The 238,007-nt window shown below is 35.8% G+C and overlaps 6 protein-coding genes and 1 long non-coding RNA gene across 11 annotated transcripts; 4 read left to right on the top strand and 3 right to left on the bottom strand.

The window, feature by feature from the left end:
* Positions 1-10,473: 10,473 nt before the first annotated feature.
* LOC123549385 (kelch domain-containing protein 4-like) lies at positions 10,474-40,114 on the top strand. 3 transcript variants are annotated; one of them, XM_045337424.2, is made up of 13 exons: positions 10,474-10,562; positions 21,137-21,285; positions 21,873-21,964; positions 22,868-22,946; positions 23,739-23,837; positions 24,656-24,792; positions 25,872-25,964; positions 30,464-30,690; positions 31,054-31,199; positions 35,363-35,454; positions 36,487-37,066; positions 38,223-38,310; positions 39,860-40,114. In XM_045337424.2, exons 2-13 carry the CDS (start codon positions 21,172-21,174, stop codon positions 40,066-40,068), a joined length of 1,956 nt encoding a protein of 651 aa, XP_045193359.2. In that variant the 5' UTR covers positions 10,474-10,562; positions 21,137-21,171; the 3' UTR covers positions 40,069-40,114. The 3 variants fall into 3 exon arrangements, with proteins under 3 accessions (XP_045193359.2, XP_053401412.1, XP_053401413.1); XM_053545437.1 differs by lacking the exon at positions 10,474-10,562 and adding an exon at positions 17,340-18,979; XM_053545438.1 differs by lacking the exons at positions 10,474-10,562; positions 21,137-21,285; positions 21,873-21,964 and adding an exon at positions 22,096-22,120.
* On the bottom strand, positions 12,425-14,006 carry LOC128557649 (uncharacterized). Its single transcript, XR_008371293.1, has 3 exons — positions 13,981-14,006; positions 12,737-12,807; positions 12,425-12,471 (listed from the first exon to the last, which is right to left on the bottom strand). It is a non-coding gene; the product is annotated as an uncharacterized LOC128557649 (long non-coding RNA).
* Positions 40,115-45,617: 5,503 nt separating the features above from the next.
* LOC123549386 (WD repeat-containing protein 7-like) lies at positions 45,618-110,246 on the bottom strand. Of its 2 annotated transcripts, XM_053545434.1 has the most exons (28): positions 110,142-110,246; positions 105,590-105,765; positions 105,145-105,251; positions 104,183-104,261; positions 103,356-103,524; positions 102,849-102,919; positions 101,818-101,934; positions 93,010-93,155; positions 86,703-86,729; positions 76,245-76,329; positions 73,224-73,398; positions 72,464-72,546; positions 70,953-71,109; positions 69,587-69,804; positions 68,980-69,175; positions 68,329-68,646; positions 66,185-66,310; positions 64,466-64,935; positions 60,282-60,532; positions 59,222-59,459; positions 58,607-58,802; positions 57,347-57,547; positions 54,450-54,636; positions 53,685-53,810; positions 53,292-53,442; positions 51,842-51,924; positions 50,872-51,079; positions 45,618-46,606 (listed from the first exon to the last, which is right to left on the bottom strand). In XM_053545434.1, the coding sequence occupies exons 2-28, from the start codon at positions 105,749-105,751 to the stop codon at positions 46,421-46,423; spliced, it is 4,533 nt and encodes a 1,510-aa protein (XP_053401409.1). In that variant the 5' UTR covers positions 105,752-105,765; positions 110,142-110,246; the 3' UTR covers positions 45,618-46,420. The 2 variants fall into 2 exon arrangements, with proteins under 2 accessions (XP_053401409.1, XP_053401410.1); XM_053545435.1 differs by lacking the exon at positions 86,703-86,729.
* A 5,789-nt stretch (positions 110,247-116,035) lies between these two features.
* On the top strand, positions 116,036-163,549 carry LOC123549388 (protein VAC14 homolog). Its single transcript, XM_053546711.1, has 13 exons — positions 116,036-116,237; positions 121,117-121,267; positions 128,171-128,338; positions 129,352-129,414; positions 129,858-129,965; positions 130,572-130,681; positions 130,926-131,035; positions 131,664-131,811; positions 133,197-133,406; positions 147,564-147,690; positions 149,951-150,022; positions 152,025-152,299; positions 163,465-163,549. Exons 1-13 carry the CDS (start codon positions 116,137-116,139, stop codon positions 163,547-163,549), a joined length of 1,728 nt encoding a protein of 575 aa, XP_053402686.1. The 5' UTR covers positions 116,036-116,136.
* A 3,000-nt stretch (positions 163,550-166,549) lies between these two features.
* On the top strand, positions 166,550-170,094 carry LOC123549389 (peptidoglycan recognition protein 1-like). The gene is made up of 3 exons (XM_053545433.1): positions 166,550-166,710; positions 167,857-168,183; positions 168,359-170,094. The coding sequence occupies exons 1-3, from the start codon at positions 166,647-166,649 to the stop codon at positions 168,730-168,732; spliced, it is 765 nt and encodes a 254-aa protein (XP_053401408.1). The 5' UTR covers positions 166,550-166,646; the 3' UTR covers positions 168,733-170,094.
* Positions 170,095-170,096: 2 nt separating this feature from the next.
* On the bottom strand, positions 170,097-228,962 carry LOC123549391 (F-box only protein 15-like). 2 transcript variants are annotated; one of them, XM_045337436.2, is made up of 16 exons: positions 228,807-228,962; positions 205,159-205,287; positions 202,688-202,801; positions 199,641-199,745; positions 197,859-197,978; positions 197,281-197,373; positions 195,999-196,208; positions 194,725-194,860; positions 181,196-181,278; positions 180,812-180,867; positions 179,432-179,530; positions 176,125-176,240; positions 175,160-175,221; positions 174,367-174,404; positions 171,592-171,677; positions 170,097-170,413 (listed from the first exon to the last, which is right to left on the bottom strand). In XM_045337436.2, the coding sequence occupies exons 2-16, from the start codon at positions 205,281-205,283 to the stop codon at positions 170,324-170,326; spliced, it is 1,533 nt and encodes a 510-aa protein (XP_045193371.2). In that variant the 5' UTR covers positions 205,284-205,287; positions 228,807-228,962; the 3' UTR covers positions 170,097-170,323. The 2 variants fall into 2 exon arrangements, with proteins under 2 accessions (XP_045193371.2, XP_053401407.1); XM_053545432.1 differs by lacking the exon at positions 228,807-228,962 and adding an exon at positions 228,668-228,773.
* Positions 189,536-191,777, top strand: LOC123524554 (uncharacterized). Its single transcript, XM_045302835.2, has one exon. The coding sequence runs from the start codon at positions 189,820-189,822 to the stop codon at positions 191,458-191,460; it is 1,641 nt and encodes a 546-aa protein (XP_045158770.2). The 5' UTR covers positions 189,536-189,819; the 3' UTR covers positions 191,461-191,777.
* Positions 228,963-238,007: the final 9,045 nt, after the last annotated feature.

Raw genomic sequence — 238,007 nt, 5'->3', positions numbered from 1 at the left:
ACAGTAACTTCGAAAAAGTTTTTTCTTGAAGCACCTGATTTTTTTTTATATTTTAAGCTTTAATTTTGCTAATGAAACTTGAAATCTTGAAAAATTGTTTCTGTGGAACTTGGTTACCTAAATTTGTTCTGTGGGAATGCATGGATATACAAAAACCGGTATAGATGTGCTCATAATTACTTTGCGTAAAAAGCGTAAAATTCTTTAACGGTTTTCACACGGACCAGCTTTAATATTTGTATATAAAATTCCTTAAATACACAGGATATACATATATCTTGACAATAAAAATCGACACATGACTGCTTTAATTTATGAATACAGAGTAAAATATTGAAAAGAAGTTCGGAAAAAAAAACAGATTATTAGTTTATAAAGTTAAAACGTAAGAGCCCTTATCCTTTTGTCTGTTCACTTTTACTTAATACCTGTTGTTTTTTGTTTGTTTTGTTTTGGTACATTTTTAATTATTCGTTTGAAAATTAAGTTATCTATCTATTTATCGAATATTTTAGTCCAGATTATTATTATTAACTTTTACTTCCTCCAGTATTGGAGGGTATAACATATTTACATCCATATATTTGATACTTGCATACAAAATATGTACATACAAAGCAATTCGCAAGCATAAGAAATCATGTGTAATATAGATATAACAGCGAAAACCAAGTAGGATTTATTATGTGCAAAAAATAGACTTAGATCAAGAAATTAAGTTAAAGCGAAACCATTAAGTCTATTGTCAACCCAAACAATGATAGTCCTAGTAGGTAAAAATCAAAATAAAAAAAAGATAGTTCAGATCATTTTTTGTCATCTAATAGGAGAAAATCGAAATACTAGAAGCCTTTAATTTAAAGCTATCATGGACTTAATAATAAAATATGCATGGATTATATACTGCGTGTACATATCTAAAATTGTTATAAGATACTGATAATTATAAGTATTCACCAAAAACACTGTAAGCATTCAAGTTAGCACATTTTACAAATTGTTATTGCACATTTCGGAAACTTGAGTTTATTTTCTTCCATTTCAACAGCCATTTGTAACAAAAAGTCACATTGCTCCAACGGTGTCAGTTGTATAAATGTCAGGTAGGCATCAAATCCCTTACTTTGAATAATAAAACTCCATAACATTTTATGACAATCCTGGTTTTTACTGCAAAAGCACAGTTTATGAAGCACTAAATCATTCGTAGCACAGTCGCATCTGAGGTAGTTTGTGATGTATTTTCTTGACACATGGAAGAAGTTTCTCACAAAGGGGGAGTAATCTAGGGTTACTTTTGGCAACAATCCATAACTTACAGGGCTTATCTCCCTGAAACCGAGCGGTCATGATGAAGGGACTTTTGACAGAAGCACATTCCAGGATTTCTAAATTTTTAGTTCTTGAAACACAGTAAAATAATTTTCGTTTCCATGCACCTTTTGATGGGAAGATACCTTCAGCAAGATAATCATCTAATACATTACAAAAGCTGTATTTTTGAAGAATTCTGTAGATATATGGAATGAATCCGTGCGATTGACGATCATAGTTCATGAAATGAGTCAGTCGGTTGTTAAAAATATGTTTAGCAAGATAGGCATTCGACAACCTACACAGCTGTCCAAGAAACTGCATTTTCCGGAATTCAATGAAAGTCTCTATTGGTAACATATTTATGGCTGACATTGCAAAAGTGGTTGAGGTCCCAGCAGGTTTTTAAACAAAATCGACGATACCTTTCCAAACGGCTGATTTCGGGAGCTGAGACCGAGGTCCATAGTTCACAACCATAAAGGGCCTTAGGTATGACGTTGGTCGTGTATATTGTCTTTGATGTAATCGGGTTTAATCCCTCTGGACTGATCCCGCTGTTAAGAATACTCAGATAGGTTCCCCTCAGTCTGTTTCAAGCATCATCAACTATGTATTTGGTTGTCATAAATGAATCGGTTTTTATACGGAGATGGACATAACTCGTCGTTTCGCGAGTATGGTGTCTCCTAACTTGAATGTACGTTGTCCGCGAGATAATTCACTTTCATTAAAAACGACAACAGCACATATGTCGGCATTATAACTATATCTCCATCGTTTTGAATAGTTTTCACAAATGTCAAGTATCACATTAAGTCCTTTTACAGAATAAGAAATTAAAATTATATCATCATGCAGCCACTATTGGACAACTAGTTAAAATCTTGAAAGTAGATCCCTCGGAAGCACCGAGGACAAGGCAAACAGTGAAAATTGCAGACTTGGTTAAGTCTTTTCGTATATAAGCAGATTCCGCAACCACTTTCCTGCAGACCAGTTATCAAACCATTTATGTATAAGAGATACAGCATGGGCGAACTCTTACGACCTTGCCTGATGCCCTGACGTACATCAAACCAACTTGAATAAATAACTTGGTACCTTACACAACTTGTATAATTCAATTGTATCAATTGTTTAATTAACCTTTAAATTTCATTGTGTATTACAATATGGCCTAGGAATAAGCAATATCCGGCCAGTGTTATTTCAAGCTGGGTCATAAAAGATAGTTGTTAGTTACTGCAATGCAATATAATATATATTTCACTTTCTTCTGTCTTTATATCATCCTTTTTAGTTTATATATAATTTATTTTAGGTCGATTATGAAGGAAGTTCTACAACTTATATTAATCACTCTCCACACCTCATTCCTGATGGAATCCGTCGCCACGAGGGCATGAGAGAAGAGGCCAGTTCCCTTTTAATGCTGAGCGCCAAGCAAGGGAGCTACTGGTACCATTTTTCACGTCTTTGGTATGCTTTACAACAGAGTCTACAATGATGCACATGATTGGCTGAGAGTATATAGTAGGCGGGTACTGAATACATTATATTGTTAATCTTAATTACTACAATAACGCGGCCGGGGATCGAACCTACGGCCTCTTTTTCTTTCTCACAGGGATTTTATTTCGTTGATTTCTACACTTATTACATTAACAGTAGGAAGCCTCATTAAAAACTATTTCCCAGCTTAAGAATTAACAGTGACAAATTTATCATCATGGACTTGTCCAACTATGAATTTAGATTAAAGTATTTGATACCATTAAATGTTAACAGGGTTGTTTCCTAAATATTTACAAAGTGAATAGCAAACAGTAAAGATCCTGCTCTGCATAAGTTTGCCGTCAGTTTAATTCACGAAACATGTTTTGTGTAAAGCATTATTTCAGTGGTGCTGTAATATATGTAATTCCTGTTTTTAATGTTTATTTACAGACACTGTTTCTCGTGCGCAAATATTTCTTTTGTGTTCAAAGGTATATGTTCAGGATTAGGCTTCATGTATTAACAAGTGTTAGATTGTGAAGCAGTCCGCTTTGTGTAGGCTTCAAACGGAGGAACTTATTTTATAGCTTTTATAAATCTAAGCTATCATAATTTAGTTCATTTTTTATGAGCTAGAATACATGCAGCTGCAATATAATTGGAGTATTCTAACTTAAGGTATTGGACCCGTAATGGAGTACCTTCTTTTTGAAGAGTATATAAAAGCATATATATATATATATATATATTCTCTCTACTATATAATAATTTATAATGCGAACTTGTATCCTAGCGGACCTCACGTATGGGAAAGTCAACTGTTCTGAATATAGTTATATCCCTTAATGCAAATTATCTCTATATATATTCAACGTATCCACGAGATCCAGTTTACTTTCAGAGAGAGAAAATATATCTTCTCTGGTCCCAATCAGTAAAAAGACTAAAATGTCACTACTGCTTTATGAGACATGAAAACAGAGATTTGAGTATATATATGCAAAAGTTGAATCAGTACGAATGTGTAGTACAATTCGGGCTCGTATATAAAGCAGCGTCGGAACTAATCTTATATTGGGTTAGTGGGCTTGCTGTGGCATATGCGTGTTCGTTTGTACTGCTAGGCGCTTTGCCGTAATTGGTCTGGTATATTGCGGTGGTGATTTAGTTCGTATAAATCCTCTCTACTATATATATATATATATTAGATGTGTAATGTCTTTTTAATATTTTAGATAACATATTCATATTCTTAAATATTACTTTTATTTGACAATACAGTGTAACGTTTTAGTGCCACATAAATCCCATCGGTGAAAAGCTAGCTCATCACCAAAGGTGATTTATCGCTCTTATATACTGTCATCTTACTCCAATGACAACTGACAGGTTTGCAAATTTGCATATTAATGGAATTACTTCCCTTTATGCATTGAGTAATCGTTACAACAGTATAATATATACATTTTCCACTTGTTCCGCTTTTCACTTTAAAACTTCATTCAAGTAAATCGTTATGTAAACCGCCCGCCTGTAAATATATTAAATATGTCCAGTTAAATAATGACCAAAGCTGTTAATCATCGATTTTGTCCCTGTCTTACTACAACAATAACAATTAGTCCGTCCGGTATCAGTTACATTGGATTATTGGTTTTATTGGGGCTTTTTCTGCAACCACTAATTACTACAAATACTCTTTCCCCAGGCCTATAATCCTATGGAATAATCTTCCGCCTGACATCCCATGGGTAATTCAACGCCACTGTTTGCAAAACTGAACACAGTTCACCATAATCTTGCTATTCACTCCTGTTATTATCTTTTAAATTTAAAATTTTCCTTTTCCTCTTATTTTGGCCCGATTTTCCTTTATTTTCTAATAACAATTTTTGCGGTTTGACGGGCGCGAAAGTGTCTACGTCACTTTTAACGGGTTAGACAGTATCGGAAGATAGACACATTGATAAGGCAGTGCAGGAATGGAATAAACTTGAAGAAACTGTGTGTGCAAAGGCAGTGGAGAGCTTTAAGCCTTCTCTCACGCATCGTGATTAAACGACCGGTACTCACCCCGACGTCTTATACATTACCAGCAATCTTTAAGTGCCGTGTGGCGGCTGTAAGAAGTCTCCCCGTACTTGGATTCAGTGTTGTTATATTTTCTGGTCCTTTGGGATCATGGAGTCCATTCAACATATGTGTAAACGCTTAAGCCGGTGCTAGGGGGCGTGAGAGGTGTTGAACATTTCATTACCTCTCATGAAACGACTCAGACAAACCGAGTCTGCTATTATTATGTCTCCCACCACACAGTGGTGTGGGAGACATATTGATTTACTCCTGTCTGTGTGTGTGTGTGTGTGTGTGTGTGTGTGTGTGTGTGTGTGTGTGTATGTGTCTGTGTGTATGTGTGTGTGTCACAAATCTTGTCGGCACTCTAAGTCGAACATTTCTCATCCGATCTTCACCAAACTTAAACAAAATGTGTTTGACCATAAGCCCTCGACCAAGTTCGATAACTAGCCAAATCGGTTCAGGCACTTCGGAATTATGGCCCTTGAATTACCAAAAAATCGGCCTTTTTACTCTTGTCCACGCTCTAAGTCGAACAATTCTCATCCGATCTTCACCAAACTTGAACAAAATGTGTTTGACCATAAGTACTCGACCAAGTTTGATAACTAGCCAATTCGGCACAGGCACTTTGGAATTATGACCCTTGAATTACCGAAAATCGGCATTTTTACTCTTTTCCGCGCTCTAATTCAAACAATTCGATTTTCACCAAACTTGAACCAAATGCTTTTGACCATAACTCCTCGGCCAAGTTCGATAACTAGCCAAATCGTCACAGGCACTTCGGAATTATGGCCATTGAATTACCGAAAATCGGCCTTTTTACTCTTGTCTGCGCCCAAAGTCGAACAGTTCCCATCAGATCTTCACCAAACTTGAACCAAGTGTTTTTGACCATAACTCCTCGGCCAAGTTCATTAACTAGTCAAATCGCCCGAGGCACTTGAGAATTTGGCCATTGAATTAACCAAAATCGGCCCTTTTACTCTTCAAAAGGTATACTTGTAGTGAGTAAAAGGTATATAATTACTGACTTACTATTTAGATGATTAGGCAGTTGTGGGAGACATGAGCTTTTCTCAAAAGCCACTCTAGTTCTTCTTGGTTGCATTCTTTGCTTCCAAAGGATCTTTTACAGATTTTATTAGCTTTTTTTTGGTTAAGTTTTTGTATGTAAGCTTGTATCTCTTTACCCACTAATGGGAATGAATTCAAACTTCACACTTGTTAACTGTCATGATCTGACAAGCAGTACACATGTGTTATAACTATACTTTATAATTTGATTTTTTTTATGTGTTTAGTGTTTGATATGCATATTTATAGTCAAACATTTTACAAATGTCACCTAAAAGTATAATCAAAGGACTGAAAGTACTGGAGGTTCGATTGATCTAATCGATTGTCTAAGAACAACACAGATTGTACACATGCATGTATAAATATCAGGACAACTGTTATAAGATTAAAGTTATAAACTGCAGACAAAAGTGTACACAAATTTTGACCTTTAAGGATAAATGCCACATTTGCCTATATGCATATAGAGCAAAAATTTTCCTACGGGCAGAATTCTTTTAAACTTTCGGTAGTTTTGGACACAAGTACTTTTACATAGCTAGGGGACTAGGTTTTGTCATACACTTGTCACAATACCCGACTGCCGACTACTATTTTTTTATTTGTTTTATTCCTATATATTTTCATGCATGTATAATTATGTATGTTTATTCCCTTCTTATTTGCTAAGCGGGAAGTAACAATGTCAGTAATATATATTATCTACTGTAACAGGTTTACTTACCTTTCCTTACCTTGTAGGTTTATCCAGTGACATAGTTTTCGCGCATTAATATGTTACTGCATTCAGAAAAAAAAACAGAAATGTATATCATATTGATTGGAAAAAAACGTTATTTTTAAAAAAAAATTTACGTTCGACAGCTGAAAATAGCGTCGTGCCAAAGTAAATATATTCTGATCGTTGACTAAATGTATGGCATGGAACTACTTGTTTGTATACGATACTACTTTTGTTCGGTCCGCCGTAAGGAATTTCTACACTGTTAACATTGGATCGATTGTGTTCTTTCACCGACATTGAGAGCCTGAAAGGTGACACTCGCAGGATTTAAAAATTGAAAAATTGAAAATAAGAAGGAGTAAAAGCATGAAAAATCAATTGCTGTAACATTGCCTTCTTAAAATTGTCAGAATAATTTGTATATTTGATATATTGATAACGTAACATATAAGCACATATAGTGCTTGTCTCCCTTTTCATGCTATCCCAGCATCAAACATTATATGATATACAATAGTTTAAGGGAACCAACTATTTGTAAAATATTATGTTCGAATCTGGACCAATCAGATACAAGTTCTATAAATAGTACAAATCAAAGCGCACTTCTAATAAGGTATAAATAGGTAGATGGATGCCAAGGAGATCATTCTGTATCCAGCGATAAGACACATCGTGGATTCAACTAAATATTTTATCACAGTACCTTGATAAGGAAGTTATTGCAACTACACTGTCAGGGTGGATAAATTATTAAAAAGAAGACGTTTGAAGTTCATAGACTAAAGAAGAGTTGCAGAATTTCAACAAGGTTTCAAGCTTTAGGGCCAGCGTATAGAGTTTTACCTTAAGGGTAATTGAATGCTATAAACGATAGCAAATATAGGCTGAGAATCGGAAAGCTGAGACAGAGACCCAGAGTTTGGTAATCTACTGAGATAGTAGGAGAGTTCCAACTTAAAGACGAGGTTCAGCGTTATTGGCGGAGTACACTCAAGACATCGGGGTTATACCTATATAGTAGTTGAATGATAGCATATAGGCGCTGAGCATCCAGGAGTCAGGGCAAACTTATTAAGTTGAAGCTTCAATTAAGAGGACATAGGCTGAGCATCTATGCGATAGGACTCGTACGTTGTTGTTTAAAGACATTTTCTGACGGGAACTTCGACAAAAGGACCAGTCAAGTATAGTATCTCCAGCCTATAGGAGTTTGAGCTGATTTCATTAGTTCAAGGTTGATAGTTGAAACACTGAGTGACTTTTTTGCCTGATCTCTGAAATTATCTAGCTCATAATTGAAATCATTGACGAATCATTGGTACACGAATCATTTAGGCAAGGTAGCCAGAGGAAAATTTTGTATTTGGTCTCCCCAGCTATACGTTTTAACAAAGGACATTCTACATCGTTTGTCAGCTAGTCTAAGACATAGTCACCTTAGCGTTCAAGATACTAAAGGCGTAGGAACTTCCCTGGGTCATATAATTCGTATTCTGACAATAATATTCTAGATTAGGCAGTGTTCTGCAATGCTGTAGGGAGAGGAGTAGGTTTGGGGATGACAGGGTAACCTATTCCAAAAAGAGCTGTTTTATGGTAGGAAAAGCAATACTTGTGATAATCTGAACTGACATGGACATGACGGAGACAGAGGGTAGGTGTCTGGTTAATCTGATCGGGGTTTCTAAATATTCCGATAGGGAGATAGTCACAAGATGGTAGTATATTTTGTAGAACATGAAGAGTTTGGAATCTAAACGATTATTCTCAAGGGTACGCCAGTCAAGAGCGTTTTGTAGTTGTGTTACACTAGTGTAGCGGTCCGGTAAAGGTAATTTTTGACTGATCTTATTGTATACCGCGAAACCATGTCCAGCTTGTGTATGCTGATCTGTGTCTGTTGTGACCATACGTGTTAGACATATTCTAAGAGAGTTCTGACAGGTGTTTTGTAGTAATATGATTTGACCTTTTCATGTGATGTTTTGGTGTTGTTTTTTATGAAACCTAGTATTCTGTTTGATATATGGGTATTATAGCTAAGGGCACACGACTGAAGTCGACACCAAAGTAGTTTGCAAGTTTTACTTGGGCTTCTGTTTGACCATGGAGCTTGTGTGGAAATTAAGTTGGCTTCCTATTTTTGGTAATGTGAAGGACCTTGCATTTACTTGGATTGAATTACATTCGTCATAGCCTTTTCTATTTTTTACGTAATGAGATAGTATTGTAACCATGCACAGTCTGAGTAGGTAGTTACAGTGACGTATAACTGCTCGAAGCAATTACAAGACAGAGACTGAAGCACTCATGCATGCCGTCTCAATGGTTGAAGACTCTGCAGAAGAAAGCTCCTCTGTCGTCTTTCTCACAGATGCACTGTCTGTCATGGAAGCTCTGATCAACAATAAAGCTCCGCAGCTAGCCAGGAGAATGCAGAGCCTGAGTATAACCTGCAAAGTAGCACTTCAGAGGATTCCATCCCATTTTGGACTTGCAGGCAATGAAGAGGCAGACAAACTGGCTAAGCTAGGAGCTCAGTCAGAACAACCAGCAGAACATGTGAGTTACAAGGAGAAAGTCACCATCATCAAGACACTAACGAGAACAAGGATGGAGGAAGATGCTTTTCATCTCCTTGATCGGTCTGAACAAGTGATGATGGTCAGGCTCCGCTCAGGGCACAACAAGCTCAATGCTCACATATACAAGAAATACAGACTGACATCATCGCCAACTTGTCCATGTGGTGAAGAAGATCAGACTGCGGAGCATATACTTCAGAGATGTAAAAGGCATTACCAGGAGCGAGCTGCGACTTGGCCGATAGATACCTCAATCCACCAGAAACTGTATGGAGGCATTGAGGATCTGCGGTAAACCATCGAGGCTACTGGTCTGAGAGTGTAGTCGTGAACGACAAGAAGAGGAAGAAGAAGCAGAAAGTAGAAAGTGTGTGGGGGGGGGGGGGGGGGGTCAGGACAGATCGCTGCGGGACACCAGATGCGACAGGGATTGTATTTAAGAATGTATGTATGTATTGTGTGTTCGTGTGTGCGTTCATCTGTGCGTACGTACACATTAAATGCATACCGGTAGACTTTTGGTACGTTATAATGGAATGGTTTTATCGTTAGGCCTATGCGGAAATCTTCTGTCATTACCCGTATACTGGGTATACCAATTACCGGGATATACATATTACCGCGAATGTCCCATTTTGACACTTAACATGAAAAGTGCTTTATATTTTTTCTCTCATTATTCATGCTCAATGTGCTTAGATTTTTAGCAAAACTATTTTTGAAAATTGGAGTGTCTTTCTCTTTATTTCACAATGATCCCAGAAAATAAGGAATTTAGCTAATTGACTGGTCATTATAGTTAAACTTTGCAATTTTTCTCCGCAATTTTTTCAATGAAGTTGCTTTTTTCTGCCATATCTGTTTCATATTTAGTTTGGCCTATTGTAAAATAGAACTGCTTTCTTTGTCTTAGATCAATTTAACAACTTCTTTAGATTGAAAGTTGAAATTCACGGTAATAGGTATATGCCAGAAAATGCTAAAATTGCCCACCTCTGTTCTTTAAATGACAATAGTGGAACTTTTACCTGGTGTTTTGATGATTTTTTTGCTAAAAGTCTAAAGCTAAAATATAAATTAATTAAACAGAATAAAATTTATCCTTTCATACATCCGTTTTGTTATAAATAGAGTACACTGAATATAAGACTCACGGTAATTGGTATACCCAGTATACCCAAACACGTTGGTATTTATTTCTTGTTGAAAAAGTTGATTTCTCCCATGATCTTTCGAAATATGAATGTCAAACTAACAGGAAAAAATACAATATACCAGTTCGTATATTAACAAATGTGCTTAAATCATTAAATAATCATATGAGTGTTTTTCACTAGTTTTCGCGATGGAATGACAGACATCTCACCCCGATGACATTTCACCCCAAAAAATAGGATGACATTTCTCCCCAAAGAGACAAATCACCCCAAAATAGAAGATGACAGATCGCCCCCATTTTTTTTTTTTGTTTCTTTTAATCATATTATTATATTGTTTAATAGACTGAATTATTATACACTTACATAATTTATTTTATGCAATTATTATCTCGTCTATTGATATTTTGTGAAAATTATGACTGTAAAAATTTAATGTAAATATATGACATGTCACCTATATAAAAGCTGTTTATTTGAGTATATATAAAATATACTGATTTTAATCATCTTTACAGACGATTATTTAGTCTGATGACATGTAAATGGATCATTTCAGATGTTGCCTTTGTATGTCATTTAATATCATTAAAGATGGTCAAACACATTTTAGCAACAATTTATGACATGTTTCAGTCTTCTGTTATATATTCTGTTACAGATTCATTTAAGGAATTAAACATTTATACATAGAGTTGTATCTATATTGGAAATATGTATTTTATTACTTTTTATGAAATTTTGTAATTATCTTCCTTTAATAGGAGTGTTTTTTTTTAAGGGAATTATTTCTTTTGATTTCAATACTTTGTCTACTGTTGCATTTAATGAATACTTGGAAATTTCAACAAACTAATTCTTGATTCACCCCAAGCAATTGATTATCTCTATAGATATGATATCTGTAGATATCACAAAACGTATTCAAAACACAAGCAATAGTATTTCATGTAATATACCTTCTAGACAATAAATTACAACTGGGTAAGATGTTTACTGGTTTATTTAGATATTCATTAATCACATGAAAAAACAATACATTTATTTACATGACTTATTCACATAGCAAGCATTATAGCAAATATATAATACACCTATCACAACTCAATTGGGCAAGTTTCAAACTTCATCAGACACAGTGGCACAGTTAATGTTGGTCACAATACATCTCCTTATCACCTAAAACTGTCCATAATACGTTCCCACATTTCCAAGGAATTCTTAACACAATGTCATGGTTATCATACTGATCCCATAAATCAAACAACCATTCGTCACTGAGACGACATCGACGGGATGTACTTCCTTCAAGAAGTCTGGTCACTTCTAGATTCACCAACTTAGATTCTACAAGGAGGATCTCCAGAAGGCGGTAGGTCTTGACCTTCCCTCTGCCTGCCTTTGTGTTCAGTTTTCGGTGCCACCCTGAAATTACAACAATTTCCCATTACATTACAACATAAAATTAAAAACAGTCAAATTAACTGTCAGTTTTGCATTTTAAAAGCCACAGTCTTTGTCTACTTGTTACGAATAAAGTTTTTATTTATTTGTTCATATACTTTTTAAAATTTGTTATTACTATTGGTAAAATGGCCCCAGCAGGCATGCTTGACTCTGGTTGTTCAAATAGTCATCATGACCATTATTATCATCATCATCATTATGATACTGAATATATTAGATTGTATAGAAATAGGCACTTAATCAAACTATTGAGCTGCGGTTTTGTATGCAGTCTAAGATAACATTCACTTACCCTCTGTGTCATTGTTGGTACGGATGGTCTGACGGTACACAGACCACTCATCTTCAGACCACTTAGAGCTTTCAAGCCACTCGTCGCTTACATAAGTGAAGAGGTCCTGGACTTGTTCAGAACTGTCTTCCGCCTGCTCTTGTAGTTTCCTGAAGGCCCGTTTAATGTCTGCTGCAGGGAGGAATGGCAGTGCCAATAACTTGCGTATCAGACTGTGTACTGACTGTATGTTCTGGCGAGACCAAACTCTCCGACATGCTTCTGTACAGCCTGCAAAGTATCAAATTTATTTGCATTAACTCCAAAATTTTTGCATTTGATATTAGTCACTGTCATATCAATATTCTAAATTTTACAAATAATTTCAAGTGACATTTGATATCAATTATAATATACTATACAATTAAAATGGAACAATTATTTTAAGTAAACAAACTTATCAGCTATAAAATACTAAGTTAGACCAATCCCTGCCTTTATAAACAAACAGACAATAAGTTTTAATGCAACTTGAGAAATAAATTTATGTACTCACCTGTGACCAGTGGAATGCACAACCCTTAAGCTTACTACTGGGGCACACCTCCCTCAGGGCCTGCCACAGAGCTGAGAACAAATAATATATATTAGGGACCTCATTATAAGTCAAATACTGTTACCTCATAATGACAATTTTTTTTAAATAAAATAGCTAATTTAAAAAAAAAACATTGTTATTTTTGTTATTAACAGAAATTGTACAATTGTTTCATTCATTTGTAATACTCTTCAAATACTGTTCTTATATTTTACACCTCTCTCTCAAATATTGTTAGAAATGATTGATCTAACTTGTTCGTGTTATTTTTGTTATTCACATAGAAATTGTACATTTGTTTCATTCATTTGTAATACTTTGCAAATACTTTTCTTATATTTTACACACCTTTCTCAAAGTCCATGGTGAAGCACTCTAATGCTGGAGCCTCTTCCAGAATGTCAAGAACCTTCTGCAGGATCTGAAATTTATGGAATTAAAAGCATTCTACAATGTTGATTATGATATTCTGATTTAATATAAACTGATTTAGTACAGTTTTATTACTTTAAGGAAGAAAAATAAGAAAAGTGTATTTATTTAAATTAATTTATGTGAAAAGTATGTTATTAAATGTGCTTATTTTAGAAAGTAATAATTTTGATAACTTATTTATGTTATAAAATATATGAAAATATTTGTATTTCTTGTTGATGTGATTTAATTCAACTAAGAAATTGAAAATTACCCAGTCTGTCTATATCTTTCTGGAGAATAAAGACTCTGTATCAAGTGTCAGTAACTGTTGCCAATCAGTGACACATGGGAAATAAACAGGAATTTACAGGAATTTCATAAGAATTCACACTTAACATACTAACATTATCAGTCAAGTAAGTTACCGGACTATCTCCTAAAATTATTTTATTGTTTTAGCATATATTCCAACTTCTAACATCTAAAATAAGTGGAAATGATCAATATCAATCAAACATATCTTCATTAAAATCTGTATATATTAATATATCAAAGACCAAAAATAAAAAATAAAAAAGGCATTAAACTTTAAATCAAAACATCACCCTGCTATTCTTACCTTATCAAATATATGTTATCAAGGTTATAACTATTGGCTCACTATAATTTGGTTGATATGTTTCATTTAAAAAAAATTAATTTAAATTAAATATCCCAAAGGAGTATTCATAAAGAAATGACTACCGTTATAAAAAATAATTCATAACAAAGCTAATATAACATACCTGTGCCACATAGTCTATGGCGCCACGTCACATGTTGCAGCTTCACATTTTGCAGTAACCTCCCTATCACAAACAACACAATCATTGTCAGACATTGTCCACAATTGCACTTTTATTAATAATTTGATATTAAATTCAGAAAATATTCCAACTTAGGTTAAATACACAATGTTTACTATTATAAATATTCCGTATCACAATAATTCAGATTCAAAGTTTCAAGAAGACATGAAACTAAGAAAATAAGTCTACAGTATATATAATAATCAGAACCAATTAAATTCTCTCACTTTTAATTGCAATCTATTTTTGGTATAGAATTATTGTTTGATTTTAAAAAAAATATTTTATCTAAGAATATTTACAATAAAAAGCTACACTATTAGGATATTAATTACTCACTGTTTCTTTCATGTTTTCCTTTGATCAGAAATTCTTCAAAAGACTTCAAAAGCACCATGGAAATAATCTGATTATCCCCGAAAAACTGATAATCTTTAATTGATTGATCAGTAAGTGGTCAATCATGATTATGTTTTACTCAATTTAGAGTCACTAATTGGTTGCCTAGCACTTCTTTAATCAATTGAATTTGAATTCTTTTATGTCATTTTCAAGTGACATATTAATTGTTAATTGCACTTCTTTAATCAATTGAATTTCATTTCTTTTAAGTCATTTCTAAGTTGCATAATAATCTTTTAATTTCTTATTTATGGTCAGAATATATCTGTTTAAATAACAAAAGAAAGAGAATAATCATTAATAAATAAAACTGTCCATATAATCAACCTTGAAATTAGCAATTGAGTTTTATCAATAGATGTACTCCTGCATTTTTCAACATGGCAAAAAGTAACATTATATATCAAAATCTGAAAATGGGGTGAAATGTCACTTCCAAAAAAATGAAATTTTGGGATGAAGTGACATCGGGGTGAAATGTCATCCAAAACAGGGGTGAATTGTCATGGGGTGAAATGTCATCGGGGTGAAGTGTCTGTTTTCCTCGCGATGCAGGGCCAGTTACGTATAATTTTGGCCCCGGAACGTTTTCTAATAAAATCGACAGATGTACTTTAAAGTCATTAATATTCAACTGGTTATGGCATTATCCTGTTATTTGGTCCGCGGACCAGAAACTTTCCGGTCTTATTTTCTTGTATTAATGTAACTTTCTTGAAATTATATATCGGTGTTTCTCACCGTATTGGGGTCAAAAAGTAGTCCATCCTAAAAAGTAGTTCCTATAGTGTTGCAAAAAAGTCCCTTCCTCAGGTGACTATAGTCTGTATCAAAAGACTAATGCTATTTATTCTGTACAGTGTTGAAAAAAGTAGTCCCTAACCTCAGGTGACTATAGTCTGTATCAGTAGACTAATGCTATTTATTCCGTAAAGTAACCGAATATGAAAACTACTTACATGTCAGTTAGAAGTCCAAAATTACTTCCCAGCAAATGAACAACGAAATATCCAAGTTTTAAAGGAACAGTTCCAGCACAAAATTAGTAAAGTCTTTATTCCGAGATACTGTTTACGTACACACAAAAAAAAATCAATATACTCGTATCGGTTATTTGTGACATTAAATGCATACAGATTGTATTTCTTTTCGTCAAACAGACGGAATAAATCGCGAAAATGTTTATATCCGCTCTCATCCCTGCACAAATTTGTCAGATAAGCCCACTTTAGAAATATATCTGGATTTAATTCATTGACATACACGAATGCAGCTAATAATAAACGATCAAAATGTTTAACACCTATCTACCAAAACAGTCATCTAATTAGCTTTGGCCACTTTTTAGCGTCTCCAATAATGTCTTGTATTATCATCCATTGTGTGTAAATTTTTCTTCTTCCATAGCTAACGGTCAATTGAAACTTGCAATCAAAATCAAGGCATATTAACATCTCTGTGAACTATGTTAATGGGTTCATTCGAAGTACATGGTTATCTTTTGATCTGAACGTAAAATTATGGGTAAACATTGTCTGCAGAATGCCTGACCTCACTATATATACTCCTGGTATTTGGTCCGCGGACCAAATAAATTCTTCGTCGCTATATATACTCCTGGTATTTGGTCAGCATCTGAAAACTTCTGTATTAACGAATTATTTTAAGAATGTCACCCCCAAAAGACTACCAAGCCCCATTTTCTGAAAATATGCTCCCCCAAAGAAAACCCTTTTCCCGGGGATACTTTCCCTTATAAGGCATTAGAATGAATCTATTGGAAAACATTTTCGTCTCTATATATATACTCCTGGTATTTGGTCCGCGGACCAAATAAATTCTTCGTCGCTATATATACTCCTGGTATTTGGTCCGCGGACCAAATAAATTCTTCGTCGCTATATATACTCCTGGTATTTGGTCCGCATCTGAAAACTTCTATATTGACGGATTATTTTGAGAATGTCACCCCCAAAAGACTGCCAAGCCCCATTTTCTGAAAATATGATCCCCCAAAGAAAGCCCTTTTCCCGGGGATACTTCCCCTTATAATGCATTAGAATGAATCTATCGGAAAACATTTTCGTCTCTCTATATATACTCCTGGTATTTGGTCCGCGGACCAAATAAATTCTTCGTCGCTATATATACTCCTGGTATTTGGTCCGCATCTGAAAACTTCTATATTAACAAATTATTTTGAGAATGTCACCCCCAAAAGACTGCCAAGCCCCATTTTCTGAAAATATGATCCCCCAAAGAAAACCCTTTTCCCGGGGATACTTCCCCTTAAAAGGCATTAGAATGAATCTATTGGAAAACATTTTCGTCTCTATATATATACTCCTGGTATTTGGTCCGCGGACCAAATAAATTCTTCGTCGCTATATATACTCCTGGTATTTGGTCCGCACCTGAAAACTTCTATATTAACGAATTATTTATAAATGTCACCCCCAAAAGACTACCAAGCCCCTTTTTCTGAAAATATGATCCCCCAAAGAAAACCCCTTTCCCGGGGATACTTCCCCTTAAAAGGCATTAGAATGAATCTATTGGTAAACATTTTCGTCTCTATATATATACTCCTGGTATTTGGTCCGCACATGTATAATTTATTATGTGTATTCCTACGCGACCTTACATGACCTCAACAGTGAATGGCGGAAGGATACACAATGATTTTTTTAGAATGGCGGATGGATACACTATGATTTTTTTACAAAGCCGAAGCTAAACATATCATTTAAATGTTGTGGAATTTATTTGGTACGCGGACCAAATAACAGGATAATGCCCTGGTTATGATGTTTAAACAACTAAGGATTCCTGTGTACGAGTAATTATTGTGTAAAATAAATATATTCTTGTACAGTATCGATTTAACGGCCGGGTCTAAAATCTTACCTGGGGTAACGGAAGTCAGACGAAATGGATACAGTCATCCATCCATGCAGATTCACCTCAAATGTGTGGAAAAAGTAAACGGTTACAGGGCTTCCATTAGGATTCAATTTCATGGAGTCGGGACTGCCTAACATTCAGATTTTGGAGTCCCTCTTAAATTTTCTTGGAGTCCTACGTAGTATCACTTTGTACAATGACCTTCAATATCATCATCATCATCATCATTACTATCATCATCATATCTAATTGGTTCAGAACAGTGTATAAAGTAATAGAATAAAAGGACCACTGAATGATTAGAAAACATTTTATTTAACAAAAAATATCTTATTGGTTTATTATACGTATAGCAACAGTCGGCATTTTATTAAAATCAACAGACTTACTGTTGTTCAGCTACATAACGAAAATCCACTTTAAAAAATCTAAAGTACATTTTACTTGAAGTAGAATTATGTCAAATTACGTCATTCACCTGGCAATACTCAACCAGTTAACTTTCATCCCATAATCAAAGAAAATCAATAAAGGAAAATTTTGCCGACACCTCCCTTTGAAGCCACGTGCTGGTGTCATCAAAATGTGTCAAAGATATCAGTTCTTAATAGGAGAAAAATTGAATGTTTTGTTTTGTTTTTGTTTTTTTTTTCTCTAAAAAATACTGTAAAAATAGGATTTATCATTCCAGGGATCATCCTACAAGGCGATTTGAGTGATATAATTGCTTTAAAGTCGGCCACTTCGCCTAATTATCGTCTCCGGGCGAAATCCGAATCGCCGAGTTTTTCAGCAAGTTATTATCTGTTTACTTAAAGTTGTAAAACTTTATGCATATTCTAGATTAAATTATCGAGAAATCCATAGTCAGCCCCGCCTACTCGCCTGTCAAACTTCAGCCAATCATAGCATTAATATCCCACAGTGTCAATCAATAATATTGTAAGCCGCCGCCATTTTGAAAAGTTTCAATCGGCATGTAAAAAGCCGATAAACATAACGAGAGCATGATCTTATGCAACATTTGTATATTATTCTTTCATTTTATTAAAGATTACTTCAAAATTTATTTCAATTACCATGATTACGGTCAATTTCTGTAAATGAATTGCTCGGGTACTGTGGATAAAAAATAATTTCGCGGACGTCAGAACTGCCGTACAAAATATTGTAAAAAGATCGCCATTACCTGCGAGTTGTGTATTATTTTCGAAAAAATAAATAAATAAATAAATTAAATGTATAAATCTGAACAAGTTGATGCAAAAATCAGGCATTATAAAAGCACGAGAATCGAAATATGCATGAAAAATTTCACGGCGTTTTGATCAGGCACCTGTTAAATTACGAGTTTCGGACATGTAAATTTCGGATAAAAATTTAAAGGCGACTTTTTCATAGCTAAGTTTATACTTTATTTAGAAATTCATGAAAATGATAATGCAAGAATCAATTTCCTTAAATAATTACTGTTTATAAGTTACAGCTAGACCCATACTATAAAGTGGATATATATAGGCAGGAAACTGAATGCTATGCGGATTCTTCTCCTTAAATTCCTCAACTTCTTCCTAAATTCTGTGCTAAAATTTTGACCTAGGATGATCCCTGCATTCACGAAATTTCCAAAGTAAGTAGCAAATTTATTACCGATCGAAAAAAATGTTTTAATTTAAACTGGATGTGAAATGTCAATTGCTAGAAGAAAATAGTTACTTGCTGAGGTTTTTTCTGCTGAAATTATTGATATATTTTCCACAATTAGTTACTTGCCTTCCGACTTCGAAGCTTGTTTCACCAACTTTATCCGAGCCGAATGCATGTAATGTTTTATTGTTGGCAATTAATTAGCACCTTCTAAACATGTCAACTGATCTGGATAACGGTTTACATTTACAGACGGTCTCTGTCAAACACGATGCTTTCACACTAGTCTCACACTTCAAACACTGCAGGCAGTTTTTACAAGGCTGACAATCAAAGAGTTATTAAACCGCTTTGATTAGTTTTGGGGCGGAGCTTATCACGTCATTCACGCGAAGTTACGTCACGGTGTATTGATTTTGTCGTCCTTTGAAAATATCAGAATTCCTTGGTACGCCTCTGACTTTGTGTATTGCAGTACGGATCATAATTTTTGGCGTATTTTACGCCGGGACGCTGCTTAATGGAAGCCCTGGGTTATGAGACACTTTTCTTCCCACCATTATCCGGTTGGGCACATCTCCCGATCGGGGTACTTTAGCTTGTTTGGGGTATTCTACTCCAATTGTGGTAAAAACGTAACAAAAGCAATCATAAAATACTAAAATTATGACAGGAAGCATGCAAAAGCAATTTCTCTTCCATGTCTCGATGTTTTCTAAGTGTAAAAACAAGGCAAAATAAACACAAACTTGTACATTTTTCTTTCGCATAAAATGCGCATTTTGGGTAGAAAAGTCACTATTTTTGAAAATACAGGCAAGAGTGACCCCATACTATAACTTACACTTACAAATCGAGAATTATTATTTGACAGTTCAACGCAACAACTCAATCGCCACCATCTTGAAGTGAATGGAATTTTTCCGTGATGCACATAAAGCGTTATTTCCATTGTTTTTAATAATTAGTATAGGGTGTACTCAGAACCATTGAACCATCATCTTAATTTTTTTTATTCATCTTTTTGTGTAGTTTGCTATGGAAAACTTTTTTTCATTATGGTGTGCATCCAGGTGACACTTAAATTAACATAAACATAATAAATGAGCACAATGCTAGCTCAAAAATGACTGGGATATGTATTTCTTTGGAATGTTCATCTTGCCTGTACTGTATGAAACATCTCAACAATACCAGTGAAACTCCATAAACATCAAAATGAATATCTGTTGGCATAAAGTGAACATCATGTATGAAATGAGAATCAACATGGAATTAAAGACATTAGTAGTTTAGGATACTTACTCTCTTATTCTGGAACCTGAAGAAATTTTCTGCATAAATTATATAAAGGTCTCCCTCACTACTGTATACCAAGTAACTAGGTCATGTGGGGTCAAAAACTAGGTCAGTAGGCCAGATCAGAGGTAAAGCTTGTGAACACTCTTGAGGCCACAGTTGTGACTCAATCTTTCTGAAACTTAGTCATACTGACAAGTTATATAGTGACATAAGTTCTCAAAAAAAATACCTTTAAATTACCTCCCCTGATTATCTTGGGTTTTCATGAGTTATCTCCCCTGAAAACTAGAAAAAAAAAATTCTCCTTTTCCCTACGGAGAATTTAAGATTTCTTTTTGATATTTGTATCAGAATCATATAATGCAGCTTTCTACTGCAAACTTTTCTCGAAACTTAAGCTCTGATTCTCATAATCAAAGAAACTATATATTTCCCATAGGCATCAATGTTAACTTCATTACCGATTATCTCCCCAAAAAATGAAAAAATTCAAAAAATCTCTTGGTGAAACATTTTTAATTTTGAATGTCTTTAAAGTGACCAAATTTCATTTAAATATTACTATCCAGTTACAAGATATGAAATATGTCTATTACACCATGTTATCCTTAAATGGTACAGACTGTACACTTTGCATTATCTTGTACATCTAGAAAGAGTTTTGTGGGTTGGGATAGGGTAGGGGTGGGGCGGAGTGGGGCCGAATTTCGAGCCCTAAAAAATGGCCCAAAAATCACTGATATCAGAACATGACCCTTTTTTTTAAGCAGAACATGATAGTATGATGTGCAGTGTGAAATCCTTGTTTTCATGGAATTTCAACATTTCTTGTTTTCAGCATAGGCTATTAGCAGACTTTTAGAATCCATTACCATGGGGAAGAAGAATAAAAAGGAGAAAAAAGGTCAAGGGAAAGAGAAAACACAACAGAAGGCTGAGAAAAATGCTAAAAAACGAGCAAAGAAAGAACTTGCAGAGATAGGGGAGGTAACAAGTACAATTTATTTGTTTTAATAGGTAAGGCCTTACCAATCTAGTTAGATTTTCTGTACATACGTATGTATATTGAATTAGCATATATCAAGAATTAGAGGCAGGGTTGTCAATAAGTTTTTGTTGAACAGGCTGAAATAGAAAAGTAGCCGGCCAGCTAGGGTTTTTTTTGGGGGTGGCATGCTCCCCCAGAAAATTTTGAAATTCAGCTCTTCATTTCCTGCATTCTTGGGCATTTTTGGAGCATTTAAGAACACCTTTTCCAATGCAATTTTATAAACAATATATCCCTTATTTTCACATTATTGTGAGCTCACGTGTTAAATTTGGAAAAAATAAAATGAAGTTTTCTTAAGGTAAAATTCTGGAGAGTTCTAATGTCGGCAGGATCGGGAAACAATTTTCTTTTAAGGCCCAATCAAATTCTTTTTGTGAATTTGAACCGTCCATTTCGGCTGGCGGCCGGTTCTTATTGACAACCCTGTAGAGGGATTTTCATACCCAATATTTGACATTTGTTTCCTTGTCGGTTTATTGAAAACTGAACTTACAACAATAACAGTTTTGTATAATGGTTCTAGGATGATATAGAGAAGATGATAGCAGAGTTTCAAGAGCAAGACAGAAAGAAAACACAAGTGATAGAAGAGAAATGTTCACCCCCTTCACCAAGGTCAGTGGGGTTTTTAGTAAAGAAATGTTCATCTACTTCATCAAGGTCTATGGGGTTTTTAGTGAAAGGGGAGAAGTGTTCACCCCTTCCCCAAGATCAGCCTTCACCAAGGTCAGATGGTTTTTAGTGAGAGAAATGTTAACCCCCTTCACCAAGGTCAGTGGGGTTTTCAGTGATAGAAACCAAGGTCAGTGGGGTTTTTAGTGAACTTCTGCTTTAAAAAAGCTTTTCTACATAATTTTGAAAACTATGGAAGTGTTTTCTGACAACAGTTGTCAAGAGTGAACTGAATCAATCTTTTTGTTATTCCCCTCAGATACACTTTTGTCATTGTCCATCTGTCTGCCTATCTCTGTATCTGTTGGTCATCTAGAGCCATATATAGGACATGATTTGGAGTAAATAAATATATCATAGTAGAAAGTGATACAAGGAAATGCCACACTGCATGTTTCAGTCAGATTGCCTGAGTAAAATAATATTTTTCACCCTTTTTACATGAATAATTCATATGGGATTCTTTTTTTTTGTCTGTTCGGGGTCATATATCAGACATGGTTTGAAGAATTTCAGTTAACCATGGTTGAAATGTTACCGTAACTTTTGTTTGGAAGTATAGTCTATATTTATGAAAATGTCAGAATAAATCTAGAAATGTGTCTAGTTTAAGAAATGAGCCACACCATGAGAAAACCAACATAGTGCTTTGTGACCAGCATGGATATAGACCAGCCTGCTTTCAAAGCCTATTGGAATTAGAGAAATTGTTAGCGAACAGCATGAATCCTGACCAGACTGCACGGATGCGCAGGCTGGTCTGGATCCATGCTGGTCGCAAACGCACTATGTTGGTTTTCTCATGGCACGGCTCAGATGAATTTGAATAACATACTTTAATTGTAGATGTAATATGTCACTCACTCCGCACCCAGACAGAGATGAACTTATCATGTTTGGAGGAGAATTTTTCACTGGAAATAAGGTTTGTATTTTTTTATGGTGTGTAAAATAGTTCACAGTAAATTTCCATATTTGTATACAGTCAAACTTTGTTCACTACGACTCAAGTAATTTGAACACTTCTGCTTGCGTGAACTCATCATCATTTTAAGGCAAAATCCGTATAAAATGTACTTTGTTTGATGCCTCAGACTAAAGATAACTTAAAAAAAAATTAGCTGGTCCTGTCAACGTGGTCAAGTTTGATAAAACAAAGTTTGACCTTATAGGCCATTACTGCCAGCATGAACTTTTTCTATATTCAGTTTGTAAGAAAGTGCTCAGCTGGCTTACGGAAGGTCGGTGGGTCTACCCAGGTGCCCGCTCGTGATGAAATAATGAACGGTGGGGCACCTGGGGTCTTCCTCCACCATCAAAGCTGGAAAGTCGCCATATAACCTAAAATTATGTCGGTGCGACGTTAAACCCAACCAAAACAAAAACAAAAAAACTAATTATTGCATTTGTATATGGCTCATAATAAAAATCTCCGGTCTAAAGTTTGAGCTACATTGTATTGACCAGTCTATAGTTCAGCACAAAAGTTTGCTCGGTGTAAAAAATTTGAAGAAAAAATGTGAAAATTTATTTCTGATGTCATGTAATAAAACACTTATTGAATGACTTGCAAGTCAGTATGTGTATAAGATTAGTATACTGGATTAGAGAAGCACTTGAGTGTATTTAAACATTCTTTATAAATGTGATTATGTGTGTGGGGGGGGGCACAAAAATTGTTTAATCGTTTTAAATGAAGATTTTGTATTATTTTCAGATGTTTATGCACAATGACCTACTTGTGTACAATACAAGGAAGAATGAGTGGTTGAAGATATCAGCTCCAAACAGTCCTCCCCCAAGGAGTTCACATCAAGTGAGGTTATTCACTTATTTTAGCTAGATATTTAAAGCTTTATACAAATTTCAGCTTGTCTGTATGACTTTAATTTCCACTTCTTTGGAAACAATCAGTATCACTAATTGTCACATGTCACAGTATCTTAAGTATTGTGGGAAATTAATTTTTGTGGTTTCATCAAGTCATGAAATTTAATATCCAGAAGAAAAGGCTAATTTCCTGTTAGTCTTATTTTTAGGTCAACTATTTGAAGAATAGGTAGAGCTATTGTGCTCACCCGTGCATCTACGTCAGCATCCAGATTATCTCAATAACCACTTATGGGAATGGATTGAAACTTCACGCACTTATTCACTGTGAAGAACTGACTTACATTGCATAGGTTCCATAACTCTTATTTTGCGTTTTTACAAAATTATGCCTCCTTTTCCACTTACATTTTTTCATTTGACAAGGCAGTTGAAAGTCGAGCGTTGCTGTCCTCCAACAGCTCTTGTTACAATTTGAAATCCACAAATTTGTGTCTCCACAAAATATTAGTTTCTGGCATTTTCATGTAGGCATTTTTTTCTTCATCACTTTTACTATACATGCAGTTATTTAGCTAATTTTCAGTGAGTAGGTGTGTACCTTTTGCTACATTTTGCATTTGCTCTTGTTGGTGTTGGGAATGGTCCTTTCACACGACCCAGATTATAAGGACTTTCCTTTTCAGGTTGTAACTGGAAGGGTATAAGAGTGTTTATCTGTTTATTGATTTGTTTGAACACACAAAAATATTAATTTTTAATAACTACACTATTTGATTTTAACATATATTTGTCACTGTTCAGGCAGTTGCTCTGCGACAAGGTGGTGGGCAGTTGTGGATATTTGGTGGAGAGTTTGCCAGCCCTACACAGTCACAATTCTATCATTATAAAGATCTATGGCTGTTTCACCTGAAAGAGAAGAAATGGGAAAAAGTCAGGTGAGTGTCAAAAAAATCGGTTGACTCGATATTTACAATGTTATTCTACTGTAATAGCACATATTTTCGCTGGGTCAAAATTTTGCGAATTTGAAATTTTGAGAATGCTTGCGAGGTTTAATAATAGCGAAATTGTGAAAATGGTATCCTACTTTAATTTTAATTTATAATACAAGTAGTAAATATTTAAACGAGGATTAATATTCGCGAGATGTAGGGCCTCGCGAAATGTAGCGAAATTAAACCCTGGCGATAATTTCTGCTTTTACAGAATGCAAAAAAGGTCCACTGTAGTGCTATGAAGAGTAAATGCTAAAGATCAAGACATGTCTCCAACATGTGTTTTGTATATATATAAGGATTAGCAATTTTCAGAAAGTATGCCAAAATCTGAATTATAGAGCTAAATGCAGTTGTCTAGCTAAGAAAGAATTGATGTGTAGGTAAATTTGGCGTTATATAATGATACCAGTGTATAGAAGTATTGATATTTTCTTAAAATGGTAGCCATAACTATCACAGTAATTATGTCTCCCACCACACAGTGGTGTGGGAGACATATTGATTTACTCCTGTCTGTGTGTGTGTCCATCTGTGTGTGTGTCCATCTGTGTGTCACAAATCTGGTCCGCTTTCTAAGTCGAACATTTCTCATCCGATCTTCACCAAACTTGAACAAAATGTGTTTGACCATAAGTCCTCGGCCAAGTTCATTAACTAGCCAAATTGTCTGAGGCACTTTAGAATTATGGTCCTTGAATTACCGAAAATCAGCCTTTTTACTCTCGTCTGCGCTCTAAGTTGAACAGTTCTCATCCGATCTTCACCAAACTTGAACCAAATGTTTTTGACCATAACTCCTCGGCCAAGTTCATTTACTAGGCAAATCGTCCGAGGCACTTCAGAATTATGGTCCTTGAATTACCCAAACTCAGCCTTTTTACTCTTCAGAGGTATATTTGTAGTGAGTAAACAGTATATAAAGACTGACTTACTATTTAGATGATTAGGCAGTTGTGGGAGACATACGCTTTTCTCAAAAGCAGCTCTAATGTTTAGAAATATTTTCATTATTTCAGTGCCCCTGGTGGGCCATCAGCACGGAGTGGACATAGAATGGTACAATGCAAAAAGCAGCTGATTGTGTTTGGTGGATTCCATGATAATATAAGGTATGTAATAAAAAAGTCAATAAAATATTATTCAAAAGTACTTATAAATGCTCATGTAAAAGGCTGGTTATAACATTAACATGGAGTTATTTCATATTTCTTTAACTCTTGGCATACTAGCTGCAATTGTATCTGCCTTTGGGACCAGTGCAGATCCAGATCAGCCTGCACAGCCGTGCAATCTGATCATGAGCTGCACTGCTTGCTATTCAGTCAGTAAATCTTTAGTGAATACCCCTATGAACTATAAATGGTAATGTCCAAATTGAAAGATAGAGTAGTCCATTTTAGAAACTTAGCAGGGTAAGAGTTAATTTGTAGCAGAAAAAGGAATGTATATATATACTTGATTAATACTTTTATTGACATTTTCTCTTTAACAAATTGGTTGAGTTCTAGCAAATTTTGCTTGAAGTACCTTCTTGTAGTTTAGATGGGATTCAGAAATGACTACACTTCCCTACCTCATTCCTTGCAATATATCAATATATACTTTAAAGATTATAGTGTAAATCAGACTTTCCGGGCAAGTTCTTCATCTTGCACATTTCAGCCTCTTTTTGACTATTACAGTATGTGTAGATTTATTCACGGGATCGTAATTTTCGCGCATTCGCGCAGGCCAACCACCCACAAAGTCATGAGTTCTGCGAAATTTTGTACCCCAATCTTCTCAAACACGAAACATTTTAATCCAATTTGTCAATGTGAAAAGCTTGTTTTTTGTATGTGTATGTTGTTTGTATGATATGTTCTGTTCTGTTCGACAAATAAAATATGTTTAAACTACCAACACACTTGATAACAGTGGCTTTTTGCAACAATGCATTGTTTGTTTGGACAATAAAGAGATATAAGGGAACAATTACATGTAATTCTGTTAAATGCAAATCACAACTGTACAATGAAATATTGTTTATACCACACAAACACATTCAATGGATTTTCATTTTACGATAAATTACATGTATTGAAAACAATAATGTTAGTGTCGGAACAAAAATGACAATTCACAGTTTTCCATTGCTTGTCATAAACAGTGCATGTACTGGTTCAATCATCCAAAGCTTTCAGCAAGAATATCTGATGCGCTGCAACTTCCGCCCATCTCGGAATCGGACCCAGAATCTGATAATTTTACTAACCACTTGCACAACATATTGCTAGACTACTAGTACAGTAATGTTTCACAGCTGTGATTCTACTAAAATATGTCAGTGAGAAACTTTAGCTGAGATTACTGTTGGGTAAATTACGAGTGAGAACTTCTCAGTGTTCAGTCGCTTTTTAACAATAAAGGGCTATAGGGATTAACGTAACAAAAGAGCGTAGTGTATTTTTTGTAAACTTGTGCATCTTAAATATTATCCCCAAAATCGGTAAAGCTTGGCAAAACTCGGCAATTTCCGTTCAGATTCAATAGAAGTGCTCATAACCTCATGCATGAATACGATGAATTCAAGTTCGCGCTAATAAATAGTATTTTCTAGACTAGCTGCCAGGCACGAAATGTTCGTTGCGTGAAAAAATTTACACATACAGTATCAAGTAAGCTGTCCTTTTCAGCAGCTGTGGTGTATGATGTTGTTATCTATTTATGGAAGATTATTACTTTTTATAAGGTCCTTCTTCTAGTGGTTGGAAGTTTCCTTGTCTAGTGGATGGAAGTTTCCTTGTCTAGTAGATGGAGGCTCACTTTTCTAGTGGATGGAGCACCTCTCCCTTGTCTAGTGGACTGAGGCTCACTTGTGTAGTGTATGGAGGTTACCTTGTCTAGTGTATGGAGGCTCACTTGTGTAGTGTATGGAGGTTACCTTGTCTAGTGTATGGAGGCTCACTTGCATAGTGTATGGAGGTTACCTTGTCTAGTGTATGGAGGCTCACTTGCATAGTGTATGGAGGTTACCTGTCTAGTGTATGGAGGCGCACTTGTGTAGTGTATGGAGGTTACCTTGTATGGAGGCTCACTTGTGTAGTGTATGGAGGTTACATTGTATGGAGGCTCACTTGTGTAGTGTATGGAGGTTACCTTGTCTAGTGTATGGAGGTTACCTTGTCCAGTGGATGGAGGCTCACTTGTGTAGTGTATGGAGGTTACCTTGTCTAGTGTATGGAGGCTCACTTGCATAGTGTATGGAGGTTACCTTGTCTAGTGTATAGAGGCTCACTTGCATAATGTATGGAGGTTACCTGTCTAGTGTTTGGAGGCACACTTGTGTAGTGTATGTAGGTTACCTTGTATGGAGGCTCACTTGTGTAGTGTATGGAGGTTACCTTGTCTTAGTGTATAGAGGTTACCTTGTCTAGTGGATGGAGGCTCACTTGTGTAGTGTATGGAGGTTACCTTGTCTAGTGTATGGAGGCTCACTTGCATAGTGTATGGAGGTTATTACTTTTTATAAGGTCCTTCTTCTAGTGGTTGGAAGTTTCCTTGTCTAGTGGATGGAAGTTTCCTTGTCTAGTAGATGGAGGCTCACTTTTCTAGTGGATGAAGCACCTCTCCCTTGTCTAGTGGACTGAGGCTCACTTGTGTAGTGTATGGAGGTTACCTTGTCTAGTGTATGGAGGCTCACTTGTGTAGTGTATGGAGGTTACCTTGTCTAGTGTATGGAAGCTCACTTGCATAGTGTATGGAGGTTACCTTGTCTAGTGTATGGAGGCTCACTTGCATAGTGTATGGAGGTTACCTGTCTAGTGTATGGAGGTGCACTTGTGTAGTGTATGGAGGTTACCTTGTATTGAGGCTCACTTGTGTAGTGTATGAAGGTTACCTTGTCTAGTTTATGGAGGTTACCTTGTCTAGTGGATGGAGGCTCACTTGTGTAGTGTATGGAGGTTACCTTGTCTAGTGTATGGAGGCTCACTTGCATAGTGTATGGAGGTTATTACTTTTTATAAGGTCCTTCTTCTAGTGGTTGGAAGTTTCCTTGTCTAGTGGATGGAAGTTTCCTTGTCTAGTGGTTGGAAGTTTCCTTGTCTAGTGGATGGAAGTTTCCTTGTCTAGTAGATGGAGGCTCGTTTTTCTAGTGGATGGAGCACCTCTCCCTTGTCTAGTGGACTGAGGCTCACTTGTGTAGTGTATGGAGGTTACCTTGTCTAGTGTATGGAGGCTCACTTGTCTAGTGTATGGAGGTTACCTTGTCTAGTGTATGGAGGCTCACTTGCATAGTGTATAGAGGTTACCTTGTCTAGTGTTTGGAGGCTCACTTGCATAGTGTATGGAGGTTACCTGTCTAGTGTATGGAGGTGCACTTGTGTAGTGTATGGAGGTTACCTTGTATGGAGGCTCACTTGTGTAGTGTATGGAGGTTACCTTGTCTGTATGGAGGTTACCTTGTCTAGTGGATGGAGGCTCACTTGTGTAGTGTATGGAGGTTACCTTGTCTAGTGTATGGAGGCTCACTTGCATAGTGTATGGAGGTTGCCTTGTCTAGTGTATGGAGGCTCACTTACGTAGTGTATGGAGGTTACCTTGTCTAGTGGATGGAAGCTCACTTGCTTAGTGTATAGAGGTTACCTTGTCTAGTGTATGGAGGCTCACTTGTGTAGTGTATGGAGGTTACCTTGTCTAGTGGATGGAGGCTCACTTGCGTAGTGTATGGAGGTTACCTTGTCTAGTGGATGGAGGCTCACTTGCGTAGTGTATGGAGGTTACCTTGTCTAGTGGATGGAGACTCACTTGCGTAGTGTATGGCGGTTACCTTGTCTAGTGGATGGAGGCTCACTTGCGTAGTGTATGGAGGTTACCTTGTCTAGTGGATGGAGGCTCACTTGTGTAGTGTATGGAGGTTACCTTGTCTAGTGGATTGAGGCTCACTTGCGTAGTGTATGGAGGTTACCTTGTCTAGTGGATGGAGGCTCACTTGCGTAGTGTATGGAGGTTACCTTGTCTAGTGGATGGAGACTCACTTGCGTAGTGTATGGAGGTTACCTTGTCTAGTGGATGGAGGCTGATTTGTGTAGTGTATGGAGGTTACCTTGTCTAGTGGATGTAGTCTCACTTCCGTTATGAATGGAGGCTTCCTTGTCTAGTGAATGGGTCTCACTTTTGTCGTGGGTAAAGGCTCCCTTGTCTAGTGGATGGAAGCTTCTTTGCTTTGTGGATGGAGACCGTGTTGTCTTTAAGAAACATTTCTAGTTTGGCAGACACAACAGATTACTCTTCTTATCTGAATCATAGGGGCCTCCGTGGCCGAGTGGTTAAGGTCGCTGACTTCAAATCACTTGCCCCTCATCGATGTGGGTTCGAGCCTCACTTGGGGCCTTGAATTCTTCATGTGAGGAAGCCATCCGGCTGGCTTACGGAAGGTCGGTGGTTCTACCCAGGTACCCGCTCGTGATGAAATAATGCACGGAGGGGCACCTGGGGTCTTCCTCCACCATTAAAGCTGGAAAGTCGCCATATGACCTATCATGTGTCGGTGCGACGTAAAATCCAACAAAATAAAAATAAATAAAATTATCTGAATCATATTGAAGTCATTTTACTTCTGTTTCAGAGATTACAAATATTTCAATGATGTATATGCCTTCAACCTAGACACATACACTTGGACAGCTCTCGTGACAAGTGGAATTGCACCAGCTCCTAGATCGGGTTGTGTTCTTGCTCCAGCTTTAGATCAGGGTCGGATAATTGTATTTGGAGGGTACAGTAAAGAAAGGGTGAAGAAGGATGTGGATGTTGGGAAGGTTCACACAGATATGTTTGCTCTTATGCCGGAAGGTAATTGTTGATATGCACTTCTCACATTGCTTTATGAATAGTGAGAAAGTTGTCTGTAGCATGTGGAGAACAAGTCAAGTACTGGTGCAGAATCCAGGAATATTGGTTTAGTTGACTGACAATGGTTACAACTAAAATACTGTTAAAATACAGCGTTGGAACAAACTGCTACCATAACTGGACAAAGATATTCAAACTTTTGCTGTTGTGAAAGCTCTTGTCAAGGGAATTTTTAGGCAAAAGAATCACCAATTTTAATGAATGTCTTGTTGTCAACCAACAATTTTTTTTGGATAGAGCATTTGATGTCCTTTTAAAAATTTGCTTGTAAATTTCTATTCTGTAAAACTGAATTTTTTGTAGGAAAGATTAAAGATGGATCACAGCCCACAAAGTGGAAGTGGGTCAATGTGAAGCAATCTGGGTCAAGGCCATCACCTCGTTCTGGACTGTCACTGGCTTCAGTCAGCAATAATAAAGCTGTCTGCTTTGGTGGTGTGTTTGATGAGGTAAAAGAGTAAAATAATGCTGTTATAATATTTTTAGCCCACCATCATCAGATGGTGGGCTATTCAAATAACTGCGTCCGTGGTCAGTGGTCCGTCCTGTCCATTAACAATTTCTCGATATTGCATCTCCTCAGAAACTACTTGGGGGGTTTTGACCAAACTTTGTCAGAATGATATATTGGTACCCTAGTTGTGACCCCCTGAAAATCAGACTGGTTCAACAATTTTTGAGTGAGTTATGGCCCTTTGTTTATTTTGATTTCTAATGTAATTTTATATCCAGTGGTCCTCCAAGTAGTTAATTGGGTTTTTATGGCTTTACCTGTAGAAGGGTCATAAAGTCTGCAGACACTAATGAGATAATGATTCAAGTTGTTCATTATTTTCCTGTGACACCTCAGCAGTGAATGCACTACTCTAGTAGATTGCTGATTAATTTGTTTAGTACTCAAATTTCTGTTTTTAATTATTAGTTATAATATAAGTAATTATATGTGCATTCTTTATTTCCATAATAAGAAAAAAATAATAATTGCATATAACCCATTAATGGTGTCATCTCTCTTGTTTAGGGTATGGGTTTAATTATTAGTTATAATATAAGTAATTATATGTGAATTCTCTGTTTCTGTAATAAAAAAAATAGCATATAACTCATTAATGGTGTCATCTATCTTGGTTAGGGTAAAGGTCACTTATTTTGATGTAGTGACCTACTTTTTTGTTTTTAACCTACAAATTTGGACCACATGTATTGTTTTGAGTGGCTAGATGAACCTTGACATGAGTTGACCTTGATCTTGACCTGGTGACCAACTTTCACATTTCTGTAGCTACAGCCTTCAAATTTGGACCACATGCATAGGTTTGTGTACCGAAGTAAACTTTGACCTTGATCAGTGACCTACTTTCACATTCTTGAAGGTACAGGCTTCAAATTTGGACCACGTGCATAGTTTTGTTTCCGAAATAAAATTTTAACTTGATTTTGACCTAGTGACCTAATTTCACATTTCTCAAGCTACAACCTTCAAATTTGGACCACATGTATAGTTTTGTGTACCGAAATGAACTTTAACCTTAAGATTGACTTAGTGACCTACTTTAACATTTCTCAAGCGACAGGTTTCAAATTTGGACTACATGCATAGTTTTGTATTCTGAATTGAAATTTGACCTACTTTCCATTTCTCAAGCTACAGCCTTCAAATTTGAAGCACATGCATAGTTTTGTGTACCAAAATGAACTTTGACCTTGAAATTGATCTAGTGACCTACTTCCACATTTCTCAAGCTACAGCTTTCAAATTTGGACCACATGCATGAACCACATGCACAGTTTTGTGTACCGAAATGAACTTTGACCTTGATTTTGACTTAGTGACATATTTGTGCTTTGCTCATAGTACATTCATATATTGACCAATCTCTTTGATATTTGGTATGTAAGTACCTTGTATGGAGCCAAAATTACTTATTGGTATTAGCAGGGCTCCGGAAATTTTGATAACTCAATCAGTCCGAAACGAAAATCCTGACATCAGCGCTACCCCACCCACCGCATTCCCAATATTACATATTTTATAAAACGTGATAGAGTAAAGAAATGAGCATGTCATGCATTAAAACTGAGTTCCCGGTCACCGCGAGTTACAATACAATGAAGACAGTTATTCAGTGTTATGTGTGATCGTTACTTTGTTTAAATTTCGATGTTTTTTCCGAGAATACTAGCAAGGATAAAATTGCCGAGGCACTGACACCGTGTACGTAACTAGTCTAAAAGCCAACGCACGTGACTTCGGTACCGTATACCCGGAAGATGTTTGTGATGTTTCCTCATTCTTTGATGGAATTCTATAAAATACAATGCGTCAAAGAGAATTACACGACACATATTCTCTGCAAAACAGCCTCAGTATTTTAAGAATACTCTGCCGCAGACCGAATGTGTACATTATGTGAACACTGAGATCGAATTTCCCACATGTACAGAACCAAAAGGTCACGCGAGTTGGCCACGGATATTTCATTTCACTTACGTTGTACTTAATAAGCAACTACATTTTATAAAATTATATGTTCTCTTCTGATGTAAACAAAGTTTCATTTTGAAACGTTTTTTAAAAGACCGATTTGATAAACAGCGCCACTCCGGTTTTCTTTATCATTCGTGTATGCCAGTCCATTTTTTTCTTTTCTTTTTTGTACAATCGGGTTGCAAAGACGATTTTCTGCACTTGTTTCAACTGGAGCCCCAACAAATGAATCATGTAATTTTTTCAAATCAAGTAATTATAAAAATTATTTTTATCGGTTTTCCGTGTGATGTCTCTTTAAATCAAAGACCTATAAATGTACAATTATAGCTCTTCGATTAAATTCAGTGACTGTTTGTTTTTTACCCGTGATCAAACATAGTCTTTTGAAATAAACTATCCGTCGGATTCTAAATAAAAGAAGTGGATCCCCGTCGAAATGATCCAGTCAGAAACATTTGGAAACCAGTCAGAAATGTTTAATAGATTGCAGTCTGCTGTCTGCAAACATTAAAGGATGTGCCGCGCGGGCGCTGATTGTGTCACGTGCTAATTACGGACCGATTATCAAAGTGACAATCAGACCGTTTGACATGTTTATTGATTATTTGAGGGTGCGACCAACAATTTCCTGCTTGGCAGGTGATCGTGTATTGAGATATCAGACCGAAATTTATACTTTTCTCCATTTTTACGGGACCGAATTTTTGTTTGTTTTTTCACTTCACGAATCGGTCTGAAATGTCAAAAATCGATCCAAAACCAACAAACCGGCAAATTTCTGAAGCCCTGGGTATTAGAGGTCACTGGGTCCAAGGACTGTAATGACCTGGATTCTGACATAGTTACCTACTTTTAGGATTTTGAGCTAGTCTTGAAATTTGGAACATTAAAAAATGACTCAATGGTGGACGCCAAGATCACTCTGCGATCTCTTGTTAACTTACCATTGACAAAGGCTCAGTGCTAGCTACTGTGATCATCTGAATATTATCTTATAATTTAAACACTGTGAGACCAGTACTTTATTATGTAAGGTTAACGACAGTTGTCGTTATTAGAATATATTAGTCGATTTTGGTCGTTTTGTTGCTCATAAAAAAAGATATGGTGCAAATTTGCACTGTTTTACAATATACAGTCAAATACCGTTACCTCGATATTCAAGGGACTGCAAAAATGCATCGACATATCCGAAGTTTGACGTAATGGTATCGTCTATCTGGGACTACATCATGTATATGTGTAGGATGTCTATATTGTCATTACACCAAATACTTCTTTTAAAGGGTTTGAAAGGGAAAATTAATAATATTAAACGTAAATATGTCATTTGGAATGTGTTTCTATAACGAAAATTTGTCAGTTAAATACGCATATTGTTACTCAATTATATATGGCACATTGTTACTCCGTCAAACAGAAAAAATATTCCGTCCAAATTAAACGTTATATTTCGAAAACAGCTTGCCCACTTGCATGCTATTTAAGACTAATTATTGGAATGCAAACTTGCTAGCATTTAAATGAGTTAAAGAATAGATAACAAACTAAACAAACACACAGACTATCTGATTATAATTAATACATCACCGAACAACAATAGGTTGATTTTCACATCTTACAATTAACATGGATATTTTCTGACAAGTTGTGAAATCGACGAAACCAGGTGTAAAAACAGTACAGGTAAGTTGACAGGACTGAAAAATCTCATCGAGCTAAACGAAATATCAATCTAATCAAATCAAGGGAACGATAAATAAAACCATTAAATATAAAGAGAAAAGTCGGGACCGACTAAAACACATCGTGCTCTCCGGAGTATCGAGCTAACCGATATCGAGGTAACGATATTCAACTGTACTTCAAAATGATTAGTACTGGTATGGAAACTGATTTTCATGAATTTCTGAGTTGTGTCTATCCTCAACTTTTAATTGCATGGAACAAGTTAAATCCTCTTTTATTTTATTATCAAATTTTGAAGTCCACAGAAATAGTTTTTTTAGTAAAAACTATGAAATTGTATATCAATAACAAAATCAAATGTTCCTGCTATTAAAGATGTTTAATTTTCGTAAAGAAATATTTATTATCTAGATCTCTTTGTATAATTGATAGGAGGATGATGATGATCAGTTAAGAGGGAAATTTTATAACACGTTATATTTTCTGGAACTCGACAAAGGCAAATGGTTTGAAGGAGAAGTCAGGTAAACATGTTATCCTTCCTATTGGAATTATAGTGCTGTCTGGAATCTTATATTCAGATGAACACTCCTGGTTCGAACTATGGTGTAGTCTGTTGAAACTAATATTAAAATTAACACATCCGGTTCAGACTGTATGTATAGTGCTGTCAGTGGAAACTGAAATTCAGATAAACATCACTGGTTCAAAGTACAATGTGGTCTGTTGAAACTAAAATTCAAGTAGACACTACTGGTTTGAACTGTAGTTTGGCCTGTTGAAACTAAAATTCGAATGATCACCACAGGTTTGAACAGAATCCCACATTTACAGATTTTTTTTTTTTTTTGTTCAAACAATATCATTTAATTGGCATTTAGTCATTGTTTATAACTGCATGTCCATGCTTGCAATACAAGTGTAAAATATAGGACTTGCATGCACCAGCTACATGTCTGTAGACATAATACATATTGTCAGTAATTTTATTTCAATCACATACTCTTATAAATTTATTCCAAATAGAACTTCTGACTTAATAAACAACATTGCGATGATTGCAACTATGGTAAGGTGTTGACATAAACCATAAAAAAAAAACAATCGGGCTATTTCTGGCATGTAATGGCATCATTCATTGTAAGCGTGTTTGTGCATTTTTAATTGAAGGACATTAAAACATGTTGTTGCCAATGATGACCTCCAAGGCGGTATAGATTTTGAAGAAGTATTTTAAATGGCTTGCCTCTCACCACAGTGGATTCGAAACCGAAGTAGGTACATGTATGTAGAATTCTTTCATGTAAGGAAGCTGTCCGGCTAGCATGTGCCTGTGGAAGGTCTGTGGTTCTACCAGATATATGTCCATGCTTTGGATATTGCATGTAGGAGCACTGGGGTTTTCCTCCATTATTACAGCAGAAAAGTAACCTGGTCCTGCCATGTTACAAAATTTTATCTGTTGGATCAACAAATTAGTAAGCTGTCAAAATCTATTGAATCTTTGATCTTTTGAATAAAAACACAGCTGTTAACACTCTTTTTATCATTTAAAGGGGCAGGAAAACAACAGAAAAGAAGAAGAGAAGAAGAAAAAAGGATGAAAATTCTACAGATGTTGGTGATGATGCAGATAATGATGATGATGAAGATTATGAGGAGGAGGAGGAGGATGGTGAGAATATGGATGAAAATGGTGAAGAAATGGACATTGCAGACACAGATTTGAAAAAGATGACTATTGATGGAGAAACAAAGGCTGATGCTAAAAATAACATGGACATAGATGCTGCAACAGGAATCACCCAGAGTGCTTCCTCTGTTTCCATGGAAACTGAACCTGAAAGTACATCTGTTACTATGGAAACAGAAGAATCAATTTTCAAGTTGACAGTTGGTCCACAAAGTAGTGCATCTGAAAATACTGAAATGGTTGATACAAATGAGCCTGTTAATGTGTTTACACCATCACCACGTATGAATACGCTTTTAGCAGTGAAAAATGGAGTGTTGTTTTTGTATGGTGGTATTTATGAAGTAGGAGATAAACAGTATACGTTATCAGACATGTATTCACTAGATATCAACAAAATGGAGGAGTGGAACATTATTATTGAAAGTAACTTAAAAAATCAGGTATGTAGTAATGAATCAGAATTGTAGTTTCAGAACTGTAATGCATAATCTCTTTACGTCTGAGAATCATAAAAAAAATATAGAAGTAATTTTCATCTTTATAGTAATATGATCAATTTTTATAACGTTAATATCATTCAACCCTTACCCTGCTATATTTGAGACGTGTCATGAGAAAACCAACATAGTGGGTTTGTGACCAGCATGGATCCAGACCAGCCTGCGCATCCGCGCAGTCTGGTCAGGATCCATGCTATTCGCTTTTAAAGCCTACTGCAATTAGAGAAACCGTTAGAGAACAGCATGGATCCTGACCAGACTGTGCGGATGTGCAGGCTGGTCTGGATCCATGCTGGTCGCAAACCCACTATGTTGGTTTTCTCATGGCGCGGCTCATTTATGTCTCCCACCACACAGTGGTGTGGAGACCTACTGATTTACTCCTGTCTGTGTGTGTGTGTCTGTCACAAAGCTTGTCCGCACTCTTAAGTCGAACATTTCTCATCCGATCTTCACCAAACTTGAACAAAATGTGTTTACCAGTAAATGCTCGGCCAAGTTTGAAAACTAGCCAAATCGGCCCAGGCACTTTGGAATTATGGCCCTTGAATTACCAAAAAACGCTCAGATTTCTTGTGCATTTTTGACCTCAAAAGGAACCATAGTATAGGGGTCCTTTTGATGTCAAAAAAGCGCATGCACATGTGCTTCAAGTAAACAGGATATAAAGACTGACTTACTATTTAGATGGTTAGGCAGTTGTGGGAGACATGCGCTTTTCTCAAAAGCATCTCTTGTTCTATAATGAACTTGCCAATCTTTCAATATGGACAGTACCATTAACTGTTAAAAGTGGTGATTACCAAAGATACGCTAACTGAGTGGCGAACAGGTGCAGATCATGATCAGACTGGCATCTTCCTCTGTTTATATAAGGAATTTCCTCTGATTAAGTGAGGAACCACCTCTCATTATATGTGGAATCACGCTCATAATGTGGGGAAGTTACTAGTTTCTTTTAGATAAAGTTGGTACATCAGTGGAATTCAGGTTTAGGGACCACCATCACATTCCTTCAATCTGTACAGAATAAACAAACCAGAACCAATTCATTATTGCATTGTCCATTAACTATTACATAAAAAAAATTTGACAGGTGTTGGAGGAGTCGGATTCATCGTCAGATGAGGAGGACATGGAGGGCGGGGCTAAAGGAGGAAAACGCAAACCTAGTGATTCTGATGGTAAAAAATGCACTATTCCACAAATATATTCAAAAATTAATGTAAGGTTTTGAGACAAAAAGGAACTTATGCAATACTCCCTTAATGTGTTGAATGAAAAAAGAATGACAACTTTAAAATTTCAGATGCTAGTTACAAATATTTAACATTGATTTAAATGGTCTTCTGACAATTTTTCAATAAAATTTATATTTTATACAAATAAGCATCATATAAGAATTGTTTCGACTTTGTTTGGTATTTGTTCCGCATCAAAAAGGCAAGATTTACAATTCTAATATGCTTTTCTCTGTTAAAACACTTATGCTAGAATGATGTCACGTTAACATGCGGTGACATCAATGTTTTTGTTGCGACCAAGAAAGAGCGCTGCTATATTTTATCTACTGTTTCAGATTAAGGGTATATTAGAATCGAAATAATTTAAACCAAAACCGTATTTTAACACTATTTATACACTCTGGCGGTAATACGTTGTACAAATAATTTCACTTGGGCTGTGCCCTCGTGGAATTACTACGGCCGATGTATAACTGCCTATCATGCATAAATAAGTGTTAAAACCCTCGTTCGCTATAAATTGTTTCTTAGTCCAAACGCTTTTCCTTGGATTAAGCTATAAATAGAACAATAAAGCATACCAATTTTGCAGTCCAAAAACAGAGTATTCCAACAGGAAAAATGCTCAGTTTGCTAAGATTGTCATTTTGTATTATGAAAAATTTCCATTGGCCTCCACCCACTTTGTATCAGCCCATTGTATTTTATATATCCAGATGGTAACTACATAACCACAATTTGTTCCTGAAACATTCAAGCAATGATTTGTATTTCAGTATGATCATAAGTTATTTTCTCAAAACCTTAATTTTATGACAAATTTCCAGACATAATTTGTTCATTTTTCTATTCTTTAAACATAACCCATTTTCAGTAATTTAGGAGACATGTATTCTCTGTACAGTTATGAGAATCTTGAATAATTGTTAGATTAAAGGGGCCTGCCAACAGATCTGTATTTGAAATGTACAAAATTGAATGATATGAATGTGTTATCAGTTGTAAATAGAAATCGAAGCAGTTGTTGAGTTTTTATAAAAGTTGCTTGAATATGTGTGAAAATTATAAAAATGTTCTTTGCAACATTTGTCACATGGTGAAATGGTGCTGCTGTGTAATTTTAAAATAGCTGGTTTTTTATGATTATTAAATATTGACTCATTATATGTATTACATAATTTTTTTATATTTTATAGACATTACCTATAGAAATACAGCTTTGTATAGAGAAATATTCACATGTTCTTGCTGCGAAAATATTGTATGACTTTAGGAACACAGTATTTTTCCGCTACAGATGCATATTTCTCAGTGTATAGAAAATAATCTTTTTATTGCATACCAATCTACACATATTATTATTATTTTTTACCCTGAATAAAATTGACAATACTGACAGAAAATAACATCTTTTAGATGACAGAAAATAACATCTTTTAGGTGTTTATAGTATACTTCGTATATTTATCGGACATTAAAACTATTTCAGAATCGGATGACGACGATGATGAAATTGATATAGATTTTAGTGATGCTCCAGAGAGACCTGCATCTGAAGCAATTAAAGAATACTTTGAACGAACAAAGGACTATTGGCTCTCCAAAGCTAAAGAGTACTGTGATTCAGAAGACATGACATTGTCAGAGAAAAAAATGGAAAAACTGGCCAAAGAGATGTGCCAGGAATCTTTTAGCTGATGAAATTGGCTGCATATGATTGCATGAAATAAATTTTATAATCCTATGTTGATATTTTATTTGTTTACTGCATAAGCATAAAAGTTACATTTATACCATAAAATTTAATTGTGTCTCCGTATATATTGGGAGATACATAGATTTTGTGCTGTCTGTCCTTCGTCACAAAAGTTTTTCAGGGCTGTTTCTCTTAAACCACTGGTTGGATTTCTACTGTGGACATGAGCATTGTAGAAATGTTCAGTGCCAATGCTAGTTTTGCATGTTGTCAGCATTTTCCGATTTAATGAAATTTTTCAGTGGAGTTATAGCCCTTTGAAAGTCTTTTTTTTGTAAAGTCTTTAAAACTGTTTCTCGTATACTACTGATGGGATTTGAATGAAACTATAAAGTCAAACTGCATGCCACAGGAGTTGCTTCCCTTCAACTTCAAAAATCTCTTAATTTAAATGCACAACAACCGAAAATTGACTTTATATAACATTCACCAAAAACACACTATATGCAGTAAGATGCGCATAATGCCACTGTCTGTCTGTCATACAACCTGGAACAAAACTCTCCAGCAAGCAATACAGGGACATCATAGCTCTTATTTAAGGTAGTGGACCCATGATGACAATCTGCAATTTCTGTTTGTTTTCTCTGTTTAAAAATTTGTCATTCTCCAGTTATGAAAAATAATTTTCTCTTATCCCTGAAATCGCACACAGATGACACATACTGACACTGAGATAGCCGATTGTCAATTTGTCATTACGGGTCCATTATTTTGAGCCTATGATAGAAAATAATTTACAATCAGAATTACTCCGGAAGTTTTAAAAAAATTAAATGGTTCATGAAGAAAACTCTTCATCTTACAGTTAACACTACATAGTTCTTTAGAATGAATATACCAAGACTGGCAAGAGACATTGATGAACAAGAGGATCATGATGACCCTGAATCACTCACCTGTGTATATTGAACCACATGTTTCAAATGGCAAATTGATGCTAAAATATTAGAAAGTAGATCAGTAGGTCACATTTATGGTCACTGAAAGACAGCTTAAAGATTGGTATGCAAAACTGTACATGTCATCCAAATTTCAAGGCTGGATCTTAAACTAGAGTGGTCACAAGCAAAAGTTTACGCACGGACACACTGAAGACGTAGACCTACTAACCTAGTTTTTGACCGCAGTTGACCCAGTTTCGAACTTGCCTAGATATCATCAAGATGAATATTCAGACCAACTTTCAAACAGATCACATGAAAAATATCGCCTCTAGAGAGGTCACAAGGTTTTTCTATTATTTGACCTACTGACCTAGTTTTTGATGGCATGTGACCAAGTTTCGAACTTTAACTAGATATCATCAAAGTGAATATTCTGACCAATTTTCATGAAGATCCCTTGAAAAGTATGGGCTGTAGAGAGGTCACAAGGTTTTTCTATTTTTAGACCAACTGACCTAGTTTTTGAACGCACATGACCCAGTTTCGAACTTGACCTAGATATCATCAAAATGAATATTCTGAACAATTTTCATGAAGATAATTGAAACTTCAACTTCAGAAATCTCTAAACTTAAATGCACAACAACTGAAAATCGACTTTATAAAACATTCACCAAAAACACACTATATGCAGTAAGATGCGCATAATGCCACTCTCTGTCATACAACCTGGAACAAAACTCTCCAGCAAGCAATACAGGGACATCATAGCTTTTATTTAAGGTAGTGGACCCATGATGACAATCTGCAATTTCTGTTTGTTTTCTCTGTTTAAAAATTTGTCATTCTCCAGTTATGAAAAATAATTTTCTCTTATCCCCGAAATCGCACACAGATGACACATACCGACACTGAGATAGCTGATTGTCAATTTGTAATTACGGGTCCATTATTTTGAGTCTATGATAGAAAATAATTTACAATCAGAATTACTCCGGAAGTTTTAAAAAAATTAAATGGTTCATGAAGAAAACTCTTCATCTTACAGTTAACACTACATAGTTCTTTAGAATGAATATACCAAGACTGGCAAGAGACATTGATGAACAAGAGGATCATGATGACCCGGAATCACTCACTTGAGTATATTGAACCACATGTTTCAAATGGCAAATTGATGCTAAAATATTAGAAAGTAGATCAGTAGGTCACATTTATGGTCACTGAAAGACAGCTTGAAGATTGGTATGCAAAACTTTACATGTCATCCAAATTTCAAGGCTGGATCTTAAACTAGAGTGGTCACAAGCAAAAGTTTACGCACGGACACACTGACGACGTAGACCTACTAACCTAGTTTTTGACCGCAGTTGACCCAGTTTCGAACTTGCCTAGATATCATCAAGATGAATATTCAGACCAACTTTCAAACAGATCCCATGAAAAATATCACTTCTAGAGAGGTCACAAGGTTTTTGAGTCGGCTAAAGGCTGAAAGCCTTTTGATGAGTCCTTGCTATCCAACGATTCTCTAAATGGACCGAATAACATGTGAAGGGATGTAGTTCCATTAGATTTCTCAAATTTCAAACAGTTCACTGCATGAATGAAGTTAAGTTGTGTCAATTCCCTTTGCTATGACCAATATACGATGTAATCTGTCATATTTATGACTTGTAATTGTGCAATTCTCGAATGTAACTCATTAAGCATAAATGTGCATTTTAAGAATTGCGCAGGCTTACAAAGCTTGGGTTACATCCAGCGAAAGACAAAAAATAGTTCCAGCAGGGCTCCAGATAAGATGCGTATTAGCGTAAATTACGTATAGAAATAATGCAAATACCCATGTCTAATAATTTCTAAGCGTATAAAAACGTATATAAAATTACAGAAACGCACACAATGCTTTTTTAAAAACAAAATCTGAATCGTCGGGATGCGTTAGGTAACATAGCCAATCAGCCTTAATTCTCCCACATTGAACGTAAACACGCATCGTATGATTTCTATAAACTTTGCGTGGGTTGAATTTTGCAGTCAGTAAACGGATAAATTATCGGAAGAAGAAGCTGTTACTGGTTTGTTTAGTTACTACTGATATTAAAAATGATTTTAATTCTTATTTTTCGAGAAAATAAACAAATCGGCGAAACATTAAATTGTATTTTCTTGTAGTTTTTGAAATCGAAAGTAGATCGTCTATGTTTGGCGAAACGAAACAACTTTTTTACGAAAAGATTTAAATAAGAGGTAATTTTACCGTAAACTTCAATGTCAGATACTGCCAATTGCTGCTAAATGTCTTCGTATCATCACAATTTGTAAAATATATTGTTCAAACTGGAGAAAAGTGTAATCGTATCTGGATATAATATTTTGGGTAAATATCGAGCTGTGTTATGAAATTTTAAGAAAAAAACTAAAAACAAACTGAAACTGGTAGACTATACTGTCAGTACATCAATCATTAGCCGACTCAGGCCATTCAGGCCTTTGGTTCTATTATTTGACCTACTGACCTAGTTTTTGATGGCATGTGACCAAGTTTCGAACTTTAACTAGATATCATCAAAGTGAATATTCTGACCAATTTTCATGAAGATCCCTTGAAAAGTATGGGCTGTAGAGAGGTCACAAGGTTTTTCTATTTTTAGACCAACTGACCTAGTTTTTGACCGCACATGACCCAGTTTTGAACTTGACTTAGATATCATCAAGTTGAACATTATGACCAACTTTCATGAAGATCCATTGAAAAGTATGGCCTCTAAGGAGGTCACAAGGTTTTTCTATTATTTGACCTACTGACCTAGTTTTTGAACGCACATGACCCAGTTTCGAACTTGACCTAGATATCATCAAAATGAATATTCTGAACAATTTTCATGAAGATCATTGAAACTTCAACTTCAGAAATCTCTAAATTTAAATGCACAACAACTGAAAATTGACTTTATAAAACATTCACCAAAAACACACTATATGCAGTAAGATGCGCATAATGCCACTGTCTGTCTGTCATACAACCTGGAACAAAACTCTCCAGCAAGCAATACAGGGACATCATAGCTCTTATTTAAGGTAGTGGACCCATGATGACAATCCGCCATTTCTGTTTGTTTTCTCTGTTTAAAAATTTGTCATTCTCCAGTTGTTATGAAAAATAATTTTCTCTTCTCCCCGAAATCGCACACAGATTACACGTACTGACACTGAGATGGCCGATTGTCAATTTGTCATTACGGGTCCATTATTTGGAGTCTATAACAGAAAATAATTTGCAATCAAAACTACTCTGGAAGTTTTAAAACAAGAGCTGTCGGAGGACAGCAACGCTCGACTATTTAACAGCCTTGTCGCTTGAATGAATAAGAAAGTCGAAAAAGGGGCATAATTTAGTAAAAAAGTAAAATAGGGTTATGGAACCTGCATAGTGCTTATCAGCTCATGACAGTGAACTAGTGTGTGAAGTTTCAATCCTTTCCCATTAGTGGATACTGAGATACCAGCTTACATACAAAAACTTAACCAAAAATTTCTATGTTGAAAAAGGGGCATAATTTTGTAAAAAAGCAAAATAAAGTTATGGGACCTGCTTTGGGCATGTCAGATCATGACAGTGAACAAGTGTGTGAAGTTTCAATCCATTCCCATTAGTGAGTACTGAGATACCAGCTTACGTACAAAACCTTAACCAAAAAATTCTAAGTCGAAAAAGGGGCATAATTTTGTAAAAAAGCAAAATAGAGTTATGGAACCTGTGCAATGTAAGTCAGTTTATCACAGTAAATAAGTGTGTGAAGTTTCAATCTATTCCCACAAGTTGTTACTGAGATACCAGCTTACATACAAAACCTTAACCAAAAATTTCTAAGTCAAAAAAGGGGCATAATTTTGTAAAAAAGCAAAACAGAGTTATGGAACCTGTGCAATGTAAGTCAGTTTATCACAGTGAATAAGTGTGTGAAGTTTCAATCCATTCCCACAAGTGGTTGCTGAGATACCAGCTTACATACAAAAACTTAACCAAATCGGGACGCGGACGCGGACGCCGACGCAGACGCCGACGCATGGGCGAGTCCAATAGCTCTACTATTCTATGAATAGTCGAGCTAAAAATTGAATGGTTCATGAATAAAGCTCTTCATCTTACAGTTAACACTACAAAGTTCTTTAGAATGAATATGCCCCATGTGGTTCTGGGAGGATCTGTGTATGAAAAGAATTGGAACCACTGCCTTACCCTTGCATGATTGTAAGAGGCGACTAATAGGGTCTTAACACTTGGTTTTGCACTAACTCTGTGATTCCAGCAGGTATGCAAATTTTGATTCCATACCTCATGTTTTTATTTCGATGTAAATGAGATGTGGAACCAAAATTTGTAGTCCTGTTTGGCGCCATATAACCTATCCTGTGTTGGTGCGCCGTAAAACCCAAATAAATAAAATAGAATGAATATACCAAGACTGGCAAGAGACATTGATGAAAAACACTGTTACAGAAAATGTGAATCATTTTTAATCAAAATCCTGCAACCCAGGATAACTGAAACTGAAAATGACATTTTAAATGATCGCATTTACAAGAAAACATTTGAATAATATATAACATTTATTTCAATAACAAATAAAATAATTTTCCATGACATAAACTGAATAAATAACACCTATAACAGAGTAAAAACATGATCAATCAATTATAAGTAACATGTAGTTGCACTATATTGCTTTCATGCACATCACAACAATGATGCAATTACTATACACAGTGTAAATAAAACAAATGAGCCGCGCCATGAGAAAACCAAGAAAACCAACGTAGCGGGTTAGCCAACAGCATGGATCCAGTCTGGTCAGGATCCATGCTGTTCGCTAACAGTTTCTCTAATTCCAATAGGCTATGAAAGCAAAAAGCATGGATCCTGACCAGACTGCGCGGATGCGCAGGCTGGTCTGGATCCATGCTGGTCGCAAACCCACTATGTTGGTTTTCTCGTGGTGTGGCTCAAATAAATTACATATACAACAATATATATCACATTTACATATCCAATGCAACTAAGGAAGTGTTTTGACAATATCCATATATTTATACATGTACAAAGAAACTCGTTATCTTTGATCATTTTACAAAGCAGCCATTTTGTTGCCTTGGCAATACAAACTTTACTGATAAATCACTATACATGTCCAAATACAAATACTTTCTGTCAGAAAGTAACAGACCACAAGTGTCTTTTGTTTAAATTACTAGAAAATGCTCAACTCCTATATTAATGGGGGGAGTGGGTGGGGGGTATTGTATTTTGTACCATTGTCTGTAGGGTTTACACATATTATTTATGTCCGGTGCTGTTGACCTGTTGACACAGTATTTAGTTCTCTAACATCGACTGCAGAGTTTACACATAGTATTTATGCTCTGTACCATCGACTGTTAAAAGAACAAGAACCCTTATATCTGTCCATACCAGTCTGACTAGTTTCAGTAAGTTGGTGTGAGGTGTAACAGCAATCGGCTGTGTCGCTATCTGGCGTACACACTTTGTATGCTGGGAACCAATCCCAAATAAAGATGTGGATGCAGTCTGAAAGATAATTACAAATAAAATGATTATCTTCTAAAAAAAATCGCTCCTTGCAAATATCCATCAAAATTCTGAATTATTTAAAGATGGCAAATCACATCTGAACAACATGTTATTACATTTTTTCAGTTTTCATACATTCTGTTAGAGATTAATTTAAGGAACATAAAGACTCATCACATAGACTTAGATCCCTGCTAGAAATATGTATTTTATGACTTTTCATGAAATTTTGTAATTACCTCCCTTTATCACGTTTGACGTTGGGGGGAGTGTAATAAAGCCATTAATAAAAATGCTAGTGTAATAAAGCTTTGACGTTGACGTCATTTATAGTGTAGGAGACGTTGGTCAAATTGACTTGTTTATATAGTAAAAGAAAGTTGAATGTTTGATGTTTACACAGGAAAAGCTAACGTGATAAAAGGAATATTACATATGCGACTTTCCACATTGAATTTATTAAACTTGTTGAATAAAACTGATAAAATGCTCGGCAGAGCCTGGCATTTTATTATTTTATTCAACGAGTTTAATAAATTCAATACGAAAAGACACTCGTGTAATATCCTCTATTCAATATAAAAATATTTACAAAGTGGGCTATTTCTTTAGATTTCAAAATAATTTCTAGTTTTACACTTTCATTCAATGAATATTGGGATATTTCAACTACCTAAAACAAAAAGCAAGTTTTATAATGGCTTGTAGCTTAGGAATTCACCTTTATTCAATCCAGGCAAAGGGACCGGTAATAATAATTTCATAAACTTGAAATTCTAATGAATTCTAGCAAACTATTTACTTGTCAATGGAAATTTTTGACAAATTTAATACAATTTTGCTTATATTCATATTCTTCCCTAGGTAAAATATGTTTATTAAATTTAAACTTATTCTAAAACTAGAAAATGCTTTTGTAAAAAAGCGCATGTCTCCCCCAATGCAAAGTCTTATAGGCAAGAAGTCAATAGGGGTTAGGAGCAAAAGTCAAAGAGACACTGATGGTTGGCTGCAATAGGGATCATCTACTTGGCATGTCCAATCATCCCGCTAAATTTCAACACTCCTGGCCTAGTGGTTCTCAAGTCACTGTTCAGGCTTCTGTGACCTTGACCTTTGATCAAGTGACCTCAAAATAAATAGGGGTCATCTACTCTGCAAGTCCAATCATCCTATTAAGTTTCAACATTGTAGGTCAAGTGGTTCTCAAGTTATTTCCAAAAAATGATTTTACATGAACAGGCCACTGTGGCCTTGACATTTAATAGACTGACCCCAAAATCAATAGGGGTCATCTACTCTGCATGTTCAATCATCCTATGAAGTTTCAACATTCTGGGTCAAGTGGTTCTCAAGTTATTGATCGGAACTGGTTATCAATGTTCAGGCCCCTGTGACCTTGACCTTTAATGGAGTGACCCCAAGAACAATAGGGGTCATCTACTCTACATGTTCAATCATCCTATGAAGTTTCAACATTCTGGGTCGAGAGGTTCTCAAGCTATTGATCGGAACTGGTTGTCAATGTTCAGGCCCCTGTGACCTTGACCTTTAACAGAGTGACCCCAAAATCATTAGGGGTCATTTACTCTGCATGAACAATCATCATATGAGGTTTCAACATTCTGGGTCAAGAGGTTCTCAAGTTATTGATCGGAAATGGTTTTCCATGTTCAGGCCCCTGTGGCCTTGACCTTTAACAGAGTGACCCTAAAATCATTAGGGGTCATCTACTCTGTATGACCAATCATTCTATGAAATTTCATCATTCTGGGTCAAGTGGTTCTCAAGTTACTGACCGGAAATGGTTTTCAATGTTCAGGCCCCTGTGACCTTGACCTTTCACAGAGTGACCCCAAAATCGTTAGGAGTCATCTACTCTGCATGACCAATCATCCTATTAAGTTTCAACATTCTGGGTCAAGTGGTTCTCAAGTTACTGACCGGAAATGGTTTTCAATGTTCAGGCCCCTGTGACCTTGACCTTTAATGGAGTGACCCCAAAATCGATAGGGGTCATCTACTCTGCATGACCAATCATCCTATTAAGTTTCAACATTCTCGGTCAATTGGTTCTCAAGTTACTGACCAGGAATGGTTTTCAATGTTCAGGCCCCTGTGACCTTGACCTTTGACAGAGTTACCCCAAAATCGATAGGGGTCATCTACTCTGCATGACCAATCATCCTATGAAGTTTCAACATTCTGGGTCAAGTGGTTCTCTAGTTATTGATCGGAAATGGTTTTCCATGTTCAGGCCCCTGTGACCTTGACCTTTGACAGAGTGACCCCAAAATCAATAGGGGTCATCTACTCTTCATGACCAATCATCCTATGAAATTTCAACATTCTGGGTCAAGTGGTTCTCTAGTTATTGATCGGAAATGGTTTTCCATGTTCAGGCCCTGTGACCTTGACCTTTGACAGAGTGACCCCAAAATCAATAGGGGTCATCTACTCTTCATGACCAATCATCCTATGAAGTTTCAACATTCTGGGTCAAGTGGTTCTCAAGTTACTGACCGGAAATGGTTTTCAATGTTCGGGCCCCTGTGACCTTGACCTTTATTGGATGACCCCAAAATCGATAGGGGTCATCTACTTTGCATGTACAATCATCCTATGAAGTTTCAACATTCTGGGTCAAGTGGTTCTCTAGTTATTGATCAGAAATGGTTTTCAATGTTCGGGCCCCTGTGACCTTGACCTTTGAGGGAGTGACCCCAAAAACAATAGGGGTCGTCTACTCCAGCAGCCCTACAACCCTATGAAGTTTGAAGGTTCTAGGTCAAACGGTTCTCCAGTTATTGCTCAGAAATGAAGTGTGACGGACGGAAGGACGGACGGACGGACAGGCAAAAACAATATGTCTCCTGGGGGAGACATACTAACGCTTTCTTGGTCGGGCAACCAGGATAGGAAAACAAAATTTTAAAAATACTTACAGTGAAAATCAAACATGTAAACACAAGTAAGTGTAAATGATCAGTTGTTAAAGTTTTGAACAAATCCATTAATTTGTTGACCAAAATCCGACCAACTGCCTATAAAATGCTCTTGTTTTACAGTGTTAGAAATCATAAAGCCTCATTAGTGAAATATGTGATACAAACATGATAGTGTTTAAAGAAACTGACATTTGAAACCCAACTGGATCACTGACAAACAAGAGCTGTCTCCGTAGGATGACACATGCCCCCGATGGCACTTTGAATGAATAGTTATGGCCGATGTTAGAGTTAAGGACCTTTGACCTACGGAGCTGGGTCTTGCGCTCGACACATCATCTTACTGTGTCACACATTCATGCACAGTTATTTTAAAATCCATGCATGAATGACAAAGATATGGACCGGACATGCCCATCAATGCACTATCATGAAAAATGATCTTTAACGTCTAAGTGTGACCTTGACCTTTGAGCTACGGACATGGGTCTTGCGTGTGACACGTGATCTTACTTTGGTACACATTCATGCCAAGTTATTTGAAAATCCATCCATCGATGACAAAGATATGGACCGGACACACCCATCAATGCACTATCCTTTAACATCTAAGTGTGACCTTGACCTTTGAGCTACGAACCTGGGTCTTGCGCACAACATGTCGTCTTACTCTGGTACACATTTATGCCAAGTTATTTGAAAATCCATCCATCGATGACAAAGATATGGACCGGACACGCCCATCAATGCACTATCCTTTAACGTCTAAGTGTGACCTTGATCTTTGAGCTACGGACCTGGGTCTTGCGCACTGCACGTCGTCTTACTGTGGTACACATTCATGCCAAGTTATTTGAAAATCCATCCATCGATGACAAAGATATGGACCGGACACGCCCATCAATGCACTATCCTTTAACGTCTAAGTGTGACCTTGACCTTTGAGCTACGGACCTGGGTCTTGCGCACTGCACGTCGTCTTACTGTGGTACACATTCATGCCAAGTTATTTGAAAATCCATCCATCGATGACAAAGATATGGACCGGACACGAAAATTGCGGACAGACCGACAGACTGACAGACCGACAGACTGACAGACCAACAGACAGACAGACGGTTCAAAAACTATATGCCTCCCTTCGGGGGCATAAAAATAGGCTTAAGCATTATGGAAGCTAAACCTGAACATTTAAGAGCTTAAACCTGAATATTGTGGAGCTTAAGTCTGAATATTGTGGTGGTTATGTCTGAATATTGTGGAACATGACTTTTCTAGATAGTCACAAACTCTCCTACTACTAGAAACACTCGCCTGCCAAAACTTCAATTTTTGGTCCACATGTGAAAAAGTTGCAAGGAACTTTCCATCAGGTGAAATTGAAGTTGCTATCACAGGTCCGGCATGGGCTTGTATCACCTGACATTTGGAATTCTGTTTCAATTCATAGAATGCTAATGTGCCATTTTTAGCTCCAACCCATATGCGCTTTGTCTGGCTGCAACATGTTACCATACTGAACCTATAAATAGAACAAATGAGCCGTTCCATGGGAAAACCAACATAGTGGCTTTGCGACCAGCATGGATCCAGACCAGCCTGCGCATCCGCGCAGTCTGGTCAGGATCCATGCTGTTCGCTTTCAAAGCCTATAGTAATTAGAGAAACTGTTAGCGAACAGCATGGATCCTGACCAGACTGCGCGGATCCTTGCTGGTCGCATACCCACTATGTTGGTTTTCTCATGGCGCGGCTCAAATATGTAAGACTGTGATACATGTACAAGCATGTGTTGTGTTTATATCCTAGGACCGGTGTGGTTCCAAGCTGCTTTTTCACTAAACTGAAAATTTCATCTTTTACATTTTAAAACCTATTTTGTACACAAATCCTGCAACTTACATACAGAGAAACACTTCTTTCTTGGGCACTGATGTTTCCACTACCTGTGCTCACTCTAGCAAGTCTACCAGTAACCGAGTCTTGTGGCCGCAATCCATTTTCTTATATCTTCTACGTTTGCATCTCTAGAAACCCTGGCCAACTCTAGCCATTTCCTCATCCCATTGTAACCTTGAAAAATCAGTGTTTTTCTGTCCTTGGTATTCTGAACTCTTTTATGTTGGTTTAAATACCAGACAAAAATTTAACTTAAACACCCCTCAATCATTCTGTAAGGGCATATATTTTGGCTTCAGCAAGCTTTCCAACTAGCCTGCTGAGGGCTGCATACTACCTACATCGTTATTAACATGACAACATGTATGATTATCCTATAGAATACCTGCAGATAGCGGGGAATAGTTCCTGTAATCCTTTTGCCTTCAGCTGACTTGCATCCAGGCAGTGAATAATAATCTCCATTGCCTGAAAATTATCAGAAATAACAGTATCAGTTTAATAATGTTGGCAATGTATGTCTTATTCATAGACATTTTCTAAAAAATGTCACTTTTTTCTTTTACCGCTGAATATTTCTTCTACATATTATCTTCAAAATTTGGAATATATAAATTGTTGTACTGACAACAACAAAAGGTTACAACTCCCTAATAAGGATTTAAAACTCCTTCCTTTATCCACAACATATGCAATTTGAAATAAATCCCCTCGACAATCAAACAGGTTCTATCAGTGGTATTGTAATATTCTGTAGATGTGGCAATATTCCACGCTTTCATTTTTACAATTTATTATTCTTGAACAGAGCCTTAAAATCACTTCTTGACATTAAGAAGCAGTACACTTGTAAACATTAAGAAGCAGTATGTCTATTAGTACATTAACAATTAACAAGAGCTTGTCTGCAAGTGCTGGACAATATGTAAGAAAAAGAGTTATAGTTCAGGTTTTCTAAGTACAAAAAGGGCCATAATTCTGACAAAATGCAGGTTAGAGTTATGGTTCTTGACCTACATTGTCCCCTAATGATGATAAACAAGTGTGCAAAGTTTCAAAGCTGTAGCTCTTATAGTTTTTGAGAAAAGGTGACCTAAACAAAACTTTTAACCAAGAAACTCAAATTTTCTAAGTACAAAAAGGGCCATAATTCTGACAAAATGCATATCAGAGTTATGGGTCTTGGCCTATATAGTCCCCTAATGATGATAAACAAGTGTGTAAAGTTTCAAAGCTGTAGCTCTTACAGTTTTTGAGAAAAGGTGACCTAAACAAAACTTTTAACCAAGAAACTCAAATTTTCTAAGTACAAAAAGGGCCATAATTCTGACAAAATGCATATCAGAGTTATGGGTCTTGGCCTATATAGTCCCCTAATGATGATAAACAAGTGTGTAAAGTTTCAAAGCTGTAGGTCTTACAGTTTTTGAGAAAAGGTAGACCTAAACAAAATTTGTAACCACGAAACTCAAAATTTTCTAAGTACAAAAAAAGGCCATAATTCTAACAAATTGGCCTACATAGTCCCCTAATGATGGTTAACAAGTGTGCAAAGTTTCAAAGCTTTAGCTGTTACAGAGTTTGAGAAAAGGTGGATCTAAACAAAAAAAATTTAACCAACATCGACACCGACGCCGACAATCAAGTGACGACAATACCTCGCAGTTTCTTTTCAAAAATCAGACAAGCTCAAAATGCAAATCCTTAATAAAAAATGTCTGTTGTGCATCAAACTGCGAAATAAAAGTGACACAAAAATTACTTAATCTGCAGTAGCTGAAAAATGTCTATAAAAAACCTCTTTGTTATGCAATATGTTAGTCTGGAATACATACCTCAACAATTTGGTCAGCAACATCAGCAGGCATCTTGTCAACAAGAAGTTCTACAACTCTGAGTATCTCTGGTTTGGATTTCACTAATACAGAGTTATGTGGATTGGAATGGTGTTGAGACTGGGTGTTTTGTGTCATAGCATGGTTATGTCTGCAAATTAACAAAAAAACATGAAACATGGTATGTACAACTGACTTAAGAAATTACTTATTCCAAAAATTGTATTTCTTAATAATTAATGCGTGGAAACAATTGTGAACAGCACTAAATTCATAAACTAGAGTGTTCTGGTTCAAGTCTTTTATAGAATCCCAGTTTGACTGACCAAATTCAACAAACAACACTCTGCTGTTCCTGGTCTAACATTTGACCTGTAAGAGCAATATACATACCTGGTTACTTCTCTTGCCATGGTAATAACGAAGGTGGCAGGTCGAGCTGTTGCTATGAGAGACAAGGCATGTCTTGCAGTCCTACAGGCGTCTGCTGCTGGACTTAAAGGTAGCCCAAATGTCACACTGAAATAAGTCAACAGATTACAACATGGATGACATATTACACTTTCGGGGAAATTGCTTCATTTTCTTAGCCAAACAACTCATGATTTTAGATAAAACAGCTTTATCTTTCACAGATTAATAAATTACAATTTGTACGAATGTGACATTATTACATGAATTGAGCTTTTTCACAAATTCTACTGCATTTTCTTTTGAATAATCATGTGAACATATTAGCTATTTTAAAATTGGTATGAGTTATGTAAGAAATAACTTCACACTATTGGTAATATGTTTCCTAAAAGAGTGGGAAACACAAGATGTAATCAGTATTGGTTTAACTGATAATAAGGATTTGATATCCATGAATATCGGAAACACTTTCACAGTAATGTCATGGCTGATTTAATGAACACCAAAATATATTTAATATTCACGAACACTTCTGTAGCGCAAAATGTCTGATTTTACAGTAGTTTCAAGCTTTGTTCAAATCAAATGGCTCATAAGGATTGACTTAATAAGATGGCTAAATCTATATGAAAGAGGATCCACCAAGGAACCAGTCTTTCAGAACCTAAACACTTACCTAGGAACCAGTCATTCAGAACCTAAACAGTTACCTAGGAACCAGTCTTTCAGAACCTATACACTTACCTAGGAACCAATCTTTCAGAACCAATACATAACTCCAGCAGACCCAGTAATATGGCAGACACATCTAAATACGGTTCCCACACTGGAAATCCTCGACCAATCAAATCAATTGCTGCCCGTCTGATTGGTGTGTGAGCGGGAAGCTTCTTCGATGGTGGGTGTTGCAGAAGGAATGTTAAAGCTTTGCCTACGAAAGAGAGAAGATGATTCCTGTAATCTGGTTTCTATATTATCATTAGTACAGGTGTAACAAAACATCAAGATTCTGACCAAGTAATACAGTGGCAATCCCTGATAGGTCCCTCAACTATCTATTATTATTAATCCCCCGCCGTGGCGGAGGGATTATAGGAATGGTCTGCGTCCGTCCTTCCGTCCGTAACAAAATCGTGTCCGGTCCATATCTCCTAAATCCCTTGAAGGATTTTCATTAAACTTGGGTCAAATGATCACCTCATCAAGACGATGTGCAGAACCCATGAGTCAGCCTTGTCAGTTCAAGGTCAAGGTCACAACTCAAGGTCAAAGGTTTGAGCCTGCCATTTTGTGTCTGCTCTATATCTCCTAAACCCCTTGAAGGAATTTTATAAAACTTGGGTCAAATGATCACCTCATCAAGACGATGTGCAGAACCCATGAGTCAGCCATGCCGGCTCAAGGTCAAGGTCACAACTCAAGGTCAAAGGTTTGAGCCTTCCATTTTGTGTCCGCTCTATATCTCTTAAATCCCTTGAAGGAATTTTATAAAACTTGGGTCAAATGATCACCTCATCAAGACGATGTGCAGAACCCATGAGTCAGTCATGCCGGCTCAAGGTCAAGGTCACAACTTAGGGTCAAAGGTTTGAGCCTTCCATTTTGTGTCCGCTCTATATCTCCTAAACCCCTTGAAGGATTTTCATCAAACTTGAGTCAAACGATCACCTCATCAAGGCGATGTGCAGAACTTATGAGTCAGCCACGTCGGCTCAAGGTCAAGGTCACAACTGAAGGTCAAAGGTTTGAGCCTTCCATTTCCTGTCCGCTGTATATCTTCTAAACCCCTTGAAGGAATTTTATAAAACTTGGGTCAAATGATTACCTCATCAGAACGATGTGCAGAAATTATGAGTCAACCATGCCAGCTCAAGGTCAAGGTCACAACTAAGGGTCAAAGGTTTGAGCCTTCCATTTGGTGTCCACTCTGTATCTCCTTAACCCCTTGAAGGATTTTCATCAAACTTGGGTCAAATGATCACCTCATCAAGAACTCATGAGTCAGCCATGTCAACTCAAGGTCAAGGTCACAACTGAAGGTCAAAGGTTTTAGCTCTGTATCTCCTAAACCCCTTAAAGGATTTCCATGAAACTTTGGTCAAATGATCACCTCATCAAGATGTGCAGAATTCATGAGTCAGCCATGTCAGTTCAAGGTCAAGGTCACAGCTAAAATCAAAGGTTTACCCTTTCACTATCCATAGCAGTGGCGGGGGATTTAGCTGTCTTTCAGACTGCCTTGTTTCAAAAGGTGTTTATAGTCAAATGGTAAAATTGTAAGCCCTTGTCAACATGTTTTATGTAAAGGATAATGTTTTAAAATAAAGAACAATAAGCCCTAGTCAAGATATTTTTTATAAATTTTGCAAAAGTTGTACCTAAAATATATGAGAGTACAGAAATTGCCAAAATACTTCCAAAAAGATCAATAACTGTACTCAAACAGTAACTGCTGAAATTATTCACAGAAGTCGCACTCAACAGTATCATTCTTGCACTTTTTAAGCATCTGTGCAGCAACAAGAGACAAATAAGTACATTTTCATACAGGAAAAAAGCTACTAGTAGGATATCAATTATAAAACTAGAGCTGCTTTTGAGAAAAGCGCATGTCTCCCACATCTGCCTAATCATGTGAATAGTAGTATATGAGTCAACCATGCACCAACACCTCAACTGCCTAATCATCTGACATGATTAGGTCTTGGGGCATAAATGACTCATATACTACTATTCACATAATTAGTAGTTTATCAGTCATTTATGCCCCAAGACCTGAGCGATTTTCGGTAATTCACCGGCCATAATTCCGTAGTGCTATGGCCGATCTGGCTAGATATCTAACTTGGCCGAGGACTTATTGGCAAACACATTTTGTTAAAGTTTGGTGAAGATCAGATGAGAAATGTTTGACTTGGAGTGCAGACAAGATTTGTGACAGACGGACGGACACATACACAGACAGACAGGAGTAAATCAGTATGTCTCCCACCACGAGACATAATTATGGTTCCTTATAGCCAGTTCCTAAGTTTGCTGATTGTTTAAAGTAACATCAATGCAATTTAGATTATATGGCAACTTCCCCACTTGTAAATGGTGTTGAAAGACCCCAGGTTTCTCTTCAAATATTTGAGGCGTGATTGAACATCTGGGCAGAACCACCAACCTTCAGCATGACAGCTGTACAAGAGTCTTCTCAGATGAAACAAATGTTTATCCCTGGCACAGTTTCTAAACCCAAAGAGGTGAGGAGCAAGTGGTTTGAAGTCAGCAAGCCTTAACCATTCAGCCTTGGATGCCCGCGCCAAATTCCTTTAATTCTTTCTAAAATAATTATAATATTGAGCCGTGCCATGAGAAAACCAACATAGTGGCTTTGCGACCAGCATGGATCCAGACCAGCCTGAGCATCCGCGCAGTCTGGTCAGGATCCATGCTGTTTGCTTTCAAAGCCTATTGGAATTAGAGAAACTGTTAGCAAACAGCGTGGATCCTGACCAGACTGCGCTGCTGCGCAGGCTGGTCTGGATCCATGCTGGTCGCAAAGCCACTATGTTGGTTTTCCCATGGCACAGCTCAATTATTACTACTATGTAGGAAATATAAAACGTTACAGAATTTTAAGTGCAAAGTTTTACTTGTATGATGTGCCAGGGAATAATTTGACAGTGTGAATCCCTCTAATCCTTTCTTCATTTTCTTGCCATCATCCAGTCCCCGCCTTGTGGGCAGGACTTCATGTCCAAACTCCGCCCCTAGAACTGCTAACATCACAATAGCTGTGGCTTGTTTTCGGCGACTTTCAAATGATCTTGAAGGTTTGTGTAGTGGTGAATCTCCTTGATAATTTCAGAAAACAGTTTAAAAACATTCTACTCATATCCAATTACATAAAATTATATAGAAAACATCTGGTGTGTATACTTAAAAATGTTGTCTCTTAGTAAGTGTGAAAAAGAGTAAAATTATCTACTGTTCAACAGCTTTAACAACATTGGAAATCCTTCCAAAAAGGTACGAATATGAATATGAGCTTAAGAGTGAAGCTTACACTTAACCAATCACAAAGTCATATTCCGACATTCAAGCTCTAATGGTAAAGACCCCCTGTGACATTATTTCAGACAAGTTTATCTTTTGGGCAGAACGATCAGCTGTCCCAAAGCTATGTACCCATTAAGTTAGACAACGTACCCATCTGCTAAGCTACAACATAATGACATCATAAATGATGAAGCTTAATACCAAGCTATTATAGCTAATCCCTCGATAATGCAGATAACTTCTAAAATACAGCAGCTAAATCTCTAGATACTATAGAATACCCCCTAGATAATGTAGGTTTGGTCAATACTTCAAATTAGATTTCAATCAAGATACGTACTGTTCCTCACCATAGACAAAGTTTATTATTTTTATTCTGTTGGTTTAACACAGGCACAATAAGCCATATGGCAACTTTGCAGCTTTTGATGGTGAAAGAACCGGGAATTATTTCAGGCATGAACAGGAATTAATGTAGAACCACCAACCTATAAGCCAGATGGACGGCTTCCTCACACCAAAGAATTCTACACCTTAACTGATGTTTCAAACCGACAGCAGGGATGGGAAAGTAGTTGAAAGTCAGTGACCTTAACCATTTGATTACAGATACCCCTCCTAGACAATGCAGTTTTCACTTATTGTGAAATTATTAATATTGGCGGGTGACTAATTTTCGTGGCTGAGTCAATCCACAAAATTTAATCCCAATGAACAAGTAAAATTCCCATTCATTTTATGTTCAAAAGTTCAAATCCACGAATTCATATCCCCATAAAATTGCCGTTTTGACCAAAACACGAAATTTCATGCCCATGAAATTAAATGATTTTACAGTATTTTATATTTCTTACCCACTAAATAATGTTCAGTGTCATCCTCATCCTCATCTTCACCATGTGCAGGATGACTGTCTGTACTTAAAATACTCAGTTGTGGGTCTACGTAGGTCGGAAGGAAGGGAGACCAATCATCCACAACTGACTTTCTACCATCAGGACCAATTCTACGTAGCTCTGCTAACAGAAGAGCTTGTGCTGCTTCCCTTATCTGAAAATAGAATGTGTGGAGTTCATTTGAAACAAAACACAATTTGGTACTCAAATTGGCAAATCAAAGCATGATAATGGCCATTATTGTTCAACTGTTCATTTTACTGCAGTAGTACAATTCATCAGAAATTGTTCTTAACAGAAAATGCCATCAGCCATATTTTTTGACAAATCAGGTAGTCTTTGTCTGTCTGTTTTGAAAGGTTGCAAGTTGAACTATTTCTTTATAGTCAGTCATCCTTTTTGTTAAAGTCAAGGAGCCCTAATCTATTTTTAGACAGTCAAAAAAATCATATCAAATTCTGACCATCGGTTTCGAACAGAAGATTTTCCAGTTATGCCAAATCAGGACTTCAGTTGTGTCACTAATAAAGACTTTATGAGTAATTGAAACATATGAATTAAACTGAAACAAACCTCTAAACACCGATCCTGCCACCTACGCGCCAACATCTCTAACTGCGGCGAAAAATACTGGCCTGAATCGACAAGTTCTGGCAACAGCACACAGTGATGTGCTGCAAGGAGACTCCATCCTTGTTTAAACTGTGCCTGTTGCTGTATGAGAGCATCTCCAGTCTCTTCGTCACTTCCCGCAGAGCTACCATCTCCCTCACTGACTAGCATACCATGAACACCTTGGAATGACCGCGTACTAAATATAAAACAATTATATCAAGATAAAAAGTAAATCAAATATGCTTTAAAGGTAACAAAATTAAGTTAATCTATAAGGAATAAGAGACAGTTTTGGTAAAAAAAAAAAAAGGCAAAGAAGGCATTGTAATCCACCTGACCTACTTTTTTAACCTTAATCTAGAACTTATAAAGACAAATGTTTTTGACTGGTTTCAGATCAATCAAGTAGAAAATGTGGCCTGTACAGAGTTAATGTTTTTTCTATGATTTGACCCAGTGACCTATTTTGTAAACCAAGGAGACCTAGACTGTAACTGACCTAGATTTGGCTTCAAATATATCAAACAGAAAATGTTGCCTCTAGTGTTAACAAGTTTTCCCTATGGTTTTCATATGATTTAGCCCGGTGAACTAGTTTTTGACTTGATTTATATTTGACCTTGATTTGATAAAGGTTATAACAATATTTCATTTCAACCAAGTAAAAAAAATGTTTACCAGCAGTGAGCTTATTTTTTTACCCAAGATTACCCAGTTTGGAATTTCAAAAACCAAACATTCATGAACAGCAAGTAGAAAATGTGGCCTCTAGACTGTTTACAAGTTACCTCTATGATATGACCTAATGACCTAGTTTTTGATCCAATATGTCCAAGTGCTAAACTTGTTTGAGATTTCATTAAATCAAACATTCTGACCAAGTTACATGTAAATGGGGCCAATCATGAAATAAAAGAAACACGTTTAAAACTGTATACTAAATCTTCATGCAGACACTGAAAATTTGAACTCTTAAGTGCAAAGATATAGCTTCAACACTCTCATTTCTTTTACTTACCTTCTCTGCCTTTGTACAGGTTTAGGCGACCTGAATGTCGCATGATTCATGCTCATCAAAGTATTTGCCACGGAGATCACACTCAGCAGATGTTGTGTAGTTACTGCACTAGAAATTTGCCATCGAGCCTTCTTGGTGAACATATAAATCTCTTTCTCAATCTCCGCCTTCAGATCAACCTTTGACACTTGTGAACCTTCTGCTCCTTGACTAGACAGATTAATAAGATCTGATTCACTTCCTGGGTCCATCTGAAACAAAAAAGCCCAAGGGTTTAAACATCTTAGTTTTAAAACAATTTAGTTTATTGTCGAGCCTGCTTCCGGTGAGCTCGATATAGTCATCACTTTTGGCGGGTTGGTGTATGTGCGTGTGTCCGTCTAATTTTGTCCGGACCATAACTTTGACATGCATGGACCAATCGTTTATATTTGGCATGAATGTTAACCTCAATGAGAAGGAGTGTCAAGCGCAAACCCCATGTTCCTATCTCAAAGGTCAAGGTCACAGTTGGAGATCAATGGTAAAGTTTAAGTTTGTCCGGAGCATTTCTTCTTAATGCATGGTGGGATTTTGATGTAACTTGGAATGAATGTTCACCATTATGAGACGGAGTGTCACGCAAAAGAACCAACTCCCTAGGTCTAAGGTCAAGGTCACACTTAGAGGCCAAAGGTGCTGGTGGGCTCGACATTCTGCCCGTGGGCATGCAGAATGTATTTCTAGTATCATTTTCTTTTAATTAGATTGCAAAGAAACTTCCATGTTTCATTGTTCTTGAGTAAGCTGTTCAGTAAAGCTAGATCAAATTTCTTATGATATTTTGTTTCATATGGGTATAATAGCATTTTCTCTACAATACGTCCAAATTGGTTTTACCTCCCAAATGATTCCTGCATTTTCAGTAGCAGTTTAAAGGCGGTCATAAAGTGACTCTCTATTTTCCTGTGGAGGGTCAGTAGATTTTCATGTTAGGTTAGGCTAAAAGTAATCAAACATTGGGTTTGTTAGTGACTGTCTGCAGAAATATATAGGGCAAGTATGATAAATATAGGATCTTGGCAAATACTCCCCCTTAGTCCACATTTATCATACTGACCCCATCTATTTCTATGGAGTGTCACTTACAAACCCAATAATCGATTATGTAAATCTTTACAAAATGTTTCTGGATTCCGTATCAGTACTTACACATTATCAAAAATATCAAAGGAAAATAAAATTGGGCTTGTGAACGAAAAATGCTGGAGTAAATTAAGGGTTATGTGCTGCTGTTTGATAGGAAAGTAAAACGAAAAAGAGTCAGCAAAAATTGAAAGAAAAATTGTTAGATTTATGCAAAGGTTCAAATTTATCAAACAAGCAGTGTTTAGGCGTTGCCCAGACAGGTTAAAGTAAAGAGTCGTGTGCAAAATTTATGAATGGAATTCCAGTGATATCTTGTTAGCTGAAACACGAGTGTGCCAGTCCAAAAATAATTAGGTGTTGAAATCGGAGACAATATAATCTACAGAGCAGTGATAAAAGGTCGTTAAAGCATAATTGCTGATGAAAATTTCCATTGGAAATAAACAGGCTAAATGCTGTAACAATTATGTGATAAATGCCAGAACCTAAAGGTTGGTGGAAAGGGTCGTCTCAAAAGTAAAGAAAAAAAAACAACGGAAAATAAACATATATTTAAAAGATAAAGAAAGTTTGAAATGTTAAAAAAGTGTTGATTTTTTTAATGAATTGTAACTGTGACTAAACAAATATGGAAAAGCAAAAAGACGGCCAGGAGGCTATTAGTGCGATGTCGTCAAATTCGAATTTACGATATCTGAAAAGCGTGAGGACAAGGTTTCGTAATACGTTGAAGGAAGAGGTTGAGAAAGCTACATCATTGTTAACCTCGGAATCTGAGGAATACGAGTTGGATGAAAAAATAAGCAGTGCTTCGTCATGTATGGAAAAGATTAGCTTATACCGAGAAAAGGTAGAAAATCAGAGCGAAAAACTAGTCACATCAATGGTGGAAAGTGAAGAAATTGAGGAAATTGTGGATGATGACTGTAGTTTGTGTTTCCGTGCAATGGACATTTATCTAGAACTAAAGAATTTCTTGAGCAAACTTTATAAGATAATGGACAAATTAGAAGAAAAACCACATGAAGAGTCGGACACTCATCTGTTAATTCAACTACAGCAAAATATGCAACAATTAATGTCTTCACAAATGAAGCAACAAGAACTGACAAACAGAAAAGAAGCTGAAAAACTGTCATCAGTTAAGCTACCGAAAATAGATATGATATCTTTCGCCGGTGATAAAACTAAGTGGACTGAATTTTGGGACTGTTTCCAGAGCGCGGTACACAACAATAAAATGATATCAAACATTGAAAAATTTACCTATCTGAAGAGCAAATTATTCGGCAAAGCAGGAAGGGCGATTGCTGGATTAGCCCTGTCGAGCGAAAACTATAACGTAGCAATGGATATTTTGAAGAAAAGATTTGGCAATTCACAAGAAATAATTGATCTTCACTACAAGCGACTGATAAACATTCCGTCGGCTACAAACAAAGTTAGCAGTTTGAGATATTTGATAGACAATGTCGATAAACATTTTAGAAGTCTGGAAAGTCTCGATCAAAACGTCAACCAAGACATTATTGTGTCGATCATAAAGTCGAAAATACCTGAAGATGTGTTACTGCAACTTGAAATCATGAAAGATGTCGACGAAAAGTGGACAGTTAGAACTATAAGCAAACGGTTAAATGACTATATTGTAGCGCGTGAAAGGGCAGTAAAGGACACGAACAGTACCGACATTAGACAACGACGCTCAGCTACGATGTCATATGAAAGGAAAGAGCGAAGCTTTGGACCGGGAATGAGAAATGGTACGTCTGAATCTACACCAAAACATACGACAGAGGCGTTTGTAGCGGGAGAAAATAGAGCAATTACGCAAACATTTACGAAAGCTTGTAAATACTGCAACGGCGAGCACTGGAGCGATGAATGTAAAAGGTATAAAACAATTGATGAAATGAAAAAAACGGTTGAAAAGATGCTGTTATAAATGTTTGAAAGATAATCATAGAGCAAAGGACTGTAAAAGCACAAGAGTTTGTACGTACTGCAAGAAAGTGAACGTACATCACAGAAGTTTATGTGACAAAAGATTTCAAATTAATCAAAATCATGAAAGCGCAAATTTGTCCAATGAAGTGGAAAATGTTGAAAATACGGAAAGCGAAAATAAAACATTAGAAAACGAAGAAACAGGACTTCTATCTTACAATGAAAATGTATTAATGCAAACAGCATTTACAGAAATAAAAAATGCAAGAAATGGGCAAAGTGAACATGTAAGACTTATGCTTGACTGTGGAAGTCACCGAACATATGTTTCACAAAGTTTAGCAGATCGTTTGAACCTGGAGGTAAATGGAGAGCAAAGCATTCATCTTATAACATTTGGTAGCAGAAATAAAAAGGTTATACAAACAAAATCAACGAAGATCGATATTAAACTTCAAAACGGAGAGTACATGGCACTGACTGCAAATATTGTACCCAACATCACTGGAACTATCAGTAGAAAGGCGGTTAGATTGAAATCACAGTCTAAGTTTGACAGTCTTACAAAGGATCTTATATTAGCGGACAATATCCCCACCCAAAATGAAACTGAAACACTTGATTTGCTTATTGGTAATGACTATTACCTGGACATTGTGCAGACTGAAAAAATCGAAGTTCAGCAAGGACTGTACCTATTAGCGACAAAATTTGGCTGGATGCTTTCAGGGAGAACAGAAGTTACTGATGAATACGATTCTAGTGACATGAACATGTTGATTCTAAACTATGGAAATAACGTAACGAAAACAAATGTATTCACAAACGCGGACAGTGTAGTTCCAACAAAACCAGATATCGAAGACTTTTGGAATGTTGAATCTATTGGAATAACTACTGAAAGGGAAAACACAGATGATCAAATTGTTATGCAACATTTCAAGGATACACTTAAGCGCGAGGACGGGCGATATCAGGTTACATGGCCATGGAAACGAGATATTGATGAATTGCCGGAAAATCGTGGATTGGCATTAGGGAGACTGAAATCATTAGTTACTTTGGATCCAATTTGCTAAATAAAAGTATCAATAAAGAGATATACATACCTCAGACCTTGTCTGCTGTCTCAGAGTTGCTCTTTGACCTTTTGTATCCATGGCAACAATAGGATCACCCTTTGAACACACACCTTTATGCCAACCAGGCAACATAAGTGACATATGCCCTTCTCGAGATATCAGTCCAAATGAAATTGGTGATTTAGGTTTTAACAAACCTAGTTTATTTAAGCACAATTTATCCAAGTCTGGGTCCAAGCCCCAAGCATGTAACATAGACATAAATAATTGTGCAATTTCCATAGTTAAATTGCTGTTTCGGAGATTAAGAGGCTCAGGTCTCTTCTTCCTTCCGCCAGGACCTGGGGACCCCAATGGGGAACCAGACTGTGACTGTTTTCTGGATGGGCTGGGACTTGGAATATTTGGATTTATAGGCTGGAATCCATGAGCATCAACACCTGCTTGTATCTTCTGACTAACTGTATCTGCAGTGTCCTTCACCTTGGCCAGAATACCTGTCGTAAATAATACAATGAGCTTTTATTCCACTAGGGATCTTACTACACTGTCATGAACAATGATAATATTTTAAAGCTGGTGTCAACAGAACACAAGAGGGCCATGATGGCCCGAATTTAGTTGCTTGCCAAGTGCCCCCATTTGAACAGACTTGGGAGACAACCATACTTATAATGATGCTACAGACCAAGTTTGATGAAGATCCATCAAACGGTTCATGAGAAGTTGTTTAAAGGTATTTCTATTTTTAGCTCTAGCAGCCCTTAAAAGGGGCCAAGTGCCCCCATTTGAACAAATCTGGGAGAAGACCTTATAATGATGCTACAGACAAAGTTTGATGAAGATCTATCTTGCGATTCGTGAAAAGAAAAGGGGCCAAGTGCCCCCATTTGAACAAACTTGAGTGAGGACCTCGCCATGATGCCACAGACTAAATTTGGTGCTATTCTGACCAGTAGTTTCAGAGGAGAAGATATTTAAGTGAAAATGTGGACAACAGACAACGGACCATCCACCTATACTAATAACTAACCCTGAACCTGTGGTTCAGGTGAGCTAAAAATGTACAAATTCTAAATAATTCAGAACACCATTTTAAATACGTTATTAGACATAGAACATATCTGAAATACCCTAAATTCGTATTGAAAATTTTGTTGAGTCTGAAACACTAAATGTAAAGGTTTTTTCTGTTTATGGCACCATAAGTGTAAGCAGTCAATGAGATTCCCCACCTGGTATGAATGGAACAACTTAGTCCAGCCGAGACCAGGATAGGTGTCATATCTACCTCCAAAGCATCTAATTAAGGCTGATACTACTTGAAACAGTTTCAACTGAACCACCCAGCACTAAATACTAGATGGGAGATCAACCCAAACCGGAAATCATCAATTAAAATAGTTAAACTACACAACTGTTGCTTATTTATACATTATGAAATATTTTAGATAAATATTTTCATGCAGCCATCATAGTCAAATAAGACTGAAATGACATTGTTTATGTTTTTAACCTTTAGCCTGTTGGCTGCAAGTGATTCTGCCTTTGCGACCAGTGAAGACCATGATCAGCCTGCACATCCGTGCAGTCTAATCATGGTCTGCATTGTTTGCTATTCAGTCAGTAAATTTTCAGCAAATACCCCTTCGAATAATAAATGGTATTGCCCAAACTGAATGATTGACCAGACCATTTAATAACAGGGTAAAGGTTAAAAGAAAGGTACAAGAAAATGTAATAAACCTGCAATAGTTGGTGGTGAATCCGAGCCACCATTTGATGCCTTACGTCTGTCTAGTAATGTTGACAAACCTTTTGCTTCTAACTCTCCTGGTGACATTGTTGCAAACTCATTTGTTAACAGTTGAACTGAAAAATAAGCGGGGAAAATATTCATTCCATGGACTTAAGTATATCAACTATAGCTGCAGTAGACAATTTTAGGATAAATTAAGCAAAATAGTAAAACTAAGAATGTTTGAGCACTTTATAGGTAAGCAATGCTCTAGACATATTCAATGAAATTAAACGGGCTTCAGCTGATTGTGAAATCAAAACATTTGCCCTGATGATATAGAGTGGGCAGACCAATGCTCGGCGTAAAAACTACATATTTTAAATTTAAAAACTGATTTTACATTAACTTACCGTACTTTTTTTATCGTCAGTTTGTAGAACAATCTTTGAGTATTCAACCATATTGTTTACATATTTCTAGTCACACCGTGACGTAATAGGCGGGAGCTAAAAATAGTACCAGTAAAACCTATGCGGTTCATGCGGAAGTATACCAACGCTCGGCGTACGGCATATTAATCTGCAGGTTGTAATTTTGAACTATTTATGTATTAAAGTAAAGTATAAGACATATTTAACACAAGACATAGGTTGTATTGATTAACTGATTTTCTAAAGTACATAAACAGTTACGTAAATTACCCCTCTCTCTATTCTGCATCTATGAATTGAATAAACACATTTTATACAACAATTATCCTAAGGAATTCATTTGAAGATAATTTATCACAATTCTGTGAGTCTAACTTCAAGAAATCAATAAATTATGATATCTGATGATTTATTTCCATTATTTTTGGAAATCTTTTCAAAAGTGTCATTAGTCCACATAGTATATCAATTACTTCGACAGCATAAGCTACAGAAAAGTGCAGTACAATGGGTCCGTATAAAATGCCATGATAAGGGTTTATAGTTTATTTAAGTATAAAGAAATAGAATAATTAAAAATAAAAATGCTTTTATTCTCCATAATTCGGCCTGCAAGCTACTTTTTTAATACCAATTTTACCAGAAAATCTGTTTTAATGAGAGTAGAACACAAAACTTTTAGCCTTGCATCGTCTGCTCTACTGTGACCACGTGACCATACCGGAAATGAACCGCACTGGGATAAAATTACGCGTGATGTAAACAAACGAAAGGGGACTCATAAGAGCTGATATTTTATATATATATTAAGAAATTCCCAGAGAAACGTGATATACGCCGAGCGTTGGTATGCGCCGAGCATTGGTCTGCCCACTCTATATCTACAGCTCCGGACATAATAATTATTTTCAACAATTGAATCACCGACTGGGATATGCACAAAATAATTATACTCCTTACACTGTAAAATGGTATCAGACACTAAATCACTGGAAGTCTTAGGGGGAAAAAAAACATGTATGATAAAGCATCTATTTGACTTCAAATTAATTGCATTTGGATTCTACATACTGTGAAATCAATAAATTTTGTTGCCATGAAATTTGGAAGTTTTGTCCGAAAAAGGCAGTTTAGTGGGGACATGAAATTGTGGACTTCAAACTGAAAAGATAAATATGAATTTCCTTCTGACTTAACTTTTAACCCTTACCATGCTGGACACAATTGAATCTGCCTTTGTGACCAGTGTAGATCATAATCACCCTGCACATCCATGCAGTCTGATCATGATCTGCACTGTTCGCCATTTAATCAGTATATTTTTGGTAAGCACCCCTTTTAACAGCTAATAGTACTGTCAAAATTGGAAGACCGACAAGTTCATTATAGAAATTTAGCAGGGAAAGGGTTAAAGCCTGATGCAACAACAAAATCCATGAAAATATATGTGTATTAAAAGTTTTTTTGTTTTGTTTTTGTTGGGTTTAACGTCACACTGACAATTATTGCTCAATCAATATGGCAACTTTCCAGCTTTGATGGTGGAGGAAGACCCCAGGTGACCTTCCATGCATTATTTTATTACCAGCGGGTACCTTGGAAGAACCACTGACCTTTCGTAAGCCAGCTAGATGGCTTCCTCACATAAAGAATTCAATGCCTCCAGTGAGACTCGAAAAGTGTTTTTGTAATAGATCTGATGTGAAGCTGCAACTTACCAATCAGAGCCTCTGTATCAAAGAAGACAACATGTCCATCAGGATCCACTGTGTTTGTACGTATACCTTCTATATACATAGGATAATCCTGCGGTTGTGACAGGTCAATCTTCGCCCCCGCAGCCTGCTGGTTCTGGCTCAGAGCCTGTAACTTCTGCTGGGCTAAATTCTTAAATGTTGCTAGGTTACGCCTCTTGAAGGCCTGGGCAAGGGTCAAGTTAGGATTGGTCAGTTGATCAAAGACTGGCATGGCATTCTCGTCACAATTATTGAGGATCTCCTCAGCTGTAAGTCCATGTACAACTCTGTCAAGGTGACCTGCAATGAATTTATAAATGGCATACATATAGCATACACATAGCAGCAATCAGAGTTATGTAAATATACATGAACTGTTAAACTGATTGAGGTGTAATAAATGAAGAATTTTTTTGTAATATACTGTGGGTGGGGGCAGATGAATGACACTAAATTTTATTGATTTCTGTGAAATGGTGAATAATATCAACCTTAACAAGGGATGGAACCTGCAACCTCTGTGTCCTGAGTTTGCCTTTTAATTGGCTTGACCTGAAGCTTAATTAAGTAAATCCTATATCTTGAACCAAAATGTCTACTAAGATATATGATTAAAATGTCAAAAATTGCTACCTGTTTCCATCTGCCAGACATACACCGTTCCATCTGAGCAGCTAACCACCATGAAATCATCCAGGGGGCGCCACCGAATACTATGAACAGGAAACAGGTGACGAGAAGCTAGAAGTATACACTTGCGTTCCTTTAAACTAAGAAGTGTAACAGAATGATCTGATGCCACAGAGCAGATGGACGTCAAAATTCTCACCTGAAAAAATATTGAAAGTCAACAGCCTGATTAATGTCAGCAAGAACAACAAAAGTAATAAAACTGCCATATCAAACTTGAAATTAAAAGAGTAGAAGATAATAACATTTCAATACATATTTTAAAGTCAATTAATTTCAAAAGCATGAATTTTCGTGTTTTGTCCAAAATAACTATTTCAAGGGAATATAGATTTGTGGATTTAAAAATCTGAAGATAAAATTACTGTAAATTTTGTTTATTCATTGGGATTTAATTTTTTGGATCGACACAACCATGAAATTCAGGTAAATCAGTCCCTCACGAATATGGAAACACATTTCATGTATAAAGTTAGTAGACGATTGATGATAACTCAAAAGTAAAAGAATCATATTAAAATAAATGCATATTAGATTCCAGAATACTTACATTACAATTATTTGGCGGGACCATCAACTGTGATATTTCTCCACCATGAACAGTGAATGTATGTAATTTGACGCCCTCGTATATATCCCAGAGACAGACTGAGAAGTCTGCTCCTCCAGAGAGAAGGTGTTTGGGCTCATACCGGGTACTCTCGTTGAACGGATACAACAGGCAATTTACTCTACCATCATGACCTTCCAGTGTCAACAACTGAATTTCTGAAAGTTTAAATGGAAACACTGACATTACAAAAAGATTATTACAGATGACTACAGAAGAAACTGAGACCTTACGTACAAAGTTGAACGACGGTCAAACTTCAAGTCTGGATAATTGCATGATTGCTTTGTGTAGTAAATGTTTCTCCTGCTAACTTGTGAGTACTATGAAAACATCATTGAATTTGTAGTTAAATTTTTCCATAAAATTTAACTTTAACAAACAAAATTCCTACTTATATAACCTTTAGAAATCATATCTACCATTTCAAGTCCCCTTAAATTGAAATTTTAGTTCAAACCACAAAATTCTATGCCCATATATTTAACCTTTAGCCTGCTGGCGGCAAGTGATTCTGCCTTTGTGACCAGTGCAGACTAAGATAAGCCTGCACTTTCGTTCAGGCTGATCACAGTCTGCACTGTTCGCTATTCAATCAGTAAATTTTCAGTGAACACCCCTTTGAATAATAAGTGGTACTACCCAAATTGAATGATGGACCAGTCCATTTTAGAAACTAGCAGGGTAAAGGTTTAAAATAATCATAGTGTATGTAATCAAATAAATTCATCTGTTGTACCTGAAGTGTAGTTACCTGTCTGCAAAATGTTTCTTACGAAAGTTTCATGCAAGATCACAATAAGAGTTGAAGCACAATAACACCTACAACTTGGAAACTGCCAAAAAATGATGTCACAAGTTGACATCTTTAAGTGATAGAAATGGCATTGTAAACATAAACATCATGCAGAGGGTAACTTTAACGGCCTAAATGCTCACCTGCTTACAAGCCACAAAATATGATTGATCAATCAAAATGCCAATTATAAATACTGCAAAATCATAAATTTTTTAGTGGAAGTAATTTTGTGGAATTCATGCTTAAATAAATCCACAAAATTAAAACCAAACAAACAAGCACTGTACTCAAATTCATTAAAACCAAAAAAACAAGCACTGTACTCAAATTCATTTTATATTCAAAATTAGAAATCACCCATGAAATAGCCGTTTTTGCCTAAAACATGAAATTTTGTTCCCATGAATTACAAACCGAGGTTTTCACTCTCTAGTTAAAACAAATATGCAATGAAAAAAACTGATGAAACTCTAACCTCAATAAACCTATTAACTGAAAAAGACTCACTTTCGTGGCTTATAAATCTATTATCCAGTAACTGTAGCATAATACACATGGTTGCTGGTAGGATGATGATTGTCCCGTTAGACCTGCCACATACCAGCTTGCCTTGTGATGGAATGTAAACTGTCGATGTTATCATAGCACCATCCTCCACCTCTTTCTGTAAACAGATAAATTAACTGAAATATACTATTTACACACAGAAATCTATATAACCATAGATCTGGTACTTCATTTATTTAAACCTGAAGTCCTAGGCTAGTAGTAGTATTTAGCCTGTGTAAAAGCACTAACACTACTGTTGTTGTAAATTATTGTTGTTATTGTTCATGGGGTTTTACACCATTTTTCAATAGGTTTAGTATGGCAGTCACACTACCCAAAAGCTCATGAACTGAATCAATCTGTTCTCTGCAAGAAACTATCTATATCTTCCACAGTATGATTCCCTGTGTTAGGGATCCTCTCACTTGATCATAGCATAACTTCCATTGTCCAGGATCAAACTCTCGGTTCACTGTAGTGTAACTGCCCTTGTCTTGGATATTAAAACCAAACAAACAAGTACTGCACTCAAATTCTCTCATTTCACCACAGTGTAACTTCCCTTGTCTGGGACCAATCTCTCAGTTCACCACAGTGTAACTTCCCTTGTCTGGGATCAATCTCTCAGTTCAACACAGTGTAACTTCCCTTGTCTGGGACCAATCTCTCAGTTCACCACAGTGTAACTTCCCTTGTCTGGGATCAATCTCTCAGTTCACCACAGTGTAACTTCCCTTGTCTGGGACCAATCTCTCAGTTCACCACAGTGTAACTTCCCTTGTCTGGGACCAATCTCTCAGTTCACCACAGTGTAACTTCCCTTGTCTGGGATCAATCTCTCAGTTCAACACAGTGTAACTTCCCTTGTCTGGGATCTCTCAGTTCACCAAAGCCAACTTCTCTTGTCTGGTATCAATCTCTGAATTCACCGCAACAAAGCTTCCTTTGTCTGGGATCAATCTCTCATAGTGTAACCTCCCTTGTCTGGAATCATTCTCTCAGTTCACCACAGTGTTACCTCCCTTGTCAGTGTAACCTCCCTTGTCTGAAATCAATCTCTCAGTTCACCACAGTGTAACCTCCCTTGTCTGAAATCAATCTCTCAGTTCACCACAGTGTAACCTCCCTTGTCTGAAATCAATCTCTCAGTTCACCACAGTGTAACCACCCTTGTCTGGGATCAATCTCTATAATCACCATAGTGTAACTTCCTTCATCTTGGACGAAACTCTCAATTCATCATTCGCATAAATTCCACAGTCTGGAATCAATCTTTCAGTTCACCATAGTATAAGTTCCTTATCTGGGATCAATCTCTTATTTCACGTTAACGTTACTTCCCTTGTCTTGGCTCAAAATCAGCCAACAGCTTGGCAGTTTCTACGACTGATTAAACTTCTACATGTAAATATTTTGAGCATCTTGTAAGACAAGTGCACATTCTGAAAATAATTATGTTGTGTACTTACAAATCCATCCAAGATTCCACTGGGAGACTGGTTTAGTTTGTCCCAGATGTCTTGTAGTGTAGCTGAACACTTTGGTAACAATACTGAAATAATAGAAAAGTTAAGGCAATGTATTTTCATTTGACCATTATAAGTCAATCCCGGTGCTGAAGCCATCAATATTTGAGTTTGTGCTTCACTGTTCTATATATCATTATAAATGGAACAGTTCTATTAATTCACTTCAAAATGCAGCTTTTTTTGTGTTTAAATCAAATTCATTTTAGCCAGAAAAAATGATCACTGGATGCTGACAACTTTTTTTTTAATTTAAACTAGACTCTGAAGATACCATTCTGCTTATATAGCCCCCTCTCATATCTGTTGTACTGGTGTTATGCAAGAAGGTACACATTCATGTCCTCAGAGGTGCTCAAAGCCGTAAGTTTCTTGACGAACATACCCTAAATAACAGTTTGTCCTTAACGGCCTTTTTGCTAGTTGATTAATGTTCCTCTAACAAAATGTACATTGAAAGAAATCAGTATTTGAGCCGCGCCATGAGAAAACCAACATATTGCATTTGCGACCAGCATGGATCCAGACCAGCCTGCACATCCACGCAGTCTGGTCAAGATCCATGCTGTTCGCTTTCAAAGCCTATTGTAATTACAGAAAGTGTTAGCGAACAGCATGGATGCAGATGCGCAGGCTGGTCTGGATCCATGCTGGTCGCAAATGCATTATGTTGGTTTTCTCATGGCACGGCTCATTTCTATACCTGGTAACCTATCAAAACTCTCCTGTCTAACCAAAGTCATCTGGCGCTCCGACACCACCGGGAGTTTCCAGATCACAACCTGACCTTCCGAGTCACCTCGCACCAACAGTTTGGTTGCCTGATTATCTCCCCTTAATGTGGAATGTAGAATAACTGCTGGAGAGCAAGCTAGAGTCTGTAAAACAGTAAATTACATGTTTAAAACACACAAGTAAAGGACTATGGAAACTGCCTGACAATACTGTGTTGCAAATGTGTCACCCTCAAAGAAGAAGAAAGTTAGAGAATGGCCAAAATAACAGCCCAGTAGGTATTTCACAATGTATATAGCCAAAGTTTAAACTACATGTATCTTTGAACAGCTTAATCTACAAAAGAAAAGAGTTTTCTGCATACAGAGCAATTTCTTAACACAGTAACCTCTTCCGAGTGACTAATTCTGTACAACAAACAGATTTTCCCAGTGGTTATGCTTACAAGTCTTGCAACTGTTTTTTTTAAAGAGTAAGTTTTACTCCAGAAGAGATAATTATGTATAGCAGAGTATGATTTTCCAAGTCTGCTGGGTTTTCATTAAGGGCAAGGGGCAGGGTTTAGGGGGTTCCCCCTGCTATATAAGTCTGAAGCCCTGGCTAGTCTTCCTGGAGCAAATGAAGCTCTTAATGGGAGAGCCTCAGTTCACCCTCTTAGGCTACTTTGAAACTTTTACCTTCTACATTAATTAATAATCAATGAAACCTGTAAGTCTGCATAGCACAAACTGTCAAAAAAAACCCCACATTTTCACTTCAGGCAGCTGAAGCTGTAACAAGAGCCATGTTAGACTGTGATGATGATGGCCAATCCCCCCGCGGGGCATATTATAATTGAAGGCTAAAGTTCCTGGCAAGTTAGTGTCTGAAAGTATTAATTTTGGGGAAAGCTTTGAAGAATCATTTTGTTGTGGTCCGCATCAGGGGTTTTAAAGATGTGGAAGAAAGAATAAGTCAGTGGTGAGGTGGTGTACTGCTAAATTTTATTAATTTTAATGAACAGTAAAGCTATGACGTTTTTCTATATGGCTACTGTAAAAAGAAGGAATGGAAAGCTAACAGGGAACACTAGTGCCAGAATGTCACAATATATGCCCGTCACAGCAAATTTGTTTACTCTAGCAGCTGTATTTGCAAATGGAATTTTAATTTTGTGATTGTTTAGTAATTATTTTAAGTCTTTTGTTTTTCTAAGTTCACAAAAAAACTCCTTAACAGGCAGAGATATCTTAAAATACACCTAAAATTGGAAAGTAACATCCATGTTGTACCACAGAAAAGTGGTCTTGTTTTTTGCCTACGGTCAATTATAAAAATGTTACAATATAAGTTATTTATAGTAACAACTAAGGGAAGTTAATCTTAAAAAAAAAAAAAAAAAATTGTAAGTCCGCACAAAAATCTTTACCAGGTAGAGATTGGTCAAAATACACCTCAAAATTGGATGTAGCATGCATGTTGTACTACAGAAAAGTGGTCTCGATTTTTCCCTACGACTAGTAATGAAAAAGTTACAATAAAAGCTATTTAAAGTACATGTAACAACAAAGGGAGGTAATTCTAAAGAAAGGAACTGCGCATGACACTTCGTCTCATGATGGTGTATAATTGTGCCAAGTTACATCAAAATCCCTCCATGCATGAAGAAGAAATGCTTCGGACAAAGTCATTCTTGTATCTGACCTTTGGCCTCCAAGTGTGACCTTGACCTTAGACCTAGGGACCTGGATCTTGCGCATGACACTCTGTCTCGTGGTGGTGAACATTTGTGCCAAGTTATATCAAAATCCCTCTATGCATGAAGAAGAAATGCTCCGGACAAAGTTTTCATTCTTGTATCCTTTGACCTCTAAGTGTGACCTTGACCTTAGACCTAGGGACCTGGTTCTTGCGCATGACACTCCACCTCGTGGTGGTGAACATTTATGCCAACATATATCAAAATCCCTCCATGCATGAAAAAGATACGCTCCGGACAAATTTTTTTAAGAAAATATGATAAAGGGGAATAACTCAAAAAATAGGCAAGGTAGAGTTATTGTTCTTGCACACTGCACTTCCTCCCAATGTGTTCTATCAGTGTATGAAGTTTGAAGAAAATCCCTCCAGTACTTTTGGAGTTATGCTCCGGACAAAATGTTTTAAGAAAATAAGATAAAGGGGAATAACTCAAAAAATAGGCAAGGTAGAGTTATTGTTCTTGCACATTGCACTTCCTCCCAATGCGTTCTATCAGTGTATGAAGTTTGAAGAAAATCCCTCCAGTACTTTTGGATTTATGCTCCGGACAAATTTTTTTAAGAAAATAAGATAAAGGGGAATAACTCAAAAAATAGGCAAGGTAGAGTTATTGTTCTTGCATACTGCACTTCCTCCCAATGTGTTCTATCAGTGTATGAAGTTTGAAGAAAATCCCTCCAGTACTTTTGGAGTTATGCTCCGGACAGAGATCGTTGCGGACGGATGGACGGACGGACGGACGCACGGACGGAGAGCATTTCTAATATCCCCTTCGCCTTTGGCGGGGGGATAAACAAAATTTCATTGAACAAAACATGTCTGTGACAAGCCACTTTTATAAAACATTGGTTTTTCCCCAATAGGAACTGAACAAATTACTCCTGGATTTAAAATTCAAGACAAGAGGAAGACACCACAAAATATATTTGAAAAGAAAGGTCTTGAACCTGTAACAGGACTTCTGGAGGAAAAGCTATATTGCATGACCATCTATCTATAATTTTACTTCCATTTTTGATAGCTACAATACCAGGTCCTACATCTTTACCTATAAAGACAACTCCACTACTCTAATAATATACAGTCAAACTTTGTTCGCTTGAACGTTATGGGACTGGCAAAATTTGTTCAAACGACATACATAATACAGAGATTTTTCCGAGACCTCACCATGAGTTTGAGTGCAGGGCGGTGTTTAATTTATCAGAGTTCAACTGAGCGAAGTTTGACTGTATTATACAATGCGTACCTTTTCAGAATAGAAATCGAGAACATAGTATGCATGAGGTGATGACGGTGCTTTATGATGATATGCATCACTCTCGGAATTCGCACTGAAATTAAACAATACAATATGTCCTATCATCCCCTAGTACAAAGCATTTCTTGTTTTCTAATCAATAGATTTTTGAACATTCTGTAGTTAAAACTCTCACATTTATTTGAACATTTCAATATTTCTTGCAAGATTATAAGGACTCTTACCCTGCAACACAGAGGATTTACAGGCCTGTATAATTCCGCAATGCTTGAAGCAACTCCAAAAAAAGGAGGTTCATTTTGGTCCTAAGACACTCACCTGTACAATCTTTGAAAGTGTCACCCAGGCAATATTTGTGGAAAATTATTTTAAAATCAGGCCATCATTTTCTGACAAAAGGATGTTTAAACTTTGAACTGTATATGTATTTAAACAAGAGGGTCATTGACCCTAAAGCGCGCACCTGTATACAAGGCTTCAAGTGTGTTTGTATAAGTATAGAGTAAGGTTTCTTCTATGTTAGCCTATATTATATACATGTCACACACACTTTTGAACCTAGGGCAATAATTTGAACAATTATGGTAGACATTACAAACCTGATATCACACGCCAAATATCAAGGCTCTAGCTATTATTGACTCAGAGAAGAAAAGTGACCACGCTCCCTGGCAGCCATGTTTTTTTGACAAATCGGTATAATCTGAACAATCTTGGCAGAGGGTCACACAAGAACCATTTGTGTAAAATTATTTTAAAATCGTGCTTGCAGTTTCAAACAAGAAGATTTTTAAAGTTTCCACTATATACATATAGGGAAAAGTGACCACGCCCTCTGGCGGCCATGTTTTTAACGAATCAGTATAATTTGAATAATCTTGGTAGAGGGTCACACAAGTACCATTTGTGTAAAATTATTCTAAAATCGGGTTAGCAGTTTCAAACAAGAAGATTTTTAAAGTTTCCACTATATAAATATAGGGAAAAGTGACCACGCCCACTGGCAGCCATGTTTTTTGATGAATCAGTATAATTTGAACAATCTTGGTAGAGGGTGACATAAGGACCATCTGTGTAAAATTATTACAAAATCGGACCATCGGTTTAGATGAAGATGTCGCTTGAAGTTTTTTCTATTTTTAGCTCTGGCAGCCCCTATATGCAACCAAGCGGAACCCTTTGAACAACTTTGGTAGAGGACCACCCAAGGAACATCATGGCCAAGTTTCATCAAAATCCATTCATTGGTTTTGGAGAAGATGTAGTTTAAACACAAATGTTGACGACGGACGGACAACTTGACGGACACGGGCACATGATTGGTACCTCAGGTGGTAGGAGGTGTGGCCTAGGACAATAGAAATCCTTTGTATTCATTCCGTAACCACTTAATTCTTTTGTTCCTTACGTGGTCATTCTATTTTTTTTCAAACAATACAAACAATGGAATGACCACCTAATACATGAATCGTATGGGTGTCCCCACGGACGGACGCACGCACGCACAACAGACGCCGGACACAGCGCGATCACAATCCCTCACCATGAGCACTTTGTGCTCAGGTGAGCTAAAAAGTGACCACATCCACTGGCAGTCAGAAAGAATATCGAATAATTTGTACAATTTTGATAGATAGTAACACAAGGGGCATTTGTATGAATTTATTTCAAAATTGGCCAATACAAGCAGTGTGTATTGGAGAGGATGCTAACTGAATTTTTTTCATACCTCTGGTGCCCATGGTTCAAGACAAAATGAAATATTTAAACAATATAGGAAGTGAATCACCCACAGAAAATTTCTCCTAAAAGCAGTGTTTTTTCCCACCAATTTGGGAATGGGGCCGGGGCCTTTACAATTGGGAAAAATGCATCGGAAAATGCCTAATTTAGGAATTTTTAAAACTAATATCTTCTGTTAAAATGTCACATTTAAGAGAGAAAATGGCCATACTTTATCATTATGCATTAAGTTAGCAAACTGTCTGTGTTTCAAATGCTTATAGTTTTAGTCTCGTTTGAAAAAGTTGGAACAAAAAGAAAATATAATTAACTTTGGGAATTTTAGCCTTGAAATTGGGAAAAAAACATACTATTTTCCATTGGGATTGGGGCCCTATTTCGGCCCCAAATTGGCTAGAAAAAAACATTGGGCACAGACATCCAGATTGTATGGCAACCAAAAAAAGAGAAAATTTTTAGTTATTTGAAATTAATGATATATTTCTAAAGGTGAAATCTTAATTATTGACAGACTGTATGTTATGGAAACACATGAGAATTAATTGTTAGTTACTAATTCTTACATTCAAAATTGAAAAACGTTTGTAACTTGAGGTAAACTGCCCTTATTACAAATCTTTATATTTAACGATTGTTAAATACATATTCCTTCCTAGTGTATGGTCAAGAACAAAGGAATTTTTTTATTGCTGTGGCTGACTGGGTTCGATTCCCGACTTGGGCATATTTTGTGTTCTTGATTTGGCATTTTTAAAGATAGTTTAGCAAAAACAAGAGCTGTCTCCATAGGATGACACATGCCCCCGATGGCACTTTAAATGAATTCTTCTTACGGCCGATGTTAGAGTTTAGGACCTTTGACCTACGGAGCTGGGTCTTGTGCGCAACACGTCGTCTTATTGTGTCTCACATTCATGCGTAGTTATTTTAAAATCCATGCATGAATGACAAATATATGGACCGGACATGCCCATCAATGCACTATCATGAAAAATGACCTTTAACGTCTAAGTGTGACCTTAACCTTTGAGCTACAGACCTGGGTCTTGCGCGCGATACGTCATCTTACTGTGGTACACATTCATGCCAAGTTATTTGAAAATCCATCCATCGATGACAAAGATATGGACCGGACACGCCCATCAATGCACTATCCTTTAATGTCTAAGTGTGACCTTGACCTTTGAGCTACGGACCTGGGTCTTGCGTACGACATGTCGTCTTACTGTGGTACACATTCATGCCAAGTTATTTGAAAATCCATCCATCAATGACAAAGATATGGACCGGACACGCCCATCAATGCACTATCCTTTAATGTCTAAGTGTGACCTTGACCTTTGAACTACGGACCTGGGTCTTGCGCAAGACATGTCATCTTACTGTGGTACATATTCATGCCAAGTTATTTGAAAATCCATCCATCGATGACAAAGATATGGACTGGACACGCCCATCAATGCACTATCCTTTAATGTCTAAGTGTGACCTTGACCTTTGAGCTACGGACCTGGGTCTTGCGCGCGACACATCGTCTTACTGTGGTACACATTCATGCCAAGTTATTTGAAAATCCGTCCATAGATGACAAAGATATGGACCGGACACGAAAAATGCGGACAGACCAACAGACCGACGGTTCAAAAACTATATGCCTCCCTTCGGGGGCATAAAAACTCATGTTCAAATGTCCATAATATAACCAATTTTCAATTATAAAGAAAGATCATTTTCAACCAAAATCTGAAGGTGCCATTAAATCATTTTAAAATCGCACCAGCAGTTTCAGACACGAAAGTTTTGAAACATCAACTATACACATATAGGAAAAAGTGACAATGCCCAATGTTTCAGTAACTTCAAACTATTATGATTTCAGAGGAGATGTTGTATGAAGAAAAGTGTGAACGACGGTTAACGAATGTATAACGGATGATGAGTGGTCGCAATAGCTCAACTCAAGCACATTGTGCTCAGGAGGGCAAGAAAGTCTCACATAATCTACACTTCATGGCAATCGTGCATATTAGGTTTCATTGGAATCCCTTTAAAAGTAAGAAAGAAGTCAACCGACTGCATGAACTGAAGATGAATCCTACACAACCCTCTCAAAACTCTGTTTGTATGGTAAAAAAGTAAAATATGCTATATCTTTCTATAAAATGGCCCTATATCGCTCACCTGAGTAGAGTTGCTTGCTTGAACAAATTTCTTAGCTAAAGCTTTAAGATCTAGGCCTTCTGGTTTATTTTTAGCAAATTTATGAAGATTTCCCTATGCACAATCAAGTAACCCTTGGGTTGGGACAATTTGACCCTGGGGGGGGGGGTCAAGATTTGAACAAATTTTGTAGAGGTCCACTAGGCAATGCTACAAGTCAAATATCTAAGCTCTAGGCCTTCTGGTTTATTTTCAGAAAATTTTGAGATTTTTCTATGTACAATCAAGTAACCCCATGGGGAGGAGCCAATTTGACCCTGGGGGTCATGATTTGAAAAAATTTTGTAGAAGTCTACTAGGCAATGCTACATGTCAAATATCTAAGATCTAGGCCTTCTGGTTTATTTTTAGAAAATTTTTGAAGATTTTCCTATGTAAAATCAAGTGACCCCTAGGGCGGGGTCAATTTTGACCAAATTTTAATCCCAGGGTCATGATTTGAACAATTTTTGTAGAGGTCCACTAGGCAATGCTACATGTCAAATATCTAAGCTCTAGGGCTTCTGGTTTTTGAGAAGAAGATGTTTTAAGATTTTCCTATGTAAAATCAAGTGACCCCGGCGGCGGGGCCAATTTTGACCAGAGGGTCATGATTTAAACAAATTTTGTAGAGGTCCACTAGGCAATGCTACATGTGAAATATCTAAGCTCTAGGCCTTCTGGTTTATTTTTAGAAAAATTTTGAAGATTTTCCTATGTAAAATCAAGTTACCCCTGGGGCGGGGTCAATTTTGACCCCTGGGGTCATGATTTGAACAAATTTAGTAGAGGTCCACTAGGCAATGCTACATGTCAAATATCTAAGCTCTAGGGCTTCTGCTTTTTGAGAAGAAGATTTTTTATGATTTTCCTATGTAAAATCAAGTGACCCCTGGGGTTTGATCAATATTGACCCCGGGGTCATGATTTGAATAAACTTGGTAGAGGTCCACCAGGCAATGCTTCACACCAAATATCTAAGCTCTAGGGCTTCTGGTTTTTGAGAAGAAGATTTTTAAAGTTTTTCCTTTCAGTTGCCATGGCAACCAGAGTTCTCCATGGAATTCAATTCTTTGAACAATTTTAAAAGGGGACCACTCAAGGATCATTCCTGTGAAGTTTGGTGTAATTCTGCCCATTGGTTTTCAAGAAGAAGATTTTTTTACAAATTGTTGATGCACGACGCACGACGGACATCAAGCGGTCACAAAAGCTTATTTCTTTAATACATTAGACGTAAAAATGCAAATGATAATATACTGTGTTAAATAATGATGAAAATAATGACAGACCTACCATAGTAAACAAGAACACATAGAGTTAGATCAACTATTTATTTTTGTTATAGATGTGTAAGTCTTAACTAAACAATAAACGAATGAAGCAACATAGAACACATAAAGCCAAAACCAGCAGCACCCAGGTATATGAACTGCAACAGTACACTTATTTGTGGGTTGGAATATTAAACGGAAATGCCATTTATTTTTTCCTTTGTTTTCTCTATCAGAAATATATTTTACATGTATAAGAATGTTATTCCAAGCAAAACTTATGCAAGGACCATTACAAGCACATACTGTGAAATCATCAATATTCGTGGGGGACTAATTTTCGTGGATTTCGTAGTTGAGTCAATCCACGAAATTTAATCTCAACGAACATGTAAAATTCCATTCATTTTATGTTTAAAAGTTGAAATCCACAAATTTTTATCCCCACGAAATTGCCGTTTTGACTAAAACCACGAAATTTTATGCCCACGAAATTAAATCATTTCACAGTACTATAAAATAAATTTACAAGTTGATTCTAAGTGAAACATGAAAAAAATAAATGGTTCCTATTAACACTGGCATTAGAGTCCAACCTCCCACCACCATTTATTATTTTTAATAGCAATCATTTCACTCAGTCCATTTAATTTGACTGGTTCACATTTTTATAAGAATAAGGTTAACAATTGATGATAATTGTATGAAATTCATTCTAGTCATAAATTTTAGCTTTCTGATCTTTGAACTCCAAGTGTGACCTTTACCTTGGCCTAAGTGACCCATAATTAATGTCATCTACAAATGATACGTATATGAAAATCTTCAAGGTTGTTTAGAACATGAAATTTAGCTTTTTGACCTTTGATCTACAAATATGGCCTTGACCTTGGATCTACTGACAAACAATTGATAGTTTTATGAAAAGCATCCAAGCATCCAAGCACTTTGCAGGACATGAAGACACAAAGTTTAGCTATTTGACCCTTGACCTACAAGTTCTTGACCTTGGACCAAGTGACCTGGGTTGTGCCCTCTGCACATTGTCTTGGTAAGGTCAAAACTTGATGCAAGTTTTGTAGAAATCTTCCAAGCAGAAAAGAAGATATGGCGTAGACACAAATTACAGACGGATGGACAGACAGACAAACATATACATGCATGACTCCAATACCGCTCCCATATACTTTCTACCTGGAGGTATAATATTATGTTTTTACTCCATTTTTTATAAAACTCAACAAAGATATTCACATTTTTCTCAGCAGTAGCTTTAACCCTTACCCTTAATTTCTAAATTTCTATAATGAACTTTTCCATCGTTCAATTTGGACAGTACCACTAAACTGTTAAAAGGGATGTTTACCAAAAAAATACTGACTGAATGTCGAACAGTGCAGATCATGATCAGACTGCATGGATGTGCAGGCTGATCATGAACTACACTGCTCGCAAAGGCAGAATCAATCGTGTCCAGCATGATAACGGTTAAGGTCAAAATGAGAATTGGAGTTAAATGCATAACTAGATAAATGAATCTAAAGCTAAAGCACAACTAAACTAGAGTAGACTGCAACTTAAATATCACAAAACATTTCCATTTGCAAAATAAAAAGCAACTTAAATTTTTTACAATTAAACATCTTGGTCAATCTATTAATCATTTAACAGTGTCATGACTTCTATCAATATTCAGTTTTTCTTACAAATGATAAAATTTCTATACATCAAAATAAAGTTCATCACAGGTGGTACTATGCCCCAACGATAACTTGATATTTACAAACATGACTATAAATAGATTAAAATGGAACATAGGGTATTCAACATTTTTCTAACATGTTACAACCTAAATATTTCTAGATTTTGAACCAATTGCAAATTAGCTCAGCGGTAAAGCATACAGTCCATGTTAAACTGATGTTTTGCCGTGTGGGTTCGAAACTCAGCATAGACAATAAATTTTTATTTCTCATAAACATTTAGATTCCTTCATAAACTAATGTGTCAACACAACAGAGAAGTATTTTAAGCCGATATGGCAGATCAGAAAAGTTTAGCATTATATTAAAGATGATATTGACTAAATGCATGCATTTAAGCCATGCAAATAATAAACATACTGTTGTGTTATATAAAAGCATACATACAAATACAAACCATCAAAGAAAGAAACAAAAATACGGAAACAAAAATGAAAACGAAAAGAAAAAAAAACACAAAAAGACCAAAATTGAAAAAAAAAAACTCACGAAGATTCGAACCCACAAAATGATTTTCTTACATTCATTTGTTATCTGCGTTTTACCCGACTGAGCTATGTTTCCATATAATCATAGTATATTTAAGATGAAAGAAATACTAATATTTACTTAGAAGGTAATGTGTAAGCATTATATGGGTTGGTATTTCATTGGTTATCATGAAATAGAATCGTCCTCGCGTTTCGGCGGGAACCTTGTTATCGTTGGGGATTAGTAATTATATGAATTACAAAACGAGCTCCACATGCACATGTGGATTGAGTATCATAAAAAAATGTTGTGGTGACTTTTCTTGAGTGTATGTTCTTTATATACTATTATGCGGAGGAAATTCAATTACTTGAAATGCTCTTTATTTCTGCTTAATTTCATCTAAAACTATCAGATATTACATCAATGCTATGCCTTTTTTAAGGTATTTAAAGGACCAATTTCGATATTAAATCCATTGAACTCTTACTCTTTTAACTAAGAACCTTATAAGTTGTATTTAAATATCTGTGGTAATTTACTGAATACTTGTTTCTAAGCATCTTTTTAACTAACTACTGTTTTTATTTAGCTGTAACTATGTAACCTATATAATTTATATATGTGAGTAATAATTTAGGACTATTTCTGTTGTATATTGTATATATGATTTTGTAACATACTTCATTTACAGTAACACATAATATAAGTATAGAATGTTGGTCTTCTGCCAATGATTGTGTCTATTTGAGAAAGTAAAAGTTATTATTTTTATCATTATTACAAAAGGTGAACATTGGACTCGCATAAAAAAAAAATGGTCCAAAAGTTTTGGAACTTCTGAAAATTATTGATAGATGTAAAATCAGTTGCTTTTATAGCAGTAATTAATAAGCTAATTAAATATGCAAATAAGTTGCTTTTATAAAGACAGGTTGAACCTGCCTGAGCAGCCACCTCTATTAAGCAGCCACTTGCCTTAAGCGGCCAGTCAACTGACTTCCCAAATTGACTTTCTATTCTAATTTCAACCTCTCTTAGGCAGCCACCTGCCTTTAGCAGCCAGATTATTATGCTCCCTTGGCTAGCTGCTTAACACAGGTTTGACTGTATATATTTTTGCCAATTTATGTATAAAAATATAAAAAATTGTAACTTTCATCTTTAACACTCCTTAAAAGGAACTCTTGATCATAAGATCCTTTTGTTTTTGAAGAATTATTAGTGTCCAATGTGTTGCTAAGAGTGCAAACTACAAACTAAGTTTGATAGAATGTTTCTGTACAAAAAAATTGTGAAAAAGTCTAGTCCAGCAGTAATTTGGAAACAATTTATTTAATTGTAACTAAGACTTTCATGCTTTATGTAACATTAGATATACACGAAGGTAATAAATGAAAGTTATTTTTCCATGCTATCATTAACTTTCAAAATGTGCAAATCAAATAATAGGGGGCCATTTTCTTTTGCAAGTCCTATGTACCCCCTTTCTACATTACACGAAACAGAGAGTAAGTATTATTTCTTATGTTAATGCCAAACAAGTTTAATGCAAGTCCCCATATTACGCAGATATTATGCAGAGCATAGAAATATTATGCTGAACACAGTTAGTATAATCCTATACATGATGCAAGACTCATTACTCACTTGTAGCAACTAAAAGGGAGAGAGAGAGAAAAAAAAAAGAATTACATGTAAAAAGACTGTCACAATGAATGATATTGTAGATATATATATGACTGAAAATTAAAACACACAAATGTTTCTTGGAGTAAAACAATGAGAAAATTTTCATATTATATCTATATAAATTTTCCATAGACTTTAAGACACTGTGAAATCTTTTTATATTTGTGGGGGGACTTTTTTTCCCCAAATGTTTCATGGCTGTGTAAATCTACAAAGTAAAACACCAACAAAATTTAAAATTATACATAAAATCAAGTCCCCAAGAAATATCTATTTTGGCCCACCCAAAAAGTTAGTCCAACAAAATGAAATGATTTCACAGCAATCAACATTGATAACATAACTAGGATAATTTAAACAATAGAGAAGTTGAGATTTCATACTTGTACCTGCACCAATATGTGCTAACTTCCTTCTGTATTTCATAAAGTCCGAGGCGATCTAGACTTAACCATGCACATCAAATTTTATAAAGCACTTGTTCAACCTATTTCTGAAGTTCAAAACCATTAGCTTTTCAAAAGATAATGGGACTGGCTATTTGACAATTTCTAATAAACACTTTGGACTTTCTAAATGTAGGTATACATGTTCACATACGGAAATCTCAAACTCTCTTATGAATATATTTTTCTGTAATAAAAGAACTGGAAATACATATGTGTATCTAGAAAAAATGCTATGCTAACACTCTGGCGACACTTAAGCTCCCATTACCAAAACAACAAACAGATAAACGACACAGTAAGGTAAGTAAAGTACTGTCCTAATTATGAATTGGAAACTGGTTACACATGTGTAACTTACTAAAGGTGCTATGGTACAGATCAGCCAAATCAAATGTATGTTCATGACAGAGGTGTCCTCGCCTACTGTCACTGTATGTCATAATTCGCGGGCTTAGTGCAAAACGGTTGTAACTTGTCTGAAATAAAGAAGAAGTTACAACCGTTTTGCGCTAAGCCCGCAAATTATGCATGACTATGTTAACTTTTGAACTAGAAAAGGCCAACTTCATTTTGAGATACATGCCACACCAATGTTGTCCAAAGGCAAATCGTAAGTGGGGAGGGGCACAAAAATGATTTTTAATTCATAGATAATGTAATTTTGACACACAGATGAAATGAAATATCATATTCATAAAGAAGGAATGGGCAAAATTATTTTTACATAAAAAAAGGAAAGGAATCATGCTCTTTAAATTATCTTCTCCAGGAGGTCAAGAACTTTTACAGCTAATCTGTACCAAGTACACCTAGAATGCCACACACTAAATTGAAAATTCAAGCACAAAATATTACCTCTCTAGTACTCTTCCTTTCAGCAAGCTTTCAAAACATTAAATATGTAACCATATTTGAGCCGTGCCATGGGAAAACCAGTATAGTGGGTTTGCGACCAGCATGGATCCAGACCAGCCTGCGCATCTGCGCAATCTGGTCAGGATCCATGCTGTTCGCTAACAGTTTCTTTAATTACAGTAGGCTTTAAAAGCAAACAGCATGGATCCTGACCAGACTCTGCAGGCTGGTCTGGATCCATGCTGGTCGCAAACCCACTATGTTGGTTTTCTCATGGCGCGGCTCTTTTTTTTTTATCAAAAAAAATCACTTTATATAATCATTAAATTGCCATAAGTATACATTATATAACCTGAAACCTGGATGTGCTTTAATACAACCTCAATTTTTCATTAATAAGAACTGTTTGTAAAACACAAATGCCCCAATGATTGCCTGAAAAAGGTTACCGGGTTTGTAATTCAATTTTCAGTCTCAAGGTCACACTGATAGCTTATCTACTGATTCCATAACACATTTGGCGTCATTTACTGACCTCAAACAACCATAATATGAAGTCTGACAACTGTACCCAAATACTTTCCAGTTAATGGTAGGAATTTTCACTGTCAAGGTCACTGTCAGCTTGACCTTTGACTTACTGACCAATAATGGTCATCTACTTGCCACAGGCAATAATCCTATCAGTTTGACAGCTGTAGTCAAGTGTTCTTCAGTTGTAATGGTCTGCCAACTGACTGACCCAATGACATACTGACCGACATGAGTGAAACACTTTCAACTTTGAGTCAGTTGGTTAATCCTACAAATTGGTAACAAAAATATGGACAAACAAAAACATTTAATAATTTTTGCAAGTGATTTCTGCCTAGGTATGTGTAATCTTACATATGGTGCTCCTTACACAGTATATGGTGCATGCACAAGCTTTATGTAACCAGTATTCCAGTCATGTATGCTTCTGTGTCTAACAACCATTACCATGTTACGTAAATTATAATATAAGTTATGCATATAGCATAGAGAATATGTTAGAAGTCTTTGTTATAGTATGTTTTCTGATGTGACCACGTTCAGACCTGGAGCAATTACAAGGACATTGCAATCAATTAAGTTACAATTACTTATTGACAAAATTATAACCAATATTATTACAATTACTCTATTTTTAAAATGTAATTAGGTAAATTACAATTACTTAAATTAATGCAGTAACTAACAGTCAGACCAGAAAGGGCATTAGTCATATTTGCTGCCATAGCAACCACAAAATATTAACACTGAATCTAAATCAAAGGACCTGCATATTCTACAAATAATCTACCATCTATAAAAAAAAAAGGAAACTTTTCTTGTACTATTAATAGTTAATATAGGAGCCATCTTTTAAGCAGATAAAATAAAATGATGTGCAAGTTCTACATAATTTTAATTACTGCTTCTTATCTATGTTCCATCTTTCATGAAAATATCTCTTACTTTTAAACTTATGGAAGAATCTGCCGTGTGGTTGACGGCCAGGCAGACAAATGAAAAAACAGACAGGCAAACAGAGAAAAAAAAGCTACATTTTCTAAATGTTGTCTTTTACTTATATATAGTTTTATGAAAAAATCTACTTTAGTTATCACAGGGTCCATTTTTCTGTCATATTTTGACAATTTGTTGTCATAGTAACTACATTAATTTTGTTGCCATAGCAATGAAATAAAAGGAAGTGTATATTCTCCTTTATTGTCACCTATGCAGAAACCAGCTTTTTAAATATACTGTAGGATCCGACTTTGTTGTTATATGTTTGGGCTATCTGCTGCCATAGCAACCACCTTTGTAACCACAGCAACAATATAAAAGGATAGGCATATTCTCCACATTGCCATGTACCCATGAACCAAGTTACATGAAAAATATCTTATACTGTTTAAAGTGATCTCAAGACTCTCACTTTGTGTGACAGATTGATTTGGGGTTGGGTGGGTCTGTGGGTGGGGTGAGTTTGAGTTCAGACATGGAAAAAACTGCTTGGAAATAATGTGAGCACCTTGATATAAGGTGTGAGGCTGTAAAATTTTGTGTAATTATAATTACAGCTTCTTTTGCAAGTGTAATCAATCAAATTAATTATGACAACAGGTAACAGAAAATGGCAGAATGCTCTTGATTAACTTGAAAATTGTAATCAGTTACATTCAATTACAATTACTTATTACAATTACCTCAGGTCTGACCATGTGCATTATTGACTTTTAGTATGAAATTGTTAATTTTGTAAGTTCAGAATAAAAGAAGTACTGTAAAATCATTTATATGCCTTAGGGACTAATTTTTGTGGCTTTTTTTTGAGTTTATTCATGAAATTAAACTTCAACAAACAAGTAAAATTCCTATTCCTTTAATGTTCAAAAGTTGACATCCATGAATTCATATGTCCAAGAAATAGCCATTCTGGCAAAAAACATGAAATATGGTGTCCAGGAAATTAAATGATTTCAGAGTATTTGCATAACAAATTAACTCTATTACTAATAATTAGTTATCTCGAACTGAATTATATACCTTGAAATAAACTATAATTATATACTGAAATAAACTGAATATCTTGAAATAAAATGTATCTTGAAATAATTTCAGTATCATGTAATAATTGGTATAATTATCTTGTGTATGGTATATCTTGAAATAAATTACTTTCTGCACATGAATTATTTTGAATGATGGCAATGCATGGTTGCAATGCTAACAGAAAGTCAATGTTTTATTTTTGTCAAAAATTGTCATTTAATCGTTATAGTATGAGGGGTGTTACAAAAATTCCCAGAAAAATTGTCTAAATTTGGTCCTATTTTACTCCTGTGTACAATATGTACTTCTCTGTTAGACATAATGTAATGTTTGTACATTATATACTTTCCTCTTCAGACAAATGGAAAGAGCATACAATATGCATTTTCCTTTTTTGAAATAATGGAAAGCATGTACATATGGAAGGGAATGTCCGCCAGGACATGCATGCTGTTAAATGACATTGCTATGTTATTTACTTACATATGCGTTCTGCAACATTGCAACTGCATTTTAGTTTCTTATATCTGCCTTACAAGAAATTCATCTTTAATGCTTCTTAATGCTAAGAAAACAGTCCTTTCATGAATATCGGTTATTCTTGCACGTAATTGACAAGTGCGTTCAACCTTTTTGTTTGCTTACTTATTTTTCATAACTTGACTGTTACTGCTTTTTGGATTTAACATTAGTGATGTTTGCAACCACATGGTTCTTGTTTATATTACAGGTTCCCGGCAAAAATAATATACTAAAGCACATGGCTTTAATAAATATTTAAACTTGCAGTGTAACAAAAATTTAAGCATGGTAGTGCATTACAACATTACAGGGAACCAACAAAAAGCAAAAAATTTGGAGCAAATTAGTATACACGGGAGACCACTCTCGACAGCAAATTTACGTGAAAGCTTTGACCAGTACGTTTTTTTGGAGGCAAATTCGTTGGGTACTTTTTTTACTAAAACACCGTTCATGGTTCACTGATTTTACGGAAACTGCCGGAAATTCTGGTTCCCAGCTTTCTACGAATTTCATATTACAAATGTTAAAGTTGCATTTGATTAACTTCGTGCTGCTTAGTGCTTACTTAGCACTGTTTTCGCCTTGCATAAATTTCAATCATTGCAATACTAAGAATCCGTGAATTTAAAGTAGGGACCTACATAGAAAAGGTCTACGACAGGGACCTATATATCAAAAACAAAAAACAATGGGCAACAACTAAATGTTAACATGCATGTGTTAGTTTTATATAATGACGATTTAATCAATTTCAGAAAGTAAAACGTACAAAACACTTAGAACTTGTTCACATAAACATTTTAATATGCCACAGAATGGATGCATTTGCCATTTACACGCAAGAATATGCGTTTTACATACATACAGTGACGAAAGATGCAAGGGGTGTGCCACTAACGGATGGAATGTAACACAAAGACGCATGGATGTTGCATTTAGTTTAAAACGAATAACACAAGGCAACATGCATTTATCATTTAGCAGCATGCATGACCTGGCGGAGATTCCCTAAAATGCAGCTGCAATGTTGCAGAACGCATATGTAAGTAAATAACATAGCAATGACATTTAGCAGCATGCATGTCCTGGCGGACATTCCCTTCCATATGTACAATATGCATGTTCCTTTTTTGAAATAATGGAAAGCATGTACAATGTGCATTTTCCTTTTTTGAAATAATGGAAAGCATGTACAATGTGCTTTTTCCTTTTTTGAAATAATGGAAAGCATGTAAAATGTGCATTTTCCTTTTTTGAAATAATGGAAAGCATGTACAATACGCATTTTCCTTTTTTGAAATAATGGAAAGCATGTACAATGTGTATTTCCCTTTTTTAAAGGGTATCTATTGAACTTTCTTTTTCAGACATAAGGTAGGTACCAATACAAACTTTTCCTTTAAGACATACTTGAAAGAGCGAACAGTATGTACTTTAAATTCTAGACATACTGTTAAGTATGTGCAATATATACTTTCCTTTTCAGACGTAATGGAAAGAGTGTACAACATGCACTTATGGAAAGATAGTACTTGGATTTAAACATGCATTTCTGCATGTACTTTAAGGTAATTATTTGTTTTTAAATCAGTGGAAAAAAACTTATACGATAAATATGAACTATAGTAAAGTTTTAAAGTTTTGACTTTCCCATTACATCATAAACTACTGAAAATTAAATTCATTGATTTATTTAACTGATTCTGCATGCATACCACTTGTAAAACACATTGTACCAATACAATACTGAAAGCTTCATAACATATATTACTGTAAACACTGTTTTCTTCGATGTTAAAAGGTTGCATTTTTGTCTTTTTATAGTTATACTTTACAAATAGGAATGACAAATTGTGTACATGTTGTGGATACAATATTTGAAAGTTTTCAGTCAGAATTCTGTATAGTGTAAGGCTATATAGCTAGATCATCGGGTGATATGCCAAAAAATTCCTACACTCTTAGAAAATATTTCCAAGCCAATGCAGGGAACTTGTTTTTTCCTCCGGGATTATACTTTAACTTTTAATGTGTGATATATTTAATATGCCTATGCAGAAAACATTGTAATTCATTGTTTACAGTAAAACTGTTATAGTTTCATATATAGAAAAGAATCATTTGCTCTGTGAAAGCTTTTTAGATTTGTATTACTTAGTGGTCAAAATCACATATTCTCTGCACCAATACATAAGATGTTGTCTAAAGGGTTATTTGCCTCAGTACTTGATATAATGTACATGTTTCCATTTAAATAGCTTATCGTACGGAATGCTACATATTGGTCAAATTCCCTGCCAGAGGTAATGTCCAATAAAAGGTTTCTAGGGACTGTCAGGGATCAACCTGACAATAAAGGTCAAGGTCGCTTGCTGGGTTATAGCCTGTCATTACAGATCAAGGTTACTTGCAGGTATATAGCGTGACATTTGGGATCAAGGTCATTTTCAGGGATATAGCCTGACATTTGGGATCAAGGTCACTGGTCAAGGGCATGTAGCTGTGTACAGACTATTTACTCTTTACCAAACATGTAATGTGAATTGCTTTACACAGCTTCAATCTGTATTTTATGACAAAATCAAAACAAGAAAACGTATTTTGTTCTTAGTAGAACTGATCAATGGTGCATTTAGTCCCAACCACAGTCACATTACAAATATATCTTTGCTTTGTATTTTTCCTTCTTACATTTAAACATTTAAATGCCTTTTTTGCAGGCAAACAAATATTTGATGGTGATTTAATTTTGCACATCAGACCTTGACTAATTATAGTGTATAATGGAATGGCCACCAAAATTAAGCGTTATACAGCAGATCTTTATAGAATGCCTTTAAAAGAAAAATGCATTAGTGTTTTAAAATTCAACAGCTGGCTGAATCTGCAAAAACTTGCTGATTTTAGTTGCAGATTGCTGGAGTACTAAATATACATCATCAACCATAGCTGAGAGACAAATTCAGAAGTACATTTTACAATAAAACATGTGCAATTTTAATTTCAGACAACTTCTTTCTGCACTTCAAGTTCAACAGATCAAGCTGTCTCACATACTGATTTTCAAACTTTTGCTCAACTGACTATGTTTATTTGAAAATATTTATTTCAATCTAACTTAAATCCATATACTTTACATGCTTCTAAAATATAAAAGACAGCAAATGTTTCTTTCTTTCCTGTGAATGTGATATTATATATTTCTACGATAAAAACTCACTTTGTAGGAAGTTTATATAGATAGGATTTTCCTTCATTGCTCCAGACAACCACTCTATCCACGCTGAGAAAATCTCCACCAGCCCACCTCTCGCCACACCGATTGGACTCCGAACACAGTAATGTAAAATCTCCAGCATCGTATATCTGCAAAGTCCAACATTGTTTTCATTACTTTAGTCCATCTTCAGCATTTCTTTTCAGATTAATTGAAGTAGAAGCATGACTTACCAGACATCTTGTTAAAATGTGACTGAAAACAATGACAAAATCTTTTAAAAAATAACATATAAGAACATGGAGTTTATTTGCCATTTAGTAAATATTTTCTATATTGCTACAGCACATAAAACTCAAACTAAATCACTAGGAATCTTTGTTACCGTATTTTCCCGAATTAAGGCCCCCCATCGTTTTTAAGTTTTGTAAAAAATTTCATTTTTTATATTTTTTACCTCAAATAAACGCCCCCTCTTTGGAAAATATAACGTGGGGGCGTTTATTCGGGAAAATAGGGTATCTACAGCCAGCTACTTTTCTGCACTTTGAGTGACTGTGTATTGATATAATTCCCATTGTGACCATTGGTTAAATATTACTAACACTACACAATTTTTTCTTCAAAGAGTTGTAAGACAGAAGCAAAATGAGTGAAAATTCAAACCAGCTTTCAAAGAATTTGTCGAGCCCTGAAATACCTCCATACACCCGGTAAAACCAAGATTTTCCAAACCTGACAAAGTTCTTTATAAATTAAGCTCTCCTTAACAACAGTCTCTAAACAATATTTAGCAAAATTTAAGTGGTTTTTTTTCCTCCAGTTTTCCTAATGCAGCTCTATATAGGTTGTACATTACTCAACATTTTAATGTTAAAACACGAACCTTTATTACAGTAAACCTCACTTATAAGGAACTCGGATATAAGGAACACTCGGTTATAAGGAACAGTTTTCAATTCCCCGATCTAATTCCTTCTTTATTCAATGTAAAAATCCTCGGTTATAGGGAACTCGGTTATAAGGAACACTCGGTTATAAGGAACAGACATTACGAATAAAAATTATTGAAAACCGGAAATAAACAGGAGAATCGCTGATGACGTCAGAGTAACGTCGGCACTTTCAAGCGCTTTCATGCACATAAATAAACGCAAATTAATTCATTTCTTTGATCTTAAGTTTGTTCATTTATTCGATAAAAAGAAAACATATAATTTCATCAAATTACCAAATACTAGACGATAGTAAACTTATATTTACTCCAAATTATGTTCGAGAGCTACATGTATTAGGTATTTCATGTTAACAATAGTGAACGAAAATCAGTCACGGTTATACTATCCTAAATAAATGTGCTAATTACACGTGATTAACAATGGCAAACAGTCCAGTTTACAAAATTTCAAATTGTAAAAATTATAGCAGGTGCTAAAATGGACAATAGCAAAAGCATAGGTATAATTTATACTTTAATCCGTATGTATGGTGCCGTTGTCTATTCGTAATACACTGTATGTCATAAACACCCCACTTTTAAATTTTAATGGGTAGTCTAATTTAACATTTTGGTAAGAAAAAAAATTAACATTTGTTTTATATTAGTATTGATGTCAATTTACCTAACATGTAGCCAAGCAAGATAAAGGGAGTAACTGCAACATATCTAATAGTCATCATGTAGCGCTCTCTAAAAAGAAGATAGAAATAACCGATAAAAATATACACAAATTACAGTCATTCTTACCGACGAACATTTTGGCTTGGTTTAGGTTTAACGTCGCGTTTCAACACTACTTCAGTCATATACATGCAGGAAGTTCACCTTACCATTTCTCCAGAAAAGAACTGGTGCTAGAAACTCAACTATTCAAAGTCGGCCCGGAGTGTGAACACATAGCCATTATCAAACGTCAGTCAAATAGTGTTCGCTATACAAATTGTGTTCGTTATACAAACCTCGGTTACAGGGAACTAGTTCGCTATACGGATATAAGGAACCTCGGTTATAAGGAACAATTTATAGAGGTCCCAAGCTGTTCTTTATAACCGAAGTTTACTGTATCAGGCAATTGCTCTTATAAACTTAACATTAAATGCTTTTGAGAAAAGCGCATGTCTCCTACAACTGCCTAATCATCTGAATAGTAAGCCTGTCTTTGTATACTGTTTGTGGCCTACTGGTATTTGCATGTTGGAGTAACCGGTCTACAATGCTGTATCGGTAGTGGTAACTGGTCTACAATGCTGCACCGGTCTACAATGCTGTATCGGCGGTAGCAGAGTGGAGTAACCGGTCTACAATGCTGCGCCGGTAGTTCTTGGTAATTATGTCAAGGGCCATAAGTCTGAAGTGTCTTGGCCAATTTGGCTAGTTATCGAATTCGGTTGAGGTCTTATGGTCAAACACATTATGTCCAAGTTTGGTGAAGATCCGATGAGAAATGTTCGACTTAAGAGTGCGGACAAGCTTTGTGACAGATAGACACACAGACGGACAGACAGGAGTAAATCAATATGTCTCCCACACCACTGTGTGATGGGAGACATAATAAAGTTTGTCTATTACCTGAATAACTTCTTTCCAACATGCATATAAGTCTACAACAGATCAGCCAAAGCGTAGAGCATGTATATTAGTATGTTCACCTATAACATTAATTTCCAAATTTGTGAAGTCACAGCGATTTCAAGACTAATTCTTGATTTCAAATGCAATCATTCAGAAGATACAATATCTTAGATCTATATGTATGTCTATGATAGTCATGCAAAATTTCTACTAAATCCAAGCAGTGCAAACCAAGGAAGCACAACAGACTGTGTCTTCTAAGAAAATAGAAGTGATTAACAGTTAATTGAAGTGTAAAAATTACAAACATCTGACCTGCAACATTGCTATGAATAAAAGCTTTTATACAGTTCTTTTCAAATTTTATTAAGAAAACTTTATGTTAAGGTAGTTCTGCATGTTTGGATCGAAATCTTTTCTACAATGTAGAATTTTATTAAACTCTGATTTTTCAAAACTTCAGAAAATACCTAGAAAATTCAGCAATATCAAAAATAGATAGGGGTCGTGGCTTGATATTTATATAACTGATTGAAAAATTTGGACCTATGCATATTTCATAATGGAGTCTACGGGAAAATCATAACTTTCATAACAGTGTCGCGAATAGAATTTATTCTACAATGTAGATTTTGATGAAACTTCCACGGTTGTTAATAAATAGGGACTATAATTTGGAAAAAAATGTATACGTCCGTGTGCTTATTTTTGAGATATTTGACCATGATTAAAGTGAACCAGACATTTCACTCTAATTTTAACACATTATTTTGAATTTTAACGACTGTATGTTTAATATATATTTGACTTTAAAATATAGCAACAGTTAAAAAATTTACTCAAAGTTTCAATTAATTCATAAAATGATTTTCATTTCCGTACGCCCAATCCAGGCTTTATTCTACGTTTTCCGGATAAATAACGTTACGCCATCACTTCCGGTTTTTCAAACGTGCAGAACTACCTTAAATTTGTTTATTTTATATGGGATGCTGATCGAGTTTTTTTTTTTGTTGTTGTTGGGTTTAAAGTCCCACTAACACAATTATAGGTAATATGGCAACTTTCCAGTTGGATGGCTTCCTCACATGAAGAATTCTAAACCCCAAGTTAGGTCAGAAACCATATAGGTGAGGGGCACGTGAATTGAAGTCAGCGGCCTTATATAACCACTTGTCAATGGGAGCCCCCAATTTTCAACTGTACTGGAATTTCAATTATGATATACAGTCAGTAAACCTTGCTAGCACCTGCTTTTATAACCCAAAAGACAGATATGAAGTTTCAATTCAATATCTGCATTAGTTTTGGAGATAGTAACTTGCATGCAAAACTTTAACCAGGATTTTCTTAGTCCAAAAGGGGGCATAATTTGGCCAAAATACATGTCAGAGTTATGGGACTTGACCCAGTGAGGATGGTAATCAACCTAGAAAAAATAAGTTTCAAGCTATATGCCTTTAAATGATAGCTAAACATACTTGCATGAAAATCTTTAACCAAGCTGTGATGCTGACACTGACACTGCCAAGGTGAGTAGAATAGCTCAGACTATTCTTCGAATAGTCAAGCTAAAAATATTTGTTGAAAAAGTAAGTGACAGTTATTTTACTCTTGATGACCACCAACAAGAGGTCAAAGCTTACACACATGCTCTTAAGTACAATAATGAAACTGATCAGTCACAATTTATTTATTTTTTATTTTGTTGGGTTTAATGTCGCACCAATACAATTATAGGACATATGGCGATTTTTCAGCTTTGATGGTGGAGGAAGACTCAGGTGCCCCTCCGTGCATTATTTCATCACAAGCAGGCACCTGGGTAGAACCACCGACCTTCAGTAAGCCAGCTGGACAGCTTCCTCACATGAAGAATTCAATGGTCCGAGTGAGGCTCGAACCCACACTGGTGAGGGGCAAGTGATTTGAAGTTAGCGACAATAACCACTCGGCCACAGAGACACCCCCACCACAGAGACACCCCGACCAGTCAAAATGTTGCATTATGAGCTTATATCCTAAACTCAGTTTAAAATTTTGGAGTCTGGAATGGCTATACTCAATGTCAAAATTCGAAGAGAATTACAGCGACCGTGAGAACATGAAATCTGACATGTTCGGATTTTACACTGGCAGTTGTTTTTAATAAAGATGTACGTCCCCCTACCTAGACAAATTCTTAAAACCTGGCACACAAAAAAAAAAAAAACATTGTGAAAAAGTAACTATTCAAGAATTCTACAAACCTACACTGAATGTGAAAAAATTAACATATTCTATCATAAATTCTACACTCTAACTAATTCAGTTGAAACTAAACAATAAAGTGACATCTCAAACAGTTTTACAGCACAATAGTCTGCTAAAAGTTGCAAGTTCTCATTCACTGAAACTGAAAGAAAGAACTTAAATTGTTTAACATATGATTATTTCTATTCAATACGGTATCTATAGCAACAACAGTTTATCTTACCCGTTTTTCGTTACCCTCCCAAAACACAGTGGGAGGTCGAAATACATACACCTTCAAAATCGATGCATGAATATGTTATAAACATCAATGACAAGATGCACATACAGTAAAACCTGCTATAGCGGTCACCTCTATTAAGCAGCCAACCTGTCTTAAGCAGCCAGTGTCTCATATCCCAAAATGGTCATTCATTCTATAGATTACCTGCATTAAGCAGCCACCTGCTGTAAGCAGCCTCTTCTTCCCACTCCCTTGGCTGGCTGCTTAAGACAGGTTTTACTGTATTATACTTTTTCTCTAATTACACAAACCACTAGTGATCTGGACTTTCTGGTTGAAGCTTTGCAAAGTTCAAACGTTTGGTCAAATTATCTTTGCAATTTCCTGACATTTCGTCAACACTTTCATTTCAAAAGATGCATACATGCTTGATTTGTACATAACTATGCAGAAAGTAATAAAAGTCTTTTTGTTGTGTAATGTCTCATTTTACATCAACACATACTTCTACACAGAGCAGAATGTTTTTTCTACACAAAAAACAGAAATTTTTCCAGCACTGGAAGAAAAACAAAACTCATCTTATGCTATGTTAATCTCTCTATCCTCTCTAAAGGATTGAGCAACCACAGTCTTACTACTCGGTGCAATCCTTTTAAACAATCTCATAGTAAAACATCTTTTCTTTACATAATAATCAAAAGGGAATAAACACATTGCAATCATCATGCTATATATGAAGACTTATTTGTGTAAACTGGTTAAATGAGCCGCACCATGAGAAAACCAACATAGTGCATTTGCATCCGCGCAGTCTGGTCAGGATCCATGCTGTTCGCTAATGTTTTTTCTAATTGCAATAGGCTTTGAATGCTAACAGCATGGATCCTGACCAGACTGCATGGATGCGCAGGCTGGTCTGGATCCATGGTGGTCGCAAATGCACTATGTTGGTTTTCTCATGGTGCGGCTCAAACGGTGAAGTTAATGCATGCTGTATAGGTGGAGCCTTACCAACAATTTAACTACTAGCAGCCTAAACTACAAGCTTTTAAAAGAATGGTAAAAACATGCTTAAAGGTTTAAGGTAAAGTTTTTAAAAATTGGAAATATTTCAAACAAGTATAAATACTGCTAAAAAGAAATTTCCAAAAATATAATTTACAGGGAAAATAACTTAAAACACGAACAATTTCATAATTGCAGATATAACTTTAAAGAGAAAAATAAAATTCCATTAAAGGAAAAAATATTAACATATTATAAAAAGATGTGTAATACATATTATACATATGTTTAAGGAAAACAGCTGTGAAATAAATTAAATGGGCACTCATCACTTCAGAGAAATAAACATGAGGTTGTGCACTGTTCATTTGTTTTGTGTAGTAACAAAACCCACAGAGTAAATATTCAGATACCATTACAGTCAATTCTGTCCAACTGATTTATTCAAATAATCTCCTCAAGTTTTAGAAATAAACAACCTGAAAGTTACAACATTTCGGAATAAAAAATGCATAAAAGCCTTGATGCTTGTTCATCAATGTTTTGTGTCTCTAACTTACAACTTAGAATTTTGACAGGCACAATTTTTTACTTCCACTTATTTTTTGTTTATATTAATGAAATTTGAATGTAAATTTCTCCTAGTTACAGCAAGGCAATCGATAACACTGATGGATGCTCCCCGAAATTACTGAAGCATAAGGGACTTTTCAGTCATGGAGGTTATGTTAAGGAGAAATGTGGTCAGTAAGAGTTGTGGTTCTTTAACACTGCACTCCCTCTCACTGATCTCTATGAATATGTAAAGTATCAAGTCAATACCTTACACTGTATTTGAATTATGTCAGGGACAAGATTTTCAAAAAAGGGAGATAATTCAACAAGAGCTGTCCGTAAGACAGCCAAGCTCGACTATTCGAAATATTGACCCAGAAGCAGGAAAATATTACCCAAAAAAGTTAAATATCAAAAGAGTTTTAAGTTCAAAAGTGGGAATAATTTGACCAAAATGCATATCAGTTATGGGACTTGCTGCTATCAACTAGTTTTATAACCCCGAAGGCACATGAGAAGTTTCAATTCAATATCTGCATTAGTTTTGGAGATAGAAACTTGCATGTAAAACTTTAACCAGAATTTTCAAAGTCCAAAAGGGGGCATAATTTGCCCAAAATACATGCCAGAGTTATGGGACTTGATCCAGTGAGGTTAGTAATTGATCTAGAAAAAGAAAAAAATAAGTTTCAAATCTATATGCATTTTAGTAATAGCTGTATGTACTTGCACGCAAAACTTTAACCAGAATTTGCTAAGTCCAAAAGGGGGCATAATTTGGCCAAAATGAAGGTCAGAGTTATGGGACTTGATCCTATCAACTAGTTTTATAACCCCGAAGACACATGTGAAGTTTCAAATCAATATCTGTATTAGTTTTGGAGATAATAACTTGCATGTAAAACTTTAACCAAAATTTTCTAAGTCTAAAAGAGGGCATAATTTGCTCAAAAAACATGTCAGAGTTATGGGACTTGACCCAGTGAGGTTGGTAATTGATGTAGAAAAAGAAAAAATAAGTTTCAAATCTATATGCCTTTTAGAAATAGTTGTATGTACTTGCACGCAAAACTTTAACCAGAATTTTCTAAGTCCAAAAGGGGGCATAAATTGGCCAAAATGAAAGTCAGAGTTATGGGACTTGCTGCTATCAACTAGTTTTATAACCCCGAAGACACATGTGAAGTTTCAAATCAATATCTGCATTAGTTTTGGAGATAGTAACTTGCATGTAAAACTTTAACCAAAATTTTCTAAGTCTAAAAGAGGGCATAATTTGCTCAAAAAACATGTCAGAGTTATGGGACTTGACCCAGTGAGGTTGGTAATTGATGTAGAAAAAGAAAAAATAAGTTTCAAATCTATATGCCTTTTAGAAATAGTTGTATGTACTTGCACGCAAAACTTTAACCAGAATTTTCTAAGTCCAAAAGGGGGCATAATTTGGCCAAAATGAAAGTCAGAGTTATGGGACTTGCTGCTATCAACTAGTTTTATAACCCCGAAGACACATGTGAAGTTTCAAATCAATATCTGCATTAGTTTTGGAGATAGTAACTTGCATGTAAAACTTTAACTAAAATTTTCTAAGTCCAAAAGGGGGCATAATTTGCTCAAAATACATGTCAGAGTTATGGGACTTGACCCAGAGAGGTTGGTAATTGACCTAGAAAAAGAAGAAATAAGTTTCAAAGCTATATGCCTTTCATTGATGACTGTATGTACTTGCATGCAAAAACTTAACCAAGGTGTGACGCCGACGCCGACGCCAGGGTGAGTAGAATAGCTAGACTATTCTTCGAATAGTCGAGCTAAAAATAGGACTACCTAGAGTTATGGTTCCTTGTCACTGCACACTTCCTCTCAATGACCTCTATCATTGTACATGTATAAAGTTACAACTTGGTACCTTCAATACTTTTTTTAATTATCCTCCACACAGTGTGATGGACGGACGGACAAATAGACAAGGTGGCAACTATATCCCCTCCTCAAGGAGCATAATATGCTATACAAAACTTACACAGTAAAGACATATGAAATTGAATTTTTGTCTCTGTCTGGGTCTAAAGACTATATTTCTGAAACAGACCACTGGGAAGGCACATGTGCTTTTGCTGCTTACAAAATGGAGAAATTAATATAAAAAGGGAAAAGTTCAAACAGGAGGAAGTAGCCTTGAAAAAGCTGGACTACATACCTGCCAGTATTTGGAGCACACAATGAGAACTGTACGCTGGTTGTACGGACAGCATGTCAATGTCTGTGCATTCAAACATCGTATCTGTTTTGATTCATCTTCATGTATTGGCCTTGACTAAAATTGCATTTTAAAATAACAATGAGGGAACTAACATCAATTAAAGGTTTGTTTATCAGACAAGAAAAAGTAAGGTGGCAAATCAGGTGGCAACTCTATATCAAAAAATCTTGAGAAAATTAACAGTTTATTGCATATAACACTATAATGGAATTGTATAAAAATAAGGCAGATACCATGATTTCATAATGAGGTGATTATCAATGAAATATATTAAAGAAAGTAACTTTTATCCACAAATTCTTTTCAAATAAGCAAATAAAAATGTCTTGTATATAGCTCTAAGACATAACACTTTTGTTCCTCCATCATTCCTGTCAAAACCGTTTTAAAAAGGTTATCCACAGAATATCTGAGATCTTAAGAGGCTGAGCTTGTGTTTATCTTTATTTAATTATATCATATATTATATTATATTATACCAGAACATGTTCAAAGGCGCTTTACATAGTGCAAAGGCAGCCACTCAGGGTGCCAAAATTCATCCTCTACTAGTACAAGCACAGTGCGATCTGACCAGAGGGCCAGACAGAACAGACAGAGAAATCCTTTTAGACACAGGCCTGTCCAGCTAATTTAGCCTAGCTCTTTGTGAATAGACTGTCATTTTTTTTTTAACCAGCATCAGTGTATAGTGCCAATATATACAAAGTGGTCTTTCCTGGGGAAAACCAGTAATGGCTACTTAGTTAGGTGAGAGACACTCAAGAACATCTCAGAAATTTCAAATGACTGGACCAGGATTCGAACCCGTGACCTCTGGTTTGACAGTCAAGCATGTTAACTTCAACCCGAAATCCTTAAGTTACTTAATTGCTTATGCACTTCTGCAGAAATTGTTCATGAAGACAACTTTTCATTTTCTTTTTTGTAGATTGTTACACGATTCAATCGAAAATGTCCTAACTTACCCTATTCTCTGATCCGCTTAGGGCCCAAACCTTCACTGCTCCAGAATTTGAAATGGCAACAATCACATCATCTAAAACATAATCAAAGAACAGTGTCAGCATTTTTAAAATACTCTAGATATACTTTTCAAGCTGCAAATCTCAAGCGTAACTACATTTAGAACATTTGAAAAAAATTTCTGACACAAGTATAAAGGTATCATTAACTGTCAACTGTAACTAATGCTGTTTTATATCAATTAGATGCCAGTGGGGAAATTATACTGAGCCCTTATTTGCTTAGGATAGGTAGGTGAAAGGATAATGCTAGAAATGTAAAATGAATAATAATGGTTTTCAGTCCTACAGATTGCCTAATTGAAGCTAAATCTTGTGCAAGATATAATGTATTGCTCAGAGTACTATGCCTTTTTACAGCCATTTAGCATTTACGTAAATCCCACTGCAAGCAGACCTGACAAAAGATAGCAAGCTATTGATTTACGCTTGGTACTTCTACTATCTAACCTTCTCTTTTTGCAGGTCGTAGAACACAGCAAGCACTGATCCAATCTGGAGACACTCTAGAACTCAGCGTTAACACAATCTCAAACGTTAAAGGATCCACTATCACAATTTCTGGGTAGTAACCATTACACACAAGTCGCACATCCTTTGTGTTTCGGAAATGGTAAGCCTGTAAAATATTGATGGACTTGATTAATACTAGCTTCTGAAATAATTTGCTATCTTAAAATAAAACTTACAAATAAAAAACACACTGAAAAATATGCAATTTCTTGTAGGTTTTTAAGGTAGAAGCAATAATAAATGGCCAAACTTGGCTTAAGTCACTCCTCCAAGGTACAAGACATAAGCTATGATTACACATAAGATTTTCAGAATTGTTGAAGTTTTCCTCCTACTAATTAAGCTAAAAACCAATTCTGTTCTGAAGAGAATATTTTTCTAAGATGTCCTTGTGAAGCCCTATGCAGATCTCTATTTCAAGTGAAGGCCCCAAAAGATCAAAATCAAGCAAACTTAGTGGAAGAGCACTAACTTACTCTGAAATCATTAATATCCCCATGAAATTACCGTTTTGGCCAAAACCATGAAACCTTGAAATTTCATGATTTTACAGTATACCACATGTAAAATACCTATTTTTTTAACACTGTCCATATCCAACGATATGAACCCCTGTTTACCGGGGTACACAATGGTGTTAAAAATCATAAATTCTCTCATTCATATAATTCTGATGCAGTCTCAGATGCATAGATCTACATTGTAAGTTTTAAAATTTCTGTAGAAAAATGTAAACTAGAAATAAGAATCAGTAATTACACTACCTGCATACTGCTATGAGCATAAGCCATTTTTATAGTTTCTATGCATCTGCCATCAGCAATATCCCATAAACACATCTCTCTGAAAAAGCCAAGGTAACAATTTGCAAGTTTAGATGTACATGCCATACAGTTTGATAGTCATGTTAATATGTTTTAACTCCAATTTAATCTGGATATATTTCTAGAAAATTAGTTTTAATCTCAATTACAAGAACAAATCAAAATGTTCTTGTTGGCTTATTTAATATTTCATACCACAACCTTCCACATGCCATTTAGGTAATGAAGCACACCAGTGCCTTGACTGAAATAAGTTCCCCATACATTTTAAAACTCGTTAAAGTGAATCAATTTGTTTTCCTTTTCAATTATTCTAAACTTTGATATTAAAGTGAATTAGGCTAAGTTAGTCTAAAACTAATTCCAGTCTGAAGTCTCTGCAGCAAACATAAAATAACAATGCTATTACTATTACATGTACAGGTATCAGTTTGTTTAATCCTTATCATGCTAAACATGATTGATTCTGCCTTTGAGACCAGTGCAGATCATGATCTGCACTGTTCGCCATTCAGTCAGTATATTTTGGGTAAACACCCCTTTTAACAGTTAATGCCACTGTCCAAATTGAAAGATGGACAAGTCCATTATAGAAATTTAGCAGGGTAAGGGTTAAGTTCTTTCAATCTGTTCTGCTGATAAGCCAGCATAAAGTAAAATGTTCCTAATACAGGAAAAAAAAGCAAACGGTAACTTTGCAGAGAAAGATGGTCTTGTATTTAAAAGTTCTACAAAGAGTCTAAAGAGAACCATTCTTTTTCAAAATATATTACAAAGTTGTAAAGAAAATAGCGCATATCATAATGAGAAAACTTTTTAATGATTTTTTATTTTTTTAAACAGATAGATGTCTTACAATTTAATACTAAAGTTGAACAAGATTTGATTTTAAAATTAGGTACCCATTTTCTGAAGCACTGACAACCCTGGTGTTTCCCTGCTGTGCTGAAGCTGGTGCCAAACATGATATGGCAGCTGTATGGCCAAACAACATGTGACGTGGGTAAACCTGTATCAGTATAAATAGACAGTATTTGAGGCTATCAGGTGAAATGAGATATTAAAAAAAAAATCATAAACTTTCAAGTTACAAGTTATTTGAAAGAATATCTATGCATGAGTTACAAACCAAACAGTTACAGTACAATAGTAGAACGGATACCTCCTTGTTCTCTCGATGTTCCTTTTCAACCATGTTAAAGAATTTACCTGGCTAGTCATAAAACTGATTTAATTGAACAAAATTAATGGTATCTACTGTTCCCTTAGTCAATCATTCTATATGCACATAAGAGTACTAAACAGACTTAAACTAAAACTATAATGTGACTTATACATTTCAATTACCTCCCAATTAGGTGAAAAATCCCATACACAGAGCTGAGCATCATTGCAGGCTGTCACAATATTCTTCATGTCTGGTGTCATGTATATAGCGGATATACAATGCGTGGGAGCATTTTTGCCCCAAAGCACCACAGGTACTACTATATTGTTACCAACCACCATGATTCTTGGTAAGTCTACAAAATAAAGTTAACAGTTTTTTTCACCTAAACATTCTTGCACTGTTGCGAGCAAACGTAATTTTGAAACTGCAGAGAATAAAATATTTATAGCAAAAATTTGAGGATACACAAGACTTTAGTGTCCAATATAATTCCCTTTTTTGAACTACAAATATTTTACTTTAAATGGCAAGTGGGCTTATCCTATGAAAGTATTTGAGCTGTGCCATGAGAAAACCAACATAGTGGGTTTGCGACCAGCATGGATCCAGACCAGCCTGCGCATCCGCGCAGTCTGGTCAGGATCCATGCTGTTCGTTTTCAAAGCCTATTGCAATTAGAGAACCTGTTAGCGAACAGCATGGATCCTGACCAGACTGCGCGGATGTGCAGGCTGGTCTGGATCCATGCTGGTCGCAAACCCACTATATTGATTTTCTCATGGCATGGCTCATTTCTATAAAACCTAGATATCACCATGTCTTTACTGTCATGTAAATACTGCTACATATCGTTTCACATCTCCTTCTCTATGATAAGCACTTTTTTCCAACGATTGTAAATGATGTAACACCAGAGTTTCAACTAAATTCACAACATGATGAGAAAATATTTAAGCAGTTTGGATGCGAATATTAAATCACTCGTGCTACGCACTCATGATATTAATTATTATGCATCCGAACTCCTGCCCATATTTTATTAACTGATAAAATATAGGGACATATTTATTATTTCTTAATTGAACAACATTGTATAGCGGATAGATACGAAATAGCTATGAGACAGTCTATTCCTGATTAAATTCTGCACAGTTACAGAGAATGTGATTTTAATAAATCACCTTCCAAAATGAAACTTGAAGGAGAAATCTACTCTAAAGCTACATTGTACTTTAACTTAGTTTAAGAAAGTAGAATTGAACATTATCTTCTTTACTGGAGATTTATTGGTAGATGTCTATAAAGGTGTTTTATGACCTATTCTAACACGATCCGATTCATTTTCCTATTAAACCAAGAAGGCAGAAAACAGTGAATTATTATACAACAAATCACTGTTCTGACGTCACAATTATTACGGCATAGTGGCGCGCTGGAAAAGAAACTTATTGAAAACAGGGAAATATTTAATGAATGTCGTCAAGGATGTACTTAAAAATACTTGGTAACGTGTTAGAATCGAAATAATGTATCTCATTTAGTGATTTGCTCTTGAAAAAATTATTGTTTGTCGTTCAGATGCGTATTATTATATCACTCGGGCTGCGCCCTCGTGTTATAATTCCTTCGCATCTGAACTCCAAACAATGATTTATTCAACGACAAATCACTGGATGAGACATATTATTTCTTAAATATATTTTCAGCAAAAGTTTAAAAATTAATGTATGGCGGTATATCATAATTATGTGAATTTCCATGCATCAAATAACACTTCAAATTGGTAACAAGAGTGCCAGACTGTCACAAAATACACCTGTCATCAAACTTGGCCTAATTCAAGGGGCAAAATCCAAGAGTGCCTGGGGCAATTTGGCTGGTTATCGAACTTGACCGAGATATTATGCCCACAAACATTGTCAGCAAATTTGGTGAAGATCAGATGAAAACTGACTCAGAGCGCGGACAAGGCTAAATTAGCAGTTTTTCGAGTAATACAAGGGCCATCATCCAAGAATGCCCAAGGCAATTTGGCTAGTTATCAAACTTGGTTGAGATATTATGCCCATAAACATTGTCAGCAAGTTTGATGAAGATCCGATGAAAACTGTTTGACTTAGAGAGCGGACAAGGCTAAATTTGCAGTTTTTCAAGTAATTCACGGACCATAATCCAAGAGTGCCTGAGGCGATTTGGCTGGTTATCGAACTTGGCCGAGATATTATGCCCACAAACATTGCCAACAAGTTTGGTGAAGATCCCATTAAAACTGTTTGACTTAGAGAGCAGACAAGGCTAAATTCGCTGTTTTTCGAGTAATTCAAGGGCCATAATCCAAGAGTGTCTGGGGCGATTTGGCTGGTTACCAATCTTGGCCGAGATATTATGCCCACAAACATTGTCAGCAAGTCTGGTGAAGATCCGATGAAAACTGTTCGACTTAGAGAGCAGTCATGCTTTGGATGCACACGTGTTCACGCAATACGCCCCGCTCTTTCAGTCAGGCGTATGAAAAGGTTATACAGGCTTTCAAAAAGTAGGGCTATTTTTGCCAAAAAATAAGGGCTTCTAGGCGACCTCTATCCTAAATATATACTGTTGTTTGTTTATTTAAAGGTGTATGCTTGGAGGTTATAAATAATTTAAGCTCGTTGGAGTGAAACGAATTAGAGCATAACTATGTTTCATTAAGCTGTAGCCTAGGAACTCACGGAAACTGAAAGTTCTAAATGAATCTTAAAGAATATTTACTTCAATAAGTTAATTGGTTCATTATATGCATGACTTTGTGCCAAAAAAAATTAAGCTCACAAAAATTACAAAAAAATAGGGATAATTTAAAAAATAAGGGCTTTTTTAGGAATTTGGCCCTTTCTGAGTGTTTTTTTTTTAGAAATTTTAGGGAGGCCTAAGAAAAAATAGGATTTTTTAGGAATTTTAGGGCCATTTGAAAGCCTGGAACTTATACTATAAAAAACAACCATCTATGAAATTTGTCAAACCTGATTGTCAAAGAATTTGGCAACTATTTTTAACTTTGAGGATGAGAGTATGATAAAAGAGGGAAATGTTATATTGCAGGGTTACAATATCAACAGGATTTGTCAGCATTTGTTGAGAGGGCTAAGATGCTTTCCTACAAAGGTAAAGGCCTCAGGTTGGATTCCTGGCTATTCCCATTGTGGTGTGTCCTCAGTCGACCCAGCTGTAAATGGGTACCGATATTGCTGGGGGTAAGATATTATTATCTTGATCTCACTGCTGCGCATAAGATGTAAAGGTTAACAATAGCACATTTTACATAGGGGTGATAAGGTATTTTTTATTACAAGTGGCTAGGGGTCTGGTAACTGGACTTCTAGACCCAGAGGGTCCGGTAATCAATATTCATTAACTATTATATACTGTATTACCAGTGTATAATGGTATTTGCTGGGGGAAAAGGTATCATTAATTGTCATAAAGTTGCCATTTTTAATTGATCTATCATTCGATCATCTGTTTTGACGCTCATGAGTTTTGACGCCCATTTTTATTTTGCTGTCAAATAGTTAAGTGACGTATTATGATGCCAAATTACACTAGTTTGCAAAGCAGGCAATATTTGACTTTGCTCAAATAAAACATAAATACATTTACTGTAAGATTATATTTTTTTCTTACTCTGGTGTATTTTTATGTCTTTTTAATAATGCAAAAATCTCCAATCCTTTAAACTGGAGATTGAAAATTTTCAAAATGGCCCAGCTTACAACAGTGAGATGCATGCTTAAATTAGACGACCTGTGATTTTAAAATTAAGTTGCGACGGTCTAAATTACAATTGATTTCAATGTTTTTAGTATTATTTTGAAGCTAAAACACAGAATTAATTAAATATGTACATGATTATACTATAAAACAGGCAGATTTCCTATAGAATTGGCTGAACTTTGGGCAATCGTAACACTGATATGTTTTAACTACGAATTAAAATCAGCACAATTGGGGTTTTTTTGGACTGTCAAAAAAAAAAAAATGTCAGAGTCAGCAGCAAAAAAATAGTGTCGTCGGGTTAGCGGAAACAAGTGACTTTTAGGCCTTATACAAATACTGACATGTTTTAGCCCATAAAATCCAAAAAACAGGAATAAAGTAAAGGGAGACATGCTATAGTTTACAACAATACTATTTATTTGTATAATTGATCTATATTTCTAATGAAATACATGTAAAACTGCTTAAGGGCATCAAAACTAATGAAATTAACTAAATATTAAAAGTTAAAAGGAGTAGCTTTATTTTGAGATGAATATGTTTGGGGGCTGCCCCCCCCCCACACCCCCACTTTACCCCATACCCCCACTTTACCCCACACCCCCAACTTGCTGCGCAGGCACATTGTAAACTTCCGGGGAACGCTAAACTGCATTCTACCCGACACAGCCTTAAATTTTTATTTGTCATGTATTATACTCGATAATGAAACAAAAGGGATCGCAGAAAACACTTGTTTATGCATGACAATTATACACTGTTGGTGGTGGAACTGAACTGTATCTTTTGAACATATGCACAATTTGCAAATAGCTTAACTATCCGAGTAGTATGATACTTTGACACTTCACGCCCGACTGTATATTGAAAAGGAAGCAATGTAACGCAGCATTTCCTTAGCAAATAGAATATCAATAACGTAATACTGACAATACCAAGAAAATACTGTTTTCGCGGTTTACATATAATTACCTTATTGATAGGAAGTCTCCTCCTAATTTATTTACATTTCATCGTGAGAAATAATCAATCGTGAGATTTCAATAACCTCCCGGTATTCGGTCTACGGTAAATAAGGTTACAACACACTAAATAGTTGTCTATCTATCTTCCATATAGTCAAACCCCTGCTGGGGACCTAGACTTTGCGCGTCAAGTAGCAAGAATGTTAAACGAGTAAAAAATAGTGGTAAAAAGCAAGAAGGAGAATGGTTAAAAACAGGTTAAAAACAGAGCAGGTGTATTTAAGGTGAGATGTGCTCAATCTGGCTTACAGCCTGACTGAACACTGACCCAGACGAGTTGACAACATCTGAAGGAAAGGCATTCCAATGACAGATAGATAGATAGATAGATAGATTTATTGCGCGTCAAGTAGCAAGCATGTTAAACGAGTAAAAAATAGTGGTAAAAAGCCAGAAGGAGAATGGTTAAAAACAGGTTAAAAACAGGGCAGGTGTATTTAAGGTGAGATGTGCTCAATCTGGCTTACAGCCTGACTGAACACTGACCCAGACGAGTTGACAACATCTGAAGGAAAGGCATTCCAATGACAGATAGATAGATAGATAGATAGATAGATTTATTCGTGTAAATATATACATCACATTGACACAATTATCACATACATTGAATTTATACAGCACATAATATATTAACACAGCTTGGATATCACAGACATTATTGGTGACTTGTGCACAAGTATGACATATATAAAAACACAGGATAACCTGTAAAAGCCTTGCGGCTTATTTCCAACAGGGTTCTTGAAAATATTGTCATAATGGACATGAGTATTTAAATAATTTAAATAATAGTAATAGATACAGGTTATGCAGAGTAAGTGCACAATTATGTTGTCAGTACATAGACATACATATATTACACAAACAATATTATCACATTAAAAATCATATCACATAAAATCTACATTTGACTATATTTACAATTAAAAATAGATATAACTGGAATCTTCAGCCAACTTCATATCAAAAATCAAGTGCTTTTTAACTTCCTTTTTAAAAGCATATTTACTCTTAGTATTATGTATAAATTGAGGTAATTGGTTCCAGTCTAAAATACTATTATAATAAAAAGTTGAAGTTGTAAAACCATTTACAGCTGGCACATAAAAATTGGTACTACTACCTCTACTATTATGAGGGAAGAATGAAAATTTATGATGGTTGGATGATGGTGATACTTGAACGAACGCCTGGGAATGGGTGGTTCTGGTTCTGGAAGATCTAGTGTTGGGTGTGAGGTAGTCTGGTAATGGGATGGCGACCTGGTTATGCAAGATGTTATAAAACATAACCAGGCGCTGGTCAATGCGACGTAGTGCAAGGCGTCACCAATTCAGGGAAGTCAGCATGTTGTCTACACTGGATGTACGGCCGTAATCACGCTTGGCCCAGTATGCAGCCCTGCGCTGCACAGACTCAAGCTGATCAATCAGAGTATCAGAGTGGGGGGACCACACAGTGGAACTGTACTCCAGCCGGGACCGTACAAGTGTTTTGTATGCTTGTAACCCAATGTTTGATTAGCATTTTTGGTGATGTTATCAATGTGATCATTCCATGTAAGGTTGTGTGATATAGTTATGCCAAGGTATTGTAGATGGTACTGTTTGTAAGATGGTTTTGTGTAAAAGGTACTGTGTTGGTATAGGTGTTTTACGCTTAGTGATCTGTAATACTTGGCATTTAGACGGATTGAATTTCATTTCCCATTTTGTTTCCCAGAGTTCCAGTTGCTGTAAGTCTAGTTGCAGTAGGCTTGAATGGGAAGAGACAGTCAGAGAAAAATAGATAGCTTAGTGATCTGTAATACTTGGCATTTAGACGGATTGAATTTCATTTCCCATTTTGTTTCCCAGAGTTCCAGTTGCTGTAAGTCTAGTTGTAGTAGGCTTGAATGGGAAGAGACAGTCAGAGAAAAATAGATAGCCGTGTCATCGGCAAAGAGTCGAACTTAGAGGTGGTAGATCGTTGATATAGATAAGAAATAAGAGATGCCCGAGTACCGAACCCTGGGGAACACCTGAGGAGACTGGTATAGTGCCTGATGTGGACCCGTTAACTACCACTGACTGTGACCTGTTAACAAGGAAAGCTTTAATCTATTTAAGAGTTTGACCCCTTACACAATAGAAATGCAGCTTGTAGAGTAGTTTTTCATGGTTGACCATATCGAACGCCTTTGAAAAGTCAAGGCTTATGAGGTCAACTTGACTTTTCAGGTTCAAGAATTGAAGGATATCTTCTGCTAACATTAATAACTGAGTTTAACAAGACCTCTTTTCTCGGAAACCATGCTGCAATTCATAGAACATAATATTCTTTGCGAACCGTTTTGTTGTGCTAGAGGATACAATGTGTTCCAGGGTTTTACACAAGATACAGGTAAGAGATATTGGGCGATAGTTGGCTGGGTCTGACCTAGAGCCTTTCTTAAAGATGGGAGCGACATTCGCCATTTTCCATATATCTGGCAGAGAACTGGACTGCAGGGATTTTTGGAAGAGTTTTGTAAGGAGAGGGGAGATCACTTGGCTAATATTCTTAAGTATGACCGGTCTTATTTGGTCGGGCCCTGCAGCTTTATGGGGATTAATAAAGGTTGTTATGCTTATTCTATATAAAACTGACATATTTCCAGTGGCTGCAGCACACATCAGGACCCATTTTAATGTCTGTAATGTATATTTCAGATCACGATATTGTTGTCACAGACTTGGACAGTAAACCAATGTATTCAAATACTAAACCACGTAAAATCTACATGTTCAGTAAGGCAAAGTGCCATCTAAAATAAAAAAAAGTGGAAACAAACTGTTAAAAGGAAACACTCATTACCATGGTTGAATCATAATCTTAAAAAGTCAATTAGGAAGAAAACCAGGTATTACAAACAAGCAAAGAAGACGGGAAATTGGAACAAATATAGGAACTTTGAAAAAGAGTGTAAGCAAACATTTAGGAAAGCTAAAAGGGGATTATGTAAACAATACCATCCAAAAGGGCTTTGATAATAAAATCTCTAAACCATTCTGGAACTATGTTAAATCTAAGAAAGAGGAAAATCTTGACGTATCTCCACTGAAAAAGAATGGTAATCTTATAACGGATTCAAAAAGTAAAGCAAATATCCTTGTAGAACAGTTTCAGTCAGTTTTCTGCAAAATAACCGGAACAGTAGATGAAAGTAAACTTAAGTATGAAAAAAGGCATACCATCCATTCCAATATTAAAAATAACTGAGAAAGGAGTTCTGTAATTACTTCTAGACTTGGAAATATCTAAAGCTATGGGGCCAGATCAAATATCGAATATTGTTTTGAAAACTTGTGCTCAAGAACTTGTACCTGTAATAACCAAACTTTTCAGTATTCTGTGGATTATGGATCACTACATACAGACTGGAGAAATGCCAACATTAGTCCAGTGTTAAAAAAAAGGACAGACACCTTGCAGAAAATGACCGTGAGCCTAACAACTGTTTTATGTAAAACATTAGAACATATTAAATGTGGTCATTTACTAAAGCATTTTGAAAATTATTCTATACTCACAGATAGAAATCACGGTTTTAGATCAGGGTATTCAACAGAAACACAGTTATTAGTAACTATGAATGACTTATATGGCAAGTGGATATAGCAATATTAGATTTTTCCAAGGCTTTCGACACCGTCCCACACGATAAATTACTACAAAAACTAGAAAACTACGGCATCCATGGAAACTTACTTCACTAGCTATCATCCTTTCTGAAAGATAGAGTTATGAATTTTGTTGCAGAAGGTGAACACTGGGTTAGTGTGGATGTTAAATCCAGAGTACCTCAAGGAACAGTCCTAAGTCCCCTTATTTTTTTATGTCACATAAACGATCTTCCAGATTCCATAAAATCTACAGTACGTTCATTTGCTGATGATTGTTTATCATACAAATCCATCCGTTCACAGGACGACCATCTTCTATTACAGAAAGACCTATATGAACTTGAAAAATGGGCAAATTTATGGGGCAGGAAGTTTAATGCCAAGAAGTGTTATATTTTAAGCGTCCGTCAGAAGTCATATTTCTTCTATGAACTAAATAAAACCATCTTACAGCATGTGGATTCAAATCCCTACCTCGGATTGACTTTATTAAAGAATCTAACATGGGGAAACACATATTACCAATATATGTAAAATAAAACAAATTCAACTTTGGGATTTTTTAAAGAGGAATCTTAGGAACTGTGCCCAAGACTGTAGGAAACTTACATATATTTCACTTGTTCGTTCTTGACTTGAATACGGATCGGTTATCTGGGATCCCTATTACGTTAAGGATATCAACTCCCTGGAGAAAATTCAAAACCATGTGGCAAAGTTCATTTTGAAAGATTACCACTCCAGAGAAGATGGGTGTGTGACTGATATGTTACAAAGACTCTGGACAGCCTGCAGAATAGAAGACAACAGGCAAGACTAATATTTATCTTCAAAATCATTAGATGTATGGTGCCGGCAATTGACAAAAATAGTTACTTAACACAAAGAAGTAAAAAATTTTATAGCTCTTTGCTTAACACCAGTATTAAACAGAAGACGAATTAGTCCTAAAATCATAAGTGACAGTATTAGTTCATACAGTGTAGAAAAAGTTTGTTATAACCATTCAAATTGCTACAAAGTGAACATTGCAAATTCAGAACAATACAAACATTCTTTTCTTATTAAGGCAGTGCAGGATTGGAATAGACTGGAAGACAGTATCGTATTCATAGAGACAGTGGAGAGCTTTAAGTCGGCTCTCACACATCGTTACTGAATGACATCACTCACCCCGGCACCTTATACCAGAAGTGGTCCTGGGTCGTGACCATACAGATACAGATTTTCTTTAAGAATACTTTTAATGCTGCCATATGGAAATGACCAAGAAGCCGTTGCAGAGTTATGGTCATCGGAATAACATTTACTGGTGTATGACCATATTTGTTAGTCTGTTACACTGATCTGTCTTATCGAATACAGAGTCAGTTACAAGCCGATTGAAAACGTACAGATTTCTGTACGAATACCATAATCCACCGCGCGAATGCTAATCTAAAAATAGCCAGGCTTTCCCAAAGAGAAATGTGTAGCTCAGGTCATGTAGGTTAAACCTTGGTATTTAATGCATATAGTACATGTACATTGTCTTATTAATCCTGAAAGGATTGTTCAGTCACCTAACATAACAAGTTAAACCCACAACTATGAAGGTTTAGACAATACACAACTGATAAGCGCTTCCAGTCAGCTATATTGTCCATGTTGTAGAATAGGTATAGAAATCTAGATCTACTGGTAACTTACTATAAATCATTCTCTTTCTACGCAGGTATCTAGTATTGATAATGGAATTGTAATAAGGTATAACTAATTGAAATCTTCTGCAAAACTTCATAAATTAATGACTTTCCATATCCAGTGGGTCAAATTACTAATGTATCTCTATCATTTGTTTTTTTCCAACACATTCAACGTTTTGGCTTTAAGGATACTGAATGATGTGTTACTTTCTTTATTTTTATTTATTTATTTTTTTGTTTACAGAAATATCTAATGTTTTTGTAAATTCCATCTAGCAGCCGACACAAAAAAAAAAGATCTAAAATAAAAGGGAGCTCTGCGTGACGTTTACATCGATATATACACTCAGCCAATCAGCGATTGTTATCTTTCACTAATTTTATACCTGGCGCGTCATAGTTCTTGGGTTGTAACAGTCGTTAATATGTAGTATCTAACGCATGGAAGAGTCTACATATTTGTATGCGGAGTTTCACACGGGATGGCACGAGTTTTAGCTGAAACACCGGCTCGTCACATGACTTGAAAATGGTGGATGATATGCGGAAACGATAATTTATTCCGAATATTTTTCTTTTTTATGTTTATAGACATTATTTGTTTGTGTCAATAATGGTGGATAAAGAATTTTCACCACTTACAACTGTATGTGTGCGTTCTTTGAATGACAAGCTGTATGAGAAACGAAAAGTTGGCGCATTAGAAGTTGAAAAGTATGCTACTGTCAGCTTTGATTTTTTTTTAAATTAAAATAAAGGCCCTAAAATAAATGTCAGCGTGGCAAGCCTAGTTTTGATTTGTATAATAATGCTGTCAAGACTAGAGAGTGGTTAGCTGAAATATATATACTATAACAGATTCACAGTCGTGGCGAAAGGGTTTCAACATTTGTCCGACATTCAGTCAGATGACCTAAGTCCAAGATAACCCGTCTGACCTACAGATGATTCAAAAGTCAAGTCAAGTAAATTTTATTTACAAAGTCGGTGGTACAATAACAATGTAAAAAAATTGAATTTTTCATATGGGTAATATCCCCACTCGCGTCAAACACTCTAAAGACCAAAATAGTTGAAGCAATTTCCGACGAAATTTTCATCGCTGCCAACGCTTTACATGCTACAGGTTTAAATGCAGATTATTTCCTGAAATGGCCATAAATTCAAATAAAACTTACATGTATCAAAAGGGGATTCAATTCCTCATTGATTTATGTAAAAATTATCAAATAATATCCAAAATTACGAATTTTCTGTTGATTTAAACCTATGTATGTACTGTACACGAATAACGTTTAACCGTGTATACGTGCAAATATGCGCAAGCGATAAAACCAATAACTTTACATGACTGTGTATGTGATTCATCCGCCATTATTTTGGTCCTTCAAAGTTTTGATGTTTAGATTGCCATTCAAAAATATAAAACAATCTGAACGTCAAATTATTTTGACTACTGACCCTCCATGTTGTACCTAGCCTTTTTTGTCAGTCAGCTCTGACTGTTTGACAGGATATTGCCATGACTGGATGCACCCCTTATAAAAACCAATCTAAGGTGTCAGGAATATGCACCTACAGTTTCTAGGGATCTGTGGTATTAACCATATACTATTATACAAGTATAATAGCAATGGGTTTCCAATGATTACTCCACATACAGCAGTGTCTCCCAAATGGTAAACAAACTGGGGTGGCGTTCGCTTGAAGACAGAAAATCAGATGCCAGGCTACTCTAGTTTTATAAAATTGCAAATGAACTGGTTGCAGTGCGAATGCCCCCTTACGTTATACTCCCTACCCAATTCACTAGACACATGCATCCCATGTCTTAAGCAGATTCTTACACCCTGCAATTATTACAATTTTATAAATTCTTTTTCTTCCCAGCTACTATAGTTCAGTTGAACTCTCTTCCAACCAAGGTTGTGCAGGTCTCTACCCAGGAACAATTCAGACAGGGAGTGACCAAACGTTCTCATATCAGCTAATGTGAAAAATTTTAAAGAGCGATAAAAATAGAAACTGCTACATTTAATGGTGCTGTGTATTATGTCTTGTTGAGTAAGACAGTGTTGTCTGCAAAATGGTGGTTGGTGAAAAAAACATGTTCGTTTGCACACACAAAAATGGGATATTGTGACCAAGCTTGGTAAATAATGTCATATAGCTTTCTTGGAATCTGAAGTACGTTATGGGTTCTGGACACTGGGGTCAAGGCCAAGGTTGCTGTTACTAGAAATATTATTTCTGATTAATAACCTAGGAAGGAATAGGATATATGTCCAAACTTGGAATTTAGGAAGCTTGCATGGAGGCCATGGTTTTAGATGTATTTTGGGTTGTAGATTTGTCCGCATACTAGTTATAAGACCCAGGGAAGTGCCTAGGCCTTTAGTATCTTGAACAATGAAATGGGTCCAATCGCTAAGGTGACTATGTCTTAGGCTAGCTGACAAACGAAACAGAATGTCCTTTGTTAAAACGTATAACCAAATATCTCATGTATAGAATTTTCCTCTGGCTACATGTACCTTGCCTAAATGATTCTTGTACCAATGATTTGTGAATGATTTCTATTATGAGCTAAATAATTTCAGGGATCAGGCAAATCACTAAATGTTTCAAACTAACAATCTTCAGTTAATAATGATGAGCTCAAACTCCTATGGGCTGGAGACTCTGTACTTGATTAGTCTTTTTGTTGAAGTTCCCATCAGACAATGTCTTTGAATCAACAACATACGAGTCCCATCGTATAGATGCTCGGCCTCTATCCTCTTAATTGAAGTTGCAACTCTATATAATTGCCCTGACTCCTGGATGCTCAGCATCTATATGCTATCACATGTAGCATACAAGATACAAGATACAAGAAACTTTATTTAACGTCGGATACTATATATAACAAAACCATTAGCTTAAAGCTATTTCCCGACAAACATATGTAAAAAATAATATAACTATTAAAAAAGGCTGTAAAAGAAAAGTGCATGGTTAAAGCATAGCATAAAAAAAAAAGATAAGCATATTATATTGGTACATGCAAGTAAAAATACAAGTCTATGGGCATAAATAAGGAATTAGTAGTTGACAGTCGGGTATGTGACAAGTGTGAGACAGAAAACCTAATTCCCCAAGTAAAGTACTTATCCCAACCTACCGAAAGAAAGATGTAGAGAGGGAAAAGGGGCCTGAGAGGGTCATACACAGTGCCACACCCGCCTCTGTCATCTACAATGTTATCACAATAAAAACAGATTGGCATCATCCATGAAAGAGAGAGAAAAAAGATATATATAAAAAAATATATATATTAAGAATATACTAAATTATGACTTATATTACTATTTAAATGTAAGTACTTAGTTAAAATGAAAAACTATTGTTAAGATAATGAGTAAATGGATAGATGAAGTAGTGATAAAAAGTTTAAGATATGCTTCACCTGGTTTTGCCAGCTGTATGGCCAGTCCACACGCACTGAGACTCCACCAGGCGACAGCACAAAAAAGAATAAAAACCAAAAAACATGGAAGCAGTTAAACAAATTAAACTGATAAATGCAAAAAAAAAAAGTCTTTAGCTGAGGACGAAACTAAGAAGCACACAAATAAATAAAGCAACACAACAAGCCAAACAGCAAAGAAAAGTATAAAAGCAACTATAAGCACATGGCACATTTACATTTGGGACCAGTCCAGGTGCGGATCAGCCTGACAAATTCCTTGTATTCCTGTGCAGTCCTTATATCATTTGGCAGACTGTTCCACACCCGAACGGCCTCAAACCTAAAAGAGTTCTTGCCATACCTGACTGTTTTTACTGTTGGTATTTCTAATGTGTTTTCATATCTGAAATTATAAGAAGAAGATTTTACATTTACTAAGGATCTAATATATTCTGGTGAGATGTTGTTTATCATTTTATAAGTTTCAATAGCAATTGTTCTTAATCTGCTTAGGTGCATTTAACTACCATATAGGTATATCCCCGTTGCCTTGGCTGAACTTCGCCAATAACGCTGAACCGTCTATAAGCTGGAACTCTCCTACTCTCAGTAGGTTACCAAACTCTGGCTCTCTGTCTCAGCTTTCCGATGCTCAGCCTATATTTGCTATAGTCTATAGCATTCAACTACCATAAAGGTAAAACTCCTATGCGCTGGCCATATAGCTCGAAACCTTGTTGAAATTCTGCAACTCTTCTTTAGTATATGAACTTCAAACATCTTCTTTTTTAATAATTTATCCACCCTGACAGGGTAGTTGCAATAACCTCCTTCTCAAGGTACTGGGATAAATTATTAGTTGAATCCTTGATGTTTCTTCTTCGATCGCTGGATACTGAATGCCCTCTCTGTCATCCATCTACCTATTTATACCTCATCAGGAGTGCTATTTATAGAACTTGTTTCTAATTGGCCCTAATTTATGCATAGTATTTTACAACAAGTACTTGCTCTATCAAATATCTGGTTCCCTTTAACTATTGTATATGACATAATGTGTGATGCTGGGATCCAGCTATCAATAAAATGAACCCAAATCAGCCACAAATGACCCAAATCCTATTATTAACAGCAATTCAACAATAATTATAGCAATGATAGCATAGAAAGGGAGTCAAGCACTATCTGTGCTGAATGTGTTACGTTATCAATATATCAAACATACAAATTATTCTGACAAGATCATCTTTACTGAAAATAAAAAAGGGGTTTTCTTATGATAACTTTGGGTAAGCAGACCAAACCTGGTAAATAGGTAGCTTTCATTGAGACCATTTTTAGCTCGACTATTGAACTATTGACTATTGAAGAATAGGGGAGCTATCCTACTCGCCCAGGCATCGGCGTGAACGTTAGCGTGAACGTCACACAACAGTTACTGTTAAAGCTTGCGTACCACCCCAGATATTTTCAAAGTCCATTGAGATATTGCTTTGATATTTTGCATACTTGTTTACCATCATGACCCCAGTCTGTAAAAAGGAGGAGGCAACTCTATCAAGCATTTTGACTGAATTATGACCCCTTTTCGACTTAGAATAAATGTTAAAGTTTGCGTACCACCCCAAATATTTTCAAAGTCCATTGAGATATTGCTTTCATATTTTGCATACTTGTTTACCATCATGACCCCAGTCTGTAAAAAGGAGGAGGCAACTCTATCAAGCATTTTGACTGAATTATGGCCCCTTTTCGACTTAGAATATGCTTATTGTAATGTTAAAGTTTTACTCATAGCGTATTTTATACTATCAAGCACTGAGAATAGTCGAGCGCGCTGTCCACTGACAGCTCTTGTTTTTGGTTTTATTTTAGGTAGCTTAGGTCAGGGTCATTGTTACTAAATATAAAAAAAATGGTTTTGGATCAATAATTGAGAATGAGTAGCTTTCAAAAAGACTAAAATTCAGTTGCATTTAAGTGCTTTTTGTAGGCAGAGAAGCTTCTTCAAGGGTGAAAAATAAATCTGTTCAGTGGGGGTCCGGAGATACCGATTCACGGAATGTATTTGTTTTCTCAGTTGCCGCCCTGTGAACATGTAACATAGAACGTTATTTTAACTGCTGTTTTGATTGTTTATAGAATGGTGAAGGAATTTGTGACACTTCAGCAAGACCAACAAGTGAAAGCCGTACTGAAGATTTTGGGAGACAATTTTGCACTATCGAGCAATCCAAATTCGCGTAAAGGTGGACTTATTGGCCTTGCGGCTGCTGCTATTGCACTTGGAAAGGTATTTCTAACTTTACCTTCTTAATCCTTTTGTTCAGTATTTTTAACCTATATATGTATTCAGGATATATTGTTACTTATTCAGTATAAATATACTTAAACTTTGTCCATTATTGCCATCCACATTGGAGTCAATGAGTCATTAAACACTCCAGTGATAGCTCCAGCTTCCTTTGATGTGCCCTATTTCACTATCTAGTATCAAAATAGTTGAGCCCATTGTCTCCTTTGACAGATTTTATTAGGATTTTGTCCACAAATTGGATGATTTTAGCTATGAAATGAAAATTTTGTAACCCGGTATGTTTATTCATTCTTGTTAGAGTAAGGAGTGTTGAATATTTTATGTTACCAGGTACTAAGACCAATGCTGTTGTTTATGATATTGCAAGAAATGCTATGTTGATACATTATTTTGGCCAACAGCCATTAGAAATTTTACAAGTGTATCTCACAAATCATTACATATTTTTATTGATACCCTGAAAACCTTTATTTTGTTGGGATGAAATCTTGTGGTTTTGACAAGAATGACTATTTCAGGGAATATGAATTTGTGGATTTGAACTTTTGAATATATTAGCCGTGCCATGGGAAAACCAACATAGTGGCTTTGTGACCAGCATGGATCCAGACCAGACTGCGCAGATCCATGCTGTTCGCTAACAGTTTCTCTAATAGCAATAGGCTTTGAAAGCGAACAGCATGGATGCTTGTCGCAAAGCCACTATGTTGGTTTTCTCAAGGCGCGCTCATATTATATAAAATGAATCTAGATATTACCTGATTGTTGGGATTTAATTTTGTGGATTGAGTCCCTGACAAACATTAATAATTTCACAGTATATTTTTTTATCTTAATTATGACAATGTGTTGATTACTTATTATATTATCCAAGATCTTTCTACCAGTACAGTATTTATTTGCTTGATATACATTGTATATTCAGAGTCTGAAATGTTTGAACTTCAGTTCTAGGTTTGAATATACAGAGGCTATAATATCAATATGCATGAATCTATTTTTAGCCCACCATCATCAGATGGTGGGCTATTCAAATCACTCTGCGTCCGTGGTCCGACGTCCGTCCTTCCGTCCTTCCGTTAACAATTTCTCGTTATCGCATCTTCTCAGAAACTACCAGGGGGATTTTGACCAAACTTTGTCAGAATGATGTATTGGTACCCTAGTTGTGTCCCCCTGAAAATCAGACTGGTTCAACAATTCTTTAGTGAGTTATGGCCCTTTGTTTATTTCTATAATTTACATAGATTTATATAGGGAAAAACTTTGAAAATCTTCTTGTCCAAACCACAAAGCCTAGGGCTTTGGCATTTGTAATGTAGTAGTGCGATCAATTCGTAACAGAAAATGCCAAAATACTTCAGAAAATGGGAAAAGCACCAAAATTGGCACAGCTATTTATTAAAGCATTAAAAACATTTTTTTCATGGGACCCATTTGATATCTGTCAAGATGGCCGATATGGCGGCCATTTTCCAAAATGGCCGCCAAAACTCAATATTTACCTTAGAAGATTCTAATGAAAGGTCATTATATTTACATTCACCCCAAAATGCACTAAATATAAATGTATATAATAAAATAAATCCTAAATTTGCATCAAATGCAAAAATAACAATTCAAATGATGTTAGTTTCTTTCTGTTTCCATGGTAACGGCAAAAATCTAACCTTTAAAACTTAGTTTAATATTATCATTGTGTAGTTTTCATATTTTAAAGAATATTTTGTTTTAATATATGTAATTTATATTATTTCACTTGAATTCCCTCCACAGCAGCATATTGAAACATTGTTGTTATTCCCTTACCAGTATTTAGCCAGATTGGGCTTATGGGTTGCCCCTGTATGCATGTCAATACGTCAGCCATGTAGAGTGGGATACTGCAATAACTTTGAAACTACAGCAGAATTTTTCATGATATGTGGTACATGGATAGATGGCAATGCAGAGAATGCCAATGTCATTTAAATTTGTTCCTATGGCAACAAATGTTGTTGCTATGGCAACAAATAGTGCACGAATATGACACAAAGTGTCATCCTGCATTTCTTCAAAACAAGGAGAGATTGTTTCTTGAGAAATTTTACATAGACAGAGGGACAAATTGAGAACATGCTTGTTATCTTATTTTCTCCTCTTGTACATAATTTTGTCCGTCTGCATGTTGGTCCATCATTTGCAAATGGCGGATTCTTCAATAACTTAAAAATTGCAAATTCTAAAGACTTCTTTATGAAACCTTGTTTATAGATGGTAAGTAATATGGAGAATGTGAAGGTCAATTAACTTAGTTGCTATATAAAATTGTAGTTTCTTTGACACCAAGTACGACAACTACCCCTTTCAGTTTGGGACTTGCGAAATGCAAGAATAGATTATAGCGACGGGCTAGTAGGATCAAATGAAACAATGTTTCCTTATTATGCACCCGCAGTCACAATGTCTGCGTAAGAGTAAGGCTGAAAATATAAAAGTTGCTTTCATGGACAACACTTAGTAACTATTCTGTGAAATATATTACTCTGAACAGTTAGCTGAAATCTGAAATAAGGTACATGTCAGATACTCTTGTCAGTACACACAAGCACAAGATTGTCGACAACTTTAGTTAACTTGCATAAGGTAGTGCAGAGCATTTCAGCACTTTTGACAAATTACGTCTTCCTCGGCAGACTTTATCCAGGTTGCAAATGCACTTGAGGAGCTATTGGTACGAGACTCGGGTACTTGAGACAAAAACTATTGGAAAGGTTCCAATATATCAAAGATCTTTCTGGTCAGCCTTATTTATCTTGACTTGGAATTTTAGGAAAGTGGTAGAACACCCGACACCCATATGTGCCCGACCTAATGGGCAACCTTTTTTAGTATGTTCAAGAGGTGTAGCAGACGATGCAGGAATGCACATTATAGCCCTAATCTATATGTGAACAGATGGTTGATCAAGCTACTTGACATGTTTTGCTGTAAAGAAGAGTATCGAAAGCCTCCATTTATACCCCAGAAATATAATACGAACAGTTTGTTTGTAGGAAGATGTAGAAAATACATTTAAAAGCTTGATTCACCGGTAAGCGCGAGCTGTACTGGTTAGTTTTCTTTGACAAGACAGTGTTATTCTTACATTGGACTGCTTAACTGGAAGTACAAATGGTAAATAGATAATATTTGTCGTCTTAAAACTAGTAATTTAAATTGGTATTAAAATTGTGTTTCGAATGTACCTGTGCTCATTAGAAAAATCCTCAAGTACTCACATTTAATTTAATTTTAATTTCAGTAAAATGTCCAGAAATAGATATAAGAGCACATTTTTCTTGTAGAAATTATAGATTCTGCTCTTAATTTATACCCCCGTTACACTCAGCCACGTTCCCACTACGTCGTAAAAACTAGCAGGACGCAGTAAGAACTTGTACAATGTAGAAGAAATACAGTAGATTCCGATAAGAACATGATAATTAATAATTATGGTCTTCATGAGTGTAGAGAACGCGGTCGAATTTTGGACATGTTCAAAACAAATGTAGTGAGAACGCGGTCTAATCAGGAAGCAGGAAGGACGTAGTAATGATGTAACTAAAACCTTGTAGGACATAGTACAAGCGTGGTGCGGACGGGAAAGGCTGCATGGCGTGCTCACTGCGCTGTCATTGGGTTATCATTGCGTTCTTGCTACGTCAATGAAGTTCTAACTACAACTTATCTACGCTTGTGTGCTATGACCATGCTACGTGCATGCCACATTGTAGTATACCGCATAAGGTTATCAATACGTTCTTTCGGTTCTTAACACATCTCTGTCACGTTTGCAGCAGGTTCTCACCATGAATGGTTCAGATTCTGAAAATTAAGTATGAATACTGGATCCAATTCCCAATCACTTCGTTTTCAATCAGTAATGGGTATCGAACATCATCATGGAATTGCCATAAAATCATGGACTCAGCAGCACTGGCAGCTTTTTAGTGGACGTTTGGACCTCCGTATATCCTTCACACTGCTTTTGCTTATTCCAACGCAGTCTCTCTATAAGACTTTTTTCTTCATTGGGGCGTTGGGGTGGGGTGGGGGGGTCGTCGTTTATTGTAATTTATGGTTGTTGAGTGTAGATGCGGACACAATTATGTCAATATAACTTGCAGAAGGAATGAAAAAAAAAGAGGCGCATGGCGTAGTATTTACAAGTAGCCGACGAATACACTGAAAAGGTGATAAGCATATGGTTAAAGCATGGTAAGCGAGAGGTGCAATCTGACTGATCGTACTAAAAATGTAGTAAGAACACACTGGACGTGAAGAAGCGCGTGGTAAGAAAATTAGTGTGAACGTGTTAGACACCGTAAGAACCTGGCAAGGATGTTAAAAGCACGCAGTATGAACTTTAGAAGTGCACATTTTTCGAGTTTGATCCCCGTCCCCACCGCGTCAAAATTTTCAGGAAGCAGTATGATCTTCATGGTCTTTGCCTGAGAGTGATCAGGGCATTAGTGACTGTACATTATATGCTTATGACATTAAACTATAAAACCATTGTTATGGCACAATGTGCTACAATTTGACAAAAACAGAATATTACAGGGACATGCAAATGTAAATTTGATTACGCTGATCAACCGGCAATGACTTTTTCCCAAAGAAATCATGATGATCTGATAGGCCAGGGATGTTCACATGGTCTATCACACTAACATAATTAATGAATTTAACATAATTAATGAATTATATAGTTTTATTAACTGTCATTACTTCTCTTAGTGTAAATAAATTGAAATGAATACAGCAACACTTACAAATTCTGAGTCACGAAAACTAATGACAAAGTGAAACACATGTCATTTATTCACTAATACACATTACAGACTAAAACTTCGTTTGCTCAAACTCTGATAATTCGAACACCATTCTTCAATTAATCTATCGTCAGGTCCCAAACAAATTCCTTTATAATATATTTTTCGATCACTCATACTACCGATAATTCGAATAAATTTAGTCGGTCCTGATGGGTTCCAGTTACCGAAGTTCGAATGTATTTATAATTAATTAATTTACAATTGTTGTAAATTTCTGCACATGACTGTTGCCATTTTAAACATTCTTGATATGCCAGTTACCATTATATACTTAATTTTGATTCATATAAATGTATTATGACTTTTCTTCTGCTTAATAGCACATTTTATCCAAGGGAGACAACTTTTTTCATTTTTGTTGGAAGAGCGGTATTTTTGTTAATATAATATGTTTGGATTAATTCAGGCAGGTGGTTTTAGCTTATTATACTGATGACTGTAAGTGTCAATAGAAATTTTATATATAATATTATGTATTTTTGAAAATATATACATATATGGCGGCCATCTTGGATTTTTCGGCCATATTGGATTTTTCGGTGTGGGTCTCATGCTCATTTTTAGTATTTTGCCCTAAAGTAGTTATGTACCAAGTTTCATGCTTTTCCCATTTTTTGAAGTATTTTTACACCATTTTACTGTACTATAGCATCATCTAGTGGTTCTCTACCAAGTTTGTTCAAATCATCCCCTAAGGTCAATTATGGCTCCGCCCTGGGGGTCACATGGTTCATATAGACTTATATAGGGAAAAGCTTTTAAAATCTTCTTGTCAATAACCTACAACATTCAAGTTTGGACCACCTGTATGGTTTTGAGTGGCAAGATGAACCTTGACATGAGTTGACCTTGATTTTGACCTAGTGACCTACTTTCACATTTCTGTAGCTACAGCCTTCAAATTTGGACCACATGCATAGTTTTGTGCACTGAAAAAAACTTTGACCTTGATATTGACCTAGTGACCTACTTTCACATTTTTGAAGGTACAGGCTTCAAATTTGGACCACATGCATAGTTCTGTGTTCCGAAATAAAATTTGACCTTGATTTTGACCTAGTGACCTACTTTCACATTTCTCGAGCGACAGCCTTCAAATTTGGACCACATGCATAGTTTTGTGTTCCGAAATGAAATTTGACCTTCATTTTGACCTAGTGACCTATTTTCACAGTTCTCAAGCTACAGCCTTCAAATTTGGACCACATGCATAATTTTGTGTACCAAAACAAATTTTGACCTTTACATTGACCTAGTGACCTACTTTCACATTATTGAAGGTACAGGCCTCAAATTTGGACCACATGCATAGTTCTGTGTTCCAAACTAAAATTTGACATAGTTACCTACTTTCACATTTCTCGAGCTACAGCCATCAAATTTGGACCTCTTGCATAGTTTTGTGTACCGAAATGAACTTTGACCTTAAGATTAACCTAGTGACCTACTTTCACATTTCTGTAGGTACAGGCTTCAAATTTAGACGTACACGCATAGGATTGTGTACCGAAGCAAACTTTGACCTTGACATTGACCTAGTGACCCACTTTCACATTTTTGAATATACAGGCTTTAAATTTGGACCACATGTATAGATTTGTATTCTGAAGTGTAATTTGACCTTGATTTTGACCTAGTGACCTACTTTCACATTTCTAAAGCTACAGCCTTCAAATTTGGACCACTTGCATAGTCTTGTGTACCAAAATAAACTTTGACCTTAAGATTGACCTCGTGACCTACTTTCAGATTTATCAAATTGCAGCCTTCAAACTTGATGCACATGCATAGTTTTGTGTACAAAGAACTTTGTCCTTGAAATTGATATAGTGACCTACTTTCACATTTCTCAAGCTACAGGTTTCGAATTTTGACCACATGCACAGTGTTTTGTACGGAAATGAAATTTGACCTTGAACTAGTCAATAAGTCTTAAAAATTTGGAATTGTCAAAAATGGCACATTGGTGGGTGCCAAGATCACTCTGTGATCTCTTGTTAAATGTAGATATTTCTTGTAGGACTCCAGCAAATATGTAAATGAGCTTGTGAAGCCTGTACTTGCTTGTTTCCGTGATTCGGACAGTCAGGTACGATATTACTCATGTGAAGCTCTCTACAACATCGTCAAAGTGACCAGAGGATCAGTACTGCCTTTCTTCAATGAAATATTTGATGCTTTAAGCAAGGTATGTATAAAATGGATTTATAATTGAGCCACACCATGAGAAAACCAACATAGTGGCTTTTTTGACCAGCATGGATCCAGACCAGCCTGCGCATCCATGTAGACTGGTCAGGATCCATGCGTTCACTTTCAAAGCCTATTGGAATTGGAGAAACTGTTAGTGAACAGCATGGATCCTGACCAGACTGCGCGGATGCGCAGTCTGGTCAGGATGCATGCTGGTCGCAAACCCACTATGTTGGTTTTCTCATGGTGTGACTCAATTATAGATGGAAACAGTTTGAAGATTCTGCTGTATTTGAACTGTCCCCTTTTATTTGCTTCCTTCAGGCAGTCTTTCATATTAAAAGGGAGTATTTAAATCATTGAAATAAAACAATATGGAATTTATTTAATTTTGCAGTATATGCTACAGTGCCTCAGTGGCAAGCTGATCAGCTCTACTGTCTTGAAATCACTTACCCCTTATTTCGCTGTCAGAAGGTTTTTTTTTGCTTCCTGCTAGATGGTTGCCATTATTAAAATGTTGTCAGGAAAGGCATCTGGAGTCTTCTCCGCCTTTAAAACTGGAATGTAGCCAGGACTCAAAGCTGTCATAGTATGACCTTAATCATACTGGTTAACTTAAGCTCAGTGAGAGCAGATATGATATGACCTCGGTCCTTTTGGTTAATTAATAACTCAATGAGAGCAGTTATAATATGACCTTGATATGATTTCCATCATGTTGGTTAACAAATAACTCAGTGAGAATAGTTAAAATCACTATGTTTATATCGGTTAACTAATAGCTCAGTGAGAACAGATATGATATGACCTCTATCATATTGGTTAACTAATAGCTCAGTGAGAACAGATATGATATGACCTCTATCATATCAGTTAACTACTAGCTCTGACAGTGAAAACGGTCGTGGTTTATTTATGTGGATTTATCCCTTATGACTGATGTAAAAAGAGAGTTGTCATTAAATAGATTATGGTTGTTGATGATGCATTTACTTTTATTTCTAGTTAGCATCAGATCCAGATCAAAATGTCAAGAGCGGGACTGAGCTTTTAGACAGACTCATAAAGGTAAGATTATAGATCCTTGAAAACTGGGACTGTAGACAGGAAGGAAACACTTTTGCTCCTTATTTTGCACTAGATGTTTTCAATAATAGCTGTTCATCAGGTTACAGATACTTTGTCATGGGAGACATAAATTATTGCTTTTTCTGTCTGTCAGTCTGTTTTTCTGCAGTTGTCTTGTCTGCACTTCTTCTCAAACATCCATGGCTGAATTTTAATGAAACTTCATAGAAGTGATTGGTATGAAGCCTAGTTGCATTTCATGCAGTGTAATCTCCCCTTAAATGTCTTTTTTGAATGAAATTTGTCCAGAATACTTCTCCAGCACTGTTGGTGGGATTTTGTTGAAACTTCATAGGAATTATCATTACTTGGATACTGTACAAGACATTGCTGATTAATTTAACTTACAGGCTGATTTTGATTTGTTGATTATTTACTTACAGGATATTGTTACAGAGAGTTCCTCATTTGATCTTGTATCTTTTGTTCCTTTACTGAGGGAGAGAATCTACAACAAGAATCCATATGCTCGCCAGTTTCTTGTCTCATGGGTAAGCCGGTTATTACTAAAAATGTAACAACAGGTCAAACTTCTGATGTAATACCCAAGAACTTCGAATAATGTAAACTACAAACCAAAACTTTCAATGATAATTCCCTCAACTATACATATTTTAGGAAGCTTTAAGCATATTTTTGCCCATATCAAAAGCAGTTTTCCATAAAATTCCATCTTAAGTTGTATTGCAGGTCATTTTCTTTTAAATGTTGCTGTTATAAATTGGCTCAACATAAAAAAACTAGACCAAAGTTGATACCTGTAGTCCATTGGCTTTTTCCAGCTACCTGGTAATGCTCAAAATGGAAAATGTACACATATAAGATCACAGTAATAAAATGGTTAAAATGAATTTATTATATTAAAGTTGATTTGTTCAGTGTAAAGTGTACAGGAAAAATATAACTTATTATTCATGAAATGATTTAATAGTTATGTAAGTAGGGGTGGCAATATTAAGAGCTTTTGCGCATATTTGAATACCGCTTACACCAGTCTGAATCACATTGATTTACTTTATTATTTATAACATAACTAATGCAAGTGCTTTCTCAAGGCATGCTGCTTTAGAACCTGAATTGGGTGATTTATTTTGTAGATTATTGCACTAGATGCTGTGCCAGATATCAACATGTTAGTGTTACTGCCAGAGTTCCTCGATGGCCTCTTTGAAATTCTAGGAGATTCAAATCAAGAGATTAGGAAAATGTGAGTGCCATACTTCATTTACTGCAGCTTACAATCATTTATCCTACCACCCTTAACCACATAGTTCCCTGACTATCTTTCATTCTTGCAAGCCATTGCCAATTTGTTTCAATGGTTTATTCTCTGACCATCTTAAAGCACTGTTAAGCTTTGTAAGGAGGACACAGGATTACCATTTCAGAATGATAAGTGCCATGTGCTAATGTTTATACTGTGGTTTTCACAAATTTGTTTTTATTTGCAGGTGCCAGGGCAGTCTACGTGAGTTTTTGAGCAGCATTAAAAAGTCTCAAGGCTATGTCAATTATGCACAGATGGCTAACATACTGGTTATACACAGTGAAAATCTTAATGGTGTGTATCAGTAGCTTGTAACCTTTAATGTTATATGTGAAGTACAGTGTTATTGAAATGTTTCAAACAAAATTGATAGTATTTCTGGAGCTTACAACCATTTGCTGTGGAGTTCATCAGTAAGCAGACCTTTTACATGATAACATTGCTTGATGATTTGTTTTTGTGAGTGATGTTAAAAGAGTGTCCTAAATATTTGGCTGGTTGTAATGGCCCCAGTCCTTGTTCAGTGTCCGTTTGTGGGCTCTGGTGTATATTGCCTCGTTAAACCCCTCTTTAAAACTAGTAGACTTTTTGGTATGTAGATATTCATTTTACTTTGAAATCATTTAATATGTGAGCAAATAAAATTTCATGGTCTTATCCAAAATGGCTGTTTTGTGGTGATAAATATTCATAAATTTAAAGTTTTTAGATATAAAATATTTAAAGTTTTTAGATATAAAATAAATGGGAGTTTTTCAATGGGAGTTTTATTTGTTTGTTGTGATTTAATTGCATCTATTGTCACATCCGCAATAACTATTCCCTCCACATATATAATATTAACATAAGTATATGAAAATGGTATACAACTTCACTCCATCTTAAATGGGAAACTTGAGAAATAATATCAATACATTTTCAGATGATCTGATCAGTTACACAGCAATTACCTGGTTGAAGGAGTTTGTAGTGCTTGCAGGTCGATCAATGTTGCCATTTGTGTCAGGAATTTTACGTGCAATACTTCCTCGTCTTGTAACAAATGATATTGACACTAAAAGCAGGAAAAAGTAAGGATGATTTCTTTTTTTTTGTTGTGACAAGTAGATGCTTATTGAAACAGCAAATTTTTCCATTGTCAATCCTTCATCAACATCTTCAGTACTCCGGTAATCGCCTCACTCTAGAAGAGTATACTCGCGACTTTGGCCAAAGTTAATGTATATATAGCCATACCTGTGACCTCAGTTGTAATAGAACTTTACATGACACCCTTTAAGTTTTCCTCCAGTACTAGTGTCATTTTAAGACATATGCAGTAATGTCCCTAGAAAGTATAATGATATGAAGTTATTTCTTTCTTTGCTCTGCCAATGAAACTCTGTGGACATCTTTGCAGGGAATAGTTCAAGTTTTGCTTACACGTGTTACTGTTAAGTGGAAAAATTTTATTATCTTGCATTAGTTATGTCAATGGCCTGTGGTATTTGCCTTTACCATGCTTTCCATGAATTCATTATATTTTTATTTTTTAAGAGATATTGAAAAAAGATCTGTGGAACTGGGTACAAATCTTTGTTATTTTTATGCCCCCGAAGGGAGGCATATAGTTTTTGAACCGTCTGTCCGTCTGTCAGTCTGTCGGTCTGTCGGTCTGTCAGTCTGTCAGTCTGTCCGCAATTTTCGTGTCCGGTCCATATCTTTGTCATCGATGGATGGATTTTCAAATAACTTGGCATGAATGTGTACCACAATAAGACAACGTGTCACGCGCAAGACCCAGGTCCGTAGCTCAGAGGTCAAGGTCACACTTAGACATTAAAGGATAGTGCATTGATGGGCGTGTCCGGTCCATATCTTTGTCATCGATGGATGGATTTTCAAATAACTTGGCATGAATGTGTACCACAGTAAGACGACGTGTCGCGCGCAAGACCCAGGTCCGTAGCTCAAAGGTCAAGGTCACACTTAGACATTAAAGGATAGTGCATTGATGGGCGTGTCCGGTCCATATCTTTGTCAACCATGGATGGGTTTTCAAATAACTTGGCATGAATGTGTACCACAGTAAGACGACATGTCGCGCGCAAGACCCAGGTCCGTAGCTCAAAGGTCAAGGTCACACTTAGACGTTAAAGGTCATTTTTCATGATAGTGCATTGATGGGCGTGTCCGGTCCATATCTTTGTCATTCATGCATGGATTTTAAAATAACTACGCATGAATGTGTGGCACAGTAAGACGACGTGTCGCGCGCAAGACCCAGCTCTGTAGGTCAAAGGTCCTAAACACTAACATCAGCCATAACTACTCATTCAAAGTGCCATCGGGGGCATATGTCATCCTATGGAGACAGCTCTTGTTTTTTGTTGTACAAATTTTTGTGGCACCAATGACATTACTTTTTGATCAGCCCTTGTATTTTGCTTTTTTCTTAACTGGAAAATTTTTTCAGTGTGAAGGAGGCTGCAGAGAGTCTGAATACGCTTTTGATGGAATTAATTGAAGACCTTGATGACACACCAACACCAGCAGTTGGTACTCCTTCACAGGAGAGTCAGTCAGGGGAGATCACTTCTAACAGTACTACAGAAATCACAGTCTCTCAGACAGGAGAAGTAACTTCTACAAATGGGGAAGAAGCAGAAACTGATATTGCAGATATGTAAGTGAAATATGCTACTATGGTAACCATTTATTCCTAGTAGTCACTGTTGCCAAATAAATAATATAAATGAAATTAAGTTTTTACAGGTATTTAAGCTTGCATATATACATGCACTGAGCTATAGTACCCATAGTAACAGTAAAACGTAAAGATAACAATACCTATGCATATCTTTTTACTAGCCATGTGATGAATTTGAATGAATACGTTCAAAACAATGTCGGCTAATTTTTCAATATTAATACAGTATTAAAAAACTCATTTTCAAACTGGATAGGGAAAACCTTTTTTTCGTATTAATCACTTCCTTGGTTAATTTTCACTTTAAAAGATAGTCTGTAGCATTTTTAGCACACTTGAATCAAGGGTTTTAGGTGACCTATTTGTAAAGGTGGATGGTCATCTCTCATATTTGTTCAAATCTTTCTGCTTAATCTCTAAATAAAGGTAACTAGTTTTGAAAGTAGAATAAACATTTTAGACAACTTCTTCTCATGTATCACCTGATGGATCTTCATCAACCTTGGTCTGTTCTTGTAAAACCATTTCTCATGTTGTTTCAAGTGGATCAGCCGAGCCTGTTTTAGGGGCTGCCAAAGCTATAAATAGATATTTAGGTACTAAACAGCTTCTTATGAACCACTTGATGGATTCTCACCAAACCTATTCTGTAACATCCTTGTGTGTTGTCTCAAGTTTGTTCAAATTGTTCTACAAAGTCCTTTTAAGGGCCGCCAGAGCTAACAATAGAAATAACTTAAAGCAATTTCTTCTCATGAACCACTTGATGGATCTTCACCAGACTTGGTCTGTAGCATTCTTAGAAGGAATTTGCAATGTTATATGAGCCGTGCCATGAGAAAACCAACATAGTGGCTTTGCGACCAGCATGGATCCAGACCAGCCTGCGGATCCGCGCAGTCTGGTCAGGATTCATGCTGTTCGCTTTTAAAGTCTACTGCAATTAGAGAAACTAACAGCGAACAGCATGGATCCTGACCAGACTGCGCGGATGCGCAGGCTGGTCTGGATCCATGCTGGTCGCAAACCCACTATGTTGGTTTTTCCATGGCCAACTCATATTATCTCTGATTGTATAGGCCGTCAGACCCATTTGAGCAACATTTTATGGCATTTTCACAGTACATTTATACTGTTGCAGATTTATTTATGGTAGTTGATAAACCAGATGTAATGGCATAACGTCATTAATCCAGAAAACATAGAATTAAGCCTAGATTAAGCGTGTGGTAATGAAAATCATTTAATGACTCTTTAGTTATTGGCAACTACCTACCTAAAAAAATAAGCACACAAACCTACACTTTTCATTTCACTGTGTTATAGGCAATATGTTTATTTTTGACTGTGAGAAGTTTCATTAAAATCTACATACAGAAAAATTCTGTTTGCGAAAATATTATCAAAATTGTGATACATGTATTCCCATAGACTCCCATTTTGGAAACTTGTGTTTGGTCAAAATACTTCAAATCAGTCTGGCAAAAAATTGAGCACAGGCGCTATGTTTTTATTTGCCCAGTTTTCTAAGTATATTTTGATGTTTTACAAAAAATGACGTTTTAATGATGTAGATAAAAATTTTGTTCGATCGTGAGAATCTTTATGGAAGAAAAAGGCTCATACACAGAGTCAGATTCATTCATTGTCATGTTTTTTTTTATCGTAATAAATTGTCTTTTATCTCCAGTGAAAGTTTAAAAGTGTGTAATTTTCTATGAAAAGGAAGTTAATCAAATCTTCAGGAACATTTGTTAGTGAATTCTTGCTTCATAACATACATGTACTTCCAAAGTGGTGGTGCTGCAGTTCATATTAAACACTAGCAAGGATTTTTTATGCCCAAGACGGCATATATTTTTGAACCGTCTGTCGGTCTGTCGCAATTTTCGTGTCCGGCCATTCTTTGTCATCATGTGGATTTTCATACTTGGCGTGAATGTGTACCAGAAGACGACATTGTCGCGCGCAGACCAGGTCCGTAGCTCAAAGTCAAGGTCAACTTAGCGTTAAGGTATTATTTTCATGATAGTGATTGATGGGTGTCCGGTCCAATCTTTGTCATCCATTGGAATTGTGTTGGTCAAAATACTTCAATCAGTTGCCAAAAAGTGAGACCGCCCATATGTTTTTTATTTCCCTGTTTTCTAATATTTTTTGTTTTTTTTGAAAAAACATGGTTTAATGATTGTAGAAAAAATTTTTGATTCGAACTGAGAACTACTTTAGGGAGAAAAAGGTTAAATTTACACGAGTAGTTTTCTTTCATAAGTAAATGGTTTTTTTTTTAAATAAATTTTGTTTTTATTTTCGTAAAATTTGTTTTAAAAGTTGCGGAATTTTCTATAAAAAAGGAAAGGTAATCAAAACTTCGGAACATTGTTAGTGAATTTTTGCTTCAAAACAACATGATCCAAAATGGTGGTGCTGCATTCATATTAAACATAGCAGGTTTTTTTTTTTTATGCCCCAAAGGGAGGCTATATTTTTTGAACGTTTTTGGTCTGTCCGCAATTTTCGTGTCGGCCCATTCTTTTGTATCAGGGATGGATTTTCAAATAATTTGGGCGTGAATGTGTCCCCAGTAAGCGACATGGCGCGAAAAGCCCCAGGCCCCGTAGCTCAAAAAGGTAAGGGCACTTTTGGGACTTTTAAAGGCATTTTCATGATAGTGCATTGATGGGCGTTTTCCGGCCATTCTTTGTCATCCATGGATGGATTTTCAAGTAACTACGCATAAATGTGTGGCACAGTAAGACGTGTCGTGTGCAAGACACAGGTCCGTAGCTCAAAGGTCAAGGTCACACTTAGACGTTAAAGGTCATATTTCATGATAGTGCATTGATGGGCGTGTCCGGTCCATATCTTTGTCATTCATGCATGGATTTTAAAATTCTTGGGCATGAATGTGTGCCACAGTAAGACGACGTGTCGCTCGCAAGACCCAGGTCCGTAGCTCAAAAGTCAAGGTCACACTTAGACGTTAAAGGTCATATTTCATGATAGTGCAATGATGGGCATGTCCGGTCCATATTTTTGTCATTCATGCATGGATTTTAAAATAACTACGCATGGATTTGTGGCACAGTAAGACGACATGTCGCACGCAAGACCCAGGTCCGTAGGTCAAAGGTCCTAAACTCTAACATCGGCCATAACTATTCATTCAAAGTGCCATCGGGGGCATGTGTCATCCTATGGAGACAGCTCTTGTTTTTTGATTTTTTTTATAAATTACTAAGGTGATTTTCAACAAAAAGTGCATCTTTAATCGCAACACTGAGAAAGCTGAGAAACTAATTATATTTCTTTTGTCCTACTTGAAATTCTTCTCATATATCATATCTAGTAAAAGTCACATCAAGACAAACCAGGAAGTTATTCGATAAACACTTTCAGTTAGTTTTGTATTTATAGAAATCATGAGAAATGAAAAAGGGGTTAAGTGGATCAACAACTAATTGAAATCTTGATAAATCTGTGTTATCAGTTAAAATAAAATGTAGGTTATAAAAGTTTTCCTGGGCTTCTGAGCAATTCTCTATGAGATTAATATGTTAGAATTTGATACAGTGGCATGGCTTTCTTATCTAATACTTATTTTCAAGCAAATATCTACAACATTATTTAATTTCATTAATTTATGTACATTTTGAAGTGTTTGTCAAAGATTTACTTACTTTAAAACAGTTTGCTTACATGTATATAGACATGTGTGTCTTTAAAAAATAGAATTATATGTATTTATTTCCTTTTAATTGTTAACAAATGATGCCTTCTGAAACAGGAAGCAGAACAATCAGTGTTGTGTCATCTTTAGTTAAACACATTCTGATTTCTTCTAATAATTGAACTTAAGAAGTTTATTTCAGCAAGTTTGGAAAAAGTGTTACATAATACTGATTTTTTTTTCTGTTTCTAAAATGAATAGGAAAATGAAGAAAAGGTATTATATTTTTCTTGGAATGTTTTTACATGCGTTTAGTTTTAGTAAGCTTTAATACACTGTAGTTATATCAATGAGCCGTGCCATGGGAAAACCAACATAGTGGGTTTGCGACCAGCATGGATCCAGACCAGCCTGCGCATCCGCGCAGTCTGGTCAGGATCCATGCTGTTCGCTAACGGTTTCTCTAATTGCAGTAGACTTTAAAAGCGAACAGCATGGATCCTGACCAGACTGCGCGGATGCGCAGGCTGGTCTGGATCCATGCTGGTCGCAAAGCCACTATGTTGGTTTTCTCATGGCACGGCTCATATATTGTAAGAGATTTTTGACTTTTGTACATCCTATTTAATACTTGTTGTCTTTTGACTTCCATCCATCATTTTACTGGAAAATATTATGCCCCTGTGTAACATTTGGCTTACTTTTTTAATTAGTTAAAAAAGGCAACAGGGTATCATTTTATAGGATCGGTAGATGACCTCCTTTGTTTTTAGGGCAGCAGGTCAAAGGTAACAGTGGCCTTGAAACTGAGAATGGGTTTACATCAATAACTTGAGAACATAAGGCCATGCAGTTCGCACACTCTGTAGAAAGATTGCCCATTGTCAGTAGATTACACAATGTAATTTGGGGGTTATAGGTCAAAGGTCAAGGTTAGTTGAGACTAAAAATGGCTTTTAATTAATAAATGGAGAAAGCTTGGGCCTATGACTACTAAACTCCGTAGGGTGATTGTAGCTAGTTAGTAGATGACCTTGATGGTTTTTGTGTCAGTAGGTCAAAGTTGAAGACCGACCTTGAGAAGGCAAGGGTTTTAAATCAATTCTAGAGAACACTTGACTTGGGACTGTAAACCATGGATGGTAAAAAATGGTAGAAATTTTCCTATAATTTAAGGGGTCATTGGATAAGGTCAAGGTCCATTGACCTTGAGGTTAAGATAGTTTCAGACCCTTTTGTCAAGTGTGCTTTGACCAACAGCCATCAAACTTTTTAAGTCATAATATTTAATGGTCAGCAAATGACCACTTTTGTTTTTGCAGGGGTTATTTAGGTCTGTGGCAAAGGTCACAAGAAATTTTTAAGACTGAAAATTACAAGAAAGGGTTTTCTCTTTGCATGTTCATAGTTTTTTGACCAAAAATGGGGTAAGTTTTTTTAAAAGTAGGTATTGTATGAAAGGGATTAGTTATGTTTGAAAATCTTCAGTGACTTTAAAAAATATTAAAACTCTTATAAAACCCAGTTTCTAGATGTTTGATCCCAATCTTTTTCCTATCATTACATGAAATTATGAGCCATGCCTGGGAAAACCAACTGGGGTGTGCGACCAGAGGGATCCAGCCCCGCTGCGCCCCGCCCCAGTCTGGTCAATCCATGCTGTTCGAAAACGTTTCCCCTTTTCCAATAGGCTTTAAAAAGCGAACGCATGGAGTTTGCCCAGATGCGCGGATGGAGGCGGGTCGGATCATGGGGGTGACACCCCATGTTGGTTTTTCAGGACGGTCATAAATGTTTTTTGTCTTACTAGTTTTTGGGGAAATTTAGTACTTTTTCCCTTTTGGGACCGCTATGTTTTTAAAAAAGTTGTTTATATTATCTAGCAATTCAAAAAATATTTTGTATTTTAGATATTTTTTACCCCTTATTGCACCCTAAATAGGGTCAGTTACAGTTGTGTGTTACATAGATTTTGTATTCTTATTCTTTTTAGAAAAAGTGTCAAGGTGAGTCCGTAATTGTCTCACCATGCCCCCCATTGTGCTCTTTGTACCGTTTACAATTTTTGGTGTAAACGCTGTAGGTACATTTTGGGTTTTCCAATCTTAATGAGTTTTTTCAGATTTTTGGCTGTTTTAAAAAGTCGACTAGTTTAATACAGTTTCATTGGTCTAATTAGGTGCGGGGTTTCGATGTTTAAAAAAAAAACTTTGTTTAGTCATAGAGGCCACATTTTTATCGTTTTCTGAATTTTCATCGTAATTTTTTGTTTTTTTGAATTTTGGTAGGGTTAAAATGTTCATCTAGGGTAAAAAAACCTGACAACACAAGAGGTCACTTTTACTCATGTTTTGTTATGAAACTTAATAGGTTTTTATAAAATGTAGGAAAGCTTGAAATGGGTATAGGGGTTAAATTTTATTCAAAAGGGTCTATCGTAGAAAAAAAAAACTGTCCATTTGAGGGGCACTTTTTCCCCCTTTTCTTAGTCAGAATCTTTCAAAAAAAAAATGAGCTAATGTATTTCATCGCCTGCGTGGGGCATCACCGTTTTAAAGTTTTTGATAAAGTAAAATCTGTTACTTCAAAGTTTTGATTTGGAAACTTAAAGAGTTATTTTACAAAGTCTACCCCAGGGGAAACAACCCCCTTAATTTGATTAAAATTTTGACAGATTTTTTGCCCCTTTTAATTAGTTTTTTTGGGTTAAATTTTTTGTAAAGTAAAATATCTCTGTTACTATCAAAGGTTTTGACTTGAAATTTAAAATGGTTTTTTATATCAAAGTTTCAACGGGGAAAAACAACCCCAAAAAACTCTGGTTTGAATTTTGGACAGAGTTACCCCCCCCTTTTTAACTTAAAAATTTTTTTGGTTTAATTTTTAAAAAGTTTTATGGCAAAGCTTAATTCAGAGTAAAACATGAGAAAAGTAAGTGATCTGTCTAGGGGACAGCTCTTATTTTAATTTTTTTTAATGAAATCTAGGTCAAGTTTGAAGCCTGGTCACCCAAAGGTAAAAAATTTTTACAGGTAAAAGTACATGTATAAAAAAGCCGGGGCCGAATTTGATACCTGTTTTCATGAAATTTTGTCTGTTTTTGTCTTTATATATCTATATAATTTTTGCAACGGGTTAATTTGGGTTTTTTTCAAGGCGAAAAGGTCGCTATGTAAACCCCAAAAAAAAACTGGGGCCAGATTTTTTCTTTTTTTTACATAAAAATAAGAAGTTGAAGTAAAATGATACGGGGTCCCTTGGAGAAAGAACTAGATCAGGGGGAATTTAGAGTCTTATGGCCCTTTGGGTTGGTTTTATGTACTGTAGTTTTTAATTTGAAATTTAATTTTTTAAACAAACAAAAACCCTGTCTGTTATATCTTTAACATATACTGTAAAATCATTTAATTTCTTGGGCATGAAATTTCTTGGTTTTGATAGAATGGCAATTTCGGGGGAATAAAATTCGTGGATTTCAATTTTTGAACATAAAATGAATGGGAATTTTATTGTTCTTTGGGTTTAATTTCGTGGAATGACAAACCCACAAAACCCCCCAAAATTAGTCCCCCACAAATATTAATGATTTACGTATTAATATAGGGCCCCCCTTTTTTTGTTGGCAGTAGCATCTTTTGATTTACCCCAACTAAAATATATGATATATGTCGGGGGTTTTTGAGGTAGGGGTGAAACATTGCTCAAAAATTTGTGCCGGTTTGGGGGTGTATAAAACAGTTTATGTGTTGTTAAGGTTTTTTTGCTGTTGTTAGCAGCAGCTTTATTTTATAGAATGATCAAAGTTGCTTTAAGAAGTGGTTTATTTTTTTCAGAGAGAAAAGAGTTTATAAATTAACAGCATGGATATCCCAGGGGGGGTAAGACTTTTGCGCGGTTTGGTGTGAAACTTAAAAATGCATTTCAGTTTTGTAAAAATCTTTTATTTTTTGTGTGATTAAACTTTCTAGATTTCTGGTTGCACATACGGGGAACTTAAATCCTAGAATAGGTAAAATTTCCCCACGTATTGTTTAAAACTTTACCCTGCAGGGGAAAAAGTTTTTGCCTTTGCGCCCAGGCGCCCAAGTTCAGCCGCCATTCGTGCATTTGACCATGGTCTCATGTTCGTATTCAGTCAGTAAATTTTCAGAAAAATACACCTTTAAAAGAAAAAATGGACTACCAGTTTAAATGAGGACCAGACCATTTTGAAATTTGCGGGTAGATTTTTAAAGGTGAGTCCATGAAGTTTTATCCCCAGGGTTTTTCTTTTTTTGGTAAAAAACTATGGATTTTTTTGTCCATGAAATAAAATGTTTTCAGTTTTCATATACTAAAAAAGAGGGGGAAAACCAATATTCAATAAATCTCCCCAAGTTCTTTTTAAAAATAAAAATTATCTTGCAGATTTTTTGTTGCGTAATAACGACTTGCTATAATTTTGTTGCACGCTAGTTCCAAAAAGATTTTTTTTTTAGTTTTTTATAAATTTTAACCATTTTCACCCCCCATCATGGTTACAAATACATAGGTCTATTTAGATTTTTTAGAACAATCATTTTTTTAAAAAAAATTTAATGAAAACAAGAGTGTCACTATTGTAGACAAATGCCCCGAAGCCTGCCCAAAATGTACAGTTTCTGTGTAAAAAAAAAAACATCTTTTTGGCCCTTGACCTTGATTTAAGACCCCCGGCATTGACACCCCTTTCCCAATTTGGTTAACATTTGTGTCAAATTTTTTTCAAACCCCTTTAAATGGCGATTTTTGGGCCCGCAAAAAAACCCTTGACTCTAATGTGACTTGCCCTTTGGGAGTGGGGGTTTTGGGTCTTGGCTGAAATCTTTCTAAATTTTGGGAACATTTATCCAAGTAATTTAAAAACCCCTTGATGAATGGGGGTTTATGGACCGGACCAAAAAAAAAAAACCCTTTTCCTTTGATTTTAAAAAGTGTGAGTTGACCTTGGACTGGGCTCGGGGTTTGGTTGACTGTCGTTCTTTATGGTAAACATTTATGCCAAGTTATTTCAAAATCCCTTCTGGGGCAGAGTTTGGACGACATGAAAAAGACCTTTTAAATTTTGCCCTCTAAGTGTGCTTTGACCTTGGAGTAGGGGTTGGGCCTTGTGCAGACACGTGTCACATTAAGGGAACTTTTTTCCAAAGTTATTTCAAAAATCCCTATAGGAGTTTCAGCCGGAAAGAATTTTACAGGACGCAAAATGCACGGACAGGGGTTTTTTTTAATATGCCACCTTGGGGGAAAACAGAAAAGAAAAGGAACCATGCTCTTCTTTTGGAAAATGCTCCTTTTTTTTCCCAGTTTGGTGAACAACATACAGGATTACGAAACAGGGAAATTGTTTTTTTGCATTTAAATATCGGTGACTTGGCCCCAGGTGTCAGTATAATGTGACGGGTGGGGTATTTGCCCTGGTCTACGGCATGATATTCCCGTGAGACAAAGTAGACACTGTGTTTTATGACTGAACAATTGTTGAAAAAAATGTTAAATTTTGAAACACACACACATATTGTATATTAGTGTGTACAAAACGTTTTTTTGCCCCCCAAAAGGGGGGTATTAAAAAACACACTGCCTGCGTGCGTCGTTTTTAAAAAATTTTTTGGGCTGTAATTTGCCATCAATTAAGGGATTTTTAAAAACTTGGCTAATGTTCCCATAATAAGACGATAGGGTGACAAGACCCCGCCCCCAGCTCCCAAAGGGCAAGGTCCCTTTTGAAATCAAAGTTAACAGGGGCTGTTTTGGTGGCTGTCCATAATTGCCATCCATGAAGGGAGTTAAAAAAATGGGAAAAAGTTTTTCCATATGAGACGATGTGCGTGCGCAAGACCTTAACCCTACCTGAAAGATCAAGGTCACACTTAAAAAATCAAAGGTTTAAAGGGTCTGTTTTATGTCCCGGGTTCATAACTTGCCCTTTTCAAGGGCTTTGAAAATTACTTGGCTGTTAACCTATTGAGAATGTGTAAGGTTTTGACCCCGGGTCTTAGGTAAGGTCAAGGTCCAAAAATGATTTTACCCGAATATTTGGAAATTTTTTACGACAACTTTATTTTGGGCTGTTTGAGGGGCATTTGTCCCTAATAGTGCAGTTTTTTATGTATAATGATTATATTTCAGTATCTTTGTCACGTTTTTTTTGTTTAAAAATCATTTAAAAATGGTAATCTAAAATAAGATATTTTTTTGTAACCTTTTTGTGTGTTAGTAAAAAAAGAAATTTTTGATATTTTAGCATTTTTAAAAAAAATAAGGTTTTTTTTTTGCTTTCAGCATTGATTTTATTAAAATTGTTGAAATGAAATTGGTAAAATGTCCAAATTGCTTGCTTAATATGTTTTCAAATTGTTTTAAAAAATTCTGTATGAAAAACGGTTATGTAATATGTGTTTTATAAAGAATTTTCAAGAATCGACTGGATCGTAGGGGTTTTCAGAAAATTTTTTACTGCATCCTTTTATCAGCCTTTACGATTTTTATGCCCCGAAGATGGGCTATTAAAATCACATGTTGGTCATCCTCCCAGCACCAAATTTTACCTTAGGGGTGGAGGGTGCTAGGACAAAAGAAATTTGTATTTATTTTCCTAACCCCTTTAAATTTTTTGTTCTTAATGGTCATTTTATTGTTTTCAAACATGAAAGACACTAATACATGAATCGAATGGCGTCCTGCGTGCGTTGTGTTATTCTTTTCCGGGTTTAACTTGCCCTCCATGAAGGGATTTAGAAATAACTTGGCATAAGTGTTGCCTAAAGGACGGCTCCAAAGGGCAAGGTCACATTGAGGTCAAAGTTTGACACGGTTGTTTTGTTTGGTCCAAAAATGCCCTCCCTGAAGGGATTTTTTAAATAACTTTGGGATAAATTTTTGCCATAAGAAAAGACCTGTCATGCGCAAGCCAGTCCCTGCTCTAAGGTCAAAGGGCACACTTTGGCAAAGTTAGATGGTTGTTTCTTGTCCGGACATAACTTGCCCTTTATGAAGAGATTTTTAAATTAATGGCAAAAAAGTTCCTTATTTGATAACATGCATGCGCGAGACCCCGACCCTAGCTCCAAGGTCAAGGTCTTTTAACAAAAAAGTTAACCAAAAAGGAAGGGGTGTCACGCTTTTTAGCCGTCTCTTGGGGCAAAATATAGTGCGTACTTTTTTGATGGGTTTTTGCACTGTATAGGTGGTTATCAGGATGAAAAATAGAAAAAATTTTGAAATGCCAGACCTCTTTTTATGAATACCTTAATGAAGCTCTGAATCTTTTCCCCCTGTTTTTTAAAAGGAGCATTTTTTTTGGTGGGAAAGCTGCAGTTTTGATATTTTTTATGCCCCAAAAAAGGGGGTTTTTAAAATGCACTGTCTGTATATGCGTCTGTGTAAATTCCTGTTGAGCTGTAACTCTGGTTTTGTCGCCCTAAACTCTGCCCTTTATGAAAGGGTTTTTTAAAAATTTCTTGCCCTAAATGCTCCCGTATTTAGATGAAATGTCATGCACAGACCCAGACCCCCAGCTCCCGGTCAAGGTACATTAGAAGTCAAAACAAAGGTTTCCTTGTCCGGTCATAAACGGTGATTTACCCAAGGGATTCAAAAATAATTTGAACCCAATTTTTACCCTTTTGAGGTGTGCACATTATGACCTGGGTTCCCGGGTCAAGGCACCACTGATGTGTGTTTTTTTGCCAGACAACTGTAGTTCTTGGGAGCTTTGGGGGGGATTTGTCCCAGTACCCAAAAGTGACAGCTCTTTTTGCTCTTGATTTTTTTAAAAAAATGTGAGTTTTGTACACTTGGGCGGGCGTGGCGTCGGGGTTGCTGGGTTTAATTTTAGTTTTAGGTCAGCTTTTTTCCTAAACTATCAAGCTATTGCTTTGAAATTGGAATACTTGTACCATATAAGCTACCCCGTATGCAAGAAACATAACTCCTCTTGCTTTTTTGCAAGAATTATTCCCCTTTTGGACTTGAAAAACAGTTTTTTTTGGGTTTAAATTTTATGTTTGGTCAGCTTTTATCCTAAATATCAAAGTATTCCTTTTTAAAATTGAACACTTGTTACCATCATAAGTGACCCTGTCCCGGGAAAAAAAAAAAAACTCCATCCCCGGCAAAATTAGGCCCCTTTTTTGGGCTTGGAAAAAAAAAAAATAGATTTCTTTGGGTTTAAATTTTTGTTTAGGTAAAATTTTTCTTTAAAATATCAAAGCTAGCTTTAAAAACTTGCAATCTTGTTCCCATCATAAGCTGACCCTGTACAGCAAGCAAATAATCCACCTTTTTTGCAATAAAATTTCCCTTTTGGACTTTGAAAAAACTTTTTTTTGGGTTGAATATTATGTTTAAGTCAATTTTCTCATAAAATTCAAAGCTTTGTTTTAAAACGCAAAAGTTTTTACCATCATAAGGGACACTGGCATCAAGAAAAATAACTCTTCCTACTTTTTTCAGAGTGATGGGGCCTTTTTGACTTAGAAAAAAAATGGGTAGGAAATATTTCTTTTACAAAAAAATCAGATGAGCGTCAGCACCCCCCAAGGGGGTGCTCTTTTTTCTTTTTTGCTAAATTTTAAATTTGTTAAAATTCTGTTGGTATTTCCAAGAATAAAACAATCGATAAAGATTTGGGTTTTGTATTTTGTAGATTTGGCGGTCCTTCCCCTTTATGCTCGTGTGCCCCGTTTGCCCCCTGGGAAAATCCCTGAGAGCCAAAACAGATCCCAGATAAGTATGCTATGAAATCTTTTATTTGCATACTTTGTAGGTAATTTTTGATAAGTTTTATTTTTGATTCATAGTGAGTTATGTTTGATGTGGAATAACAAAAGTGATTTTGGACAAGTTTAAGTGTTTTCAAAATATTTTTAATTTTTTGAGTGGCATTATTCAGGAAGAAGCAAAAAAAATTCCACGCAAATAGGAAACCGTCTCGTATAGTTTTTTTCCAAAGTTAAAATCTTGCTTGTATATTTTTTTTGTTTTGTTATTAAATTTCCCTTTTTTTTTTTCAGTTGTATTTGTCGTTGCCTTTTTTTTAGTGTATAAAATTGTATTTGCATTGTTTTTTGTACCCCCTGAACAACAAAGTTGTGAGGGGGTAGTGGTTTCAGGTGTCTTTCCCCTCCGTCTGTCTGTCAATGAACAGTCTTGTGGCACCCGCTTTTCCCCATCCCCGAACAATTTTAATTTTTTTTTTATATCAAACTAAATTAGATAGTTATTTTCTTGAAAGTCTTCTAGGAGAAAAAATTGACAGGCTATGCCCTTTTTTTAAATTGAACTTTTTTTTAAAAAATTTTTAAAAAATTTTAAAGGGAAAGTCTAATTTAGGTCAAAACACTGGGGGAAAAAAAATCGAGCGCCGGCTGTCTTACGGGCTTTTGTTTCACTAAAGGAAGTACAAAATTAATTTAATAAAGATTATTTACGAAATTTAAGCCCTTACTAAGTTTTTCCGTTTCCAGTCCCGCAAAATAAGTGTCCCGAAAGGATGGTTAATAGTAAGTTTGAAGGGGATTTCCACTGTGAAAACATTAATATTTGGGAAGCATAGAAGTTTTTGCCAGAATTTTTTACAACCAACGAACTTTGATTTATTACAATAAAACCTATATAAAATAAAATTAACAGCTTTAAATTCATAAAAATTTCCCCTAAAATTTCGGGGTATCCAGAATATCTATGTTTATTTTTTAATTGGGTAAAAAACGTATTTTTATCCCCCCGAAGGGAGGCATATAGTTTTTGAACTGTCTGTCAGTCTGTCAGTCTGTCGGTTGTCATTTTGTCCGCAATTTCATGTCCGGCCCATCTTTGTCATCGTGGATGGTTTTTCAAATAACTTGGCATGAATGGTACCACGAAAGACGCATGCAGTGCGCAGACCCAGGTCCGTAGTAAAAGGGTCAAGGTCACATTGACGTTAAAGGTGTGCATGAGGGGTGCCCGGCCATATCTTTGTCACAGGAGGGTTTCAAATAACTTGGCTGAAGGTACCACAGTAAGACGACGTGATTCCCAAAGCCCGGTCCGTAGCTAAAAGGTCAAGGTCACCTTGACGTTAAAGGAAGTGCTTTGGGGGCGTCCCCGGCCCTACTTTGTCGTCGTGGAGGGGATTTTCAAATAACTTGGCATAAAAGTGTACCACAATAAGCGATGTGTCACACGCAAGACCGGTGTAGTCAAAGGTCAAGGTCACATTTTGCGTTAAAGATCATTTTCATAAAAGTGATTGGGGCTGCCCGGTCCAATCTTTGCATTCTGCTGGTTTTTAAAATAACTAGCATAAAGTGTGAACAGAAAACAATTTTGTCGCGCGCAAGACCCAGCTCCGAGGTCAAAGGCCCAAAACTCTAACATCGGCCATAACTATTCATTCAAAGTGCCATCGGGGGCATGTGTCATCCTACGGAGACAGCTCTTGTTTGCTTCTATTTCAGGTCGGTGCAATTAGATGTCCTGTCAGTTATCAATGTTCTGTGTGAATTAGTTAAACACAAGGAATTCCAAACAAGAATTGCCTCATTGAAATGGTTTAGACATTTATTAGTAAAAGTTCCAAAAAAAGTTAGTTGAAAATAAATTGTTTTTAAATTTGAAAATAAAATTGCAGGCAGATAGTTTTTAAATTTTGTGGGCTGGAAGAGGGTTTTTTGTTTTTTTTTTAGGGGGGAACCAGTTTGAATTTATACTATTATTTTTGCAGAATTGTCAACATTCTTTACAAATAATATCTTCTTTTAACTGAAGAAGTTTGTTAGATAATATTGTGTAATTGTTGAAAATATCAAACATTAAAATATCTACATGGTGTCCTTCGTTTATAATATTTTGATTTCTGTGTAAAAACACATTGAAAGGAGGTCATGTGATATTATTTAAGACAAGGGTTGTGCCTATTTTATAAAATGATTAATAAATTAAAATTATTTTGGCAGTCTTTTAAATTTAAAATTACAATTAATATTTGGGTTTTGGGGGGACAAATTTTAATTAAATTACTCAGGCAAGTATTTAATTTTTTTTTCATTAAATCCTCCCTTAAAAGCCCATTTGTATCTTCAGCAAAAAAAATGTTTCAGTGCAGCCAAGTTCATGGTGTTTCCTACAAGTTGGCCTGTGTATATGAAGTGACACTACCTTATTCACTCAGAAATTACAGTTATATAAAATTATTTTATATTGATAAACAGTACTGGACTAAATTTATTTCCCTGCATTTTTCACGTTTGAAAAAGGTCAGACCCAATTACTACGATCATTATTTTCATAAATACAAATTTTCTAAAAAAAAAAACATGCAAAAAAAGCTTTTGTGTGGCATAAACCTTTTAAAGTTATTACACACCAAAAATTTTTAGACAATTTAAAAGGGGAAAAGGGCAATGTTGTTCTCATGTTAATTTGTCTACGGGTTTTCTAAATCTTTTTAAAAGAAATAAAAGAATTTTCAAAATTGGGCATAAAAATAAGAAAGTTATGGAAATTTAATTTTTTGCCAAAATGGGGGCCATTTTTTTCCATAGCAACAATTTAAAATTGGCGGTATTTTGTTTTTCTAGTACATACTAAACTAAATTTACTTTTTCTGTACAATAATTTTTTTTTTTTTTAAAAATTTTAAATAAAAGAACATGTTTTACATTTTACACTCAAGAAACATATAAAATTAATCTATTTGAAAGGTAATTTGCTAAATAAATAATTTAGAAGTGTGTAAATGATGTCAAAATCACACTAAAATGGCTGCCCCCTGATCGTCAATTTTTAAATTTAAAATTTGCCATATCTTTTTAAATAAAGGTCCGTTTTTAAAAAAATTCTTTAAGCTTTATAAAAAGGCTTGAGTATGGCTTTCTATAAAATTATTTTGATTGTGGGAAATTTGCCCCCCAATGAAAAATAAACTGCTGGGCATTTGCCCCCCAGTTAAAAAGGGAGATAAGGGACATTGCCCCCCAATTTTTTTTGTCCCAAATTTGCCATTAAAATTATAACTGTATTTTGGGTTTGTTTTTTATAAAAATTACCCTAAAAGGAAATTTTTAGTAAAAAAAGTGTTTTTTGATAATAATTTGATAAATATGTTTTTTTTTCTTTCAGGGGTTAAGGGAAATTTTTGCTGTTATTCGTAAAAAAGTGCCATTAAAAGTGTTATAATTTCCAAAATTTGTGCAAAAGTTTTTAAAAAACTCAAAATTTTTAATTTTGGGAATTATCTACTACAAAATTGTATAAAAAAAGCCTTGTCACCCAAAAAAAAAAATTCTTGTATCAATTCCCAAAAAAATCACTGGAGGACAAAAATTTGGGGGGAGTGCCGTTTTTGAAAAAGCCCGGGGGCAAATGTTTTTTTACCATTTCAATGGGGGGGAAAAGTCCAGCTCATTTTTCATTGGGGGGGGGAAAAGTCCTGGGGGGCAAATGTCCGGGTCCCAATTTTTTTATTTCAGGATTTTTTACCCTTTAAACCTTAAAGGGTGAAAGAAAACAAAAGGTGTTGACACCCGTTTTTTACAGCACAATAGGGGATAAACGTTACTATTAATTGAAATAAGGGGGCAAAATTTAGACTGTAATTAATTTAAATTTCAATTGTTTTAATTGACTTTTGTTCAAATTTGTAATTACTTTCATTATTTCAAATTTGTTAAATTGTTTAATTTAAAAATAAATAAAATTTTTTTTAGGCAAACCCTGTAAAAAAAATTAAAACACTTTGTAATGCTAATTTTGTGTCATATCCAATTCATTAAAATTGACTATGTATACTTGATTTTAATTGATTTCTGAAATAGCAATGTATGTATAAACTCTTGTCTTTCAGACATTCCGACATATGAATTTAGTGTTTCCAGAGCTAATGAACACACTGGCTGATATTGACCAGTCAGATGAGGTATATTTTATATTTCTTGAATGGGGCTTTCAGACTTTATTTGTGTAATAAGACCCTTAGATTACCTTCTTGGCTTTAGTGCCAGCTTGGAAATGCCTTAAATTATGAAAATTTACTTAATTGAAAGAGGCTCAGATCGTTTTGATAAAGAAAGTCACTTGCATAAGAATGAAATTTTTTTTTTTGCTACCTGAGCACAAAATGTTAGGTTGAGTGCTTTGATCCACGCTGGGTCCAGCCACTGTTAATAAAATTTTCTTTTTTAAAAAACATCCCTTGAAACTGTTCGTGGAAAATGATGAAACAAAGCCGGGTTTCCTTGGGTGGCCTTTTTTAAAAATTTTTAAATTAAAACTGGAATCCTTGATGCTCAGCTGATGTATGCTATCATCTATAGCATCCAACTAGGCCATTTGATTTCAAGTCAGTGAAGGACTATGGCTGAAAAGTATATAAGATTATTGCCTGTGGTCGTAGTTGCCTTTTTATGGGGTAATGGGTATGTTTACAGGGCGATTGTCGTAGTCGTGGGTGAACCTTTTTTTCAAGGTTAAAGGGAGTTTTCACTGATCTTTTGATAAAAAAGATTTCTGACTTTTCAAAAAAAAGAAAAACTTTTGTTTTGGGATTTTAACCCCTTTCCTTGCTAAATTTCTATAATGAATTGCCATCTTTCAATTTTTAGTACCATTAATGTTAAAAGGGGTCTTCCAAAGATAGGTGAATAGCGATAGTGGAGTCTGATCAGACTGCACAGATTTTCAGGTGATCATGATAACAGGCCCCAAAGGCGAACCCAATTTTGTCCCCCTGATAGGGGGTTAAAATTTGTGATGATTGCTTCGAGTCAATAGTTGACTCCTGATAATTGCTGACTAGGATGTAGTGTGCCATGGTCAAAGTGATTTTTATATGCCCGTCTCTGAAAGAGCGGAGTGTATTATGTGAACACCCATGGCGGTAGGCGGCTTTTGGTCAGCATCCAAAAGCATGTCCCTGTCTAAGTTGAACTTTTTTTCCGATCTTCACAAAATTGCTGACAATGTTTGTAGGGATAATTCTCAGCCCAAGTTTTATAACCCCCAAAACCCCTGGCCTCTTTGGGTTTTGTCCTTGAATTTTTGAAAAACAGCGATTTAGTTGTTCCTCTCTAAGGGGAACGTTTCACGATCTTCACCAATTGTGATAATGTTTGTGGGCATGTTTTTCTCGGCCAATTCGATAACCCCAAATCACGCAAGGCACTCTTAGATTATGGCCCTTGAATTACTTTAAAATGCGAATAAGCCTTGGGCCGCCCTCTTGTGAACTTTTCATCCCATCTTCCCAAAACTTGGGGACAATGTTTTTGGACAAAAAATCTCAGCCAGTTTATAACCACCCCGGCACTCTTGGATTATAGCCCCTTTAATTTCGAAATCTGCGAAATTTGCCTTGTCCCTTCAAACAGTTTTTTATGGTTGTCAAATTTTATCCCCCATGGAAACCCCCAAATACCCTTTATTCCTTTTTACTCTTTTTTTTGGGTTAACAGGCACACAAAATCAAAATTATTACCTTTAGGGTACCTAACTGAATATTTAGACGGGTGTATTTTGTGACAGTCTGGCACTCTTGTTGGAATTAATTAGTTTCCAATCAATATCTGAAGAATGCTTTGACCTATGGCTGTCAAACTTTGTATTTGATTACTGCAGACGGTAGATAAATGCCATTGTTTGTGTGTCAGTATGTCAAAGGTCAAGGTCATAGTGACTTAAAGACTGTTACTATACAATAACTAAAGAATGCTTGTAGTCTTGGCTTTGAACTTGCTGCATATGGTCAATCGATGACCCTTGTTGTTTTTGGGTCATTAGGTAAAAAGACACGCTTATAGCTTACTTAAGATTGAAAGTTATTAACCTGTTACCTCGGATAGACCATAACTAGGGTGTAAGAGTTTTATTAACAGCACTAGTCCAAGACTTTTGTTGATATGACAAAATGTTGTTTATTTCAGGCAATGTTATTGGCTTTGGAAACATTAGCAAAGATTACATCATACCAAGTTACATTAAAAGCAAACGATAATTGTTCAGAAAATGACTCTTCAGACTCTACTAAATACTCTTCAAAACTTGAAGGTGAAAAAGGTTCAGACAGTAATGCTAATAACAATTTGTGTTCAGAAAGTGCAACAATCAACAAATATTTCATGGAATTTATGGTGCAATTATTAGATTTATTTAAAAGGGATCGACTTATTCTAGACAAAAGAGGAGCATTTATAATAAGGTATGTATAGCTTAAAAAAAGTTTAACACTTTTTTTTTAACTCATAAAGGAAGAAAATATGTTTTAGTAAACATTAAGTTTAACACATTTGGAAGAAAAAGTAGAGCTATTGCACTCACCGCAGCGTCAGCATCGGCATTGCCATTGGTTAAAGTTTTTGATAAAGTCAGATATCTCTGTTACTATCAATGCAATTGACTTGAAACTTAAAATAGTTATTTACTATCAAAGTATTCACCAGGAGAAACAATTCCTTTAACTCTGATTGAATTTTGACAGAGTTATGTCCCTTTTTTATCTTAGAATTTTTTGGATAAAGTTTTTGATAAAGTCAAATATCTCTGTTACTATCAAAGCTTTTAATTTGAAACTTAGAATAGTTATTTTACTACTATTTAGAAGTCAAATATCTCTGTTACTATCAAAGCTTTTAATTTGAAACTTAGAATAGTTATTTTACTATCAAGTCTGCACCAGGAGAAACAATCCCCATAACTCTGATTTGAATTTTGACAGAGTTATGCACCTTTTTAACTTAGATTTTTTTATAAAGTTTTTACTGGCAAAGCTCTAATTCAGACAGTTCTTATTTAAAAGAATACTTGTTATCTTGAAGAATTTTTCAATTCCAATTAAAGATCCGTCTTGATATATACTGGTATGTATATTCATGCTGTTAAAATCAAATTTGACTTACTGCAACATGCTGATGTTAAAAAAAAAAATTTGCCTATTAATAAAGTCACATTTAAAAATCAAAATGAAAAAACAGATGAAAATATTGGTTTCAGATTGCAAAAATTCTCAAAAAACAAAAGTTTATTCAATATATAATATAATACATTTCTTGTTTAGTAAATGTTTTAACCCCAATACATTCAGAAAAAACGTGTCAAAACACCTATACCAAGTACCATTTTAAGTAAAGTTCCAGTTACCTTAAAGTAAAATCTTGGTCTCTAGGCATTCAAGATACTCCATTTCAGCTGTAATTACATGAATACAACCACAGATCAGAAATAAATTTTTATTTAAGAAACCAAAGTTTATATTATATAAGTTATAAAATTAACTAGTTTAATGAAATAACTTTGTAATGTTTGGTTTTTTTTTCCCTGCAATTATCTTCAGACATTGTTTTTTGTTACTGTTTTCGGAGGATATATTCCATCATTGTAGAGTTTGAGGTTGAGCAGGATGTGAATTTTGCTTGACAATGGTACACACCCTAAACCACGATACTTCTCAACTACAAAACCCTTTTGAACTGAAAAATAAATTTAAAAGACCCAAATCCAAGGTAATATATTTAATTTCTTTCTGGGGTTGTATTTTTTTTCGTTACATGTTTTTAAAAATACGAAGTCCGACAGAGTACAGTTGAAACTCGTATTTCCATAGCCGGGATAAAAAAATTTTTATTTCGAGAAACTAAAAATTTGACGAAAATGAATTTTGTGCACATTTTTTTTGAAGGGGACTTGAAAATATTTCGGACAGCGGAAAATTTGAGTAAGTGGGTTCAAGATATTGATTTAACTGTATTTCCTTTTTCAGTTTTTTAAAACATTTCCTTAGTTATAGTACCCACTGACAGGGACAAGTCTTTCTTTATACAAAATTTTTCAGGTTCTAATCTAAATATTTTTAAAGTATATGTATTACTAAAGTCGGTCCCGTCTCATTTTGGACCTCTAACTTCCACCAGAACTGAAGCGATGAAACGGGTTTCATGGATATAATATCTTTGTAAACTAAACAAGGATTATATTGAACATTTATTTTGTTTGCCCCGAAGGAGCATATTATTTCAACGTCACCGTTCGTTAGTTTGTTTGTTCGTTCTTCGTCCAAGTAACTTCTTGCATAAAGGGCACTTTACTCGGAAAAACCACTGCACCCAGGCCCTTTCAAACTTCCGTGCTGATAGATTATTAAATCACCCCGCTACTGATTGGGGGTCACCAGGTCAAAGGTAAAGGGTCACGGGGGCAATTTTAACTTTTTGCATCAAGCCACTTTACTCGCGAACCGCTGCACCCCAGGCCCTCAAACTTCACTTGCTGAATACTTATTGAGTACACGGCCCCTACTGACTTTGGGGTTCCCGGGTAAAAAGGTAAGGTCATGGGGCCAATGTTAACTTTTTGCAAAGGCAATTTACCCCACGAGCCCTGCACCCGGGCCCTTCAAACTTCACATCTGATAGTACCGGTCACCAGGCAAAGGTCAACGCTGCAGGGTTTTGTCCCCATTAGTGGCAGCTTTGTTTTATAAACACTTGTTTTACTTTTCAGGAAAGCGCAGCTGTTTTATTTTGTTAAATAAACGCTTCTTTAAATTCAGGAAAGTTGTCACTTTTTTTGTTGCTTGTAAAATGTTGGATACACCCCGGTGGCCCACTGGTTTGTGTATTGACACGAATTTACACACTGCTTGCAGCTCTTACCGTCTTGACCCTTTTGTAAAATTACATATTTTTGTAAATTTCAAACATCAGCCTCACAAACAAATTTTCAATTATGATTATGAATCTGTTGTTTTACATCTGCAGTGAAAATTTGTTATACAAACAGTGCAGCTTCTGATGAGCAACACTTGATAGCTTAAATATATTGCATTAGGCAGATAAAATAGATGTCATTTATTTATGAGGCGGGTATAAATAGATTTAATAATTGTAAAAGGCACTCTAGTGAAGTATATTGCATTAGGCATATGATAGTTTAAAATAATTTATTAAGGGTGCCCATAGAGGGAATTATTGCATTAGGCAAATAAAATAATGTAAACTTTTTCCCTACATCAGACAGGGGAAAATTTTAAAAATTACTGGGGGAAATTTCAATGAAATTGACAAGATTAGTTATAAATCACCTATATTTGCATGGAGTAATTTTTTTTTTAAAGGACCCCAAAAAGCAGTAAAAAAATTTTTTTTTGACTTTTTTTTATCACCTTTTATCAAAATAAATTACCAGATCACTGTGTCACAAGTCGAGATCATCTACACTGTAATTTATGTTGTGTTTGGAAGATGTCAGTTATTTGCAGAGGAATTAATTTGTACTGGTTAAATGCAGGAACATTGAAATTGTAATTTATTTCCAAAATTTATCTCATTATACCAGAATAGGGACTCGACCATACGTCAAAAAAAAACTTTCCATAAAAGATAAAGAATTATACAAATAGTTTTTTAAGAAACGTGTTTAATGTCTGATTTTAAAACTGTTTTAAAATTTTATTGTTTAAAATTTTAATAAGGTCCCCAGTTAAAACGTTAATTTTTAATTACCAATTTTTTCAGATTTAGTTTACAATTCAGATTGCAACAAAACCAAGACCATCAAAACTTTTGGGATTACTGATGTTACTCCACAAGCTGAACCGTTCACTTTTTTACGGAATAGACTAAACTTTACCAAATTTTAAAAGGGCCCAAAATAGGTGACAGGTGGTACTTTAAAAAGTTTTGACCTTACTATGCAGTTTTTTTTAATGGCTTCTTTGGTCAACCCTAAGGTTGCAGGTTTGAACCCCATCTGGGACATGATCTAACTTCATATGATTCTGGGACTGCTTTTTTCGCTATTTTTTTTTAAAAGAGCAAAATAAAGGGGATTCAAATAACTTAAAAACCTATTTTCAGAAAACCCTAATAATCAATATAAACGGGTCCTTGATTAACTGACTCAGTATTTGTGAGGAACCAATTTAATTTAAATTTTAAAAATTATACCTCCTCTCTTCAGTTTGGGGGGGTCATTTTTTTTTTCAGAAAGGAACAATGAAAGGATACCTTTCTTTTAAAGGTTGATTTTTTTTGTAAAAAAAAGCTTTACCTCAAAAAAAAACCCCCCTTTAGATAAAACGCATTATTAATTAATCAAGTACTGATTTTTGAAAGTAAAGCTTTTTGGATTATTGATAAAAACCTTTGATTGCATCTAAGTAAAAAAACGAACAAAAGTTTTTTACATTTTGTATTTCATTATGTAAGAAAAATTGAGATCCTCTGTAGATAATAGGGGTACTATTTTCCTAGTAAAAATTGTTTCGGACCAAGATGGCCTCCGGTTAAACTGATTGGTGTGACTAAAACCCATGCGTACTAAACAAAAATTAATACGTCTTTGAATAAATTGAAACTGTTTTTTTTTGGGGTCATACTAACTTTTTTAAATATTTTTTTTTTAAACAGAGTTTTCTTTCTTGCGGGGGCCAGTTTTGACACATCAAAGGAATAAAGCAGTGTGTTTGATTTAATGAACTTTAGAACATTTTTTTTAAAGAAACAGTTCATAAAGAGAAACTCTCCCCAAAACTCTGCTACTCAAACGTCATGAAAAAAAATGACCATTTCATTGTGCATAAAAACTGAATAAATACGTAAAACCAATATATAAATTTTAAAGGAAAAAAACTTTGTGATAAAAAAAATTTTTTCTGTATTAAAAAAGGCCCCAAACATTTTTTTTTTTGGACGAAAAAATGGCACAGTTTACACAACAATTTAGTTGCAGATTACACTAAGGACATTATGTAACAGTATTACATTAAAGTTTTCTCCCAAGTCTGTTTGAAGATATTATTATCTCATGTTGAAGATTTTTCGATGTTGTACGATCTAATTTGAGAATTTTGAATTTGAATTTTCAAACTGCTTTTAAAAAAATTTAATTATATTGCTGTTTTTTTTTTTCTTTTTTCCCGAGGAGTTTTACTTCATATTTAAGGTTTCTGTTTTTAAAGAAAAAAATTTCCCAAAAACATGATTTATCGAGAATTACCCGAGTTTTGGTTTTATGGAAAGAATATTCACGAAGGCTGTAGGCCTCCTGAGTGATATATTTTTGCATAAAACGAAAAACCAGGTTATTGTATGAAAAAACTTGGGGATTTATTTTTCGATTCTAACACGACATACTAGTACAACATGTTAAAAAATATGGAAACATTTTTTTTTTACTACGCCCCTGGATGGGATGACGTCTTTCACACGAGTGGTTTTTTTGCAAATAACCCAGATAATTTTTCTCCACATGTAGTAGGTTATTTCGCTGGTCGTGTTAGAATCTTCCTTTTTGTAAAGTGCAAGAAACTTTGTTCCAATACAGTGGACATCTGAAAACATTATAATATACCTACTATGTCATAGTACAATAATGTCTACAATTAAAATGTATGGTTTAAAGTGTTTGATAGATTTCTGTCAAAGACAGTCATAATGAAGAAGTTAAAAATGGCAAGTGATATTCATACACTGTTGTTATACTATCTCGAGAAAGGATATTGTTCTTCAATTTCAAGGTGGCCATATTTTTAGCACTATTTTTGTCCCTAGCAGAAAGTACTTATGGCTTGCCGTTCACTATATTTCTTTGACCCGTTTTGAATAACATCGAAACCGGTACTCAACTCGCTTACCTCAGATTCCGCATTTGTCGAAGAAATATTTAAGCCCCTCAATTGCCTTCTTTTTAATAGTAATTAAAAATCCGGGTTTCTCAAAAATTTTACTAACCCAATGGCTATGTCGAAAAAGGGTTTTCAGTCCCCCTCAAAAAAATTCAAGGCATTTTAAAACCGGTAAGTCGAAAATTTTGAAAAACATGCGATAAAATTTCAAAACAGTCATTGTAAAACGGGTTGGGACATTCCTGTTTGTTTCCTAAACCAGTAACACGGGTACCGCTATCAAAGACCGGTGATTATCAAAGTACTGATGTCATACTTGTTTACACTGCCATAATTTAATTTATGCTGTAACATTTGATGTTTTAATCAGCGGCATTTTTTTTGAGATGTTGAAAAAAGCTTTTTTTTAAAAATGAAGAATTTAAAGGTTTGAACATTTTATATTTAATAAGGATTAAATTTGGGTAATCGCGACGAGAGTTAAAAATTAATTCTTTGGGTTAAGCTCATTTGTCAAACCTCCGGGGGGAACTTGGGACGAAAGGGGAAAATTGACTCAAAAACAATTTTTTAATTTTTGAAAAAAAGAAACTTTGATAAACTCAAAATGTACGAATCGGTAAGGAAACAAGTGATTACAAAAAAGATTGCGCTATGGATAGGAACTGATATTGTTCAATTCATTACGTTCCTCTTATAAATGAATTTCGGTTTTTCTCGAAATAAAAACTGGTCCCTTAAAACAGATACCCAGATCGACTTCATCCTAATTCTGATAGATTAGGGTTAATATACAAGCAAAAATTTTTATGTTTTTGAATAGTGGATTATTTTCTTTAATTATAGACCCGGGGTTGACCTTCTTGGGCTTTGGCTTTTGGGCAGGTAACTTTTATAACGGCCTAAACCCTTTTTTTCTGGTTTCAAATGTAATTTTTTTTTTAAAAGCTGGAGCCCAAATGAACAGAAGTAAATTTTTAGAAATTGATACCAAGGTAACTTTTGAAAATTTTATAGGTCATTTTTTAAAACAATTTAGGAGAAATTATAGATTTGTTTTTTTTACGAAAATTGATTATTGCTGATTTACCCATTAAGCAGGTTACGGAGATTTTTTCCCGCCAAAAATCAACTTGGTTGTACAGGGGAATAGGGGAGTTGGAACACACACCTTTTTAACATAGAAACAAACCCTTACCGTTTCTAAAAAGGGTTGGTCTGTCTTTAATTTAGGCATTACCATTTTTTATTCGAAGGGGTGTTCATTTAAAATTTACGACGAAAAGCGGCAGGGGGTGAGGAGTGAGTTGGGTTTTTGGGGAAACGAACAAAATGGTCATTTTCGCCGGAAAAGCGGCAGGCAACCATACAGCCGCATGGGTGGCAGACTGATCTTGGGGTGCCTGGGCGCAAAGGGGAATACCACTTTCCGCCCGGGGGCTAAAGTTAAAGCTACAGAAAATGCAAGTTTTATCAAGGGGTTTTAAGGGAAAACTGTGAAATCATTAAATTCGGGGGAAAATAATTTTTCGGGATTAGTCAATCCCCGAAATCTAAACCCCAAAGAATTAGTAAATTTCCCATTTTTTATTTCAAAAATTTAAATCCCTAATTCTATTTCCAGAAATTGCCGTTTTTACCAAAACCCCGAAATTTTATGCCCCCGAAAAAAAGATTTTACAGTATGTAAATTGGTTGCAACTTTGTTGGGTGCACTTGGGGTGTGATTATTTTGTAAAATGTAAAATTTTTAAAAAAAAAAAAATAAATGTATATCTAATTTTACTTAGTTTTGTTAAACAACCCGGTTCATCAGATTTTATTCTTTTTACTTGAGCTTTTTTTAAAGCATTTTTCTTCATTACTGTGTATTTTTTTGGAATCCAGTCAATAATGTTTAGAGATTTGATTTCGGGAGGCTACTTTTTTTGAGCAAGTTTGCTTCCTGGTGTTGCCTAAATAACTGTGAAATCAATTAAAGCTACTCGCCCACGTTTTGGATGAAAATTTTCAACATGTTTATTTGCACCAATTGGCATGAATGAAATTATGACAGAAAAGAAAAAGCGGGAAAATACAAAATAAATTTTGATAAAAGCAAGAAGAATGTAAATTTTCTGCATTATTTAAAAGCGTTGCAATGGGTTTTCTACCTTTTGCACAAATTTTTTTTTTATTTATAAGAATATCTTTCAAAAATATATGTCAAAAAATTTTTTTCCACACTTCATCACTTTTAGAGTACTCATATTTTTATGGATTTTTTTGGAGAAATGATTTTTCACCTAAAATGTGTGTGTTAGTCCCTTTAATTTCATGGGCATGACAGTTTGCATTTTTGCCATGGAGGCATGAATTTGTAAATTTCTACTAAAATTAATGGGAATTTTATTTGTTTATTTGGATTTAATTTTCTTGGATTCACACTGCTATAAAATCCCTGAAAATTAAACCCCACAATATATTTTTTTCATGGTAACTTTAAAACTTAACTTAGTTAAAGACATAAAAATTTTCTAAGGGTTTTGTGCAAAATATTTTGTCATATATTATGGCTGAATTGACCAACATTTTTCAATTTTTATTAAAAAATTTTATCTTTAAAAGTTGTACTTTTTTTTGTATTTTTTTTTGTTTATGCCAGACAGAAAAAAAATCATGAAAACTGAGATTGTGCTCTTTTTTTTTTAATTTTTTATTTTTTTTTGATTGGATTTTTCTGGGGAGATGAGGTGGAAAAACAATACTTTATTTTTTTTTTTTATTAAATAAAAAATCAATTTTATTGAAAATAAGGATTTGTACACATATACTTTTACTAATTCAATTACTACAAACCGCGTAGATTTTCTTCAACTGTTTGACAAAAGTTTTTTGTTATTTTTGTTAGAAAAACGGAACTTTTTTTATTTGATGGGGTTTGAACCCAAAATAATTTTCCCTGATAAAATATTTAACTTGAACCACACCATGGAGGTATTTTTTTTTAAAAAAGGAAAGCCGTCACCTAAACAATACGTTTTTTTGCTTGTCTCCCCTTTGGGTATTAGTTTTTCTTTCAATATTTTTTATCGAGACCCACAAAGGGGTGTGATATCATCACACAAAACTATTTACAAAACAAGCAGAAGGGTGTAAGCATCGTTATTTTAAAAATAGGTGATGAAAACTCTGTTTTTTAAAACCCCTGTGGTTCTGGGGGCGTTTATATGAAAAAAATTGGAACCACGGCCCCTTTCCCCTTTCATGATCGTAAGAGGCACTAATGGGCTTAACACTTGGTTTTGCTGTAACTGTGATTCCAGCAGGGAGCAAATTTTTTTTCCTACCCCGTTTTTATTTCGATGTAAATGAGATGTGAAACCCCAAAAATTTTTTTGTCCCTTTTGTGCGCCGTAAAACCCAAAAAAATAAATAAATCTAAAAGGGAAAAGCTATAACACTTGGGCAAATAGCGTTTGAGCTTTTAAAGCTTCATCAAAAATTGTTTTTCTTTTATGAAATCTAGGGATTTCCCCCCAAAAAAATATTAACTGAGATCAAAAAAAGGGCATAGAGAAACCCTTTTTTAACATTCTAGAGGCCGATTTTTTGCCCCCATTTCATAAAAAGCTTTTCAGATCGTTTTTTTTCCTTAAATTGGTTTTAGAGAGCAAGGCAAACCCTTTTTATCTTGGGTAAAAAACTAGGTTACTAAATTAGGTCAAAACACAGGAAAGTGTTTTTAATACTGTACTGGACACATTTTCTTCCTGATCTTCATAAAACTGCCTGAATGTTAATCTCTATGAAACTAGGGCCCCTCCGAAGTGTTTGAATCAAAAATACGAAAACGTCCTTTTAAAAAACCCCCCAGACGCCATATTTATGTCTCCCCCCCCCCCTCCCCCCCCCCACACAGTAGGGGAGACATTGTTTTTGTCCTGTCCGTCTGTCGCACCATTTCCGATCAATCACTGGGAAAAATTTTTACCCAGAACCTTCAATCTTTTAAAGTGATTGACCCAAACCCGCTTACTCAAATGGGGAGCGAAGATCTACGGGTCTCGGGGGGGGCGTAGTTTCTCTAGACGATTTTTATAAGACTTGCGCTGAAATCTTCTCCCCCCCGGGCTGATTAGTGGGGGAAATTGGGAGTTACTTGCGGAGAACAAGTTTGCCCGCCATAACATAACTGAAATACTTTTAAAAAACGGAGTAAACCTCAAAAGAAACAAAATCATAGTGCTTATAAATTGGAAGATGACCCCTATTGTTGTTTTCTTTTTGGTCACTCGATCAAAGATAAAGGTCACAGGGGCCTGAACATGGAAAACAGTTTCTAATCAATAACTTGAGAACCACTGAACCAAGAATGTTGAAACTTCATAGGATGGTTGGACATACAGAGTAGATGACTTTTATTGATTTTGGGGTCACTCGATCAAAGTTCAATGTCACAGAGACCAGAATGTGGAAAACCTTTTCCGATCAATAACTTGACAATACTTTAACCCATAACCTTTGAACAAACTTCACAGTTTGACAGGACTTATAGATGATCCCTATTGTTTTTTGGGTTACTAGATCAAAGGTCAATGTCACAGGGGCCAGAACATGGAAAACCGTTTCCGATCCATAACTTAAGAACCACTTGACCCAGAACAATGAAACGTCACGGGATGATTGGACATGTCTAGCAGATGACCCCTATTGAAAGGTCACAGGGGCCAGAACATGGAAAAGCATTTCCGATCAACAACTTGAGAATCACTTGACCAAATATGTTGAAACTTCATAGGATGATTGGACATGCAAAGTTAATGATCCTTATTAATTTTGGGGCCACTCGATCAAAGGTCAAGGTCACAGGGCTAGAACATCGGAAACCGTTTCCGATCCAGAACTTGAGAACCACTTGGCACAGAGCATTGAAGCTTCACGTGATGACTGGACATGCCTATAAAGTAAACCTTGGGAGAGAAAATACCAAGGTCCCTACTGGGGCTCGAACCCCGGACCTCGAGATCTGTAGGCGGACACTCAACCACGTCGCTAAAGGGTTATCCCAACAACAAGGTTGTTGGAAGTGGCCTTTAAACCTACTATCACTACACTTCTCGCCCTTTACTTTTCAGAGCTTACCAGCTCTTCAGAATGACACTCCATGCTCACTGCATGAGTCCGTCAAACACTTCTGACACCATTAAAGTAAACCCTCGGAGAGAAAATACCAAGGTCCCTACTGGGGCTCGAACCCCGGACCTCGAGATCTGTAGGCGGACACTCAACCACGTCACTAAAGGGTTCTACCAACAGCAAGGCTGTTGGAAGTGGCCTATAAACCTACTATCACTACACCTAGTAGATGATCCCTATTGATCATTGGCCATTCTTTTAGAGGTCAAGGTCACAGGGGCCTGAAAATTGAAAACTATTTCCGATCAATAACCTGACAATCACTGGACCCAGAATGTTGAAATGGACATGCAGAGTAGATTATCCCTATTGCATATCAGTCGTTAAGCCAAACATCCGTGTCTCTGACTTTTGTTCCTTCTTGCCTATAACCTCTATGCTTTGGTGGACACGTGTTTTTCTAGTTCTTACCTTATGTTCATAAAGTTTTGACAGAATATTATCTTTATGAAATCTATGCAAACTTCAATCTTGAGTGAATCATCGCCGATAATAAAGTAGCTAAGCACAATGCCGAAATCGGCTTATATATTTTAAAATGAAGAGTTTCTTATTCTTGAATTCAGGCTCATGGATAGTCTATGGTTCTACCCGGAAGCCTGGAATAATGCATGGAAGGATACCCGCGGTTTTCCTCCACGGAAAGGTTGAAAGTCGCTACTTGATTAACAGTTGTATCGATGTGACGTTAAAAAGATTACTTACATGTATTTTATATTATTCATATCATATTAATGAATTTGTGCGTACAATGAAAATATAAGTAGAATAAACAAAGCGCAAGAAGCAGACCTGATTGGGAATTGGGACTATTCTTGTTATGTTTATCAAGCTATGTGCAGATTATATTTCTTACGTACATATTCGCATCATGGATGATTTTCCAATTACAGTTTATTTTGAAAATTAAAACTTAAATAATTTTAGGACCCTAGGTGGTCAATCCTTTTTATTATGACATCCTTCATTTTTCTTAGTTTTTTAGCTGACCTGAGCACGACGTGCTCGAAGGTGAGCTTTTGTGATCAGCCTGTGTCCGTCGTCCGTCCGTCGTCAACAACTTGACTGTTAACACTTTCGAAGTCACAATTTTGGCCCAATCTTAATGAAACTTAGTCAGAATGTTACCCTTAATAAAATCTTAGATGAGTTCGATTATGGGTCAACTGGGGTCAAAAACTAGGTCACCAGGTCAAATCAAAGGAAAAGCTTGTTATGTTAACACTCTAGAGGTCACATTTTTGACCAATCTAAATGAAACTTAGTCAGAATGTTACCCTTAATAAAGTCTTGGAAGAGTTTGATATTGGGTCATTTGGGGTCAAAAACTTGGTCACCAGGTCAAATCAAATGAAAAGCTTGTTAACACTCTAGACGTCACAATTTTGGCCCAATCTTGATGAAACTTGGTCAGAATATTATCCTCAATAAAGTCTTGGACGAGTTCGATATTGGGTCATATGGGGTCAAAAACTAGGTCACCAGGTCAAATCAAAGGAAAAGCTTGTTAACACCGTAGACGCCACATTTTTAACTGTATCTTGAAACTTGGTCAGAATGTTAATATTGATAATATTGATGATCTCAAGGTCCAGTTATGTAGGCTCAAAAACTAGGTCACTAGGTCAAATCAAAGGAAAAACTTTTTAACACTCTAGAGGCCACATTTATGACTGTATCTTCATGAAACTTAGTCAGAATGTTGAACTTGATGATCTTTAGGTCAAGAACATCTGGGTCATGTCGGGTCAAAAACAAGGTCACGGGGTCAAATCAAAGGAAAAGCTAGTTAAGACTCTAGAGGCCACATTTATGACCATACCTTGGCCCTCTTGTTTAAGGAATAAGTAGGGTCGGTAAATGCAGATAGATCACTTTTAGCAATGCATGTCTTGATGGTTTTTTTTTTTGGGGGGGGGGGGGGGGGTTTCTCTACCCCCCCCCCCCTTTTATAAAAACAAAAGTTGTAATTACCTACCCTCCACCTGTTTTAACATGAATGTATTTAAAATTTTGGTTTCATTATAATTTCTTGTTGATAATTTAATATGAGATTATTTGAATGAGCATCCAGGATGAACAATGTATTTACATCTAAACTGGCAAATGAGAGTTAATTATCATTTTATATTAACATGCGTTTTTAGCTCACCTGAGCACAAAGTGTCCGGAGTGAGCAATTGTTGTGATCGCTCACAGTTAACTACTAAAAAATGTCCTAGGGCTTTGATATTTTGTATATAGCATCATGTAGTGGTCCTCTACCAAGATTGTTTAAACTGTCACCCTGGGGTCAAATATGGCCCCGCCCTGGGGGCACATAGTTTAAATAGACTTGTACAGGGGAAAATATTTTAGATAGTCTTGTCTTAAACCTTAGGACACAGAGTTTAGATATTTAGTATGTGTTATGCTCTAATGGTTCAAATCATGACCATTTGTCAAAAGAAGCCACGCCTGGTTGGTTCATTGTTACACATTTATTCAAATTATACCCTAGGTTCAAATATTGCTCTTCCAGGGGGTCACATGGTTTATATAGACTTATATAGGGGAAAAACTTTGAACATCTTCTTGTTCTAAACCACAGGGCCTAGTGCTTTGATATTTGGTATGTAGGTTTGGTATCATCCAGTGGTCGTCTACCAAGTTTGTTCAAATTATGGTCAAATATGGCCGAACTCCTGGGGTCATATGGTTTGTATAGACTTATATAGGTAAAACTTGAAAATCTGCTTGTCAAAAACCCCAGGGCCTAGGGCTTTGATAATTGGTGTGTAGCATCATCTAGTGGTCCTCTACCAAGATTGTTCAAATTATTACTTCCCTAGGGTCAAATATGGCTCCGCCCTGTGGTGATAGCTTAAACTGACTTGTACAGGGAAAAATCTTTTTTAAAAATGTGTAATATGTGTTATGCTCTAGTGGTTCTCTACCAAGATCGTTCAAATCATGACCCTGGGTCAATATAGACAACTCCCGGGTGGTCCCTTGTTTTACATAGACTTATTTATTTTTGAAGCAGTAGCAAAGAAATTTGGACCATAAGCATAATGTTTGATTCAGATTTCAATATTCATCTTGAATTGTCTTAATCATGACTTACTGACCTACTTCCATTTTTGAACGTTTTGTACCACGTTTATAACTTTTGATACTGATTTCAATACTCATCTTTATTAAATATTCTTTAGCCCTGAACTATAATGACATACTTTCTTGTTTGAAGCTACAACAAAGAAATTTGGACCACCAGTTTAATTTTTAAACAAATTTCTGTAGTTATATTGAATAATCTTTACCATGACCTATCCTGCTTGTGTCCGTGAAGCTTAAGGAAAGAAATTACTAAACTCAGGTGAGCGATTTTTGGCCACCATAGCCCTCTTGTGTGTTATAAGATACAACCTTGAAATTTGGATGGCACCGATCTTAAAACTGACTTACAGTGACCATGAATGTGACTTACTGACCTACTTAATATTTTAGCATCTGTTTGACATTTGGAGAATGTATCTCATATTACTCAGGTGAGTTATCAAGGGTTAACGTGACCCTCTTGTTTAATCAATTGCAGCTATCCAAAGATTTTAATATATTGGCAATTATTTCGTGAAATTGTGTATTTTTGTGTAATAATTAAAGGTGTGAGTCATCCTATTAATACATTAGCAAATTCTAAATCTGGGAACCTTAGTATTCAAAAATAGTTACATGAAAAAGACAACGTTGTGCAAATTTAGACAAGATGGACACAGCTTTTCTCGGTGTCTTTTCGCTGGCATTTCTTTCAAGTTCATACGCACTAACAGGTAAAAATTATTATTTTTAACATTCTAAAATCTTGATTAGGCACGTTTAATTTTTTTTATATATATACCGTACTCTACTTTCGGTTTCACTTTACTTTTAGACATATTTGATGGACTTTTCTTGGCGGCTTTTTGCTGGCATTTATCTCAAGCTTATATGCACTAACAGGTAAATGATGATTTTCAACATTCTGAAATATAAATTTGGTTTGCCTCATCTTATACACTCTACTTTCGATTTTACTAAAAATAGACACTAACCCACTAAAAGCTAGGGATAGTTTGTGTAATTCAGGAAACGACCCCAGTTATGTTGATATTCAGATACAAATTGCGATACGCTAGGTGGGATTAAAATTGAAAAGATTCTACAAAAAGACCTACTTTTTTTAAAAACCGAAAGTAGGACTTTTCAAATCTGACATATTTCCTAAGTGGCATGATTTATTCTCTAACTGACGCCACATTTAAAGAACAATTTTTTCCTCATTCTTATCCACAAGAGGTTCGTCAAAATCCAGAGACCTCTGGTATGCGAGAATCATTTTTCCAGGACACAAAACCACAGATCTATACAATAGTCTATAGACTTGCAACTAGACTGATAATATAGATAATTCATTTTAGTCTCTTTTTTTATATAGAAACAAGTTAGTCTGTTCTACGCCTATAGATTTTCACAGAGGAAAGGTTATATAGATATATGATAAAAAATAGGCTCAGTTCATTGCAAAGCGTCACAGTTATTTTATTTTTTAAGTGGGGTGGGGGAGGGGGAGTGTTAACGCCGTTTTTCAACAGTATTTCAGTCATGTAACGGCGGGCAGTTAACCTAACCAGTGTTCTTGATTCTGTACCAGTACAAACCTGTTCTCCGCAAGTAACTGCCATTACTTCCCCACATGAATCAGAGGTGGAGGACGAATGATTTCGGACACAATGTCTTTTATCAAATCGCCATGGAGAACATATATGCTCAAGACCCCGCGATCCGTAGACCGACGCTCTTCTTATTGAGCTTTAGCAAATATGTAAAAATTATACGTACCGTAGTAAAATGGGTCATGAAGATAACCCGAAAGATTGGAGGAGCTGTAATGTTATATGCGATTGTTAATTTTTAAATGATTAATTTTGTCTTTCCAGACATAGGACTTCATCATGTGTCTCTTCACAGAAATGCAGAAAATTATATGTACGACAAACACTACCGTGAGCAATTTCAACCACGCATAGAAAGAACTTGTGCGAGCCGAAGAGGCTGCAGCAGAGGAATCCTGAATCCTCGTGACTCATGCGCATACATCATACCACGTGTCGAATGGCGGGCACGGGACACGCGCCATGCTAATTACATAGCAAATCCAGTCAGCATTGTGTTTATACACCATACAGTCATGGAAAGATGTGACTCACACAGCCAGTGTATGCAGGCGATGCACAAAGTCCAGGAGTTTCACATGGATGTTAAAGGTAAACAGAAAAGACTTCAATTCAGGGCAATTACAGGAGAAAAATGTCTGTAAAAAGATCTTTATAAATAATTAATTGTTTATGAAGACTAATTAGTTTTTATGGAATACCTCAAAAATCTTAGCAACCGATTATAAAAGCTAACAAGTGTATATCCAATTCATACTTATTTCAGGTTGGGATGACATCGGATATTCATTTGTTGTTGGAGAAGACGGAAGAGCTTATGAAGCCAGAGGTTATGACCGAGTTGGAGCCCACACCCTGGACTGGAACAATGTTTCAATATCTATTGCGGTTATGGGAAACTTCACAGAATATTTACCGAATGGTCCAGCTCTTGAAGCCATTAATAATGTCATTGAGTGTGGAATACAGTTAGGAAAAGTCATGCCAGATTATAAATTGTACGGACATTGTGATGCCAGGCCAATGTTTGAAAGTCCTGGCAAAATGCTCTATCCGCTGATTAAAACATGGCCACATTATGAATACAGAATTCCTGTTGAAAAACTGCAACTTAAAGACTATTTAAAAACTTCTGCATGAATCTTTCGTAAAAAGACGTAAAGTTAAGAGGATTTAGGTTTTCTGCAAGATGTTGGGAGAATATGCTACAGAAAAGTTCACCTTTCTATCTAAACACGTTCAAAGGCAGCACTTTTCAAACTTTGAGTGCTTCTAAATCAAATTCCCATCATTTAGAAAGATACTAGTATTTAATGAATTCCTTTTATGTTGCCATATCTTTTGTCCCATCTATTTTCGTTTCTTTTTTTCCTTTTCATTTATATTTGATATGTTTCTGCAAAAGTTCATGTTGTTTCTTTTTAGTGTTGCTAAAGTTTTTGCTTAAAGAGCTGTTAACTTATCACCTTGTTTTAGTTATGGAATATTATAACGATCTCTTGTAAATCTTATGCCAAATGACATTATAACAATTGTTAGAATGTGTTTTCCCCTTTAATATAATGACATATATTGACAGTCTTAACCCTTATCATGCTGGACACGAAAATCTTGCGATCAGTGTAGATCATGGACAGCTTGCACATCCGTGTGGTACTGTCCAAACTGAAAGAAGCCGGGTAAGGGTTAATATAATGACATATATTGGCAGTCTTAATTACCATCTTCCATATAAGAGGACAATGATGATTATATTGCTGTTTAACAAACTATCATTTAATTACCTTGAATCATTTTAAATATTTGTCTGTCATTACATTAACCTCCTTGTAATTAGCCTTTTCGCTTGTGGTCTTTATTAGCATTGCCATCTCTTCTTAAAATATATTGTAAATAATTGAGCAACATCATGAGAAAACCAACATAGTGCATTTGCAACAAGCATAGATCCAGACCAGCCTGCGCATCTGCACAGTCTGGTCAGGATCCATACTGTTTACTTTCAAAGCCTATTGCAATGAGAGAAACCATAAGCGATCAGCATGGATCCAGACCAGACTGCCCGGATGCGCAGGCTGGTCTGGATCCATGCTGGTCGCAAATGCACTATGTTGGTTTTCTCATGGCACGGTTCATATGTTTTATTTCTTGTATCATCTGCTCATAGTATTTAGCAGCAGTTTGGTTTAAAAAAAATGTTTGCATTTATGATCATGTACTTAACACAGAGTGGGTTGCCGTCAAAACTTTTGAATACTGATGGACAGCCGTTCAGTAAGAATTTAGTACATGACATGAGAAATAAACTTTCATATAATTGTGTTGTAGACCAGCAAACATGATATAAACAACAGAATAATTATAAAGAAACAGACTGTTTGTGTGTGCACATGCGTGATTGTGAAAGGAAGGAGATATAAGCATGTTTCTGATACCTATATTGTAACATATTTTTGTATACATTGTATTCTAATGATATTAAACATGAAATAACAAAACATACTTTTTATTTCTGTGTACTTTTAATCAATAAGTGCTATGAAAATTGCACACTGCAGAATCTTTTATTGGCAAAATAGAACTTTATTTCCAATTATCGAAAGATATTGCCATTGTATCATAAGGAGGCTTCAAGTTCTGTTAAGCATAATTTTGATAATGTTTGATAATGTTCAATAAATATTTCTTAAATGAACTACGAAAACACTTTAGTTCTTCACCAATGTGTTTGTCAGCTGTACTTGGTTCCAAACCAAGTGTTTATTGCATCTAAACTGAGTTTCAAGTTTAATATTGTCATAAAGAAGTTGCCATCATCTGTCTGAAAAATATGGAATAATAACAATTAAATATTAAAATATCATTCCATAAGATGTTCATTAAACTTTAACATATATCACACAAAAATGTAAAATAAACTTTAAGAATGATATAAAGTATATATAATACTACCAAAAATAGGATTTTGGCAAAGCTAGCCAATACATTCTGACTTTAAATTCCTATAAAGATGATAGTCTTTTCCAAATCATTTAATCGTATCTCAATATTCTCTCAAAATACAATGTTTCATAATAATTCTATAGCAAAACATCGTGAACTAATTCTAGCATTTTGTTACAAAGACTCCATAACTAAAACAGCCATTCTTTGTACAGCAGCTTACAAACCTGGAGTTTCAATCCTAAAAAGTCCTAAGCTCTTATAATCAGTATTATCAACAGTTCACCAGCTACTGGTACATGTGTTTTTGTGCCACACCAACATAAGTATAGCTAGGTCATATAAGCCTTTTAATACTGGAGGAGTAAGATCCTAGGTGCCCTTTTGGGTATCATTTCATTATAAATGGGTACTTTGGTAATACCATAGATCTTCCCTTAACCAGCTGATGGCTTCCTCATTTGGAAGGATTCTACACCCAATGTGAGGTTTCATATGTTGCACATTTCATTACCTCTCATGAACAGACTCAATCAAAGCGAGGCTGCTTTTATTACTTTGCTTCCAAAGGATCTTTAACCCTTACCATGCTAAATTTCTATAATGGACTGGTCCATCTTCCAATCTGGGCAGTACCATTTATCATTTGAAGGGGTGTTTACTAAAAATTTACTGACTGAATAGCGAACAGTGCAGACCATGATCAGACTGCACAGATGTGCAGGCTGATCTTGGTCTGTACTGGTCGCAAAGGCAGAATCACTTGCCACCAGCAGGCTAAGGGTTAAACAATTAGCCAAAGAAGCCTGTATCTTCTAAATTGATTCTTGTTATATCATACAGGAAGCGGTAACTAGCAGTAACCCTTTGCATAACTACAATTTTCATATGGAACAATAGCAGTATTTCAGTAATAATTAATTTCTGTTAAATTTTGCTGTCCTACATCAAGTATTTACTTTTGCTGTGCTGACGTAGGTTGCAATGCTTGCCCTTGCATATTTGCATAATTGCATACTAATCATATTTAATGAAAACTTTGGCAACAACAATTACCTTGCTCATCTGGGCTTCTATTTTTCCCCTTTCATCCATGAAGGACATTGTATAGGCATCTTCGCTTGAATAGTCGAAGTCAAAATCTGAAACAAATCAACAATTTTTACTTCATACTTTTGTGAAAGTAGTGTTTCCATAATTAAATAAACAATAAATTAAAAAGCTGATCAATAGCAGAAACAGATTATTTTCTTTAGGCTTAATATAACAAGATTGGCATTATTCCTGAAAATTCTATGCAAACTGAAGTCTTAGTTGTGTTGATATAAATATCAAATTCCTGATTCCTGAAATCCTTTATTTGTTATGGTCATGCTCTGAATGGAGACACTGGACATTTCATTTATGCAATTTGGAAACAAGCCCTTCACTGGTTCTAAGGTTGCAAAACTCACTTTAGAGACCATCATTCTCAAAAGGTGGCCTTTGAATAGGTCAGTGTGTCTCCGCTCCGTTTTATAACCTCACACCACGTGTCCTTGGTAATAAAAGTGAGATGGAGACTAGTAAAAAAAAAACAGCTTCCGATTTTTAGCTAAACCTTAAATTTGACCAATCACAGATTGGTCTTCAAACTCGCCATATAACCATGTATCCAAGCTCTCAGGACTTCAATCATCTGGAAAAGATTTTCCTGAACTTCCTCCCAATTTTACACGACGTTTTTTATGTATGGAAGGAAGCCATGTAATTCCAAAAGAACCCTGTGGTCTTTTGGACATTCAAGAGGTAAGGACAGGAAAATAAAGAAAAAAAATAACATCTTTGCTGAAGCGGACATTCAAGTGAGGTAAGGACAGGAAAATAAAGACAAACAAGAGGACCATGACGGTCCTGAATCGCTCACCTCTTCCAACATGACCCAGTTTTGAGTATGATGTCGTTTTTTCTATTATTTGACATTGTGACCTAGTTTTTGACCTAGATATTATCAAGATAAAAATTCTGACCAATTTTCATGAAGATCCATTGAAAAATATGGTCTCTAGAGAGGTCAAAAGATTTTAATAATTTTAGATCTACTGACCTAGTTTTTGAACGCAGTTGACTGAATTTCAAACCTGACCTAGATATCATCAAGATGAACATTCAGACCAATTTTTATACAGATCCCATGAAAAGTATGCCTCTAGAGAGGTCACAAGTTTTTTTTTATTATTTGACCTACTGACCTAGTTTTTTAAGGCACGTGACCTAGTTTCAAAATTGACCTAGATATCATCAAGGTGAACATTCTGACAAATTTTCATGAAGATCCATTCAAGGGTATGGCCTCTAGAGAGGTCACAAGGTTTCTCTATTTCAAGACCTACTGACCTAGTTTTTAATTGCAGTTGACCCAGTTTCAAACCTGACCTATATATCATCAAGATAAACATTCAGACCAACTTTCATACAGATCCCATGAAAAATATGGCCTCTAGAGAGGTCACAAGGTTTTTCTATTATTTGACCTACTGACCTAGTTTTTGAACGCAGTTGACTGAATTTCAAACTTGACCTAGATATCATCAAGATGAACATTCAGACCAACTTTCATACAGGTCCCATAAAAAATATGGCCTCTAGAGAGGTCACAAGGTTTTTCTATTATTTGACCTACTGACCTAGTTTTTGACTGCATGTGACCCACTTTCGAACTTGACCTAGATATCATCAAGGTGAACATTCTCACCAATTTTCATGAAGATCTCATGAAATATATGACCTCTAGAGAGGTCACAAGGTTTTTCTATTTTTAAACCTACTGACCTAGTTTTTGACCGAACGTGACCCAGTTTCGTACTTGACCTAGATATCATCAAGATGAACATTCAGACCAACCTTCATACAGATCCCATGAAAAATATGGCCTCTAGAGAGGTCATAAGGTTTTTCTATTATTTGACCTACTGACCTAGTTTTTGAAGGCACGTGACCCACTTTCAAACTTGACCTAGATATCATCAAGATGAACATTCTGACCAATTTTCATGAAGATCTCATGAAATATATGGCCTCTAGAGGTCACAAGGTTTTTCTATTTTTAGACCTACTGACCTAGTTTTTGATGGCACAAGACCCAGTTTCGAACTTGACCTAGATATCATCAAGATGAACATTCAGACCAACTTTCATACAGATCCCATGAAAAGTATGGCCTCTAGAGAAGTCACAAGGCTTTTTATTATTTGACCTACTGACCTACTTTTTTATGGCACGTGACCCACTTTCGAATTTGACCCAGATATCATCAAGATGAACATTCTGACCAATTTTCATGAAGATCTCATGAAATATATGGCCTCTAGAGAGGTCACAAGGTTTTTCTATTTTTAGACCTACTGACCTAGTTTTTGAAGGCACGAGACCCAGTTTTGAACTTGACCTAGATATCATCAAGGTGAACATTCTGACCAATTTTCATGAAGATCTTGTGAAATATATGGCCACTAGAGAGGTCACAAGGTTTTTCTATTTTTAGACCTACTGACCTAGTTTTTGAAGGCACGTGACCCAGTTTCGAACTTGACCTAGATATCATCAAGATGAACATTCTGACCAACTTTCATAAAGATCCCACAAAAAATGTGACCTCTAGAGTGGTCACAAGCAAAAGTTTACGGACGGACGGACGCACTGACGACGGACGCTGCGTGATCACAAAAGCTCACCTTGTCACTATGTGACAGGTGAGCTAAAAATAGCATCTTTGCTGAAGTTGCAATACTCTTCTATCAGTAAAATTGCAACTCTGAACCACAAGGCTTCAATGATTATGTAAAAACATACTTTTCTGTAAACTTTGTTCCGCCACTTTTGTCAATGAACTGGAAAATAAAGATTTACAGCTTTAATTAAGACGATGAGTAATAGACTAAGTTGATTTTAAGTTTAAATATACTCCCCCCATAGTTAATACAGAATAAAACCAAAAGTTATGTTTTTCAGATACATTTTGGTCAAGGAATATAGGAGTATACACACACGTTTATGACAGACTGACGGATAGAACAAACTCTACTATAAGATGATGAAAATGCAAACATGAGGCAAAAACTCTTGCCTACCCAGTCGGGAAAGAATACAATTGTCTGATCACGTGCCAGGGATAGAAATTCCTGTATTTCCCTAGGGAAAAACCTAGGGTAAAATAGTTTGTACGTAAGTGATGCCACTGTAGTTCTAGCCATATAATGAATTCATAAACTGTTTACATAATGCCAAGAAATACCCAGATTTATTTGTCGTCACAATCTTTGTTAACTGATCAGCCCAGAAAAATGATCTTAAATAAAGGCTATTTTTCCAACCTTTGCGACAGCATGAGTAATAAAAATTGCTAACACATACTCAGTTTCTTGCTCAACACTGTCTCTTATGTAGGGAAAACCCTGTCTTAGTCAGACAGACATGTAAGATCTTCACATTCTCATTAAGCTAAACATTTAGATGTGTTTACAGTTCCGATAAAAACAAGGTCTCTTACATGTGCTACATGTATGTCACTTATGGAAGCCACATAGTACAATAATGGCAAAGTCATGTCTAGATAATTTTACAGAAATCTCAAAAACATTCATACCTTATGCACCAAAATGGTTCATTCCTTTCATCTAGCACAGTAACATCAATCCAAGCAACATTCTAGAGAGAGAAAAGTTATCTAGTAAACTCCTATGCCTTAAAGCTGCAATCTATCAGAAAATGTATCCAACTAGAAGACACTTTTGTTGAAAAGCGCATGTCTCCCACAATGCATAGTACATTGTATTATGAGGCAAGAAGTCAATAGGGGACAGGAGCAAAAGTCAAAGAGACACTGCAATAGGGATAATGTACTCGACATGTCCAATTATCTCACAAAGTTTCAACAGTCTTGGCCTAGTAGTTCTCAAATTATGGACTGGAAACGGTTTTCCAGGCCCCTGTGACCTTGACCTTTCATGGAGTGATCCCAAAACAATAGGGGTCGTCTACTACATTAAACCCTGCCATCATATGAAGTCTGAAGTTTCTAGGTCAAATGCTTCTCCAGTTATTGATCAGAAATGAAGCGTGACAGACGGACAGGGCAAAAACAATAGGTCTCCCTCAGTGTGGGGGGCGGACACATAATAAATATCCATTGTTTAAAGCTACATTCTAGAGTGAGAAAAATTGATCCAGTAGATTCACATAGCTTAAAGCTAAAGTAAGAAATATATTCAGTAAATTCACATGGCTTATTAAGCTATATTCTAGAGTAAGAAGATGTAATCAGTAAATTCACAGTGTTTAAAGTAAGGACATACATGTATATATCTAGAAAATTGACATTGTTTAAATCTACACTCTACAGTCAAATGCATATACATAATGATTTTCAGGAAAACTGCTTTAAAATAAAGTTTTTAACTGAGTTTATGTAACTAACAGGAATTGTCATAGAAAGGTGAGCTAGTTTTGAACTTTGAACAATTTCAAATACATTCATGTAAATTGTAATTTCTCAGTTTGGGAAAGCATAACTATCTCAAGCTGTATTTGTAAGAAACTAATTCAAAATACCTCTATGATTCCTCTAAAAGCATCTGTTTTCCATGGAAATTGTAATTTCTTCTGAAGAATGACATGATCACTGTGGTAGTCTTTACGTATCAATGGAAACACTGCAAACCCTGTTCCTGTCATGACAATAATTATGTGAAAAAATATTTGTAGTCATACAGAAATAATAAGAGGTCATGTGTTTGTTTCAGTGTAAGATTAAAACGTTTTGCAAATAGTGAACATCCAATGCATTATTTTCACGACTGGCATAGACATTCAGAAAAAATGTTAGAACTGTTGTTCACAAGTAAAATATATAAAATAAAGACATTTTTCAGTTCAAGTTGTTATTGATTTTAACCCATCTTGTTGGGCTGTAACAGTGAAATTATAATTCAATAACTTTAATACTGAATAACCTGAAATATATATATATTAATAAAGATTAATTAAGATTTTCAAATCATACACAAACACAAAGTGGCCCGAAGTTCCTCACCTGATTTTGACAGGTGACCTTTAAAATGTTTGACACACTGAATTACACACAAATTTTAAGTGTAGACTAATGCCACTAAGATTGGCCAAGTGCCATCATTGGAGAGAACCTTACAATGATGCTTAACGCCAGGTTTAACTAAGATCCATCTAGCAGGTCATAAAAAGAAGTTGTTTGAAACTATTTCTCCTGAGATCCCTTATTTCAACCCATTTTAGAAAGGACCTTAAAAAGATACTACCGCCCAAGCTTGATGAAGATCCATCAAGCGGTCCATGAAAAGAAGTCCTTTATGATGTTTCTATTTTTAGTTTTTGATAGTGGATTAAAACTTTAACCTGAAATTATATGTAACAAGAGCACCGCCTTGGGGGTGCAGACGCTCATCTGATATTTTTGTCTCTGTATAATAGAAATATTGTCCTACCCATGATTTTCTAAGTTCAAAAGGGGCCATAATTCTTGCAAAAAAGCAGGATGGAGTTATGTTTCTTGCTGTACAGAGTCAGCTTATGATGGTGAACAACTGTAGCAAGTTTCAAAGCAATAGCTTTGATAGTTTAGGAGAAAAGTTTACCTAAACATAAAACTTAACCAATACATTTGATATTTTCTAAGTCCAAAAGGGGCCATAATTCTTGCAAAAAGCAGGCTGGAGTTATGTTTATTGCTGTCAGGGTCAGCTTATGATGGGAAACAAGTGTTGCAAGTTTGAAAGCAATAGCTTTGATAGTTAAGGAGAAAAGCTGACCTAAACACAAAACTTAACCAAGAAATCTGAGTTTCTAAGTCCAAAAGGGGCCATAATTCTTGCAAAAAGCAGGATGGAGTTATGTTTATTGCTGTACAGGGTCAGCTTATGATGGTGAACAAGTGCTGCAAGTTTCAAAGCAATAGCTTTGATAGTTTAGGAGAAAAGTTTACCTAAACATAAAACTTAACCAAAAAATCTGATATTTTCTAAGTCCAAAAGGGGCCATAATTCTTGCAAAAAGCAGGATGGAGTTACAGGGTCAGCTGTTGATGGTGAAAAAGTGTTGCAAGTTTCAAAGCAATACCTTTGACAGTTTAGGAGAAAAGCTGACCTAAACATAAAACTTAAGCAGGCAATGCTGATGCCGACGCCAACGCTGATCAAGTGATGACAATAACTCATCTTTTTTTAAAAAAAAATCAGATGAGCTAAAAAGGGGAATAATTTATAAAATATTGGTGCCAGATTTATGGCCTTTTTGTCATATGTTGTGGTTGATGATGTGGGAAAACCATTTAAGTTTGAATCAAATCTCTTCTGTTATACCACAGATGTAGTGAAAATGCATAAAAAGTAACCTAAAATTCTTAGTAAAAATGAGGCATAATTTATGTCATATGATGTGGGTGATGATGTGTAACACCTGTTTTAAGTCTGAATCAAATCAATTGAGTAATAACAGAGATGGAGTGAAAGTGCATCAAAATTAAATTTAACATTCTAACCTAAAAGGGAATATAAATAATAACAAAGACAATGAGAAAGTGCATCAAAACTGACCAAGGTGCAGACATGCAACGGATGCAGATGCCAAGGAAAGGTCGAGTAGGATAGCTCTCCATATACTTCGCACAGCTGTGATAAAAATGCTATCTTCGCAGTTTTTTAACAACTGATGGACTTTTTTTTATATGTTATAGTGTAACACCTCTTGCACGAATATCTGTGACTGGAGCAACTGAAATGACTTGAGCAATTCAATTGGTCCTTGGTCATTTTCAAGATTTTCCTATGTTTGGGTGGCGGAAAACAGGCTGGATAACTACAGTCGCCTGGAGCTATCAGTGCTTTCCTGTATTTTGATATCTATGTGCAGACAGGATCATTAACAAACACCTAAATTATTTTTTAATGCTGTATAATAGGATTATTATAATAGTAGCTTCATCTTGGATACTGTACTCAGCCAAGTGGATTTTGCCAAACTGGATCACATAAGGCGCACATGATCTGGCCTGACAAAATCCATGAGAGCCGAAAACATCCAAGATAAACTGAGCCACACCATGAGAAAACCAACATAGTGCATTTGCGACCAGTATGGATCCAGACCAACATGCGCATCCGTGCAGTCTGGTCAGGATCCATGCTGTTCACTAACAGTTTCTCTAATTGCAATAGGCTTTGTAAGCAAACAGCATGGATCCTGACCAGATTGCATCGATTTTTTAATGGTGTATAATAGGATTATTTTAATAGTAGCTTGATCTTGGATACTGTATTAAGCCGAGTTGAATTTGTCAGAAAAAACATCAAAGATAAAATGAGTTGCACCATGAGAAAACCAACATAGTGCATTTGCGACCAGCATGGATCCAGACTAGCCTGTGCATCCGCGCAGTCGCTAATGGTTTCTCTAATTGCAATAGGCTTTGAAAGTGAACAGAATGGATCCTGACAAGACTGTGCAGATGCGCAGGCTGGTCTAGATCCATGCTGGTTGCAAAATGCACTATGTTGGTTTTCTCATGGCGCAGCTCAAGTTACTATTATAATGATCCTTTTATTCTACATCTCCACATTTTTGTTTATTGTTTAGTTCTTCACCCAGGAACATCAAGGTTTATCTATGTTAAAATATCTCCATGTCTTTTTTTGTGTTTACAGAACTGTGTCAGGTCATGAATATTAATCAACAGAAGTAGTCTGGCAACATGCACAATAGTGGATTTAGAATACAATACATACTTTGTTTTCTGCCTGTTGGTATTTTCTTGTGAAATACAAGGCGTATTTTTAACAGGAATAACACAGGATTATAAAAAAAGATTAGTTGTAACATGAAAATTTACCTATGTTTTCTTTCTTGCAGGACAGGCATGTGAACTGCTGACTCCAGATTGAGTTTCTCAGGGTTCTTATTTCAACCGTACACTGGTAATCATGTAGGCCTTAAAATGAATTAAAGTTTATATAATCATAACTGGAAGAAGGTTAATATTCGTACACCACAAGTATAAGACAAAACACCTGGTCCAGGTCCCTCATGCTGATTCCTGAATATGTCAATAAAACCATTTTTATAAATTTTCCTTTGTTTTGTTTATCTTATTATATTTTCAAAGATAGTTGCTGCTGATGCTAAACTGTAAAAATATTGTCATTAATTCTTTGCTAAATTTTTATTATTCTATTAAATGTATAGGAGGGTTTTTGTTCGCTTTGTAAAATATTGGTACCAACCAAAGGGGTTAGTCTAGCTCCCATATGAAACATGTAGGGGCAGTCACTAGGTTCCTGGACTGTTGATGTTAAAATAAAACCATATTGAGTGTGCTAATGAAACTTGGCACATAGTATTAAAACCATCCCAGTTATTACCATGCTTCATCTATTGAATTCTTGTTTAAACAGTATGATATAATTTGGCTTGTTTGTTTGTTTTGGGTTTGACGCTGTTTTTCAACAGTATTTCAGTTATGTAACGGCGGGCAGTTAACCTAACCAGTGTCCTTGGATTCTGTACCTGTACAAACCTGTTCTCCGCAAGTAACACTGCCAACTACCCCACATGGATCAGAGGTGGAAGACGAATGATTGCAGACATAATGTTATTTATCAAATTGTCACGGTAACACTGATACAGCACCATAGAGCACTTTGGAAAATATGTTAGAAACATTTTTGATTTTTTGTTTCGAAAGTGGTCAAAATATTTCTGATGATGCCTTCTATTGTGGCACATCTTAGCACCCTTTTTTCGCAACTGTAGGCACCCCTAATACAATCATATACCTGGAAATCAACAGGATGGCTTCATAAGTTTTTGATCCCAAGTGAGGCTCTACGTTACTGCCAGTAATTTGAAGTCAGTGACCAAAGCCACTAAGTTACTATGGCACTTGTTTTCAGACAGACAGAAAATATTAAATTTTTGGGTTTTTTTTTTTTGTTTAGAGCCACTGCAACACAATTTAGGACATATGGCGACTTTTCTAGCTTTTGATGGTGGAGGAAGACTCCAGGTGCCCATCTGGACAATATTTCATCATAGTCTAGATAGAACCACCACTTTGTGTATGCCAACTGGATGGCTTCCACACATAAAGAATTCTACACCCCAAGGAAAGTTTTGAACCAACACCAGTGAGAGGCAAGTTATTCAAAGTCAGCATCTTAACCTCTGGGCCAGTGAGAACCGAGAAAAATGTAAATACAATGTAGATGCTTACCATACGAAGAGTCTATATCATCTGGTATCACCTTGTGGCTGTCAATGTCAAATGGTCTGAAACATGTATTAATAATTACACATATTGTTACATTCTGTTTCAAATATAACAGTTTCAGACTTTGATGGTAAGTAACTACTTAAAGTTTCAAGTCAATAGCTTTGAGAGTAAAAGAGATATTTGACTTAATCAAAAAATTTAACCAACAGCAATGCCAAGGCTGGGGTGAATTTTTCTTTGAAATAGAGCAATATATATAGACATATTTCTGGCAATCCAAGTAAGCATCTCTTTTGAAGCTGGTTACCTGCAGCCACTTTTATTTTCATTTTTTCTTAGGAAGATATCTGTCTTAAGCTGCAAGACATTTGACTACATACATACATTTCTGATGAACCCAGCAAGCATCTCTTTACAAGCTGGTTACAATGTAAGCCTGCAGAAACAAAAGCCAGTTCTCCATCACCCTGAAATTAAGATATATTTAATGTTACAAATGATACTGGCAAATTCTGAGCAGCTGGTCTAAAATAATGAAATGTCTGAAACCATTTCATATTTTTTAAATTTCTTTGCTAACATTCATAACTGAGACAAAATTTTTGATTTGTAACATGTCTCAGGTCATAGATTGATAAAACAAAGGGCCATGATGGCCCTATATCGCTCACCAGAGTTGATCTGGCCTACTGACCTATTTTTTCACCCCACATGACCCAGTTTCGAAATTAACCTAGAGATCATCAAAACAAACATTCTGACCAAGTTTCATGAACATTGAGTTACAACTGTTGCCTTTAGAGTATTCACAAATTTTTCCTTTGATTTGGCCATGTGACCTAGTTTTTGGTCTCAAATGACCCAATTTAAAATTGGAACTAGAGATCATCAAGACAAACATCCTGACCAAGTTTCATAAAGATTGAGTCACAATTGTGACCTATAGAGTATTCACAAGCCTTTCCTTTGATCTAGCCTACTGACCCCTAGTTTTTGACCCCACATGACCCAGTTTCAAAAGTGATCTAGAGATCATAAAGGCAAACATTCTGACAAAATTTCATAAATATTGGGTCACAACTGTGGCCTCTAGAGTGTTAACAAGCTTTTCCTTTCTGGAATACTGACCTAGTTTTTGACCACACATGACCCAGATCCATATCTGACCAAGAGATCATCAAAACAAACATTCTGACCAAATTTCATAAAGACTGAGTCACAGTTGTGGCCTCTAGAGTGTTGACAAGCTTTTCCTTTGATCTGGCCTACTGACCTAGTTTTTGACCCCATATGACCCAGATTTGAACTTGACCTAGAGAACATCAAGTCAAACATTCTGACTAAATGTCATAAAGATTGAGTCACAACTCTAGCCTCTAGAGTGTTCATAAGCTTTTCCTTTGATCTGGCCTACTGACCTAGGTTTTGACCCCACATGACCCAATTTCAAACTTGACCTAGACATCATCAAGATTAACATTCTGGTCAAGTTTCATAAAGATTGAATCAAAACTGTGGCCTCTAGAGTGTTCACAAGCTTTTCATTTGATTTGACTGTGTGACCTAGTTTTTTAACCCACATGACCCAGATTTGAACACGACCTATAGATTATCAAGAAAAACAATCTGACTAATTTTCATGAGTTTCAAACTTAAATTGTGGTCTCTAGAGTGTTGACAAGGTTTTCCTTTGATCTGGCCTAGTGACCTAGTTTTTGACCTCACATGACCCAGTTTCAAACTTGACCTAGAAAACATCAAGACAAACATTCTTACCAAGTTTCATAAAGATTGGGTCACAACTGTGGCCTCTAGAGAGTTCACAAGCTTTTCCTTTGATCTGGCCTACTGACCTAGTTTTTGACCCAAGATGACCCATTTCAAACTTGACCTAGAGATCATTAAGACAAACATTTTGACCAAGTTTCATAAAGACTGGATCACAACTGTGGCCTCTAGAGTGTTCACAAGCTTTTCCTTTGATCTAGCCTACTGACTTAGTTTTTGACCCCAGATGACCCAGTTTCAAACTTGACCTAGAGATAATCAAGACTAACATTCTGACCAAGTTTCATAAAGATTGGGTCACAAATGTGGCCTCTAGAGTGTTCACAAGGCAAATGTTGATGCATGCCGCATGCCGAAGCACGCTGGACAATGAACGGTCACAATAGCTCACATTGAGCACTTTGTGCTCTGGTGAGCTATAAAATGTGTTCTGCAGGATTTTGCAAACTTGGATGGTTTCTTTTTATATAGCAACACAACATCTGAAGAATCCTTATTGATTTATTTTTAAACCTGTTTAATCTGAGTTCTGAGCAAGCATTAATGAAACACATTCCACTTGTAAAACACTGTCTTTACATTAACCCTTATCATACTGGACATGACTGATTATGCCTTTGCGACCAGTGTAGATCATGATCAGCCGGCATATCTGTTCAGTCTGATCATGACCTGCACTGTTCGCTATTCAGCGAGTATCTTTTTGGTAATCAACCCATTTAACAGCTAATGGTACTGTCCAAATTGAAGAATGGACAAGCTCGTTATAGAAATTAAGCAGGGTAAGGGTTAACTTAACTTTTTTCTGGTTAAACAACAGATTCTTAGGCAAACCTATAACATCGTTCTCAGAGCTTCACCTACAGATAAATATTTACACTCATCCAATTCTTTTCCATTGAAAGCTATGATGTTAATTTTCATATATTGTTAGTTCTGGGTCAAATGGTTCTCAAGTTAAAGATCAGAAACAATTTTCATGCCTAAGGGCCCTGTGAGCTTGACCTTTGACCTACAAATCCTGAAATCAATAGGGGTCATCTACTCTGCATGTCCAAACATCCTATGAAGTTTCAAGGTCCTGGGAAAAGTGGTTCTAAAGTTATGGATCAGAAATAGTTTTCCATGCTCTGGCCCCAAAGTTTTAAGGTTCTGTGTCAAGTGGTTCTCAAGTAATGAATCAGAACTGGTTTTCCATGTTCTGGCCCCTGTGACCTTGGCCTTTGAAAGAATGACCCCACGATCAATAGGGGTCATCTACTCTGCATGTCTAATCAGTCTATGAAGTTTCAGCTTTCTGGGTCAAGTGGTTCTCCATTTATTGATAGGAAACTGTTTTTCATGTCCTTGCCCCTGCAACCTTGACTTTCAACAGAATGACCCCAAAATCTATACAGGTCATCTACTTGGCATGTCTAATCATCGTATGAAGTTTTAACATTCTGTACAGAGTTGTTCTGAAGTTATTGACCAGAAAAGGTTTTCTGGCAACCTTAACCTTTGACCAAATGACTCCAAAATCACTAGGACTCTTCTACTTTGCATGTCAAATTATCCTGTGAAGTTTCTAGGTCCTGGGTCAAGTGGCTCTCAAGTTACTGATCGGAAATGGTTTTGCATGTTCTAACCCCTGAGACCTTGACCTTTGACCTACTGACCCCAAGATCAATAGGGGTCACTTACTCGGCATGTCCAATCATCCCACTAAGTATCAATGTACAGGTTTAAGTTGCTCTCAAGTTATTGATCAGTGACGGCTTGAAATCAGACAAGCAATTCTCAGAAGAGAAGATTTTCAAAGTTATTATATAGGTAAAGCCAGCCTCCATGCTCAGGAGAGATAACAAGAGGACCATGATGGTCCTGAATCGCTCACCTGTTCCCGCATGACCCAGTTTTGAGTATGACGTCGTTTTTTCTATTATTTGACAAAGTGACCTAGTTTTTGAGCTCATGTGACCCAGTTTTGAACTTGACCTAGATATCATCAAGATAAAAATTCGGACCAATTTTCATGAAGATCCATTGAAAAATATGGCCTCTACAGAGGTCAAAAGATTTTTCAAATTTTAGACCTAATGACCTAGTTTTTGACCGCAGTTGACCCAGTTTCAAACTTGACCTAGATATCATCAAGATGAACATTCAGACCAACTTTCATACAGATCCCATGAAAAGTATGGCCTCTAGAGAGGTCACAAGGTTTTTTTTATTATTTGACCTACTGACCTAGTTTTTGATGGCACGTGACCCAGTTTCAAATTTGACTTAGATATCATCAAGGTGAACATTCTGACCAATTTTCATGAAGATCCATTCAAGGGTATGACCTCTAGAGAGGTCACAAGGTTTTTCTATTTTAAGACCTACTGACCTAGTTTTTGATCGCAGTTGATCCAGTTTCAAACCTGATCTATATATCATCAAGATAAACATTCAGACCAACTTTCATACAGATCCCATAAAAATATGACCTCTAGAGAAGTCACAAGGTTTTTTCATTATTTGACCTACTGACCTACTTTTTGAAGACATGTGACCCACTTTCGAACTTGACCTAGATATCATCAAGATGAACATTCTGACCAATTTTTATGAAGATCCATTCAAAAGTATGGCCTCTAGAGAGGTCACAAGGTTTTTCTATTTTTAGACCTACTGACCTAGTTTTTGACCGCATGTGACCCAGTTTCGAACTTGACCTAGATATCATCAAGATGAACATTCAGACCAACTTTCATACAGATCCCATGAAAAATACGGCCTTTAGAGAGGTCACAAGGTTTTTCTATTATTTGACCTACTGACCTAGTTTTTGAGGGCACGTGACCCAGTTTCGAACTCGACCTAGATATCATCAAGGTGAACATTCTCACCAATTTTCATGAAGATCTTGTGTAATATATGGCCTCTAGAGAGGTCACAAGTTTTTTCTATTTTTAGACCTACTGACCTACTTTTTGACCCCACGTGACCCAGTTTCGAACTTGACCTAGCTATCATCAAGGTGAACATTCTGACCAATTTTCATGAAGATGTTGTGAAATATATGGCCTCTAGAGAGGTCACAAGGTTTTTCTATTTTTAGACCTACTGACCTAGTTTTTGACCGCACGTGACCCAGTTTCAAACCTGACCTAGATATCATCAAGGTGAACATTCTGACCAATTTTCATAAAGATCTTGTGAAATATATGGCCTCTAGAGAGGTCACAAGGTTTTTCTATTTTTAGACCTACTGACCTAGTTTTTGACCGCACGTGACCCAGTTTCAAACCTGACCTAGATATCATCAAGGTGAACATTCTGACCAACTTTCATAAAGATCCCATGAAAAATGTGACCTCTAGAGTGGTCACAAGCAAAAGTTTATGCACGCACGGACGGACGGACGACGGACGCTGCGCGATCACAAAAGCTCACCTTGTCACTTTGTGACAGGTGAGCTAAAAACCTAAGTCAAGACCAAATGATCTTGATCTTTGAGCCACTGACGCATAATTAATAATGAATTTCCTCATATGGTACCACGTCTATAGGTAAAATTTTAAATGTATATCGTTTTCTAGAAATCACAACGTTGATGGATGACCATTGCCATAACTTAGTATGTCCAGCCTTTTGAAATGGACATATTGCACTCATCTTCTATTTTATTTCCCTACTAAATCTTAAAGTTCTCTAGCAAGTCTAATAAATAGAGAATAATAGGTTAGTGCCGTGGATGAGAAAGTTTATCTGGCGAGGTGGAGGAGGTTATCGGGTGAGCCGAAGGCGAACCTGATAACGTCCAGAGCCGAGCTAGATAAAAGTTCTCTATCTTAGGCACTAACCTATTATTCTATTTATCTTGTCATTACTTCATTTTCCGATATTTGGCAATTTATTTTACAAAAATAAGTGTGCGACAACCGTTTTAATGACGTCATATTCGTAATGACGTCACTTATGTAATGACGTAATCACCGACAAAATCGCAATAACATCTTTGTTTTTGAATAAAAACTCATTATTTGACCACTCATTTTCTCAGTTCGGACATTTCCAACACAACGGTGATGGTTTCAATGCAAAATTTCTTATGACAACATATCGATCATAAGGTCACATGATCAACTGACCGTATATCACTGGTCACGTGTCAACTGACAGTATATCAAGAAAGATATATACGGCACCCTGATATCGGGTCGAAAATACTGCAAGTGACAGGATAAACAAGAGGGCCATGAAGAACCTGTATCGCTCACCTGACCTATTGACCTAAAGATCATCAAGATTAACATTCTGACCAAGTTTCATTAAGATATGGTCATAAATGTGGCCTCTAGGGTGTTAACTAGCTTTTCCTTTGATTTGACCTGGTGACCTAGTTTTTGACCCCACATGACCCAGATTCGAACGTGACCTAAAGGTTATCAAGGTTACCATTCTGACCAAGTTTCATGAAGATATAGTCATAAATATGGCCTCTAGAGTGTTAACAAGCTTTTCCTTTGATTTGACCTGGTGACGTAGTTTTTGACCCACCTGATCAAGATTTAAATTTGACCTATAGATCATCAACATTAACATTCTGAACAAGTTTCATTAAGATATGGTCATAAATGTGGCTTACACAGTGTTAACTAGCTTTTCCTTTGATTTGACCTGGTGACCTAGTTTTTGACCCTACATGACCCAGATTTAAAGTTGGTCTAAAGATCATCAAGATTAACATTCTGACCAAGTTCCATTAAGATATAGTCATAAGTATGGCCTCCAAAGTGCTAACTAACTTTTCCTTTGATTTGACCCGGTGACCTAGTTTTTGACCCCACAAGAACCAGATTCGAACTTGACCTAAAGATCATCAAGATTAACATTCTGACTAAGTTACATGAAAATAAAGTCATAAATGTTGCCTCTAGAGTGTTAACAAACTTTTCCTTTGATTTGACCAAGTGACCTAGTTTTTGACCCCAACTGACCCAGATTTGATCTTGACCTAAAGATCATCAAGATTAACATTCTGACCAAGTTTTATTAAGATATGGTCATAAATGTGACCTCTAGAGTGTTAACTAGCTTTTCCTTTGATTTGAACTGGTGACCTAGTTTTTGACCCTACATATGACCCAGATTCAAACTGGACCTAAAGATCATTAAGGTTAACATTCTGGCCAAGTTTCATGAAGATAACGTCTTAAATGTGGCCTCTACAGTGTTAAAAAGCTTTTCCTTTGATTTGACCTGGTGACCTAGTTTTTGACCCCAGATGACCCAATATCGAACTCGTCCAAAATTTTATTAAGGGTAACATTCTGACCAAGTTTCATTAAGATTGGGCCAAAATTGTGACCTCTAGAGTGTTAACAAGCTTTTCCTTTGGTTTGACCTGGTGACCTAGTTTTTGACCCAGATGACCCAATATCGAACTCGTCCAAGATTTTATTGAGGGTAATATTCTGACTAAGTTTCATTAAGACTGGGCCAAAATTGTGACCTCTAGAGTGTTAAATTGTTGACGCCGACGGATGACGACGGACGCCGGACACAGGGAAATCACAAAAGCTCACCTTGAGCACTTTGTGCTCAGGTGAGCTAAAAACAATTCTAAACTAAACTTACATGGATTTTGTAAACTATTTAATACACTGTGTATTGTATTCACAAAAATAAAGTAAAATAGTTTGAGTTCCATGGAAACAAAAAACCATTCGTTCCTTTTGCAACATCTGGTGGTTAAAATCTCTTATTAAGCCAAAGCAACTTACCAACAAGAGCACCGCCTTGTGGGTGCTGACGCTCATCTGATTTTTTTTGTTTAATAGAAATATTGTCCTACCCATGATTTTCTAAGTCTAAAAAGGGCCATCATTCTTGCAAAAAGCAGGATAGAGTTATGTTTCTTGATGTACAGTGTCCACTTATGATGGTGAAAAACTGTTGCAAGTTTTAAAGCAATAGCTTTGATAGTTTATGAGAAAAGTTGACTTAAACATAATACTCAACCAAGAAAAAGATTTTCTAAGTCCAAAAGGGGCAATAATTATTGCAAAAAGCAGGATGGAGTTGCTGTACAGGGTCAGCTTATGATGGTGAACAAGTGTTGCAAGTTTCAAAGCAATAGCTTTGATAGTTTAAGAGAAAAAGTTGACCTAAACATAAAACTTAACCAAGAAATCTGATATTTTCTAAGTCCAAAAGGGGCCATAAATCTTGCAAAAAGCAGGATGGAGTTATGTTTCTTGCTGTACAGGGTCAACTTATGATGGTGAACAAGTGTTGCAAGTTTTAAAGCAATAGCTTTGATAGTTTAGGATAAAAGCTGACCTAAACATAAAACTTAACCAAGAAAACTGATTTTCTAAGTCCAAAAGGGGCAATAATTCTTGCAAAAAGCGGGATGGAATTATGTTTCTTGATGTACAGGGTCTGCTTATGACGGTGAACAAGTATTCCAAGTTTCAAAGCAATAGCTTTGATAGTTTAGGAGAAAAGTTGACCTAAACATAAACCTTAACCAAGAAATCTGATATTTTCTAAGTACAAAAGGGGCCATAAATCTTGCAAAAAGCAAGATGGAGTTACGTTTCTTGCTATACAGGGTCAACTTATGATGATGAACAAGTATTTCAAGTTTCAAAGCAATAGCTTTGATAGTTTAGGAGAAAAGCTGACCTAAACATAAAACTTAACCAGGCAACGCCGACGCCGACAACCGCTCAAGTGATGACAATAACTCATCTTTTTTTTTCAAAAAATCAGATGAGCTATAAAAACCTGAAATTTTCAGAAGCGTTCATCTGTCATTTTGTAGCATTTTGGAATTATCACATCATTTCATATTATCCGGATAACAAGGGTGTAGGTGGTATATTTAATTTAACTTTAATGCAAATATCAGACCTTTAAAAATCGATACACACAGGTATTTTGTGTTAGACAAAGTTATGTCAATGACAAGCGAAGACCCATTACGTGTTCAGAAGGAAGTAAAATTGTAAACTAAAACAATTAAAAATACCTGGAGAGAAAAAAACAACAATGCTAAGTTTGAAATTAATGTTATCAAGATGAAATAAATCACTGGACTTAGTATCTTTGCAATCTGCAACCTTTTTAATATTAAATTAAACACTGATAGAACTTCGTTGGGACAGGATATCACATGATAGAATTTATTTGACCTATATAAACAAGCCACCTTCTTGTATGCAACTTGAAAAACACTAAAAATGGCAGAATATAGCAGATCAGTGATAGCAGCCTCTGATGAACTGAAGGATATTTACTGTGAACCTTGTGTGAATGATGGTAAACAAATTGAAGCTGAAGGATTTTGTGTGGACTGTTCCGAGTACCTGTGTGGACAGTGTTATAAGAACCACACAAGGTATAAAGCCTTCAGACATCATGTGCTTCAAGATAAGGATAAAATGCCTGTAGATACAAGAAAAGCTGGTGCCAGAGATGTTTGCCAAGAAAAGTGTAGCATTCACCCGACAAAGATTATAGAATATTTCTGTAAGTCATGCAACAAGCTTGGTTGCCATGCTTGCATCACTGTCAATCATCGTCAGTGTCAAAATGTTGACCACATACCTAACATTGCCACTGACCTAGAACAAAGTGAAGAATTTAAAGAATTTACAAACAAGCTCGACAACATGCTAGAATCAATTAATGGAAGAAAGAAAAAACTGAGTTCAAATATAACTGAAACAGATGAAATGAAAAGCAAGGCAAGGGCAGACCTGAAAAAGCAGCGTGATGAAATAAACAAATTCTTTGATCACCTTGAGGCAGAAATGGAAAGAAGAATTGAAGATATTGATAAAAGAAACAAGAAAATTTTGAAAACTGCCACATTTGCATTGGACTCCATTGGTGATGATCTTAAACAAGTCAAAACTACTATTCACACAAAACAGAAAAATGGGCAAAACTGTGAATTATTTATAGCTGTCAAAAACTATAAACAAAAAATGGAGACTGTTAACAAAGAATTTGAAAAATTAGATGGTGGAAACAAAATTCAAAGATATGCCTTGACAACTTCAACTCAAATTAAGGAAGTGTTAAAGAACACAACTGAAATATGTAGACTGACAACTGCAAAATTTGTGTCAGAGATTGATATAAATACTGACAATGACAATAATGACATGATAAGTGCCCGGGGACTTGCAGTGGTACAAAACCACTACCTTGCTGTACTTAACCATACAAACAAATCAGTAAAAGTGGTAGATGTAAGGAATATGAAAGTAACAAATGAAATGAACATGAAATGTGACCTTGTTCAAAGTATAACTAATGTGAATAATAATCAAATTGCAGTGACAATAACACATAACTTTCAAAACAAAATCCAGTTTCTGTCAGTGTCAATGTCTGGTTCCCTCAGTAAAGGTCATCAGATTGCTATTGATATATTCTGCAAAGATTTAGCTTATAGCAGAGGAAGTTTCTTTATGTTACACTGGGGAAAAGTTAGAATCACTGACATGCAAGGAAAGACTCTGAAAATAATCAACACTGAGGGTTTTGCTGATAGTATAGCAGTAAGTCCAAACAATGAAACTATCTATCTGGCAAGTTACGGTAAAAACACTGTTACAAGTATGACCCTAGATGGCAAAGTCAAGGCCATCTACAAGGACAAAAGCCTGAAATCACCAGATGATACAACAATAGACAGTGAAGGTTTGGTATATGTTAAAAGTTTGGACAGTATCCATCAGCTAACAGAGGACTGTAACAAGATTCAAATACTTTTGAAGGATGTGTATGCTTCAGCAATCACCTACTCAAATACGGACAACCGACTATATATAGGACTAGGTAGTGAAATAGAAGTGTATCAAATAGAATAGCAAAATGAAATATTAAACAGTGAAAATCACTAGGACACACCTTGTTCTCTGAGATAAGAGTGGAAATAGGACCATGATCCATACAATGTAACACAGGCTTGTGGTTCTTTTTATACCAGTTCTATAATACTAAATGATGATCAATATGACTTTGTGTACCAAGTTTCAAGACAACAAGAATGCCTAAACACAGAACTAAACACTGAAGAAATTAAAAATTCATTAGCAAACTATTTAAAAAAAAATCTGAAGACATGACTTTCTTTATCTAAGATTTTCCTGCTGTATATGGATTACCTAGTAAATTGCAAGACTCATCATATGTTTTTGTGAATATAGAAAGAATATATATACAAAAGCATTATAATCAGGAAAATGTAAAAATAAGTAGGAGGAATATAATATTTCAAACTTACAAAAAGATGGAATGCCCCTGGCCAATATTTGGAAATTTTGAGCATTCAATATTTATGTACAACCTCAACAGCAAGTATATCATTATTCAATTTTACAATATTACACACTGTATTAGATCAATTGTGCACATCGTATGAAACAGGTAGCATAACTGAGCAAATATGAGAACAAGAGGGTCATGATGACCCTGAATCACTCACCTGAGTTATATAAATACGAGTCACATGATTCAAATGACAAAGTGATGCTAAAATATTAAGAAAGTAGGTCATTAGGTCACATTCATGGTTACTGAAAGTCAGTTTTTAAGATCATATGCAAAACTGTACAAGTCATCCAAATTTCAAGACTGTATCATAAACAAGAGGGTCATGATGACCCTGGATCGCTCACCAGAGTAATATGAGCTACATGTTTCAAATGTCAAACTGATGATTTTTAGAATTTTTTTAGAAGATTTTCCGATGTACAATCAAGTAACCCCTGGGGCGGGGCCAATTTTAACCCGGGGGTCAAGATTTGAACAAATTTTGTAGAAGTCTACTAGGCAATGCCACATGTCAAATATCTAAGATCTAGGCCTTCTGGTTTATTTTTAGAAAATTTTTGAAGATTTTCCTATGTAAAATCAAGTGACCCCTGGGGCTGGGTCAATTTTGACCCTGGGGGTCACGATTTGAACAAAGTTCCACTAGGTAATGCTATATGTGAAATATCTAAGCTCTAGGCCTTCTGGTTTATTTTTAGAAAATTTTTGAAGATTTTCCTATGTAAAATCAAGTGACCCCTGGGGCGGGGTCAATTTTGACCCCGGGGGTCATGATTCGAACAAATTTTGTAGAGGTCCATTAGGCAATGCTACATGTGAAATATCTAAGCTCTAGGCCTCCTGGTTTATTTTTAGAAAATTTGAAGATTTTTCTATGTACAATCAAGTAACCCCATGGGGCGGGGTCAATTTGACCACAGGGGTCATGATTTGAAAAATTTTGTAGAAGTCTACTAGGCAATGCTACATGTGAAATATCTAAGATGTAGGCCTTCTGGTTTATTTTCAGAAATTTTTTGAAGATTTTCCTATGTAAAATCAAGTGACCCCTGGGGCGGGGTCAATTTTGACCCCGGGGGTCATGATTTGAACAAATTTTGTAGAGGTCCATTAGGCAATGCTACATGTGAAATATCTAAGCAGTAGGCCTTCTGGTTTTTTTTTTAGAAATTTTTTGAAGGTTTTCCTATGTAAAATCAAGTGACCCCTGGGGCAGGGTCAATTTTGACCCCAGGGGTCATGATTTGAATAAATTTTGTAGAGGTCCATTAGGCAATGCTACATGTGAAATATCTAAGCTGTAGGCCTTCTGGTTTATTTTTTAGAAAATTTTTGAAGGTTTTCCTATGTAAAATCAAGTGACCCCTGGGGCGGGGTCAATTTTTACCCCGGGGTCATGATTTGAACAAATTTTGTAGAGGTCCACTAGGCAATGCTACATGTGAAATATCTAAGCTCTAGGCCTTCTGGATTATTTTAAGAAAATTTTTGAAGATTTTCCTATGTAAAATCAAGTGACCCCTGGGGCGGGGTCAATTTTGACCCCAGGGTCATGATTTGAACAACTTTAGTAGAGGTCCATTAGGCAATGCTACATGTGAAATATCTAAGCTCTAGGCCTCCTGGTTTATTTTTAGAAAATTTGAAGATTTTTCTATGTACAATCAAGTAACCCCATGGGGCGGGGTCAATTTGACCACAGGGTCACTGATTTGAAAAATTTTGTAGAAGTCTACTAGGCAATGCTACATGTGAAATATCTAAGATGTAGGCCTTCTGGTTTATTTTCAGAAATTTTTGAAGATTTCCTATGTAAAATCAAGTGACCCCTGGGGCGGGGTCAATTTTGACCCGGGGTCATGATTTGAAAAATTTTGTAGAGGTCCATTAGGCAATGCTACATGTGAAATATCTAAGCAGTAGGCCTTCTGGTTTATTTTTTTAGAAAATTTTTGAAGGTTTTCCTATGTAAAATCAAGTGACCCCTGGGGCAGGGTCAATTTTACCCCAGGGGTCATAATTTGAACTAAATTTTGTAGAGGTCCATAGGCAATGCTACATGTGAAATATCTAAGCTTAGGCCTTCTGGTTTATTTTAGAAAATTTTGAAGGTTTTCCTATGTAAAATCAAGTGACCCCTGGGCGGGGTCAATTTTGACCCCGGGTCATGATTTGAACAACTTTGTAGAGGTCCATAGGCAATGCTACATGTGAAATATCTAAGCTCTAGGCCTTCTGGTTTTTGAGAAAATTTTTGAAGTTTTCCTATGTAAAATCAAGTGACCCCTGGGGCGCAATTGAATATTTGAACAAACTTGTAGAGGTCCATAGGCAATACTCACACGAAATATCTAAGCTCTAGGGCTTTGGTTTTTGAGAAGAAGATTTTTGAAGTTTTCCTTGTTCCATGCAACTGACTCCTGGCGGGATTTCAATTTTGACACTTATGATTGAACCAAAACTTTTGGGTAAGGTCATATGGCATACTTCACACCAAATATCTAAGCTCTAGGGCTTTTGGTTTTTGAGAAGAAGATTTTTGAAGTTTTTCCTTTCGGTTGCCATGGCAACCAGAGTTCTGCATGGAATTCAATTCTTTGGACACTTTTGTAGAGCTTCACCCAAGGAACATTCCTGTGAAGTTTGGATGAAATTGGCTTATAGTGGTTTATGAGGAGATGTTGTTTAAAGGAAAGTGTGGACGGCCGGACGCCGGAGGGCCGGACGCCGGACGGTGAGCGATCACAATAGCTCACCCCGAGCACTTTGTGCTCCGGTGAGCTTAAAACACTATTTACCTTCCAAATGCCAACCATTAGACCATCAGGTAGAGAATACAAATGAACCAAGTCATCACTTCCTGTTGGTTTGTTCGTCTGTATTAATTTCTTCCAGTCTAAACGATGACTCATCAGTAATGATCTCTGATATGGACTGAAATGTAATATAAATAAAATGGGTATAAAACAGACATGTCACTTTACTGAATTCACAGTTGTGGCTGTATTTAAACAAGAGGACCATCATGGCCCTATATCGCTCACCTGAGTTAGGTTGCTTGCTTAAACAAATTTATTTGCTTCAGCTTCACTAACAAAAACTAGGAGAGTAGGTCATGGTAAAGATTATTCAAGACAACTACTGAAATCTGTTTAAAAATTAACTTAGTGGTCCAAATTTCTTTGCTTTGGCTTCAAAAAGAAGAAAATAGGTCAGTAGTTCAGGGTTATGAATATTAAAGATGAGTATTAAAATCAGTATCAAACGTTATAAACGTGGTCCAAATTTCTATGGCCTTGTGACCTTGATCTTGAAGCGAGTCATCCAGAACATTTGCTCTGCACATCATTTCGATGTGGGGAACATTTGTGTCACGTTTCTTTGAAATCCTTAAAGGGTGTCAAGAGTTACAGAGCAGATACGAAACACATTCATATGACCCTTGACCCCCAAGTGTGACCTTGACCTTGAATTGAGCCATCCAGAACATGTGCTCTGCATGTCGTCTCGATGTGGTGAATATTTGTGTAAAGTTTCTTTGAAATCCTTCAAGGGGTTCATGAGTTACAGAGCAGACACGAAATTGCTAACCAATGGATAGACGGACAGACATACACCAGGGGTATAACATAAGACTTCCCTTCCTGCGAATAAAAGCTAAATGAATTTTTATCTAAATGATTGCCAAATACAAATGAATTTGGTTGAAGTATACCTAAGTTTCTGTAATCCTACAATGATGATGTATTTAAGAAATAATTTATAGCAAAAGGGTGTTTTAACACCATTTATGCACGATAGGCGGTAATACCTTGGGTGTAATAATTTCATGAGGGCGCAGCCCAAGTGAAATTATTTGTATGACATATTACCATGTATAAATAGTGTTAAAACACAGTTTTGCTATAAATTATTTTGAATCTAACATGCCCTTAATCTAAACAGATAAAATATAGTAGTGCTCTTTCTTGGTTGCAACAAAAACATTGATGTCACTGCCCGTTAACAAGACGTCATTCTAGTGTAAGCGTGTTTTAACCGAGATAAGCATATTAGAATACAACTTACATACCTGTTAGACACAGCTGTCCCATTGTTATTAAAGAATAAAGGGTTGATAGCATGGATCTGTACTTCTTTGATAGTTTTAATTTTTGGTACTTCAAGGTCATACCATCTAGCTGTTGCAGACATCTGATGATAAAATACTTCCTTGCTGTTTAGGACATGCTCATTCTGATAATGGTCAATCAGTGTAAGCTGGAAATATACACCTGCTGACCTGAAGAAGCAAATAGTCAGTGTAAGCTGGAAAAAGCAAATAATCAGTGTAAGCTGGAAAAGGCAAATAATCGGTGTAAGCTGGAAATATATGCCTGCTGACCTGAAGAAGCAAATAATCAGTGTAAGCTGGTAATATACACCTGCTGACCTGAAGAAGCAAATAGCCAGTGTAAGCTGGAAATATACACCTGCTGACCTGAAGAAGCAAATGAATAGTAGTATATGTGTCAACCATGCACCAAGACCTCAACTGCCTAATCATCTAAATAGTAGTATATGTGTCAACCATGCACCAAGACCTCAACTGCCTAATCATCTGAATAGTAGTATATGTGTCAACCATGCACCAAGACCTCAACTGCCTAATCATTTTTACCAAGTTTCTACATGGCTGCTTGTAGCTGACGTTTTTTGCCACCTAAAATGACATTTCCTGGAAATTCTTTGCATCATTAGAAAGGAAAGGGATAAAATGATTGCATCTTGATGAAATATACAGGTAAGTTGTATTTTCTTTATTGCACTTAATGGTAAACATTAACTAGATTGATACAATGGGGTTCCAGGCTATATGTGTCAACCATGCACCAAGACTTCAACTGCCTAATCACCTGACTTGATTAAATCTTTGGGACATAAAGGACCTATATACTACTATTAACATTAGTAGTACTGGTCATTTATGTCCCAAAGACTTGAGCGATTTAGTTAGATATTTGTAAAAATGAAGAAGAATGCATATTTTGTGCATTATTTCAAAAGCGTTGCAACACTTCACTACCTTCTGCATAATATTGTTGGTAATTCATAAAGATATCTTGCAAAAATCTTCTGTCGATAAGACTGTACCACTAGTCACTTTCAAAATAAAACAAAGAGATCATTCTAGCAAATAAACTGAGTAATGAACTCCTGTGAAGTCCAGTGACCTTGCCTGTGGGCTTAGTTAGAGTATGGCCTGTGACCTTGGTGGTCTTCAGATGCATAAAAATTAAATATCCTTTTTCCCAAAAAAACTTTTTCAAGTTACTTTCACTTCACTTTTATGTAAAAATCAAATGCTGACTTACTTCAAAGCTTTGTCTGTATCTCTAGGCAGTCCAGTGAAAGGACTCATCTTTTTTAGCAATCTCAAAGCTTTCTTATTCCTGCTGCTTGATATACTGCAATATAAAATACCAATTTATGATATACATTCTAAAATATATAATTTATTTCAAAATATACTTACTGTTGGGAGTGTGCTGATTTAAATGAAAACAAATCATAGTTAGAATGACACATATTGCAAGGGTTTTTTTTTATTTCTGAACATACTAACATAAGTGTTATTTTGAAAAAGATTGTACACTGCACATTTAGTCACTTTTTGATACATGTTCTTCACTGCATTGTGGAAATACTAGAGTGAAAACAATCTAGTATTTTCTCAGTGAAAAACATCATATATAATTTTCGCTGGTAAGAAATTATACACTCTTAATGGTTGGGGCATAAGCATGTGATGAAAACGACCAAGGACAATATTTTAACTTGAACCACAGATACTCCAGCAAACTTTTTTTCACTATGTATAAAATGAAACATGTACCAATTATTACTCTGCAAAGTAAAAAAAAATAATTTAGTAAGAAATATGTATTAGTACCTTCTGATATAGAAATTTTTGCTGAGGGCAGCAGGATTTCTCTGGCCTACCTCATCTACCTCCCTAGATGAAGCTGCTTGTGGTCCACAGTATCTGGCAAAGATCTTGTCCCATAGCACACTAAAGATTTTCATAACATAAATAAATGAGCCGTTGACATAGGAAACAACCCTACTGTTTTCGACCAGATGGATCCACACAGCCTTTGCATTGACGCAGTCTGTTCAGATCCATGTGTTGCTTTCAAAGCCTATGGCTATCAGAGAATCATGATAGCGAACAGCATGGATCATGACCAACTGCTCGAAAGCGCAGGATGTCTGGATCCATGCTGGTCGCAAAGCACTATGTTGGTTTTCATGCACGACTCAAATAAATTTCGAAGATCATTCACTATAAAAGCTATTTAACCCTTACCCGCTAAATTCTGATAGGAACCGAGTCAATCTTTTGATTCGGACAGCACCATTAACTGTTAAAAGAGGTGCTTACCAAAAAGATACTGACTGAATGGCGAACAGTGCAGATCATGATCAGACTGAATGGATGTGTGTGCTGATCATGATCTACACTGGTCGTAAAGGCAGAATCAGTCGTGTCCAGCATAATAAGGACTAAGAACAATATACATCCTAGTTGTTATGAATGATTTATTTCATACCTTATGAATTTACACAATGAAAAGACTTTTGAGGTTTAGATTTTTTCCTCTTTACACAAAAGTAATGCTTGAACACCATGGCACTTTCCCTAATAACTTCTGGCAATGCAATCTTCCGATCAAATTTGCTAGCATTGGCAATCAAGACAAAAGTAGAATGTGTCTGTAGGACTTAGGGTGTGCTCCCCACTGGTACGTGTCACAAATAAGGGGCAATAATTCAATTGTTTGCAGTCTTAATGGGGCCTTAACAAACATTTTATATATAAGATTCATTATTCTAGGTCATATATTTTTTGAGCTATGAGCATCACAAACAAAACAATCCACTATTTTGGCTATTTCAAGGGCCATAACTCTGTAATGAGAACTAAAATCTCAAGAGGAATGCTAAGTGTGCAAGGTCACATCATGATAAAGACCCATGCAGAGTTTAATGAATTTACATCAAATACTTTTTGAGCTAGGTGCATCACAAGGTGAAAAGGTGCATTTTTGACTATTTCAGAGGCCATAACTTTGGAAATAGGGAGTGGAGCCAGACGAAAAATAGAAGGTGCACAAGTTCATATCATGATAAAGACTCATGCAAGTTTTCATCCATTTATATTCAAATACTTTTTGAGCTAGGTGCATCACAAGGTAAAAATGTGCAATTTTTTTTACTATTTCAGGGGCCATAACTCTAGAAATAGGGAGTGGAGCCAGAAGAAAACTAGAAGGTGCACAAGTTCATATCATGATTAAGACTCATCAATTTATATTAAATACTTTTTGAACTAGGGCGCATCACAAGGTGAAAATGTGCAATTTTTTACTATTTCAGGGACCATAACTCTGGAAATAGGGAGTGGAGCCAGAAGAAAAGTAGAAGGTGCACAAGTTCATATCATGATTAAGACTCATCAATTTATATTAAATACTTCTTGAACTAGGCGCATCACAAGGTAAAAATGTGCAATTTTGCCTATTTCAGAGGCCATAAGCTAATATAAATATATATGAAAACATTAGGGGAATTCCTCTAGTGAGTCAAGGAGCTTGAGCCAATGAGGTGCAAGCCAGAGGTGGTTCACTGTATCTTACTCGGAACTCCCTGAATAAAACTGAGCAGTACATACCTGTCTTTTGCCACAGGGAGCCACCTCTTACAGACTCTAGCTGCCATCAAAAGGTCCCCAGCATCAAGATAACTAAATATTTTCAGCAGTAATTCATCTGGTAAACTGTCAAAGAAGAGCATTAACAAATGACAGTGCTAAACAGCCATAATAATTATATGCCTGCCACGGCAATGTACTTTTTAATTTTTGAAATACTCTACATAATGAGAAGACTAGTTGTGAATTTCCTAAATGTTCTCTTATTCAAATGCTAAACTCTACAGCCACAGAGACTACCACAATATGACCTATAATTGTATTGGTGTGATGTTAAACTAGACAAAATCATTTCAAGGGGTAACAAGAGCACCGCCTTGCGGGTGCTGACGCTCATCTGATTTTTTTTGTGTAATAGAAATATTGTCCTACCCATGATTTTCTAAGTCTAAAAAGGGCCATCATTCTTGCAAAAAGCAGGATAGAGTTATGTTTCTTGATGTACAGTGTCCACTTATGATGGTGAAAAACTGTTGCAAGTTTTAAAGCAATAGCTTTGATAGTTTATGAGAAAAGTTGACTTAAACATAATACTCAACCAAGAAAATGATTTTCTAAGTCCAAAAGGGGCAATAATTATTGCAAAAAGCAGGATGGAGTTATGTTGCTTGCTGTACAGAGTCAGCTTATGATGGTGAACAAGTGTTGCAAGTTTCAAAGCAATAGCTTTGATAGTTAAAGAGAAAAAGTTGACCTAAACATAAAACTTAACCAAGAAATCTGATATTTTCTAAGTCCAAAAGGGGCCATAAATCTTGCAAAAAGCAGGATGGAGTTATGTTTCTTGCTGTACTGGGTCAACTTATGATGGTGAACAAGTGTTGCAAGTTTTAAAGCAATAGCTTTGATAGTTTAGGATAAAAGCTGACCTAAACATAAAACTTAACCAAGAAAACTGATTTTCTAAGTCCAAAAGGGGCAATAAATCTTGCAAAAAGCAAGATGGAGTTATGTTTCTTGATGTACAGGGTCAGCTTATGATGGTGAACAAGTATTCCAAGTTTCAAAGCAATAACTTTGATAGTTTAGGAGAAAACTGACCTAAACATAAAACTTAACCAAGAAATCTGATATTTTCTAAGTACAAAAGGGGCCATAAATCTTGCAAAAAGCAAGATGGAGTTACGTTTCTTGCTATACAGGGTCAGCTTATGATGGTGAACAGGTATTCCAAGTTTCAAAGCAATAGCTTTGATAGTTTAGGAGAAAAGCTGACCTAAACATAAAACTTAACCAGGCAACGCCGACGCAGATGCCGACGCCGACGCCGACAACTGCTCAAGTGATGACAATAACTCATCATTTTTTTTCAAAAAATCAGATGAGCTAAAAATTATATAAAGACTAGAAGATGCTTTTGTAGAAAAGTGCATGTCTCCCCCAATGCATAGTAGTAACAGGCAAGAAGTCAATAGGGGACAGGAGCAAAAGTCCAACAGACATCGATGGTTTGCTGAAATAGGGATTATCTACTTGGCATGTCCAATCATCCAAAGAAGTTTCAACATTCTGAGCCAAGTGGTTCTCAAGTTATGGATTGAAAACAATTTTCCATGTTCTCTGGCCTCTGTGACCTTGACCTTTGATCGAGTGACCCCAAAATCAATATAGGCCATTTACTCTGCATGTCCAATCATCCTATAAAGTTTCAATACTCTGGAACAAGTGGTTCTAAAACTATTGATCAGAAAGAGTTTTCCATGTTCAGACCATTGTGACCTTGACCTTAGCTCAAGTGACCCCAAATTCAATATGGGCCATCCACTCTGTAAGTCTTACCACCCTTTTAAGTTTGAAGGTTCTAAGTCAAATGGTCCCCAAGATATTGATCGGAAAATTGTCCATGTTCTGGTCCCTGTGACCTTGACCTTTAATAGAAAGACCCCAAAATCATTTTCTAATCATCCTATGAAGCTTCAACATTCTGGGTCTAGTGGTTCTTAAGTTATTGATTGGAAATAGTTTTCCATGTTCAGGCCCCTGTGTGACCTTGACTTTTAACAGAGTAACCCCAAACAATAGGGGTCATCTACTCTGCATGTCCAAGCATCATATGAAATTTCAACATTCTGGGTTAACTGGTTCTCAAGTTATTGATTGGAAATGGTTTTCCATGTTCAGGCCCCTGTGACTTTGACCTTTGACAGAGTGACCCCAAAGAATAGGGGTCATCTACTCTGCATGTCCAAGGGTCCTATGAAGTGTCACATTCTGAGTCAAGTGGTTCTCAAGTTAATGATCGGAAATGGTTTTCCATGTTCAGGCCCCTGTGACCTTGACCTTTGATAGAGTGACCCCATAAACAGTAAGGGTCATCTACTCCATAAGCACTACCACCCTATTAAGTTTAAAGGTTCTAGGTCAAATGATTTTCCCGTTATTGATCGGAAATGATGGATGGACAGGGAAAACAATTTATGGGGGAAGACATTATAACTATGGTAAATATCTTCTGCAATATAAGAACTTGTCTGGTAATCTGTCAAAATAGAACACTGGCAACACGATAACTAAATAGAACAAGAGCTGTCACTAATGGTGACAAATGCCCCCCGCAGTGACTTGACCTTTGACCTGGTGACCTTGACCTTTGACCCCAAAGTCAGTAATATCAGCATGTGAAGTTTGAAGGTCCTGGGTGCAGTGGTTCATGAGTAAAGTGCCTTCATGCAAAAAGTTAATGTTGTGACGAACGAATGAACGAACGAACTAACAAACGGATGGACAGTTGAAAACTAATATGCCTCCCTTCGGGGCATAAAAAACTCTATTTTACAATGTAGGGGCAAGTATGTATTTAGATTGCAAAAATAATTATTATGCCTTTATTTCCTCAAGGCAAAAAGTTTCTTTGGCTAGATCAGAGTTATGACTATCTTGATAACTTAATAGCAAAATGCTTAAGTGCAGAAGTTTATCACTCCTCTAAAACAAAGAAAGATTTATATAATTATCAGAACAGAAAATTATGTAAATTATGTCAATATCAAAATTAAATCACTAAATACTGGTTAATTGATGCTTTTCCTGTTATCTTCACAACTGGCTGCTTTCTTGAAGACAGGTAGGAGGCACGAGATCTCACATTGGAGCTGAACATCACTGGCACATCTTTAGCTTGACTGCAATGTTTAATTAAACAGGCAAAGAAATATATATTGAAGTCTCCACATCCTACATGAATAACATCAAAATAGACAAATTTGTGACAACTAATGCCTAATTTGGTCTGCTGATCCTGGTAACAAGGAGAGTTAACTAGCAGTGATGTCCCAATGTAACATTTGCATAATGGCAACTTTTAAAGGTAACCATAGCAACACTTATGCAATAATTCCCTGCTGCTGAACTTGCTATTTTACAAAAGCAAGTTTCTATTTTTGAGAACTTTGTTTTCACTTACAAAAAGCATTGATGCCTGATTGCAAAAAAATTAAAAAGAGCTGTCCGTAAGACAGCCAATGCTCGACGATTCAAATTGTTGTCCCAGCAGCAGGAATATTACCTTAAATGTTAAAATGTCTACAGAGTTTCAATCCAGTATCTGCATTAGTTTTGGAGATAGTAACTTGCATGCAAAACTTTAACAAGGATTTTCTAAATTAAGCCAAAAAAGGAGGCATCATTTGACCAAAATGCATGTCAGAGTTATGGGACTTGATGCTATCATCTTCGAATAGTCAAGCTAAAAATTGTAGAACACAAAGAATTCCAATCAAGTGTACTGACTGGAATTCAATGCTCAATGTTACAATTCTGACCATTCAATCAAAATTGTGTAAATGGATCTGTAACTGAAAGTCATTTTTACTGTGTCAAAACAATTACTGCAGCATGTCATAGAATTAAAATAGCCTGGGCTTGGATAACATATTTCAAAATTGCAAAATATAAGAACACAGCACACATCCTTTTTATCAATAAACCTTTTCAAACACAATAAGTTCCTGTTGTTTTTTCAGTAGCATTTTGTGTGCTGTTACATGAGTAATTCCAGTACCACACTATTTGGAATGCTCACATAATATTTAGACTCAAATTCTGACTAAATGGATCCACCCAAAGCCAAAAGTAGCAAATATATAAAGTATCAAGACAGTAAGTAGCTCTTAACTCTGTAACTCTGTGCAATTAACCCTTAGCCTGCTGGCAACAAGTGATTCTGCCTTTGCGACCAGTGCAGACCAAGATCAGCCTGCACATCCGTGCAGTCTGATCATGGTCTGCACTGTTCGCTATTCAGTCAGCATATTTTCAGTGAACACCCCTCTGAATAATAAATGGTACTGTCCAAATGAAGTTCATTATAGAAATTTAGCAGGGTAAGCATTAATTGGGGTAGTTCATACTAGGTAAAAGTGCTGTATTGTTAGTAAACAGGTGAATACAACATGTAGATAAAATGGTGGCCTCTCAAGACAGGTTACATAGTCTTAACCCTTATCTTGCTGAATTTCTATAATGAACTTGGCCATCTTTCAATTTTGACAGTACCATTAATGGTTAAAAGAGGTGCTTACCAAAAAGATACTGACTGAATGGCGAAAAGTGCAGATCATGATCAGACTGCACAGATGTGCAGGCTGATCATGGTCTACACTGGTCGCAGAGGCAGAGTCTATCATGTCCAGCATGGTAAGGGATAAGTATATGTTTGAGTGAAGTACTGAAAACTGGCATAAAAACTGAATAAGAAGCTTAGAACATATATAGCCTTTATATTTTTGAATACTGAACCCCAAAAACAATACCTACTGACTGCAGGCAAGTTTGGAAGAAGTATTCCCAAGAATGCTTCAGATACTGATCTAATATTCACTTTAAAGGTCACTTTGACCTTGACCTTTGATACTCTGATTCCAAAATCAATTGGGTTATCTATCGTCACATAAATTTTGGCTCTTAGATAGTTCTCTGCAGTTATTAACACAACTCTCAGTCTTGATTTCAATGATTTAATTTGACCTTGACCTTTGACCAACTGACCCAATAAATGATACGGTCAATGAGAATCAGCCACAACTGCTCCATATGTTCTTTAAATTATTGACAAGAAAACCATTTCAGTCTCCCGATCATTATGACTTTGAATGTAAAGCGCCTCTGGACATGTTTATCATGGAATGGGCGCTATATAAATCTGGTATAATAACAATACTGGTCGCAGGAAATTATCCTGAATGATTCAGCTATCTTAAGTTATTAAACAACAACTATTTTCAGTCACTGTGACCTTGACCTTTGAGCTAGTGACCCAAACACAGCAGGAGTCACCTACTGACTACAAGCAACCACCTTATGAAGTTTGATAATGGAAGGTCAAAGTGTTCTCCAGTTATTGGTTGGAAACCAAATGGTCTACAAGTCTATCAATCAACAGGCAGACAATGAGCAAAACAATATGACCATCTTCTTTAATGAGGGCATAAAAATGTGGCTGTGCTAACTTGTAAATTGCTTAAAACTGTTACATGACTACCTTTTACCAGATTTTGGTTCTGCACTAGTTGTTTGCTTGGATTCGGAAGATGTACTGCTACCTGCTTTGCCAGCTTTGTGTGAACCTAGGTACCCGGTCAGGTGCTCTCGATGCCTGCTGGCCATGATGCTATTGAAAGAAATAGCTAAATTTTAGTTTTTTTTTACACAGGTGCTTCAATCTAACACTAGAAAATGGTTTTATAGAAAAGCGCATGTCTCTCCCAATGCATAGTCATAATAGGCAATAAGTAAATAGGGGACAGAAGTGAAAGTCAAAGGGACACTGGTGGTTGGCTGCAATAGGGATCATCTACTTGGCATGTTCAACCATCCTATGAAGTTTCAACATTCTTGGTCACGTGGTTCTCAAGTTATTGATCAGAAACTGTTGTCTAGGCCCCTGTGACATTGACCTTTGATCAAGTGACCCCAAAATATATAGGGGTCATCTACTCTGCATGTCCAATCATCATATGAAGTTCCAACATTCTGGGTCAAGTGGATCTTAAGTTATTGATCGGAAGAGTTTACCATGTTCAGGACCCTGTGACCTTGACCTGAGCTCAAGCGACCCAAAAAGTGATAAGGGTCATCTACTCTGTAAATGCAGTATTACACAGGACTTGCATACTTGAACTCTTTATTGAATGTTGTGCTTGGCATATGAAGAGCAGCCTTTTCAAGTCCTCATAGCAAGTTGCAGCACCATAATTGTACAATGTTGACTTTCTGATACTCTTGAACTTTAAAATTAAGTTGTGCAAATTAGGTGACCTAATTTCACCAACAGTGAACGTAGTAGAAGCCATTGTGAACAACTTCAAATGACACATGTGAACTCATCACATAAATTTTTATACCTTCTAAAAAAAAGTACATATTTGAGATACCGTAATTCACTCTTAAAACTAGATGCCCACAGGCAACATGCCTGCCAGCTGTCAAAAGGACTGAGAGTTTCACTCATTGAGGAAACTCACTGAGGCAAACATTTATGCAAAAAAAAGACTGCAAAAAGTTACATTATAAGTTATTTATAGTAACAACAAAGGGAAGTAAATCTTTAAACAAGAGCGTCATTGACACTTAAGCGCTCACCTGTGTACAAGGCTTCAAGTGTGTTTGTGCAATGTAATGGTACAAGTACAAAGTTAGGTTTCTTATATGTTAGCCTATATTAATTATTATATACATGTCACACACATTTTTGTTTTAGGGCAATAATTTGAACAACTATGGTAGACATTACAGCTCTGATATCACATGCCAAATATCAAGGCTCTAGCTATTATTGATTCAGAGAAAAATACTTTCAAAGTTTCTTATATATATAGGCCTCTAGTAATGGCTATTTTTGACCTTTGGGCAATAATTTGGTAACTTATGGTAGAGTCACACCCTTTTATCACATGCCAAATATCAAAGCTCTAAAGAAAAAGATTTTTAAAGTCTGATAGATCTAGCTGAAAACTTACCGTATATCTAACTAAGAAAGACCTATATGTTCAATGAACTGCAACCATTTAAACAACTTTGAAAGAGGGCTACCCAGAGATCATTTGTGTAAAGTTTTATCAAAATCCATTTAGTGGTTTTGGAGGAAATGTTGTTTAAAGAAATTGTTGATGAAAAGTGACCACACTCTCTGGCAGCCATGTTTATTAAGGAATAAAAAAAAAACAAGAGCTGTCGGAGGACAGCAACACTCGACTATTTAACAGCCTTGTCGCTTGAATGAATAAGAAAGTCGAAAAAGGGGCATAACTTAGTAAAAAAGTAAAATAGGGTTATGGAACCTGCATAGTGCTTATCAGCTCATGACAGTGAACTAGTGTGTGAAGTTTCAATCCTTTCCCATTAGTGGATTCTGAGATACCAGCTTACATACAAAAACTTAACCAAAAATTTCTATGTTGAAAAAGGGGCATAATTTTGTAAAAAAGCAAAATAAAGTTATGGGACCTGCTTTGGGCATGTCAGATCATGACAGTGAACAAGTGTGTGAAGTTTCAATCCATTCCCATTAGTGAGTACTGAGATACCAGCTTACATACAAAACCTTAACCAAAAAATTCTAAGTCGAAAAAGGGGCATAATTTTGTAAAAAAGCAAAATAGAGTTATGGAACCTGTGCAATGTAAGTCAGTTTATCACAGTAAATAAGTGTGTGAAGTTTCAATCCATTCCCACAAGTGGTTACTGAGATACCAGCTTACATACAAAACCTTAACCAAAAATTTCTAAGTCAAAAAAGGGGCATAATTTTGTAAAAAAGCAAAACAGAGTTATGGAACCTGTGCAATGTAAGTCAGTTTATCACAGTGAATAAGTGCGTGAAGTTTCAATCCATTCCCACAAGTGGTTGCTGAGATACCAGCTTACATACAAAAACTTAACCAAATCGGGACGCGGACGCGGACGCCGACGCGGACCCTGACGCGGACGCCGACGCATGGGCGAGTCCAATAGCTCTACTATTCTATGAATAGTCGAGCTAAAAATTGAACAATATTTGTAGAAGGTCACATATGGCCCATTTGTGGGATATTTTTTTAAAATTGGGTTAACAGTTTTAGACAAGATGATTTTGCCAATGTTTACAAAACGAGCAAGATCGGTCACTGATTCGGTGAGTTGTTTTTGTCATTTTGTTACTGCATGGAGCATTTTTTCAAAAATTGGGGAATATAGCGGGGATGTAGATGTATTTTAAGTACATATCCCTGCTAAATTTTGTGGCAAATGATCAATTTCCTAGAAATGCAAGGACAAATAAGTTGGGATTGAAACGTGAATTTTTTCACATCAGTGACTGTTTAGATTCATTTCTTTTCGCTGACCCAAACAATGTTGTTTTTGCCATCGTAAATTGTGTTTATAAATGACATGTGATATCTTCTAAAACATAAAATGTGTCTAGAAAATTCCGAATTTGAAATGTTATGCCAATTTTGGAAAAGGAATGACAACTAAAAAATATAAGATCATAAAATAAGTCATCCTGAGAAGCCAAATGAGTAAAAGTACAGTAGTTAACCGGCTACCTAGCCACTAGACAAGCTTCCTGTCGCTGAGTGGCTGCTTTTTAATTTCTGACTCTTGCAGCCACCGCGACATTACAGTTTGACTGTCACAATATAAAACAAACTGTATACGTCGGATTAGTTTGACTACCTTAGCCAATGCCTAATAATTGGAGCAAGTATCATATTAGGGTAACCAGACGCCTAGCCTGCGTTCTAGCCGTCCGGTAATTGATTTCTTAATGAGTAAGTAATGATTTTATATAGTTTTAATAGACTGGCTCCTGTTCCTATGTTTGTTCTTAGTTACATATATATGTTTATTCATTAAGAGGGAAGTAACTCCAGCAGGTTGTTTCTACATTGACATTTTTTATTGCCCCTGGCTCTGAACATAGGTTCAGCCATCAGATAAAATGTGCTATTTTAGAGGCTTAAGATTTTCTTATTTTGCTTGCAATATTTATATAAAAAAATAACCATGCAGCCAGGGAGCCAGGCTAATAGTTTTAACTGTTATTTACTTAAGATATCAATAAAATCTGGAAAGTAGATCCCTCGGAAGCACCGAGAACAAAGCAAACAGCGAAAATTCAGACTCGGTTTTATTGAGTCTGTTCTTGAGCAGTAATGGAATATGCAACACTGCTCATGCCCCCTAGCACCGGCTTAAGCAGTATTCAATCTTCAAATCTAAATGAGTTGAAATCAATGATCCCGAAGGACCAGAAAATATAACAACACTGAGATGAAGTCGGGGCGACTTTTTACGGCCGCCACACAGCACTTAACACCTGCTGTTGTGAAGTAAATAAAATCTGGAAAGTAGATCCCTCGGAAGCACCGAGAACAAAGCAAACAGCGAAAATTGCAGACTCGGTTTTATCGAGTCTGTTCATGAGCAGTAATGGAATATGCAACACTGCTCACGCCCCCTAGCACCCGCTTAAGCAGTATTCAATCTTCAAATCTAAATGAGTTGAAATCAATGATCCCGAAGGACCAGAAAATATAACAACACTGAGATGAAGTCGGGGCGACTTTTTACGGCCACCACACAGCAGTTAACACCCGCTGTTGTGAAGTAAATAAAATCTTGAAAGTAGATCCCTCGGAAGCACCGAGAACAAAGCTGTAAACAAAATATTGTGCAAATGCATACCAAAGAATATTTTTCATTGTCTCGATTTTTCAGTCAATAAAACCTGGAACAACTGCTACGTATTAGACCTTCCTGATAAAACGAATGAGATCGTGTTTGTATACAAATTCGTTGAATTCTGTTCTAATTTTGAAAATCCAGTGAAAAGTTGTAAAAATTTAAAAATTCCCATAAAAAATTGTTTCGCCCACCACCAGATGAACAAATTTTAATCAGTGACATCACGGCGATCCTCCCATTCATAATTTTACCAATAAGCTCTCAAACAGCTTCTTTTATTCTTTGGCATTTTGAAACTTGTGTCATTTTATACAGTATAAAGATATTTTTGTATCATCCCTTTTTCAGATAATTTTATCAGTAGGTTGTATTTCATGCAAAGTATGATTTTTCTAATTTTGGCCAGAATATTTTGCTATATATACTGAATTTTCTGCATGTACTTTGGCCAGATCTACAGACGCTCAAGGTAACGTTTACCTACTGTCGCCAGGCCGGTCATTTCTCCTTTTATCCTTCTTTCCTCTCACTAAATTTAGAACTCAGATTTTATTTTCGAGTATATTTCAGATAATTAACATTGATAAAAATGTAGTATTAAACCTTATAAGTAAAATAAAGTATTTGTGTACTCTGAACTGGTTTTTCTTTTAGTTGCCAAACAAAATAGATTTCAATTTAATACAATAATGAACCTGGGTTAATTTAAATCAGGAATTGTGACCACTCTTTGTCCCTCTGTCTGTCCAATTAAATCCTGTTCATTTAGTTGATACGTTGGTCAGTCCTGTTACATTCGATGCAAAGTGACCAGTATTATTTTGAAATAACTTTGTTTGTATAGTGCATGTCAAAAATGGTCAGTACCGGTAAATGATGGCTTCCATGGTGGAGAACACCAACTCCAGATGAGAAGTTGAGTAAACCTGAAAATGCACAGCCTAAGCTGATTGATCAAAATGTACAGGCACCTTCACATAGCATTAGCTCAATCAAAACAGAAGATGGTACACAACACACTACCTGTAATCAAAACACACTACAGGGTGTGTCTGAAATTTCTTCACAAAATGCAAACTCTACACTTTTTACTTCAACACGAACTGATTTGTTACAAAATAAGGACATCTGTGGGAATGACAACATCTTAGTGCATCATGGTCAGGAATTACAGGATAGTACAATAACTCCTTTGGTCCATAGAAACTCCACAGAATCACATGATATGCATGGGATACAAGACAATAAACATTACATAAATTCTTCATTAGGTGGCTCTATCTATGGTACACGGGGAACTATACAGAATACACTCAGTCAAAATCAGTCGAATACATACCAACATTGTGATAATTTGTCACAGGGTGTACCCCACAATCAGTTCTGTTTGTCAGGAAATTACACTACATATAATAAACATACAAAACAGTCTGTTTTACATACTTTAAGTAAATCAGATCTTAGGGGGCGTAATCATTTTTATTTTTTTTTGGACTTAACGTCGCACCGACACATGATAGGTCCTATGGCGACTTTCCAGCTTTAATGGAGGAGGAAGACACCAGGTGCCCCTCTGTGCATTATTTCATCATGAGTGGGCACCTGGGTAGAACCACCGACCTTCCGTAAGCCAGCTGGATGGCATCCTAATATGCACTCAGTACAGGGTGGTGCAGAATTTTCACCCTGTTTAACTTTCCCACAGATAGTAGACCAAGATGCATTACATGGTCTGAAGAAAAAGGACACTTATCCTGGAAACGAACTATCTACCAAACAAGTCATACAGGGGGACACAAAAGTATCAATCCCTTCTTATGATTCTATAGAAAGGGGATATCTTAATTGTTGACAGAACACCTAGTCTTTCACAAGGTTTAATACCGTACGATATTTCTCAGAAGTCATATACCCCACATAATATGCCAAACACACAAGGTCCTACACAGAACAACCTGGAACTGTGTCAGGCTTCTCACAAAATACTGGCTTACATGATAGTAAATATTATGGTCAATTACAGCCCCCCACAGAAGGTGTCTCACACTCTACAATACATTCTGATACGTTTCAGCCTGAAACATCTCTCATACATGACAGCACATACTGTTTCCCACCACACTACAATACTCCATGTACAGAGGAGCAAAAATGCTGTGAAAGTAAATGTAAGCATACAGTGCCTCCTGAAGGCAAACAAACCTTTAACATGCACAAGGATGATCTTATGCAGACTGCTTACATTCATAATGTACAGGGTGTCACACAAATTGGGTTACCCATTAACAATTGTGTGCAAGGTACTTCTTCAAACTTACAATCCCCTAATTTTGAACAATACAATATGAGATTCAAAATAGGAGTACCCTATCTGATAACACAATGTTACATCATAAAAGAGACTTTTTGTCACATCAGAACAGTAAACAAAAGGTAGATATATCTGACAACTGTTCACATGTTTCTAGGTTCCACATTGATAATGGAGAAAAAGTCAGTGCATTTCAAAGACCCAGTCGTGGCAAATCAACAGTTTAACTATACACAGCAAGGGGATTATTGTCACATAAACATGGGACAAAATTCTTGTGATGCGGCAAATCTCACTAAGGACAACATACATTGTATTACAAAGTAATCAAAGGCATTTGAAAGTGCCTATGATTATAAACCAAAGGCCACCAGAGATGCCTGAAAACAGTTCTAATCATTTTTCAAACAGTTCTCAAGTCAAGCATAAACACAAGGAACCTGATAAGTTTGATGGCAGGAGTACAGAGTGGCGTTATTACATCATTCATTTTGAAAGTGTAGCTAAATGGAATGGGTGGAATAATCATGAAAAGGCTCAGCAATTAGTTATGTGCTTAAGGGGTCCTGCTCAAAAGTTGTTAAATGATTTGAAGTCAGAAAGTCTCTCAAATTATGAAACTATCAAAGATATGTTAAGTAGGAGATTCAATCCGGTAGAGCATGAAACTGCATATAGGTGCAAGTTCAGAAACCGTAAACAAAAGAGGCATGAGTCTGTTTCAGAGTTTGGTTATGCTCTGCAAAGACTTTGTCTTCAAGGCTTTCCAGAGGTCAATCCAGAGGCCAGGGAAATATATGTCATTGATCAATACATTAATGGTCTTTCCCGCCCTGAAGTAAGGAGTCATGTACAGTACAGACATCCTCAAACAATAGATAGTGCAATCGCACTTGCAGTTGAATTTGAAGCCTTTGAGGGATCACAAGGAATACTGTAGACTGGCATCAGTCGTTAGAGTCTATGTAAAGCACTTGGCCATAAAATCAATCCTCTTTGATAGCACTTTCTGAAAACATTTACAATATCTCTAACCTCTGACTCTAACCACTGGACAAATGCGATCTGAGCTGGGCAGTTTACATCCCAGCTATAATAATCACCATCTCATTAGAGATCATTGGAAATGTGTTCATGATGTAACATAATCCTTAAAGGTCCAATACTAAGGAAAGTGAACATTTTAATTTCTTTTAAAAAGCACAGAAACTATTTCATTTTATTGGAAAATGAAAGTTGGTATGTAGAAATTCGAAATAAATCGCAGTATATGTACAATTATTTTTCTATGAAGTATGAAGAAAGTTAAAAAGACCTGGGGGGTCATTCTGTAGATTCATTGAAATTTCAACATAATACACATATATTTCTTCGAGTTCCAAAGACCTTCTGTAAATTTTGACCTGCTAATCTTCATTATTTAGTGTCTTGCAGAAGCCTATGCACTGGCTATGAAAAAAACTGCCAACTCACTTTCCCTTAGTAATGGACCTTTAATGGCCTTCACAGTCTGTATAGAAGTGCTTGCCAACCTTTTCTTACAGGTGTTAATCAACTTTATACTTTAATAATCTTTCATAAATGTATCATCTTTAAAATGCAAATGAAGTAGAAATGAGTAATTAATACAAAAAAAAGTATCAATAGTTTATTGTCATGTTAAATCATTCTTTAGATGCAGTTACAGTGATTTCCTGTAACTACTTAATACTTGACCTGTATGTAGAAAAAAAATGATGATAACACCAAACAGAATCTGATATTGATTATCAAAATCACTGTCATACGAAAAAAGAGAAAATTTTAGATATCAAGAAATTAATGCTAGACCTCTTAAGAAAGCTATGAATTAATTACTGACAGACTATATGTTATCGAAACACATGAGAATTGGTTGTTTTTACTAATTTTTACATAGGAAATTGAAAAGCGTTTGTAACGTTTTACTCGATGTAAACTGACTAATTATAAATATTGTTGTATACATATTCCTCCATGGCAGCAGGAAAATTTTCGTTGCCGTGGCGGCCCGGGTTCAGTTCCCAACTCTGGCATCTTTTTTTCTTGATTGAGCAAATTAAAGATTGTTTTGAAATAAAAACTCTTATTTAAATGGTCATTATATGGCCAAACTTCAATTTTAAAGAAAGATCGTTTTTAGCCAAAATTTGTAGGTCAGTGCCTTTAATTAGAGAAGGTTTATTAATCAAATCACACAATTGGTCAAAACAATAACCGGCGGTCATTACATTTGGTAACTTTCATGATATACTTTAATCATAGTTTTGCACTGTCTACATTATTTCACGAGAGGCCTCCATAGCCGGATGGTAAAGGTTCGAAACCTCACATGAGATGTTTGAATTCTTCATGCTCATAAACCGTCCAGGTGGCTTATATATGGAATGTCGGCGATTTTAACCTGATGTCATACCATGCCTGGAACAATGCCTAGAGGTGCACCTTGGGTCTTCCTCTACCATTAAATGCCACTGCATGATCAAACTGTGACAGTGTGACTATATCCCAACTACATACCCCCAACAAATACCAAAAACAAAACATAAAAAGTTCAAAAATATCTAATAAAACAATACTTAATTATTGACTACTTCATCTGTCAAATTCAGAATTTGGTCAAATGTGGCTTTAATCTATACTTATGAACTTTGTGGGAGACATTGAAAGAAGGGAAATGTTTAATTATTTACAAATATATAATCTATTAGCTAAACAGGAAATTTTAATGATATACATGTACTGTCTATTATTGGTTCTGTAAAAAATTCATGTTACTAAATATATCTATATTAATTGACCACAGAAATCTATCTAACATTTCTTAAACAGTTCTAATGATAATATGATAGAAGCATAAACTCCTGTCATATTGTCCATAACAATGAAAGTAATAAAAATATTTTGGAGGGTGTAAATGTTAAGATTTAATGTCAGCTATTCAGCAACCATAAATGCTTGAGCATACTTCTGCAGGGAATTTACAATGTGGTAAAGGCTTTACTTTCTTTCATTTCTAGAGAAAAATCAAACATCTGGTACACAGGTGATTTGAAATACAGTCTAACCTGTACTAACGGTCACCTCCGATCAGCGGTCACCTCCGTTCAGCGGCCATTTTATGACGCCCCCGACGGATTTTCCTCTATTTCGTCACTTTTTTCAGCGGCCACCTGCCGTCCGCGGCCAGCGGCCACCGAAATTGCCTCCCGACCGCCGTATTTGACTCCTTTCAGCGGCCAGTTTTCTTCCAAAACCAATTATTTTTAGGCAATAATCGCAGAAGATACCCGATTTTGAGAAGCACGTGGTTGCTAAGTTTCGCGTGACTTCACCACAAGAACGACAAAATGACATGAGCTTCTCAATTAAAACTGATAACCAAAGGTGTAATCCCCTTTTGTTATGATCAAATGGCCAGTAATTATCGGTAATTAGCGTGTCACCTCGTGTCAATTTTTTTAAGGGAAGCTACTCTCGGCGCTTATTATCTACGCTAATTCTAAGATTGCCGTTACGTTCCGTAAAAGATAGAGTGGTTTATATTTTTTTCGAACACAATTAATTTCGTATAAATTTATTAGTATTTTGATGACAGAAGTATAAAAAAGTATAAAAAAATCACAAATATTATGCTACAAATTAGTTATCGAGTATTATCTTTAACCGAGGTCAAACTGTGAAGGTTGTTAATAAAACCCGGTCCGGCCCGGCCCGGACCAAACCACGGAAATAGCCGATTCTGATTGTACGGAAACCACCGGAAACTTACGGACGGAAGGCTAATATAATTACGATTGAATGGTGATACCGTCATCTTAATCAAGGCAAATTTATGAGTATTTTATTTCATTATTACAAAAGTAGAAGCAAAGTATTTAATATTGATGATACGTATGTTTGATGAAGTATTGCACTTAATATAAGCAAAGACCTAAAATAACAAGATATTTGAATCACACTCAATCAAAGAAGTAATACGTTCGGCAGTCACGGCGATGTGTCATTTTGTGTACCGGACAGACACGATATAGCAGTTTGCAGGAATACTTTCAACAGAACTTGACAGGCTAGTTAATGGAACGTCGTTATTTCACACCTAAAGATGTGACACTATGTTGTGTAGTACGACGAAGGGGTCTATAACGTGCACTGGAAGTATTTATAAAATTTGTTTGCCCGACCAAGATAGCGTTTTAGCATATTAAGTATTAATTTAATAGAAATATCTTGCCTTAGGGAACATATAAATATAAACACTCTTATATTAAGTTTGTCAAAGATTTGCATTGATAAGTACACATTTTGCGAAAATTAACTAGAAATATAAGTTTATGAAATTATTATTATACTCCTTTTGCCTATCTCGGTTGCGCAACCAAGACAGATCGAAAATAGATGAACTTCGAAGCTATGCGCTGATTTCATACTTGCCATTTGTTTCAGGTTGTTGAGGTATTCAAATTTGAATATAAAACTATAAATTATATCTAAAGCTAAAAAAATAGTCCACTTTTTACATTTTTTCATATTAAAGGGAGGCAATTACAAAATTTCATAAAAAGTGTCAAAGTAAACATTTCCAGAAGAGCTATAACTCTGTGTAATAGGTCTTTGTTCCTGAAATACAAGAAAACTGAAAAAAATATCATAAAATGTTGCTCAAATGATAAATCATATGATTTAGCTTTAAACAAAAACGGGTGATATGTATCATGATACCTGGAGTTACAGTAAGTTGTAGAAATGAATAAACTGTAGTATAGAATATGAAAGAGCGGTCGCAAAGTTTTGACCCGGACCCCGCACCCCCCCCCCCCCCCCCCCCCCCCCCCCCCCCCCCCCCCCACCCCTCGAAACATGCCCGCTCAGCGCTCAGTCTGTTTAAAACAAAACAATAAAAAAACCGGTAAATATCTAATATGGATAAATGGGAGGGTAGTGATAGCAATGAACTTTCGTGTTTTAACAATTTACTGCTAACGTTATTTTTATTTTTAGATTATTTATTTTTTTTATTTCTCTTTCTTTTATATTTGAAATAATACTAGCATATCTTTTTAACACAGAATTAAAAAAAACCCGGTCTGGTCGGACTACGAACTTTTTCAGCTTATGCTTATACAACTATTCACACGATGGTAACTTTTTTGTTTTTAAAATGGATTACAAATGTGTGCAATTCAGATGTTAAATTATTATACCCCTCACAATGTCCAATGCAATTTTCCCACTAGTTTAACTTGAATAATATATCATATTTACAAGTGTTTTTATATCTCGTGCGCAAAATCGTTATTTTCAACTTCTGCGCAACTAATCATATTATACAATAATTGCCTTTTGGTGAGGTCGATATGAGCCGCGCCATGTGAAAACCAACATCTGCACAGTCTGGTCAGGATCCATGCTGTTTGCTAACGGTTTCTGTAATCGCAATAGACAATGTTGGTTTTCTCATGGCGTGGCTCATATGTGGATTTATCGGCCTGATAAAAGCAATATCAACCTCGGGCGAATTTATCGACTTGATATCGGTATACAGGTCGATAAATCCACATATCGATCACACATAAAAGGCGACAATTGTTTTATTATTAAATCCAGCCTACTCATAAGTATAAACATTAGATACAAATGTCTGCAGCCTTAGGTCATCTTTGAAATTCGTAGTTAATTGTATACGACGTCGCACTGTTTTAACGTAATAACGTGTGGGCGTCACAGCTGGAGGTCAATATGTGTGTTTGACTCCGCCTTCGAGAAAATACTCTCCAACTTTTTATCGTTGAACATTTGACTGCATCTAGAAAAATGGAAAGGACTATAAATATTGATTTAATGATAAAAATAATTATTCTTATATCCCATGCGCAACAACGCTATTTTGTTTTTCTGCGCATGCGATATTACATTTTCATGTCCCCCTATGAGAGATCGATACTTTCGTACTGATTACAAGACGATGCGCTAATTTATACATAGGATTAAATTACTTTATCTTGTGTTCATAGATGTGTAAACCCGGCCTATTTTTCTTTTCTGCTTTTGAATGATTTGTTCTACATGCAACATTTTGAAAACATTTTTTTTTCAAATATTAAACTGAAACTATCACCATCGGATTGGAAATTAACTAACTACTAACTACTAAGAAAATGAGTGCTCTCATTATATGTTCCGTAGTTATCGCCGTTTTCAGAATGTTACCGCTGCTGATTTTGTTGAAGTATGCCAATAAATACAGCGATATGTAACCTCAAGACTATACTTATCAAAAGTCTTTTTATACAGCAAAGTCGCGACAATCTAAATGCTTACTAGTAAAGCCTCCTTAATTTTGTCTTCATTATTTGGTAAGTAATAACTTTTTTAACGTTAAATAAACCATTTCATTTATTTTCCGGTATAATAAAATAAATAATGTATTCCTGAGAGGGTGATCCCTCGAAATAACTCTATCCGTGACTAATATTTTTCAATGCGACAATTGTAAGTTACTGTAGAGAAAGAGTTTAGTATTCAAAATGTAAATGTATAATAAAATGTTGACGAAAATGGGCTTAAAATCCTAAAAAGCCACAACAGGAAATAATTCTTCCCGGCTAATTCTGACTTTTAAGTTGGTCGGGACTTTGATATGCACAGTCAAAATTTTTCTAGCACTGCAGCATGAAAATGAACCTGGTAGTCATTTTATAATTTTATTTCATTCAAAAACATTTCAGGAACATTTTCAGAAAATAAAAGATACATACTGAGCGGCGAACGATCAGTAAAATGTTTAATAAGAAGTACTATATTATGTTTTTCATAACGCCGCTTTTGTGTGTAACATGTATTCAGGTATACACCTCGTAACAATAAAGATCGGAAAGAAATCGAAAATGGCTAACAAAATAAGAATATAATTAAAATGAAATTTATGCTGTTGTAAACTTTTTTTTGGTGATTAACTTATTTTTCCCTCAGATACAAACATTTGTATATGTAAAAATTGAGGGTGCAATACCTGCGCGTGAAAATAGGGTAGGAGAAAATTAAGACAATACCGCGAAAACGAAGGAGACCCCTGTTTATCTTTCGCTCATATTACAATTCAATTTTTTTTTTATCATAATTGTATTTGTAAAAAAAACACACACTACTTAGCCATTCCATTTGAAAACATATAGGTTTCAATGGGCCTGTTACACCAAATGAAACATAATTACCGTTTGGATATATTGGACAACCTCAAAAATAAATTAATCTCCGTAAAAACAGAAACGTCACAACTATTATATATTTAGGGTTGAGGGCTAAAATGTGATTTCTCGACGCGATTTGCGTAAGAAGTACGAATTTTACCTTTTCAATACAATGTTTTATCGGGTGATTTGTTTGTTTTTGGGTTTAACGCCGTTTTTCAACAGTATTTCAGTCATGTAACGGCGGGCAGTTAACCTTTCAAGTGTTCCTGGATTCTGTACCAGTACAAACCTGTTCTCCCCAAGTAACTGCCAACTTTCCCACTCGAATTATCAGTGGTGGAGGACTAATGATTTCAGACACAATGTCGTTTATCAAATAGTCACGTAGAACATACGCCCCGCCCGAGGATCCCTCTTACCTACTGAGCTAAGCGGGCGGGCCCTTTTATCGGGTGAAGATCAACTTTTACTATTATTTAAACAAGTTATGAAGGATACAACTTGTTTTTTGGAAAACCCGCTCATTACACTTTCTTTACCGTAAAGTTGAAAACATGTGTAAGGTTAAAACTTTTCTGAGATGCTTTATGGATTTGGCCACACATGGGCAGTTTAACAAACCATTTTAGCTGGAGAATTACACTCAGATCTCTCGTAAAAAACTGCAAACTATCGTGCAATTACTCTGTATATAAAAAAGAGCAACATTTTAATTTGCATAATTACAATAGGTTTGGTTCTACCAATGAAAAATTCACAAAACGTAGGGTCTCAGAATGCGACAGCATTAAAGCTGCTCAATATAGATCCAAGTACAGTTCACTTCCGGTGTGGTCACGTGACTATAGTAAAGTAAGCAATGTTAGAGTAAATCGTCTGCAGTACACTGTGATACTGATAAATTTACAAAAAATCTTAATGAAGAAATTTGTCAGATTTGAAGAAACAACATCCATACAAAGTTTTATTTTGCTTTTTTCCAGACTTATTTGTAAATTATGATTAGCGGGCTCAAACGATTCTTCTGTTGTTATGTATCAAAAATGCTGAGCACTAGCAAACTGACTGAAAGGGCATTCTGTATACAATAATATATCAAATCAACCTAAATAAATTGCTAAGTTTTGAAAGATATGTCTAACCATTGAAGTTTAATCTTGAAGCATCTAATTGCATAATCTGAAAGTATAGAGCATTGGTAAATATCAAAACGAACCTTAACAAGTTACTTGGTCTTTTTCACGAAACAGTGTGAATCGTTCTATATATTGAGTGCAGTTAAATGGTAATTTTGTTCCCATTTAAAAGATTTCTTTTTTCGCGTCGAGTTTTGGTTCACCAACTAATGTCAAATACACTCGATGACTGCTTCCTGGAAACTAACCAGTACTCACACCGAAAGAAAGGACTGCTGGAGTCACGGTCAAAATCCCTGACAGGATTCAACCCCGCGACCTCCGGATTACGAGACATCTGTACAAAAATGAAAAAAGGTAAAATTTGTATCTCGATTCTACTCTATATAGTTTTGAACTAATTTGAATATAACTTAAGTTAGTCAGTTTATTCAGAGATTACTTGCAAACTTGAAAAAAACAATGTTAAAACATCATAGCAACCTGCCGAATACGAAATCGGTTATCGAAAGTGCAAAGACTATGCCACAAACTGCAATGTACCACAATATATTCAATTTGTGACTTTCATCGTACATCAATTCAGTCGACAAAGTTCCAGAGATACTCAGAATATTGCGTGAACAAACCTATCTCAGTATGTTTCTATATATTTATACAGGAATGTTTTGAAAATATGGGATACCGTGTGTAAAACTTTTCAATATTCAACGCTGCATTCTTCGTGCGTAATCAGTATCCCGACCTATCCTAAATTTTTTACATGACCCCAGGAGGGTCTAATACGTATCACTTGTTCCAGATGACCCTAAATGTTTTATGGTCTTTGAGATTTTTTAAAAACTTTTTAATAAAAAGTTTTAAAAAACTGCTCATTCTATTCTTTAAAAAAGTGTCAGTGATATTAGAAATTATTCGTATTCATTTTTTTTTAACCGGACACAAAGAATTATTTAGGCTTTAGAAATGCACAGGTGAAACAAAAATTCTTTGAGGCCCGAGAGGAATTCCTTTCTTCGAAAGATAACAACTTTTTGGACATACGTGATTATAAAATAGTATATAATGATAACGATACAAAATTTCGGGAAATAATTAGAAGGCTCGTCAAAACAACGCTATATATATAATGTATAACGACTTCCTGTGCACAAGTTTACGAATTATATTAAGACGTTTTTGCAACCAGAAAGAACACGCAGTCTTAACCCATTCATCAAAGAAGTTCCTCGCGGGCATGATAAAGTTCAGTGTTTTTTACTAAATTCTAAATGTGTAAGTTGATATCGACACGATATCATTCGTAATTATATTAGCCTTCCGTCCGTAAGTTTCTGTAATAATGAAATAAAATACTCATAAATTTGCCTTGATTAAGATGATGGTATCACCATTCATTCGTAATTATATTAGCCTTCCGTCCGTAAGTTTCCGGTGGTTTCCGTACAATCGGAATCGGCTATTTCCGTGGTTTGGTCCGGGCCGGGCCGGGCCGGGTTTTATTAATAACCTTCACAGTTTGACCTCGGTTAAAGATAATACTCGATAACTAATTTGTAGCATAATATTTGTGATTTTTTTTATACTTTTTTATACTTCTGTCATCAAAATACTAATAAATTTATACGAAATTAATTGTGTTCGAAAAAAATATAAACCACTCTATCTTTTACGGAACGTAACGGCAATCTTAGAATTAGCGTAGATAATAAGCGCCGAGAGTAGCTTCCCTTACCAAAATGGCGAAAATGGTAAACAAACTCTTTTGAAGTTGGAAAATTGTCTGTAACAATTTTTGTAGTAAAAAAAACCATGCCGGAGTGTCAGATTGCTAAGAAGACCATTCGTATTGCGAAGGCAAATGCACGTCATTGTATCCTGGTAAAATAATAATGGAAAACCCAAAAAGAAATGGGCCTAAAGACTATAGACTGGTCAGATGTCTGAAAAATACATATACTGGCTGCACCTCCGATCAGCGGTCACCTGGCTTAAGCGGTCAAATTGTCTGCTTCCCTTAGCTGGCTGCTTAAGACAGGTTAGACTGTAGTTCAATTAATCTTGTTGCCAGTCAGTTTAGGGTGGCTATTGACTGTCAGGTGGTACTAATCGCTCTTCATGACATTATATAACCCCAGAATCGCATTTTATAAGTCTGTTGAGATGAGCCTAGAGAGAAAATGGTTTTCTTAGAAAATATCAGTGTCCGTATGAAGAAAGAATAAACTATTACAGATGACTTGATCTCAACAGACTTTGTAAGTCTAGGAATACTGAGAAAACCTCGTTTTGAAGATGAAAGCCAAATAAATGCAATTTCAGATGGTATGAGAAAACCAACATAGTGGGTATGCGACCAGCAAGGATCCAGACCAGCCTGTGCATCCGCGCAGTCTGGTCAGGATCCATGCTGTTCGCTAACGGTTTCTCTAATTGTAATAGGCTTTGAAAGCGAACAGCATGGATCCTGATAGGAATAGCAGAAGCTACAACCCCGAGTGTTACAACTGTCATGAGCCCAAAAGATCAGCCATAGGTCAAAATGAAAAACAAAATGGGCAAAAGAAAATTGTTTTATGTCCAATTAAAGAAAGGCCAATGTGGCCTAACTGCATGCCCTGTCGACTGCCCTGTTGCAGGTTGCAACGAACAAGTTTATAATACCTTTCATTCTTTCCATCGACATTGGGATAATAAATATTGTAACACCATTATGATCTACCAGTGTCCTAATTGTAACAAAACGTCTACAAGAAAGGACAATATAATTAGACACCAATCAAAGATACATAGTATGAAATCTGATGTAGAAGGAACTTTCACCAACAACACCAGGTTTATGGATCCAAAGGGGGCCTTGCCATATAAATTCAATCATCGGGAGCATATGACACAGAAGAGGAAGGCATTATCTGAATCTGCGGTTAGAGATTTGTTGGTTCGTGGAGGCCAGGTTTGTCATGATCAGGAGGTGGTGGAGGCTGATGATGGACACTTCACGACAAAGTACAAGAAGTCAAAACAACATTGAATAATGAACTTTCTACTGAAGCATTTGTTTAAATAAAACTTTCAATGGAGTGAATTTAATTAAAAATCATTATTTAAATTTCAGTGTTTACATTTCAGTTTTCATTACTATTGAAGCAATACATATTATATTAGTAACAGCTTGATTACATAATTATATACTCACAATTTTCAAGATGATTTTTGATATTTTCTTTTCTTTTCTTTGACTAAATTAGATCTTAAGGTGAGGGGAATGTAACGGATATGCTTATTTTAGAAACAATTACTTACTATTTATTGTTACCATTTATTAAATAGTCATATTAGGCAGTTTTAAGGCCTAAAACAAAGAAATTTTAAGTCTGGCCTAATTCATGTTCAGTCAACTGGGACTTTCCTACCTATTTTTGTATCTTTACAGTGAAAAGTGCAGGCATTTCTTGCTTTTATCATTTTCTTCATTTTATTTGAATTAGTGGGCGCATTCAGCATACAAACCCTTGTAACTCTGACTGGGTCACCCGAGTTCACCTGAGTGACACAAGTAACAATTGTAGTCCGCATGCTTTATCGAGTAACTGAAAATGATGGAGAACGTTACCTATATGCTAACAGTTCAAAAGCTTCTGAGCTGTAACAATAATAAATGGTTGCTACTTTTGACACATAATGACTTCATTTTCCAAAATAAATAGCTGATCAGACGAGACAGTATCCCTCCTATCAGAAATTTTGCTGGATTAGTGGACTATATGTTTTATGTATGTGATATAGTGCTGTTAGTTGATAGCATTGCCGCTGCGTGTATCTTACATAATGTTTGCATTTTCAATGAAATAAATGATTTTTGTGAAGAACCTAATATAGATATATTTGATGACCATAATGAGGACAGAGATGAACTGGTACGACTTCTGTCAGAGTGAAAAATCAGACTGGATTATTATCAATCAACTTTTCAGATTCTGGGATCAAGTAACACTTGGAAAAAAATGTTCAGCCCATAATGTTTAATAGACTAGAAATTTCTATTTTATGTTAATTTATACTTTAAATTATTTCTGAAGCAAGAGCTACAACTTATATTAATCCTCTTATGTCTACACATGACTCTACTACCCCAAACTATTTCAAATTAAAAGGGTGTTTGGTAAAATTATTTCTTTTTTTTTTGTTTCATTGTTGTGACTGAAATTCATTTAAGAAAACAGTGGAGACCCTGATCACAAGACCTGTTTTGCGGTGTTCAATCTGCACTGTTTGCCATGAACCATTTATAGGACACTGTGCATAATAATCACTCTGGATGGTAACCATTGCTACGCAGGTGTGACAGAATCCATTTTCCACATTTGAGCTGAATGACAGGAACAGTTGCTGATACATTTACTATTTTCAACTACTTTTGTATATCTTGACAGGTGGTCGAATCCACAACCTTTAGCCAGGGACGTTGATATCACTTAGCCATGTACATTGAAGAAATATGTTACGAAAATGAATAACCTCAACTCTGCTGTCTTAATTCCCCCATGCTAATGAATTTCTTTCTTTCTTTTTTTAAAATGAAAATGTCTTTGTTTAAAATGACATAACTGAATTCACCATACTCCCAAATAGCACATAACAAACAGTATGGGTTTTTTTCAGACTTAGTACGTAGTTCAGCCATGAAATGTGCTAAAATGCTAGTTTGACTTTTAAAAGACCAAGTACCAGTTCTTGATGTTGTTCAATTGGGTTCAACACCATTTCTTTCCAACAATCTTATTGCCATATATGACTGACAGTCACTAATGGTAACAATGACTGACAATCACTAATGGTAACAAATGTTCACTCTCCTTGGCAAGCTTAGCAACCTAAGTGGCTTACCAGTACACTTTAATAAGGAACTGACAACTCTACATTCCTATGAACTGAGGTAGATTGCAAATGGCCACTGAAGGAATTTCTTCGCTAAAGGGATCAAACCCATGACCTTTAGACCGGCAGTACAGTGCATCAACTACTGAGCTAACTAGACAACAGTACCATATATGTCTGTAGAAAGAAGGTTTGTCGGCAAGCAGGGTGGGGGGAATTTTTTACTTATAACTTCAACATCAATGTGTGGCTTCTTCTGTGGATTATTTGAGCCGCGCCATGGGAAAACCAACATAGTGGGTATGTGACCAGCATGGATCCAGACCAGCCTGCGCATCCGCGCAGTCTGGTCAGGATCCATGCTGTTCGCTAATAGTTTCTCCAATTCCAATAGGCTTTAAAAGCGAACAGCATGGAGCCTGACCAGACTGCGCGGATGCGCAGGCTGGTCTGGATCCATGCTGGTCGCATACCCACTATGTTGGTTTTCTCATGGCATGGCTCATTTGTCCTTATCATGCATTATGTGTTCTTAAGCCTAGATGTTTTTCTCAAAGTTGTCCCTTGTGAACTTAGAAAGAAAACTTACAAGCTTTAAGAATCAGATCAAGAACCCTCAAAATATGCTTAACATGGATGTTGCTATAAGAAGCAGATTTCTCAACCTCTGTCCTATTCAACAGTATTTACAGATGAGGGCATTAATGCCAAAAGAGCATTTCATTGTTTATGTTACTTTGCATTTAGAAGAAAGTAAAAGGTTTTAAAAGAACAATTACAGCACACTCCACTATTCGAAGGCAATTGTCAGTATGAATGATTTTCGGTTCTAGAACTGAAATAATGATTCAAGGATTATTTGACTTGATTCTATGATCTCACTTTAAAACCCTCAGGCTGAATAGATATAAGAAGTTTTCAACCCAGTACTGACCTTAGTTTTGACAAGAGCAACTTGATGGTAAAATTTTAACCATCATTTTCTTACCAAAAAACGGGACATAACCTAGCCAAAATTAAAGTAAGTGTTATGGAACTTGATGTTTTCACCTTGCTAAACAACCCTGAATACATGTGAGAAATGTTAACCCAATCCCCCCATTAGTTTTGGAGATAGCAACTTGCATGCAAACACAACAATATCTACGCACAAGGAAGAGGGCATAACTTTTAAAATTAAGGTTATGGGTACTGATGCTTTGACCTTTCTTTACATCACTGGAGACATGTATTGAAGTTTCAGTCCAATATCTGCATTAGTTTCCGAGATAGTAACGTGCATGCAAAACTTTAACCAGCTTTTTATAAGCTTAAACAGTGGGGCATAACTTGGCCAAATTCAAGTAAGAGTTATGGAAGTTGATGCCATGTCCTTTACAACATTGAACACATGTGTGAAGTTCCAATCCAGTATCTGCATTAGTTTTTTTTTTTTTTAAACTTGCACACAAAACTTTAACCACAAAAAGGGGTCTGACTCAAGTAAGAGTTATGAGGCTTGTGATATGTTGATATGACCTTATTTTACAGAACCGAAGAAATATGTGAAGTTTTAACCAAACATCTGCATAAGTTTGATGTACTAACTTGCATGTAAAACTTAAAATTGCATTTTTAAGTCCAAAAGGGGTATAATTTTTTCAAAATACATATTAGAGTAATATGGGACTTGATAATCTGCGGTTAGTTAATGACTTTAAAAAGTAAAAATAGGTTTCAAAGCAATATGTCTATAAATGAGACCCATAAATTACGTAAGATTCGATCAAGAGTTATCTAACTTGATTATTTTGGTAGGTCTGATGACTGGAAAGACTTGTTTGAAGTTTCAATTCGATATCATATGTGGTTATTGAGATAAAGGCTTGATAGTAATTGCACACAAAAGTTTGCCAGTCTACCAATGACGCCATGTTTAAAGTAGTAGTGCATCTGGATAGGATCACCCGCCTTTCCCAGCTTCAGGAGGTGGGTAGAATTCGGGTGACACAACTACTATCGCCCGGGTTACACGAGTTATACTCGAGTAATACCCAGGGTGACTCGGGTTAGCTCGAGTATGTATGCCGAACGCGCCCAGTAAATATAAGAAGGGCAGTTCAATAAGCTCTCAAACAGCTACTTTTATTCTTTGGCATTTTGAAACTTTATTCAAGCATTTTTTAACCTGTATTAGTTATAAAATATAGTTAACTCAGGTAAGTTTTTTCAAAACAAGTATTTTTGCCATTCTCACAAAGTGACCTTTAAAGTGAAATTAGTAGCAAACTGTGGTAAATCAAATTCTCTTTTAGTCTGATCATGACCTGCTAAGCATAATGGGATGTTAAGAGTTTTATAGCTTTAAAACTTTTGCGTAAAACTTTATCAGCCTTGCGTAAAAAATTTAACTGCATAGCTGAAAAGATAAAAGTTCAATGATTCAGGAAATAGATGCATTAGTCTCATTCAAAACGAGGAATTGGCACAGGAGGGCTTTGTAATATTTTATGATAACTGAAACAAGTTATGAAAATTTAAGCAATAACTCAAATGGGTTATAAAATGCTATAACTTGAAACAGTTACACCCCTGACTGTTGATAAAATATAGTAAAACCTTATAAGTAAAATAAAGTATTTGTGTACTCTGAAATGGTTTTTCTTTTAGTTGCCAAACAAAATAGATTTAAATTTAATACAATAATAAACCTGGGTTAATTTAAATCAGGAATTGTGACCACTCTTCGTCTGTCTGTCTGTCTGTCCAATTAAATCCTGTTCAAGTTGATACGTTGGTCAGTCCTGTTACACTTGACGCAAAGTGACCAGTATTATTTTGAAATACCGGTAACTTTGTTTGTATAGTGCATGTCAAAAATGGCCAGTAAATGGTGGCTTCCATGGTGGAGAACATAAGAAAAAATATAGCATTTGGACAATGTTCTTAATATGGATTACTGGTACTGATGATAAACCTGGACAGATGATAAAGTCGACCACCTTGGAAATATTCGTTTGCAATCAGTTATTTATAAAATTGAACACACCATCTAATAGTTTCCACTTACAACACCAACTGGTGTAAATAAAAACAAAATTGGTAAATATTCTGTATAAATAAATGACTTATATTTATCTGTATAATAAATAATAAATATTCATACAAAATTACTGGGGAAGAGGGTGTATTTTGCGCATGCTCACTGTCGCCACATGAAGGCCTGCCATTGGGTCACTTTTCATTACTTGATCAGGAATGACTGTTGCAGCTTTTTGGGGGAAAGTTTCAATATAATACTACGAAGGAAATTTTGTAAATGACAAAGTGGTCGAATTTATCATCAGTCAACCTTTGTACAGTCCCCATTTTACAAACCCCTTTCAGGGCCTCATTTCATTTGAGTTTGCTAACTAAATATAAATTTGAATTATGTAAAGTTTTCAGCAAATGTTAAGCTTTATTTTGATACCGACCATTGATTACAGTACAAATTACAGAAATGAAAAAGTTACAGGTAAAAAACCTCATTTTCTGTTCGGGTTTATCATCAGTACCAGTATGTGAGAATTACTTGAACATTTAACAGCAATGAGTTATTAGTTGAATGCATTAGAAATAAAACTAAAACATAGCTAAGGTTTTTTCTTGACGTACGCGCGACGGCTTGGAACTGAGTCAATTTTCAGACTGGTTCGGAATAGGCGAGTTCACTGTATATATTCACACAAATTTTGTTTGCTGATAAGTATCGATATTTTTAGTAAACAACAGGTATCATCACTTATTCAGCAGGAAATCTATTACCGGACGGCTAAAACGCAGGCTAGGTGTCCGGTTACAGGACGGCTAGACACTTCCAACAATTTAAAGTAGCTACTGTTCAAAGTGTATGAAACGGTTTTATACAAATATTAGGAATTAATTCTACACGACGTTTGTTTACCTGTTCACCGATCTTTGTTTATATTAGCACCGGGCGAACAACTAATCTGGTTCCCTGTCCAATATTGGTTCCCATTAAATATTGGTTCCCATTTTTTCGAAGTTCGCAGGGAACCAGTCTAGAACAATTGCGGACAAAAACTACTAAATTATCATGCCCGCTTCCCAGGTTGGCATAGGTCACAATAGCCTAAATAGTTTTCCCTATATATTCTATATAAAACTGACCTTTTTCAAAGAGCTACCAAACATAGCTAGACCCATTTCAGAGAACAAATCCCTACCTCATTTTAAGGAGTTATGATAAAACTGATATAAAATGAAGAGAAAGTAGGGGTCATGTATCTTCTAAGAGAGATTTCTCTGGTCACATTTACTTACTGTAAACTGACATCAAAATCACACTGCTGTGACCTGGAAGTACTACTCAAACTAAAATTGAGCTTGACTTCACCAAATACAACCTGCTCTCTCATTTTTCCTACCAAAATGTCAACAATACATCCACAATGAAATTTAAACAAAAACTAGCCTCAATTTAGACCTCTGTTGCCATGCAAAGTGAAAAATTAGTGTTCAAATACCTGGCAGCCATTACGCGACTAGACCAGATGGCTCCCACGCTGGTTCCTTTAGTTTAGTTAGGCCTATAAGAAAAACTGTTTTTCTGTAATAGTCTCAATTTCATTTGTATAGTACCAGTAACACATCTGCATGAAAAATACCAAGTTTCAGCTTGATTAAATCAGTTTTCCAGGTTTTATGGCATTTTCAGTAACGCAGGTCCCTGCACCAATTTTCCTTCAGAACTGATGTCGCGATTTAATTTTTAACCAGTTCTAGCCAGAGCTGGTTTTTGCCCTATTTCATAAATTTTCACCATAATTTGCAAGCAAATTACACATTAACACTTTGAAATATACCAAATGTCCCCTCTGAAAGGTATAGATGGGCATAATTTAGAGTGCAAATTTGCATTAAAAAAAAACGGCCAAAACAGTGAAAATGTGATTTTTTTGGTTTTTATCAATTTTTGCAGCAAAATTTCAATGAAATGCTCATTTTTTACCAAAATCTGACCAAACAAGTTCATTTATATCAATATCTGGACAAATCTCAATTTTTGCCCACATTTTCTTATAGGTCACAATAGCCTAAATAGTTTTCCCTATATATTCTATATAAAACTGACCTTTTTCAAAGAGCTACCAAACATAGCTAGACCCATTTCAGAGAACAAGTCCTTACCTCATTTCAAAGAGTTATGATAAAACTGATATAAAATGAAGAGAAAAGTAGGGGTCATGTATCTTCTAAGAGAGATTTCTCTGGTCACATTTACTTACTGTAAACTGACATCAAAATCACACTGCTGTGACCTGGAAGTACTACTCATACTAAAATTGAGCTTGACTTCACCAAATACAACCTGCTCTCCCATTTTTCCTACCAAAATGTCAACAATACATCCACAATGAAATTTAAACAAAAACTAGCCTCAATTTAGACCTCTATTGCCATGCCAAGTGAAAAATTAGTGTTCAAATACCTGGCAGCCATTACGCGACTAGACCAGATGGCTCCCACGCTGGTTCCTTTAGTTTAGTTAGGCCTATAATGTTTTAAATATTCTACTGGTCACAATAGCATAAATAGTATTTCCTATATATTCTTTATAAAACTGACATCTTTTAATGAGCTAACAAACATAGCTAGGCCCATTTTATAGAACAAATCCTTACTTCGTTTTAAAGAGTTATGATAAAACTGACATAAAATGAAGAGAAAAGTAGGGGTCATGTATCTTCTAAGAGAGATTTCTCTGGTCACATTTTTATACTGTACTGTAAAATCACATCAAAACCACACTGCTGTGACCTAGAAGTACTACTCATACTAATATTGAGCTTCACTTCACCAAATACAACATGCTCTCCCATTTTTTCTACCAAAATGTCTAAAATACATCCACAATGAAATTTAAACAGAAACTAGCTTTCATTTAGACTTTTTTGTGCGTGAGAGTTGTTACACATTTTATTACCTCTCACGAACAGACTCAATGAAACCGATTCTGCTATTATTCTTTTTAGTTGCATTCTATGGATCCAAGGGATCTTTTTACACATTTTTTAAACAACTTTCTCGACATGTATTCTTTAGCACTCTTTACATTCTTTTGACATTTTAGGGTTTAACATTTGGTCTATGTTGCAGTGATTTGTAACTGAATACACAGAAAAATATGTAAAATGTAAAAAAAATGTAAATATATGTATATTGCTCATATATTCATTTATACTTATGCTCATGAATCATTAAATTATCTTTGAAAATAATAATAGTTAGAAATTCATGATGTGTTATTTTGGAAACCCACCGGCCCCATAAACATTATTTGACCATAATTACACGGATATCATGTCTCAGAACTGAACGAAATTATGTTACAAATAAACAGATATTGCTGGCTTACAACCTCGTGTTTTTGTAATTTAAAAAGTTATTTTTGGAAATTAATGAAACGATAACCGATCTTTATTTTATTATATTCTATCAAAATCAATGATTTTATTTATAAATATGTGCCAACATTGTCGGGAAGTTGGGAGAAAATGTAAAGAAAATAATAGGAATTTAACAACATAATATAATGGCTTATTTTTGCACTTAAGATTATTTTCATTATTGATTTTGACGCACACATCATAAATGTTGCTGTTCATTGCGTAATTATTGGTACGAAATCTTCTCTTTTTTCGTATATAAGTTGCACATGAGCAAACATGTTTTTTTTCAAAGTGACAGATTTTTTTAAGAAATATCTTTAAAATAGATGGTCGGCGTGATGTAACTGAAGCACAAGTTATATATAGGCAGAAATCTGTATTTTAAATCTTTTGGCAATGTTGAAAGGGGCCTCTGTGAAGTTTTGTATAAAAGAGGACAGTGGTTCTGAATAAGACTATGTTTAGAAATTGTGGAGGGACACACGACGGACACCAAACAATCACAAAAGCTCCCTTTGAGCCTTTGGTGCTTAAAAGATGGTAACAGTAAGCAAACAATATTGAAATACGTTCTATACCTTATTTCTGGAATTGTTGGAAGCAACATGAACCCTTACCCTACTTCTGCTTATTATCAAATTTGTCTATCATTCAGAATATGTACAGTACTGTTTTCACCGGAAAGATTAATTTAAAATTTGGAGTCTAAAATTTAAAAGTATCGGACATGTTGTTGCAGGTTGGTAATGATTTGCACTGTTTAGAAATTGTTGCTGTAATGCAGGGTCAGAGTTAATGGCTGTATAAAACTAATAACCTTTTTGTAAAAACAAAACTTAAGGAAAGGAAACTAAACAAAACAGAAATAACTTAATAAGAAAACTTAACAAAACAGAAATATGTCCGGATGAGCTAATGAATATTTGGTTACGCACACCTTTTTAAGTGATACGCGTACAACCCGATGGTGCTGTGCTTATAGAGGTTATAAATGACGAATGCGTTGTCATTTCACTCAGTGTCACACATGACTCAGAGTGAAGCAGTTTCAGCCTTTCCTCCAATCAGCGCCACTCTTACAAAATCTCTCATTATGGCTTAAAATACCGAGAATACCTTACCAAGCAATCCGATTGGTACATTATTCAGGCGGCATAAGGTCATACGAGGTCATAAAATCGTGCTTAATACGGCACGCCGAAAAAAAAAAATTATTGAGCATAAGTATAAACATTAAAAAAAATAACCATAAGACAGAAGTAAAACCTATCTACATTTCTTCCACAATATGTAAACTAAAGAATAAATGCAAAATAAAGAACTTTTACCACATGTAGCTCAGTATTTTCAAAGATGTCTTAACCTTTACCCTTCTGTATCAGAGGTTAAATTCACTTTAAACAGCAAGAAATGGATAATCAAACGAAAACTTTCTGCTTTTGTACAACAAATCAATAATAAATCTTGAACCCGAGCCTGCAACATTTTCGTTTTTGTCGTGTTGAGTGACCTGTGAAGTTTCTACTTTCCTCTGTTTCATTATCACAGCAGCGTTGTTTGTGCCGTGTGGCGGCCGTAAAAAGTCTCCCCGTACATTCAATCAGGGATGTTATATTTCGATCTTCTCAGATCGTTCAAAACGACTTTTATGTCGTGTTATTGGTACTGTTTATTTTCTCAACATGACCATTTCGGCCTGGGTGGTTCCAATACTCCCGCTTTTATAGCCTTGTGTATTGTATAATCACCCCTTGGATATGATGCCTGCTTTTTAATTTTGTCTTTTGACAGTTCCTGTGATACGCAGGCTCCATAACCTCAGATTCCCTTCCTAAATTCCAGTTTGTTTAGTTCTGCCCATTGTTTTCTCGTTTGGGGCAACCCCTTTACTTTATCTGGGCACCAAACGCCGCTCTTCATGGAATTACACGCCTCATTACATGTATCATTGAAGGTCCCATGTTCACCGCCGTTTGAATACATATGCGGATATCTCTTAATTGCTTTTGTACTTTTAGCATGTGTAAATGTTGAGTTCTGCTCAACCCGGGGCTAGAGGGCGTGGACGGTAGCATGCATTTCCACTACCGTCCATGAACAGACTCAATCAAACCGAGCCTGCAGCATTTTCGTTTTTGTCGTGTTGAGGGACCTGTGAAATTTATCTATTTGAAAAAAAAAAAAAAAAAAAAAAAAAAAAAAAACACAACAGTTTTTCTTACTAGATTAAAAAAAATACAATGTATAATGAAAAAAAGTTTGGTCCTGGTTGGGCTTTAACCTACGCCCTCCTGAAAAATTAGTTAAAGTAGGTTTATGGTAGGAATTGAAAAAGGAGGGATTATTATTGAAACTATTACGGGTCCGTCAATTATCATAACCATCGTATATATTAGGAAAAGAAAAGGACTAGACCATAATCATTAACAGTACGGTTGGTAGCGGGGTTCAAACCTGAAATTTCCCTCAGACCGACAAGGAATTCGCCACATCAGTACTTCAGTGCTTTGATTCTGCATTGATGCTCAGATAGCTTATAGATGGGATTTGATTCAGAACTGTTCATTCGTATTTTAGAATACAATTCGTCCCGTCGTAAAAAACAACATTAGTGTATGACTGACTGCCTGGATCGCTTATTTTTCTCAAATAAGACCCCACATAATCCCGATTCAACCTGCTTAAAGATAATAAAGGTAAACATTCGGACAAAGGTTTACGAAAATAGGGTCACAAATGTGGCCTCTAGATTGTAAAGCAAGCTTTTTCTTTGATTTCCTTGTGACCTAGTTTTTGACCCCACATAATCCAGATTCTAACGTGACCAGAGGTCATCAAGACATACATTCTAACCAATTCTCAAACTTAAACTGTAGATTATAGAGTGTTAACAAGATTTTCCTTTGATCTGGCCTATATGACCAAGTTTTTGGACACCACGTGACTTAGTTTCGAACATGACCTATAAATCACCAAGACAAACACTCATAATGATGATGATAATGATGAATATAATGATGATGATGATGATGATGATGATGATAAAGTCTTCATTTAAGTACGAAGCACAGTTGGTCATTGACCAATCTTCCCTGTGGTCCTCCAGTATATACTTTTACATGATAGTATTTACAAGACATAAACAATCTTCCCTGTGGTCCTCTAGTACCTGCATATACTTTTACATGATAGTATTTACAAGACATACAATACAGTTAAAAACATTAAGTGAAGTGATGATATTAATGCCAAAAATATACCATCATGCATACATTTTGTGTTTTTCAAATATACATCTTCTTTTAAAACATTATGTACAAGCCAGAGATTTACTTATGTAAGTTTAATTGAATGTAAACAGATATCAAAATTGATAATGAAAGTAGTGACTAAATATAAACATTTAAGTTAAACATATTAAATGTAAATTTAAAAATTTGTAAAACAAAAGAAATAACAAAAACTGCATGTAAAATAAAGTGAAATACATAAAATATATTACAGACTATATACAGAATAATGTAAATGATATCTTGTTTAACAGTGTCAGGTAAGGAGTTCCAGTGAAATGAAAAGTTTTCCTGTAAAATTCAAGATTTGACTTAGGAATATAGAACGATTGCTTGTGATCTGAGATTTTGTGTGTGAATATTTGTAATGTATTGGAAATTTCGTAACAAACAATTTGGTGCTAATTTATTGACTACTTGATACACGAGTATATATTTTCTGAAGTGTACCCTTTCATCAAACTCCATCCATTTCAGTTCTTGAAATAGTGTTTCCGAAGAATGACGTCGTTGGCCCAACGCCATTATACAAAATGGCGCAACGTTGATCCAATGGCCGGTGCACCATTGTCCCAACGACTTATCATTGGCCCTACATTGGGCCAACAGCAATTTTTCGTCTACTATGGTTGGTACAACTTTGGGCCAACTCAATTTATTTGTTGGCCTAATGGAGAATGCCAACGCTATCCTAACGAATACGAATTTGAAAACCTTAAAAGTAATATTAATGTTTAGTACACATTTTATTTTCAAATATTTGTAATTTTGTTTAATATTTAACAATGTGAAATCTAACATTTATTCATATTTTGTTTGCAAGTTTCTTGAGGATATGTAACAGAATATTTCACCACTACAATGTGTCAGTATTGATTCCACCCTTTTAGTCACTAATTAAATCCTCTTAAAATGAATTAATGTCTGTATTTTTAACTCATTATATATCCAAGTTCTGTTTGATTGTTTTTTCTCTCGCTGACGTTGCAGCTTTCTGTCTTTTCCTTTTTTCTTGTGCACTACAGTGCTGGGCGCCCCATGATAATTTCTTGAACAGCTCCCTCTACAAAAAAAAATCGAAAATCATAATGCAGATAAAACTATCTACATCAAATTTATAACAAAAACTATACAGATGCACATAACCCTTTAATTATAATAAACTTAAGTAAAATGTATGAAGTTTATTTTTGTCTTTATTTAATAAAGAAAAATATGTTAAAAGTTAACGAGAGTATGAGTTATTTTATTTACAGATTTAAATGTTCAACAATAGTAGTGCCATCCTTCATTTTTAGATAAAGCTATTCAGGATAACGATCAAGTCACATGGATACATACATGCATGCAGTCAATAAAAAGAAATATTCTGTAAGATTCCACAATTTTATCAAAAATATTTTTAAAAAAAACAACTTATACTTACAGATTATAGCTAGTGCTCTTGAAAGCTTTCAGAAGATACGTAGTTTTTGTTAAATCTAGATCTATCACATGTATAATAGCTTCGTTTTCTGTCCATGTTTATGCAGCTAGAAATCTCGCCTTGAGAGTGAAATTAACCTCATTTTCGTAAAGTGTCCCAAAATATGGACACAATAATCATCATCCACCCGACGTCGACCCGTGTTGAAAGTGAAAAAAAAATTAACAATTATCGGTAATTATTCTGATGATAAACTAAGTAATTAGCCTTGTTTTCATCATCAATTAACACCCCCTCAAAGAGCTAAAAGAAGTGTGTCGGTTATTATGGCATCTGAAGTGGAGATCAAAGCGGTATAGTTGCCCGAGATTGTCATGGCATTACGTCATGTTTTCGCGCCATGTGACACATCACTGTCTAATTGTACTTTCTCGATTCCTTAAATTGTTGAGAAGAAATCAATAAAAAAGTTTTTTCTTTATCTTTTTCTTAAAGCGAATGTGCAATATCCCGAATAAACTGACATGTAAATGTGTCAAACCGTGAACGATGATAGTGGATAGCCTACCTCTGTGACCTATTTGCCCTAAAGGAATTTTACATTATTGTTTGAAAAGAATATCTAACAAAGTGTTGTGTCAAAAAATACATGTACAATGAATAATTTAAAATTTACTAAAATCAGCAACAACATCATACTGCTTTATTTTAAAACCACATTTCTATTTACGTTCACGAGGTCACGTAACCTATTCTGCCGTGCTAACAGAAATCTGTTTGCCAAAAATCGTTTTACTCCATGTATTTAAATTGCTGCCGCTTTTTCGTTATTTAAGATTTTTTAATTGTGTTTTTTGTACATTCTGGTCAAAAGTCTGAATTTTATTACCATAGTATGTACCGTTTATTTACTTTAAGAAAGAAATAAATAAGTAAGATCGCGCTGTTAGAAATTTTACAAAACATTATATGAAAATTTGATCGTTTTTAAAGAATTTTGCCTACATTCCTGTGGATATCTTATTAAAATTGTTATAGAACTCAAACTGTATTAGTTCTCAAGCGGTGTTGAAAATTTGAAGCGATTATATTAAAAAATGAATGCACTATGCGCGTTTTTTGTGTCAAAAGTAACCGCGATGTAAATTAGATATTACGATAGGGCGCACGTGCTTGTGGAATGGAAAATTACCAGCGCGACATTTTGATATTTTTACGATTCGCGGGTAAATTCCAGTCAATCCAGGTAATTTTGCCTGATGTAATTTCTCAATTTGGTAAAGTTACCACGAAAAAACCACTCGCCCGATCGGTGGAGTAGTCCATTCGTGCAAAAAGCTATAAAAATAATAATATACTTATTTGCAAAAATATGCGGCCCGATTTTACCGCAAAAAAAGTTTAGGGTCGACGGTAAAAAAATAGGGTAGGTCGGGTCACCGGAAACAAACAACTTTTTTTTTACGCGTAGTTAAAAGTTAATTTGAATAAAAAATACATGTATCTAATATTTCTACTATCTAAAAAGGTAAAGGTAAGTTTTATTTACCATCGCTTGGTGAAACAATTAACATAAGCTGTATAGAGCTTTTCTGCGACCCTGTATTAAGAACAGTTAAAACCAATTATACCTCACCCCTAGCAATTTGCTGGTACCCATTTACAGCTGTGTTGACTGAGGCAATCCTGATAAAGTGCATTGCCCAAGGACACACCGCAATGGGAGTAGCCAGGATTCGAACCAGGGGCCTTCACCTCCGAAGGAAAGCGTCTTAGCCCTCTCGACCAATGCGTCTATATTCTCTTTGTGAATATTTGTGTTTTTATTGAAACAGACCCTGGTATCATTATAGTAAAATTTAATTAAGCAGATGAAGGGTTGCCTTACCCAACTCGTCAGTGCGTTTCAAAACACTTGATTGTTTTAGTCAGAGCAGAATTTCTAGCATATAATGCGGGTTTCAACTTTTAGAGAA

The sequence above is a fragment of the Mercenaria mercenaria genome, chromosome 6, assembly GCF_021730395.1.
Source record: "Mercenaria mercenaria strain notata chromosome 6, MADL_Memer_1, whole genome shotgun sequence".
In the NCBI taxonomy this organism is placed as follows: Eukaryota; Metazoa; Mollusca; class Bivalvia; order Venerida; family Veneridae; genus Mercenaria; species Mercenaria mercenaria.
This window is presented reverse-complemented; position numbering and strand designations above follow the sequence as displayed.

What these genes read in the sequence shown, in the direction of transcription:
- LOC123549385 (XM_045337424.2), top strand. Translation starts at nt 21,172, where the DNA reads ATGGGGAAGAAGAATAAAAAGGAGAAAAAAGGTCAAGGGAAAGAGAAA. An exon ending in GTTTGCTCTTATGCCGGAAG is followed by an intron (nt 30,691 to 31,053) that starts GTAATTGTTGAT and finishes AATTTTTTGTAG; the next exon opens with GAAAGATTAAAGATGGATCA. An exon ending in TGGTTTGAAGGAGAAGTCAG is followed by an intron (nt 35,455 to 36,486) that starts GTAAACATGTTA and finishes TATCATTTAAAG; the next exon opens with GGGCAGGAAAACAACAGAAA.
- LOC123549386 (XM_053545434.1), bottom strand. Translation starts at nt 105,751, where the DNA reads ATGGTGGTTGGTAACAATATAGTAGTACCTGTGGTGCTTTGGGGCAAA. An exon ending in ATGCTCATAGCAGTATGCAG is followed by an intron (nt 103,525 to 104,182) that starts GTAGTGTAATTA and finishes AATATTTTACAG; the next exon opens with GCTTACCATTTCCGAAACAC. An exon ending in TCGATTTCTATTCTGAAAAG is followed by an intron (nt 73,399 to 76,244) that starts GTACGCATTGTA and finishes ACTGTTTTACAG; the next exon opens with ACTCTAGCTTGCTCTCCAGC.
- LOC123549388 (XM_053546711.1), top strand. Translation starts at nt 116,137, where the DNA reads ATGGTGGATAAAGAATTTTCACCACTTACAACTGTATGTGTGCGTTCT. An exon ending in GGCGCATTAGAAGTTGAAAA is followed by an intron (nt 116,238 to 121,116) that starts GTATGCTACTGT and finishes GATTGTTTATAG; the next exon opens with AATGGTGAAGGAATTTGTGA. An exon ending in TTTTAGACAGACTCATAAAG is followed by an intron (nt 129,415 to 129,857) that starts GTAAGATTATAG and finishes ATTTACTTACAG; the next exon opens with GATATTGTTACAGAGAGTTC.
- LOC123549389 (XM_053545433.1), top strand. Translation starts at nt 166,647, where the DNA reads ATGGACACAGCTTTTCTCGGTGTCTTTTCGCTGGCATTTCTTTCAAGT. An exon ending in AAGTTCATACGCACTAACAG is followed by an intron (nt 166,711 to 167,856) that starts GTAAAAATTATT and finishes TTGTCTTTCCAG; the next exon opens with ACATAGGACTTCATCATGTG. An exon ending in GTTTCACATGGATGTTAAAG is followed by an intron (nt 168,184 to 168,358) that starts GTAAACAGAAAA and finishes TACTTATTTCAG; the next exon opens with GTTGGGATGACATCGGATAT.
- LOC123524554 (XM_045302835.2), top strand. Translation starts at nt 189,820, where the DNA reads ATGGCAGAATATAGCAGATCAGTGATAGCAGCCTCTGATGAACTGAAG.
- LOC123549391 (XM_045337436.2), bottom strand. Translation starts at nt 205,283, where the DNA reads ATGGCCAGCAGGCATCGAGAGCACCTGACCGGGTACCTAGGTTCACAC. An exon ending in AAAAATTTCTATATCAGAAG is followed by an intron (nt 197,374 to 197,858) that starts GTACTAATACAT and finishes TTTATATTGCAG; the next exon opens with TATATCAAGCAGCAGGAATA. An exon ending in GGGACAGCTGTGTCTAACAG is followed by an intron (nt 194,861 to 195,998) that starts GTATGTAAGTTG and finishes ATTACATTTCAG; the next exon opens with TCCATATCAGAGATCATTAC.